The 275358-nt window shown below is 35.4% G+C and overlaps 2 protein-coding genes across 2 annotated transcripts; both read right to left on the minus strand.

Annotated features, from left to right (window-relative positions):
- Positions 1 to 23956: 23956 nt before the first annotated feature.
- On the minus strand, positions 23957 to 24820 carry LOC145666284 (uncharacterized). The gene has a single exon (XM_081733349.1). It carries the CDS (start codon positions 24818 to 24820, stop codon positions 23957 to 23959), a length of 864 nt encoding a protein of 287 aa, XP_081589475.1.
- A 55725-nt stretch (positions 24821 to 80545) lies between these two features.
- Positions 80546 to 242439, minus strand: LOC145665887 (4-hydroxy-2-oxoglutarate aldolase, mitochondrial-like). The gene is made up of 7 exons (XM_081732996.1): positions 242141 to 242439; positions 213572 to 213700; positions 130059 to 130156; positions 124452 to 124616; positions 93592 to 93688; positions 85225 to 85358; positions 80546 to 80781 (listed from the first exon to the last, which is right to left on the minus strand). The coding sequence occupies exons 1-7, from the start codon at positions 242355 to 242357 to the stop codon at positions 80629 to 80631; spliced, it is 993 nt and encodes a 330-aa protein (XP_081589122.1). The 5' UTR covers positions 242358 to 242439; the 3' UTR covers positions 80546 to 80628.
- Positions 242440 to 275358: the final 32919 nt, after the last annotated feature.

The raw sequence follows: 275358 nt of genomic DNA on the forward strand, positions 1-275358 counted from the left end.
AATATTACGTATCAATCAGTGGCGCCGGAACGTGGGAGCTCAGACCCTGTTAGACCTCCAAAATTGTCATTGGGTGCTGGGTTCCTCCAACGAATGATCCATCCACACTTTAATTGATTTGCAGGTAGGACTACTGTTAACAGTTTCAAAACTCAGCTCAAGGCTTTGTGTTTCGTTAAAAAAAATAACCTAATACATATACCGCATAATCTAGCCGTATATTATTTGATACGCATATATGTATAGTCATTTGAAGAAAGTTAACTTGTTCAAGTGGTAATTTGGATAAGGGCGTATCGACCTATTTCCGGTAAAACGATATATACATATTTTCTGCAAGTATGAGCACGTCCGTATATGTCTAGATGGTGTTAAGGTAATATATCTGCTCCGTAGCGAACGTCTGTCTCCAAAAATAGTGTGTGAATACGTTGGTTAGTTGGATAAGGGCGTTTGTGTTTCTGCTCTCCTCAAAAATTGAAGAATTGCTAGTTACGTCCTTATCCAAATTTTCCCCTCCCCCTCATTTGAGGTAATTATATGATTATTTAAGCCCCCTTCTGTTATCTTCTCATCGGCGTCTCTGGTGTCAGTATATTTTTTGCTGGTACTGTGCTGTGTATTGTTAGTACAAGTCCAAAGACACTCTTTTAGCATTTCGCCTCACTCCTGTGCAAAATCTCTTTTTACTATTTAGTCTTTTAAAATGTGGGGGCAACTTCATGGTGCTGTTCTATCTACTCTAGCAGAAGTAATTGATTTTGGAGCGGGCGTTAGTTGTGTTCCTAACTCACATATTTTGTACCTCAAAAATTTATGTAGCCTACCGTATATGTCCGATTACAGACACAAGTGAATGCCTTCTTGATAAAAATCGATTAGGTTAGGTTTGAAAAAATGCATCGAATTACGCGTACTTTGAGTTGAAATTTAACGACAGACTTGTAAAAAAAAATATCTTTGACAAACAAGAAATAGTAGACTCCATCATGACCAGCAAAATGAAAATAGAATACTCCCGAATATTTCTTCTGTGTGTACATTTATGTTCTGTCCAGCCCTGTTATATTTCTTAATCAAAGTAATATTAATGAACTATAGAGCGAACAAATAAATGTGTAAATAACAGGAATAAATGTTAGAGTTGTGGAGGAAATAACAGCGGAGAGTACAATTGAAAGAGGAGCTCGATAGGGATGCTGTCTCTCGCCAATATTATGTAATATCTATATAGAACAGGTAGTGAAAACAGCCTACATAATGAACACGGCATTTCGGTAGAAGATGAAATGATTAGATGTGTGCAGTTTGTAAACGATATGGCACTTCTGACGGAATAGGAAAAGAAAATGAATAAAATGTTACAAACATGAGGAAATACTATAAATAATATGGGATAAAAATAAATGTTAGAAAGACAAAAGCCATGGTGTCGAATATAGAAGTAGGAGGGAAGAAAATAGAACAGGTGACTAGTTTTTGATACCTGAATAGTATTATCAGTGATGAAGTGTGAACTTGAATTAAAAGCAAGGATAGGAATGACGAAAGAAGCCTTTACGAGGAAGAAAATATTTTGTAAGACGTTGAACAAAAAGTTGAGAAAAAGACTCATAAAATGCTTCGTGTGGAGTATTGTACTGCATAGGGCAGAAACGTGCATATTACTCAAAAATAATGAAACACGACTGAAAGCTTTCAAAATGTGGGTGAGGAGAAGAATGGAGAGAATTAGTTGGGTCGAGCGGAAAACGAATGAGAGGATCTTAGAAATAGTGAGGGAGAAAAGAAAAATTTTATTTATTATTAAGAAGAGAAAGAGAAACTGGTTTGGACATTGGCTAAAGACGAACTGTTTTATGAGGGACGTGTTAGAGGGAAGACAAGGAAAGGACGAAGAAGGCCACAATTGATGTATGATATCAAAACAAAAAATCTCGTGCGTGAAGACGAAGAGATTAGTTGAAGACCGTGGAGCATGGAAGCTTCTCATTTGCAGTAAGTGACTTGCCAATAATGACAGGATATCAATGATGATAATAGTACGAGATATTTAAACATTTCAAAAAAAAAAAATGTAAACATACATATTTAGAAAGGTTAACATCTGGAAAAAATTTGAATTGCATACAATAATTAGTTTCGAAAAGGAATCCACTATGTTATCCTATATGGAGAAATGATCTCGATTGAAAACGTTAAACAGGACCCTAAGAGACCATAACGAGATTCCAAGAAGTGGGTGGGTGCCTGTCCTTAAGAAATAAATTACTATTGATTTACCTATTTTCAAAGAGTTGATGCTTATCTCAAAGAATGATAATATTAATGCTTAAGTAGATATCGAAGTAGAGTCTATTAGGGGTGTTTGATCTCAGAAGATTAATAGGCGCCTATCTAAATGAGCTCGAATGGAGTAGTGACACTCTGTGCTCTCAATTACCGACACGAGAAGTAGTTCTACATCATCCATTTACAGACACACAAACACACACACATCGACCCGCTTCTGTTTCCAACATATTGAATTGACATCACAAGAATTTTCGTTCCGTTAATACCATTGAAGTGCTAAACACACAATTCGATATTACCAGTATCTCCCACGAAGAGAGCAAAGCAATGTGTGAACATGTCTATTATGGAACACTTTTCCCCACTTCTCCTCCGCTAGACTATTGACAGTTGTTTGTGCTGGGAAAGCTGTTCGCTATTGGAAGCATCTGTCCCTCTTATCTGTTCAGGGAACCCATAAGCACCACACACACACACACACACACACACACACATATATATATATATATATATATATATATATATATATATATATATATATATATATATATATATATATATATATATAAGGTAGTTTGTCACATACGCCTACGTGTTCTTGGAGTGGACAAAAAAAAATAAAGATAAAACGCACCGAGTTCGGAGTTAGAATGGAGTTGTTGATACCAGAAAGACAACGTGGGAAAAAGAGAAAAAAAAATCAATCGAAAATAGGATTTGTTTGTTTGGTCTGTACTGAAATGAGTTTGCTACGAAGCACGAAAAACAAGGATACTCGACGCAATTAGTTAGAAGCGTATCAACACAAATCCTGTTCCGTCTCTCACCAAACACAATAACAAATTATGGCCACTCCCACAACGCATGCCTAGTGTTGTAATTAAAACCTCAGAAAATAGGTTATACTAATAAAGTAGTAGTACATAGATACGAAAATATTTATAATTTCTCTTGGAAAATCAATCGGTTGACGTAGCAATAACTCTAAATTACCTGATTTTTTGTGTGTCTGTAATCTGTAAAGCAACTTTGACACCACTAAGAAAGTGGTGCCTGTATTCATTCCGGTCTTAATGTAGAAGGGTATATAACTTACGTATAGCAACCTCTCCCCCGAATGACTAATTCTTTAACCACACTTCCCCTCATTACAACCGGCTTTTACTGGATCGGAATTGCAGACCCGTAAGAACAGTTCCCTTTATACTCACCACACATATATATCCAGGATCCTCCACCACAAAAGGGTCATTTTTTGAAGAATGATAGTATCTGTCATGACGAGGAAAACAATCTTGTATATTATTGAATAATATTGTGTTATTACACTTGATATCCAATTCTGTTTACTTTACAACCTCAGTTTTCTTTAATACATTACAAAGTACACTTTCAATTGACGTAGTGCTTCCATATTTCATTCATTCATTTTTATGCTGTTCCTACTACGATACAAGTCATATTCCAGCAGAATTTCTGCTGTTTATCAGATATGTACTATAGAGTAGCTATATTGGGTGGTAAAATTAGGAATTTTTCCTAATTGCATTTTGAGATATTACGGTTTTATACACAGATTTGGGGATCAAAATTTGGAAATTTTAGGATTCCGGTATACTAGAATCTGATAGTGTAAAGAATGTGATACGCATCTAATGCATACATATTATGTGTGCTACCCACGTGTTTTCGAATGACTCCGATATTTTCACCAAAGCTATGTTTACGAAATAAGGTGGCCCTTCAATCGATATCTCGAAAATATTAATGCTTATGACACTTGGAAGCGGACACTTGGAAGTGTCAAAATATGACACTTCCCTCGTGAAACATTTTGTATATATTTTTTCTTTTTTCTTAATCATCCGTAAGTAGAGCAATTATCACGGCTAAATTCGTTAATGAGGTCAATCAATTAAAATATTCGCAAGTAATAGTTACTTATGTCCGTTCTTTACTTCAGATGATAACTGTTAAAGGAAATCGAGGGTTTCAATAATAATAATAATAATAATAATAATAATAATTATTATTATTATTATTATTATTATTATTATTATTATTATTATTATTATTTCCTTTCTGTAATTCATTCGAATGTAAGATTTTTTGCAGGGAATAATGAATGTAACAATTGTGATTCGCTGCAGCGAAAGAGTCCTTACCCGATCGAAAGCTAAAATTTAGTACGAAGATATGAGACTAAAATATTCCGAAGATCACAACGAACGCTATTGAATATAAGTTAAATGCGTAGTTAATAAATTGAAAAAAAAAAACTATAACTCACATATAGGGTGGAAAGGGGAATTGGTACCGGGTGTAATTCGGCGGAAAACTTTTCAAAATTTATATTTTGCATTTCAGTATATTTTTAAGGAATTTAATTACAACCAAATTCTGGGCGGGTAGATGTTGATTACAAAGAAAAGCTTAGATGAATTTTGAGAGGATGTAATAGTGACAAAAAATAATTTGGTTGACAAATGATATGTTTGAAACGGAGTTTCAGGTTTGTGTGTGTTTTGATTTGAGTCACAATAAATCACTCATCTGTTAATATTTTGATCCTGATTTTTTTTACTGCTGCTTACAAACATCATAAGGATGGTGCCGTGAAGACCAGCAATCTTGAATCACTGTCAGACTGTTAAAATTTTATACTTTAAGCGTTGTAATTTGTACCTTCCAATTACCCCACGGGGTAATTGGGCCCATGATACGGGGATAAATGGGTAGAATGCCTTAAGTGAACATTTTTTGCATAGAATTCATTTAAATGCTCTACTATCTTTCTCTCTTGTGGAGTACACTTTTATTTCATTGCGCATTGTGCTTATTAAGCTATTTTGTTCAACTTAGGCTTCCAAAGACCGTTGAGTATGCCAATAGTGCTGATGCTATAAATAGGAACTGTTTATCAATCCAGAGTTCCAACACATGTTCTATTGTAATAGTTTATAGTTATTTAGCGTTAGTCTTATTACCGTCTCCTATGTTTGTTTGAATATCAGGACCTGTTCTCTTGGTTTGTCTATTATATCATTATTATTATTATTATTATTATTATTATTATTATTATTATTATTATTATTATTATTATTATTATTATTATTATTATTATTATTGTTATTATTATTATTATTATTATTATTATTATTATTATTATTATTATTATTATTATTATTATTATTATTATTATTATTATGATTATTATTATTTTACGTTTTCGACCAAAGTTTTGACTGCTTATAGTTTTCTTTTTCGTATGCGATACATTTTATATTAAGTTCACATAAACAATAACTGGAAAACTTGAAAAGGCATTCAAATATTTTTGAGATTTAGAAATAAGTTACCCGTTATTTTGCGTAAACAAAGGTATATTTATTTTCTAGATCACATAAAACTATTGGTTTTTAAGTGACATAAAGTTATATACACCAAACGAAAGCTTGAGTTTTCTTCATTTACATCCAATCACCCACACGGGTTTTTGTGTGTACCGCGGCTGTCTTTAATCATTTTATGCCCACTTATTCACAAGGGAGTAATTGGGTGGAAATCCCAGCAACAACAGTAAAAATGTTGCAGCATCAAAAGTAAAGATGTCGAAAGCTTTCCACTACCAGAGTAGGTGCAGAAGAACCTGCAACATATAATTAATTCTTAAAATTTAGAAAAACTGTCTGTAACCTGTGAGGAAAATAAAGGTTGATGAAAACATACCTACCAATTCCCCCTTTCTACCCTAAGTGGCCCCACCTATATGTATGATATCAAAATGTTGCCCTTTTCTTACTGAGTTGAAGGATATGTAACTTGGTATAGTTCAATGTCTATATAGACCTATATACTTGAGAAAACATGTTTTTTGGGGGTGAGTTTTTCCGGATTATTTTCTGCAAAACGACTCAGTAAGGTTTGTTCATATTACATAAATAAATATATCATAAATAACTTGGTAATATGGCATAACTCATTTCAACGGCGCCATCTGTCCAAAATTTATGTGCGTGCATATCAATGGTGGGACGTGTTATATGTTTTCAGAAGAGTGTCGATGATTTTTGATTGATTTCCTTTTAGTTAAAATCTTTTTTGAACACTGTCATAAAGCGCTGTGCTCGATTAAATTCGCAATATAGTTTCATTTTTTTATTATTATTATTATTATGGGAACTACCTTTGACTAGGCCAGATACAGGCAAAGAAGAGGCCAAGATATTGCTAGGTTGCTTTTTAATAGACACATTTGGAACCAAAAAAGATGTGTTTTAAAGGTTATAAATTTTAACTTGTATCCCAATGTTTTAATTTCTTATGTTTTGATAATGGCAAGTGAGAAATACTTATTTTATATTGTTCCTATCAAACTAAAAATTTTGTGGGTGCGCCGCACAAACAAGATTATTTGTGTGGGTGCTAGAGCCCCGGAGCACCCACGTAGTCAGCGCCCATGACTCATCTGTCCTAAAAGTTTCTACGAGGATCAAGTTATTCTTGTCTTTTTCAGAACGATTTTTCTAAAACGACTTACACGAATTTGTTCATAAACAAACGTTTTCATTAATAACCCTTATAATATATAGCATAAACGATTTCTTATGAAAAGTCCACAAGGGGTAGTTTACTCTTCGGGATGAGTTTTCTTAGAACAAAATTTTTCCAAAGCGCCTTACAATTTTGTTCGTCTTTTAGAAGAAAATATTTCATTAATAACCTCAGTACAGTGATTCAGTACGCAGATGGAAACCTGCCAATTCTAAGAGGTGCTACTCAATATAGGTTCGGCATAACCGTGGGACGTGAAACTCAAAAATTTCATTTTTTCAGTATAGATTAAATGGGTTATTGATAATCGCAAAAATTATGTCATTCATAGGTGGCGTCAGTTATGTGTAATATACTAAAGAATTCTAACTTTTTTATTACTCAGTTGAACAATATATAAGTTGGTACGATCCATGCCTATATTGGCGTACATAACGGAGAAAACTTGAAGTAAATTGCAAGAAATGAATTATAATTGATATCAATATCAACAAAGAGCATAATTAGTTTTATTAATTGTGAAGTGTGGAAGTGGAGATTAGAAATGATAGGATGTATGGTAACTAGATATTATCTTGATTAATAATTTCTATCTTCATCTTTCACTTGCGTGTACAAGTAATTGAAATCTAGAAGTATTCTAATATAAAGTTTTCTTTAATATTCATCAGGACTAGCAAAATACAGAATGCGACAACAGAATGTACCGACAAGCTTTCATTATTTTTCCTTATTGTCAATAGGATTGATGAATCTTTCTGTAAATTTAGCAAAAAGGGAAACATGGAATTTTCACGAAGTCCACTTCCCGCGAGGTAAGATCGAACCAGAGACTCATGCATCAGAGATGAAAGCCCTACCACTGAGCCACCATGACACTTTGTTAAAAATAAGAGAAATCAAAAGAGCAAAAAACAAATGAATAAAACAAATGTGCCTGACACTTCCTTTACTACACCTAAAATAATCTTATCACATAAGTTCTGTCATAGAAATTGGACACTCAACAAACTAGGAAAAAAAATTAGAAAGGGGAAAATTTTGTGTCAATCGAGGGAAATTTTCTTAAAGAAAACCTACGAAGATTGACTTGACGCTGATGTCACCTAGTTATGACAGATTAAGTTTGACATACGGAATACCTGATGATTTTCTTTTTAAGTTTCCCACAAATCAGTGTTAATATGAATTAGGTTGATTTGGCAATAAGTGATTCAATTACATCGGTATGGAATTAGAGGAGATTAAACTTGTAAATAGGGATGGCCACAAAGTTCCAGTTCCGGCGGAACCGGTTCCGCGAGGAACCGGTTCTCGGAGATCCGGTTTTCAGAACCGGTTACAGACCTGGATCCGAAAACCCGGTTCCAGAACCGGATCTTAGGAACCGGTTCCAGATCTGGATCTGAAAACCCGGTTCCAGAACCGGATCTTAGGAACCGGTTCCAGACCTGGATCCGAAAGCCCCCAAAGACCCGTAAAGGAGGGATAAAGTTCAACTTCAAAAATAATGCAAAGAGGACCATGCGCTTGTGCCTTCCCCGCCCAGACCCGCTTGTGTCCCCAGAAAAAAAATTGGTCCACCAGTGGGTGTTTAGGCAAATGAGTTGGCCAGTTTGCCTGTTGAACCAATGAGTTTGCCAGTTACCCAGTTTATTTAGCCAAATGAGACAAGCTGCCGCCGCCTGGGCGCCTGCTTCCACCATTTCATCTAGCATACTGTTCACAGCTTGCCAGCAGCTCGGGTTTAGCGTAGGGATGGTCACAAAGTTTCGGTTCCAGCGAAACCGGTTCCAGACCTGGATCCGAAGAACCGGTTCCAGACCTGGATCCGAAGAACTGTTTTCTAGACATGGATCCGAAGAACCGGTTCCAGACCTGGATCTGAAAAACCGGTTCCGGAACCGGATCTTCTAGAACCGGATCCGTTCAGACCCGAAAACCGGTTCCACCAGGAACCGGTTCTGGCCATCCCTACTTGTAAAGGCTTACGTGAAATCCAGTGAACTCAAACTTGTGATAAATAATTATCATGAAACTAGAAGTTTGTGCTTCTATATCTTTGATCTTTTCCCCGTCCCAAAACGCATTCCTCCTTATTTTTTCAGTAACAATAAGAGTAGGAAATAAACTATGTTGATGTTTTATTGAGTTGAGTAGTACTCGAACCTTCGTATTGATTTTTCCTTCTCTATATGTTGTGCTAGAAACACACACACATTCACATGCATGTACACATATTTCCCTAGAGGGAAAGGAATTTCAGCGACCATAAGTAAAGACGGCTTTGTTTCCTTTTTTTTATTTTCACTTCTTAAGGTAAGCTTCTTACACATCATACAGAATGAAGATATGTCCCCACAGCAGGTTATAATTCATACTTTGTTCCGCAATAAAACAGAAAATTTTCATCTTGTACTGAAGTTACGGAGTCATCTTTTATGTAGTAGAAAGGTGTTCTTGACGTGGAACATTTTTTTCTTAACATTGTAAGCACATTATTTTGCTAAATTCAAATATTTGGCGTGTTCAATGCACAAGGGAATCAAGTAAGTTGATTGATCATTTTCGACACGATCTCTGCTTGAAACACCTTCCAGAGCTTTAAAAAATTCATGTGCAGATATTGTAAACAACTCTTATACCGGTAACGTAGAAAGAAAAGTGTAAATTTTTCCACATACTTCAGCGTATCACACAAACTTTGTGTTAATTTTCCGCGTACTTAAGCATATCATACATGCTTTGTGTTACCATTTCCACGTATTAAACGTACCATACAAACTTTATGTTTCATTTCTCACGACTTTGGTGCTTGAACTTGATTCCGTTGTGCTCTCAACACTTGATCCCGTTTTATGGTTTAGAATACCATTGAATCTTATTGTTATTTATTAAACAGCGTAGTATAGATCTAGTTGCGTTCTGAACTCATTTCGTACTGAATATACAACAACTGAAGATGAAACGTGAGAAAGATTCACAGATTGTGAGGAACAATCTTTAGCTTATATATCCGCTCAAGGGATTCGAACCTAGGACTTCAAATTGTGAAGCAAGATTACGAACAGTTTATCTGTGCCCGCAAATATATTTTCTCATGGTGAAGTAGTTAGGGTTCCATTCTCTGGTACAGAAGAACAGGAATCAATACCTGTTTGAGTTAGATTTTTATCGAATTTCATGGTAATGTTAAGACAGATTTTTTAATGTGGTAAAGATGTAAAATATGTGAAATAAGAAACTAAGTGGATATTAATTTACTCTTTTTTTATCTTTTTTAGCCCATATGCGAGACAGTTTATATATATATATATATATATATATATATATATATATATATATATATATATATATATATATATATATATATATATATTGTAAGGATCCCCACCTTCAGCGCAAGCACGTGTTACCACAAAACGTGCTACTATTTACAAACAGTACAAGCAGACGAGAAACTACAACTAGGAAGACACGAAACCAAGACGACTTAGCCCCAGAAGGAACAAACCACCAAGACACCATCTATGAAAGCGAAGCCTGAAGAGAAACCAGCTATCAATTTGACCGCTGATCAAATAACCAACACCCGCTCCTGAGGTCGGCTTGGACTAGGAAATTCACCTTTACCTAAACCCGAGGACGCTTTAGACTAGGTAATCCTAATACAACTATACCTCGAGAAGCTGCTTTGGGCTGAGGAGGTTTCCCGCAAGACTCACCTAAAACTCTGCTCATGCTCTGGAGGCTACTTTAAGTAAAAAAAAGGCACCTTGCAAAACCTTCATTTTGGTCGCTTAAAGAAACAAAATTAAATTGTTCTTTATAAATTCGAAAATATTCATATTTAAATTTTATAATAAACTTGGTGAAGGGAAAACACCCGGGCTGTTAGTAACTGTACCTCAAAAACATTACATGGTGATAGGCGCGAAAAGTTTTGTACGAGACGCTCTTTTTATTAAAACAATTCTAACTTTAAATTTGACACAGAAGAAATAAATCAGTATCCCTTTTTCAACTTTACCATTTGTTCCTCTTTTTCCTTTTTCTTCTTCTAGTGCGATTTATGCTAGAGACCAAGGTCAGGTAAGTAGACATATAGAGCTGGAGATAATAGCAACGAAACTTTTGGAAATATGACGGAGAGCGCATCAAACATACCATTCAGCATGCCCCATCTGACTAAATATTCCGGCCATATACACGAATACCCGGACAGAGTTTTTATGTTATACGACCACATGGCCACTATGCAGTCATGGTCGCCAGAAAAAAAAAAAGTCTTGCTTATAGCCTATACATCTTATAACTAAAATATCAAAATCAATAAGGGGCACTAACCTATGAAAATCTTAAACCTAAGCTAATAGCATTGAGTAGGCCGAAAGTACCATCTTATAAAACTGAACAAGAATTATTTCGAATCCAGCAGGGGACTGACGAAATAATAGATTCTTATTTTTTGTTACGTAAATTAAGGGCAATAAGGCAGTTGTTACCGGACGCATCGGAAGAGCAGAAACTTCATCATTTATCATTAGATCTTCAGAGAGATTTCCTCAACAAAATATCACTCGAAAGATTTGAAACAGTAGAGACGCTGCAACCCAGGTTAAATCAACTGGTATCCGCCAATGATTTACTAATGAAGAGGGATCATGTAGAATTAGCACAGAAATGATATATACTATATGGCCAAAATTTAGTACCTATCCCTCATATTCCATCTTATTTGTTATGAAACGATCCTAAAACGATATATAGAATTCCACAACCTTATCAACAAACATATCCTGTACAGATGCAACCCGCTTTGCAGCCACCGACTCATCATCCCGAACCTTCACACCAAGTTAGCAATTGTGAGCCTAACCCAACTGTAGCATCCCGTCAAATATCTAACCAACATAAAGTTATGGTACCTAGGGACTTTCCCCACCCAGAAAAAATCCTCCTCAATCTGATCTTTCTACTTTGGCTAACAAAATAGCGGAACTCTCCCTCGTCTACATTGAGCACATCAGGCATGATTATCGCTTTTATACAATTTAAGCTTTAAATTCCTTGACAGACTTCGCGACGACAAAAGATTTTGAAATGAATAATAACATGAATTTCTTGCCTTCAGTCGACATTTAATTTCTTCGTGGATATCATGTTGGTCTGTTAATATTTATGCTAGATATTTGAAGGTATCCACTTCATTGAGGGTGAGGCAAAAGTCTGAATACATTCCTGTAAAATTTGAACGGTGTGAGGAATAATAATGCCGTTTGGTGTCTATAGGTGGGAGCGCAATTTATAGTAGCTATTGCAACAGCGGCAGCCATCTTGAGATCCGCCATCTTGGATTCGGGCTACATATTTGAAGTGGGAAAAGGGTATTTTTTCTGAGGAATATACCTGTGGAATATGTTGTGTGTACGAGTTATGACTTATTAAAATTTGAGACACTTGTCAGATTCGACATTACAGCATATACTCAATATGGCCTCCATTGCGCTGGATACACAATCGGAGTCATTTTGCCAGTCCTGCTGCAGTCCACCTCAATACGCCAGCAGAGATAGACTACATTATTGATTTTTACCTCACACACAACTAATTTCAAATGACCCCATAAATAAAAGTCGAGAGCTGTGGGATCAGGGAACGGTGGTGGCCATTCTATAGGACCCCTTCTACCTATTCAGTGATCCTAAGCGGTTAGCGTACGCGCCTTTGGCGTGGGAGAACCGGGTTCGATTCCCGGTGGGAGCTCATGTGGTTCGGATTCCCCGTTAATCAGTAGGTTCACGTCTCATATAGCCTCGCTGCTGAAACGGGACGTTAAACTCAAACTCAACTGAACTCAACTACTCAGTGATCTTAAAACTGTTCATCCAGAAACTGTCTGACCTCAGTAGTATAGTGGGGAGGTGCACATTTCTGTTGGGAAATCACCCTGCGGATTCAACAACGTCGGAAGCACATAATCACGAAGCATGTTAAGATACTTCTCCCCATTCAAGCTTCCATCAGTAAACACCGGACCCACGATTCTTGTGTCCCAAATCACACACCAAACCATCACTTTTCCATCACCAGCAAATTTACAGGGATCCACCCATGAGGGATTTGCATCTGACCAGTAACGGTGATTCTGTTTGTTTACATCACCTTCCACATAAATTTAGCTTCGTCAGTGAACAACACCTATCGTATGAAGTTTGGATTACTGTCGCAATGATCCGGAACCTATTCTGTAAACTGTAACCGTCGACCAGGGTCATCCTCTCAGAGATGATATTGCAACTGTAACTTGAATGAGTGTCATTGGTGTGTGTGCAACACACGCAGAATTGAACACTGACTGACACCGGATATTGCTGATAAGCGGCGTGTACTGCGATGTGAACTTTTCACAACTAATGCCACAATTGCTGTTGCAGTCTCCTCGTCAATGGCTGTTCTTGGACATCCACTGAGTGGCTTATCCGCCACAGAATTTGTTGCACGAAATTTGTCCAATAACTTGGAAACTGTCATGTGTGAAATATCATTTCTCTCAAAATGCGAGACATTGAAGTCAGCAGCAATCACTCTGGTCCTTCGTCCAGCACTCATTAACAGAATTTCAATGTGTTCCTCCTGTGTGAGTGTCATTGTGGATCATCTGCAACGAAAAAAAAAATGATCACATCCTTGCAATTTTAAATTTTAACAGGTCATAACTTCTACACAAATAAATATATCGCAAAACGGATTGCACAGGTGTATTTTTCAGAAAAAGGCAATGTAAAACGATATTCAACATGACCCCCTTTCTGATTTCAAAGATGTAATCCAAATCCAAGATGGTGGATTTTAAGATGGCCGCCGCTGTCGCCAAGGCTCCTATAAATTACTCCCCCACCTATAGATACCCAATACCATACGACATCATGATTCCTCACACCGTTCGACTTTTATAGGGGTGCATCGAGACTTTTGCTTTACTCTGTATTATTTGATATTTTATGTATCCATAATTTGCAGCATTACAATCCCAGTGAATTTCCATGTATTTAGTTTTCTTCTGCATTTACTTTTAAACCAATGTCCCTGAAAGCGTTTAATAAGACCTCTGCATTATTTTCTATTGTTTTCCTATCATCCCCTATTATATTTATACCATCGACACACTCCATAACCTGATAAATACCATTTAGTTCTAGGCCCTAGTCGTTATCTTTGATTTGCCTTATAGCTACTGCAGAACAAATTTGCATAATAATGGCGACGACGAATCTCCTGTTTCAGGCCATTCTCGACCTGAAAGCTTGTAGACAAAATTTTCCTACTCTGGCTTTACCTTGGGATTCATTTAAATACATCTTATTTAATATAACTAGTTTCTCCAGTACTCCAAATTATGTGAGAACGTTGTGCAATGTTTTCCTTCCTCACTGAGTCGTACGGCTTTCTAAAATCAATAAATAATAATCTCGTTCTCGATTTTTATCTCTGCGTGACTGTTAGGGTGGCCCAAAAAAAAACTTGTTTTTTGGAATTTCGATTGGCAGGTTGCGGAAAAGTTGCCTCCTGTTAGTGGTAGACAACACACAAAATTTGGATTTTTTTGGTCAACCCCTTACTTTGGCTCATCGGATTTGAATATTTTTATTGCTGCAGCTATGCAACCCGCACGACACTACTAAGAAAATTGTGCTCCACCGCCATTTTTGTTTTAATTTTCAATTTGCCGGATGGTGGAAAACTTGCCCTGTGTTACTGGTAGTCTACACAGAAAATTTGGATTTTTTTGGTCATCCCCTTCCTTTGCCTCATCGGATTTGAATATTTTATAGCTGCAGCTATACAACCCGCACGACGCTACGAAGAAAATTGTGCTGCACAGGTATAACCTTTCGATCTTTTTCACACTGAAGCGCTCTGAAGCCGAAAATAAAACTCAAGATAAAAGTGAGATGCGATGTTCTTCCTATGTGGTTAAAAATTATAATCAATTAGATGAAGAAATTGTATTGATGTTTTCAAACACATTATGAATTGGTGATAAGGCTTCCCTTGTATCTCTTAGAACGTCTTGGCAAATACACTCCGAAACTCCCCAGAACCCACCACGAGAAGGTGTCTGCAAATTGAGTTCCACCCGCCCACCAACTTGCTTACGTTTTTTGGCTCATTTACATTTGATAGTTCTGCTGGAAGTTCAATTTTTGCATTTTTTTTCTTCGAGACTCTAATTTTGTCATAATAAAGCCTTCTCTTCGATCCGCTTCACACACTAATGCTGACGCTTCTGCAACTAGTTTTATCATCCTCTTCACCGCTTGCTTATGGCACGGAAAACATCTAATTTCCTCAGAAGATGTAGCCATAGTTATAATATTTTCTTCTATCTGGCTCGAAGAAAATTCTCTTGTTAATGGTAGCTTGGTGATATCCATTGAGAAATAATCGAGCATCTCATGATATTTACTTGCGTTAGTTTACTTTCGGAACAAATTCACGTAGACTTGATCTCTTTCTTTGTCGATACTTTTTTTATTCTTCTCCCTCCTAAAACTTGGAGGTTCTGATTCCTGTCGGTGATCATTGCCAACAACATTTGCAAAGTAAGCGCGGCAGCTTCTTCTTAATTCCTCTGGAAGAAAGGATGTAGATCGAGCGCGTCCCGTTGGTGAGAGAGAGAAGAATTTCGCTTTATTTCAAACCAAACTTGTATAAATACTTTGCTGACATACTGTTCAAGCCAACGAAATGCTTCTTCGTGATCTTCGGTGCAAATATATAATCGGAAAATGCGAGAAGCTGTCGTTAACCATCGGGACATGACAATTGGTCCAGGCTTTCCTTCAGAAAGTCTGGCGGACACAAACCTTCTGAAACGGCTTGACAAATGTCCAAAAGGTATTGCTGATCATTACTCAAATCTTTTAACACCATTTTGTCAGGTCAGGTCAGCTCCTCGTGGTGAGTTCAGGGTAGTTTCGGAGTGTATGTGCCAAGAAGCTAAGACATACAAGGGAAGGCGTATCAACAATTTTACATGACCTATATTCATAATGTGTTTGAAAACATCAATACAATGTCTTCGTCTAACTGATTATAATTTTTAACCACATAGGAACAATATTGCATCTCACTTTTCTCTTGTGTTTTATATTCAGCTTCAGGATGGTTCAGTGTGAAAAAGAACCAAAGGTTATAGCTGTGCACCACAATTTTCTTCGTAGTGTCGTGCGGGTTGCATAGTGGCAGCTATAAAATATTCAAGTTCCATGAGGCAAAGGAAGGGGATGACCAAAAATCCAAATTTTCTGTGTAGACTGCCTCTAACACGAGGCAACTTTTCCACCACCCGGCTACCAATCGAAAATTAAAACAAAATTGGCTGTGGAGCCAAGGGCGCCGATCCTGGGGGGCCGAGGGGGCCCACCCCCAAGCTCATGTGGACTCCCGCATTGTATTTATGAATATACAATATTTTGCATAATTTGAATGCAATTTGTCTTAAAATTCTCATATATATGCCTTCTGCATCTGAATGGCTCCCCTCAAATTTACAGAGAAATCGGCGCCCTTGTGTGGAGCACAATTTTCTTAGAGTATCGTGCGGGTTGCATAGCTGCAGCTATAAAAATATTCAAGTCCGATAAGACAAAGGCCGATAAGATAAGATAAGACAATTTTGTGATTGACTACCACTAACAGGAGGCAACTTTTACGCAACCCGCCCAATCAAAATTCAAAAAAAGAAAAAAATTCGGCTCACCTTGGTGACTGTCATCACATTTTCACATACAAAGGAGTCATCTTGAGCCATCATATTTTGAATACGGATATTCAACCAGCTTTTTCTCCGTACAAAGCCGTTTTTCGATTTTATAGTCGAGGGGGATTGGGATCAGATTTTATTGTATATACATGGGTCCTTATAACATCCTGTAAGTTATATAAACCACACTACTCGAAAATCTTGTAGGTTCCATGTACATGAGAATCGAAAGGGGCAACGGAGTAGGCAATTCGAAGCCATTGCCAATCGTTAGTGCTATTTCATGCATTTTTTCACTTTCCAAAATTTTGCATAAAAGAATATTCATTTCTTGCGAATAACAAGCAATTCTGATAGTTAATAATAAAGATTTGCCAAAATAAATTAAGGACGAAGTCCTTCCGCAATTTGAGAAGGCACTAGAATAATAAAAAAACAAAGCTATGTTGTTCCTTATATAAGATTTCTGTTTTTCTACTGTTTTTTTTCCTAGATACTTAATTGCAAATTGCAAATTAATTGCTTTTTAATCATTCATATTTCGTCTTTACTACTTGTTTATATTCATCAAAATTGTAGAAACGTCACAAGAACTTCAATTAATGAAAGTCTTAGAACTTGTAAGACCTCATAAAGTTTATTATGTTAATTCTGAAATCATTTTTTCTTTTCTTTTCTTTTCTTTTTTTTTTTTTTTTTTTTATAGTTATCTCTGTAAGTTAAATCTTTCTCGTTGAAGGAATGAAATAAAATGAGTTCTCATAAGAAGATGTCATACATATCTCACAACAACAAGTATTAAAACGGAGAAGCCGAGAAACCGCAAGAAGAATCATGAAGAATAAAAACGAAAGAAAGAAAGTAAAAGGAAGAAAAAGAAGTATCTCTTGTTAGTAAATTGTTAGCTTTAAGTTTCCATCTTCTTATTTCCAAGAAATGTGTCAAATCAAGATCCGAAAAGGAAGGGAAAAAGAGAAAAGATCAACTTTCCACAAACTTTATTCAACAATTTAATGATGGTCTTCTCTGAACAAAACCGTGTAATTAGTATCTAGCTGACTCAGGAACAAGACATCAAACTCTCTTTATATTAAATTTCAGGGCAATTCTCGACAATATTAAAATAGCTTCAAAAAGAAAACACACAAATAGAGAAGTAAAAGTAAAGAATGTAACTATTTTTCTGTAATGGAACTTCCTCATTGAGCTGGAAACAATCATATTTGCTATAACTTCTTTATTTATCTTCCATTTTGGGGTAATCAGAATGTAAAGCTACAAAGCCTGCATTGAAAAGTGTATAAGATAGATGCAGGTAAATACTCCACGTTAAAGGTGTTGGCTTTTTTTATGGCCTTAATTTTCATGAATCACAAAGACAAGCGTTGCAGAGTAGACTTTTCCACGTGTAGAAAAAATGTGACAATGATGCAACTCACTTATATTTTGTACCCAAGGTATAATAAAAAAAAGTATTACAAAGTGGAGTATTTACCAACACGCGCAGGTAATTACGCCAAGTCTAGGATACTACTATATAGAAACATGTAATAAATCTTGAAACTGCTTACATTGTCTGCATTATACAAACTCAAATATTACTACACAACATGGCTGAAGCAAAAAATAGAATAACCAAAATTTTACATGAAGATAAAAAGATAAAATGTTAAAACGATAATCTCCAAAGTTGAAATGAAGTTCCCAACTGAAAACTTTTAATCTATAAGAAGATAAACAAACAGTGTCACTGTACTATGACTTAAACAAGACATTATGGAATATGTGAGACAAATGAAAACATCTTTGTCTTCTGTAGGTTTGTCTTTGTCTTCCTGTACAAGCCCTGGTGTATTTCGCTGCACCATACTCGGTATTGATTTAGTAGCCATGGAATCACAAATTCTCAAATTACATTTACAAAATAAACTGTTCCTAGACGGACACGAAATAAGGCGTACGTTGCTGTAAACAATCGATAATTTTCTGGGTTAGCACGGTGCTAATAACGAATTCTTCAGTCTATTGAAATAATAACGTCCTTCCACGGTACCTTCCCGAAGGAAACGGCGTGGCGTTCTCAACTCTCTCTCCCAGAATATTCGTCAAATCGGACTTATCCAAGACCGTGGCACATATTGGAGGCGCATTTTAGAGGATTTCCTCGGAAACATTCCAGCACTGAACACTTGGCGTATTTGGCTGCACTGGCATATATACCTGCAGTTACCTTATTTTATACAACCAATACAACCAGTAGATACTACATACATTAGGTTATTTTTCGACATATCAGTTGAGGTACTTGTCGCATTGTGAGATGAGTTTGAACATTAACTCCTGTTAAAAATCCTGTCCTCACGTGTTCAGTCATGTTGTCAGGAGGTGTTTCACCTCCTCCTCCTAGGTGCTCCTTCAAGTGCGGAAACAGGTGAAAATCGCTTGGAGCGAGGTCCGGGCTTTAGGAAAGGTGGTCGATGGTGCCTCAGCGATGTGTCTGCTTCGGAATCTGTCACCCCGATATCAAATATCTTGTGTGATTATAACTTCTGGCATTAAGGAGCATAGAACACAACAAACCTGAAAAAAAAACATAAAAAATGTTGGTACTCTCTATCATTCAAAAAGAACTGCTTAGCGAAGATGATAATTTCATTTAGATTAATCCATAAGTACTCGCGCCCTTTTGTGACACTAGTACACGCGCGTGGGTACAGTAGACCCCCAAATTAATATTAGTTTTATTACAATAAAAATATATTTTTTAATAATTAAGACAATGTAGCATAACTCTAGACATGCTTTTAAAAGTATATGCTGCAATTAGATTTTTTGAACTCGTTTTGAGACTGTTTTTTGCATTTTTTCATCAGGACTTCTAGCTAGCAACACAAAAGTTACCTGGTTGTGAATCAGTGAACACCCCGCGCGAGTATTTACGGGTTAAGTTGAAACATATTTATTTTCTACACTGCAGTTTAGCATAGCACAAAATAGTACTTCACTATTAATAGGCTTTATATATCTTTTTCAGACTCTTTCCTTAATAGTTAGCTCAATAATAAATAATAAAAAATGGCTTGATGATAGATAAATATAGATATCACTTTTTCGGTAGTTATACTATATATTTTGTTTACTTCAACGTTTCTCTGTTGCTCCACTTCTTCAGTCCTCTATGTAATATTTTCTCCTATAGGTTTATTAATTTAAATTTCAATGTTCTTCCAGCTACTTCTAAACCGAAGGTATAATAGCATTTAGCTAGTCCTCGTCTGGGTGATTCCTTTGCTAGTAGTACTCTAATTTTAGATACAATTCCACATTAGAGGTGATTCCTTACACCAAGATAAGACAAAAAGTATAGACCAACTTGGGTGCACAAATGCTGCCTTTCGGAGTTATAGGCTGTCGAAAACATGAAAAAATAAACTTTAAATATCTATAGTTCAAAAATTATGGGACCAACTGTAGTCGGATTAGGATTTTAGATTTCCGGGCTTTCGACTTCTAAGACCATTTAGCAGGTTACGTTTTGAGGGATGACGTCCATCGACGATCACACTATCCGGGGAAAGGGAAGGAAGAAAGGATTGGGAAAGGACGAAAGCGGCCTGGGACCTATAAGTGAGGTACCACCCAGCATTTGCCTGGTGTGAATGAAGAAAACCCAGGAAAACCTCATTCAGGGTGGCTGGCCTGAAAAAGCGTTTTACACTTTTTCGATCGAGTGCCCACACCGGGAATCGAACCCGGGACCGCTCCACAGAAGGCGAGAGCGTTAGTGACTACGCTACGCGGGGCCACCCAACTGTAGTCGGATCACGACTTCACTTAGGAACTAGCACGTGCTCTATCCAAATATATCCAAGTTTCAGAATCATGCGGTACTTCCGCAACAAAGGTAGTTGGTGAGTACTTCAAATTATATGTCCCTAGCCAAACTTCCTCTATACAAATTGTTGCGTGAGTACCTTAGGATTCTGAAACATGTATTTTTGGCCACGTACTAGTTTCTAAGTAAAGTTTTGACCCAATTACGTTACGTCTCATAGTATCGGAGCTATGAAAATTTAAAGTTCATTTTTTCATGTTTTCGGCAGCCTGTAACTTCGAAAGGAAGAATTTTGCACTCACGTTGGTCTATACTTTCTGTCTTATCTTGTTGTCAGGAATCACCTCCCAAATTTTGTCGGTTTTGTTTTGAAACACCCTGTATACTAATTCAATGTGTGGCCTGAGGAACGATGGAGCACAGAATATCTAATAAATAATAATAATAATTTTATTTGTACTTAACACCCGAAGGCAATTACAAAGCACAAATTGTTAATTTATAATGGTGCAGAATGTGCTACATGTAAAGTAATTCTAACATCTAACCATTACTCTTGTTCACGTACAGTCAATAAGTACCAGATATAATAACAATCTTTACACTTTATTAAGTAACACTTGGATGCATTTTTGTTTAAATATTGAGCATCTTAATTGAAATATGTCCAGACCCATAGAATGTATTTTATTGCCTCTATCACATATCCTATACAACGGAGAGTTTTTTGCTAAATTTGTTTTGTTGTCAGGCATATAAAACATTTGTCTGAATCTCAGGTTTTGACGAGGACAATAGAATGGTAATTTACCTAAGAAAGACATATTATCCTCTTGGTTATCAATAAGTTTTTTCAAGTACAATACACATTGAATAAACCTTCTATCCTCCAGTGACAAAAGCTGAAACCTCCTGAGAAGTATATTGTAAGATACATAACGACTTGGTATATTATCAGTTTTATAACTAATATATTTTAACATTTTCTTTTGTACCTTTTCTATTTGTTGCTTTGGTTTTTGGTAGTATGGTTCCCAAATTATAGAAGCGTACTTTAATTTTGTTCTTACAAAAGAGTTATATAATGTTAATATTGTTTTTATGTTTTTAAAATGACAGCACGATCGTTTAATAAATCCAAGCATTTTAAACGCCTCATTTGTTTTGATATCCATATGATATGTAAACTTTAGATTTGCATCAAACCATACTCCCAGATCCCTGACAACTTCTTTCCTCTCCAGTACTTGATTCCCTATAATATATTTAAATATAACAGGTTTCTTTGTGATTGAAAATGTTACAACATTGCATTTTGAAATACTGAGTTCAAATTTGTTTCTTTGACACCATTCACTCAACCTCACCAGATCTCTCTGTAATTTTTCATAATCATCTCTTGTAGAAATTTGTTTGTATAATTTAGTATCATCAGCAAACATTAGACACGAAGAATATTGGAACTCTTCAGGTAAATCGTTTATCATAATTAAAAATAGCAAAGGCCCTAAATTGGATCCTTGTGGTACTCCAGAATATACAGAATATTGTTTAGATTTACAATTATTATATGTTACATTTTGGATTCTGTTGCTTAAATATGACTTAAATAGTCGGATTAATTCATTTGAAATACCAAATCCTTTAATCTTTTTAAGAAGTATTTCGTGATTAATCAAATCAAAGGCTCGCTTAAAATCTGTATACACTACATCAATTTGAGACTTTACGGTAAGAGCTTCACTAATTGCTTGACTTACATTCAACAAATTTGTTACTGTTGATCTATTATGTCTAAAACCATATTGGGAATCAGAGAGATATCGTGAGATGTGATTAAACAGGTGTTTACAGATTACTGATTCGAATATTTTAGCTGGAGAAGAAATCAAACTTATCGGCCTATGGTCTTGTATTAATTTTACAGGATTAATTTTTGGAACTGGACATATTGCTGATATTTTAAATTTTGCAGGAAAATAACACTGAGTGATAGACAGATTAAATATGTAGGTCAATGGCTTAACAATAAATTCCTTACAACCTTTAAAAATGTAAGATGGTATACCATCATTACTAATTGACCTTTTACCTTTCATTTTGTCAATAGTTTCGATTACTTCTGTTTCAGTGATCCCATCCAGTGACATTGTATCTACAATCGGAGAAACATCATTCAGAAAAATATCTGATAGTTTAATATTAGGTATTTCAGAACTGTATACTGATTGAAAATGCTTAGCAAAAGCTTCGCACTTCAATTGATTGTCAACAATTTTTTCTTTGTTATATTCAAGTACAAATTGATTTATGTTTGAAGATTTTTTCTTATTAATATAGTTCCAAAATTTCCTAGGTTCCTTTACAATTTGCTCTTCTATTGCGTTGTTATAATCACGAAAAGCTATTTCAATGCTATTTTTTACTTGTGTTCTTAGTGCAACAAATTGCATGTAATGTGAGTAAAGTCTTGATTTTTTAAATTTGTTTCTATAACGTTCTTTCTTCCTTAACATTTTTATTATTTCAGGAGTAAACCAGGTTGGATATGAACGTTTCCTCTTGATATTTTTAGGTGTACATTCATTTAAAACTCCATATAATTCAGAATAGAAAAACTCGACACAATTATCAATATCCTTAATCTCATATAAGGAATCCCATTTCTTACATCTCAATAACTGATAAAGTTTCAAGAAATCACACTTACAAAAGTTGTAGACTACGTCTTCCATTTCATTTCGTGTCTTACAGTTTTTATAAAACGGAATACTAATATTCAAACATGGGTGATGACGATCTGGTTGAACAAAATGAACATCAGATTCAAGAACTTCAACGTGTAATACATTAGTAAATACAACATCTAAAATTCTATTGTTTAGATTTCTTAATTTATTGATTTGTGAGAAATTTAAAAAATTTACTTTATGTAAGACATTGTTCTCCAAATTAGGCAAATTTAAAAAATAGTTACCATCCAAATAATCTGTTAAAAGCGCCAAATTCAAATCTCCTATAATAAAAACATTTTGAGATAATGTTAGTTCATTAAATCTTTCAATATTTCGAAAAAAAATTAAATATAATTCTTCTGAACTATGTGGCGGGAAATAAACTACACAAATATATATATACATGTTAAATCTGATAACTGAATTTTAACCCACAAATCCTCATTATCTGGCAATTCAAATCTTGTTATTCTTTCAGAGATAAAATTATTGTGAACAGCTAAGAGAACACCACCTCCATCTTTCATATTACTACGCTCTAGGTTACGATCTTTTCTGTAGACCAAATATTTATCGTCAAATAACTCATTATTAAATATTTCACGTCTTAGCCATGATTCAGTAATGGCAACACAATCAAAATTAAACATGGTAGAGCTTAGGTAAAATTCGTTAATTTTAGTTTTTAACCCATTCACATTCTGGTAATATATATCAAACGTACTTTTAACTACTGCCATCTTAAATTATAGCCTACATATTTCAAGATTACACTGGAATAGAATTTGGAAATCCTGGTACATCTTCTTCAGTTTTAATAATCATAACCTGGCTATTTTCGTTTTTCCTAATTAAAATTTGTCCATTGTCATTTACCCAACAGTATTTATGCTGTGTATTTCTTGCAGCTGTTCTAGCTTTCCAAAATAATTGCTTATTTTTAAGAGTTAAATTTACATTCACAAATATTCTACTATCATTACTTGCAGATGCTAAATTATTACTAACTAAACCCGTATTTCTTTTAGTCAACCACATATCTCTCACTGTGCGCGTTGTAAATTGTACAATTATTGCTTTTGCTTTTGCTTTATTTTTACCGTTTGATAATCGGTGAACAACATCAATATCTTCCTCCCCACATTTTATTCTTAATTTTTGAGCCATGTCGATTACAACTTCCTTTAAATTTTCACCAGTACGCTCCTGTATACCATGTATTTCAATATTTTTATTACGTCCATACTGATTAAGATCATTTATTTCTACATCCTGTAATTTTAATTGCTTTTTCAATTCTATGTTTTCTGCTTTTAGCTTGGCTATATCCTTATCCCGTTGAATATTACCCTTAATCTCTAGTTCAAGTTTCTTCAACAATTCATCGTGTTGATTAGACATAAATTGAACACTAGCTGTTAATTGAGCTATTTGAGCACAGAGTTCCTCAAGCTTCATTCCTATATCAGAAGGATTCAAAGATTTGTCATCCAATTTTGAGGATGTACTTTTGTTAATTAGCATTGACTCAGTTGCGCTCGGTGGTACAGTTTTTGTAATTACTACCTCCCTCGGATTAGAACCACTACAATCTCTACATACCCATTCCTTTATAATACCCGTCTGCTTCATGTCCGTATATTTCTCCACAGATATTTTGTAACACACTATATGGAATAATTTATTACAATTCTTTTTTGAACACTGTAGTGCGTCATCATAGCGACTAACTTTTGAATTACAAATTGTACAAGAAGTCATTGTGATCGCACTACTGTATTAAATATATTTAAATCGGGATTCAAAATGGCGTCAAAGTTTACGTCCCTGCTTATGTTCCTGCTTCGGTATCCGTTCAGTATGGTTCCTGCTTATCAAAGAATTTGGCACTAGTACTCTAATTCTGGATAACCAAATTGAACCACATATAACAGTATATTTATACTATACAGCACACTATGTTAATTATACTTATATCGGGATCCAAAATGGCGGCAAGTTTTAATAGTGGTTGCTGCTAGTCATTGCTTTAGAAATTGGCACACTAATTTTCCATAACACAGGGATTCGGAGAAGCAAAAAAACATAAGTAATATGTTGTATGCTATATACAGTACTAATACTGAGATTGAATCACAGAAATAGTATTAAGTAAAGGAAAATAAACTTCAGTAATGTACTAGATTAAACTTCTAGCATATAAGTCTAACTATTCAACTTACTTGTTGAAGATAATTTCACAATTGCAATAACAGACACAGTTCTGCTCAGTTGTTTGTTTACATTTGTAACTAAACGCCTAAACTGGATAATTATTCACTTCTATCACCTACAGATGGTATTATCACAATCTCTGGCTATTCATATTCATGTCGCTGTGTTCAAATGAGTTGAAAAATCAGTAGAACTTTTTAAATTAAATTATTTGCAGAGAGCACTCACTCAACACATCCACCTTGCACCGCAGTATGCACTTCTTGAGCCAAGCTACGGGGCTCTACTAAATAGTTACGGTCGAACACTGAATAGTTACGGTCGAACACTAAATAGTTACGGTCGAAGATAGACTAGGAACAGACTAGCTACGGCTGCAAACTAGAAACTGTTTTTTAAGTTTGAGTGAGTATTACACACACGTTACTCTTTTTCTTTGTAATTGAGTAATGCAGAGAATGAAATGTGACAATAACTCGTTTCAATTTAAAAAAAAAAAAATACTTGCAAAGTAAGTATTTTTGTCTCTTAGTAAGCCCAACCCGACCAGGATCAATTAGCAATGAATTTTCTTTTGTGTTTGCAAACCACAAAATATGAAGATCAACGTAAGAGTGGACTTATGAATGTTTTTTTTTTTTACGAAAAGTAGTAACTAACTAACCAATTCTATGGGCTGTGGAACCCGAAGGTCCAATGCTGTGTTCACAAAAGCTCTCCATTGACTCCTGTCCTGAGTTTGGTCCTGAGTTTGAGAACCCTATGCCTTTTCTCTCGAAATTAAGATATTTCTGTGCTTACGGGTATACTCATGTTGTTGATTCTATCTCTCTTTGCTACAAATCCAATAGTACTTTATATATATATATATATATATATATATATATATATATATATATATATATATATATATATATATATATATATGAGTGTGTGTGTGTGTGTACTATCGCCTTCAAGAAGCAGCAAAAGGGAAGTTGCTCTACGCGTAATCGGGCTGTGATTGGGGGAAGGTGAGAAACGTGATTCTACCGGAGAACGGTGGCCATACTTAAAATTCTCCTTGATCAATTTTAATTGGAATCTCGCATCAGAAGAGGAAATTGGATTCGTGTTCAACGATCGTTCTGTGGTTGGCCCCGAGAAAACCAGGTTTTAAACACCTTCCACTGTGCGAGACACTACAAAGCAAAACGTTCTCGCAGGAGATGATACCATCGTCATTAATTCAACGGCTTCCAATAAGACAGGAAGAGGGAAGAGAACTTTTTTTTTTTTTTTTTTTGTGGTTAAAATGGAAAATGTAACTGCATCCTACGAAGAAGTATAAAAGTATATAGTTGTAGCATGATTAACTTTTAAAAAAGGAAATAAATATTACATCAAATGTTTATATGTACAGGATGTTCGGGCGAAAATGTGACAAATTTTGAAGAATGAAACCTCTCTAGAGCAATACAAGAACACTAAAAGCATTTAAAAACCGCAACAATATTTTAGATATATAGGGCGGTATTCAGAGAGAATTCGTTAATCGAGTGTTAGTCACAATCTAGTTAGTAGCATACTAACTCTTTACTAAGGAAGGTGCACTTTTTGGTATTCAGAGTCGACTTTGAGTACAACTAAAAAGATGATTTGGGTATGATTAACTTATAGAACCCCAATGCATCGGGTGAGAAAAATAAATGTGGCAACTACGGAAAAATAGATCAGCGCATGCATAGTCTGTAAAAATGAAAACACATGAAATACGAAATACGAAATGTGTCGCACGCTAAACCGTAGGTAAAAGAGAGGGGGCCGCGGTGGCTCAGTGGTAGAGCGTTCACCTCTGGTACTTGAGGTCCCGGGTTCGATCCCAGCCCCGCAAAGTGAACTTTGTGGTGGACAAACACCGTGTGCGTGGGTTTTCTCGGGGTTCTCCCGTTTCCTCCCACTTTCTTCATTCCACCATTTCATTCATTACTCATCATCACCGTCTCCTTTAGCTTAACCGGCATAACCGTGGGACGTAAAACTCAAAGATTTCATTTCATTTCATTTCGTGAGTAAAAGATTAGCCACTGTTTTAGATTAATTAGTCACATGTGATTAACTTCGTCAAATACTACATCCTAATCAGAGACTCTGAATACAATTTTGATAACCATCCGTTAGTCAACTCCGTAGCATGGCGTTAATCAGACGTCAAAACGACTCTGCATAAGGCTCATGGTTTCTACCTTGAATTATTTTGTTTGTTTAGGGGTCCCTTCCATCACAAGCGCTGTTGTAAATAGTACAACAGCAAAACAACTACCGTAATTTGTAGATGTTAGGAAGAAGCCTGCTCTTTCCCTTACCTATTCTGTAAGTCAATCATTTCCGATCCACTACAATAATACAATGGACTCAGCTTCCTCCGATCCGTTAGAGTGTAATAAATTATAATACTGAAAGTATCGCGGTATTATACAGGATCACTCGGAGTCAACTTCCACATTCGAAAGTTGAATATGGAGCATGCGCGATAGCTTCGGGTGGATTTGAAGTGGGTAGGATACCATTTCATAAGAACACGGTAACAGTTACAGTGGAACTTCGGAGCAATGTCAGCTGACAATTAAATATTGTCTGAACAATCGCTGTGTAATAGATTCGTAATAAGTATGAACACAAAAGAACATATTGTTCAGTTTTTCAATTACATTCTTGATAACTGTTATGATATTCATATAAAATGGAATCCTATCTTCTTTTAATCCCCTATCTCGCAATCAATTCCAAGATTTTGCGTCTGCACAGTATTTGATTTTCTAATGGGGAAGTCGGCTCCGAGTCACTTTGTACTGTTTGCAATGTGCCCATTCCCATGAAATACTTTGATCACTGTCGACATACCTGTAAGAAGAGGAACAATGTAACACAAACTAAAGTTCGAGCTCCTCCGTGGCTAAGCGGTTAGCGTACGCGCCTTTGGCGTGGGAGGCCCGGGTTCGATTCCCGGTGGGAGCTCATGTGGTTCGGATTCCACGTTAATCAGTAGATCCACGTCTCATATAGCCTCGCTGCTGAGAAGGACGTTAAACTCAAAATTAACTAAAAACTAAACCAATTAAAGTTCCGTATACGAAGTATATAAGTGCAAATAGTATATATGTAGCTAGTTCAAACGTAGTGAAGATATGTGTCATCAGTTATAGAAATTCCTCTTGTTATAAAAAATTGAACGCGCCCGTTCTTGTGGTTTTATATATATATAAGATCACTTTAAGTTATTGAAACTGTTACTACTTATTTTAACTTTAATAAGTATGTACTCTAGTCAGAAAAGCATTAATTATTTATATATACTCTATTGCTGTCAATTTGTCATCCATGTTGATGTTATTTAGTGTGATAACAGAATTCAAGATATAGAAAACAATTATATATAACAGATAACACGTAAATGTCAGTAAAGGTAAAATAAATTTCATACGAATTAAACTCAATTTTCATTATTATTTACAAACATCATTTCTAGTGTTGCAAACAACACAATGTGCCCGTTTTGACTTTAGTTAATACAGCCTCGTCCCAAAAAGTAAAGACGTATTAAAAAAAAAAAAATGCAGCATATGAAAAATTATGTACTTTTCTAAGAAGGGGAGGAATTAACTACCTGTTTAATTATTAATCCGATTCTTTTAACCAATAATTAAATGTATTATTTTAAATTTGATTATATTCAGGAATTGGTATTTGAAAGAATAATAAAAACGTTTCCTTAAGTTTGAAACTTAAGAATTTAGAAGTTTATTTCTGTGAGGAACAAGACAAGAATTAAAATACTCATACACATTACAGTACGTAGACTATAGTTTAACGTTCTCGTGCTTATTGTTTGCTTTGAATTACAGGAATTCATCACCTCTGATTATTTCTGAATTCTAAAAGGTCGTGCCTCACAAGAAACTCTTGAGGCTCACTTAAAGCTCATAACTAATCAACCTTTTGAGGTTGGTGCAGATGAAGGAACAGAGTGACACAGAAGACCTCTTTGTCACTTCGAAGCAGGGGCGTCATTTAGGGGGTCAGGAGGGGGCAATTGCCCTCCCTCCCAAGAATTTAAGGGACACCTATACTTTAATCAAATATATACTATTATATTAGTACAAAACATAAAAGTCTTATGGCGATGGTGCTCTTGCCCCTCCCAAGCGAAGTCTGAAATGACGCCCCTGCTCTGAAGTACTGCTTTGTTATTCTTTCAATGTCCACTTGTGTAACCTTATTCTGCCTTACAAACTCATTTTACTGTCACAAAAATTTCAGGTGATAATACGGTAAACAGCGTTTGATTTCTAATTAAACAGAAAATAAGATATTTATACTAGGATGAAGGAACACGTGACCAAGATATATTCCGTCGGTTGAGATTCGATTTTTGTATATTGGTTTCCTAGAAGGTTAATGGAAAGTTGTTCTCCATTGAAGAGCATCTAAGTAATATAAAACGTTATTGAATGTGATTCAATTCCTTAATCTGAGACATTGGGAAATTCCTTACATATATTACTTCGTATACAAACAAAGCAATAACGTCAGGGATATATCTAAACATGAACTAAATTTTGTGAACAGGCAGAATGGGAAATATTATTTGGTCTAGGAATTAATTCGTGCGGTTGGTACGCACACATTGAAGCTATAGTACAAACACAAAATACATAAATACCTTAAGAAAAATATTGTCCATCGCTAGCCACCACTTTCGCCCATCTGTCAGGCAATGTACGGATTCCGTGGCGAAAGAAGTCCTCATCCTTGGAAGCGATCCAGTCAGAGACCCATGTTTCGATATCTTCTGAAGAAGTAAACCGCTGTCCAATCAAATCGTTGTTCATGCAATCGAACAAGTAGTAGTCCGAAGGAGCAACGTCTGGTGAATACGGCGGGTGGGGTAAAACTTCCCATCCGACATTTTCTAAATAGGTTTTGACCGGTTTTGCGACATGTGGGCGAGCGTTATCATGTTGAACAATAAGTTTATCATGTCTGTTCTCCCATTCTGGTCGTGTTCTGGCCAGAGCTTGCTTCAAACGCATTAATTGTCGTCGATAACGTTCTCCATTCATAGTTTCACCCGGTTGCAGCAGCTCATAGTACACCACACCTTTCATATCCCACCATATGCACAGCATAACCTTTGCACAGTGAATATCTCGTTTTGGTTGTGATGGACCTGGTTCACCTGGTTTCACCCAGGCCTTTTTTCGTTTAGGGTTCTCGTAATGGATCCACTTCTCATCACCCGTAATAATTCGATGCAGAAATCCCTTTCTGCTCTGTCGTTGAAGCAGCAATTCGCAAATGGTTTTTCGTCTTTCAACGTCTCTGTCTTTCAATTCATGTGGAACCCAATGTGACATCTTTTGAATCATTCCCATGGCTTTCAAGCGTTTGGAGACTGTTGTTTGATCAACGCCTAATGCTGCTGCAAGTTGTTCCTGCGTTTGACACGAATCCTGCTCGAGCAATGCTGTCAATTCTTCGTCTTGAAAGTTTTTTGGCTGTCCAGCTCGCTTTTGGTCTGCCAAGCCGAAATCACCACTTCTAAACCGTGCAAACCACTTCTGACACGTTCGCTCAGCTAGGGCATGGTCACCATACACTTCCACCAAAATACGATGACTTTCAGTCGCACTTTTCTGCATGTTAAAGTAATGCAGCAGGACACCCCGCAAAAACACTTTATCAGGCACAAATTGCGCCATGTTCACTTAACTACAAACTGGTGTTGTTGACGCTTTAATCCACTGCCCTATACTACGAACGATACGCGATGACAGGGGTTTGCAACACATGTGTGGATACACGGAACTGTGGGACGCTCCGTTCGTTGCGCCATCTCTTGTCCACCCGCACGAATTAATTCCTAGACCAAATACTTTATAGACTATATAACAAAAACACCACAGTTTGGATTGTAGGTAACTTTATGTAAGGATTTTACGGTTATGAAAATAAGTTTAAACATAGGCATACGTCGCCCTATTATCTTTCGATAACAATACCTCAGGAAATCACGGAAATCATTCACAATCTCTTTCTTTTTTCCTTGTAGAATAACTTTGTCCTGAATAAATGCAGCTTATTGCATTCGTTCTTCTGTCGGCAGTATAAATGACTTTCCATTCCACCTTTAGACTGTGAATGGAGTATGACAGAAGTAATCCGTCAAAGTTTCCATATTTCCAGTCTTTTTTAACCAAGTATCCCTGTGAAGTGGATGCAGACGAATGTAAACCATGAAGCTTGGCTGTAGCTGTCTCTTGTGTACACACTAACAGAACAGTCAACAACTGAGGCCTCTGTGACTGTGGCAACATTTATCAATTCGTGAAGATGGAAAGAAGTCGTGACGTCAATGTCCTCACAGAATTGAATACACTGTTATTGTAGAATCCAGTCCCGGAACACTGTCTTCATCTCTTCTTTAAATAACATGAACTCAGCATCAGGTTGAAAATTTGCAGTTATGCGGGGAGTTTCTTCAGGTGGAGATTTGACTGGGGAATCCAAATTATGAATGTTCTTCCTCTGTCATAACTAGTAACCAAATACAGAAACAACTTACTTCTTCTTTAATAATGCTACTACATGACACGTAATATTATGTACTATTTGACAACCTAAACTAACCAATTAACTATTTCTTACGGCAGCTACGTAGCAAACAGAGCAGAGCGGCGACTTTTAATTATTGGGAACTAGCATTACGCACATACTGAGTATTTATCGCCATTATTGTAAGATTATTGTCTAATGGGGCTCGACAGACTGGCAACGGTAGTCTGAAGTAATAGAACATAAAGAAAAGTATTCTTTTACTGTTTTTTGTTATCGTCTTCGTTACCGGTTTAATGCTCTTTATACTCTTCTTCTAAAGGTTTGTCAAAGATAGAAAACTACACTTTACTCTGAATTAAACAAACTCTGATATTGACAGATTAGAATTCAACGCTGAAATCAATCCTTTATAAGAGATTTCAATTAGATCTCGTGATAACATACTGTATATTCCAGTACCTGCAAGCAAACACGTTCGAATGTTATATATATAAAGAGAGATATTGATTTCCAATAGCTTCAATTATAAATAGCTTAAGGACTCACACGAGTTTCCATTTTTCAGTACGGCCATTCGTGAACCTTATAAAAAATAAAAGAAAGAAAGAAAAAGAAAAAAGAAACCAGGTACATCTCTCTAGTGCATTGATATCATTTCATACATTTGCTTTCAGCAGAGAGAATAGCATCGATGCTTGCAGCGGAAGTTAGATCACAGAAAGCGTAGTGATTTAGAGCGAACGTGAGAAATCAAATTTCAAAATGGGAAAGATTTTTAAAGAAAAAAGAATGAAAGAAAGTCCTAGTCAATGAATTTAAAGTAGTAATTAGAGCAACCGAAAAGCATATCAGCATTGGATATTCGTATTGTTGCTTTCTTGAATATGATTTAGGTTATCTAAGGGTCTACATAAAACTAATCTGAAAAGAATAATATTAAAACAAGTAGGAGCGTCATGTGTACACCACGTGAAGAAGTTTGGTTTATATCTCGTGATAGTAAACCGAAAGTTGTCGTTGATATCTAAAGCCATTTGTGGCTTCAGTACAGACATTAAAGTGGACACAATGATATATTCTTGAGATGCTCAATTGATTGGAGAAGAAAGTTTCTTGTATCTATTGTCGATCTAAATAGTGATCAGGGTGCACGGTGGCTCAGGGGTTAAGCACTTACCCCTGGTGCGTGGGGTCCCTGGTTCGAGATCCAGCCAAGTAAGTTTCTGGTGAACAACATCCTGTCCGTGGGTTTTCCTCGGGGCATTCCCGTTTCTTCCATCATCATTCGCTTCCCTTAATCACCGTCTCCCTTTGCCGAAAGGGCATAATCCAGGGATGAAAGATTTCATTTCGTTTTCATTTTTATAGTAATCAACGTTATACCGGAAATGATTGACTTTTACCGCTTCCGGTAGATGAATCAACTTTATACCGGAAATCGTTGACTTCTACCTCTTTCGGTAGATGAATCAATGTTATACCGGAAATGGTTGACTTCTACCTCTTCCGGTAGATGGATAATCTCCATCAACGAACTTTATTTGGATTTTCGATTCTATCATCTTGCCCAAAATTGACTCTGATCCACCAAGTAGTTGTTGAAATCTTGTGTTTCCCAGAGGAACAGCCAGGGTAAATATATGAACAAGCTTTGGTAAACCTAACTCCTTTATAAAATTAAAGCATACATTGTTTCAAAAATTAGCTGGCTATTTAATTGTTACACACAGTGAAGAAACACGTATGTTGCGTACATAAAAACATAGGTTATATGCCTAAATCCTGTACTTTTTGGACTTAAAGTATGACTATATATAACATACTTGTTGCAAACGTATAACTGAAAAGGTATGTTTTATAATACTTTCCATATAAGTGTCTCATCTATACGTACTTTCCGTATGAAACAAAGAAATGTATATAGGCGTAAGGATCTCACATACAGATGGACATACATATACAGAGTGCCCCATTTTAATCTTTCAGTGGAAATAACTCAAAAACGATTCAACATGAATGAGCCAAACATAAACTCAAATAGGAAATGCCATGGCGCACATCGAATGGTGTTGTCGCAGTGCCCTCCAGGGCAGCCCTTCATGAAGGACCACGGCCCAACTTCGAAATTTTAAATGGAAACGTGAGTCGAATGATACCTCATTCGATAGATCTTCAAACACTAAAGAGCGCATGTGGAAATAGATGTTTATATGGGTCACCGTGTACAAAATGGCCGCCATGAATTATTCGATGTGCCCCATAATATTTCCTATTGAGGTTTTGTTTGGTTCATTTATGTTGAATCGTTTTTGAGATATTTCCATGGGAAGCTTAAAATGGACCACCCTGTATAACATGTAGCAAACGTATGTAATATTATAACGACTCTATAGAAAAGCGTCGTCAACCTGGTCCGTCTGGTAAAATATAAGTTACGAAGCGATAATAACTTTTCTTTATGCAAGAATCAACTCAGATATTCAAAGATCATTAGCCTCACCTTTATTACTTGATATGTCTTAAATATTCCTTTTTAAAACCGTGAAACACATAAATTCACTTGACTAAGTCAACACATAACATGTACATAGCCACAACTATCCCATAATAATCTCTTACATATATTAAAAACATTCTTCTTTTTTGTTAATTTAAAATGAACATTCTACTAAGTATATTACATATTTATGAGCACTTTTTGCCCACGGTACAGGTAAATATTATACAAACTAAAGTATTTCGTTATAGAAAATGTCGCCCGCCAAAGGGACTGAATATAAAAGTCATGAGTAGGCTTGGCTTTTATATTCAAGAACCACTGGTCTGATTAGATTAATGTTCGTACATTACATATGTTCTTTATATTTTGATCACACCTCGTATATATCTTCATTATTTTTTTTTGTTAACCCTCATATATATATAAAATATTAGTTATTATCATTCACATAAATACATTTACAATAAATCTTTGATTTCATTAATATTTCTCTTTTATTACATTATTATTTATTCTTTATCATTAAAAAAAACATCGTCGCTTAGGAATATAATTAACGAGGGTGAAACACAAATTATCAAGATTACTAGTTTCGATCATTATTACAAACGATGATGTGACAAATAATATTTGTTCTTTTCGGGCGCATTGTATAACAAATAAGTTAGATGTTACAATTGTAATGTATACATAGTAGCACTAAGATGTCATAAATAATGAAGAATTTCATTCAAGGTAGTTATTGAATAATGGATTTTATAGAATGGATCTTATTCTTAACATAATCTTTGACAATTAAACACAAATCAATCTGATATAAAGTATTTTTTTTTTGCCTTTAACTAATTATAAATTGAATTATGATTCTTCACATTAATAAGAAAGAATAAAAATTAAACATAACCTACGTTTGAATAATCAAATGGAAGTAAATAAATTTATTTTACAGAAACAAAAGACACCTTTTTGTTATTAAATAAACACATTTTTCATTATTATTGTTATTTTTCATTCTTATTTATTTGATCAAGAATGTTGGGTGCTACTAACTCTTTAACTAGATGCATCTCAAATATTTATGATCATCGTTTTCATTATTAATATTAACACAAACTTTAAAACGAAAATTCACAAGAATCTATAACCAACATGGGTTTAACCTAATTTCGTTAACAGTAATCATGTTACATTCGCACTGGCATATGAATCTAATAAAGTGCATTGTACCGCACAATCGTGGTTAGGTTCTACATTAGGTTGTACCTATCTTTCATCGTGATTTGAATTTGGATACGAAGTACCATCTCGTGAACAATGATTATGTCTATACATAGGATTGATAGCATCTCTAGGATTTCGACATGTATTTCTATTATTTTTGTGTCTACTTCGGTTGATTAGGTTAGGCGGATTCCTTACATAACCTTGTCTATTTTGTTCATTTTGATTGCTAGAGTATACTCGTCTTAGGTTCGGTTCATTATTATTCACACTTCGGATATTCAAATTCCGAACAGGGACCAAATGATCTGAATTATTCTTATTTTTACCCATTCCTGATTGTGTTAGATTCATAACATGGTATTGAGTTTCGTAGCATTGTACAAGCATTAATAAATGACTGAAACTCATACACTGTGTGGAAAATAAGATCTGCTGTAATTTAAATGGAAGCAAATTGCGAATCGATGCAATTATTCTTGATTCCGATTGCAAGGGATTAACAACCTTTAATTCATTATAGACATTTATAACAAACTCTACAATAGATTTGTGCAATCGAGGATTGAAATGTTGATTTCTAAGAGTGGCATCTCTGTTTGCCAGCAAAAAGTCATTTTCGTAATTCGCGATCAATGCCGCTTTAAATTCCTCATATGTACTAATGTGATCACGTATTGCCTTAAACCATAAGGAACAAGGTGGGAGTAATACATGGGGTATTAATTTCATGTATTGTGATCGGTCGATAGACATTATACTGCATTCGTCTTGGAACTTCTCTAAGAAAGAACTAGCATTTTCATTGCACTTACCACTAAATTTACTCATGGCTTTGATTTCGCTCATCTTGACACTTAGCTTTACCTTTCTTTTCTCACTCCTTGTTCTTGTGGTGTGATTGTTCCGGTCCGTAGCGTGCTGTGTCATGATACCATTTATATTTCGTTCATCAGTGATCTTCGGACAATTTTCCTCTAATATAATATCCTCCTCAGATTCCGGCGAAGGCGTATTTATATCCGGTGATTGGGGAAACTCGAAGCGATCACTGCCCAGATTATTGCGATAAATGGTGTCTCTAGCCTGTAACGTTTTAATTTCTTCCTGCATAGTAGCCAACTGGATCTTTTGATGTTTAACGGAAGATTCTATTAACGTTAAATCCTTTTTTACAGCACAGATTTCATGATTTTGATGATCGTGCTTTTCTTGACACTCATCGGCTAACCTTTTTAACTTCTCTTCAAACTGCGAGGATATGTCGTTCATCACCTGGACGATTGTTTGTTTCGTATCGTCTGATTTCAGTTCTATCCGTTCTATTCGTTTACTTAATTCTTCATACTGCTTGCTAGCTTCATTAAATTTCAGTTCTATCTTCTTTTCCATGGTCTGGTTAGCTTCATAGAACTTCTGTTCCATGGTCTTGTTAGATTCATTGAGCTTCTGTTCCATGGTTTGTTTTATCTCAGTCGTCATTTGCATAATTTGTCGCTGCACAGCTAACAAAAGTCGATCCTCAGATGACAAACTTGGTGTTGCACTAATTTCACCTGGATTACTGGTATTAGATTCCTGTTGCACTATTTCACTATCCATTTTTCTTTTGATGACCTTACCGCTTCGTAATACGGTTAAGTTCGTATTCATAAATGGTAATATCCAAGTAAATTCAGCCCTACTTTCCTTCTTCGGGAACTGAATTTTCAAAAGATCCCGGGTTTCGGCACCAAATTTTTATAACGACTCTATAGAAAAGCGTCGTCAACCTGGTCCGTCTGGTAAAATATAAGTTACGAAGCGATAATAACTTTTCTTTATGCAAGAATCAACTCAGATATTCAAAGATCATTAGCCTCACCTTTATTACTTGATATGTCTTAAATATTCCTTTCTAAAACCGTGAAACACATAAATTCACTTGACTAAGTCAACACATAACATGTACATAGCCACAACTATCCCATAATAATCTCTTACATATATTAAAAACATTCTTCTTTTTTGTTAATTTAAAATGAACATTCTACTAAGTATATTACATATTTATGAGCACTTTTTGCCCACGGTACAGGTAAATATTATACAAACTAAAGTATTTCGTTATAATATGCGGAAGACTGTTAGGTGTCACACATCTTGCAGTGGCATGATATAATATCAAAGCGAAAGAAACGCAGTACGTATGTAACATATGAATAATGTATGTTCTTCACAGATTTCCATAGTAAACATATGGATCCCGTATATTTGTACAATATACTGCTGTCCGGATGACGGATTTTTCTCAGTGCAGCCTTCTTATTCTAACCACAACTAAATTTACACGTAATATTCGTTTCATATGGTTTTGAGCTCAGCGTTCCCTTCAGCACTGAAGCTATATATAAGACATGAACCTAGTGCTTAACTTGGGATCCTAATCACATGTGCTCCCATTGGGAATCGAAGCCGTGTCTCTCACGCCAAGGGCGTATACGCTAACCACTTAGCCACGAGGAAGCTTAATAGTGTGTTCGTAAAAGAGTATATGTGACAGTCTATTTATATATATATATATATTCATCTACAATTTCTTCCAGCAAAATAGAAAAAAGAATATTGTCAATAAGTGTTGGCAAAGAACGACATAAATTTTACTGCCACAAAAGTTGATTTTCTATTTGCTCGAAAACCATGCATCATTTTGTTCAGCTCGATTGATCTATCGATTGATTTATGTCTTATCTTTAGAAAATATTTACAATTTAAGAAATAATGATATTTTTACTAAGTGCGAGGGCCATCCAGAAAGTAAAGAACGATTAGAGATCCTGGGCAACAGTTAGCTGCTATGTTCACCTCAGCGTGAACCAAATCTCAGTGCTGTGTGGTCACGCTACTGGTTTTTGCAGCAATTCAATTGGCTTCGCCAATCGAAAATCCCGCCAAATGTGAAGTACGGGGTGTCATTCGTTTCCTGAACGCGGAAAAGTTAAGCCTATTGAAATTTATAGGCAAACAAAGAAGGTTTATTATGAAAATGCAATGAACGAGTCATCAGCGAGGAAATTATGCATTATGTTTTCATCTAGAAATGACTAGGGTGCATGATGAAGATCAGAGTGAGAGAGAGGCCCAGGCCCGTATCCAAGGGGGGTCTAGGGGGGCCGGGCCCCCCTAAATTTTTGCTGGCCCCCTAAAAGTTTTACAGTAGGCTTGCAAAAGATCTATAATATGGTGATGAACTATCATATGGTTGGATCGGGCCCCCCCTAACTTCAGCCGGGCCCCCCCTGCAGTTTTGGGCTGGCTAGGTTGCAAAAACCCTGGAGAGGCCCGCAATTGTTACGGAAGAACTGAAGGAAAAAGACAAAGAAACAATTGGGGAAGGCCGACGTTTCGCTTTGAGCACGAATCTTTTCTACAAATTTCACGATCACTCCTACATGAACTAATGACAATACACTTCGGTTACTCAAGCAAGCAGTAGCAGCGTGGCGTAAAACTTTGTCTGCAGATGAGTATAACATCAGCATTGAAAAACTGGTCCCACGTTATAACAAGTGTCTTGACAACTATGGCGATTATTACATAGAAAAATAAAGTAAGGTAATGTGGCTTTGTAAAATAAAGTTTTGTGCTGATATCTTTTCTTTTTATTTAACCATGCGAAAATGTTCTTTACGTTCTGGATTACAATCTATTATTGCCCATACTACTATATATATTGTATCTGGCTTAGGTTGTAATAAAGCATTTGATGACGGTAACGTTCAGTTTCAATTTAACCTTAATAAATCGCATGGTTCTCGTAAAGCATCAATATTTATGTTTACCAAGAAAATAATGTCTCCCCTTTTCTATAAAGATGCTTATGTGAAAAAAAAATTCATAAATCGCAGATTGAAAAGAAAAACGCGGCAAGTGTTGTGTTTCAGACTTAAAACTTGTTCGTGAAGTTTCTCACGAGACGAAAGAAGGTAAAATCTTCGAGAGAATGTACGATTTTTCCACGAGGAGACATAAGTTTCACATCTTTTTGTTACGAGAGAATTTTAACTCCTGTCTCGTAGGTAACCAAGTAGCCCTTGTTGTTTGAGGTTTCAAATTACTCAAAAGCAAAGGAGGCAAATCGTATTTTCATCAAATATAACGTCTATTTCTTTTGGGACTTAAAATAATTACTTCTATTAAGTTAAAGAAAATATGATAAAGAAAATAACAATCCAAGTTACAAAGAAATATCTTTATTCCTTCTACATACGATACACAGCAGTCCTCTCTGCAAATCTAGTGGCTATAGTGCGTCCAGTAAGAGAACGTCTCTGACAGCTCTCAGTGACATTGCCACTACTCGCGTGTCAAGGATTTTTTCGGTGAAACTGTACTGGCAATTTCATTAATGGTATAAGACAGAGTCATGGTGGTTGGTAACACTTGTATCAAAGTAGGGGCTGCAATGTCCCACCGCATGAGGTAAGAAACGTCAGAGACCATCTCTTGTTGGCCATGCTATAGCACGTGCTTCTTTCGTGCAAGTAGTCCCGGGTTCGGTTACTGGTGGAGAGTACAATAAGAACAGTTTCACAATCAATCGCTCCCATTAATTATTCTTCTCCTTTAGCTTAAAGGACATAACCATGGAACGTTAAATTACAAAAAGAAATATTTCAAAAAATTCAATTCCACGATCCACAACATGACTAGGAACTGAAGGAAATAAAGGTAGCTTTTATTTTGTAGCATGTGGCTCAACATACATTGGATCCCTCTGCGTGTATTCCGTGATAACCCCCGTAAAATTCACTTGGTGTGTTTTGAGAAAACTGTATGTATTTTTCTCCAGATTTAGCTAATAAGTATGTTGTTTGGAGTTCAAATTCGTCAGAAGATTAAAAAGGGGATAAAATAAACCAAGTTAAAAATTTGTAGGAGATGCTATACTACATAAAGTGATAATAACAAGCAAATCCTCTTTAAAATTTTTACTATAAAATATAGAATTTGTTTCTAAATGGTGTACATCTTCTTTTGAACTTTTGCATTATATTCCGTGTTTATATTTGTAATTGGCCAAGGATAAGGCGGATTAAGAGTAAAATTAAACTCCAAACCTTCTACATACACACACACACACACACACACACACACATATATATATATATATATATATATATATATATATATATATATATATATATATATATATATAGATATAGATATATATATATATATAATGATGTATAAGGAAATGAAATCAGTTTTCACAATAGCTTTCCTAAAAAAGAAAATATTGATGCAATGCAGTTTATAGTTCCTTTAGTATTTCATCTCTACTGCTTAGTATTTGAATGAATTGGGAATGAAGGGGATTAAAAAGAATAAAACGTCAGACTAAATTTGAAGTTTCCGTATATAGAAATCCGGAAATTTGTGTAGAAGCATTCATCCGTTAGATGTCAAGTAAATGCCAAGATAAGGTAAAGATAAATCTCTTTAGAAGGTTGCTGATAAAAAAAAAATAGTAATTAATTGATTTACCCACATCATAGAATTTGTCATGACAAGGTTTTTGTCATTAATAATAATAATAATAATAATAATAATAATAATAATAATAATAATAATAATAATAATAATAATAATAATAATAATAATAATAATAATAAGAATAATAATAATAGAAGTAGTAGCAGTAGTTATTGTTGTTTTACTCCCAAAAAGTAAATTCATAAACATGGAAAGCCTAAAGAATATGTTCATACGTTCGTTGTTATACATGTGGAGCACGCAGTCATTTGAAAAGTGCCGTTTGACAGATTGGGATGTAAACGTGAAAAAGAAAAACACTTTAAAGTATGGTAACTTTAAATTTTCAACCTTTTTTTTTTATTATTATTTTGAAAATGAATAAAGTAGATGACGAGGTAATTTTCCTTTTATTATTTACATATCATTCAATTTTCACTCTAGGCATAATTATATTACATTATTACGGAAAAAGGAACGCTTTCACATCTTACCCTCTCTTCCGAATAGTTGCATAAAGTGTTCTCACATTTTGGTTTCAGAATGTAATGAATTGCACGAAGTGACCCGACATTTTGCTTTGGAAAGGCGACAACCCTAAAGTTGAGGTGGGAGGGGCGTAACATCACGGATTTTTGACATTACACTTTCAACTGATATGCGTATCCTACGTGGGGAAGAGGATCAAATACATTCTTTCCATAAATCAATAATTCTCACTGTGGGATATAGAGGCATTTCAGTTAGTTACTCATACACAATGGGAAATCGACAATAACCCAACTTTGGTTTATAGATTTTTTTCTTATATTTTATAATTTGATTCTAAAAGCTTGAAACGATTTACTTAATATAATGATATAAAATGACCATTTACGTTTCGAAAAGAATCGTCAGAGCTCCCGCTGAGAATGATTATTATCCGTAAAGTTTTCCTTAAAACTAGACAAAGCACCTGCCAAAAACAAAAAACAAGAAAGTAAATTATAACAAATAATCAATGAAAGCTAGACGTATATAGTAGCTTAATATTAATAAAGATAATGATAGGATCCTCGTATTTTTGTATGAGTTTATAAGTTTGAGCTCGTTTGTGCTAAAACTGTCTCTATGCCGAGCTTCCAACAATGACATTTTCTGTCTATGGCTGTAGCAATTGCTTCCGCTGTCGTACCTCCAAAGGCAAATCATGTATGTAAATTATATGATGGTTATTTTAAACGGACGTCACAATGCTTCTAGCAAAATCAACTCATTTGCATTCAAACTCCATAACGAGGAGAAGGGGGAACTTCAGATGTCATTTTACCAACTTCCCCCTTTCATGTTCATCAATTTTCAGTGTTGCCATCAAATAGAATTAAAAGTCTTGTTTCTTCTCGTGTATCATTGTTATCACTGTTGACAGGTCTCTTAGCGAACTAAGTTGTTTCTGGTTCGATTTCTGCTGGGAGTTCTCGTATTTCAGATTCCAAGAAGGTTGTTTGTAGACTGGCATCTTAGTAAATAGTCTCAGTGTTGGAAAGGAAACAAAATTACATTTCTCACGATGTCTTTGTAAAGAGTCTTTTAAGTAGACACTTCTTATTATCACTGCTATTTCTGTTTATTAGACTTTTACAACTGGCTCTCATAAGATTATAATGTTAGCGTGTCCGTTACTACACATGATAATAATTGAAGGGCATGGCGGCTCAGTGGTAGAGCGCTTATCAATGGTGCATGTGGTCCCTCGTTCGATTCCCGGACAAGTAAGCTTGTGCTGGACAACATCGTGACCTTGGGTTTTCTGAAGGGTATTCCCGTTTTCTTCCACTTTCTCATTCCACTAATTCCTCCATCACAATTAGTATAATAGATACAATCGTGGAACGTTAAACTGGAAGGTTTCAAAGATAACAATTGAACGATAGCGAAATTTTGAATTCAGTGTTTTTTTTTTAATAGACAGGTAGAGCAATTGTGTAGGCCGAGTTCGTTAACGGAATCAATCCGTTGCCATATTCAGGGCTAACGGTGAATTTAACGGTGACTATCCACATTAGTTTTCTACCATTATGCTAGAATTTACACGTCACACCGTTACAAGACAGGAAACAACGTCCAGCAGTTCCTATCTAAAGGATAAAATTGAAACTTCTAGACGTGATTCTTTCTTGCTCTCTTTAGCTAAATTTATATTATTAGGTTAATCCTTTCAGCAGATATCCTGACAATTGTGAATGCTACTTTCAGTTGTCAAAAAATGGCAATCAAAAATTTTAATACACAAATTAGCTACAAGCACATTTATGAATGTCTGAATGATAAGTTGTCAGGTACTGCATTGCCATCTGTTGAGTATATTGGAAATCACAACGTTTATACTTAAGTAGTGTGTTCTGCATTCAAAATTATGAGGGTATCTGCTGAAAGGGTTAAGAGGCCCCATCACGACGAAATTAATATACCGATAATTTCACAGTAATTATGTGATATCTTCAAATAGATAAAAGATAATCGAAAAGTGGAACAAGAGTTCGCTAGACAATATTATTTTACATATGATACCGTTATCACGACTTACTTATTTGTTTTCGATTTCCAAAAATTTAGAAATTTGTCATTTATTTCCGCGTTTTTCAATGGTTGCAAACAGAAAGCTACAAGGTGACTCGTGATAACTGTACCTCACGCGAAATAATATTGTCTAGGGCGCTCTTGTTCCACATTTCTATTATCTTTTCTCTATTTAAAGATATCACATAATTACTGTAAAATTAGCGGTATTTTAATTTCGCTGTGTTTAGGCCCCTTAAAGCCTATTTCTAAACACCACTTTTGGTCAGATGCGTGAACTACATTTTTCCAATTAGAATTTCACTAAATTACCTTTAAAATCAGCCTTCAAATGAGATTTTCATTTCTTGAAATTTTCTTCATTATTCATATAAGAAATGAAATCTATCAATGTAATGTCTCACGCTTATGCTCGGTAGACTATAGCAGATAGATAACTGATTTTGAATTATAATGAACTGGAGGGCCTTATTATTATTATTAGAGACCGGATGTTTAGGCACTAAAAACCTGGAAAATAGGCAGGCAAATAGGCACTTAAAATTTAAAAAACAGGCAGTAAAATAGGCACTAAAATGTAATTCGAAATAATGAAGATTAATACTCAATACCATTAAAAATAGATTAAAGTCATAGATAATGTTCAAAGAATATAGAAACATACGGTACTTGTTTGTTAAAAAATATCTTCTTTTACTGTATATACAAAAACGAAGCTTGTTATGCATTTCACATACTGGGTGAACCTGAAAGATGTACACATACTTTGGGAGGTGATTCGTGACATGAAAAGAAGACAGAAAGTTCTGTTGCATGTTGTCGAATTCTGCGTCGTGTTCGAGTAACAAGGGTGCCAACTTGGATTCGAAAATTGGAACGGAACATAAAGGTGCGCACATACTTCAGGAGATGATTCGTGAAATTCAAGAGGACTTTTCATGTCACGAATCACCTCCCGAAGTATGTGTACATCTTTGAAGTTCATCCTGTATATATATTGTAAATTACCACGTGCTTGTGTTTACAAACACATAATATACTAAAATATGTGTGTATTATGTTATATAAAATATATATTTTCCCAATGAAGGCTTATTTTGAAGAAAATGCATAGAATAGGCAATATTAGGCACTAAAGCAATTATTTAGAAAGTAAAGGTCAAAATAGGCAAAATAGGCAAAATAAAATTGGCTTAAGTCGAAACTATAACTCCCCATATAAACTTTAAAACGTTAATTTTGATCACATCTTTAATATTAAAAAATAGGCATTTTGCCTAACATCCGGTCTCTAATTATTATTATTGTTATTATTATTATTAGTAGTATTAGTATTAGTATTAGTATTAGTATTAGTATTAGTATTATAAGCTGGAAGTAATCGGAAGATGGAATAAGTGAAGTTTTAAGATGAGATGCTAGGACAAAATAGTAGATAATTTGATTCGAAGGAGAAAGACAATAGAGGTTGCCGAGCGGGAACGTTGATCCTACAAATGCATGCGAAAAGGCGGAGACAAAGGTAAGAAATATTGTTATTGTTACAAAGGAAAATGTAGAAGAAAATGTTATTTAGAAAGTGCCATACTCATTGAATGAGGGTGACCAATAGCTCTTTCTAGAGCTGGATACCCACACATAGCAACTTGCGAGCTGCAGGTGAAATGAAAGAGAAGAGTTTCGAAGGCATCTTCTGAAGCTATTCTTAACAAACAAGTACTAAGAAAACATTGATATTAATTTTGAGACCAAAATCACAAAAATTGGAAAAATATTCGTTGAAAAGCAGCTTGAAGAAAATCTGCTTGGTTCTTTGGCCCTGTCTGAAAGACTGAATCGACATAGAGTTTACCGAGTTCGAGCTGTAAGTTAGCAAGTAGTTCCTGAATGTCCGTTGTCGTTGGCAGAGATGGAGTGGGTAAAGTTTTCCGAGTGGGTTAGTGGGTCATAGGTCAACAGCATGTGACCCACTGTGACCCACCACCCACTGCAACCCACCGACTCAGTATGATCTACCGACCACTCTGCTCACTGTATTGTAGACAGTATCTTCTGAAGACTGATAAAATTGTTTTCGTTTTACTTTCAAGACCTTCATTTCCCTTCCTTTTCCATTTGTTTCTGTTTATTTACCTGAGGTGAGTATATCTAACCAAGTGAAAAAAGAACTTCAGGCACTTTTGAATATTGATATTTTTAATTGTAATAATAGCAATAGGACTTATACTACTACTTGGCTCACGATCAAGTTGCAAAGTCAAATGGAATTACTTTTGGTATACAGTTAGGCCTTAATCCAAACTGGGATGTTATATTGCTTTCATTATAATGCATAATATCCTAAGGAGGCATGAGGATCTGAATTTTTGCGAAAAAAATGACTATCTCGCAAGCCGTTAAACTTACGGAGCTGAAATTCAGTGTATTGAAAATAAACGGAATGTGTCCTATCATTTTTTTTTTAAATTCTCCTATATGGGGGAGGGGGCACTTTCTATATATGGAAAATTGGTAGTGTGTTGGTTTGGAAAAATGATCGAAAACGATCGATGTTATTTAAGAAAAAAATCAGGAACAAAAAATACAGTGCTTGGCTTCATATATCCATTGCTTTCTGCTATAATAATTGCTGAAGCTTATGTTTATTATATGGAGCGCTTACAGAACAGGACAATCAGCCCATAAAGTTGTGAGAAAAATAGGAATAAAATTTGTACTGTAAGCTTAATCATACGGAAATTTGAAGTTTGGATTCTACGCATAATTGTATGGAAAATTTTACACTTTTTTCCCTTTTACTTTGGTTTACTTACCTTGATTTGGAACTTTCAAATTTCATCCTTTTTTCCACTGAAAAGTATCGATAATTCAACAAGGATATAATTATACTATGATAATTTAATTTAAATTCATCGTAATTTGGCACATGGCAAACAGCAGTATGGTAATTGAAGGAGAAGGAGGGAAATTCCCATTCACCTCTCAACACTTTCCAGAAACCTCGTTCCCTTTCGCTTTCTAGAGAGGGAAGGGAACTTGGTAATGGCATCAAACCTTCATGTGTAATTACAAAAATTAAATTTAGAAACAAATAAGAAATCATCAGTTTATCAGGCTTTAATTGATAATTTATTCACAAGATTCCCTATCGAAGGCATGGTAGATGAAGTTTCTGTTCTCCATGAGTCGACATTACCAACTGACATGGTCGATATGGAAAAGATGTTGTATGGTGATAGAGAGATGATACTTCTTGCTGAGTATTTCAAAACTGACCTAGAAAAATCGTTATCAGACTTAAGTCTAACAAGCAGATTGTCGATAAGGAGTTGCAGAAATCGGGTAGAAGTATTATCAATTTCCACGACAGAGTGCAAATGGGGATTTCCCCTTATGAATTTACAGATGACTGATATTAGAAATAGACTAAGTGCTTAAACATTGTCTAACTTGTTGCTCATCAATGTTAATGGCCCACCGCTAGGTAAGCTCAAAGTAGACGATCTAGTTATTTCTTAGTTATCACAATCTCGAGTGACCAAAATCTGGCCTTCCATAACTTCGCATGGCTACAATGTCGTGAGCCAAAATCGCACCTACCAATGATATCACATGGCCAGAACATTGCGGTACGAAATCTCAGCTGGGTCAAAACCTTGTCGTCCGAAATTTTCCGAGACGAAATTTAGCCAAATTGATTTCTTCAGTATATAATGTTCAAAATATCGTTGTATACCGTACATAAATACCGAAAATAGCACATACAGTTAAACCTCCACTAACGAACATCTCCATAATATGGGCAGATGTTTTATTCCGGTAAGAATATATCTGTAGTGAACAGCCTATATCATGGACATTCTCAGATACGCACAGTAGGGAAAGTCCCACCTCCTAGCAGCATGTTACTAATATGCTATTTTATCTCAAACCTGAACGACTAACTTATGAAAAAAGAAAAACATGCAAATGAAGATAAGTAAGAAGAAGACCAAAGTGATAAAGTGCACCAAAGCTGAACAGGAAGATGTAAACGTATGACTAGAAAGAGAGAAAATCAGAGACGTTAAGACGTTCACCTATTTAGGAAGTCAAATATCCTCGGACAGAAGTGAAAAAAACCTAAGTTCAAGAAATAAAACTGAATCTTTAAGTTTTACGTCCCACGAATATATGCCGGCGGCATGCTAAAGGATACGGTCATGATGAGAAACGGATGAAATGGTGGAATGAAGAAAGTAGGAGGAAACGGGATAACTCCGAGAAAACTCAGCACATGATGTTTGTCCACCCCAAAGTTCTGTTGGTGAGAAAGCTGGAATCGAACCGAGGACCCCAAGTATCAGACCTACCACTGAGCCATCGCGGACCCGTAAGTTAAAAATAACGCAAGCTAAACAAGCATTCGATAGGAAAAGAGGATTGCTAACATCAAGGAATGTGTCGTTCAGACGTTATTAAGACTCCGATATGGAGCATGGCGTTTTACGGGTCAGAGATGTGGAGATAGGGTGAAATATCCAAGCTGGAACCATTTGAAATATAGTGTTGACACAGAATGCTGCACATATCATGGACCGAAAGGAAAAGGAATGAAGATGTACTAAAGGAAGTTAGTGAAGAACGACAGACCATGAAGATAATAGGAAAAAGAAGAAACAGCATGCTTGGCCATCTTATTGGACACTCCGATTGGATCATCGTGTTGATAGAGGGAAAGATAGAAGAAAAACCAGGAAGAGGAAGACCAAGTATAGAATATCTAGACGCAGTTACGAAGAAGAGACCTTATCAAAGTATAAAACAACTCTGCCAAGGGAGAGAAAAGTTTTAAACTTTCCATATTGCCCACCAAACTATGGGTTAGGAGAGGTAGAAGACCTCTTGATGATGGACTGTAACTATTCTGAATTCAAAGGTACGTATTTAGCACAGATTTTTCCTTCTTTCTGTGGTTTCGAAATTAATCTGAGTACAATACACTAGACAGAATATTCACTTCAAGAGTTTCAGCTGTTTCCAGCAGGTAATGACACAGACAACGTCGATTTGAATGTAAAGAAAAAATGTTAAAATTGTCTCCTTCTTTCCTTGAAGGCTGAATTTTCGAAAACGGTGGAACACGTTATCTCTTACTTTAAATAGGAGCTTATGTAGAGTTTATCATCTTCTTAACTTAAGAGATTCATGATATATAGAGTTGGCATAAATTTCAAATCTCTTGTGCCGCTTGGATTGACACTTCACTTTCCCCAAATAACTTACGTAAATAGAGTCTATTGAAAAGATTTCTCCTAATTTGGGTTTTAATTTTCGATTTTATATATTCATTGAGAACTGTCATTTTTCTCTTCTAGTGTGTACATTAAACATTGTCGAAGTCGTTTTATCATTATCATCATCTGAAAACCTCATATTTTGTTGTTGCTGTCAGTTTTGGCTCAGCAAGATTTTGTCCCGCAAGGTTTTGGAGATGAAACGAAATGAAGCCTTTGAGTTTAACGTCCAACGTTTATGTCTTCTAGGCCAAGAGACACATAATTTAGGCAATTGAATGATTATGTTAAAATCGGTGGTATGAGAATGTGAAAGGAAACGGGAGTACTCTTAGAAAACCCACGGATATGATGTTCTCTTATCAGAAACTTGTATAGCCGGGGATCGAAACCGGACCCCACGCTCTACCACCGTGAGACCCTTTCTCATCCCTCAAGGTTTCTGGTGACGAAGTTTTGGCCAGGCGACACTTTGGTCTGCGATGTTTCGATCTCGGGATTTTAATCGCATAGACATCAATGGACTAATATATTTATTTCCTTTGAACAATGCTGTAGTTAAAAAGAACAAGTGTAAAACTTAATTCACATATAGTGAGTCCCGTCCATGCTGTGGTCTACGAAGTTCCCTTTCACACTTTGACATTGAAAATTCATTGTACTTTATTTTTAATTCATACATGATGTGACTTAAATGTACCTCCCCATGTTGTGCCCGACAGACTGCCTTGAAGAGAAAGCAGCCCGGTCGTGGCTCGTCAGGTGCGTTCCTTCCAAGGGCACCGATCCTGGGGGGCTGAGGCCCCCCCAAAGCTCATGTGGGCCCCCTATTGTATTTATGAATATACAATATTTTGCATAATTTGAATGCATTTTGTCTTAAAATCCTGATATATATACCGTCTGCATCTGAATGACTCCCAAATTTACAGAGAAATCGGCGCCCTTGGTTCCTTCGGCTTTCTTCGCAGTGCACGAAGAGACACGAACTTTACCAGAAATTGGAAAATTGTGTACCAAATCGGCACACTATGTGTGAATGGTCGCGGGCGTAGCAACGTATGTGTGAATCAGCCTTAAGAATCAATAATTTTGGGCTATATCTAATTATTCATGCTGTATAGCCTACTACCGTCTGATTAGTATCATAATGGAATGTTTAATGACGATATAGTCCAGTTGTAATTTTGTCTTAATAGATGGCGAGATGTAGTATGCCATTAATTCTTGAGTTTATAAAATAAATAGTTTCTTCTTAGTTTTCTCCGACATTACGGATGAGGAGTTCTACCATTCCATATAATATTCTTCAGTTCAATTAGATCTATAGACGGGTATCTGTTTCATCTTTGGATCTTTTTTCAGTTATCCATTAATAACATCGTATAATCTATCTAAATTTTCTTCCTGTATATAATCTCCACTGTCTATTAATGACATTTAAAAAATTCCTTAAGAAAATGGTATATTACGAGGGAGGATCAGAAACTAAACTTACAAGGCCGATATTTCTGAAGTTTCGTCTGTTATAGATATATGAGGAATGTGTGGTAATTTTAACACTTGGAGTTGGCAACTGTGTAGAGTTTCAGGTACCTATGGCGCTAGTTGTAACCTTACTTTCTGATCTGTCCTTATATAATATGTATAATAGGTGATAGCCTGGCAACTCTGGATTGTAGATAGAAGTCTTCTTCAGATCGAGTGCTTAAAAATATGTAATTGTGTAATTTCTGTGATGTTGGCTGTAATATCTTCATACTGGAACAGTGGCGTAAGTAACAGTGAACATATTCAACAAATAACTATTAATATATATGAAGAATATTTACTTTTATATTAAAATATTTGAGTGTGACTGAATGTAAACAACTAAACAAGGCCTTGTAAGCGTTGCCAACCCACTCTATTCTTATAAGCACTTTCGATATATCGAAGAACTGGAATCGAAATGAGTTGTGGTGAGTGTCAGAAACCTGTCCCACGGCAGGAAGCTTTAAGCAAGGTACAGTGCGGAGCTTGTTTAAATTATTGGCATACTAAATGTGTTCGTTTAAAAGAATCTGATGTTGACTATTTAAAAAATGAAAAACAATTGTGGTTTTGTAATGTATGCCAAAAGTCAAGACTCAGCAGCAGAGTATCCAACTCTCGCGGAAATATACGTCTTATTACAAAGTTTAAAGAAAGAAATAGGTGATTTGAAAAAGAGTAATACTGAAAGAGAACAGGAACTAGGTAAATCGTTAGACCTCACGCATGAAAAACTTGACGAAACTATGAACATAATTAAAAATCAATCCGAAACCATAGGTGAATGTATGAAAACAATAGAACAGTTAAAGGAAGAAAATATTTCACTAAAAAAACAACTAAAGGATGCTCAGCTAGAAAGGGATGAAATTGAACAGTACGGAGAAGAAATACTATCGAAATATATGGTATTCCGGAAAAACAGAATGAAGATACATACGAAATTGTAAAAAATGTAGGTAGGGTGTTAGATATTGATATTACACGGGAATCTATTGATGTTTGTCACAGACTAAAGAAACCTCCGCATCAAACAGATAGTGGCATTATTGTCAAATTTGTAAGAAGAGAAGATAAAGATAAATTTTTAGCTAGAAGGAAAGTAAAAAGAAATCTAAGTATAAATCAACTGGGCTATATGAATGAAGGTATTGTCTATATCAACCAGAGTTTAACTGCGTACCGGAGAAAAATCTTTGGAAACGCGAGAAAATTGAAACGCAATGTCGGACGAATATTTTTGAGAAAAAGTCAAGGTGATTCTGTGATACAGTTAAAAACATTAGAAGATGTAATCGCATTGTCGTAAAATATTTTTGTGAAGTACATAGAAACTGATAGTTAGTCCTGACAGAAGTATCTTAAATATTTACTATCAAAATGTTAGAGGATTAAGGACAAAAACAAACGATCTATATATAAATACTGCACAATGTGATTATGATATAATTATATTAACAGAAACTTGGCTTAAACCTGATATTGTCGACTCAGAAATGTTTGATTATAATTATAAAGTGTATAGGAAGGATAGACTATATAAAAAAGGTGGTGGAGTACTCATAGCAATTAAAAACAAGTTTGCAGCCACTAATATTGAGATACATAATGAGCTTGAGAATTTGTGTGTTAAGGTAGTTGCATATTGTAAAACATTTTATTTTGTAACTGTATACTTCCCCCCTGTTTCATGTTTAAATCATTATCTAAATTTCTTTCAAATATTTGAAGAAAATGACTTGTTTCAGGAAAATAACGTGTTAGTGGCTGGAGACTTTAATCTACCACTAGTTACAGGTACAGACTATAATTTCTTGAACGGTGGTGAATGCTATCGCTCATTAGCTAATTGTTTGAGCCTACAAAATCTTCATTCTTTAAATAATATAAAAAACTATTTTTGTAGAACTTTAGACTTAGTGTTTAGTAATATTTCGAATGGTATTGTTGTCCAAAGAAGTGAATTGCCGATTATAAATGAAGATAACCATCATCCTGCACTAGAAATCACTATTCCGTTTAAAGGGCAAAATTATCCACTAAAAAATGAAACAAAAATTGTATTCAACTTCCAGAAAGCTAATTTTTTAAAACTAAACTAACTAAAAAAACTAACTCTATGGCCTATGGAACCCGGAGGTTCAGTGCCGCGTTCACAAAAGCTCTCCACTGACTTCTATCCTTAGCTAATTGCATCCAGTTTCTACTTTGTATTCCTATCTCTGCGAGATCCATCTTAATATTGTCCTCCCATCTGCGCCTAGGTCTTCCTAATGGTCGTTTTCCTATGGGTCTACCAGTCAAGACTTTGAAAGCGTTTCTACTTTCTTCCATTCTAGCTACATGACCTGCCCACCTAAGCCTCCTAGACTTGACGACCCTAACGATGTTGGGTAAACCGTATAAACTATGTAGTTCCTCGTTATGAAGCTTCCGCCATTCCCCATTCTCGTTCCTCTTGGGTCCGAATATTCTTCTCAGGATCCTGTTCTCAAATACTTTCAGTCCATGTTCTTCCCTCAGAGTAAGCGACCATGTTTCACAACCATACAGAACAACAGGCATGATTATCGTTTTATATATTTTAAGCTTCAAATTCCTCGACAGAATTCGCGACGACAAGAGATTTTGAACCGAATAGTAACACGAATTCCCTGCTTTTAGTCGACATTTAATTTCTTCGTGAATATGATTTTCGTCTGTTAATATTGATCCTAAATATTTGAAAGTATCCACTTTATCAAAAGTATTATTTAATATTTTAACGCCTCCACAATTTGCCGTATTACGGTCCCGACGCGCTTCCATGTATTTAGTTTTCTCTGCATTTACTTCTAAACCCATGTCCCTGCAAGCGTTTAATAAGATCTCTGCATTTATTTCTACTGTTCTCCTATCATCCCCTATTAAATTTACATCATCAGCATATGCCATAACCTGGTGAATGCCATTCAACTCTAGGCCCTGGTTGCTATCTTTGATTTTCCTTATGGCGTATTCCAATTTTTTAAAACTATATCAATTAATTCGAGAAGTTGACTGGTCGGTTTTAAAACAATTTAGTAATGTTGATGATGCAACTAACGCATTTTATGATATAATAAATAAGATAATCATTGATACAGTACCTAAAACGCGAAAATGTAGTATGAGAAAATATCCGTGCTGGTTTACAAAAGATATAGTAAACAAGTTAAAATTAAAAGAACATTATAGGAAGCACATGAAAAACTCAGAATATAATAAACATATGTATAAGGAGATAAGAAAGGATACAAAGAAAATTATTCGTAAGGCGTATGAACATTATATTAGGGAAAGCGAAATTGAGGTTAAAAAGGATGTAAAATCTTTCTGGTCATATATAAAATGTAAACAGAAGAATAATAATAGTGAAAGCGGTAGTATGACATTAAACGGTAATACATTGAACACAAACAAACTAATTGTTGATGGTTTTGCAAATTATTTTAAATCAGTATATGATAAAAATATATCATAATACAACCCTCCTGAGGAAGAACATATGGAGGTAAGCAACTGTTTGGAAATTGATAGAGTGTCGAATGAAGAGTATAGGAAAGCTATTACGAAGTTAAAACCTAAAAAAGCATGTGGACCAGATGGTATTCCTCCATATGTGATAAAAGCAAGCTCGGAAATACTACTAGAACCACTGTCTATACTTTTCAATTTAATACTTAAAACCCAAAGGTTTCCCGAAATCTGGAAAATTACTAAAGTATCACCAATCTTTAAAAATGGGGATAAGAGTAAAATAGAAAATTATAGACCGATAGCCATAATTTGTGCACCAGTAAAAGTTTTCGAACAAATATTATATGATCGTGTTTTTAACCATGTAAAGAACTATATTTATGAAAACCAGCATGGATTTTACCCTGGACGATCGACAGTAACAAATTTGCTTAATTTCACTCAATTCGTTCATGAAGCTATTCATGATCGCAAACAAGTAGACACAATATATATTGATTTTGCAAAGGCATTTGACACAATTAATCATGACATACTACTTAGAAAACTCTCAAGGTTTGGATTCTCATCAAATTTACTAAAATTGTTTAAATGTTACCTGTATAAGAGAAAACAGTATGTATACTTCAATCACATAAGATCATTCAGTTATAATATTAATTCCGGTGTCCCGCAGGGCTCAAACTTAGGACCCTTATTGTTTCTACTTTTTATAAATGACCTCCCAAAATACGTTAAATATTCCAAATGTTTATTATATGCTGACGATTTAAAATTATACAAAGATATACAAGAAAATCAGGATGTATTAAAACTGAATGAGGATCTAAATAACATATATCAGTGGAGTATAGAAAATAAATTATATTTTAATACTACCAAGTGTAAATTCATGATATTTTCAAAGCAAAGAAGGTTAACTAAAATTAATCCCTATAAGATAGATAACAAAGTATTAGAACGTGTATATACATATAAAGATTTGGGTATTACTTTCAGTTGTGATATGTCTTTTAATAAACATACATTGTTGCTAACACATAACGCTTTTAAGCAATTAGGATTTATAATAAGAAACACGAAAATGTTTACAAACATTGATGTTATAGGAACTATTTTTAAAAGTATTGTAAGATCAAAGATGGAGTACGCCTTGGTGATCTGGACTATGAAATACGTAACTCAAAACAATCAATTAGAAGCAATTCAGAAAAGGTTTTTAAGGTATCTATACTACAAGAAAACTGGACAATCTGCAATTACTAATAAAATTTCGTATTCCAGACTACTAGGTGAATTTAATTACTCAACTTTTTCGGATAGATGTGTTATACTACAAGAAATGTGTTTATTTAAAATAGTAAATGGTAAATTCGATAACAGTGAGTTTTTGCAGTATATCAAATTCAATATAAAATCAAGAACTTTAAGAACGAGGAAATTATTATGGTATGCAACTGCGAAAACAAATACATACAACAACTCACCTTTAATAAGATTATGTTCATTATATAATAATATAGCTAAGAGTGTCGATGACATTGACTTAAGTTTGAAAGAAAAAATATTTAAAAAATTATTGAACAGATATTTGTGTAAAATTAAGTTAAATGGAAAACGTAATTAATATCGGATATTACTATATTAACTACGATAATGACATTTGATTATTTTCTTTTTTCATGTTATTGTAATGTACAATATCAATGGTGAGCACATGGATGTGTGCATGTGAAATGTGCGAGATATGTATATGTGTTCGTCCATATATATTTGCATGTATAAATATTGGTGTATGTATATGTTTATATATGTATATGTAAGTGTATATATGTATTATGTATGTATGCCTATTTCTAGAATGAGAGCATGAGTTCGTGCTTCATAAAATATATGCATTGACCTGTGGAATGTCCGTATACTAAGCTATATACTGTATTTGCTTATTGCTAGCTTAATATTCTTAATATTTTCATTTTTAATATTTTCATTTATAAATTTCTGTTTTACTTATTATTATTATTATATAATAATGTAATCAATTGTGTACACCTCCTATAATTGGAGAGATCTCTCTGTTGGAGGAAATAAATAAATAAATAAATAATCAAATAATGGGAAATGAGGGAGAATATTTTGTTAAAAAAAGGTTTTCACTTCTTTTCTGTGTGTTCATCATTCTTTTTAGTAATAAAGCTGGATATGAGACAAAACCCTAGACTTAAGTGTGGGATACGAATCAGAAGCTCACACAGATAATCGAACTCTTGTCTCCCACGCTAGAAACAGGAAAATAACTATTAATCAAGCATTCTTCTTTATAAGGAATATAACAACACAGCACCTGGTTTTGATAAAATATCCTACCGACTTATCAAAGAATGCTCAGTAATGTTTTTTATTCTTCTCGCAGCTATTTATACTTTTATTCTCCGTACGGGATATTACCCAGTTGAATGGAAAGTCTCTAAAGTTTGTATGTTTCTAAAACCGAACAAGCCACCACATTCTGTTAGTTCGTATAGGCGGATACTGCCTGCGACACTGGGGAAACTATTGGAAAAAATTCTTGTAAAACGCTTACATCTATATCTGCATAATCGTCAAGTCCTTCCAATTTTCCAGGCCGTTTTTCGACCATCGTACAGCATTAAATGACCAGTTGCTTCGTTTGACGACAAACCATGTTAACCAGTATAATAGATAGCTCCCATCTTGTTTAATTTTAATGGATTTAGAGAAAGCATTCGATCGAATTTGGCATTATGGTCTATTTTACAAATTGATTAAATTTGGACTCCCACTTACATATGTTAGAATGATTTTCTCATTCATACTCAATCGAATCCCATAGATATGTATCAACAATACCAACTCCCATCCCATCTTTCCATACACGAGAGTACCTCAAGGGTCCAGTTTGTCTCCTCTTCTATACATTTTGTACGCATCAGACATACCAGTACCTGCTCCTCCTACCTATTTATTCCAATATGCCGATGACACCGCTTTCCTAACTCTTGGAACAACTATACAACACATTAATAAACGCTTACAACTCATAGTTAATCAATTTCTTGCATGATGTACGAAGTACAAACTTACTGTAAATGAGGAGAAAACTCAAACGCTTGTTATCATACCACCTAGATGCCGCAGTAAAGTTCACCGCAACCCTAATCTGCTTGATATCACTGTCGGATTACACAGATTAGAACCGACTAACTCAGTGACGTATTTAGGAATAACGTACGATAACAAATTACAATGGAATGATCATTTCCAGAAACTTGTGCTTAAAGCAAAAAACAGGCTACAATTGCTTCGCAGGCTCGTAGGACAGCATTGGGGGCTAAATTCAAGATTGCTTATTAACACTTATAAAGCATTCATGCGTAGCATACTTACATTCGGCCATTCCCGACGGGAGCTCATGTGGTTCGGATTCCACGTTAATCAGTAGGTCCACGTCTCATATAGCCTCGCTGCTGAACGGGACGTTAAACTCAAAATCAACTCAATCAATTACATTCGGCCATATTGCTCGGTCCCCCGCACAATCTAAATTCTACAATAGGCTCGAAATTATGAAGCGCCATGCAGTGCATTTAGCATACCGCATCAAATTACCATATCCTAACCGAGAACTATACAATCGAATAGACTTTCCACCACTTGTAGAACATATCTCACTCTTACGTAAACGATACATAGCCAAATGCCTAGAATCTCATAAAGATATTTTTCTGGATACAACATTCATAGATTCAGAGCAGGATTCCACTTTCAAATATTGTCATACACCGTTAAGTATCTTGATCACACTTCACGTAAACAACCTTCCTATGGATCACTTTCACCGCAGATTCTTTCAACGCCAAAACATTCATCAAGTCATTTCTCATCTACTTCCATAGCTGCACAGTTCTTCCTCAACAATAATCTGGGCTACATCAGTCTTGAGCGGCCCCAAGACAGAAGCCTAACATTCGTTAATATTAACCATTTCATTGTGTTGTGGCGTATAATGCACTTTCATCTCATCAATCATGCTAATATATTTATAAGAATTGTAATTATATTCAACATATAATCTTATATATCCTTTAATCTTATCTCTTCATTATTTTACTCGCTTCTTCCATGTTCATAACTTTCTCATGTTATATCTTTCGCAATGCTCAGTATCTTAGTGTTTCTTATATGTGTTCATGCATATTGTTGTATTTAAGCACTTTTGGTAGTACTTGCTCTTTTTACACGTATAGTTTTCTTTATATCACATTGTACAACTATGCCGAGAGAGTAACCTTCTAGCGGCAGTTCCATATGCAAATAATTCATGATTAATACCAATGGAATGAATTATGCCCTACAAATAAATAAATACTACACCAACAAAAAATCCTATAAGGAAACCCATTCCTTGTTTATTCTAAAATCCTCCTCTCAAAAAAAAAAAAAAAAAAAAAATATGTATAGAAACACATAAATGTTATCGATCGTTCGAGAATAGCCTAGAAGCGAAATTCTGGGAATAAACATACTATCTGGTTTTGAAGCAAACATTTCACAGCATGAATCAATACATATCTGTCAGAAATCAGATTTTAGGCCAACAAGGAAAATTTCAAACTATTTAAAGTCAATCAGATATCAAATAATTTTTGGCCTTCTTCTTTTTTGAATGTAAACAAGAACACAGAAGTTATCTACCTACACAGATAGAAGCTCATGATTTTATGTGCCTGTTATAATTTTAATGATCAGCTGAAGTTAAAGCACGTATCTTGATAACAAATTGTTCTTGTATCTTAAAAATCTTTCCTTTTTCTAAAACCAAAAATCTCATCAAAAGCTGAACAGTACACAGCTTGTGAAGCACGCTATTAAAAAACGAAAAAAAAACTCAAACCAAGCATTGTCATTCATTGACGCTTTGCTTTACTTTAAAAACCACATGGGGTGCTTTTAATGACCTCTTCGATGGCTCATAAAACATTAAATGATGCCATTATAACCGCACATTTTATCTACGTCTTCTCCCACAATTCTCTCCTTGCTTTAGCTCCCAGTAATTCTTTGTGGTGCTTTTGGATAACCCAACATCTATTGTATCAACAATCATATCCAGTGACAATGCAGCTACGCAGATGCATTGAAATCTATGTCCAGATAATTATGCGATCTGCTATGTCTTTGAAATCTTGATCACATCTGAGAAACATCTCTCTTTCTTGTCACCTTTTTGTGAATATATTTTATAGAGTGTATATATAATCATCGTCATCAATTGTCAATCTACTGCTGGATGAAGGTATTTTTAACTTTTATCTACAACCATATATCTATCTTGGGCACTTCTTTTCCACTCTACTCCACAATGCTTGATGATTTCAACACATTTCTTTTTCTTTAGTTTAACGTCCGACAATCATGCTCCGAATCGAAGGGAGGCTCTGCTTATGGCCTGGGTGATAATGGTGATTGAGATTGTTACGAGGGAAGCAACAAGATCTCGTTAGTCACGTAGTAGAGCGGCGGTCGTCGAACGTAGTCTGATGCATCCGAAACTGAACAGATTCTGGGAAGGGTTGATTGTGACCCTTTGTGACGCTAAGTTCTCTGTGTCGCGAGTCGTAGAAGCGTGTCACGTGCGTAATGTAGATCATGTCAATGTGAATCGTATTATATGGAAATATGCGGCACAGAATCCTAGGCACAATACACGGACGCTGGTAGCTAGAACCCTTTCCCGTTTTTACATGATTGTGGTCGTACAGGACCAAACCGCGTCTCCAAAAGACGGAGTCGATTCCCGGCGGGAGCCCATGTGGTTCGGATTCCACGTTAATCAGTAGGTCCACGTCTCACATAGCCTCGCTGCTCAACGGGACGTTAAACTCAAAATCCAAAATCCAATCCAAAAGACGGAGAGAAACATCAAAATCCATGTTTCGTATTTCCAGACTCAAGTTGTGAGTAAAATGTTCTAGCATTAAATCCTAGTATTGTACGGACAAGACGGGATCCAGGTTGAACTGCGTCAGGACAATGCATCCAGCCACACGGCGAAAATATCACTGGAATTCTATCACCGTTTGAAACAAGAAGCTGGAATTTCGGCAATTCCTTCCTCTGCCAAGAGTTCAGATGCCAACCCGATAGGCTTTTGTACTTTCGGATACCTCAAGCGGGGCCTGTTCTATCCCGCACTGTCTCCAGCCTCTGGATGAGGGGTGGTCCAGCTGCAACGCAGTCTCCTACAATAGAAATTCCAATGTCGGGTAATAGTCAGTTGAAGTGACCTACAGGTCGAACATAACTGGTGGTGAAAACACATCATCTGAACACAACAGGTAAGTGGCACCAGGGCCGGATTTAGCATTTTGGCGCCCCTAGGCCCAATAATTTTTTCCGCCCCCTAGTCTGGTTAAAGTTACTTTCCTAAAAAACTTTATTAAAAAATTATATCAGGCCTATATGTTAATTGCTTAAACACCACTCCACGATGCAATTTTATCATTGCAAGTTTTTTGAGGAATTTACTTGGTTCTGGGCTTAACAAAATGCCGTTAATGTATTAACAAAAGATTGGTGAATAACTTTGGTTTTGTTCAATTTAGCCATTTGGGCAAATAAATAAGAAAAAAAAACCCTGTAATACATTATAAAATAGTTTTAATCTCAGAAACACAGTTTACATGAAGTATTTTGATAACGTGACACAAAAACTGTGTTTTAAAGTAAAACTAGATTCTTTTCTCTCGGCCGTGCGCCCCCTGGGAGCTTGCGCCCATAGGCCCGGGCCTACTGGGCCTGTTGGGAAATCCTGAGTGGCACATTCAAATCCGACTAAATATAAGTAAATAAACCTCTGTATTACCTCTTCTTGTCTATAGCAATGAACTTGAGAAATTTAATGAATTTAAGAAAAGTTTGATTTCTAAGCTTTTTGGTTTGAATATCTTCATCAAAGAACTTGAATTCCAACTTCTGAATTTCAATATCCTGGGCAAAATTGGTAGTGATCTATCAGAGCAGTTCTTCAGGGTTTTTTATTTCTTGGACAGAGGACACGCAGAGAAAGGGTAAATATATAATCAAGCTTCCGTAAGTAAACCAAACTCCTTAAAAAATGAAGAAAAGACAGATAACCAAATACACAGGTCAACCTTTAAATCCAATTAATGCATTTTTTTTAAATGTTAAGCCACCGATATAAAACACTTTGAGTACCTATATTGTTAAGAAGAGGGATCCTTGATGGATATAGGTTTTCGTGTAGGATACGATTATCTCTAAATTGGAACAGAGCAATTGAATCTTCAGTATTTGGTTAGAGAAATTTGCCTATTCATCCTTAAGTATTCCTGTTCCTCAATTCTATTTCGGTTTGTTTATATTATACTATCATTTCTTGAATTTAATCCAGTATTTTCATCGTATAGTTACAGAATAGAAAAACCTCTATTACATAACATACGGAGATATTCTGGAAAATCTCGAGAGAGCAATTTTCTTCATTCGTCTACCTACATAACGATGTATTGAATAGGGAACGAACCGCCTAAAGCCATTTCTCCCTGACCTGTTCGCAATAGAGGAAGATGTGGCAAAAGACGAGTAAACAGACCGCAAATTCACTGGCGAAGCGCGCTATGCTCCGTTGTTCGTGGTTCAATTTCTTGCCTCGATAAACCGAATATTCTGTTCCATGGCCTTTCTGTGAAAAAAAAATGAAGTATAAGGAGGGAGGGTTCTTATTGGTTTTACGGGTTCGGTGCGCACACGCAAAATGCACAAGAAGCTGCATATAAAGCTATACAGAAATACCAAAATCGATCCCTAGATATCACTTTTCTCTATTGGAATATTTTTGTTTCTTGTATTTAGTTATACAATTTCATTTCTTTCTTTAGATCATTTTAAACTTTGAAACTACGTCATATTTAAAAATGGACGTCTTATAGATTCGCTATGTTCGTCTGTCTGTTGACAGCTACCAGAGCAAACACAGTAAAGAGATAGTACCAAGAAGTTTTCTGGAATCGGTTTAGCGTCTCAAGAACACGGTTTATCTCATTCGTTTACTTTCTATTTAGAATTTATGATTTAGGAATTAGATTTCTGGGCTTTCGGCATCTTCTGGCCATGTTAACCCGACACGTATGACGGGTGATGTCTCTCGGCGATAACACTATTCGAGGAAAGGGAAAGAAGTAGGGGACCTATATGTTAGGTACCATCCCGGCATTTATCTGGTGAGAATGAGGAATACCCACGAAAACTTCATTCAGAATAGCTTATCTCAAAAAGCTTTTGCACTTTTTCGACTGAGTGTTCCCATTGAGACCCGGGATCGCTGGGATGAAAGACGAGAGTGTTCACTTTCTATTAAAACTGATTGCCATACAAATGAAAGGAAATTAGATATTTCAGTTTACCGTCTTACTATTAATCCGTTGGGCTGAGAAGACGGGTGATACTGCAAGGGAATGATGGAAGAACATTGGTAGAATGAGAATGTGAAAGGAAACGGGATAATCCCCAAAAAGCATGAGACACCACAAGCTTATTGGCCAGGAATCGAACGAGGGACCCCCGCACCAGCGGTAAGCACTCTACACCTGAGCCATCGTGCCCTCCTCCTTTTGATTGCCATAGAACAGAAATAGAGAGGAGGAATCAATTCAACGTCCCAAGAATAGATTGCATCTCCATCCTCATCTCTTTACTCAAATCAAAGATGGTAGAAATAAATTAATATTTCTGGTTTTAGTATTGATCTCCAAGCTGCAGAAACGTGAGCGACAGGGGGAAATGGTTCTTCAGTTTCTAAGCATAAGCTACATTCCCATCTTTATCCCTCTATTACACATGATTATGATGATGGTTATTAATTTCGTGGAAATCAAAAATAAAAGGAAAGAAAAGAAAAAGTAGCTGTAACGTATCCTATAGTATATAATCATCTTTAGGTACTGTCCAGAAACTAATAGTTTTGATATTTCACGGTTTCTCATTAGTAATTACATAAAATCTCAAAAATAAGTTAGAGATGGTAGGTAGGAAATAAATTATGTAGTCAATTGGTAAGTAAGTTGCTTGGTTTGTTTTCGTAATTAAGTAAGTAAATAAGTTAGTAAGTAACTAAGTTAGTTACTGAGTATTTAATTAAATAGTTAGTTATCTAATTATTTCGTTAGTTTGATTGGTTGGTTGTTAAAATTTAGCGTCTCTTTTCTGTACCGTGGCTATATGAGATGTGGACCTACAGTTTTAGATCGAATCCAAACCAGGCTAAAGCTTTTAATGCTCTCCTACCTAGAATCGAACCTAAAACTTCCTGCACAGAAACCACCAGACCAACGATGTGGTTTCAAAGTTTTGAACAGAATATTTGATTGTATTATTAAAATGATTAACAAAGCCTTCGTAAATGTTAATACGGAACCAACATGAAGAGTTGTTTTATTTGTTTTGTGACATATATTGAAAGACACATTCTATAATCAAAACCAATTTTCATTCTCTTCCTTTAGTTTAATATTTTCAGATGATACTCATATAAAACCAGGTAAAATGAACTTTGTTTTATGATCGATGCGTGTAATGCAAACCTAAAAGGCTGTATGTCGTAAAGAACATGAAAGCTAAATGGAATTCCGAAACGTTAAGCGCATTTTAATGGATGTTAGCATGACATGGGTTTCAACTAGTTTGCGATCGAATCAGGATCATGGTAACAAACGTTGGTTGATTGCACTTCACGTAAACGTTCATCGTTACGTCATTTCTAAAGTTGTTCTATGTAGTGAGCAAAATGGAAAACATATTTGCAACTTCTTCTTCCAGGGAACTGTGAATCAATGGTGGAAGTTCAGATAATATGTGAATTTGTATCCAGATTTAAAGATATTTTTAAGAGGAAACAAGACCTTAAAAGAACTATTTCTAAAACAATGAGTTGCTTCCGGAAATTAAATAAACACACGTTTCTCTGTTAGAAATATGTATTAGTTGAAGAATTACCTTTGTTTTATTAATCTGCTACTTAATCGGATTTGGCAATAAGGCATAAGAAGAAATTAACTTTATCAGTTGGCTGTAAACATATTTTCTCTTTTTACAGTTAGGTTAAGTTAGGTAAGTTAAACTGAGTTATATTTGGTTAGATTAGGATCGATTTCGTTAGGTAAATTAAAGCATGGTTTTGTTATGTTACGGTAGGTTAATGCAGATAGATCAGAAAGCAATAAAACTAGCCTAATACTCGTAGATCAATAGCTAATATTGATAGATAACAACTAATACGATACTAATCATTATTTTAAAAAATAACAAAAGTTGAACAACAATTGATTTTTCATGGCGTTAAAAAGTAAGTTGTTCGTTACGACTTAATCCTAATTGATATTTTTTTCTTTTGTTACAGTATATATAATTCAATTCTTTGTTTTCTAATGGTAACACACATACTTCTTCCTTTTCACTAACACATATGCTATTTGAAAACAAATTATAAAAGATCGTTGGAAAATAGCATTGGAAGCAAACAGTTGCCAGCGACGTAGCTGATTCTTAGATAATATTAACTCATCCATCATCTCCCTAAACTTGACGACAACGAACAAAAAGTTTCGTCCTGTTATAGACTTAGTAAACGGTATTTTGCGGTCACTGTAACTTGATGATTAGATTCGACTTTGCAACCACTTAATGTCGAGTTCGTCGTCAATTGAAGTAAATTAAGGTTGATCTCTTCGATCAGTAACAGCTGCGTGGTTTCTGAGCTCCCTTTAATTCTTCAAGAGTCCATTAAAAATCGACCTGCTTTAAGGACAAAATTTAATCTCACGTTTTCTACACAGATGCTGTTGTAGACGAATGATCTTTCTCTTCGACTCCCATTCCTCCCTCCTTCTGGAGAGAACACTGATTGAAAATTAGTTTTGCATTTCGAATGGAAGGGCACTTGTAAGGTTCATTTCGTTTTTGAAGAGTCTTTCTTGGTTTTTAACAAAGTTCTTAAACTTAATCTAAAGTCTCTTGTGCGTCACGATGAAGAAAGAATTGAAGGAAGTGGATCTGTAGAAATTATCGAAGGAAATTGCTCTCCTTAATTGGAATCAAAATGTAGCTTATAAAGCAGAACGAACATTTATGTAATTTTCTCTTATTTTAAATTTCATCGGGTACGTTCTTTGATTTAACTTTTAAAAAAACGGAACCAGTATCTAATACACTTTGTTAACTATCACTGTTATTTTAACAGTGACAGTTGTGCTATTAACAGTTATCAACATTCTACGCGTTTAACGAAAATTAATGTCAAAATGTGAGACATACCTATGTAGATGATAATCACTAGATCTCACTGAAATGAACAAAATTGCATGATAAGTGTAAATCCTCTCGTGTAGGTTGAGAAAAAAATTTAAAAAAAAATATGTTCAAAGAAAAAACCACGCCACTTATGATACCAAAGTGTACTTTCATTTTCAAGCTCTTCAGTATGACACTAACAAGCCGACAGAATACACAATATTTTTAATGACACAGAGGCCAGAATTATAAAATAAAAGACAAATTCTGACCAAAACATATACTTTTTAATAAATAATATTGTTACTGTTTCGGCAAACTATATTTACCTTCATCAGACACATTATAAAATATAATCTCTTTATAATGTCATCTTTTACAATCTCTTTTATATAAACTCAAAATCACAATCCACATGACTACAGTTCATATATCTCAGAAAAAGATAGGAGGTCATCCCTAAGAACCAATAAGATCCTTCCTTTCATTTTTAAGAATTTTTAATAGATTAAACATTTGCAATTTTTAATTATCCAACTTTCACTTGAGAGTTAAACTTTTAATTGGCGCACCTGTGTTATATTAATGAAAAACTTACACTTTTCACATCCTTAAACTTTTAATTGGCTACCTCCTATTCTATACACATGTGTTAGCTCTTTTTTTTCCTTTTCTGCTTTATCCAACATCCTTCTACATATATTATGTATATTTTGTTTACTATTCCAATTCGTAAGTTATTCCCTGTTTACCATTCGTATCCATTTGGCTTTTTTTCGATTTTCTTACAATGCTTCTTCCCTCTCTTTGTAGCCCCTCTACACTTTCCAAGTTTATTTCATGCCCTGTTTCCTTCACATGTTTATATATTGTACTACTATCTCTCTTCAGTCTAACGTTATCATTTTATTATTTAAACCTTTTCTCCAACCTCTTTCTTGTTTCTCCGATATAATTCATATCACATTCTTTGCATTTAATTCTATACGCAACTCTTTATTCACTTAATTTAATTTGTTTCCTTTCTTTTCTTCCTCATCAATAAATCTAACATTCTTCTTCCCCCTTTTCTGTACGTTCTTATTCCTCCTTTTCTCAAATAAATTCTTAAGAACTTCAGTTTTTCTCCTATGATATATATTCCAATATATTTTTTCTTTTCTTCTTCTATGTCTTCTCTCACTTTCTTCTCTCTTCTTCCCTTTGCTATCATTCTTTAACCTAGCTTGACTATATCCATTCTGCATTACTAAACTATGGATCTGCTCTGTGTCTTCCTTTCTCTTCTCGTCATTACTGTCTATCATTTTTATCCTGTTCTCCATGTTTCTATTACAATTCTTTTTAGTTCCTTCAACTACATCACTCCCTCTGTGCCAATAAACATCTGCTGAACATTCTTCCCTAAACCACGTTGTTTCGAATCTCTCTTCTACTTTTCTTATTGTTGAATCTAAAAAGTTTATTTTCTCTTCTTGTTCTAATTCCACACCTAGGCTTATTCCTTTCTCTTTATCTTCTATTCTTCTCACAAACTGCCTCTTTGTTTCTTTCCAAATACCTAAGCAATAATCCTCATATCTGCAAAACACCACCAACCTTTCACCCCCTTCTTCTTTCATTTTCTGTTCCCATTTGTTCATCACAATTTTACTGGGCTTCGTCTCGATCCTATATTTAGTCCTTCCTTTCGAGCTCCTTCGTGCCTAAACGGTTACCGTACGCGACTTTGGCCTTTGGGTGACCGGGGTTCGATCCCCGGGAGAGCTCATGTGGTTTGGATTCCAAGTTAATCAGTATCTCCCATGTCATATAACCTCGCTGCTGAAAGGGATGTTAAACTCAAAATCAACAACAACAACTTTGTCCTTTCTTTATTCTCACTAACTTATCTCTTATTGTATACACACTATTCTTCCATTTAAGTTTCAATGCTTTTATCACTTTCTCTTTCTTCAATTTCTCAATTGTTCTAATACCTTCAAAATATAATCCATTCTCTCATTTTCTTCAATATATAAGCTATAGTCTTATATAGATTGTATTTTATAATGTGTCTGATGAAGACAAAGATACTTTGCCGAAACTGTAATTATATTATTTTTTAGATATTATATGACTTGCTCAGAATGTGTCTTTTATTTTAAACAAGAAGTTCCAAAGCTAAAATGAATGGCATCTAACCACAATTATGAGTAACTTTTAAACTTTAGTTTTCGTTTACGTATACCCTAATGTCGTGGAAAAATCAGACAAATATCAGCCAATAGATGATGTTGATCCGAATAAAATCAAACACTTGAGGATAAATTTTCATGCGTAGTTTTTGAGAAAATCAAAAATTTTATGACGCTAAATACTACAGGGTTCTTCTCAGTAATAATTGATCATTTTATTCTGCTGCAGCCGATGGTTTATTTATTTGTGCACAGGTACATGTAAAAGACACAATTTTAAGTAGCACTAACACATATAGCACTGATTGTTTTCCTTTCCTATTAGTAACACAAATATCCCTAACTTTAACGCGCACATCACTTGTAATAATAAACAATGGTGGTTTAATATTTTTCTAAAAATAAAATATTTTTATAAAAATCAAAAAGACTGTTTTCTAAATAGATATTTGTTGTAAGTATAACACTTAAACATAGGAATATAATAAAATTGCCTGTTTATTACTCTTGGAATACGTCTTTGCTATTTTTGCAATATTCTAAAATTCAGTATGAGTAGGATAATTGTATGATTATTAATTAGCTTGCAGTTTCCTAACTTTTACAATACTCTTCAATTTAGTATAATGTAAACCAGCCGTGTGCGAAGGACGAAGGCGAGATCGCTAACCATACAGTGGAGTTCATGATAAATATTGTTATTTTACGGTTTTCTTATATTTACAATTCTTATCTTACTATAAGAAAATTAATTACTATATTTTAAGAGGGAAAAACTTTTAACTAAAGTTACACGTGCTTCGAGCCATATCACACAATTTTGATACCAGGATAATTCCGATTTTCCTTTTCCTTACTATCATCTTTATAATCTGCAATATCATTACTTCAATGTATAACCTTCTTCCCATAGTAGTATAGCAAACGCGCATTTCCAGTTTGAGATTCCGTTCTTCAATTTCCAGTGTAGATTAAAAATCTGGAGAAGGAGTGAACACTGGTTAAGCTCGTATTAATTTATAATAGCAGATGCCGTTCTTCATGATCTCAATTCCTAAAGAACAATACAAAAACAAAATAGTGTTTAGACAAATAAAAGGGTATATTCTATATTGTTGTTTTTTTTTTTTACTGTATCTCTAATTCATGCAACAAAAAATTACATCTAAGAATGAAACAAGGTAATGAAACAAATTCCCGATTATTGTAAAATTAAACTTCTATTCCTATTGAATTGAATTCTTATTTGATTCACAATGTTACACCTGATACATTTCATTTAAACATCTGTGTAAATAACGAACATTAGTTTCAGGAAAAGAAAGTATTTGCAATTACTAATATAAAGTTTTTTACCATTGGCTATTAGGATTTGTTATTTCATAGTCTGGTAATTATCGTTTAACACAAATCTTCATTCTTTTTATATTTTACTTGAAGGAACAATTCATATTTACATTCTTTCTGTTTATTTATCTTTTGTGTTGCTGACGTTGAGAGCGAAAGAGAAAGATATTTAGATTTTAAATCAGCAGCATCGGTTTACCCTCCTATTTTCAATGTTATGATCTCACCTATGTGTTAGTAGTATTACAAGAAATCTACTCTGATGGAAACGCATTTAGAACATCCCTGTCTACATAATCCAAGTCGAAGGAAATTTGTATCATAAAATATGTGTCTGTAAAGAACACGGTAAGCTTTAAGTGTCACAGCACACAAACTAAAGTAAACTGAATTCTTATCATTGTGATTGCAGAAAGTTTGATGTTTATACAATAACCTCCTAGACTTATATAAGTAATGAGTTCTACGAACTTCTACACAACTTGAATTTTATGTACTTAGTCGAATTTGTAAAGTATGCATAAACTGAAACTCCTAGGGTTTAGGAGGTACATTATTTTTCGTATATGTGATGCAATGTTTCTTCCAGACATGCTTTTTGGGGGGCACTGCCCCCCCCCCGGAGCTCTGACAGTGCCCTCCCAGAGGAGATGAAAATAATACGTCTATAATAGAATAGTAAATAAAATAGTACCATCAGTGCCCCCTCAAAACACCAAGTGTGCCCCCCGGAACATTTTGTCTGAAAGAACGACTTACCTGATGTGATCCGAAGCCAGACAGCACCTACATTTGACATTGGGATCACATCCACGATCCCAATTAGTTCCTTCTACGTTTCCAGTACGGGTAAACTTTGCCGAGTAGCAATGTGTTTTCAGACTTCATCTTGAGAGTGACAGAAGGCAAGAGAGGAAAATTGGATGAAATAAAGAATTCTACAAATATGATCCTGTCATGGAATTGGGTAGTGAGTGAATCATTTATGTTTTTTTTTTTCTGTATCCAGAAGTTCTTGCGTTTATGCTCACAGAAGGGCGGAGAAAACGAAAAAAGCTCATTCTATGAGAATGTTAAAAAAAGAACTTTAGATGATTCTTTGGAAACTGAACTTGTCGCACACCTTAAACATCTGGATAGCTACTTATTACCTGCAAATAGAAGAAAATTTTCAACTCTAGCCCACGATCTTCCTGAGCATCTAAAGTTATTACATTAGTTCAGCAGAACAAAGAAAATTGCTGGAAATAGATTTTTTGTGGATTCATCAAACCGTATTCCGAATTATCTTTGCACCTAGTTCAAACTGCAAGTCTGTAAAATTCACAAGAATTCAAGAAGAAAAGAGTGGACAAACTCTTCTCTAAATTAGAAGAATTATTCATTTCCTCCAAGCAGGATCATTAACTGAAATAAATCTGGTGTTAGTGTCGTCCATTCCAACTCTTTAAAAGTATTGTGTGTAAAGGGAAACAGGGTAGTAATCTCACATCCAGTGAACTTGGAAGGAACATTACAATGATGCTTCAGGAGACCAGGTCATACCACCTCTCTTTGTGTTTCCCAGAATCCGTATAAATTTCAGTTGACAAAAGGTGCACCAGATGGAAGCATAATCCATATTCAAGAGAGTGGTTGGATTTTAGTGTCAGGGTTTCTAAAATGACTGACATCACTTGCAGATAAAGTTAATCCATCTGAAAAAATCCATTTCTTCTCATTTTAGATGATCATAGCAAGCACAGAAGTCTTCGGGTTATTCTGTATGCAAAATAACATACAATTCACATGTTTAACTTGGCATCTCACACTACTCTGTACTCATAAACTTCAACCTTTGGGTAGAGCAATCATGAAACCATTTAAGATAGCATTCAGATCAGCATGTTTGAAATGGATGGACAAATATAAGAGATTAGGTTTGAAATTAACTGACAAAGATACCTGTAGTTTGCCTACAGGTGCCTTCTCCAAAATTGTAGGATGGATTAAGCAAAATTTCAATTTCTATATACAGGTATATACCATTTTATTAAAGACACCTTCATATAAATATATTTTTCTCCCAGCATCAAGCATTAAACAGTATAAGAGGAAACCAGACTTAGTGAAAGATTGTCAATCGAATACATATAATGTGAACTCCTTAGCTACATCTATTACGCAACAGGACTTCTAATCCAGTCAATCTCACAATTCCTTCAACGTCAAGATTCCTCTAAATTGACAACCACAAATTTCTCTTGTAGCTATTGATATGCATAGGAAGATCACTGTACGAAAAAGAAGAGCAGAAGAAAGTAAAATTTTGATATCAACGCCCCATCAGAAACGTCTGGAAGAGAAAGATGATAAAAGAAGAGGTAAAGCAAGCTTTCCTGGAAAGACTGAAACACAGATCTTCCCTAGAAGAAAAAAATCAATTTAAAAATAACATTGGGGAGAAGAAAACTGAGAACAAAAACGAGGATGAAGTAAAACAAATCCAAGAATACTGCATGCCTTATCTATAGAAAGACATTTCAAGAAGACGGGGTCCAATGTTGCATCTGCCGTGATTAGACTCACATTCCATGTGCTGACAGCGATACTGTGGCTTATTTTGTTTGTGAACATTGTAAACCACGACTGAGAATGAAGTCTTTAATTGAACTTCGTAATTTTATCCAACTTGCTTTTACGCTGAGAGCTACATGTGCTTAGTACTGGAAACAGTATTTTCATCATCATTGAAACCACTTGCAGAAATCCAAAAATAACTCAGGGAATAAAACAGCATTGAAGTTCCTTTTAGATGAAGTAGTTATCTATTCTTTCCTTTACATTCACTTCCATTTTTGTTTTCATTTACTGAGAGAAGTTTGAGAAATAATGAAAAATGTGTAGATGTTCCGCATTGGGGCAATGTCCCCAGTTCATGTTATTTACAAACTATTATTTTAAAAATGAAACATCAGGCAGCAGGATTTAACAGATGTAAATTATAAAGGTATGGAAAATATACAGATTATATATAAATCATTCTTTCTGTGTGTTATTTTATACAAAAACATACAATCTGTCAAGTGAGAACGGTGATTGACTTTTTGCCACGAAACCACCAGCACCATCTACAAAAAAATATATCTACTACTTAACGACACATTTCGACTATTTTACGGCAAAGTCGTAAAGCGTTAACACTGACGGTCGATGACGCGGATCTTATGACTCAGTACACATGCTGAACGTCTGTGAGAAATATAGCAACACGCTAGCGTTAAATTCTGTTTCAGATTGGGTAAAAGTGCAACTGAGACATTGCAAAGTATTCAAAATGTTTACAGTAGTGACACATTGAGCCTAAGAATGTGTTTAAGTGATATGCAAGATTTCGTGAAAATCAGGAGAGCATTGAAGACGATCTACGACCATGACGAACAGTGACTGAGCAAACTAACGAAAATGCCCAATTGGTGGCGAACATTCTGCACGTACACTAGGATCGTTATGCATCTGTAACATTCACTTAGGATCTCAATGGGATTCCGAAGTCTACTGTCCACCTCATTCTACTCGAAAATTTGGTTAAACGAAAAGTCTGTGCGTGGTTTGTGCCACATAAATCCAGTGACCTGCAAAAGTATTGCAGAGTCGAGCACTGCAGATACGTGAAACAAGCAGTTCTTATGATCCAGGATTCATGTCAAGCATTGTAACAGATGATGAAACATGATGTCTTCAATAAGAACCACTCATAAAGCGTCAGAGCTCAGAATAAAAATGCTAAGGCTCTCCGACCGACAGTTGGAAGGTACTGTCAGGTACAAGATCCATATGCATTGATCGTCGCTGCTAGCACTTTGCAATTTTGACTGAAGATGATTTAAACGCGTCGCTTCGTAGTACACACACACTTCTTCATGGATGTCGCTCCTGGTTTCGTAGCAAAATAATAGTGATCTTTCCCATTGGACATACTGTGTATACAGGGGCATCATTTAGGAAGGGCAGGAGGGGACAATTGCCACCCCGAGAGTTTGAGGAATACATGTACTTTAATAGATTGCCTACTAATATTCTAGTACAAAACGTGAAAGTATTATGTCAGTGGTGCGCTTGCTCCCCTCCCCCCAAGCGAATTCTGAAATGAAGCTCCTGTGTGTATATAACGTATATTATTGTATGGTGCAACTTGTGTCAAAGAAACAAATGCAACAACCATGTTTATAAACGCAAGCAATTGTAATCTTCGTGATTTAAAGCGTAGCTTTGCCTAACTTGGGGGATTGCTGAAGTTTAAAAGTTATTGGATAACACTTATGTTATACATGTTATTACACTTTCAAATATATTATATGTGGTTCATAGTTTATGTCTACGAAACCAGGACGATGCCAGGGAATAGTTATTGTGAAGTTAATTGACGTTATGTGTGTCCGCACAATATGGATGCTAGAAGTATGGTTCTCATTCCACAAGATTGCTGCTCATCTGAGTCGTGTAGTATCAGTAAGTGGGCTAACGATGGTGTACACAATCGAATACAGAGTGTTCCAAGTACGTAACAGTGCAAACGATAATACGCTTGTGACTACTTTTAACACAGACGAATCGGTTTGCAGGAAGAATCAAACGCTTTCTCTTCTTTGTCTTCTTATCTTTTGGATTAAAAAAAAAACGATATATTTCAATCTAAAATTTTCTTCTACGCCTTATATCTGGAGAACTACATACAGTGTTGCCAAACCCAAACTATAAGTTAACTCTGTATGATATGTTTATTCCGTAGAAAGTAATAAAACACGTTTTATTGGCCGTTCAAAAATTTTGTGCCCCCTGCTCCAAAAACTGGTTATTTGCCAAGACCACAAACTTTTAATGCATTTTTTGGTTCATTCCTAAAATTCTTGTTCTTCCTGTTATTATTATTATTATTATTTGTTTTATTATTATTGTAATTATCATTCAGATCAAGAATCTCTCAGTGTCACCTTCTAATTACTTGCAAATATTTAAGACTAATTGTAATATTCATAATTTTAAATAGAAAAGCACTAGTTTAGCTACAATATTTCTCGTTGTTGTTGTCTGCCAGTCTACAAAAGTGACATCACATCAGAAATGAAGGCATCCGATCGTAAACGCACATCTGAATTTTTTTCTTGCTATTCAAACAGTTTATTGCTCGTTTATTGTCCTTTGCTGCTGCTTTTATGAAGCTCAATATGTAATGCTGAAACATGTTAGTACATGTTTCGAAACTCATGATAAAGTGCGAAGCCGTGATATCGTCTTTATTCCTGATAGTTAGCAACACAGAGTTGTTGTCTTCCGATATTTTGTTTAGTAGTACCAAAGTACCAAGCGGGGGGGAATCCGTCCCTAAGTTTGACTCTTGTATACATTTTAATCCATAAGATAATAATATACCAATGAAAAACCTAAAAGTATACTGACATTCACGGTCTTGCTCCTCCCAAGCAAAATCTAAAATGACGCTGTTGCATGGACACTAAACATGCAATAACCTGACAGAGTGATTTTAAATAATGTTATTCACGGTTCGCAACACTGTCACCTCCATGTCACTGGCGTGTCATGTATTCTTTGTACTAATTGTATACGCAGCACCTGCTGAAATATATTATCACTATTGTGTTTTGAATTGTATTGACAATTTTCGAAAGTCAATAGTGCATCACAATAGGCAACCCAGTGCCTCAAAAACGATGCTGCAGTCGCGCAAATGGTACTGAGAAAACTTAATCGGTTTGATCCAACGAATTTATAAGGCCCGTATCCACAGGGGTCATGGGGGCCGGGTCCTCTAAATGTTTACTGCCCTTCTAAAATTTTCATAGTAGGCTTGGAAAAGAACTTACGGTGATAAAGTATAATACGGTTGAATTTCGCCCCCTTACATTTTGGGACTGGCTACGGGCCTGAAAACTACCCATAAGTAATGTGACATGATGTCTGGGACACCCAATATACAGGATAATTAGAAACTATTTGAACAAACTTCGGGAGCTGGTTTATGTTATTTTATGTTAATTTATGTTACGTTATGTTATGTTATGTTATGTTGTGTTGCCTTGTTATGTTTTGGTTGTCTTGCTCTGTGATGAACCCATGATCAACAAGCCTCGTTCCAGATGACACGCCGCACAGTAGTCGGAAATGGGTAAAAGCTGTCAAAAATAAATTTTGTCAACTTCGGCGCCTATGAAATCGGTATTGATATTTGATTATCTCTCCTGCTTCCAAATCGGGAGTTTCAGGACATAGGATTATTTTTGCTCTCCATAAAATGCATGTAAACATAAACAAACAAAAGTGCCGAAAAATAAGTAAAAATAAACCAAATAATATGATATATTTTAATCATTTACATCGTTTCTGAGCGGTTGAATTTCGATTAAAGCGGTTGAATAGTGCATTGGACTTAAATACTGTGTGTTTAGTGAAGAGTTTTATTTGTTATCCATTGTCATATCATTCATTTGATAGCTTTGTTAGTGCTACTGAAAACTTACATATACACTGATGTTAGTAGCTCTGCAGTCCAAGCTTATCCTTGCTTATCTGCAAAATAAGGTTTATTGAATTGACCATGAGTAGTACAAAAGTTGAGCATTTGAAGTAGCTGCAGTCAAATACAGCTGAAAGATTCAACCCCAACTAACTCAAAATGTGTGATGAGTAATGCTGTTGTGGTAGCAGTCCAGATCCGCTATCCGAGCCTTACAAAGGGAAAAGGCATAAGTCTTGTACGTAATTTGGATTGCCCTTCGTCCCTGAATCAAAGTTGTAAAAGCCTCATACATATTACAGTGATAAACTATCAGTCATGTGGAGCTGCTGTATATTACACGTCAGTGCGGTACTATATAAGAAGATTATATGCTGAATATTTTAATCGCACCGAAACAACGTAATCCTGTACTAAATTACATTCCAGTAAGTATGTGTTTCTTCTAAGATGGCACGAGTGCAAAATCGCGAAATTTAATTTTGTATCTTAAGGTCAAACCATTTGTTTTACACCGTCTTTTTATTAGCTGCACATACAATTAGAAGGAGAGCACATTGAACCTGTAACCGATTCTCGGATGCACATTAACAACTGTCATAGCTTCGTATTGGCTAGCGATGTCCAATTGATATAAGGCGTCAACATGTTATGTTTTCAATTTATAAACTGTATGTGCGATTCATGATGGTGGATTTCAAGATGGCGGCTTTCATTGTTCTGTGTCCACCCCAATTTCTTCTCAACTTTAATACTCCTCTGCATTGTTCCTTGGTTATATTTTGCAGTATTTGACATTTATGCAAGGGGTTTCCGCACTTTTGGAACACCTTGCATATATAACTGCACGTATTGCAACAGGGTTCTTCGAATCACTTTCGCAGTAGTTGCAATTGATTTAGAAAGAACAGTTACATATAGAACAATAGAGAAACGTCCGTCAACTTCCATTGTTTCGGAATAAACTATTTTTGTCCGCTTTTCCCAAGTTTCCGACCATTGTGCGCCGTGTCTGATCGAAATAAGATGGCACGGTTCTTTTCTTAGTGTATCCTAAATTTGCAACTAAATCTCCCACTCGATTCTCACCAAGCATCTCCACACCATCACAGAGCTACTGTTGGAAAAACAAATGACGGGAATACTCTCTCGCCCTTGAAGATGCAAGAAAATTCTGCGCTCATGATTGAATATTTCAAATTTTGACTCGTCAGTAAATAAACATTTCTTCCTGTCCTCAAGCCCCCAGCTTGAATATGTCCTTGCTCGAAACGATCTCTTCTTTTCGTTTTGAGGGCATAATAGTGGTTTACTAGCTCCTACATTACCGTTTAGTTCCGTATTAACTATCATCATCGGAAAGTTTCAAGGTGATCGACTCTTCCCCAGTTTTTTTCACTTCTACCTGTTTTTAGGACATTGCTTTCCATCTGTCATGTTTGCTGACCACTGTAATGTACGTTTCCCCCTTCGCAGTAGTAGCTTGAGGCCTTGCAGATGATGCTTGAGAACGATTTTCTCCGGTTTATCAAATTGTGTCAACTATTATTCTTGCTTCAATCTATTTTCGTACGGGACATCATTCCAACTAATAGCCAACACTTTACACGCTCACTACAAATTCCTTACAGTAGACAACTCCTAGCTTTGAGATCCGATGCAGAGTTAAACAGAGCAACTTGACAGATACCTATGAGGCATTTTTGCCTGTGATAGCTTCAATGTGCAGTGCAATTGTCGGTTTGAACCTCACGAGCCCATAGCACACCATCACAGAAGCGCAACAGTTTCATTTATTTTTCGTACATTCATCCACAGTGGGACAAGAGTTTTCTTGCTGTCGGATGTTAACATTAAATCTTTGAATTGTGAGCAATTTGTTGACAATTCTTCAGCTAAATCTTTTTTAATTTTTGTTTGTACGAAAACTTTTTGCGGGTAGTGTATATGTGGTACTTTAATTCTTGATAATTACTAGCCGGTTTTGAATCAAATATGATGGGCAAATAGCCCATACCCAAATAAATAAAAAAAACTGATATATCTGGTACTTATCTTGTATCTGGTACTTTGTTTCTCGGTAACTACTGGCCGGATCTAAACAAAATTCGATAGGCAAGTAATTCATCGCCTAAGGAATAAATATCTTTATATTTGGTAACCAGGTTTGGCTAAGGACAGGCTCGCTTGGTATTGTATGTGGTACTCTATTTCTGGGTAACTTCATGCTGAACCAGAACCAATTTTGGTGGGCTGAGTCCATGTCAAAATAAACAAAAATATGATATTTAATGGCCGGGCTCGTTCAAGGACAGGATCGGTTCGGCTCTACTCTCCTTCTATGTGGTATTTTATATCTCGGTAACTACTGGCCATACTGAACAGAATTCGGTGGGCAAGTAGTTCATCGTCTGAAAATAAGAATCACTACATCTAGTGGCCGGACTTGGCCAGGAACACACTCGACTAGCTCAGCTCGTCTTGTGTGTAGTTCTTTATTTTTCGGTAACCGAATCTGTACCATATTTGTTGAGCAAATAGCCCATGGTCTAGGCAACAAAAATTGCCATATTTGGTGTCCTGACTCGGCCAGGTACAGGTGCGGCTTGGTTTGATTCGTCTTCTATGTGGTACTTTATTTATCAGTAACTACTGGCCTGATGAAAACAGAATTCGGTGAAGAAGTAGCCTATTGATAGGAACAAAATAAAGATTCTAATATTTAATGGGAAGGTTTGGCCACTCGGTTCGACAACAGAGGCTGTTTCACAGTTTTGCACGCCTCCAGCTTCTGAGTTTAATTTTTTCAAATAGCAATGTATACATGTTTAATTAGTGGCGGCGGTTGGACGTTAAAAGTGGGGGGGCAAGACATGATCTTAACAATTGTATATCAATGTTAGATTTCCTGATTGTTTCTAACACTGTTTGATGAAAGGTTGTATAACTAATAGGATATTATCTTTTTTCACTTAAAATGCCGTATATCGTATTTCTATTTTATAAAGTAAATTCGTAAGAGCAATACAGGTAGATACTAGCCCTTTATACTCTTAAACAACGAAAGTGTAAGAAGAGATTTGAGTTCTTGCTCATGAACATCTTAAAATTCTGTCTGGAAAATTGTGTGATCAGATTATTTAATAAATTTGCTAAACAAATAAATAGAAAGGATAATATTAATCATACTAATGAATAATGATGCTTGTTTTGCAGAAGTTATATTGAAATTGGGAATTAATGAACAACTTATACTTTTAATTCCACACATGCCATTAAATGAATGATTTTACTCTTTGAAAATGAAATACAGTATGTACTGCAAGCATATGCTATGACATTTAAGGAAATATGCAATTGCAATATTAATTGCTTTGAATTGCAATTAAAACGCAATTCTTGTAGCTTTCTTAACTCCACGGGAAGACAAATACCCAATACGTACTCACGCAACGGCAAATATCATATGGCACCATTTTTTCTATGAAACAGTAATACATACAAAACCTTTACCAGGGTCCACATTCTGGAAAATAAGTGAAAGTCAGGGAAAGGTCAGGGAAGTAAAAATGTATCAGGTGAAGTCAGGGAAATGGCAGATTGGTCAGGAAAAGTCAGGGAAAAATCGATTTTGGTCCACTGTTCAATTACTGAATTTATGAAATAGGGTTGAATTCTTTACTGTTACTGGATGCAAAATGTAGTGTCCTCAATGATGATATTGAGGGAGACAGTGTTCTCTGATATAGTTGTTGAAACTAATTTTCTGCAAAAAAAAAAAAAAAAACATATCTCACTGCATCCTGGCATATTTGCTCAAAAGGGTAGACGCTGTTCTTGAAGAATTGCATGGTGCTAACAGGATATCTGGACAAGTGGCTGAGAACGCGAAGAAATAGTAACTCCAGCTCACAGTGAAAGCTCAGGTTGAAGAATTTAAAGAACACTCGAATGAATTCATAGCCAATGATAGAGATGGTATTGGACGATGAGTTTTTTACTTGTCTTAGGAAATGAGAAGAACTTCGTTCATTTATGGTCAGTTATGAAATTGTGTTTTATCTTCTTTCACGGAAACGCATTTTTTGAAAGTGGTTTCCAATAAATAAAATTCTCATTGTTGACAACTTACAAGAAGAATGTCTGGTGGCTCAATGGATCATATATGATCCTGTAATGAGAATAGGATTAATCATCAGGATTAATAATCATCAGGATCATCAGGATTAATAATTACAAGAGGTATGATAAATTCAGTGAGAAGTTCAATGAGACAATATCAGGTGTATTTAGAAAAGAAAAGAGAAATAAATGCTGGAGACGAGAAGAGGAGAGAAACGGAAGATTCAGCAACAACTAAAGGAGCTGGAGGAAGAAAAGAAAATTAAACTGCGGAGACAACAAGAAGGATATTCAGATCAATGAGAAGAAAACTATGCGAGAAAGGATGAAAACACATTTCTAAATGGGTTGCATTTAACAACTGCACCAGCAAAAGTATGTGTTACATAATGTGTGTGTGTTATTTCTTTTATTTTTTTAATAATCAGTAAAATCATGTATGAACTGTTTATTACCATAGGCAATATTATAATGCTGTGTAGTCGGTATTATACTGTGTATTTTTTTCATATCTTAAGTACTCTGTATACTGCACACTTTCGTTTGTAACTTTACATTTGGTGTAATATGTAGGCCTAATCAATATCGGCCTAATGCATATGTTTGTAAATTTAAATTTCTTTGAAAAGAAAATTGAAAAAAGAAAGAAACAGAAGCGGAAGAGAACGAGGCCAACTATGGGGAGTGTGGAGGCTGGAGTTTTTCTTTCTTTTTTCTATATTTTTAAGTTATTCAGGGGTCAAGGAAATCTGGAACTTTCGTCATGGAAAGTCAGGGAAAAGTCAGAGATCTTTTCTCCAAATTGTGTGGACACCTTGTTTACATTTCCAAATGAAATTATATAAGTTAGGGCGTCACTTCAAAAAAGTGGGTTGGCTACTGCCCCCTCTTGTCCCCCCCTAATCGCCGCCCATGTGTTAAATGACACATTTTCTCCAACAATAAACAATAAAAGTGTAAACTGTTGAAATATCATTTATTATACAGCACAATTATAATTGGAATACAGCATTTATTTCAAAAATAGACTTGTGTAGTTATTACGATTGTAGAAATCCTTCTTTCTTAAAGGCATTCTTTAAATCTTCCTTCTCTTGAGTGGTCAACTGTTGTAATGGAAGTCTATTTGGTCCACAATAATAACCAAATTCTTCTAATATGAATTTCAGTCCTGGAACACCGTATCGTGCAAGCTGAAAAGAAAAAATTCGTCTAAATATATTTTACAAATTTAATACAAAAAGCAGATATTAAAGGGTTCACTGACTTTTAACAAAAACCAAATTTCTTTTTCTTTAGTTTAAACCATGACATGACACATTTTTCATTTCAAAAGTTGCATTGATAGTACTATATCCGAAAAGACTGTATATGATAGTTTTGAATAGACTTAATTTTTGCAGTTATTGGATCAAAAGATGAAATATATTTCAGGCAAAAATTTTCTTCTAGGCCTTATATCTCGACAACCGCATATAGTGTAGCCAAACCGGAACTATCACTTAAATCCGTATGATGTGCTTATACAGTAAAAAAAAAAAAAAAAAAACTCCATTTAGGTGCCGTTCAAAACTTTTGTGGCCCCTGATCCAAACAATTCAATATATTTATTCAATCAAACATTCTTTCTACGCCCCATATTTTGAGAACTTCATACAATGTAGCGAAACCAAAAGTAAGAATTTATTCTGTGCGATGTGCTTATTCCGTAAAAAAATATAGAAATTCGATTTAGGGGCGTTCAAAAATTTTGTGACCCCTGATCCAAAACGTTCAATATATTGCATTCGATCAAACAATATATTGTACGCCCCATCTTTTGAGAACTACATATAGTATAGGCAAACCGGAACTATCACTTAACTCGGTATGATGTGCTTATTCCGCAAAAAATACGAAAACTCGATTTAGGGGCCGTTCCAAATTTTTGTGGCCTCTGATTCAAAAACTAGTTATTGGCCAAGATCGCAATCTTTTAATCCATTTTTTAAATCATTCTTAAAATTCTTGTTTTACAGTTATTAGTTACATTAATAATTTACAAAACCACATTAAACGAGGTGTGTTCAAAAATATCGAACCTTATTTTTCCCCCGCATAAACCAATGAAGCGCGGGAAATTTTTTCAGTGTAGAAGTAGAAGAGATACTCGCGTGCAGTCGTGAAGCTTTTCCCGCTCGCAGAAAATTTCTGTCGTTGGCAGTCGGGCAACGAGTGAAGACGTGTAATGAGCGGTCGTCGTACTTTATTTTTTGTAAAATGACAGAAAAACTTGAACAGTGATATTGCATCAAATTTTGCCAAAAGTTTGGTGATACTCAAGCGGAAACCATTCAATTACATCGGTACATTCAATTTTGAATGGGCATGAGGAGAGTGTCCACGAAATTCGATTCATGCTTTCATCGCCTAACACAACATTCTTTTGAGTCGTCAGGATCCCTACTCACCTGACGTGGCTCCGTGTGACTTCCTTAGTTCCCAAGGTGAAAATGTCACTAAAAGGAACCTGATTTGAGTCAAGAGAAGACATCATGCGGAATGCGACGGCACAGTTGCTCGCCATTTAAAAAAAAAGCGTTCTATAGTGCTGCGAAAATGTCTTGAGCCGTGGCAAAAATGTGAACTAAAACTCGCACTCTCGACACACCCACGCATTGAGCCAATAAGGGTTCAGCTGTTACTAAGGGATAAAGCCTTGCAGCCGTCTATGCCAAAGGGAGTGGAATTCCTTCAGCCGATAGCAGCGCCTGGAACGGAAGACTAGATGTCAAGTCAATGTGGTATATCTATAGTAGAGTTTCCAACAATGGCGGGAGCGCTGGGAGAAGTGTGTGCATTACCAAGGAGAATACGTTGAAGGGAATTAGTGTTTCGGATTTCCAAATCACTTTTTGAACACACCTCATATAACACTATTTTATTTGATACCATTATATTTCTCGTATCTTTTAACATAGTTCACATATTTAACGACAGACCCAGAGGTAGCTCTTTATAACTTTGAAATTCATAGGTTCCCCAACCCTGGTTTAAGCTTTTGAAATTCCAGTAGAGACTACTGTTAATATGGAATCGAACTCTAGATCACTCGCCCCAAAGACTACTTTCTTATCCAGTTTACTCAGAAACCAAATTCATATTTTGAGGCCGATTTTACAAGAAAATGTGTATGCTTTTGTACTTAAAACTACATATATTGTCAACCAATTCCTCGAAACAAATGCATTTATCAACACATTTTTAAAACGTAGTTTTGTTACTGAACTTTAAACATAAACAGGATCATTCTCGTTCTGAAATTAATGTATTATTTTATCTATTTCTTGCAATCAATAAATTTCCCAATTTTGACCTACTAATTACTTGGTCACTGTTCATATACTAACATAGCCTACAATAGCTCTTTCGCAGCCAAGTATCAACAGTTATTCATGTACTTCACGCGTGGCCACGGGTTCGATTCCAAGCAGAGAATAAACCCGATTAAAGGTTCATAACCTACATTAAGAAGTAGATCTAATCTTACATAGAGCACTTGCTGAGAACAGGCGTTAAAATCCAAATAGCAAACAATGTTAGCAATAGGACCTCTCCCATTTAACCTTGGTGGTGAAAAGGATGAATTGGCCTGCTCTATTTTTCTCCTCCACCATTGAAGATTAGGAATGCTTATTGTTGACAAGTAGAAGGGAAGAGAATTGTCAAATATGGTGTTGTCTTTCCTCATATAAAGTATTCTATGATTGATCTTCAGATTGAACTGCATAAAGAAAGTTATGTCAACATACATCGAGATTATCGAATCGTTAAATAAGAAGTTTATGCGCATAGAAATAAATATAACTTATGATTTTGAACATTCGTTGCCTTGATCCGATTGTAGAGACAGCAATGTATATAAGTTAACTTAAGATAAAGTCTGAAGCTAGTAGTTTCTGAGTCAATACTCGCGAAACGAGAGTTGAGATAGTCTCGTTTTAAAAATGAGCCTTGAAGGTCACATCTCCTCTCGGAAAACGTATCTAATTCTATTGGAAGACCATTGTCTTGTCTCGAATTTCATAACGAAAATTCTAATTGGTCTCGTCTCGTGTAAAACCCTATTAAACATACATGTGCAATATAATAATGGTTTCAGTGAATGATAAATAAGACATGTTTTGTGGGTAAGAAGTGAAACACACTCGAAGCCTTACGGGTTATCATTTAGATAATGTGTAAAAAGATTGATACAATGTTGGGGTTCATGTAAGTGTGTTGTGTATCCACTAGAGTGGAAAATTTGTTTGTCAATATTTGTATTCAATTATGTTAGAAATAGAATATGAAATGAAATCTTTGAGTTTTACGCCCCACAGCTATGCCGGTGAGGCTAAAGGAGACGATGATGATGAGTAATGTATGAAAATGGTGGAATGAAGAAAGTGGGAGGAAACGGGAGAACCCCAAGGAAACCCACGCACACGGTGTTTGTCTACCACAAAGTTCACTTGGCGGAGGCTGGGAAAGAACCCGGTACCTCAAACACCAGAGGTGAATGCTCTACCACTGAGCCACCGCGGCCCCTATGTTAGAAATAGAGTCGGATTTTCTGTGTATATTATAATGTACAACGTGCATATGTGTACAAAGAATATCATACCGTATGCACTTGTTTGTAAACATCATCACATGTATTTTTTAAGTCGGAGTACTGCACACCACGTGAGATTACTACGAGAAACACATGACGGACCACCAGCACGTATGACGACATGGCAGCAGCAGCTCCGTCGCCGTCAGGACGCCTATATATTGGACAGTATCCAGCGGACAGGCACTAGTCTTCAATTGGTCTCCCTCCTCTTGCTTGCCGGGAGTATATACTAAGAGAACCCAACCTCAAAACCTCTAGTCTGCTTCGGGACTCTTGGCTACATTTCCTCCTGGCTTAGCTTGCTTTGGGGCTCTGTCACTTTTTATCCCCCTCACTGCTTGCTGCGGAGCATTGGGGTTCCCGACGCCACTCTGTTTGGCTTGCTTCGAGGCTCTGTAGAGATCCTGTCCACGACCACACACTCTTGGGTTACCTAATTTCTACCTCACAATAGAGAAAATTGTACTAAAGTATTTCTGTAAATATTGTTGTTATTGGAGGATTTTTTAAAAATAAACAATAGTAGTGGGAGTCAATTACAGACTAATTTCATCAACCTAGCTCTATCCAGCAGAACTCTTTAAATATGTGTGGATTGTTTTTCAAGCGTTATGGAGCGTACAAGGAGCAATTGGCCAATAAGAAACTAGAGCGTTTCAGAAAGAAACAAATATATAGCTTCATCTTGAGCAGAAAACAATAAGATAACAGTTTCAAGTTACAGAACTAACTTAAAACTTTGTAACTCAGTACAGAGATAAAATATTTAACATACACCGTACTTGTGTATTTGTTTCTCATTCTAAATTGTGATATGAAAATCTATATATAAGAGTACCAGAAAAAATAAATCAAATGCTCATTTTATTAAGTGTTATCATATTATTAAACAATTTTTTTTTTTTTTTAAAGTTCATCTATAACCCTTTTTTTTTACTTAGTTTTCTGAATTAAATTGAAAGGTTTTTCATATGTATAGGGGAAAAAAGTTACTCACCGCAAAAGTTGGTAGTAAAAGTTTTCGTTGTAGGTCTTTCGCTTCATTGAGTTTACCGTTGTTAAAAAGTTGATGGAGTTGCCACACCTCCTTCCCAAGAATACATCCTAATGATGTGATCCCTCCAACACATCCTGACGAAAGAAAGAAAACAAGTGAAAGGTCAGAAGGTAAAAAAAAATATGTAGTTGATCCTATTCTACAACGGAATTCGCCTAGTTACTTATTCATAACTTTAGATCAATTGTGTGTATTTTACGATTTTCACTGCGCAATAGAAATTCGGTCTCTATTTTCAGGTAAGTCACTGACAATCAATTCCTGGTTTTGACATACGCACTACAAACAATTGTGGGTGATTTTTCATTGGTACTGATATTTTTATGTTAATCATGGCGACGAAGACAGCCAGGTACTTACAAGATTCAAAAACGTGATAGAACACAGGAAACACTTATCTTACTTTCAAAAATGCTCATACAAAATATAATAAGAGTGTCATTTCACCTCGATATGGAATTCGAGCTGATAGTCTTAAAAAGTATATATAGGGTGTTTTAAAACAACACCGAGAACGTTTGAGAGGTGATTCCTGACAGCAACCTGGGCGCACAAATGCTTCCTTTCGGAGTTATAGGCTGCCGTAAACATGAAAGAATGAACTTTAAAGATCCATAGCTCTAATACTATGGGCATGGTCGGATCCAAGATTTTCTAAGGGAGGATGCACCAAATAACTACCAGTACATTTGAATTAAATTTTAGTTTTTTAAGTGCCTTTAGGCATCTCTGGTGTGAATGAGGAATTGCTCTGGAAATGCTAAGTGTCTGCTCTCGGTGAATCCCTTTCCTTAAGTCTTCAGAAAATTGACTGAAACTATTGATTTTTGAAAAACTTACTGCTAGTTTCTCACTTTAGGTAGTGTATATTTACAACGAAGGGGGATGCACGTGCACCTTTGCACCCCCCCCTAAATCCGGCCCTGACTATAGGACCTACCGTAGTCGGGTCAAGACTTCAGTTAGGAACTAATACGTGTGCTATCCAAAAATATGTTTCAGAATCCTAAGGTACTCACACAACAAATTTTATAGAGGAAGTTTGGCTACGGCATATAACTTGAAGTACTCACCAACTACTTCTATAAAATTCTTGCGGAAGTATTGCAGGACTCAAAATTGGACATTCGGATAGGGCACATACTACTTCCTAAATAAAGTCTTGACCCGGCTTCGGTAGGTCCGATAGTATTACAGCTATGGATCTTTAAAGTTCATTTTTTCATGATTTCGGCAGCCTATAACTCCGAAAGGAAGCATTTGTGAACCTAAGTTGGTCTATACTTTTTGTCTTATCTTTATGTCAAGAATCACCTCCCAAACGTTGTCGCTGTTGTTTTGAAACATCCTATATATATATATAGATATATAGATATAGATATAGATAAATATTTATATTAGTCCTCTACAGAACCAAACTCTATTTACAGAGGAACATAGATATACACACATAATTACGTATGAAATACATATATATCTATATACTGAAAGAAAGAAAAATATGCATCTGAAGAAGGAAAAAATATTACAAGTCAAATAATAAAAACAAAATTAAAATATTAGTAGTATATTTTTTTTAAAAAAAATGAAAAATAGTCTCCAGCATAGGTTCAACATTCGTAGAGATAACACTTCTTAATTATTTAATTATTTCATACATAATGTCTTTTCAAAATATTATTTTTGAGAATACGCAAATATACAGGGATAGGATAACAGAAGTCAATATTCAAATCTGATGAAACCAGCTGATTGAAATTCTTACAAGCTCTAACTATGAATGACTCCTGCTGGATTGTAATATGAGATCTCGTTATGTTAAATACTAAATTCTTACGCAATGGTCGTTTTGGTATATTGAAATTAATATATTGGAGTAAATTACAATTATCTGTCACTGAGTTTACTGTCTTGTAGAAATATGTTTGTTAAATAAGAAAACGTCTACTGTAAAGAGAGTGGGTATCAAATTTAAGTAAAAGGGAAGAATAAGAGACTTTTAGTTGCTGATATTCGATACAATTTGAAATAAACATGTTTTAAAAATTTAAATTCAACTCGTTCTATGTTATTTGTTTGTAATTTATAAATAGGATCCCAAAGAACACAACAGTTACTCCTAATCATCGCTATAAAGAGGTGTTTTAAAGCTTGGAAATTATGTAGGTATCTTCTACTCTTTATTAAAAACCCTAGGGAAATGTACAACTCTGCAATAATTTTATTTATGTGACATTTAAATGCAAACTTATGATCTAGTAATACACCTAAGTCATTAACAGAATATACTCTTTTTAAATTTTCACTATTAATCTTATAATCAAAAGATGGACAATTAATTTTATTTGAAAACGATATAACATTACATTTTTTATATTAAAATATAATTTGTTCCTGATACACCATTGCATACAACTATTAATGTCACTTTGTACTTCATACAGATCATTATTCACTTTTATAGCTTTAAATGTTTTCATGTCATCGGCATATAATAAACAATTACTATATTTTACAACATTTGGTAAATAATTAATGAATAATGAAAATAGCAATGGGCCCAAAACCTTGTGATATACCTCAATTAGCTACGTAAATAAAATATTTCACAAAATTATAATTAACAAAATATGTTGTATCTCGTAAATAAGAGATCATAATATTTATCAAAGAGGTTGAAAATCCCATAACCAGAAGCTCATTTATTAAAACTGTATTATTTCACTTATTAAATGCTTTTTGAAAATCCGTATAAATTACATCAACGTAACAGCCATCATTTATAGAACTTGCAATAAATTGAAAAAAAGAGGTTAAATTGCTCAAAGTTGAGCGTCCTGGGTAAAAACTGGAAAACTGGAAAGTTGAAATATAGGATTTGACAAGCGAGAAATTTCTATTAAATAAAATTTGTTCGAAAATTTTTGAAGGAACTGAAATTAGGGCAATAGGTCTGTAATTTTCAATATTCTTCGAGTTTCCTGTTTTCAATATCGGTGTTATTTTACTCAGCATCCATTTATCCGAAAAGGATTGAGTTTTCAAAATTAAATTTAAAATCTAATATAATGGAACTTCATCACAGCCTTTAAACAAATATGTGGGAAGTTCATCTGGAATACCAGTTCTGCTGGATTTTAATTGCTTATATATGGTAAAGATTGGTAATATCATGATATAGGCAATACCGTGATATGTTACGTTAGCAGCTACCCCGACTTTGCCGTGTGTGGAGTTCGAAAATTTTAGACGTTCCCTACTGCCTACAAGGTGTAGCCCTGTAGTGGGGGTAAACGCACCACGAAAACTTGAAGGACAAGATTAGACTTAGTCGGAAAAGAAGAAAAAAAGCAACAAAAAATAGCAAGGTAACTCAGCATCTGAATATTAAAAAGCGAAGAAGGATATCTCTGTCATAGGTAAGCATGTACAAAAATGTTCGTATTACAGCTATAAAACATAAGAAAATGTAAATCTGTATTGATGTATATTGTTGTCTATTTCTGCAATACAGGTTTTTATGTTTCCACGCATTTTTCTTACGGATTGAAAAACTTGCAGTGAAGTGGTAAAAGGAAAACAACGTTGTCACAATACACAACTATAAAATACAATTAGAATGGTTTTACAGGACAACTGCACACACACACATGTGTATATATACAGAGGGACGCAGGAAAACGGGAAATTTTAACGTTATAGTTGGCAACACTGTAGTGCCAGCGGTTGTTCGGAACCGATATATAGTTGTTGTGAACACATTGCCATTTAGTAATCATGCAGCATTGGAGTGTGCGAAACGTGCTATCTCTGTGAGAGCGTTTTACAAGCAGGGTGATAGTGTGTCTGCTACGCAAAGTGTATTTCGATAGCATTACCAGCTACAACGTCATGGATCCATCTTCTCATGCTGTTGCAACGTGGGTGCGTCATTTTGAAGAAACTGGTCTTGAAAAAAGAGCCTCCGGGTGGCATTCGAATGATACGTACCCCAGACAACATTGGAGCTGTTTAAGTTTCCATGAAGAGGAGCCCTTGCCACTCCGTTCGATAATATGCATCTACGCTAGACATTTGGCGATGAAGCGAACAAAAAATACTGCACAAATTAAAGTTCCACGCCTATAAATTACAGATTGTGCAGAAATTAGATTCACGAGATCCTGTGTAGGGAGTGTAGGAAACCTGTGTAGGCTAAATCAATGAGAGCGCCAATTTCCTTAACATTTGATGTCAGACGAACCTTACTTCCACCTTAAAATAAAATACCTCGTACGTTAACAAACAGAATTTCCGTTACTGCGCATAGGGCAATCCTTGTGAGCTTCACAAACGTCCATTACATAGCGCCAAGGTTACAATATGGTGTGTTGTATTATGTCATGTGTTATTTGCCCTTACTTTCTTGATCGTAAGAAAGGCATTGCAACAACAGTAGCATCCGCTTGGTATGTTGATATGCTTGAAACATTCTTTACAACGAGATTCAACCCTCTTTGTCTTAACATCAAAAACATCGTTTCGGCAGGATGAAACGGCGATGGAACGGGCAGGATGGCGTCAGATACTGCTTGACAATCGATGGAAGCTGTTCGCCAGTTGTTTGGAAGATGCGTCATTTCACGTGACGGTGATATTCGATAATCTGCGTGATCCCCAGATCTTAGTGTGTTCGGTTTCCTCCTGTGGGGACATCTTAAAGGCAAGGTGTATCGCACTCGTCCTGCAATAATCTATGAACTGAAACAGAAGACTGAAAAGGAAATTATTGCCACTCCCCGAGACATGCTACATCAATAATTCCGGAGTCTCGCGTGACTGACAAACAGGTGTCTCGCATTTAGAATAACGATTAACAGTATCGAAGTATTTTCGCCTAGACGTTTGTACAGCCCGTAACTCTTAAATATATTGAAGTTTGCATATCAACGTTATCCACAGACTAATATGGTTTTGCTCTATAATAAGGATAGTGATGTTACTTTGTAATCGTTTCACCTACCAAAAGATTGGCCCGAACTTGATTCCAGGTGAAAGTGAGAGTCATCTTCTTTTTCTATCCTTATTCCAATACAGAGCAGGGATTTACTCAGCCTCTGTACACTGAGTACCTGGGAAAACATGTGCGATAAAGGTGCTCGATGTGTGATAGTGACATCACCTGCTGCATGTGCCGAAATGTAGTAAGTGCGAAGCCTTGTCTCCACGATAGATATTTTAGTTGCGCCAACGCTGTTCGGTTGATGTCGTATAGTTTCCAAGTATTTAATAAAATTACGGCATTAGTATGAAACTAAAGATATGTACTTCTAAAATAGTGTTTGCAATTCATAAATTCTTAGAATCAATTATTTAATTTAGGCTGTGAATATTTTCTCCACTAAAAGCGGGGAATTCGTGTTATTATTCAGTTCAAAATCTTTTGTTGTCGCGAATCCTATCGAGAAATTTGAAGCTTAAAATATATAAAACGATAATCATGCCTATTGTCCTGTATGGTTGCGAAACATGGTCGCTTACTTGGAGGGAAGAACATAGACTGAAAGTATTTGAGAATAAGATCTTGAAACGAATATTCGGACCCAAGAGAAACGCGAATGGGGAATGCCGGAAAATTCATAACGAGGAATTACATAATTTATACCGTTTACTGAACATTGTTAGGGGTCATCAACTCTAGGAAGCTCAGGTAGGCAAGCTCTGTAGCCAGAATGGATGAAAATAGGAACGTTTTCAATGTTTCAACTGGAATTTTAATAGTAAAACGGCCATTAGGAAGACCTAGACGGAGATGGGAGGATAATATTAAGATGGATCTTGAAGAAATAGGAATACAAAGTAGAAACTAGATGCAGTTGGTTAAGAATAGAAGTTGATGGGGAACTTTTGTGAATGCGGCATCGAACCTCCGGGTTCCATAGGTCATAGAGTTAATTAGTTAGGCTGAGAATATGCTTTTAAAGTTGGTGGAACGATTCAGTTCATAGCACCACTAGAAGCGATTACTCATTTACGTTTTCACTAATGCGTCAATTGTACAAAGTATTTGAAGTGTGAGTGTACTTAATTAAACAACATTCTTCACTTGAGTTGTATGTAATTACACCCAGCTCAAAGCCCCAGAATAGCCTTTTCAAAATGGAGGATAACCTTTCTCTTTACTTATTTTAACCACCATTCTTTTAGATAGGTAAAGCTTTATATGAGTGTTACGTTTTCAACTTCTGGTATCAACATAGGGATCACAAAAGCGTTCACTTTTACCATATAAAAACACTTTCGTAACATTCTAAAAGTTACACGATGCGTAAATAGTAGATACGTGGAAATTGAGAACTATTACTTGCTTGTGTAGAGTGAAAACTTGCTGATTTTAGTGCATGCACAATGTTTGTTCATGATATGTTACATTAAATGACTGAACTGAATGAAAGAATTTGAATGATTGACTGAATGGAGTATGATGTCTGATTCAACATATGAATACGTACGCATAATGTTCAAAAACGTTTCTCGTTGTGGAAAACAAAAAACGCAAGCGACACTTTTCTATTAGCTATGCATTGAAATCTGACACATTTCCAGTACGCTTCCAATTTATGTATGTTTTATCAAAACCCAGCATTGTCAGTTTCCATACGAATGTTCACAACTAGTTTGAAGTGTTTTTGCCCCTTCCTTTCTTTTTCTATTTGTTTCTGTAATGTATGACACAAATACGTACACTCATGCTTACTTGCCTACTATGTATATCATGTTTCAGTCGTTGTACTGAAGTGATTTGATTTGTTGTACGATTCGGCAAATACTTATTTGAAACACACAGCTATTGAATTCCTTTCATCGTTCGTTATAGAGAGAAAATGTTTAATCCACAAACGATGTGTTTCACCAAATAAAGCAAGAGCGACTGTATTTCCTCAGTTTCCACAAACAACTGAAAAAACATTTCTCTCCACGCATATCATTACTTATTTATTTATTTATTCAACGGGAATCTCAAACACAGTTTTGTTACTATTTTAAATTTTGAACACGAAAAGATGAAACAGTTATCAACACAACCCAAATGAAATAACGTTTATTCAATCTTGATAGAATGTTGCTTCAAGCTTAAATAAACCATTTTTAGACTAAATATAATTTATTTGGTAGAAAAGTACACTCTCTAAAGCCTGTGAGAATGTAAATAGTGTGTGAAAAGAACCTATGTGGATTTAAAGAGAATACGTTTTGTATGATTTGTTCGAATACGAAACAAATATATAGATAGATATAAATGAGAGTGACTACGTTTGTGACTTAATAACTCATGAACCACGAAACTGTTCTCTATCAAATTTTCAACATAGATGAGGTTCGGGCCTGGAATGTTTTAGATCATTTCACTTTGGTGGTGTAACTTAACGGTGGGGAAGATATTTGAAAATGATTAAAAATTAGAGATAGTAATGATATGAACACTCACACTTTTGATGCCGTTTAAATCTACATTCAGCCCAGCAACTTGGTGAAGGGGGAGGGGTATATATATATATATATATGTGTGTGTGTGTGTGTGTGTGTGTGTATACATTATCAAAAATGAGCGATATTAGTGCCAAATCCATAGTTTTCGGAGTCGCTGAGATAAACAGTAACACTTCCGATGCACGTTAAATGCGAATTCAACCCCGCAACTTGGGGGGAGATATTTATACAAATGATCGAAACTGACTGATATTAGTGTCGAAACCATATTTTTCGGGGTTAGTGTGACGAACAGTGACACTTCCAATGACGATTTAATCCAAATTCAGCCCCCTATGGCCAAAATGAAGCGTATTCTTCCCGTGGGAAGAACGGGTATTCTGCTAGCTATAATTAAAATAAAAGTTTATTATATCGCTAATTAATGTGACTATCATATTCTCTCAGATAATACTCTCTTTCGGCTAAATGTTTCTTTGTGTACCATAACTTGCTGTACGAAGTAAATATTTCATGTGCGTATTAGAAATTCACTGAGTGTGAGTAACTTGTATTACAAAGTAAATGTTCCATGTACGAATTATAATTTTTTGTGTGTGGATATAACTTGTTATACGAAGTAAATATTCATTATAAGAAGTTACAAATTCATTATAAGAACATCACTTGTTGTACGAAGTAAATGCTGCCAATTTAATATTTCACTCTGATACTCTATGTGAAAGTAAATGTTAATATTTGAGCTCTACATACTTATAGAAGTGAAAATAATGTATTTTTGCTTTTAATACACTGACAGTGAACTACATGTGCTACTTACTATGAAATAATACTTACCCATAAATAATCCTGGAAGCAAACCTGAAGCTGATCCTATGAGGATTTGGAAATTTTGATTTTTTGTCAGATGAATAGTGAGAGATGTCTTCGCCAACTAGTAATAAATAAACGGAAACATAAATACATAATTTGTATTGGATACTTAGTAAAACATTAGCATGTTTCTGAAATTGTTTCAACCTAATATATAACATCCAACCTGTTATTGTACCCAAAGCAAAAAAAGATTTATTTTGTGAGCAATACGAAGGCTGGGGTTGTATCTTTTCCTAATTCATTCATTGAGAACCCTATGAAAGCATAGAAATCATCATTGCCAGAGAAATATATATTTTTCAAGGAAATTGAGCTCTGCAACGAAATTGCACAAGCTGCTTGTACGATGTAACAAAAATTTGCTGTTGTTATAAATTCGCGGAAATGTATTTCTTCCAACTTCCAGTCTTTCTACTCTGTAATCATTTATTTTCCGTATCTAAACATTTGAATTGGATTCTGCTCTATGCCCTTATGCAAAAATTTTGTGTTCTTGAGTTATTGTCTGAAGTTATACTAGCAATTCATCCATTTTATATACTCTGGTGTTGAAGACTAGGATTCTTTATTCAAGGGTTTTACTATATCAACATTCAGATCTCAATTTTGGATCTTATTTTATTCTCCCCTCAATCCTAAATTGGATGGGTGGGCAGAGGACGGCTGACAGCCAACAAATTGAGAAGTCAAAGAAGAACGCTGGCTAACACCACCCAACTCTATGCAACTGATGAGATGCTGGTTGTCCAATGGCAGTACATACTTTTCAATCAAAACTACAGATCAGGACAAAGCATTCGATCAAGGGGGACAATATAATGGATTACAAACAACGAAAATTATCATTGATAAAATAACAAGCCCGGTATATGATAACATCAATGCTCCTAACTTCCATATCTTTAGTCAATTCACTTTTTTCAGCATTTAGATTTCATACGAATGATGACTGCAAGTCAAGACTCCAGTATGGAAAGACTCTTTCTTCAGAGACCAAGTGAGGATACTTTCCTTCCCTTCAACATCCCACGTTGGGCACATGCTCTATTAAAGCGTAAAATAAGTTTCCCGGCACATTATTGCATTCATTTGAAGATTATTATTATTATTATTATTATTATTATTATTATTATTATTATTATTATTATTATTATTATTATTATTATTATTATTATTATTATTATTATTATTAGGATGTTCGATCACAAAAATCCAGGAAAGCAGAGAACTAGAGTTAAGTAACATGAATCAGCTCTTTGTATGCTCGTACTTGATAATAAGAAGCTTTATGAAGTTACTACAAGAAAGTCGATGCTCCCACGACAAATAAGGAAATTAATTTGGGATTAATATCAACGAACTTAAATGTTTAGATTAAACATTTTTAATTGATTGTCTGTGATTCCGTAGTTTCCTTCTTTTCCTTCGTTTCCTTCTAAACAGAGGAGTAAGTTTCATTTCACAGCATGCAAATACGATATATTTAAGAAAGTATATGAATTTAATAGTATTAAAACTCGAAGTAGTAGACCTATATCCATAATTCCTTGTTGTAATGCAAAGATAGAATCTGTTCCTCAGATAGAATCTCAGTATATATCACAAACTTGTAATACTTGTAATCTTTTACTCTTCTACTGTATGGAGATCAATATTGAAACCAGCAGTAATACTATTGTAATATGACTGAAGCGATTTGGTAAAAGGCAAATAATATTTTATTAATTTTGACAGTGTACTCTCTACCACTTTCGGATTTAGCAGAAAAGTGGCGATGAAGAACATAATACCTCTCCTTCACACTCTGAATCGTTTCAAAAGAACTGCTATTCACTATCTCTAATCATTTTTGCTCTATGATGATCAACGTTGAAACTAAAGCAGTATAGTAAGATTCTGCTACTTAGAGTTTAGTATAGATATGCCGCTGACGATAGTATATTTTCTTCAGGTGCTGAATAGATTAAAAAACTGCTTGTCACTATCTATTACCCTGTTTGTACTATGGAGATCAACGTTAAAACCAGAAACTGTTAATTTCTACCGCTTCCGGTTTGAATAGAAGTTAATGGATGAAATGAAACCTATTCTGGGGACGCAGAAAAAACTATTCTTGGATCGATTCCGAAAAACCAAACACTTCTCACTATTTCTTACCGTTTTTGCCCTGATCCCTGACGACAGATGGACAGACAGATATGACCGTTACGTACACTACACACAGCTTAGTTTGGAAGCCCAATAAGGAGAGATAGAGTAGTCTCCGTTGTTGGAGCTAATGAGCTTCGAGATACAGAAGTACTCTAGAAGTCATGACTACTCATAACCTCACACCGTGATGTAATACCAGAGCAGATGTTACTCAGCCCGCCAGCTGTGTTGCTACTGGTACTCATATTTCGTTTGATACGCTACATTATGCTTGATTGGAGGATTCTGCGGTATTATAGTATTACCTCTAATGATACTTCACTATCGTGATTTTTAATACGCAAATGGATATCATAAATTGACTTTTGAGCAAAGTGGTGGTTCTGCGGAAGAGAATCTGCCAAAGTTTCTCCAGTTTGGCATACCACTACTATTAATACCTGATATCTATCTACATCCACCCTTAGAATATCACCATTTCCCCTATATACTGAATGAATGACACTGTTCTTTATTTTAAGACCTTACAGTCAGAAACCTTCATTTATCATTTGATTATTACTAAGTAGCAGCTTGCGAATAAAAATTAAAAATGACTCACTTGTTCCATTTTTGTTCTTCACTTGTCCTTTCTATGAAATATCAATAACAAGGACACCATATCGTCAAAGTATTCAGGTAATCCTTTATTAAAATAGTATTAGAACACATATGCATATTCAGGCAACAGAAAGGAAACAGTCCAGAGCAGACAGTTAGAGGGTCGAGAGCACATGGGAATAAAGTCCAATTTTCAAAGTTGTGAGAAAAACAGACATAAAATTTGTAAGGAGAGCTTAAGCACATACTTCTTTTACATCATAACAGTTATTTACAATATCTGGATATCAATCTTTTAAGCTCTGAAAGGAGGATCACACAGAAATATTAAAGATGAAATACTCTACATCCAAAACAAGGTTGACTTAATTCCCTTGTGCACTGAATGTGTCAGTTATTTCCTTTCCTATGTACTTCCTTATATTACTTTTATTTATTTCTCTGCTTAAAGAAAAGTCACTATATAAAAATGTATTTAATTTTAGTTAAACTATGTACTTGTGAGCTCAGAGAATTTGCAAACCCTGCATTCATTTTGTCATCTTGTTTTATTTTATATTTATTTTTAATTTAAAAGACTAGTCTTTAAAAATCTAAGAGAATGGAATGTATTCCAATGTCATATTACCCTAAATAGAGACCAGAGGTAACAAATTCCAGAGATGTTGCTAATGCCATCAAATTACCTTAAAGAAACCCGAAGACAGTTGAAGAGTGATGTGAACGTTTGAAAATCACGCAATTGGTTGTTAACGTAGGTTTGAGAGGACTAAATTTCGAGGTAGTTGTGAAGAACATGTAAAGGCTGCACAATGCTTCCAGAAAAGCCTATTAGAATTCTCGTATTAGAATAATAGACTGTTTAATTGTGCTACCACTTAGTACACACTTACTTCTGATACCATCTCACCATATACAGAACTTGGTTTTCATAATTATGAGGGAAACAGTGACTGCAAGAACGATTTCTCTTCTGTCTTGTTGTCTGGAAGCATCACTGATTATGAAGTCTGGAAAGTCTAACTCTGGTGTCATTAGTTTGAAAGATTTGTAACTTGAGTTTCAGATCATTGAAAACCAAGTTCTGTATGTGGTGAAATGGTATCAGAACTAAGTGTGTACTATGTGATAGCACAATTAAACAGTCTATTACTATTGCCCGTTTATGTGAATAGCGCAGTCGTATGGGACGTAAGTAGATGCTTGGAGAAAACGATGGAAAGCTGATGTCCCATACGACTGAGCTATTCTCATAAACGGGCAATCGATAGATTAGAATGCTGAAATGCATTTATGCGTGAGTTACAATACTTCAGTCTGTAATGAGCTAACCAAGAAATTTTGGTGAACTAACTAGGATTCATCATCATATTCATTAGTATCCTAACACCACCTATAAAACGCAATGAGTATCTGGACATATTATTGATTTCTTATTCTTTAACCGCTGTCCCCATTAAATAGACCTTTTCTCAAGTATGTTAGCTCTTACTTATTTCGATGATTTAGCTTATTTATTTGAATTAATCCATAAACTTGACATGTTGCACACAACCCTATTTGGAACAGATGTGTGGGTAAATCAATTGCGCTTATGAACATTATCTCTTATTTACTTCAATTTACAAGTACAAACCTCCATTCATCTACTTAGATGTTAAGTTTAGTTTCTAATACACCAAATTTTACCACTATTGATAGTACTGCGATAGACATTGGTTTGGATCCTCAAATCAGACGACAATAATTATATCAGTATAAGTTCAAGCAGATTCGCTCAATCGGGATCAAATATGGCATAATAATAGACCTTGGACTTATGCTCATATAAACCTGCCATATAAACTTGTGAAACATTTTGCTCATACAGACATTTAATTCCTAAGTTACACGTACGATAAAAATGAAATGAAGGACGACTTTTTCTTTGCGATTATGCCTAAATTCTATTGGTTTTATTGAACGTTTATCAAGAAGAGTATAACTGGTGATTATAATCTACCCCAATCGAAACTGCTTTTAATTTTGACAATATTTTCCTTAATGGTGTTATCCTATTTATTTCTGTTTTCCAGATCAGACACATTAAGAAACAGAAAATATCTAAATATAAACTAATTATTTGTTGAGGAAAACGATATATTTTCATTAAAATTCAACACATGTTACAGTTTTGCCAACTAAATCTTTGGCTTCATCAGACACTATGTGATACAAGATAACTGTACAATCGTATATACATCTATATCTATAGAACGCAGGTCTTGAATATCAGTGAATTTCACAGGTTTTTACTTTTACCATTGCTTCTCGTTATCTATTTCTGCAAAGTAAGGTCTTATGGTATGTGGTAGACTTTTTTAAAGTAAATTTCATGGAGTTACTTTCAAATTTTCGGAGATCAAGTCCTTATTGGAATAGACACATGAAGCAACAAGCACAACACACATAATAAAACAATGATTCGGATAAGGTATGATTTTCCACATTTAGTTAACCGTCACCTCAAGGGAGAAGAAAATAGTTTAAGTAAGGTTCTTATGGTTCTTATTTTGTCCTGTCCACCAGTGCGTTACAAATTGCCCATCATTACTTTATACAACTTCTTCGTTCAGTGCGATGTCCTCAGGAAAAGCATACTGAGAAAAGGGTAATGGTAAATGAAGATGCATGCAAGAATATACTGAGAAAAGGGTAATGGTAAATGAAGATGCATGCAAGAATTTAACAAAATATTCCTAATTTGTTGCCGAACTGATATCAGATATCGAACTTCTTCGATTCTTCTATGCTAAGTGAAACATAGACATTGAAATCATGGTTGCTAACAATCAATAATGGTATAGAGGAGAGCATATGATCTAGTATTGCAGCACTGCGATGCGTTCTCGGTTTAAAACCTTTCTCCTAGTATATTTACATATTTTATAATGTAGTGGAAACATTGAGAGCTCTTCTTAAACGGATCACACGATATGGCATATATGGTTCATCTAACTAGTATACAATGTTCATCGTTATAAACCATCAATAAACCACTTAATGTAGTCTGTAAAAGATGATTGAATTACCTCAATATACTCGAGGGACTATAGAGAGATGGATGTAGAAAACCTTTTAATTTTCCAATGCGATTATCGTTGGTTAAAAGTCTGATTACTTCATATTTATAATTAATTAATCTCGGGATTATATTAATTTTAGATTTACCATTATGTAGTATTATGATCAATTTATAGATTGTTTAATCTCTTTTCCTTTGATTAATTAATGTCTTATATTAATTGATAACAGATATAATTTCAGCATAACACACCGAATGGTCCTACAAATTATTAATGTCTATGTCTGCTCAATTATAGGAAATGACATTCATAAAGGACAAATTGATTACCTATTAGTATCTTGTACAGCTACAAACAGTTAATGTCACTTTGTTATTGGTGTACATTGATTTATGTGGTCATGTATTGCGTATGTAAGTAATCCTTCAGTTTCAAAAGAAAACATTTTTTTTATGTTTTAACTAACTCAATGCACTTTGCAGTTCCAGATGATACTTTATTATAATTGCTTGTCAATTATGGTAGTTATTCATTAGGTCAAGCACAAAAGCCTTCTTGTCTAGCTTTCTGCAGGATTTACTGACTTCACAGAAATATGTTTTAATTGCTTGTTGTACTTAAAAATATGATTTTACATTTCTCAGATATGTATGCAGCGGCAGGTGTAAGTATTTGATAGGAAAGCAAGCAATAAGAGACTAATTCTGAACTGATTCTTTTAAATTTGTATTTGGTATGAACCACTCATCGACATGAGAACTTTCTTCTATGATCTTCAATCGTCATTGTTTCACCAATTAGAACTTGTTCAAATCGTATTTAACTGAAAACAAGACGTTCAAAAATAGGTAGTATTACTGAACGGTAAATGTCAAATATTCTACTAACAAGGAAAGGACATGAACCTGTCCTCCGGACATATTCGATAAATATAACAAAGATTAATCCAATGTTCTCGCGATTGCTGCCAGAGTGAGTGTTGCTGTGCTGAGCTTTCGTTACCAAACAGCGGCAACATCTTCAGAGCTATGTTAGCTGTGTTAGTTATGATAGCTCTGAAGATGTTGCCGCTGTTTGGTAACGAAAGCTCAGCACACCAACACTCACTCTGGCAGCAATCCCGAGAACATTGGATTAATAGTAGACGCCAGCAAACTTCAAAATCATAATAACAAAGATTGTTCATGCACAAAAAATTAGGTGCCATGGACAACGGAGTAAGTCCCTGGGGCCCTTTAACCCCGTTAGTATAAAGAAAATCGTAGACTCGCAGTGAAATAGCAATTGCATCAACACTGTTCATTGGAAAGTCATACTTTATAGTTCATTCTCCTTAGCGTGAAAAAAGCTTTCCAGAGGAGCTATTTATTCGGATACATAACGTACTTAAACAGGGAAAATTGGGAGAATTTCGGGAAAATTCACTCCAGAAATCCCTCCCATCAACTTTGAACCCCTTTGGAGTGGCCCCGAGTAAAAGTACACAATCCAAATGTATCTCGAAAAATACTATAGGAGATAAGAAATGTGTGTACCAAGCTTTGTCTAGCAATACAATGTAGCACTACTTACTCCGTTGTCCGTGGCACCTAATTATTTTTGCGGGTGAACATATCTTTGTTATGTTTATCGAATGGAATAGGTTTGATTCGGATGTCTGGATGACAGGTTCATGTCCGATCCTTGTAAGTTTGAAGGTATTACTTTTGTTGTGTTTGCTTCACTGGTTAAGTAGTGTTGATAAAATCTAACGTGCCAAACAGGAAATTACATTGTGATATTATGCAATGAAGAAACAGGCGAAATCTTTCTTTAAAAAAATAAATTAGAGATTTTCATCGCTTTATCTTTAACCAATATGATTGTATTTTATATTTAAAAAAAAAAATCACGAAAATTTCAAGGAACATATTTTAATCGGGGCAGAGTGCTCAAATTCACTCCCTCAGTATTGACTGATTTTAACAACAAAGAATAGGGATTATTGTAGAGCCTCAGATAGTGGCGGATCTAGAAGGTAAAAACTGAGGGGGCCATCCAGAACCCAGAATATGATTAGATATATCATGAGTTTATTATAAACTTTGAAAAATGAAATGAAATCTTTGAGTTTTACGTCCCACGGTTATGCCGGTTAGGCTAAAGGAGACGGTGATGATGAGAAATGAATGAAATGGTGGAATGAAGGAAGTGGGAGGAAACGGAAGAGCCCCGAGAAAACCCACGCACACGGTGTTTGTCCACCACAAAGTTCACTTTTCGGGGGTTGGGATCGAACTCGGGACCCCAAGCACCAAAGGGGAACGCTCTACCACTGAGCCACCGCGGCCCTATAAACTTTGAAATATATATATATATATGAACTCAAATTACTTTTGTCACTAAAAAACCTGGGGGACCTCGGCACCCCTAGATCCGCTACTGGTCTGAAAGAATATATACACAGCATCAATTCTATCAAAATCCACTTTTTTCTAACGAAAACTGCCGTGAAATATACATTTTTTATTTTTATTTTGGAGGAAGAGATTAAATTCATCCCTTATTCTTTACTGGCTTTGATTCCATATAGAAGGATCATTGAGAAGCCTCAAATAAAAAATGTTAATGTTGTTTTAAATCAAATATACAGGGTGCTAATGAACTTTATCGGCAAACTGTAAGAAGTGATTTCTCACGTCAAAATTAGAATAGTTCGTATGGACATGAAGAGAAAAGTGCATAGCTTCAGAGCTAGGGCTGTCCAAAATCGTGGAAAAGTCAATTTGTACATGCACTATTTCGAATTCGGGAAACCGTGAGTGGCGATCCATATTAGCGTAAAGCAAGTCATACATACGCAATTCGAAGATGCATATTTCATCAATGGCCAGTGGGTCTGCAAGGGGTTCCCTATAGAGTATAATTCTCAGACGTGTTCTTAAACAGAATTTTCATATATGCTCTGATTTGAAGGTGGGTCCAAAGTAGGCAAAACAAGGTAAGCCTTGACAACAGTGAATACGGAATGCTTCGGACGGAAGTTGGAAGTGTTAGAGACCGCAAGTTCCACGATTCCTCGTGTTCGGAACAACGCGCACTGCGATGTATTTTGCTACAGTATAGTTCAGGTTTGCTTTTACCTATAAGCATGAAACAAAGCATGAAATACCTATAAGCATGTAATAGAACAGGAAATGACAGAGAAGAGTGTAATTGGAAGGATAGTTCGACAAGAATGCTGTCTCTTGCCAATATATTCTAATATCTATTTAGAAGAGACATTGAAAGAGGACCTACATAATGAAGACGGCATTTTGGTAGTAGATAGAATGATTAGTAGAGCAATCCACATTGTGCTTTATTTTTTTCCCAAATTATGCTTTATTGTTAATTTCAATAATTGTTTAACATTAATCGTGTATAATGTATAATATTTACATTAAATATTCTAAATATCTTGATCTTTTTATGCAACCAGTTTCTATTTAATACTTTATGCAACCAGTTTCTTTCACATTTAATGAACCTTCCACTTAATGCACTGTAAAGAGATATGCTTTACTCCAGCCAGGTTTTTCTATCACTTGAGTGGATATATACAGAAAGGAAAAGTAAGAGACGCCACCAAAAAGTACAGAAAGTGCTCAAGTTCAAGAGGTACACATAATAGTATAATGTGGAGTTCTTGTGTTCTATTCATTGTTGGCTGAAACTTTTCTTCTTCTATTACTTTTTTTCTTTTCTCCACATCAAAGGATTACACCGAAAGAAGTTTACAGGAATAAAAAAGTTTTTCATTGTTGCATTGCTATTTTCTCAATGATTTTGCATTGTAAATATTGGTTTTAAAATATATTAATACAGTATGTTAAACTTGAAGTTAAACAGAATTTTCCAAGAATTGTGCTATATATTTTAAATTATGCTTTATGCTTTATTTTCTAAACTTATGCTTTATTATGCTTTTAAAATTAGTTTCTTCTGTACCCTTAGACAACCACAGCCATGTTCAAGGTACCAACCAAATGTGTAAATTGCTATTATACTTTTTATGCTTTTGGGTTGTCCTAATGATTAGAGTTTAGGTGTATGCCGTTCACAGATGATATGGCACTTGTGGTAGAATCTTAAAAGAAAATCAATAAATGTTAGAAAACTTGACGAAAGGCTGTGAAGAACATGGGAGGAAAATAAATGTTCAAAAGACAAAAGCCATGGTGGTTGGAACGAAGCAGTCGGTGTCGAATAAACTTAGAAATAAGAGGGGAGAAAATACCGATACTGGGCAGTATTATTACTGATGATATGAAGTACGAATTTGGAATAAAAGCAACGATATGAATGGCGAAAGAACCCTTTAGGAGGAAGAAAAGTCTATTTTATGGGACGTTCAATAAAGGGTTGAAAAAACTCATAAAATGCGTCGTGTGGAATGTTGTACTGTATGGGGCAGAAATAAGGATATTTCGCAAAATTGATTTAAAATAACTGGAAGCTTTCGAAATGTGGGTGTGGAGAAGAATGGAGAGAGAGGAAAATGAATGAGAGAGTCTTAGAAATGGCGGGAGAGGAAAGAACAATTTCAGATGTTATTGAGAAGAGTACGAGAATATGGCTAAGAAGAAACTATATGATGAGGGACGTGCTGGAAGTTATGTTGACAGAAAAGAGTGGGAAGGGCGAAGGAGACTACAATTGAGGAACGATAACAAAACAGAAAAAAGTGAAGAGGTTACCGGAAGACTGAAACATGGAAGCTTTTCATTTGTGCCAAGTGACTTGCTAATAATGGCAGAATGCTTATGACGTACACTGCAGATGAAAATGACTAGTTCGTGCCTTCAGAAACATTGAAGGAATCTTGTCCTTTGGATCGTTATCTATTTCTCAGCATCAAAAACCAGTAGAAAATTTTAGCCTCAGAGATTTATCCATCTTTTGTGGATAAGTGGTTTTATAGCTCAACAAAAACAGTCATTTCATAAGCCAAAGAAATTACAAATGTGATGTCATAATTGTGCTGAACTCTGAATAAAACACGTTTGTAAATAAATATGTTCAGCTGTGTTGTTCTTTAGTCACTTTTCTAAAAATAATAAAAGACTTAAAATAACAGCCGCTCTTCTAGTGTTATGTTATAAAGCTCAAGTTAGCTATTGGTCAGTAGTCGTAAATAGACGATCATCCATTTTGTTGAAAGCTCTATTAAATGTTGTTGCGCTTCCAGACTCGCTTTGACAATTAATTTCTCGGTGTAGGAAATACTTTGATCTTTCATCCCTAAATTTCTTTTGACTTGTACATTAGAATAACCGATAAACACAATTCAAATACATTTCCGTTTTCCTTTTACAAATTTGTAGCTCAGTCGGTTGTACATTTACAATACAGTTTGACGCAAACCACAAAGTACAAAAGAATTTTGTATTTTATATATGTCTGCAGTCGCGTAACTGAATTTAATTTATTGAATAAAGCCTTTATCTCAATTCAAACCGCGATACGAACAAAACTTTACTATACAGAGGTCTAAATGAAATCTATGTTTCATGTTTTTGTCACAACAAAACAGTTGAACTGTTTAAAATTATTTTTTTAAATATACGTAGTATTGGGTCTAGATGTGTTTCATCATTTCATTTAGAACATTAACTCTCCAAACGACGAGATAATTCCATTCTAATGGAGCCTATTTCGATTGCTGTGGCTAGTCACTGCGAATGAGAATTACGTTCAATTTCTATAGAAGTTACATCTAAGGTCTTTTGTACTCAGTAGAGAGTTCAAACCAAAAATAGGCACCATCACTCATTTTGCCCTCAAAAGTCACTCACCCTCATTTTGGTAGATGACTGTAAGGGCGAGTGAATGTGAGTGTGAAGGAGTCGATTGAGGGTGAGTGTGAGTGAGAGTCAGGGCATCAACAATATTTGAGTGTGAGGGCGAGTGAGTATGAGGAAGTCAATTGAGGGTGAGTGTAAGTGAGAGGGAAAACTCCCATCTCTGGTCCAAACTGAAATTCTATGCCTAGACACGTTTCCTCATACTGAATGGATAGCACTCATAACTTTGGTTGGATTTAAGGAGACAGAAATTCCAGCGTTGTCACAGCATCGTATGGCAATCGAGAAACTTTTCGAATTAAGAGGAATGAAGCTTTAGTCTAAGAAAAAAGAAGAATGGTGATAATAGTAACACGATGTACTGACAATACATGAATCACTAAAACCCGGACGCACATCTCCATTTTTATTTTTGTGTTGCCCCAAAACACTTTGTCTTTAAAACAATGTTCCCATAATACGTAACATAAAGATAGTCCTTATAAGTGGGTTACATTTTACAAATGTAAGGTTGCCATACCAGAAATGTCAAAATGCGAAAATATTTCCGTCTGGCTAACTCGATATGTAAATGTTAACTTTTGACGCAGGGATGACAAGCTTTTTATCTTTTATTTTTAATTTAAAACATTACGATATTCCTTTTCAAACACTATGAAAAATATAATTAAGCGTAGCATACTTACATAACACCATGCTGACTTTGATTATTCATATTTTCCATTAGATCTTTTTCTTCAAAATTCCTTCTTTGGATAGAAATAGCCAAAATTATATTTACATATGGAATGTCTATCTATCCTACATAACACAACCTTGTGAACACATTAACTTCCGTAACTGGGATTGGATTTCAATGACACTTTGCTGATACATTGAGTGCCTTAATACCACGATCCAGTTCGATTATGGGTGTCGTGGCTGCAAGGGGGAGCTAACCCCATCACCATATATACGTGCCAATGATCATGGAGGTAGAAAGATGGAACAAACGTCACTGACAAGCTTTTGCGCAACTGAACACAAACAAAAGCGGGACTAATTGCTGCACCTTTCGTAATTTTAGAGATCTAACATGAAACCTAACCAAACATTTTTCCGAGCTACAGTTATCGTCATGCACGTGCGTTTTAAGAGTTTTTATTAGTCTCCACTTTTTTGCCCATGTAATATCAGTCACGACTTTTTTCCAATAGTTTATTCACATACAGAATTGCTTTGTGGCCTAAGCAGCAGTATTTAGCACTTTGCCCTCCTGAGATATTACGCCCCAAAAATGACATCTAAATCAAAACATCATACGAACCCCCATAAATCTACGGTGTCAGTAGTATCATAGTTGTGCAAGGGCGCCCATGTTGTGATTTACAAGGGGGGGGCAAGTATAAGCAACGTTTCAAATATAGTTTAATTTTTTCTCTAAGTATTGTAAAAATTCTATTGGGTTTTCGATTTTCCCAAGTAAAATTTCCTCTTAGGGGGGCGAGCGCCCAACCTTGCCCTCCCTGATGGGCACCCTTGTAGCTGTGAATATTTCTGCAGACTCTTTACATACAGTAGTATTCAGCACAAAACTTATGAACTCACCCACTTTATACCATTCCAAAATACAATCCCCTTAAAAGTGTAATTTTCTGGACTTTTTCTGGTAATTTCATGTATTGGTTTGCGACCCTGCATATTTATTTAGAAGGAAAAGTATATATTCTCCGTGTACCTCAGTCTCTCCTTTAAACATTCGCTTTTATTTGGTGTTCGTCTGATTCATACGTCCTGAGTAACTGTAGTTTTCGTAAACGCTAGCAAATGCAAAAATTGGCACTCACCGACAATAAATATGGCCGCTATTCAGGAACAGTTGTACTGTACATACGACAACATGAATGATGTAATTGATCTTCTATAATAATACACAAGGTTCATCAAACTCCAATTTCTATAATTTTCACAGATGGTCGAGCAACCATTTTTACCATCTTGGGACCACTTCAGATGGATTGACCCTACCATGAGAAGGGGACACGGTAACCCAGTTGTAGAGCGCTTACCTCTGGTGTATGGGGTCTCTGGTTCGATCCCTGTCCAGGTAAGTTTGTGGTGGACAACATAATGTCCGTGAATTTTCTCGGAATACCCCCGTTTCCTCCCACTTTCTCATTCCACCAATTCTTTCATCATCATTCATTTGTTTCAATCATTGTCTCCCTTATTCTAACCAGCATAATCGTGGGAACAGAAAGATTTTCTATTTCTTACTGTGAGGCTTATATTTCGTTCATTCAAAGTTGCATCCCAAACCGACTGAGCTGGAAAATACTGCACGTATTCCCAAGGTCACATACAAGGTTTATCGTAATAGAAAACTTCAGAATCAGAGGTAGCTTCAAAGCAAAGAAACTAGCTTCGCTTTCTAATTTCAACACTGTATAAATAAAAATTCGAATTTGTGAAACTTCTATGCGAACTTTAAAAAATCTCAATATTTGATTTGACATTCAAAGAATTCAAAAACTAACACATGTACAAATATTTAATATCTATTTGGCTTTCCTTATGAGAAACAGTTCTTTCAAGACATCTGTAAACTAATGCAGATTGAAAGAAAGAAAATAAATGAAACCTTAAACATTAAAAAAAAAATAAATAAATAAAATCCCTTCCAACAAGCAAAGTATAGAGTTTGTAAGCTGCTTACACATGGGATTTCGTGATTCATTCCAATTACAGAAAATAAGGTAAGAATTTTCTGACGCAAAGAAAAACGAAAACTACGAAAACCTCTTACATTCGATAAATAAATCGGTGTTAACTGTGTGAAAGGAATGTAATTTTGCGAAAGATTACAAAGTTTTATTTTTTTTACAAAAGAAAAAGAAGAAGAAGAAGAAAGATTGAACATACAAGGAAAGATTTGTTCATTGGAATTATTCATTAACTGGATACTTCCCAGAGATTTTTTTAGATAGATAATAACAAACGGTACATCAAATGTACATAATAGCTGAACAAATAAGGAGAAACTCTGTTTTAATTTTTTTTTCCTTGTAAAAATTGTGTTTCTTTGGTATCGACTAATATTTGTTCAATGAATATTTACAGAGTTTAAAATTATCCTGCTTCCATGTACTCCCTTTACTCTGTTAGCAAATCGTGAAATAAAATGTAAGCAGAAAAATAAACTGTTTACTTTGAATAGCATATTGCGTCATGCTCTAAAATAACCTCTATTTACTTCACACTTATTGATTTTTGTTTTCGTTATAAATATTCTTCATGTTTTATGCATAGGCGTAATTAGATGTGGGCAGAGGGGTCAGCTCCTCCCCTGAACAATATTGTCACTCTCTAATATCGTTGTACGATAGGCTGAAATTATGTTCTTTGAAAGTTTTTCTTTTTTCAGTGTTCAGAAATAAAAATACCATTTTCATAGGGTAGGTCGAAATAAGTGAATTTTTGAATAGCGATTTCTAATACCGCGAAAAAGTTGTATATTCTCATGCTTGTAAAGAAAAAATCCTTAAAACTTTCCTATATTTTATCTTCACTTTGGGGGCTCAGTGGTAGAATGCTTACGTGTGGTGCGTGGGGTCCTTGGTTCAACCCTCGATTTGTGGTGGTCAACATCGTGCCCATGGGTTGTCTCGAGGTTCTCCCGTTTCCTCCCACTTTCTCCTTCCACAAATTATTCCATTATCATTCACTTGCCTTAATCATCCGTCTCCCTTAGACTAAAGGACACAATCGCGGGACGTTAAACTGAAAGATTTCATTTCATTTCGTTTTTATCTTCAATTCGCGCAAAGGACCTATTTTTTTTTAATGACCAAAATCACCTATTATTGCTTTAACCCTCAAATGTTAAAGATTAAGTATTTCGGTTTCTAATAACATGAAGTAACATTATTTTTTTTGTTTATTAATGATGAAAATATTTTTAAAAATGTCAGCGGTATATTTAGAATTCGCACATATGGCCTAAAATTAGTAAATTTGGTGACAAATTAAGTATTTTTATACTGTATTACAAATAGACGCACTCTTGTGTTAAGATTACATACAATGCTATTATTTTACTTGCTTGTAGTAGGAGAATCTATATATTCAAATTCGACATGAAATTATTAGCTTGTAGCTTTTCGTCCATTTCGTAAAATTATTTTTGCTAAAATGGTGCAAATGTCACTATACGAGTATGAAATGGTGGCCGCAATTCGAGCCCCATCCAGAATCCATCCAATTATTTAGAGAATGTTAAATTACGTTGTTTCGTCATTATCACTCAAAAATATCGTATTGAAATCAGATTTCTGATCTATTTAGAAATCAAAGATCTATACACCTAATATAGCCATCTCTGTTAACTTGTCCACACAGTTTTCTGGTTGACTCTGTCACAAGTTTAAGACATCTTTGCACTATTCGAGTACGACAGGGAAGATTTATAAATTCAAATGTCAGACAGAGTTTTATTTTATACAAATGACCAAATGTTTTATGTTGTCAAGCTTTAAGCTTTCTATCAGTGGATGAGATAGATAATAGCTTACATTTAGTCCATTCAATCAGCTCAGTGAAGTCTATAGCATCAAAGTGTATCAAAGGAGGCATAAAAAGTTATAACATATTTCCTCTTCGTCTGTTGATTCCTAGCTTTCATTAGTTTTATGCAATACAACCCCAATGTATGTTGTCACTTATCCACACTGAGTTGCAACAACATGTTCTCACGACAGATGAACGCGTTTTACACTATCGCTGGATCGATTTTTTTAATGTTGTTCGTAAATCCCTCGTTGTTTGCAAGACCTTAAACACAAGCTTTCTGCCGTATTTCACAGAACATTAAAAGGCAAACACTACATCGACATGTAGTAATACGACATTCTCTATGTTACAGAACATTTGAATGATTAAATGTATAGTAAAAGAAATTGTCAAGATAACAATCTTAATATTAATATATAGAAAGAAACAACTAAACGTAATACAAATATTACATATGTGAATTGTAAGCTCCTGTATTTATCTTTTGATGTTTCATTTGTTCAATCTAATAAAAGATTAATGAAATAATTAATTTCATTTTACGGACAAATAGGAGTATTTGTAAGAAACTAGTAAAACAGTTTTAGTTGTGGAAATGAAATGAAATCTTTCAGTTTTACCTCCCACGGTTATGCCGGTTAGGCTAAAGGAGACGGTCATTATGAGTACTGAATGAAATGGTGGAATGAAGAAAGTGGGAGGAAACGGGAGAACCTGAAGAAAAGCCACGCACACGGTGTTTGTCCACCACAAAGTTCACTTGGCGCGAGCTGGGATCGAATTAGGGACCAATGCACCAGAGGTGAACGCTCTACCACTGAGCCACCGCCGCCCCACTAATTGCAGAATTGAGTGGTGGATAGAAGTGGAAGGGGTAATAATCGCGAACGTAAATACAGGTTGAGTGAGTGATATTACGCGGTTCAAGCTCATGAGAAACTCCATTCTTACAATATCTGATTAGTTAATCTTCGGGCTACAAAATTTAATATTCATACTTTTTTTTTTTTTTTTTTTTTTGAGCATTCGAAAAGTAAGTCAACGATTTGTTTTATGAGCCCATACCTACCTCGGAGAACGCTTCATTCGTGACTTGGGTTCATGGTCCTAAGACCAAATCGACTACCAGGTCGAAGTTGAATATCAGGAGTATGATTTGAAATAACGACCGTAGCCAGTTGAGGTTAAGTTCAAAGTTCAGGTCTGCTAAATTTACTTTCCGTCACTCCCTGGAGACTGTGTACTTGGTTAGGTGGATGGATTAAAAATATCCACGCCTCGGACTGGTATTCAACTGAGTGCAGGGTAACCATAAGTGTGACATGAAAATATAATATTACTATTATTATTATTATTATTATCATCATCAATAGGTAGTAAGGAGAGAAAGTATGGTTGGTATGATGTGAAGATTGCGGAAAGTAGTCAGTAGCAGTTTCATTTTTTCTCGTTATTAGAATGAAAGACTGTCTATGTTATATGGGACTACATGTATCAAATGAGAAAAATATTATAAAATCCAAATAATACAATTTCATTTATATCATATTTTTTTCACTAACACGTGTCCTTTGTAAATATTCCACTAGAAGTATCACACAGCCAATTCATAACCTTCCGCGTATCCAATATTCTTTCGTTCTCACATACGAAGTTTCCCCTTAACGTCAACATAAAATGTAGTCCCCTTCTTTTCTCTTTTAGTTCTACAGTGTATTTTATTCCATAGCTAACAAGAATACTTGTCAATATCCTAACTGGCTTGCTTCTCATTTTTATCACAAATGTTTTCTTAATTCGCCATTTTTTCATGATCACCAGAGATTGGTAATCTTGTAACTGGTTTACCTTTCTCATTCTGCCTCGAATATTCTTCGTTCACTATTAGGGTTAAGTTTATCAATGCTTCTTGTCTGGACAGTCAATTACTTAAACTTCATCTCTCCTTTACACTTTCAATGAATGTAGGATTCTTTTCAATTCCACAATTATAAGAAATCCTGATCACTTGCATTCCTGAGCACTTATACTACCACTAATAACCAGTAACTGCCGATTTGCCGAATAAACTGTATCTGTCATGCCTTATTCTTTCATAAATTCTCAAGTTAGCTACTATATAGAATCTTACTATTCCCCAGAATATTTTCTAACAGAAGCACATAAAATTATTGCCACAATTCCAGCTAATCTCGACTCAATTCTGGCATTTTTCCGAACTAGTTTTCATACAGCCATGGTACACCACTATGGTAGTTTTTTTAGAGTTATTCTACATGACGTGATCAGATCCCGTGAACATGTTATCGCATGATGAAACTCGTCCTCATTCAATCTAGTATTACAATACATGTTACCAAAAATATCAAACTTATGACAAATGATCTGAAATCCAAATTTTTTTTATCGAGATTGTATTTTCGGATTAAACAAAGAAATCAATTCGACCTTGTAATTCAAATTACATATAACAAGAGGGATTTTCCGTGATTAGCAAAACCTTCCATGCAAAAGTTGGACATCGGTTTCGAGATCAGACACGTCGGAGTAACCCTTTGTCAGGTAAGATATATTACATAAAGAGACCTTATACCGTTAAAGATCTAGGAGTTACATTTAATCCGAAATTAACGCTCATTAAACACCTCGAAAGCGTTATCTATGAAGCTTTTAAATTATTTGAATTCATAATTAGAAGTGGTAACGACTTTACTAATATTGAAACACTCTTGAAAATATATTCCTCATATGCACGCTACAAGTTGGAATATGCTGTTGTAATTTGGAATCCCTCTCAGGAAAAGTATCGTCAAAAAATTGAAAAAGTTGAATCAAAATTTCTTAGGTTTTTGATGTACAAAGTAACTGGAGTTTATCCCTCACTTGAAAACTATAGTACACCGATGGAAAATTTTAATATTTGCTCATTAGAACAAATTTACAAATTTGTATTTGTAGTACTCTGGTATTTCTCCAAAAATTAGTTCAAACTGAATTCGATTGTTCAAACTTTTTTTTTTCTTCGTTATACTTCCATGTTCCTTCAGTTAGAACAAGAACCAATGTATATAGAGGATAGAACTATAGGTCTCTTCTATTGTAAGAAGTCTAGGACCAACATAATGTTGAAGTCACCAATCTGAAGAAGATGTTCTGTCTACAACAAATTATGTCAAAAACGTGGTAAACTTGATTGCACAATGTCCTGTAATATACTTAAAAAAAAACTGTTGTAAAAATATATTGACATATTTCAACACTCTAATTGGGCATCTGCCTAAGTTGATAAATAAATAGATGAACATTTGTTTCCCATTGTTATAGTTAGGAATTCAAAAATATTAAAATTATATAATGTTTTTATTCCTTATATTTTAATGTTAGGGGTCTAGTATTATTAATTTTGATAAATTATTTCCTTATTTGTATTTGTTGTTATATTTTCTATTATGCAATTGTTTTCTTTTACGTTTTAAGCTACGCAGATTGCTGAAGATAAGCATTGAAGTAATACGTCGTTCCTGGTAAGTACAACGCGATTCCTGGTAATATTATTTTATTTTATACATCCATATGGATACATATACTTTTTTTTGTTTTTCTTATATATAATGTATTGGTTTATTTATTAATTAATTAATTTTCCTTATTATTATTTCATTTCAATTATTTCCTTGTTTGATTAGCTTACAAAACACGACAAATTCTCGTAAACATTAAAATTTTCAATAAAATATATACAATATTATTAGGTAGCAGAAGCTATACATAATAGTGTATCTTTCTAAAGACAAAACCGTGAAACAACAGATACAATGGCTCTTCAGAAAGTACCTAACGTTTTGGCCTATCGCGGCAGTTGGCGGGGCTAGAGTCACCATCTTGGTGTCAGAACGTTGCTACATTCAACTGTGGTAGCGTCAGGACTGTGACGCTCTTACTGTGTTTTCTATGACTTGGTAAAATGTGCGCTGCAATAGAAAATCCCACCTTTTGTGAGGTACGTTCTGTGATTAGATTTTCGTTGCCAAAAAACTACAAACCAATTGAAATCCATCGCCAATCCAATTGAATGGTATGAAGAATATTATACTCTATAGAGCATAAAGATGGCTACAGACAAAGAAACGACGAGATTCATTGTCAAGAAAAGTGAAGAAAATTAAATAATCTGAACGAAACACAAACTAGATGGCAAATAGAGACAAACTAAAATATAATAGCTAAAGCGTTGTTTCAGAAAATATCATTCTGAGAAATGAATTAGTCAAAGCGAAGTATTGAAGGTAAAAAAGAAAGAAAGTAGTTAGAATATTATTTGAAAAGAATCGTATTCTGAACGACGGGATAGCAGTATGAAGAAAATAAAAGAAACAGCACAGACGAAAAGAACAATATTGAAGATACCGAAACAAAACAGAGAGTGTAGAAAGGGTATTGTTTGAAAAGAATTGTAGTCTGAGTGATATGACGGAAAGTATGAAGAAGATAAAAGAAATATCGATAAAAACGGTATTGAAGGTACTCAAACAAGAAAAACAGGAAGTAGTTAGGACCTTATCTGGAACAGAAAGAACACAATTGAAGGTAATCAAATACACACACAAAAAAAAAAAAGTTGTTAGGGCATTATTTGAGAGTAATATAAATCAAATAGCGAAGGGGAAAAGATTAATATTGGGAGCAATCTAATAAGAAAGAAGGTAGTCAGAGCATTGTTTGAAAACAAACTATAATATGAGGGATTGTAGAAGATATACAAAATGATAAACGACATTATAGAAACGGAAAAGGATAATGGTGAAGGTAATCAATCAAGAAATAAAGTTGTTAAGGTATTATTTGAGAAGAATTATATTAGTAGGGCATGTTGAAAGTATAGACGAAGATAGACGAAAACGTTAAGACGGAAAGACCAATATTAAAAGTAATGAAGAGAAAATGAAAGTAGTTAGAATACTGTTTAAGAAAGAAATTTATTCTAACAAACCCGATAGAAAACATAAAAGAAGATAAATGAAATAGTATAGATGAAAGAACAATATTTAAGATAATAATAATCAAACAGAAAAAACACAGTAGCTCGAGCATTGTTGCAAAAGAAATTGTATTCTGAGGAACTTTATAAATGAAATAGTAAGAATACAAAGAATATAGTAAGAAATATAAAGAAAATTATTTAATATTAGAGATGGAAAGAATAAGTTTGAAGATGTGAAAGTAAAAACAATGTAATTAGCTTATTGTTTGAGAAATTGTATTCTGTGAAAAATAACAGAAATTACACAAAAGATAAACTACAGATAAAGAGAATAATATTGAAGGTAAATAAACAAAAAAAAAAAAAAGTAGTCAGGCCAGTCAGGAGAAATCGCATTTTCAGAGACGTAATAGAAATAGAGACATCATTTGCGGGAAGACAGGAGGGAGCAATTGGCCCCCCTAAGCTTAAGAAATCCATAGTTTTTAATCTTTGATTTGAATTTATTTTTAGCGTCTCTATGGACCTACACCTTAACGTTGGATTCGAACCACATGAGCTTCCACCGAATATCGAGCCCGGGTCTCCCACGCCATACTTTTTAATCAATTGTATACTAATATAGTAGAAAAACGTGAAACTCTTATGTCGGTGAACCATCTTGTTTTCCCCTGGTAAAACCTGAAATAACGTTACTGGATAAAAGATATAGAAGAAAGGCGATGGAGGAGAAGAACGATAATTGATATGAAATGAAAACAGATAAAGGCTATGTGAAGAGGAAGACATCACTGAGGATGATAATGTAAGAAAGTTCCTCAGAGATGGTGAACATGATCTTAGATAAGTAAAGTGGAATCAACTTGCAAAGTATAAGATCCATTCAGGGGAGAACAGACGGGGGTTTCACCGGGTCCGGACTTGCCCCAAAACTTCGCAGCTCGGCATATTTCTTAATAAAACTATAATTGTTTAACAGTAGTACTTCATATGGACTAAAAAATTAATCTTCTCATCATCTATACTATTCCTTCTCTGATAAAGGGGCCGCGGTGGCTCAGTGGTAGTGTTCACCTCTACTGCATGGAGTCTCTGGTTTGATCCCACCTCGGGCCAAGTAAACTTTGTGGTGGACAAACACCGTATTCGTAGGTTTTCTCGGGATTCTCCCGTTCCCCTTCCCACATTCTTCATTCCACCATTTAATTTATGATTCATCATTACCGTCTTCTTTAGCATACACAGCATAACCGCGGGACGTAAAACTTAAGATTTCATTTCGTTTTATCTTTTTTTTTTATTTGTCATACAAAACAATCTAATTTTATAATTTTCCGTATGAATATAGATGTCAGTACTTAAAAATTACTTATTAGCTGTAGAATAACACTCGTTTAATATTACATAAACATAGTGTATTATATTATTGAACACCCCCAAACCTTGGACCCCTCCCATTGAAAAAAAAATTGGGTGTGTACCTGGATCCATTAACACGTATCGTCTCTGTGGTAGTGAACAATAAATTGTTAAGTAATAGAATCAATATATTATAGCCAAGGGCGCCGATCCTCAGGGGCCAGGGGGTCCGCCTCCCCCCAAAGCTCATGTGGGCCCCCTGTATTTTTATTAATATGTACTTTTATATGAATTTTTTCTTGTTATATGTATTTTTTTTTGAATGGGCCTCCCAAAGTTACAGAGAAATCGGCGCCCTTGATTATAACACAATATTTTTAAAAAAGGAAAAGAAAGAAACCCAAAGCATTGAATTCTTAAATCTCGAAGTTTGAAACATTAAAAAGACCAAACATAGAATTTACTGAGCGTGTATCTGGCTTATAGTAATTCCCCATCTGTTGAGTCTCTGTTCAGTGAAACAAACAACATCTCTCTCTTTCTCTTTGTAGAGAAAAGCAAGCGCACCACCAAAATGTTGAGTGAAAAGAAACAAATTCTGTTTGAGTCTCATTTTGACGAGCTATAACACGATGTTTTCTCCGCCGTAAAACAACGAACACTCTACTCCCGTATGCTTTAGACGTGTCCAATGACACATAAAGGCTGGAAACCAATTTATTTGATGGACTAGCCGCGTAAAGTATACTTTATTACTCCGTAGAAAGATGCAATTTTCGGGGACTGAGCAAGATCGTATATTTATTACCTAATTTCTTGTTACGCTGCTCCTCAAATGAAGATTTAGATAAGTAATTGCTTTAGATGACCACATTACGGACTTACTTGTCGATCATCCAGTAGGGCTTTTTTTAAAAAAATGTTCTTCCTATTTTTAAGATTTCTTTTATTTTTCTTTCCTCTTCTTGGGATTCTTTCTCTATTTTCTTTTCTTACATTCGTTACTTAATAGTGCATTTGTAGTTTTCCTTTTAAAGTTTTGACCAATTCTCAGAATTATCATAGCTACAATTTGGGTTGTTTCGTTAAAAAAATAAAAAAATAAATAAATAAATAAAATAACTTCCCCAAACATTTCTCTTACACGAGGACTCTTATCTCTGGGGCGTGAAGTCTGTGGTTTTATCCCCGGCCAAGTAAGTTTGTGGTGGACAGCATTTCGTCCGTCAATTTTCTCGGGGCACTCCCGTTTTCTCCCACATTTTCATCCCAGAGATCCTATCATTATCATTCATTTGCCTTAATCACCCGTCTCCGTTAGCCTTAAGAACATAGTCGTAGGACCGTTAAGCCGTAAGATTTTTTTTTTAAATCTCTTACACGTAATTTTCTCCAAAATGATTAGTACTGTATCTTGATTAATAAGCAGGACGAAACGTTCTCCTTTTTGTTAATTGTGTAATAGTTATCTTTGTTACGAAATTAAACTGATTTAAATAAAAGGTCTTAGTAGCTAGACGGTTAGCAGGGGAGACCCGGGTTTTATTCCCCATGGGACCTCGTAATGTTTAGGATCCTACGTTAAGCTGTAGGTTCACGTCTCATATAGCATTGCTGCTGCAAGGGACGATACAATACAACCTCATCTACCCTTATTTAAATTTTAAAAATCAAACCATACGTACACGAATTAGGCATTTTACAGTGTGGTTTTACACAGTGCTATTGAATACCATTTAATAGGGTAATTAGCATTTACTATTTAATAGAACATTTAGTATTTAGTTGTGATAGTATTTAATATTTTGACCAAAAAATACTTTTCTATACAGATCAAGTTCATTTTAAGAATATGAGAGAAAATAACACAAAGCGTCACCATTATATAAAAAAATATACTTCGAATATTGAAGAGAATTCTGTGTTGAAGAACAAACAAAGAAGTATAGACGGAATACCTTATTTCAGAAGAAGGGACACAGGTGTAGGAGCTGTTATTGCCTTATTAAGAGTAGGGTAATTAGTGGAAGGTTGATAGAAAAATTAAGGGGTTATATGTTCTATTTATTGATCTAGAAAAAAGTTTTTAATCAGGTGAACTGAGAATTGTTAACTAGAGATCTACAGAAAATAGGTGTGGAATAGAAGGCTTTATAATAACTCTAATATTCAAATCAAATTCAACCATTTGCCTTAACTGACATATGTGTAGCTGTTTGTTTATCTGTCTATCTCACAATATTACGCAAAATATATACAGTTTTAATAAAGAGCCTATCCGGTTTGCCATAAGGACCAGACTGTGTCACGCGATCAAGTCAAAAGTCAAGTTGCTTCTTAAATCGGGTCTTTATATTTCAAATTCAGATATGAGATATATCGAATTAGTCCTAGAAGCGACAGTCCTATTAGCGACAGGAATTATGCTGTCCTATGAGCGACCGTTCATTTACATTGAGATGATGGAAGATATGATTCCATCTCATAAAATATGTTTGCCTCTGGCGTTATTAGCGCCCGAACAACCTTGGTATGAAATATGTACGTGCAGTGATACTGTTCGTCAAATATAGTTTTCCTATACTGTGAGTGCAAATAAAACTTATTTTAATTTTGAATTAGATTTGACATAAAACATTTCAAATAACTTAACGAGACAACAGGGATATTTCCATGAAAAGTATATTCCTATGTAATTATTGAAAATCCTGTTGTAATATCCCCTTTCTTCAAAAGCTCTGCTTTCTATACTTAAGATGATTCAAGTATGAACGAATCGGTGACTCATAGGGCAGTTAACAGATTGAATCGGTCGCTCATAGGACAGTTAACAGTTCCTGTCGCTAATAGTACTGTCGCAAGTGGGACGACACCGACATATCAAGCACGTAACTATCCGGTGGGGCGCCCTGGGTAATTTGAAGAACGTGCATATGCTTTATCGTTATTATTTACTTTACTCAAACTCGATTTTTGATAATGTTTCATCCATATTTACCTTACGGGCTATACATTGTTTTTAAGCTCTTTATTATGTCTTTGCAAAAAGCTTTCAATTAGCCATCTCCTTCCTATAGTTTGTAAGATATGTGGGCGACTTCATTTATTCACTGACTTTTCATTTAAATTAATGTTAATATTTTATGTGTTTTTGATTATGTTCCATCCATTTGAGGAAAATTTCTGTTTTAAATGAAGATCTGTTGAGTCTGTCTGAATTTCAGCCATCTCCATTTTTTGGTTTTTGAGGTAACTGGAAGATTAATTTGTTTGTTATTGATATTAGTGTTAATGTTTTGTGTGGCTTTTTCGCCATGTTCCATCCATTTTAGGACAATTTGGTTTTGGAATATAGAATCTGCATAGTCTCTTCTACCTTTGAGCTAAATTTCAGTCATCTCCCCGAAGTCTGTTCACATTATTGCAACCCGATAGGCCCTTTGGCATACGCTTTGGAGGAATCAACCTCAAAAAATGAAATGAAATCTTTGAGTTTTACGTCCCACAGTTATGCCGGTGAGGCTAAAGAAGAAGAAGACGGTAATGATGAGTAATGATTTAAATGGTGGAATGAAGAAAGTGGGAGGTAACGGTAGAACTGCGAGAAAACCCACGAACACGGTGTTTGCCCACCACAAAGTTCACTTGGCGGGGGCTGGGATCGAACCCGGGACTACAAGCACCAGAGGTGAACGCTCTACCACTAGCCACCGCGGCCCACATACTGTACATATAATTTATCGTATATTAACAAATCAATTTTCCTGTATAAATTTCATAAAAAATATTCCATTTCGATACAATAATCAGTATATTCTCTTTAGAACTTCCTAATCACATTCATCGTCTATGGTTCAAATTGGACAAGGACAAGAGAGTAAAATGGGCAGATTTTACCCAACTTGGAAATATCTCAATTACATATAATAAGACTATAATTGTCCACGATAACTTTCTCCAAATATATATGGTTTTGATGAAATATGACAGAAATGGGGTTGAAGTGGGACATGAAAAATAAATGGGTAAATTTGTGGCCAAATTTACTGATCTGCTATAAGAAGAAGAAGAAGAAGAAGGTAAGATTAGTGTTTTTGTGGGGCTGCGGTAGCGGCTGCTCGGCCACAGCGTTTCCTATTACATTGTGTTATATGGAACATTTTATCCATAATGGTTTGGACCACGGGAAAGATTCCATTTACCTTAATGACGTTAATGTAGTTAGAAAACTCTGCGGTTTACCAACCGCTACAACCGCGAGATCAAAAGGCCCCTAAAGGGAAGTATCAACCCTGAGTTTCAAGTGTAAATATATACTACATACACATATCTATATGATATCAAATCAATTCTCCAGTATAGCTTTCGTGAGAAAGAAAAAATCGACGAAAGCTTTCTTTAAAAAATGGCTTAGATACAATTTTGATGCCACGTGGCAATAATCTTCAAAGCTTGGGGCTGAAGCTGGTCACGAATGAAGTGCTAAATTTAAACCCATTTATCTGAAAGAAAGAAAAATACATCGCATGTATGTATATTTTGGTAAGTTTCGTAAAATTTATCCGATTTCCTCAAATACAGTTTTGTTTTGTTTAATACGTAGCACTTACGATTAGCACGATTTTTCAAGTTGAAAATAAACATTATCAAAAGAATGAATTCTCTTGAAAAAGAATGAATTCTCTTGAAAAAGAATGAATTTACTTCATCTTCACAAAAAAAAAAAAAAACTAGAAGCAAAATTAGCTATATAGTTCCTAAAAATTATTAGATTTTCATAAATCGTGGCATGTGTTTCTTCAAGACTTTAGAATGGACCTTATTATTACTCGAAATTGGAAACAGTCAAAGATAACATTGGTTGAATTAAGAATAAGGTAATCGCTGCAGGTTAAGGATATGAACTCACTCTATGTGAACAAAAGTGAAATCTTTAAAAAAAAAAAAAAAATCGTCCTTTATCAACGAACTTAAAAATTTTGTTACTTAATTTTCTATGTCTGTGTGTGCTTGTCTGTCTGCTATTTGCGATTTTTTTTTTCAGTTTTGAGCGCTCCATTCGACAGAGCATCAAAAAGTATCTCAAACAAGTAATGGAATTTTTCGTGTCATTCTTACCGTTCCCAAGAAATTGATAAAAAAAAGTTCCGATTTCAGGAGATTTCAGAAGTCATATTTCGGGAATCGTAGGTCACAGAAAGTTCATATTGGTGTTGATAAGTATCTAAGAGGATCATTTTTTTTTTGAAAATCATTACGTATTATTAATGTCTCCTTTAGCATACATGTCATAATTGTGGGTCATCAACCTGCAGATGTAATGATTTTATTTAATTTCCTTTTATCCACTACATTCAGTTCCCACTGTAGTGTTTCAACCACGTGCAACACAACAAAAATCCTTCGCCATCTTGATTCTGTTCAAATTATCGACGGTCTGTCAACGGCTTTTTGTTACTTGATGGGACGTTGTTCCATCAGTCATGAATCGGACCCATCTGTTCCAATGGAATATACGGGACCCCTACTTCTTGTGGGGGACTCCCTTGCATGGCCACTAAACGAGTCAGAATCATGCATTTTTGAATAGAGCAGATTACAAGTCTAAGACGAAAGCATGCCGCCTCAGCTCAATAGCTAATAGTTTTGGAGATATTCGGCCCCAAAGTTCTTTTTCCTACGGTTTTGGACAGTCCTAGTTCTGAAAGTTCGTTGTTACATTATACAGGTCTTTCTTTGGTTCTCGACTTGTGGGCTGTCAAATCTTAACTGATATTCTCGAAAACAAAAAGTCATACATTGCACTTTTGACCACGGGTGCATATGATTTCCTTCCCCCCCTTATTTTTATGTGAGAAATCACCGGTCTAGCTCATTAACATCCTGTATAACAGGTTAATGTCTGCGGCCATTTCAAGTTTGTTTTAAATAGGATAAGTGCAATGTATGCCTTTTTGTTTTCGAGAATATTACTTAAGATTTGACAGCCCGTAACTCGAGAACCAAAGAAAGACCTGTATAATGTAACATTTCACACTTTTATACAGAGCGTTGCAAAGATGTGTCAGAATAGTTTGGTAACAGATTCCTCACAGGAGTTATAGGGTGCGAAAACGTGAATCAAGTGAACTTAAAGGTTCATAGCTCCACAAGTACGGGATCCATCGTAGTCAGGTCAAGACATCACTGAGAAACTAGTATATGAACTGTCCAAATATAAATGTTTAAGAATGCTCTAGTACTTGCACATCCATTTTTAGAGAGGTAGGTGGAGAGTGATCAAGTACTCCCAAACATCATCACTAAAAATCATTGTGCAAGTACCAGAGGTTCTAAAAGATGAATATTTGGACAGTTCATATACTAGTTCCTCACTGATATCTTGTCCCGACTACGATCAGTCCTATAGTAGTGGAACTATGGATTCTCTAAAGTTCATTTTTTTCATGTTTCCGGTAGCCTATAACTAGGAAACTATAGACCACCAACCACAGGTCCATAATATGAACTTTTCTTCTTTTTCTGATGTGAGCAGGGCCGGATTTCCGAATAGGCCCGGTAGGCCAGGGCCTATGGGCGCAAGCTCCCAGGGGGTTCACGGCCGAGAGAAAAAAAATAAAAAAATATCTAGGAATAAAAATATATAGCCATAACTTAACATATTTTTTGAATTGATTAAAAAAAATCAGGCTAATAAAACATTCTGATTTTGAAGTTCATTGGAACAAATAATTGTTGGTAAAGTTAAACTATTTTTCAACATTATGCATCAACTTCGTTACAACATTGATCTCAAATACGGGAGAACTGGCTGTTTTTTTTTACTTATTTACTTATTTTTTTTACTACAGTTTTTTTTATTTATTTGCCCAAATGGCTAAATTGAACAAAACCAAAGCTATTCACCAATCTTTTCTTAATACATTAACGGTATTTTGTTAAGCCCAGAACCAAGTAAGTTCCTCAAACAATTTGCAATGATAAAGTTGCATCGTGGAGTGGTGTTTAAGCAATTAACATATAGGCCTGATATAATTATTTAATAAAGGTTTTTAGGGAAGTAACTTTAACCAGACTAAGGGGCGGAAAAAATTATTGGGCCTAGGGGCGCCAAAATGTTAAATCCGGCCCTGGATGTGAGAAATCTATTCCCAAAGTATTGTGACAAATTTTCGTAACACCCTGTATAACAGCATAAAATAAAGTCCAGATCGGATGAGTTTGGTTTGTGGCTCTTTGTTCTCGAGAATATGACACGTTCAGAAAAAGAGTTAACTTCAGTGACGGTTCTGGAGGAAATTGAAAAATTTAACTAAAAGATAACAAAGCTAAATCTAAGGTAACAAAGCTTCCACAATATCTAATTCTTGTATACAGCCTTCACAAGTTGTGAAACTTTTCTTTCCTTAGCTTCTAACGGATTTCCCTCTAGAGCCGCCACTTGTTGACTTAATAATAAAAGAAACAAGTAGAATGCTCAGCTGTTGTGCGAGGGGCTACTGGTTCTGTCCCAACCTATGTATTATTGTGATGAAAAAGAAAGTGTCGGTTGGTTTTCCCATTTCCTCATATTTCTTGTTCCACCAAATCACAAAGATGTCTTTTACAATACTTTCGTCGCTGTTATTTCCGATCTGCCCAAACCTACTTTTTTACCCTCGCTCACCTGGAACCGTGTGAAATTGATGCTGTGTTGCAATATAGGCAGTGCTCGAAGTGAGACGGTATGTGGTGGTATGCCATACCGCCTCTGGTTTTTCAGTAATGAGGACATACCGTTTCTGGTTTTTCAGTGATAAAGACAATATTTAAATAGCTGGTATGTTGAGTCAAAATCATAATAAAACATACCGCCTCTGCTTTTTTTTCACTTCGAACACTGAATATAGGCAGGGGTGCCCACAAAGAGGGGCTATGACTCAAACTGCGTCATTGAAATATTTGGGGGGATAAAATCTATATAAATATGTTTGAGGGGGTGTAAAAATTAATCGAAAAGATTTTTTTCATGGAAGAACACCTACGGATAGACAATTAAGGGGGGCGTCATGGACATGAAGGGGGTGGGCACTACTGATATAGGACATACCTCTGAACTTCCTCAGCTGTACAATTTCTGCTTATTAACGTGACATGGCAACAGGCGAATGATTTCAAGGACATAAACTCATCAGCAGGCAATGAAAAGTGCGCGCTTTTTTTACTTTAGGCGTAATGCTACGTAATTGGAAGACGGTTCCAACAGTGACACGGTTATAGTTAAACTCGTATTAAGATAAAAGAGATACTTACGTTTGGTGAACTATCTTTCAACCCAATGATATTGTCATGCTCTGCTAACTCAGCTATCGTCTCTGGCTCAAGTTCAATCCCAGTGAATCCAGGAACATTGTACAAAATCACAGGTATCGGTATATTGTCTGCTACAGTTTTATAGTGAGTCTTCAAAACTTGTTGCTGTAAAATAAAATATTGAGAAAAGTAATAGCCTATACTATTCTATTCCTGATAGACTGAAAATGTTCTGGAAAAAAATATTTAAATGTTTTCTTGTTATGTACGTACACATGGAATAAAACGTCGATGAAATTAGACGTATTCAAGTTTTTATACAAAAGCGAAAAACACATTAAAAGTTGCACAAAATTCTCTGAGATACATTTTAGTTTCTGTACGTCTTTGCTCATCTCCAAGTAAAGGACCCCATGACCGTTTTGTGGTGAAAAATAAATTTTAGAATTAACTCGAAAATTGGGTGTAATCATTTAGGTACAATTATAATTTCTTCGGGAAAATAGAAATTTTCCGATTGCAGAACACACCAAAGTGATGAGTGAATGAATTTCCCAAATTTTAAATAAGGTATATCGGAAGTCGTCACTCATTGTTGATTTCTTAGGTATCTTATGTTCATACCAGGAAGCTAATTCCAATATGATGTACACTAACGTTCTTGGCAAATAATAGTTGCAAACCAGAATAATGACCTTTCTTGTTTCCCCTACATGACTTTTTAAAAACGTAAAAGTAACTGCACTTCATGCAAATTGAAATATTAAATGAAATCGTTGTTTTACGTACCTCGGTTATGCCGGCTACGCTAAAGGAGACGATGATAATTAGAAATGAAGTAAATGGTGGAATGAAGAAAAAGGGAACAAATGAGAGAACCCAGAAAAAACCCACGTACATGGTGTTTGTCCATCTCAAAGTTCACCTTGCGCGAGCTGGAATCAAACCCATGCACCAGAGGTGAACGCTCTACCACTGAGCTACCGCGGCCCCTGCATTTTATGCATGCATGAGATCCATGTTAAGGTTATTTCAATTATACAGTTTAATTGGTGAAGCCATATTCGTTTCAGAATTACCTGCAAGTTGATGTAATGAAAACTAGAGATGCAAGGGCTCGGAAAAAAACCGGCTTTTTTGGAAAAAAACTCGGTTTTTTCTGCTTTGCTTTTTTGCTTGGGAAATTTTGGGCTTTTTTCAAAATACTGCTTTAAATTGATAAAACAGACTTTGTATCGCTTCTCTATAACACAAAAACTCATTTAATTAGTGGTTGATGCTGATAATAATATAAAACATCGAAAATAAACTATGAATTTTGGAAAAATATTTCAAACAATTTTTCTTCAACATATTTACATTATGAATTCCACAGGATTAACCAATGTATATAATAAGAATTTTTTAACCTCCTATATACAAAAGTAAGCAGAGTTGGCAAGAACCGTGGTTGTTTTTGAAAATGCCAAAAACCCGCTTTTTGGGGGATGTTTAAACCAGGCTTTTTTGGTTTAAACCAGGCTTTTTTGACTTAGATTTTTTGCTTTATGTATTTATATTACATATTCACAGAAAGAAGTTTGTTTCGCCTTGATGTTATTATGCAACAGCGGGGTTATGCCAGAAGAACTCCCATAAGCTTAAAGAAGTGCGGTCAGCAAATTTCTTAAGTTGAGAATCTCCCGCCCTAGCCATTGGGAAAATCCCGTCATTACTTGAAATGTAAGACAATAACGGGAAAATCCTGTTATTGCTTTGCATGTAAAATTTAAAGGTCAACGTATCATAATCAGTACGCTAAAACTGAGGTATTAAATTACAAATTTAGTATGTAGATATTATTGAAAGTCCAATCCAAGCTAATGCTGGAAGCTACATAGGCAATCGATAAATTTTGCCAATTTCTATCAATATATTTAAATAACCTTGGATTCTTTATAAAACAACACTCATTCAAGCATGCAGAAATATACAATTTGGTTTCGTTTCGTATGTTTAGGCTTAACATCCTTACGAAATACCGAGGTTATCAAGGAGAAGACTTTCGCTTAAACTGACATCCGAACCGCTACTTGGGTTACGCATGAAAAAAGGTTTGTGGTTCGACCGAGAATTGAACATGGGGCACCTTGATTAAAAGGTGAAAGGGAAATAAAACTATTGCAGGTGGTTTGATATCTGGAAACGTTACCAAGAAGTTCACACGATTCGCATTTTTCATTTTTTTTTATTTTTGTGGTTTAAACCAGTTATTAAAAAAAAAAAAAAGTTGGTGTAAACCAGCCAACCCTAAAAGTAAACACTTCTTTTTAAAGAATACACAAATAACTAGCAAAATAGTATGTAGTATTTTTACTTCAAAATATTCCATACCCTCTTTTTGAAACAAAATAAAATTAAAATAAAACATAAGAGAAATACTTAGATTTATATGATACACTTAAAGGCTCCACATCTAGAGCTTTTGGTTCTGTATATTCTTGAAATTCTACAGTTAAGTTTTATAGAACCACTATCACAGTTTACCCAATCCTCAAGTTCTCTGAATTTTTAACAAGAGGGATTCAACATATCATTACGGAACTCCCCCCCCCCCCCAAAAAAAAAAGACTACGGAATATATTTAAGTTAAGCTAAATACAACTGCACAACAAACATGACTGAGTGATTAGCTTTTGCGCTTCTATCGGGAAGTCCGGGATTCAACCAGCATTCGACCATTCTGACAAAGCTTTTCTTCATTCCATCTGTGAATGTAGAAATAGTGCGTGTACTGTGAGTTGGGCGACTTCCTTTTTTATTGTTTTTAAATCGTTATTATTACTAATTACCAGCAGTGACGGTTTTGCGAAGGTTAGGGGAGCGGTCTTTCGGACTGAAGCCCGTTCCCCAAAGTTACGGAATGTCTGCAACAAACGAAATATCTACTATTTATGCCTTTACTCATAAACTTTAAGCTCCCGTCAAATAAAAATTACGCATGTTTAAAAAAACTAAACATTAGTAAGAAACCCTTCCCAAAATACTTTTCTAAATCCGCCACTGATTCTCAGTATAAAATGATTTTTAAAGTTGTATCCGGAAGATTATTGCTAAACATATAAACGAAACGAAATATTAGTTATGCCTGTACTCAAAAACTTCAAGCACTTCCCAAATAAAATTAGGACTTTTTAGGAAACGAAACAATCAGAAAAACCCTTCCTAAAGTACTTTTCTAAATCCGCTACTGATTATTTGTATAAATTGGTATTCAAGGTTGTGTCCGGAAAATTATTGCTAAATCACTTCACAGCTGCAGTATAACAGAAATGTGGAAGTACGGTTTGACGGATATATTGAAAAACTTACTCTTTGACGGATAAATAGAAAAACGGGCAAGTTTAACTTTTGCGCTAGAAGCTAGAGTACTAAAAGCTCTTAGAAATGAAACACGGATGACAAACTAGAGAAGAAAAAAGATGTCGATAACTCAAAAGTTAAAATAAAGTTAAATAGCCTCTAAAATTACCCTCAAATACTACATTCTTCATGTTAGCTTTAATTCGTAAAACATGTGCTCCGTCCATCTTGATGGTGAATTTCAGAGCGAAATATCACATTCAGGTCATGGAATTCTTATCTAACTATAGAATATACTATAAGAAAGCTATTTAGATAGAAAAATCATGAAGTTGAAAAAAGCCAAAATTTCCAAAATTCTCGTTTTTTCCCCAAAAAAGCCGGCTTTTTATGTGAAAAAAACCATCGATTCAAAAAAGCCGGCTTTTTTGCATCTCTAATGAAAACGCAAAGCAAAATATTCTTTGAAACGAGTAAACTGAAATGGTAAGGTAGCAAATATTAACGCTGCAATTTCACACAAGAAAATAATTTTCTTTTTCTCTGTGCCTCAGAAGTTTTATTAAACAAAGGACCTGTTGTATTCATTTATCTGTGAGCTCATTGGGCACGAACATGAACGTGTGAAAAATGGAAATTTGGATATAAAAAGGAAAAACTCTTTGGACTTTATGCAGAATCGTTTTGACGTACGATTAGCGTCATACTAAACGCCTGACTACTACATGAAATATATGTTAGTCGAACTCTTTATTATGGCTCTAATCATGCGTCAAAACGACTCTCCATAACGCACTCTGTGACTACTCTAAATCAAAATAATTACCGTATTTCTGTTCAAAGAAACTGGGAGTCCATAGCATGACAAAAATAAATATTGAATTTCTAATTTCCAGCTTGAAATTCTATGCCTTTTTAAAGCGCTAACTCGAATTCTATTTGGCTGAAATTCAATTACGTAATTAATAAATTTTAGTTGATAAAAAGTACTAAATGATAAAAGAAGTTAAAGAACTAATGAAATTAAAGTGTGCATTTCAGAGTTGGTTCTCATTTCCGAATCAAGGATAGGTTCGTTATCTTCACTAAGTTCCTTGATGTCAACGAAAAAATGGTTTAAGTAATCGGCACTAAAACAAAATAACATATGCCTATCCATCGCCAAATGCTGAAATATATAGGCAACATGGAACATCAGCCAAGTTTTTTTTTTTTTTTTTTTTTTTTTTTTTGGTAATCTTATTTGTGCGCGAACGACAAGTCACAATTTTGGGTTTCAATACTTGGCAGAGGATATTAGTGTATGTACATCATACTTTGGAATAAACCCTTAGAATGAACATAACCTACATCAAAAAATTCGGCAATGAAGGGCCATCTCGTAGAAAGTGGTGGGATTTGCATTTCTTTCAATCTTATTTGTGTTCAACCGAGAACAGTCAGCATTCCGGTTTGTAAATATTGGAGGGTGTCCGAGAAGTCCCTAAACAATTCAGGGAAGGAGCACTTCAATTCAAATGAAGTGTTTACAATATCAAAGAAGACACCGTAGGTCAAAGAAAACAAAGCAGTTCGACATGACTGCCCTCCATATTCAAGCAGAGTTATCAGTTCTCCGCAGAGCACCTGAACACACGATGCAACATTGCTGGGGTAACTGTATGCATCGATGCCGAAATGCAACTTCTATGTATAGAGTCACATCAAGAATTAGATATACAAGGTGAAGATTAGGAATTTTTCAGATATGCGTGAATGCATTTCGGAATCGGTGCGTACAATTACCTCAGCAATGTTGCAGCATGTGTTCAGGTGTACCGTGCAATCGTCAATTTCTAATCCTAATCTAATTTTACACACCGAGCTGCTGAGAACCACTAAGTACATGTATTCACTCTCTAGTGGCCAGATATCGCGATCAGTTTTTTAGAACGTTTCAAAGACAGAACAAATTTCCTTTTCGACATCAGCAGGTAAACCCAGCCACTCGTTTTGAGCAGTAGCAACTCCTGTCTCACAACTTTGCAATCACACCTCGCAACTTCGTTGACTTTCTGACACATACAAAATCAACTATGTCAGTGATTTGACTAGTATTAAGTCTTATATGCAGACATTGGCTGATAACCTACCAACACTTCTTCTCTTGTTTCTAATTTGAAATGGCAGCATAGCCATATTTTGAACTGTTTAATTTTTTTAAAAAAGGATAGCAACCTAATTAAAATTTGAAAATTCTGAGGACAAATAATGATATTTACTTACCGACATTCTGTTCTTGTAATAGTATGGCGTCACAACCAACACAGCGTCAGCACCGGCTTGTGCACAGTTGGTGCTCAACTCGATTGTGTCCTGAGTAGCTGAAAAAAACAATAAACAATTTTCTTTTATTAAGACTTAACGTTGCGGAATAATCTGCATCAAATGAACAATTGACCAAGACATATTTTAAATTTGATTTTGATTTTATAAGATTTAGTTGTTGTTGTAATCAATACTTGTATTATGTGCGTGGGTGATGCAAGATCAGTGTACAGAAAATATAATAATAAGTGCGAAAACCACTGTTTATTGACATGAGGGGCAGGCCGGTAGCCAGCGCAAAAATGTAGGGATTGGCGGCAGAAGTTAGGGGTGGCGATCCAACCATATTATAGTTCATTTGCAAACATATCGTGAAAATTTTAGGGGTGTGTTAAAAATTTAGGGGGGCGATAAAAATTTAGGGTGTGCCCGGCCCCCTAGACTCCCTTTAGATACGGGCCTGATAAGGAGCACTTTACTCAGTACAGACCCAACACTTGAGTGCCAAAGTCTCGTAAATGTAATGGAACATCCGTAATCTTTAAAATAATTCATGCGTTTTGTAATATAGGTTATCTTTCATTTAACGAAAGTTTGGTGAATATATATGGAGCAATACGTTTACTATATTTAATAGCAAATAATAAATTAATATTACATTATTTCTTATAAAAATAAATGAATAAGGAATTGGCACACTTAAGGTATTTCATAAGCAGGAGGGGCGTTGAAGCCAATCAGGAATATAAAGGAACATATTTCAATGAGTAGCAACTGTATTTATTTTTCCACATAACCCCCTGCTACAGTTATACGTTTATCCTAATGTTTAAGTGGTGTATGTAAGGATTCGGCGTAGAAACAGTCGTTAGTACGTCTGAACCGTTCTAGAATAGTCTACTTCACTTCATCGTTAATGTGAAAATATTATCCTCCGAAGAATCCTTTTAAAGTGTCCAAACCGATGGAAATCTCTCGGCGATCCTTCATTTCAGAGTAGACTTCAACTCTTCAGTGCCGGCCAAGAGTGCAAAGTTGTTTTGGAACAATGAGTTCATTAATTTTTATGAACAGCAAATAGTCACGAATTATTATAGGCTAGTGTAAATTTTGTAATTTTAACACAGGCTATTGGATGATTGTTAGTGACAAGCTATTCCCAGGAATGATTACTGTGGGCTGGAATCCACCACAACTGGGATCACCAGTGTTAGACGTAAGGCTATCTTTTCAGTGCTTGCACCATTCAAATATCTTGGGTGTCTCATCACCTCATTGTGAATGAAGTCTTCTGTAAATTTAAGCTGATTTTATTCTCTCCTTCACTAAAACGTTCATCCTCATACACTGTTCCGAGTATACGTTCACACTATTGTCCGCCAATCTTGAATAATGGCTTCCGGACTGGCGCGCGAAAGGAATGCCGCCTACCATGAGGAGGGCACTGTTGCCAGTTCGTATAGCATACACTACCTCCACCTTAGCATTCGATTTTAAACGTATATAAAAAAAATGTCCCGAATTGACTTAAATGCAAACCATATTTAAGTAACACACAAGAGCAGGACTAACTAATTTAGCATCATTCCAGCAGTAGCTACTCGATTTCAATAAGAGAGCTTGTGCCGTAGTGATCTTTACATTGGTATTATAGAGTAAAATGAATACAATAGGGATTTAATTTAAGATTAGAAACAGCGCTGTTTCCTTCTATACTGTTTCCTTCTATATTATTATTATTATTATTATTATTTTTATTATTATTATTATTATTATTATTATTATTATTATTATTATTTTGGTAACCCATTCACCTTCCTTTTTCCTCCCTGTATTCCACTACAGTATATTTTTGCGATAGAGAGTTGGTGTTTTCTTAATTTAAATGATCTGGTATTAAGGTTAGTCTTTTGTCAATGTCATGTGATTGCTATACTTAAATTTGATTGGTTGTTTATCCTTCCGATGAAGGAGCTTTGAAATTAAGTGATTGGGCCCGTCACTTGTTCTCTTCGCTAGGTATGTGTTACACCATATGTAATATTGTGTATAGTATATTTTATTTTGTGAATTTAAAGTTATTCTGGGTTTTTCCGTGAGTATATATATATATATATATATATATATATATATATATATATATATATATATATATATATATATATATATATATATATAAAACATGTAGATAGAAAATTGATAAATATTCTAATTGAACCATCAGTTCAAATATTGGTATTGAATTTCTATAATATTAATATGTGTATTTCAAATATGGTTTATGCTGAATATGTCTTGTGATAAGGCAGGAGCCATCTTGGACTTTTTACTTCATGCAACATGTGCCTGATAAATTTTTCAGTAATTATAAATTTCTTGTGGTTTTTAATGAATCGAAATTGTTTAAATCTACTAGTAGTTGAAAATATTTTTCAAAATCGGACAAACTTTTACGAACTTTACAAATTCGTTGTTAGATTCAACATTACGTTTATTTTTTTAAAATAATAATAAAATCTGTTAATGTTATCTGAATTTTTTTGTGTTGTTTATCAAGTAGAGATATGTTCCTGCAACCTTTGAAGACGTATTATTATTTGTTGAACTTTAGCATACCATTCTCTTTCAGTAGCTTACATTTTTACGTGCGTTAAGCGGCGTTGTAAACCACATACCTAGCCCGGGAAACTCTTCTCGGAGGGGCTACTTGTTTGAGTAGAGGGAAGGGAACGTAAAACTTTCTTTCCTGATTTTCAAAGATTTACTTTTTCTGGGAAGGGACGGTAATGGCAACATTACCCACCTTGGCTGTTACAAAAGAAGAGAACAAGTCATTTTTTTTATGGTATGCTTTAAAAGTTTAAAGTCAGTTATAGTCTTCATTGGTAATATAAAGCAGGTGGAATTGAACCCAATTCTTGGCACAGGTTAGTCAATATCCTTGCTTACTTGTTTATATTCATCATGGCTTGTGGTGGTGATAGTTCCTTTTTTATGGATGAGATACCACTTTTTAAGGAAAATGAAAATGTAGAACACGTAGAGCAAAGAAAGGTCGAATCAATATTTTTGAAAGAAATTGCTACAATGAATCTAATTGACCAGAGACAGTTCGTAGAAACGTTATCAGAAGGAGAAGCAAAATCACTACTCTATAGATTCCTTGCAAATAAAACAGCTGACCCACAGTCGTCTGTTGACCTTGATAAGCAGGAGGTAGTTAACGTAGTACCTGTGAGTAATACAAACACGGTGCCTGTTGTACCAAGTGTTCATTCACCTTTTGCTGGCTCGCTAGTTGATAAGAATGTGCAAGGTCAGCAATGTAACTTAACTTCTTCTTCGAATGCTTGTTTTTCAAAACTAGAACAGAATTCCGCAGCTTTGGTACTTCGATCTTTCTTTGATAATTTACCAAGTTGGGACGGATCTAACCCTATAGTATTACATGAATTTGTTAAACAAATAGACGAATTTTATAATGTAGACCGTTTTCCTTTCCCGGCATTACTGTATTCTTTAAGAGGAAAAGTATCAGGTCCTTTAAAAAATGTATTACTGGAATTGCCTAGTCAGCTTCGTACCTGGGAGCTCACGCGAGATTATATTTTTCATAATTTATTACCGGAATGTGCTATACAATCCATAGTTGTTGAATATATGTATAAGCCCCAAGGCCAGGCAGAGAACTTGAAAGACTTTGTTAAACGTTTAGTCACAGTGGATCGCTTGCTTAAATTAAATTGTGGTGATGAGAGATTAATAAGTTTCATTACCAGTGGCGTTCTGCCTCGAATTAAAGGGAGGTTATTTTATAGCCAGAAACCTAAAACTATGAGTGAATTACACCGATTGGTTAACGACTATGCTTTTCATGAACTCTATTCTAAGCAATTTGATTTTAAGGTGCGTTCTCAAGTAGGGTTGCCAATTGTGAATAAAAACTTTACAAATAAACAAAAACAAAAAACTGTTGCGTGCTTTCTTTGTGGCGGTCCGCATTTAAAACGGAACTGTAGTTTAAATAAAAATTCGTCTTCATCTATGTCGTTTGTTGGAAATAATGAAAAGAAAGTGTGCTCTGTAGAAGATAGTGGGGGCGTTGCCTTGGTGAACCTTAAAGTTGGGGATTTTTCAGTCGTCTCTGCCTTAGATTGTGGGTGCACGGCTAATTTAATTAGTTTGGACCTTTTTAATAAAGTTAAGAACTTAGATGAAGTCCGTGTTAATTATAAAGACTGTTTTCGTGGAAAAACTATTAACAGAGAAGCATTAGTGTTACGTCCTTCAGTGTTGCTACCCTTGGTTATAGATGGATATAAGTTTCAGTGCAAATTTTATGTGATGAAAAATCTTGAATATCCAATTCTTTTGGGACCCGATTGTTTTCGTCGAGAGGGATTATGTATTGACTTTGATAAAAACACGTTATATTGGACCAAGTCAAAAATAGAAGTTCCCTTAGTAAAATCTTCTCCCCCCTCCCCTCTTACTTATAACAAAAGGAAGTCTGTTGCTGGTTTTCATCCTTCCAGGTAGGGGAGTGTGAGCGAAGCTGCCGCCAAACTTTTCTTGGGAGATTCTTTGCCTCATTCCCGTAGGCCCTGGACTTGTAAGAGAAATTTTGACAACGGAAGTAAACATCCTAGTAGGGAAGATTTGGATGCGACCAGGGCACCGCAGATGAGGAGCCGTAAGCCTTCTAAGCCGACCAGGAGCGACACAGTGAGACTACATGGTTACAGGTACTCTTGCAGCGAAAATTTTTCTTCCAGGACATTTCATTTGCCTTCATCAAATTTAAAAAGAAAAACAAATGTTTCTTCGGACTCTAATTTTGAGAAAAATAATATTTCTATGTTAGAAAATGAGCCCGTGCCTGGGCCTTCTTCGCGACCTGATACTTGTAATGTAGTGAATGACGAAAACTTCGGTGAGAAACGTGTGAATTTTGATGTCAATAATGTCAATTATAATAATGAAATAGGGGGCGATCCATTGCTATGTATGTTACAGTCAGGTGATGAGAGTAAGTGGGATATTACTATAGAAGAGAGAAAGAAAATTATAGATGGTATAGATAAAAAGTTATTGGAACAATATAAGAGTTTAGGGGCTTATGTAGATAGGTTATTGAGTAAATATGACAATGTGATCACTCATCGTATAGGCTGCATTAGTGATTTTGTATACCATATCCAAAGAAAATCAGATGAAGTGATACGTGAGAGACAGTACCCTTTTTCGTGAACTCAGCAGAAGGAATTATCCCATATTATTGAACAATTATTGGAAAATAATGTTATTCGTCCTTCACTCTCTGAGTTTAGATCTCCCTGTTTTCTTGTTAAGAATAGGGATTCATCTTCCAGGCTAGTAGTAAATTTCGCTCGGGTGAACAATATCATTCGTGGAGATGGGGTCCCGTGTCCGAACCTCGACGAGTGTATTAGTTCGCTTTCTGATGCAAAAATTATGTCAATATTCGATGCCCGTCGAGCTTTCTTCCAGGTTCAGCCGTCCCCTGAGAGTAGACAGCTCACCGCCTTCGCTGTACAAGACAAATTATATGAATACGGGCGTGTACCGATGGGAATCTGCATTTGGACACAGGCTTTAATGAGGGCTCTTAATGATATATTGGGAGACTTGAGGGGAAAGGGAGTTGAATTCTACGCTGACGACATTGTCGTATATGGACGTTCTATTGAGGAACACATAGGGATGGTACCGAGACCGAGACTAGTCTCGGTCTCGTCTCGGTATCGTCTCGAATTATCGAGACGAGACCGAGACGGAGACGGCCTTTTATATACCGAGACGAGACCGAGACCGAGACGGCCTTTTATCTACCGAGACGAGACCGAGACCGAGACGGAGCTCTATAAATCGAGACGAGACCGAGACGAGACTTACGTCAGTCTCGAAAGTCTCGGTCTCGTCTCGAATATTGATATAGACAACTATTAAGATTGACCTTTACTCAAAATTTCTTTCGTTGCTGTATTAGGTAATATGGGAACGGTTGACCAATGTTCAGTGGCGTATTTTGGGGATGTCTATCGGACTGAAGCCCCTCCCGAAATAGATTTGTGATCATTTTTTCGCATTGCACGTACAACACAAATATTTCTTACTCGTTCTCAAGGCTCTCCCGAAACAAAATCCACTGCTGATGTGTATAGTCATCTCTGTCTCTCTCTCGCTCTCTCAATATATATATATATATATATATATATATATATATATATATATATATATATATATATATATCAGCGGATTCAGGATATAACCGAGGGAGGGGCTAAACCATAGTTTGACATTTTATCCAGTGTAAAGAAAGAAGTAGGATTGAAGCCCATTTTATACAGTGTATAGCTGAGCGTCAAGGGGAGGTATAACTCCTTTAACACTTCCCTTGGATCCTCGCCTGTATATCATATCTAATATAAGTAAAAGGAAGAGTTTGTTTGTTTGTGTGTCTGCGTGCCTGTGTGCGACCTGGGGACCAGACGAGAGTCCAAGAGTTACGAAATTTGGGTGACAAGTATCATGTCCCAGGCCTCAGACCAAGAAGAAGCGTTTTTTTTTTTTTTTTTTTTGAATTAGGAGGGGCGTTTACCGGAATATGTAAAAGTAGTAGAAAATGACCGATATTAGTGTCGAATACATAGTTTTCGCAGTCGCTGAGATCAATGATGATACTTCCATTAGCTATAACTTTCAAAGTCAGCTACCAGTGCATGCGGGCCGTGGTTCACTTGCGGGGGAGGAGAGTACCGAGACGTAAAAATAATACAAAATAACCGATATTAGTGTCAAATAGTTTTCGCGTTTTCTGAGATCAATGTTGAAACTCCGATCTCACTAATCTCCAAATGCATCCCATTCAGCTGCAGGCCTGAGATCACAGGAGGGATACCGAGACATGTAAAAGTAATCCAAAATGGCCGATATTAGTGTCAAATGTATAATTTTTGCGGTCGCTGAGATCAATGGTGTCACTTCCATTAGCGACGACTTTCAAATTCATCTACCAGTGCATGCAGGCCGGGGTTCACCTGCTGGAGAGGGGGTACCGAGATATGTAAAAATAATACAAAATGACCGATATTAGTGTCAAATACATAGTTTTCGCGGTTGCTGAGATAGTGATACTCCCACAGACCTTGACTTCCAAATACTGGTCCCATGCGAAAAATTGGTATTTCATCTAGTTATATATAATAGTCATATATATTAAAAATGCTGAATTTATTTAACATGCTGTGTGAAATATGGAAGGGGAAATTCTTCTAGATACTCTGCAATACCACTAGATAAACAAGCAATGTTGCCAACGCAACATAAAGTTGTAATTTCTCAAATTGCACTACGTTTGATATTTCATATTTCTGTTCAGTTAGTTTAGTTTAGTGCGTGGGTTTTCTCGGGGTTCTCCCGTTTCCTCCCACTTTCTTTATTCCGCCATTTCATTCATCTCTCATCATCACAGTCTCCTTTAGCCTAACCGGCATAATCGTGGGACGTAAAACTCAAAAATGTCATTTCATTTTTTAATTGAGTTTAACGCCTCTTTCAGCAGCGAGGTTATATGAGACTGAACCTACTGATTAACGTTGAATCTGAACCACATGAGCTCCCGCCGGGAATCTAACCCGGGTCTCTCACGCCATAGGCTAACTGCTTAGCCACAAAAGAGCTCTACATATTTCTAATTTAGATATTAAATTAAACCACAAAAGCACATATATTATTCAGTGTAACAAAGGACAATACATATCACTAACATCAACATTTTGGAGATCTCTAATAACTCAAATGGCAGGAACATTATAACATTAGTGTTCAGTAGTTTTAATTACAACAAGTCACAGTTACATTATTTTAAGCAGTGTTGCGAACTTAAATAAATTGCTAAATATTATTATAAATATAGTGCAAATAACGTAGCTAAAGTGCAAAATATTTTTAAATTACTCGTAATTTGTTTTATGGTGCAAGAATGTTTTCAAAACACGATGTTTTTCATAGTCTTTGGGCTACTTATAATGTTAATGTCAAAGTTTTCGTTCCAGCAATACATGTAAAAGCAAATTGTAACTGAAATTAAACGTAACTGACAACTTTTCAGTAGCACTAGTTGTTCTCCCTAAGCCTTAGGCCTGGTGTATTTTTTAGATTAAAACACTGCTTTATTAAAATTTTAATTACACCCTAATTGCATTTCATGTGTTATAGTTTGACCACCGACCACCTCAAACTCGATCCATACCATATAGCTATATGCAATTATTCAGACTTACAGTTAGTAATATATATTGCGTTGATTTTTGGTTTGTTTTGTTTTAGTTTAACGTCTCACGATTATGCTAGGGTGGCTAAGGAGACGTGGAGTTACTGATCATAGTGGAATCCGAAAAACTTCGGTCGTTGAACATTACCGCCACCGGGAATCGAACTCGGGACCATGCGAACCTAAATCAAGCGTACTAGCCATTACAGCAAATGGGGGTTCTTACATTGTGTTGATTTAAATAATAAAGTCAGTGTTGCCAGATCCGAAGATCAAAAAGTAGCGTGTCTGTGCTCCAAAAGTAGAGGATATGAACTATTTGTAGCCCAAATATATAGAAATGAATTATTTGGCAACTAATGACTGGTACTAATGAAATAATGTTTAAAATAGACCGGAAAATGTGATGGACATATTGCAAGACGAAATTATGATCGATAGACGAAAACAATTTTAGATTGGATTCTACGTGACAAAAACAGCCTAGGAAATGTCCGCATACAAGAATTGTGACAAAATCAGGAACCACTGGGGAGTAACCTGGAAAAGAATTACCCAAGATAGATAGTTGTAGAGAAAACTTGGGAAGACTTCATCCAGCAGTTGATTGATAATGCTTGATTATGATGATGGTGATGATTTTATATCGAGACCTCAGAGGTAAACTAAACCAAGTCATAATTTCGTAATTTTACAGAAGAAGCGAAAAACCGGTTCCTTAACTAAGATCTATAATACTGTTTTTCAAACTATACTAAGTAGTTACAAAGTAGTAAGATGGCTTTAGACTTATATTATTACACCACTAGAAAGAACATAGTCTATTAATTAAAGAAAAAGTATTCTAACTCAATTTGACCAAAAAGTGACTTAACATAGTCTACTACTAATGTTCATATATATATATATATATATATATATATATATATATATATATATATATATATATATATATATATATATATTTGACTATTTAATACTTCATGTTGCTGCAAAACTACGAAAATGAATACAAAAGAAAACTAGAAAGTTAAGAATCACTTGTTTTGGCGAGAGAGAGAGAAAATAGATACAGCTAGCTCGAATTACCTATATACTTATATAATATGTATGTTCATGTTTCGCAAGTAATTTTCGATCAATATAAAATTTCAACGTAATGAACGCACGATTGGTTTTCTCGAATAAAGATCACATGCACCACTGAGAGCTCAAGAATAAGCTTAATCTATGTCACGGCAGTGGATATACGTATGCGTATGTAACGCATTACAACTTTAGGAACTTGTATAAGAAACAGAATGTACTTAAATTTAGACGCGAACTATGCGAAACATCTGACTTTGAATCTAACTTGTTTCGTGATGCAACCCGAGGCCACACATAGCAAAGATGAGTGCCGTAGCTCCCACCACAAAGTTCTGGAATTTCGTGTTATAAGCTGTTAATTAAACACGTAGATGTGAAACGGTAATAAAGCATTTGATCAATTTTAAACAAAATATATTGTAGTAATAATTTACCCTATTTGTTCAGATAATGTACGTTACATTATATTTTTAAAATGACAGTCAAAACAGAATGTATTGGATAATAAATGAGAAATTGTAAAATTTCAATTTCGGTACGATTAAATATATTCATGCTGCTATGTGTTGCGTTATCCGTTAGAATGTATTGAACAATTCTTATTCTAAGGAAGGAAATAAACTACTGTATAGTACTGAAGTTAATTTAATAGAGTTTAATTGTATAGGCAGTTCTGAGGCCATATGAGAAAGTATTTTGCTGAAAGTGAAATATGGGTTACTATTAGAATTTTATCCCAGATATGATTGAAACTGGAACACACGCATGTAAGGCATCAGCGCTAGCAAATTAGCTCTGAAGAACTACACCATACTATAATTCTAAGTCAAGAATACAAATTATAATTTAAAATAAAGTGGGTTTTAAGCTTTGGTCAGTGTCTCTTTTGTTAAAACAAGAATAAGGCCAAAAATAAGAAGCAGAAACGACAGACTTTACAATAATAATACTTTTACAATTTTAATTTCACCTATTTATTTCGAGACTTTCGAGACGAGACCGAGATTTGGCCCTCGAGACCGAGACCGAGATCGAGACAAGCATTTGTTGACAGAGACGAGACCGAGACCGAGACGGCGATTTTTGACTCGAGACGAGACCGAGACCGAGACAGCTATTTTTAAACCGAGACGAGACCGAGACTGCACAAAGTCTCGTCTCGTCTCGTCTCGATACCATCCCTACAATTCCATGCTTGAACAAGTTCTCTCTCGTTTTTCGAACAGAGGCCTCACTCTCTCTCCCGACAAATGTAAGATATTGAGGACAAAAATTGAATTTTTGGGCTTCTTGATCGAGGACGGTGAGATTAAGATGTTACCCGAAAGGCTACAAGCAATTAGGGATATTAAACCCCCTCAAAACCGACGTGGCCTTGTGAAGATTTTGAGCTTTTTAAACTTCTATTCTCGTTTTTGTAATGACTTCGCGGGCCTTATCGAACCCTTATCGAAAATGCGTTCTCCACGTGAGAAATTTGTTTGGGGTCCCAGAGAGGACTCTTGTTTGGAGCAAATAAAGCGAGCTTTTGAAGAACAGATTATTTTCTCCATCCCCAATTTAAATAAAAGATTTTATTTGCATGTAGATTCTTCGTTGAGATCTCAAGCCGCAATTTTGTCTCAGAAAACGGACGAGGGCTTGTTGAAACCAGTTTGGTTTTTCAGTAAGACTTTAAAACCCGCTGATTTTAATAGAACAATATATCAATTGGAATTACTTGCTATATATAATGCGGTGATGCGGTTTCGTTCATTCTTGAGTAACGAATTTACTATATTTACAGATAATAATGCTCTCGTACACATGTTACGTAATCCGAAGAATTTAGGTCGTTATGGTAATATAGTACAGAATTTATTTGAATTTATATTCAAAATTGTGCACATTTCGAGTGCGAAGAATTTTCAAGTGGATTTTTTGACGCGGATTTATGAAATTAATCCCACGGATGTAGACGTTGATCCTTGTTCCATTAATTCCGCGGAGAATTGTATGTTTAGTCTATGGAGTTTACCTTTGTCACATACCGATATTGTACAGTACAACATCAACGAACAGAAGCTGATACTAAAGATATCTATCGGGAGGTGGTTGGACATGGTGGGGAATACCAAGATTATAAGATTGTGAAGGATATCTTGTATCAAAATACTAAGGCGAAATATTCACCTTATAAGGTTTTGGTTCCCCGTTTACTTGTCCCTATGTTATTAAGTTATTATCATTCGATGTTACCTAATGGGGCTCACCTTGGGATTTTGAAGAGTTACAAGAAAATTTCCAAGTATTTTACTTGGAAGAATATGTACGATGAAGTTCGAGAGTATGTGAGAGGGTGCCATGAGTGCCAACTCTCGAAGGCTCGAAATTATCTACCTCAAGGGCAGTTGATCTCAGAATATTGTTCTGAGGTGAATGGCCATAACTACGTAGATTTGGCTGGGCCTCTCCCGTGTAGTTATGGATATCGGTACATTCTACTTTGTCTCGATAATGCGTCTCGATTCCTTCATTTAGTTCCTTTACGTAATGCAACGAGCAAGCTTGTTATCAAAGCCCTGAATGATATTTTTTGTCGTTTCGGATTTTGTCGTTCTCTTACGAGCGATAGGGGTCCGTGTTTTTCTTCCGTAGAATTCAAGAATTTCCTTTTTGGAAATGGAATAAAACATATTAGGAGCTCTCCTTACTTTCCTGGTGGAAATGCAGTTGAGAAATACGTGAGATTAGTAAAAACTAGCCTGAAATCCTACTTGAATGGAAAACAGGAGAAATGGGCATATTTTATAAACCAACTGCAGTTTTCTCTAAATACTGCTGAACATTCAGAGTTGAAATTTTCTCCATTTAGATTGTTTCTTGGGAGAGATCCTATTGATACCTTGATGGTTAAGTGGAAAATTTCCTCTGAAGATATTGATGGCCCTAATAATGCCACTATATGGGAGCAAGCTTTAGAAAACATGCACAAAGCTTGGGAAGAGAGACGAAGGATATATAATAAGCGTACTGTTCCTGTCACCTTTGCTGTCGGTGATCGTGTTTTGATCAAATCTCAGCAAAAGTCATCCCTACAGGATAAGCTTACAAAATCATTAGCCTTTAATTGGTGGGGTCCTCTTACTGTGATTGCTAAACCTACGGCAAATACATTAAAATGCAAAACAAATGATAATAAAATAGTCGTGACGCATACTACTTTAGCTAAGCTCTACAGAGGGCCCAGAAATGTGTGTGGTGGAACCATGTAAGGAAAATTGTTGTTTCTTGAATTGTATATTTATTGTTCATGTTCATCATCATTCATTCGCTACTAACCCTTTTCATCATCATTTCATCTCATGCTCATTACTATATTGTATTGTACATATGTGTTTTTGGTATAAAATGAAAAATATTCTAAAGAAATTTTTTTTTTTTTGGAGGGGGATGTTGTGCCGTAGTGATCTTTACATTGGTATTATAGAGTAAAATGAATACAATAGGGATTTAATTTAAGATTAGAAACAGCGCTGTTTCCTTCTATACTGTTTCCTTCTATATTATTATTATTATTATTATTATTATTATTATTATTATTATTATTATTATTATTATTATTATTATTACTATTATTATTATTATTTTGGTAACCTATTCACCTTCCTTTTTCCTCCCTGTATTCCACTACAGTATATTTTTGCGATAGAGAGTTGGTGTTTTCTTAATTTAAATGATCTGGTATTAAGGTTAGTCTTTTGTCAATGTCATGTGATTGCTATACTTAAATTTGATTGGTTGTTTATCCTTCCGATGAAGGAGCTTTGAAATTAAGTGATTGGGCCCGTCACTTGTTCTCTTCGCTAGGTATGTGTTACACCATATGTAATATTGTGTATAGTATATTTTATTTTGTGAATTTAAAGTTATTCTGGGTTTTCCCGTGAGTATATATATATATATATATATATATATATATATATATATATATATATATATATATATATATATATAAAACATGTAGATAGAAAATTGATAAATATTCTAATTGAACCATCAGTTCAAATATTGGTATTGAATTTCTATAATATTAATATGTGTATTTCAAATATGGTTTATGGGGGGCGCGGTGGCTCAGTGGTAGAGAGTTCACCTCTGGTGCTTGGGGCCCCGGGTTCGATCCCAGCCTCCGCCAAGTGAACTTTGTGGTGGACAAACACCGTGCTCGTGGGTTTTCTCGGGGTTCTCCCGTTTCCTCCCACTTTCTTCATTCCACCATTTCACTCATCTCTCATCATCACCGTCTCCTTTAGCCTAACCGGCATAACCGTGGGACGTAAAACTTAAAGATTTCATTTTCAAATATGGTTTATGCTGAATATGTCTTGTGATAAGGCAGGAGCCATCTTGGACTTTTTACTTCATGCAACATGTGCCTGATAAATTTTTCAGTAATTATAAATTTCTTGTGGTTTTTGCATGAATCGAAATTGTTTAAATCTACTAGTAGTTGAAAATATTTTTCAAAATCGGACAAACTTTTACGAACTTTACAAATTCGTTGTTAGATTCAACATTACGTTTATTTTTTTAAAATAATAATAAAATTTGTTAATGTTATTTGAATTTTTTTGTGTTGTTTATCAAGTAGAGATATGTTCCTGCAACCTTTGAAGACGTATTATTATTTGTTGAACTTTAGCATACCATTCTCTTTCAGTAGCTTACATTTTTACGTGCGTTAAGCGGCGTTGTAAACCACATACCTGGCCCGGGAAACTCTTCTCGGAGGGGCTACTTGTTTGAGTAGAAGGAAGGGAACGTAAAACTTTCTTTCCTGATTTTCAAAGATTTAGTTTTTCTGGGAAGAGACGGTAATGGCAACATTTCCCACCTTGGCTGTCACAAGCTGTTTCAAGTTTCGATGTCACGAATACGCGTAATGAGCACATAACGACCACTTCAATCAGAGTATTATTAACAATCGTCAAAATAGCATACACTTTAATATCGCTTGACAACTCGTTAAGATAATTGACCTTTAATCAACTTTTGTTATTATTTATAATGTGATACATTTGCTTAATGAGTCTTTATGTCCAAACGATAATGATGAATCATTCGCTTCATTGGTACATTTTTCATCGACGCTACCTTAACGGTGCAACAGTATCTAACGCATCTACACGGTATCGTTCCCTTCTGAACCTAGACGCCAACTTTTCTTCTTATTTTCAAAACGATGGGGCACCTTCTCACTTTCGCGTTTCTATGCATCAATGGCTCGATGCAAAACTTTCTGGAAAGTGAATTAGTCACTGTGGTGCTGTAGCAAAGCCGTCCATATTACCTGACATTACATCCTTTGATTTCTATCTGTGAGACCATCTGAAGCAGATACTGCATGCTTAGAAACCCCGCGATAAATGTCTGTACAGAAATGCATTCAGCACGCTTATGACATTTCAGCGGACATTCTCCTACGTATGCACTCTGGCTGGATACCGCGACTACGGTTGTGCATGAGGTGGAATGACCACTACATACGACGTGTTACAGTGATTTTCAATCTTAGAGTGTTTACAAGATATCAAAGAGTAATACACCTGTAGATTCCTGAGCTCACACTGATGTTATTTAGTACTCGTTATTTGCTTCACTTCTTATTTGAACTTTTAAAAGTGTATTCAAAATGACGGCCATAGTCGCCATGTACCATACAAGTTGTGACTTAGCCTCTATTACCATCTTCCTTTAACAGAGTTCACATATTTATTTCAGGTGTCAAAATTAAAAGAGTGCCCAAAGACTTTCGATTCACCCTGTATATCAGACACGGTAATACAGAAACTTTATTTCAAATATGAAGACGGTTCTCCTTTAAATCAAATCAGATGAATATGTGTAGTTGTCATGCATTGTATTTGCTCTTCCGATTAGTTATTGAATTTGTTTTCCTTCCAAACAACTATGTCAGCCTACGTCAGTTATCCAACAGGTTACTACATCACACATCTACTTTACACAACCATATAGCTGCCGGTTCTGTTTGAAGAATATAGTTTGGAGTAAACATCATGTGCATATCACAAATAAAACGAGATAATTATTATTATTATACGAAAGGGTGAAGCAAAGCAATTCCGAAAGGCACGTAAAGGTAAATATTGAAGAAGGTAAACAATTGCCTATCTCCCTGTATTATTCAATGTGTGTTACAGCACAACTGTCTCAGTTGAATTTCTGATTCAAAACGTTTGATATTCTCTCGTTGATACAATAAACAATCTGCTACTACTCGATTCATATTGTATTGACTGTTTATCTTCTTGAAATGATCCGACGTTGCGAATGTGTGCTTTCTTTTATTTACATTTAGTTCCTTAATTGCAATAGAATTGGAACTTTAAAGATGCGATTTTCCTTATTAGGCTGACACAATAGGAACTTATTGTGAAATTATCTTCGATAAGAAAGTAGGTAAAATAATTTAGCACCCGGAACTTGGTTTTCTTCCACAACCTTTTTATTATAAACTTTCTGTTATACACACAAAGTTACTATAAGTGTGGTCCGAATACAAATGCAAAGTTTCCTATGTAGTTTGGATAAATATGTGTTTCAAGACCCAGTAGCCAAGAGAAGGATACCTCAGAATTCCAAGCAAACTGAGTGACAGTGGTTAGGAATTTTGTAGTATTTTAGGTAAGCAAAAAGAGGTTGAGGTCCCGCAGAGCTCTACGCAAGCTAAGCGAGTAACAAAACCACAGAAGTTCACGGCAAGCTAGTTGATTACGGTCAAAATTTCTTAAAGCTCCAGGAAAGCTAAGAGAGGGATTGAGTTCCGACAGACCTTCAGGCAAGCTAAGTGGACACGATAGCTCTGAACTTCAGGTAAGCTAAGAGAATTAAGTTAGGTTAGAGCTCCAGATAAGCTAAGAGAACAGACAGAACTAGCCTAAACTGATGGCGCTACTGTTGCTCTTCTGTCACATGAACTAATGATGATGAAGATGTTTGTCGTTTGCTTGCTTGTAGTAGTTGTAGTAAAAGAGCAAGTAATTTTGTTTGTAAATAAAATGTATGTGTTGTTGTTTAGAAATATAGATTAGGTGTAAGATATTACAATATTCTAATTTTAATGTTCGTCCGACCATACGTTACTCCATATAACTGTTGTGAACGGAAGCAAAATTTGGCTTTTGTTTTGTTTCTTTTTTGTAATATACAACTATATCGATTATCTTGGCCGATTTCTTTAATGAAATTAGCCCGTAACGGTGACTTACATTCGTCCGTTAGTTCACACAATTACTCTTGAATTCTGTTTCTTGCAATAAATACTCAAAGCAATTATCTCTGTCGAGTTTATTAACGGAGCCTATCCGTTAATATCTTCAGGGGTAACGGTGGCTTTAATTTTAGCTAACCATATCAAATTTTCTACTATGCAAAGAAAGGTAGTAGAATTTACGCACCAGATTGTAGCACACACTCTAAAGTAGATGACACCTACCGGGCGAATTTGAAACTTTTAAGCGTAATCCTTCTTACTGTTTTTAGCACAGTGTATGATGATGATGATACTTCCACTAGTAGCAAAAAGCTTTCGACCATTTGGCGTGTGCTTGGCTTTTGGCTTTCTACGCTTACAATCAAAACGCATGCTTGCATACAATCTGCCTTTTGCTGCACTTGCAAACAATGCTTTAGACCCTTTGCAGACCGTCATATCATCACTGGCCGTTCATTCGCAATTGACTTGACTTGTAAAACGCTTGCGTCAAGCTTCAATGGAACATTAAGTGCAAGTTTGCCCCCATGTTACTTGGTTACTTGTATCCAGCTTGCGGCATACTTGCAAGTTGACCAATCAAGATAGATACAAGCTTCTCCGACTTGCAATCCAAGCTTACAGCAAGCGGTTTGCAAGTTGTCTCTCCTACTAAGATCCTCTCAGTGTCACATCATATTTTTCCGGTTACGGGGCTGTCTGGGTCACCCAGTCTTCCGGATTAGGATTACAAATGTCGATGTTTCTTGCGGTTACGTTAGCAGCCTCATACACACTCGCAATGTATATCATGGTTCTGCGACTCCATATTAGGGTGGAGTGAAAAATTGAAGTTTGCACATCGGTATTCTAATAGTGCGGGATTATTGCTCCTTAGTAAGTATTTTAAAAATCAATATTTATTTTCGTTGAAATCTATTATCTTTGGGTGCCACCAGCATGGTTAACCCTTTCCTTCCGCAAAATTTTCCAACTTTTAGGTTGGCGAGCAAAGGAGACTAGAGGAATGGTTGATATCCTGCCAAATAGTTGTTTTAGAAATTTGAACTAAAAAGAATTGAAATGGAGAGTATATGTTTTCATTCTGCCAAAGCATTTTACAATACGTAGAGTGAAAATATTTCAAATTTTCGTGCTACAAATACAAGGACTGCTACAAATACTGGCAGAAAGGTTGGAATAATACGACGTTTAGAATAGTCTGTTCAGAGACTTTTGCAATGGTTGGTTTGTCTGCTGCACGTAAATGAGCTCCCTTTAAGACATTTGATAGAATCAATTGATGGTAAGACAACAGGTCCTTATGCATTTTCTGGACAGATTGGAAGATCATTATCAAATTGTGAAAACCAACCAGTTGTAGAATATGATGTAATTGAGAGCCATCTTTCAGCTTTCGAGAATTATAATGATACCAGTGCGGATCAGAAATATTTGTATGAGATTTGCAGGGCTGTTTCAAATGGACATTTTCCTGATTCTTTGGCAAAAAGCTATCCAGGAAACATTTCGCACGTCAGGTAGGTTCCTACAGCAAACATAATTATTCGCTTGTATGTAGCTACACCAAACCCTTGAGAAGAAATAAAAGTGCTCTCTCAGTATGTTGTAGAGGTGAATGCGCCAGTTTGGTTCAGCATAAAACAGAAACGTTTTGGCACAGATGGATCAAGACATTTCTTCAAAATAATTCAGTTATCGTGCTTCCTTCCTGAAAAGTACAAGGCTGTCATTGATCCTGTACTTCAAAGAAATGGATACTTTGCACATATTGAAAACATTCTTCTCTCTATGATGACAGATGAGAAGAAACATATCAGAGAACTGGGGTTTCGACGAGTCCTTAAGGCAAAACCTCGCAAATGCCTGGAATCAGAAATTACGACATTCCATTACTCAATTTTGAAGCTGAAGACTACACAAAACTCGTAAACTGGATAGATTTGGCTATAACTTGCCCCCCCTACACACACACTTATTATGGATCTCACTGCTGCGAATATTAATAGAGTTATTCAAATTGATACCACAAATATTGAAATTCCGAATATTCCATGCCTTAGCAAAGCTGTAGAACGATGTGTAAAATTGGTGACAGAAGCATCGTCGTGTGTTTGTGGTGTAAGTGCACGAGATGGATACATAAGGGCAAGACTCGAGTCCCGAAGACGTACGCCTGTCTTCAACACAAAGTCAGAGTTTTCTACAGTGTAATGTATGTTGACATGTATCTCCACATATTATTTTTATATGAACTTTACCTAGCTCATTTTCAAGAATAGAAAGTAATGTATTTTGTCATGCTTTCACATATTATTTGTATATTAAGATTTCCTAGGTTATTTTCAAACTGAGATCAGAAATGTTCACGTCATTACATGATTTTCCTTATATTTGCAATAAATCTAAAACTTGTGTGAAGATGTCTATTGTAACAGACACTACACACAAAAACCTAAATCTTATGTTTGTACTGAGTGGGGTATTTTTGTCATATTTTTTTCACATATCATATTATAAAGCTTTCTTAGCTTATATTCAAACAGACAAGAATGAAAAATCGCCTCACTAACTTTTCTAATATTATTAATACATAGTATTTATCAATGATGCCTGTAGTCGAGTAGGCCTATATACGTAGGATAATACAGACTGCACATGAATCTAGTCCAATTTTACGTACAATGTAGTGTTCTTTTTTATGTTTGTTCACATATGTTTATAAAGATTTTCCAACTGATTTTCAAACTAAAATAAGAAACAAAAAAGTTGACGTTATGAAACTTGTGTAATATTTGTAATAAAGATGTATTCGAATATAGCATATACGTAAGATACGTAATTTCATTTTTCCATTCAAGTATAATGTAAAAAATATAAGTACGTTACAACTAACTTCTCGAGCCCTCTATATCTGTAACACTAAAAGGAACTGACTCAGAGGAGTGAGGTTTCTGTGATAAAATATAGTTGTACAACAACTTTTCCGAACAGAAAAAAAAAATGCCTCATTTCACAATACTGTTAAAAATACATATTCCAGCCAAATTTCAAGTTTGTATAGCAGCCAAAGGAAATGACTCAGGAGACTAATATTTCTGTGGCACAGTACTCTAATGGTAAGGCTACTTTTTCTCTCTATTAGAAAAAATAATACAGAAAAAAATATTTTTGTTCCTTTTACCAATACGGTTAAAAATATTGGATTTCAGTCAAACTTCAAGTCCCGTGTGGCACCCAAAGGAATTAATTAACGCGACTAATATTTTTGTGATACAGTACTCTAATGGTAAGGTAACTTTTCCGCCCTATTAGAAAAATTAATTCCAAAAAAATTTTTTTGACCACTATTTCACTCCACCCTACTCCATATCATACCGGTGTGGCGGGTTACAGATCACAAACTTCAATGCTTCTTACAGCTACTTTAGAAGTCTCATACACACTCGTAATGTCTGTCACGATGACTCTTTGTCTCCGTGTCATAACGTATTTGCCCGGTCACAGGTCTGTCAGGGTCACCGGGTTTAGCAAAGTACGAGTATATATATATATATATATATATATATATATATATATATATATATATATATATATATATATATATATATATATATATTACATTTTTTACATTACTGTATTTTTACATTTTTGATAGGATAAGAAGAAGCATGTAGCCTTGAGATAAAATTGCTAGTTTGGATTTTGAACAAATGTGATTGGAAAGAACTTTCGGGGAAAGAGGATACATACAAGAATGGAGTTCATGTTTTATCAGAAATAAACTTTTCCAAACTGTTTCTGAGATGAACAAAAAGGAAAAGAAAGAAATTTACGGGAAAATGGGAAGGAATAACAAGAATAATGGAATTCTAACATAAAAGATTGGTGAATGGTGTTTCAAAGCAGAGACAAAGGGAGTAAAGATGTTGAAGGAAAAGAAAGAAAATACAAAACAAACAATATGAAGGAAGTAAATCGTAGGTCTAACAGCAAAAGTAAGAACTGTTTTTGTGGACGCAAACACATTAAAGGATGAACCAGTTCTTGGTTCTTGAACTTTTAAAATCCGATTATGGTAGCTAAGTGGTAGAGCGCTTGCTTCTTGTGCATAGGGTCTCTCGTTCGATCTCTTGCCAAATAAGTTTGTGGTGAACAACACTGTGTCCGTGAGTTTTCTCAGAGTACTCTCGTTTCCTCCCCCATTTTCTTTCCACCAATTTTTCCATCATCATTCACTTGCCATAATCTTCCGTTGTACACCACCTCCAATCTTGATAAATTATATATGGAGTTTAGCCTTCGCTTGTTCCAAAGAAAGCCTCTAGGCATAAAGTATAAAGCGGAAAGTGACTGTGGAATTTGGCATATACTCGATCTCATAAGTGGGAAATATTCTGAGTAGATAGTTGAGAGACAAATTTGAATAGACTGAGAGTTAGGATGAAAAGGAGAAGATGGCGTACGTGTGGATAGGAGTGTTTCTTATGTGTGATTGATTTTTTTTAGTTCTCTACATGTTTTTTTATAGTTCTTTTTATTAATTCACTCGCTTCAAAACTTAGTTAAATATGTTTCATGTGTAATAATAATCAAGATTAAGGGAAAAAACTAAAGTACAAACAATTCATAAAAATGTAATATCAATTTATCATTGAACGATAAATGAAAATCACTGCAATAATGTTAAAACTAATTATTCAACAACATTTTACTAATTGAATTTAATATTAACTTCAATTTTGTCAATAATTCAATCAATACGATAATTTAATCATGTCAATACTTAATGTAATCAATGTAAATAATGTAATATTACAATTTTTGACTTGACTTAAGTTTGTGAACAAACTAATGAAAATGGCGGCGGATTCTATACTTTATTAAAATGAACACAGAAACTATAATCGAAAAATAATAATTGAATATTAACTTTAAACAATTTATGATCATGGAGAATTTAAACCACTCAATCTTTACAAAAAAAACCAATTGTAGCTCACAAGGACGTTACATGTCCGGTACATTTACATATTCACAAGTAAAGGTGTTGAAAGTAAGTAAAGTAAGTTAGGATAGTAAGGACCAAGAGAAAATGACAACCTGATAAGTAAAAAGGTTTTTGAACTTACTTATGAACAATTTATAATCTTAAGTGATCTTTTAAATAATAGATCAAATAGAACATATCTGGCGCCAAAACGACAATTTAGTGCAATTCAATTTGTTTCAACTTAGACTTTAATACTGGCAGCTTGGACTTAACGTCCGTAACATTGTGGTCACATCTTAAGATGTAACTAATGAATAATAAGAATAACTATTTAATGGGTTGCGATTGAGGCGAAGTTTCAGAAATAATGTTTTTACCTGTCACTTACAAATTGGTTAAAGTTGTCAGATTCTGATCAAACCAAAATTGTAGATGAATAAATAGTGATTAAGAGGAGCCAAGAGTAATATAATTGTTCGACTATTTCTTAATTCTTATTAGATGGCAACACTACCTATTCTGTGAGTAGGCCACATTGCTCTAACAAACCCGTAACCCAAGATGAAGAGATAATACCTTGCTAATTACCAGTGACTGTGCTACTTAATATACTTTGACTACTGCTCTAGTGCAATTAATAATGAGAAAAGAAGTTAATCAGCTAAGACTATTTCAAAATATTTGTATTCAGCGACTTACGCAAAGGATCTGTATTGGGGATCCAACCCCTCAGCCGAAATCTTGACTTTTCTGTAAATTTTGTCTAATTTTAGGGGTAATTTTACCAAGGATGTTATAAAATAGAGGCCCATACAAGAAAATCGTGAAGCCACACGTCACAGCTTCGCTACACCTACTCTGCCCACTCCGCGCCACTAAAATCGCAATGTTTCGAGCCAACAATCATGGCGAAACGAAAGTAGCCAATCAGACGTGTCAGCTCAGAGGATGTTCGGTTGTTTTTTGGCTTCATTGACTTCATATTATGAAGATATGTTTGGGCAGATCCTGTAATTTATAACATCCTTGAATTTTACAAAGTTTAATATAATTTATCCTTATATTGAATTCGGGCCCTCGAAATAAATTCGTGCATACAACCCTGCTTCTAATCATATATTTTCAACGCATCGCAAAATAAGAATTCGTTTATTCATATCATTTCAATCTCTTGCGAAATATGTTAAAGAAGCAGACCACAAATTAATGTCACCTATTACTTTGATCTGGGTGCAATACTGGCCTAATCAACCTACAACATAAATAAAAGCTAACTTGCAAAATAAATCTCAGCTTCTGATCTTCGTTGTACTAGCTGCCGAATATAACCTCTGCAAAATAATTTTCAGAAGAGAATCGAAAGCTTTACGCACCTGTTTCTCATTTTTTAGTTTTTTTTTTCTGGTTAGAACATTATTACAGCCAGGTCTACAATTGTATTTAATTATTTTGTAATGATAAATTGCAATGAATTCCTTGGTCTTCAAGTTCATAGTATCCTTATCATCCATAATAATAATAATATAAGTTATTAAATACTTTTATTAACATATCATAATTTTACCACTGTTATAGATAGTCAAATATTAATATAATATTGTGTACCAAATTTTAAAACAATAAATTATTATAAATGTTTAAATGTTTGCAAAATTTATATAAATAATTCAAGGCTGGCTTGATTACAAAATATGGGAACAGAATGAACTAACTTAGAGTTGTTTCCGGAATCTAGTCCGCTTTATTGAAATAAGCCCAAAACTTATTTTATTCTATCCGACATACACGTGGAACTTCTAGACAAAAAAATATGAAAGGCATGCGGATTGCATTCTGCACTTTTATATAACGAGGACCATCTACGTTCACTCAACACACTTCAAGTCTATACTTCAGTACTAGACTTGTAATCGTTTATAAGTTACGTAAGTCAACGAGAGGCCGAGCCTTCGAGGATTACTTCAACTATTACAAGGAACACAATGTAAGTACCTTTCATATTAACATTTTAAGATAGTTTAAGACTCCTTGCTTCGTATCTCAAGCACAGCCTTTATATATGTTACGAGATCCTGTTATGAAATTAAAACCGCCTTTATCACTCTATTATCAGTTTCCTATTCTCTTCAATTCATGTTTGTCTCTATCTCCCGCAATATTTTGCGGGAAATCAATCTAAAATTTTAGAAAGATCAAGAATTACAATCAAGAATTCGAGTCTCAGTTGACACTCCAGTATTTAGTATTTTTCACAGAATTTGCTATAGTTGCACAAGCCAAGTCAAAATTATGGACCCGATTCTTCTGTGAAATTTAATAAACATAGGTTGTTGTGAGACAAGTGATAAGAAAGGTAAGCTACACAGTTTTCTTCAAATCTATCACAATTGTTCTAAGCGAGCACCCCGCATAACACGGCACACATCAAGCCGATGGTCTTTCTCCTGCCAAACGTTTTGTAGCATATTATGCTCAGTATCATCAATGGCTGCTGTGGTACATGGTTCGAATCTCTGAAATGTTAACCACTTACGAATGGTCTTTGTATATTTGGCACGAAAGTACAGTTGCACACTAATCAGAGGATTTGTTTACATGATAATCAAGAACACAGAAAGATCTCTGTTCTCCAGTCAACGTCATTTTCCTCAAATTCTCGCTGCTAACTCTTAGCGATAGAAAGTGGAAACACTAACTAGGGAACCTATCCAAGTGTAACTCGGACTTCAAGTCGAGACTATGGCCGTTGGATACCTTGTCCCAAAAGAACATAACACGAAAAGGGATACATCCTCGATCTCAACCGTTGCGAAGATTTAAGCGTGAAAAGTTAGAAATTGATCTCCATATTATACATTACAAAGTCAGATTCCAGGTTAGATTTTTCGGAAACGGTCGGGTAAGGAAACTCAGTGAATACGTATCACTGAGCCCAGCACCTTTGGAATGAAAAATTTGTGTCCCCGGGGCACTCGCAGCGTCCTAGGCGGGGTCCAACTCAAAATTTGAAAATGGAACCGGGGGTCAAGTAGCATATTGTATGAAAGCGATTGCTAAATAAAAGAAGATAGAACAAATCTCTACTCTCTACGATAACCCTGTGCAAACGGGCAACTGGTCAAAATGTCAATACAATCTACATAAGAAAATCTATGGCCACTCTTCTAAATCCGTTAAGTTGCGACAATAACAAAACAGAAAAACACGTTTAAGAAGTACCAGGTATTAAAGTAAAGCAAATTGCTGCAGAGTCTCTCACAGAGTCACACAACAGACCTTATCCAAGTAAAAGTGTAACGTCGAATGACCAATGGACCATAGAATGACCATGACCATTGGATTGCGTGTCCTAGAAGAGAAAGGATACATTGTCGATCGCAACCAGTCTTGGAGGGTGAGAACTTCAAAATTCAACGGTATATGCTTCGCGAATCGGGACCCCAAATTCGCAGAGTGCACCGTAAAATTTATATCGAGGAGTTGCTGAACGAGAAACATGATGGTAAAGACGAAAAGGAGTGACCTTGAAACTGCGAGGCAACTTGGAAAGGAGTGGGGTTGGAGAAAACTGTAATAATTGTGCAGAAATAAAATATATCGGAGGTTGCTTTTCTAGGGCTATAGGGAATGGTCAAGAATAATATTTCGTTAAAATATAAATTTGGAAATCAGTTTGATAATTGTAAACTCGGGAAAGAAAACGATAACCAAGTCGGGTGGGAGACAAGCCAAAACATAGTGAACGTACCAGAAGGTAGTGTTTCATAGAATATTGGCACACAAAATACCCTGTGACAATACAATATTGATTTGCAGCAATATGCAATTTATTGAAGAATATATGGATGAAATATAAGTAAACAAAACCATGTCCAAAGAAAATAGATATACAACTTCGCATATACGTGTTAGTATATTTACTGAATGTTACTTCAATAAAGAAAACATATTGCGCTAGACAAAATCAAAACAAATATCGTAAAATTCAATGAAAACAGACTCTCTCCAGAAAATACATTAAACAAATACAATTGTTACAATAAGCACATCGAATAAACACTCCATCAGAACAATTATCTGATGGACAGTTTCCCTGGTTAGTTGTGAAAGAAAAACACACCTCATTTACATTCTGAAAAGTTCCTACATGTTGAACATTATATTCACATTTCTTCCATACGTAAATTATCATGTCTCTAAAAACAGGAGCTTATACCAAAGATTGTGCGTTTAAAAGAAACTGCCTGTTTTGGGCAATGTTGATATTGTCCAGTAAAATTTTAAGATAAACGGCCCGTACCAAATATTTTTATTGCCGGAGGAAGTACACATCATTAGGCTTGACTAAAGCTGTTGTTCCCGGAGGGATTACAGCCAGGTCAATCCGATGAGCAAGTGCACATTCGCGGTCTTCGGCGTATTCAGTAAGCCAGTATGCCTACAATAATCGATACAATTCTTGCCTTAATGCTAATAGACGTGAGGAGCGTCTGAGAGCGACCTACCGTCTTTCCTACAGTGATCTCGGAACCACCCTTCTCAAGGGATATCAGTTGATTTGAACGCTCACACACGCGTATCGTAGGCAAGCGCTTTGACAAGTAAATCACGCCGATGGCAACGTTCTTCTATAAACTTTTCCCTTTTCGGACGTTCACTATGTTTTTACTCGTCTGCTACTCCACGTTGTTTCTGTTTTCCTTTGTCACGTTTACTGTTATCAAATTAGTATATTTTCACGAAATATTATTCTTGGACATTCCCTATAGCCCTAGAAAAGCACCCTGCGATATATTTTATTTCTGCACCATTATTCCAGTTTTCTCCAACCCCACTCCTCTCCAAGTTGCCTCCCAGTTTCAAGGTCACTCCTTTTCGTCTTTACCATCATGTTTCTCGTGTAGCACATCCCTCGATAGAAATTTCCTGGTGCACTCTGTGAATTTGGGGTCCCGATTCGTGAAGCATATACCGTTGAATTTTAAACTTCTCATCTTCCAAGACTGGTTGTGATTGACAATGTATCCTTTCTCATCTAGGACACGAAATCCAATGACCATGGTAGTTCTATGGGCCATTGGTCATTCGACGTCACACTTATACTTGGATAAGGTCTGTTGTGCGACTCTGTGAGAGATTCTGCAGCAATTTGCTTTACTTCAATACCTTGTACTTTTAAACGTGTTTTTCTGTTTTGTTATTGTCGCAACTTAACGGATTTAGAAGAGTGGCCATAGATTTTCTTATGTAGATTGTATTGACATTTTGACCAGTTGCCCGTTTGCACAGGGTTATCGTAGAGAGTTGAGATTTGTTCTGTCTTCTTTTATTTAACAATCGCTTTCATACAATATGCTACTTGACCCGCGGTTCCATTTTCAAATTTTGAGTTGGACCCCGCCTGGGACGCTGCGAGTGCCCCGGGGACACAAATTTTTCATTCGAAAGGTGCTGGGCTCAATGATACGTATTTACTGAGTTTCCTTACCCAACCGTTTCCGAAAAATCTGATCCGGAAGCTGACTTTGTAATGTATAGTATGGAGCTTAATTTCTAACTTTTCACGCTTAAATCTCCGAAACGGTTGAGATCGAGGATGTATCCCTTTTCGTGTTATGTTCTTTTGGGACAAGGTATCCAACGGCCATAGTCTCGACTCGAAGTCAGAGTTACTTTTGGAAAGGTTTCCTAATAAGTGGAAACTAAACTTTGAAATTAAATCTTTCGAACCGCATGTCTCACAACAATATGTATTTATTAGATTTTACAGAATATATTTCTGAAATCGTGTCCATCATTTTGACTTGCCCTGTATAGATTAAATCTTGTAAATAACAACTAAATAATTAATATTAATCAGAGGAGTCCCATCAATGTTGAGAATGTTTGAGGTTTCTTTAAATCCTGTTTCATACATTCATTTTCAAACAGTTGTATATTAAGCTAACCACGGCCGTTTAAAGTTATTTGAGTATTCAATTGTAGTATTGAGAATAGTAAAATCATTACAAAAAGAAATGAAACTTCAAAAATTCCATTCACTTAACTCACACACGGTCAATTTCACTCTCTTGACATTCATTTAACACACAAAGAGCATCTCTAGCTAATGCATTGTTGACTCCCTACTTTCTTGACCGTTGAGTACCTGGATTGATATGGGTATGTAGAGAGCCGGTAGGTTCTATAGTCACGAATACGTTGGTGTCGATGTCGCAAAGTGAGGTGTGTTCGAACAGGAATTGAAAAACCGATCGACGGTTCCGACATTCTTGTGGTTATTTTTCTTGTCACCTTGTGCCAGTGGAGAGACTTCTGGTAGAGTTCTTTGGGTCTATCCTCTTCTCCTGACTCCCCTGCGCAACTCTATACCGCACACGACCCATCAAATCACAGAGATCCAACAGGATTCTCACAAGAAGTTCCAAGAACCAACCCATAGGCATGGATTGTTTACTTGTGGAAGCGCATATTTCCGGGAACCGATAGGCCCTTGTGTAATGTGGGTACGGGGACAAAGAGCAGACACGCTAGTTTCCGATTATGCAAACCCCGATGTCGCATTTGAAGTTGTTCCAGTGCCAGAGTTCAAAACGGCCAGACACTGCCGATCACTCTCGGTTATTTAGACCCAAGCGTCAGCTGAGCTTGGTTTGGTTCCAGTTGGAACCCATTCTTAGACTTGGTTCTGATGTCCAGCAGGCCGTAGCTAGGAGTGTGTTATGGAGGGAGACAAGGTTCAATTTCTTTCCTGACACCACACGCACACATACACAAAAGCATACGGTTTTATAGGTCCTGCGCGGTATAGAATTACGCAGGGGAGTCAGAAGAAGAGGGTAGACCCAAAGAACTCGACCAGAAGTCTCTCTAGTGGCGCAAGATGACAAGAAAAATAACCACAACAATGTCGGGACCGTCGCGTCGATCGGTTTTTCGCTATCTGTTCGAACACACCTCTCTTTGCGACATCGAAACCAACGTATTCGTGACCTACAGAAGAAGTTACCGGTTCTCTGCATACCCATATAGACTCTGGTACTCATCGTTCAAGGAAGTAGGCAGTCGCTGGAGATGCTCTTTACAACACACATAGAATCGTAATAAATTCATCCTCTGCATACGATTTTGGCATATGTTACTATATTACGCATTTTCCATCCAACATATACGTTGTGGTATCTAATTAAACAAGCATTGGATCTGTTTTTGAGTAGTTGAATCATTGCTACGATATTTGAATGTGTTTCCACACAACATCAACATTGTCGGTTTGGGGACTGATTCGATCATCACTCAATTTTTATTACACATTTTTGAAGTCAAAGTATAAGGAATTTGAAAAGCAAGTGAAGTGAAGTGAAATGAAATGAAATTTCTAATTTTAAGAGCCATGATTATGGCATTTAGGGTAAAATGGACATAAAATTAATGGAAGAATTGGTGGAATGAGAATATAGAAGTAAACGGCAGAACTCCCAGAAAATCATCGGACACGATACTGTCCACTGAAAACTCAGGTGACCTGGAGGGCAGTCAAACCCGCACCAAACTCTCGATGTGGTTCGCTTCACAATCTCAGTCTAACGCTTTGGACCACTCCTGCATCATTAGGCCATTGTGCTGCATAGAAACGTTAAGTTTAAAATGAAAACGTATAAATTCCTTGAAGTCTGCAATTCGAGTTTTTTTTTTTTTTTTTTTTTTTTTAATGATAACAAGACTTGCTTTTATTCTCCTTGCATCACTCGATTTTTTTTTTTTAAGATGTACCAGTTGTGTGCCGTATAAGCTTTTTCTTTTCTTTTCGAATCCAATATCTGAAACAGTTTGTGCTCTATTCATAGAATGCAAAGGAGCTGCTGAAAGCTTAAGGAATCATAAAAGACATTTTTTTAATCTACGTAAGTACTAACAACTTATGATGTAAAAAGCTGCTAAGAACATGGATTTCGCATTAGAGCTGAACTTCAGACTAGAAAAAAAAAGAGAGAACAGAAGAAAATAATGGTTTAATCACAAAGTGACGAATGAGCATCATGGGTGCTTTCAAGAATGCATTAAATGCATTTGGTTGATGAATTTTACTCTCGCAGTCATAAAAGAAAGGGAAAGTAGCTTTGAACACTCGCGCTGGCATATAATGGAAATATAATAGAATTGAACAAGGAAATTAGGCGTAGATTGATATTAAGTGTTGATGAAATCATCCTACAATGGGAGGGGGTTCATTCTCAGTGCTAATTAGATCATCTGTCACAAAACCGAATAGTGAAGGCTGTCGACTCGATTAATGTGGTTATAACGCCTCTCATCTCTTACGAAAGATACGAATACACTTAATGGATATAAATTGAAAAGCCAAGGATAAAGGAATAGTTGATACCCAGGTATTAGAATAAAAGGTAATAAGTTTAGTAAGTTTTACCAACAAAGCGTCATTGCATAAATGGCATTTTAATAGCACCCACTTAGATAGACAATCTACAGTATGATCCAATAGTAGATGTAAAGCAAAGATGAAAACAAAATGTTGCGTTAATTTCAGAAGAAACTATTAAAGTCACCAATTCAGAAAAGAATCCAGGCAAACCAGCAAATGCAAAGCTACAAATCTCGCAGGGGACGCGATGGCTCAGTAGTAGAACGTTCACCTCTGCGCATGAGGTCCTGGGATCGATCCCAGCCCCCGCCAAGTGAATATTATGGTGGAGAAACACCGTGTGCGTGGGTATCCTCGGGGTTCTCCCGTTTCCTCACACTCTCTTCATTCGACCATTTCATTCATTAGTTATCATCACCGTCTCCTTTAGCCTAACTGGCATAACCATGCCAAGTAAAACTCGAAGATTTCGTTTTTTTTTTTTTTTTTTTTTTTCAAATTCCACAGTTCAAATATATAATTAAATATTTGTCATTTCACTTAATTAAGTCAACTACGTTCTCGAGGTTCTTCCCCTAGTCGCAAAGACAATTTGTAAGCCGTTTGGTGTAAGCTTCAATTGCAAGTCGGCCAAGCTTGCATTCAGCTTAATTGGAAAACGTACAAGCATGCCGCAAGTTGGATTCAAGTAATGAAGTTACATGGGGACAACCTTGCATTCAGTGTTGCATTCAAGCTTGATGCAAGCAATATGCAGGTCTATTCAATAGCCAATGAACGGTCGGTCAGTGATGCTACGACGCTCTGCAAAGGGTTCAAAGCGTCGCTTGCAAGTACAACAAAAAAGACAGATTGTATGAAAGCATGAGTTTCAAGTGCAAGCATGGAAAGCCAAAAACCAAGCACGCGCCAGCTGGTCGAAAGCTTTCTTGCTACTAAGGTCCGTTTCCTTCCACATTTTAAAAACCGGTGTGGTGTAATCGAGTAGTCCGAGGCGTAAGGTTGATCGTCTAGGGATTCGAATGTATCTTAGAAACATGATCATTTATAACTGTCCGCCGCGTTTCTGTCTTAGTGTCAGTGTCTGGTTGTTGGAATATTCACAGGCAAGTCTGAATTAGGAATGAAGAAGACCGCTTACTTCTGGTGCAAGAAATCACTGGCTCGATCCCCAACCACGTGAGTTTCTTAGTGGACAATATCATGTTCGTGCGTTTTCTTTGGGATTTCCCAATTCCTCCCACATTATCATTGTACCAAATATTTCGTAATGATTTACTTTCACTAAACGTTAATCTTCTTTAGCTAAAAGATCATAAGACGAAAGAAATGTTTCATTTTATTCCTTTATGTACGTAGATTCTTCTTTACTATTTGGGGGGCGTGGTGGCTCAGTGGTAGAGCATTCACCTCTGGTGCTTGGGGTCCCGGGTTCGATCCCAGCCTCCGCCAAGTGAACTTTGTGGTGGACAAACACAGTGTGCGTGGGTTTTCTCGGGGTTCTCCCGTTTCCTCCCACTTTCTTCATTCCACCATTTCACTCATCTCTCATCACCACCGTCTGCTTTAGCCTAACCGGCATAACTGTGGGACGTAAAACTCAAAGATTTCATTTCATTTTTTTCTTCTTTACTATTTCTTTCAAACAGGTCTTATGCCATTCAACTCTGTAACTTGTTGCACTATGCAATACTTTGCTCAGCGTTTTTAAGTTTTTAGGATTAATAAATTAGTGTGGTGATTCTGCCTTGAAATTTGTTTCTAAGAACAGTTCAGTGATTTGGCTCTAGACCAGACATTTGTGGCTGCAGAAGTAGATTAAGTTATCTTTCAGCTGGATTAATATCAAACATACAGTACAATATTACTTACAATTTTATTCAATAGAGTACAATTTTATTTGACACCCTGCAATAGTTATCAGAGACAGCTCAAATAGCCAGCAGCAAAGTACTACTCATCTCCTTTCTTGTATTTGTTAGGAATTCCAGCAGCTGTCCTTCTTTTTTGGTTAATGATTATCAGTTTAAGAAGAAAGATAAGAACTGTAAGAAATAACCCTATTTTTTAACAGTAGGAAATCTGGTTAACAAGATATGCCCAAAATTATGATGAACTCTTAAAGTATGGTTAATGAGATAGCCCAAAATTATGATGAACTTTTAATTTTTCATTAACTTGAACAGTGTTCAAAGATTTAAATAAATCATATCACGCAAAACGAAATGAGATGCTTCGTGGTAAATTTTCATGCATAGTTTTCGAGAAAATCAAAAATTTTTATTAAGTTATAAACCATGTAGTTCCTTCCCAAGTTGATGCATTTGATAGTTTTTATGTTACTGGCAGTGACATACAGTGAGACACACATACTACTTATGAAGACTACCAAATCTCAACGGATTATTTGGTTAGTGTGAATCTGAAATGGTTTCGATCAATTTATGTTTCCATTTCTCTAACACTCATACATCTATCGAAATCAAATGTGATATGGAGTAAACACCATTATGGTCTCCTTTGTTTTCAAATACACTTATCTTTCCATGTTCAGTTATTTAAAAAAAAAAAAAAAAAACAGGAACATAAATCTGATATACTCTATGTATCATAAGTGTACCTTTTTTACCCTTAAAGTTAAATTACTTGCTTCCAAACTTTGTCTGAAAACGTTCTTCTAAGAAGACTGTTCTTGTCACGTTGTTCGTAACGTGCTCTGACAAGGAAACAGAACGTCAAGATTCAAGGATGAGCACAAGATCGCAGAAGAAAAGGAAGAAACAGCGTCCTTTTAACTGGACTTCAAGTTTCTAAACGATTTTGACATTTTTGTCAAGGATGAGATGCTCAAAATTTTCCAAGAAAGCAGGACGTAACATTACGTCACTGCCAACTTGCAACTAATGAAGGAATTCAAACAGAATAAGTATTATAACAACATAGTCTATCAACCACAATTTTATATAAAGTACCAATACAGAACTTGTGATATTAACTGAATATAGATAATCTAAATTGCCAATTTAGAAATATTTGTTTAACTATCTATATATTTGTGTACAGGGTGACAAAAAATTCCCATTATAGATTCCAGGGATTGTAATGCAGTGTTCATAATCTGAGGGAAATTACGTAGATAAATTTTAAAAAAAAAAGGAAATTTTCCAATAAAACAAGAAAATCCAGGGAAATTCTCACGCTGACTGACTAATATAAATGCTTACATTTTTATTTCTTTTTATTTATTTATTTATTTATATTTAAAATGGCGGAGTTAAGACATAACCTTTTCTTCCACTCAACCATTTACATTTTTCTTTACAGTCGGATCTCTTTTTTTTTTTTTTTACGACGAGAATAAAAATGACATACAGTTAGGCACGTTAAAGAGTTACCGACATACATAACAATACAGAAAATAAAACATGAAAAATGAAAACGAAACTTATTACATATAAAATAAACACTAAAACAAAACAAGAGACATGCTAAAGACATGTTAAACTATACAAGGAGAAACAAATACGTCAATCTCGATTATATATAACATAAAATACATTCCTATGATTCACTATCTATAGATAAAATGATGCACCTACTTAAGTGATTGTCTATAATGTATACATTCATACACATGTATCAGAAGGGAATAGAAAAGAAAATGAGAAGAAATAGAAAGGGAGAGAAGAAAAAAAGGACTGCATGGTAACGCCAGGGATAGTTTCGTGTGCAATAATTTTTTTTTCTTTCTTACTGAAGACCTGCATTAGAAAGATATTCTTTAAGCCGTCGTTTAAAAGTCAACACTGAACCAGAGTTTCTGATGCTTTCAGGGGTGTCATTCCAAGTTTTGGTGACAAAAAGTGTGAAAGATTTGGAAAAGAAATTAGATTTGTGCGTTTGAACGGCGAGTGTTGTATTTCCTTTAGACCGGGTATTTAGTGGGTGAGTATCGCCGAGAAATTTAAATTTAGAGGATAGATAAGTAGGTTTCTTACAATTAAATATTTTATATAAAAGTGTTAGAGAATGAATGCGGCGGCGGGTATTTAGATTGCACCATCCTAGTTTCTGATAACAATGGGAGATGTGGTCGAAGCGCTTTTTATTAAATATGAATAGAACGCAGACATTCTGAATGCGCTGCAAGCGTTTTGCCAGATCTTCGGTTAAATCAACATATGCTGCATCACAATAATCTAAATGAGAGATTACCAATGACTGAACCAGGGACGCTTTAATGGATTCCGGAAGAAGGTTTTTTAAACGCTGAAGAGAATGGAGGGAGCCGTAAGCTTTCTTGCATACTCTATTAATATGGTCTGTCCAATTTAGAAATTTATCGATCTGGAGTCCTAGGCTATTGACGCTATCGCTTACAGGAATGGCTACATTGTTTACAAGAACATTCGGTAGGCTTGTAATATTGATTGTGGAGAGTAGTTTACGAGAACCAAGCATGATATTTTGATTTGGTTGGGTTTACTTGCAGTCCATTTTTACGTGCCCATGTGCAGATACTTTCAATGTCACTGTTTAAGTGATCAATCGCGGTGGTTAAATTTAGGGGATTAGTGGTTAAATAGCATTGTATATCATCTGCATATAAGTGATATTTACAATGGGTGATGTGCTCAGGTAAATCGTTGATGTATAAGGAAAACAGAAGAGGTCCTAGGACGCTGCCCTGCGGGACTCCACATGGAACAAGTTTCGTATTGGAACATGTTATTAGTGACAACTTTTTGTTTTCTATTTGATAAATAGGAGCTAAACCACGGGTTTAGGATGTTATTTTTTTCGAGGAACTTAGTTAATTGGTCATGTATTATATGCTCTAATGCAGCGTTTCCCAACCTTTTTCAACTTGCGGCACACTTCAGGGTAACTTGAATTCTCGCGGCACACATATTATTATTATTATTATTAATATTATTATTATTATTATTATTATTATTATTATTATTATTATTATTATTATTATTATTTGAAAATATAAAATACTGTAGTATTTTTTTTCTGATTACTGACATCCTTCTCACAGAGAAGAAAGCTAGACCACTGTTTTTTGCCCGTGGTAAATCATTATGCTTATTTTTCATTTTAATTTAAAAATAGAAAACAATTACAATCAGATATAGGGCTCAAGTTGTTAAAAATACACTTTTTTTTCGAAAACTGTGTCCAACCTTTCATTAAGAAGGAGGATCACTACATAACGAACGAACAAACGAATCTCTTTTACTTTTAAAACACAAATATAGGTAATTCGTATGCATGTTTACTTTGCCGGAAGGATTGAATAATATTTTAAAATTTCAAGTTACGAAATAGTCTGCAACAATAAAGAAGCAATAATGGTCATAACAATGATAACAAATACTTTTTTTTTTCAAAATTAGAAATGTACAGAAAAATGTTCTACAGAAAAGTAACACAGTATGAAACTTTAAATTTTAGATTCATAGTAGTAATTTGAAATACAAATATACCTTTTTCTGTATGTCTTGCAATTTGATTGCTATAGAATTACTAATTTTGTTCCGATTTCCTCGCGGCACACCAGCGACCCATTCGCGGCACACCACTGTGCCGCGGCACACCGGTTGGGAAACGCTGCTCTAATGCTTTGGAGAGTGCAGGGAGTATACTAATAGGGCGAAGATCTTCTGCTTTTGTTGGATTTTTAATTTTAGGCAATGGGCGAACGTGAGAGAGTTTCCAAATTGATGGAAATTCTCCGGTTGTGATGGAACTATTAAAAATATGCACAATGACATCTACAATGAACGATAAAATTTTTAATAAGAATGATTGGCAAGTCGTCAGCTCCTGAAGCAGGTGATTTGATTTTGTTTATTGCCTTCATGACTTCCTGAGCAGTGACGAGGTGAAGGTTAAATATATTTTTTACAGGGCTTGTTTTTTTAAATATTCTTCAAAGTATTGATTTTATCTGATGTGATATTTCGTGCATAGCATAGCTGCTCATTTATGGTGTCTATATGAAGTTCTGGAAGTTTATCGATTTTGGCTTTGACACCAATACCAAGGAACTTCAGTTTTTGCCATAGCTCTCGTGGTTGGGTCGTATGGCTCAGGAGACTTCTAGCAAATTCGATTTTCGCCTTACGAACTTCTTGATTACAACGGTTTCGTAATTTTCTATATTCTTCCTGCATTAATGAGATATTTGATTTTTGTTTTAAAGCCGCTCTGTAACGTCTGTGGGCAGAGTCTCGAACAGCCATGAGCGCGAGTATATCATCGTTAATCCAAGGATTGGGGGGTCTACGCACTCTTTTCCTTCTCAAAGGGGCATGCTTATTATATAATTGCTACACAAAACTATTAAAAAGTGTTACTTTTTGATCCAGAGTGGGAGCACAGTAAACTAAGTACCACGGCACGAGATTTGTGTCTTCGTATAACGCGTTGTCATTTATTTGTTTTAGGTTCCTTTTATATACTACTCGCGGAACGTATTTTGGACATTTTATGTTATAACTTAGATAAAGAAGGTCATGTCGGCTTATACCTGGCACGGATACTTGACCTACATTTGTTACTTTACAAGTATCAGAGACTATTATGTGGTCAATTAACGATTCGTTCGTCTCAGTTCTATGAGTGGGCTGTAACGTACAAAAAGAAAGATTTAGAGAATTAATATAGCTTTTATATCGCAGCACCTCGGATTTAGACGTCAAAAGATCATAGTTCATGTCTCCCATAATTATGATGTTACTGTACTGGGGGATAACTTGGGAGATGGCTTCTTCAAAATTTTCAAAGTTTGTATTAGGTGGGCGATAAACGGAGATCAATAGAATATGTTTATTCTGTATATTCAGATCGAGCATGAGGTATTCTGCAGAAGCGGAATATAAACTGGGGGATTGATCTAGTATTTTCACTTTAACGTCTTCTCTAACATATACCAAGACGCCCCCGGAACCCTTCCCTATTCTGTCGCATCTTATAGCGTCGCTGTAGTTGGGTATGTTTATTAATGAGTCGGAGCCAAGAGTCAGAAACCAGCAAAGCATGCACAGAGAGAGGGCTAAGAATGGCTGTAATTTCATCGTGGTGCTTTATGGCACTTTGTGCATTTACGTGCAGAAGCTGATTTTTCTTTGTTCTTCAGAAATAAACCAATACAATGGCAATAGTTTGTGTTTGTCTTCAAAGCACCATAATTTATACCATTGTTGGCTGGGTGTATTTGTGTTTATTTTTTGTAGAAGAAAAAAATAAGATAAAAATATAAATAATAGAACTAAAAAGCAAATGAATAAACCAAATGTAGTTGGTACTTCCTTTAACACAGTTAAATTAATTTTATCACAATATTTGTCATAGGAGGGCATTCAATAAACTAGAGAAAATTTGAAAAGAAAATGGAAAATTATGTGTCACTAGAGGGAAATGTTCTAGGGAAACCAACGAACACTGTAGTAACGGTTACAGAGTATGGTACATTTTGAATGAGAATCCAGCGTGTTCTTGCAATATGCAGATATATATGATGCTTCTAGCTGCCACTGTGTGGGTGGGTGCTTATTCATGTTATGTGCTTGCAAGTCGCTGTGGAATATTCGCCAACTAGTGTTATTTCAATACAGTGCTGCATAACTCCACTTCGTACGTTCTATCAGTGACCATCTCAAGCAACGTTTCGGGCAGATAAATAAAACGGGGAAGCATGATTTCGTGTCCTACACATTTCTCGTATTTGACTCTATTCTATTTTTCTCTGGATCGGCTAACTGCTTGTTTTGATATTGTCTCAGCACAGCTACGAGTGCAATGCTTGAGAGGGATGCAGGCCCGCAACTAGGGTTTCTGTCACCCGGGGCAAACACACAATTCGCCCCCCCCCCCCCAAGGTTTAGTCGAAAAGTATCACTTATGGATTGCAACTGTAAATAACATTCTTAATGAAACCAGTTATATCGATTTTTAAGTACTTTAACCCTCCAATACGCGCGCGGGCTACCATTGTAGCCCAGCGTTTTTATTTTCCTTGCCGCAAAGTAATTCGAGATGATAACTCAAAGGGTGTCTGTGTACCTTTCTATCAACTATCATTCTGCGTGTTTAGGGTGTGGTCAAACGTAAAATCGAAAGGATCTCATTGTTATTCTGCTTGAAAGTTTCATGGGCTACATCTGTAGCCCGCGCGACTATTGATGTCACGGGTGTTCCAAAGCGTCAAAGTTTTTTCATTATAGTTTGAGTGTTGATCAGATGGTCAATGAGTTTGCAAAATGCCAATTCTGATGAGAAATGTTTTTAAAACCAATATTTACGATCCAAAATCATTGAGAACATAACAATGCAACAATGAAAAGCTTATTTTTATTTCTGTAAATTTTTCGGTGTAATCCTTTGATGTGGAGAAAAGAAGAAAACTTTCCATCAACAATGAAGCACACAAGAACTCCACACTATATTGTTATGTGTACCTCTCGAACTTGAGCACTTTCTGTACCTTTTGGGCACCTTTCTGTATATATACACCTCTAAGGTGCACACAAGTGATAGAAAAAACTGATTCGAGCAAAGCATCTCTCTTTACAGTGCATTAACTACAAAGTTCATTAAATATGAAAGAAATTGCTTCATAAAATATTAATAAATAAATCAAGATATTTAGATTTAATGTATAGTAAATATTATACATTATACACGATTAATGTAAAAAAAATGATTGAAATTAACAATAAAGCATAATAAAGCATAAGTTGGACTGATAGATAACAATTCAAAATTCCTTGAAAAGCTCTCAAGCAAAACTAATAGATAAAGCTTCATACAGCCTTCACTCGCAAAATCTCTTGGTAGGCGTACAAGAAACAATTAAATACACCGAGGCGTGTAAATTATCTTTTCCGCCACAAAACTGCCCTCTAGTTTAAAAACATTACAGCAATTGCGTAACATTACAGGGGGCGCGTCTGAGCTAAACTCTTCAACCACCAGCAAGCAACAAAAATCGGAAACTTTTCGCCCCCGCCCCTATTGTTAACAGCGTTTTAAACTTCAGAGCTGTTCTCAATGGAATTATACAAACAAACAGCTCCTTGTGGTAGGAAAAGGAAAGGGGGGCGGATTCTCTGTGCTCGCCCAAGGGAACAAATGCATGCAATATTAGGTTTTTAATGTATGACATTACACCTATAGTAAATATAATCAAATATATATAATCAACGAAAAGAGGTCCCAAGGAAAAGGCCAAGATTTCTTTTAACCTCTAGAATAAGTTCCTTAAGGGAAAGGGTGCGATTTTTAAAACAATTGATATATCTTCTTTCCGGCGCCCCCTCCAACCACGCGCCCGGGGCACGTGCCCCCTCTGCCCCCCCCCCTAGTTGCGGCCCTGGAGGGATGCTGTATTTGATGTTGTCCGGCAATTTCATATATTGTCCCTGGTATTCGAAACCAGTCATTCTTTCAGAAAAAGTGTTCCGGGGGGCACACTTAGTATTCCGGGGGACACTATTGCTACTATTCTATTTATTATTATATTATAGATGTATTATTTTTGTCTCCTCCGGGGGCACTCTCAGAGCTCCTGGGGGACAGTGCCTCCAAAAAAACATGTCTGTAAGAAACACTGCTCGAAACGGGCGCAACGAACAAGTTGATTAGCTGTTCAGTAGCCCTGGTGAGGCCTGCATTGCTCTTGGTGAATGTATAAGATCTTCCATTATTAGGAATTGGGGAGTTCTGAAATTTTGTTTCGGAATTGGCACTGGAGGTAGCTACTCCCATCGGTGCGTTGGCCAATTTTCTTGCACATTGCGCAAGTATTCTAATTGCGATGCTCGTTGCATCGATGACCATGAGCTTTTCCTCAAAGGTAAGCAGTTGTCTTGTATCACATTTTTGTTAAATATGGCCATAACGATACCAGTTCCAACACCTGAATGGGTGATCGATGTAGCTCCTCCCGTTGGTGAGTTGGCAAATATTCTTACACGTAACAATGTTAAAAAAAAAATAAAGTTTTATAGCTTGAAGTTAAAGCAACAAGGTACTGTATTAATTGTTGTATACAACAAATATAATCAAGTCTTTTTTTCTTGTAATTTCAAGCGAAAAAAATACATTCTTTTACCGTTAGAACTTCCCTCAAGAAAAGCTTTTGGTAAGGCTTACCAAGTGTGATGACGAGAGCTACGTTTTTGTCTCTCTACACGAAAACTCCTAAGCTACACAGAGACAATATTGAATCCAGACTCTTATCCCAAGGAAATTGGTTGAAAGTTCGAAGGAAGGACTCAAAAAATAGGAATGTCATCATTGTTGTGCAAGGTATAATGTTGGTTTCTGTGTCAAAGTATATGAAGTCTCATAGCTAACCTCATTTCGCCACTATTTTGAATTTCAGTCATAGCTTAAAGACATGGCGAAAATCAAAAATTCAAAAAGTGATGCAGATAATACATGCAAAATGCTAGTAAATAGTTGATTCCAATTCTTTTCTTATAGACCAAATATTTGAGCGCGCAGTTCATAATTGTCAGGCACCAAATTTCTTCACTACACTGAAGATTTTGAAAACACCTAATAGTTCATGTAATTATATAGTTGTCTTTAAGTTCCTCACTAAATTTCTAAAAGTGTGGATGAACTTAGAGACTGCCTTTACTTAATTTTCTTAGACGAGCATGGGGGTAAGCTGAATATGGGGAAAGATAAGATATGCCTGAATTGAACACTACATAACAGCAATAACCAATGAGACAGTTTGGTTAACTGTGCTTATTTCTAAAGTAGAAAATACAGCGGTTGCGGCTTTATTTGCATTCCTAACAATCAATAGTGAAGTGTAGAAATTGTTACGGTTTAAACCAGTTTCGTCCACTTAATATTTTATTACATACTTAACTCTAAGCAACAGAGCAAACGAAGTATAATTTGTTGTCTCTGTTCATATTTACGATTAATAAAACTTCTTTGCTGTCCCATTTTGCAAGAGCTTTTCTTATCTAGTTACGTTTGTGAGTTCCTCAGGACAAACTTCATAAGGAAACCTAGATTTACCATTGTTACATTTCGAAAAACAAACAAACAATTAAACAAACCGTTTCTTTATGTATTAAAGTACAAAGCAGAAGCCATACCAATGAGCGTCGCTGAACGAAACCGGATTAAGCCAACACAAAGTTTTAACATTAAATAATATAAAGACATGTTAAACCCGAAACCTCAATGTCACATTAACTAAAGCTCTCTATTGACTTCTGTCCTTATCTAACTGGATCCAATTTCTACTGCGTATTCCTATTTCTGCGATATCCATCTTAATATTGTCTTTCCATCTGCGCCTAAGTCTTTCGAATGTCTTTTTCCGATTGGATTTCCAGTTAGAATTTTAAAGATGTTACTAATCTGTTCATTCTGGAAAATTTTAACAATATGAACGATATATGACTACGCTAAAAAATGCAACTAGTTACTACATACTGTAGGTAGTGTAGCTGATTGTAAAAAAAAAAATGTCCTCTTAATTCTGGTAGTAATTAAGAAAACCAATACAATACTTTGCACTTTAATACATAAACAAACGGTTTGTTTAATTGTTTGTTTGTTTTTCGAAATGTAACAATGGTAAATCTAGGTTTCCTTATGAAGTTTGTCCTGAGGAACTCACAAACGTAACTAGATAAGAAAAGCTCTTGCAAAATGGGACAGCAAAGAAGTTTTATTAATCGTAAATATGAACAGAGACAACAAATTATACTTCGTTTGCTCTAATGTTGCTTAGAGTTAAGTATGTAATAAAATATTAAGTGGAAGAAACTGGTTTAAACCGTAACAATTTCTACACTTCACTATTGATTGTTAGCAATGCAAATAAAGCCGCAACCGCTCTATTTTCTACTTTAGAAATAAGCACAGTTAAGCATTAGCATTCCTTGCAGAGTTGCTAATTAATCAAGAAATCCAATTAAAAACTTTGTCACGACTCAAAGTGTTTATGCTTGCGAGAACTTGTTACAATATTAACGGCAAAAAAAAAAAAAAAATACTAGGACCTTGCGGCGACCACATTAAACGCACGGTTTGCTCTTTGCATACATGTTAGGATACATATTCAAGGAATGTTGTTAAGATTTGGATAAAGAGTAACCACACACGGTTGTGGTTGTTCCATTGTTACGTAAACCGTTGTCGGCTTTTACTTGAAAATTTGAGGCTTGTTAAGCTTTCCTACTACTAAGGTAATTGTGTTTATTCTTGGTAGTAGTTGGTCCTAGACAAAATGGGTTTATTTTTCTGCTAAAAAAGAATATGTTTCGTAAGAACGATTTTCACTACATTTAACGTAATTTAAACAATTAGATTGCTACAAGATGTGAGATTTTCAGTAAGCTACTTCCAATTATTGCTCCACACGGAATACAAAGTAGGGTTTCCAGATAAGATAAAACTAGTAAAGTCTTCTTGTAGTGTTGCCAGATTTAGTTATTTTGACATAATGTTTAACCCATAAAATTTTAGTTTCAAGTTGTTTGCTACAATTTTGACCAATTTGTCCTTAATGATGATTAAACGTTTTTGCCAACCGTAGCTTCTTTAAAATACGAATGAAAAGAAAAAGAAAATTTGACTTCCTTCTGCTTATTTATATCCGTACTCCTTAATTTATCTTAGGAATCGTATCTTCCTTGCGTGAAAATCGTGATTCGAATGCGTGCTTAAATTGCATATTTATGTTTCAATTGTAACGCCCACATAGCTTACTCGCTAGCGCTTTCATCTTTGGTGCGAACGGTCCCGGAATCGATTCCCAGTGGGAACAGTCAGTCCAAACGGTATAAAAAGTTTTTTTCACGCCAGCCATCCTGAGTTTTCTTCATTTACACCAAGTAAATGCCGGGATGGTACCTAACATATAGATGACAGACCGCTTCCTTCCCTTTCCTCGGATAGTGTGATCGCCGAGGGGAGTCATCTCTCATACATGACGGGCTAACATGAGCATAGATGCTGAAAGCCCAACAACCTAATTCCTAGTGTTTCAAGCGTACTTTGGGATACGGCCAAGGGTGCACCCACTTAGAAGTTCCCCCTCCACACACACACATATACAAAAAACACGTTTTATCTTGATGTATGTTTTACACTTTCTTACTAAAACTGTATTTGCTTAGCAGAGAAATGATTAGTATAACCTAGAGGTTTGATCTCTAACAATTGAGGTTCGTTTAAAAGTAGGAAAGTGGGAAATTATAATAGACTTCCCAACTATACATATTCAATATTCAAACTTGTTCAAACCCCGCTCTCGCCAGTGAACTTTGTGGTGGGCAAACACCGTATTAGTGGGTTTTCCTCAGGGTTTTCTCATTTCCTCCCACTCTCTTCATTCCACCATTTCAGTCATTTCTCATCATCACCGTCAACTTTAGGCTAGCCGGCATAACCGTGGGACGTAAACCTTAAAAATTTCATTTCATTTCAATACTCAAACTTGATGTGGTATTGTCTGTCAAATAATTTTATGCATGTTTTTCGCGGGATAGTATTTTGCCCCTTGGTGCTATGAAAATAAAATACTGCACATTACCCCATATCATTTTGCCGGTACCTATTTGCTGATCAATTGAAACAGTATTCCTGAGCATCGTGGCGAAAAATGTATTTGTTTTTTTTCGTGCATTGTACGAAAAACACAAAGAGTGAAAGCAGTAAAAATGAAACAATGGGGAAAAAATACAATGCAATGTAAAGTGCTTGGACTGTTTCGTTAAATCACTCAATATAGAGCTTTCCTTGCAAGCAGGCCTTGATTGTGTAATCGGTAACAGCATGGACTCAAGTTCACGGGGTCTTCAGATCGATTCCCCTGATCGGTTTTATTTTCTTTACATCAATAGAAGTTTTTTTAATTATCCAGTCATTCGAGAAAAGGAAATTGTGTAGAAACACAACAGTTCACCTTTGTATTCACATTATCGTGAAGAAATATATTCATTTCTTTGCAGTTCAAACAGTAGACAATAAGTTACTGAATAATGTTCTTCGTTCTTTTAGTAAACAACGTCCAGTGATTTGTCGTCGGAAAAACTCTATACTTAGACCTTAAAGTTGCAAGTTTTTGAGGAAAACATTGTCCATTTATTATTATTATTATTATTATTTTCGAGGAAAGTTAATCGTTCAATCTACAAATATAGGATAGGAAATCAACATATCCAATTCGTTAAGCATGTTAAAGATTTAGGGGTAATATACGAGGGTTGGAACTTAAATAGTGGCAACACTGCTGTGGAGACACTATACAATTAAAGGTAGTAGTGACACTGATAGCGCACGTTGTTGACATACCTACCTAACCTCCGAGCAAATAGACTCGCCCGTCCCACGTCACCGGCAGGCGCACAAGCGAGGGAAACAGTCACTTGTGAGCGAGCGGTCTAACGTAAAGGTGTCACTATGTTTTCGAAACAGGGACAACGGAGTTGGATCAAGATTGAATGTGCCAGAGGTCGTACAGCACGACAGTGTCATCAAGGGCTTCAAGAGGCGATGGGGAATCGGCATTGCTGTACAGAACAGTGGCACGGTGGGTAAAAGCCTTCAACGAAGGTCGGCAAACTGTGGCAGACATGCATCGGGCAGGTCATCCTACCGTCTCTGAAGAAGAAGTGCAAGCTGTTGCCGCGTTAGTGGACAGTGATCGATGCCTGACGATTCGTGAGCTCGCCGTGACAATCTAACACCTCAGGCTGCTCAGCTACACGCACCGCCTTCTACTGGGCTACTGCGGCCCCTAGCTTTGTAACAGTTTTTAGTAACATTCATTATCTTCACCCTCGCAATCAGCTGCCAAGTCAGGTCATTAAATTATACATAATATGTATTTTATATATTTATTTACTAAAATATTTACTATATAGCCAAAAGATCATTATTTTTGTAAAATGTTTATTGTTTTCATGAATCAAAGAGTGAATATTCTTCTTGGGTTTAGAACTATCGCTAGTACAGTTTTAATTGACAACTAACAGTTTATGTTTATTATTTCAGTCCATTTCCTCGTACTTGCAGAGACTATTCGGAGTAAATGTTTTATTTTAGTAATGTTCAATAAAATTTTAGTCATATGTTAATTACAATTTCAAATATTTATAAGTTCCCCTTCCGGTGAGGATAATGATTAAAAATGAAGTTTCCTCTTTTTATAAAATTCTTGATAATTTGTAATACCTTATTTAAAGGACTAGTTCTCGATTATTTGGAAATATTCCAATAAAATTCAATGAAGACTATAATACTAAGCAACATTATTAGAACAAAATATTGTTGTTTAAGAAATTGACAGAATCAAGCTTTTCTTAAAAAAAGGCAGCGTAGGGTATGGGATTCGAACTGAGCTAATGGATAAAAACAAAATACTTGGGGTGCGTGCGCTAACCGTCTACTCTACGAAAGTAAGTTAAGGTTCATTCTCTTAGCAAACGCTCAGTGGTACAGCGTTCACCTCTGGTGCTTGGGGTCCCGGGTTCGATCCCAACCCCTGCCAAGTGAACTTTGTGGTGGTGTGCGTGGGTTTTCTCGGGGTTCTCCCGTTTCCTCCCACTTTCTTCATTCCACCATTTCATTCATTAATCATCATCACCGTTTCCTTTAGCCTAACTGGCATAAGCGTGGGACGTAAAACTCAGATTTCATTTCGATTTCTTAGCAAACGCATATTAGAACATCACTACCTCAAACTTCCTGATCGCTTCGCATATTTTGTGGCTTATTTTTCTTCATTTGTTTGTTTACGTATAAAATGTTTAAAATATATATTATTATTAGACCTGTGTAATGTGTATATTAACTAACATTATGAAAGATTACGTTGTATTTCTAATAAAGCATAAAATTTCTCTCTCTATGGAAATTTTGCCGCGCGTTTGCCACGCTTACGAAAATGCAACTTGGCGATGAGTTTCAGAGATTTCTTTTTGTTAATTATAACTTCCCTATTTCTTAATTTTTTACAGATTTTTTTGAAATATGTGATTTCCTTTTTCTACATATTTCCAAGAAGACATTCAAAATTTTCTATAATAAGAAAAAGTGTTATTTCTATTATGTAATTTTGAGAGACATGCAACAATAATTCTGGAGAGAAGTGTAGTCTCTTCTTTTATTTATACTCCATTCCTACACACAGAAAAAACAACTTCCCTCCATTTTAATGTTTCTTCAAACAAATCACGTAATGACCCATACCTTTAGTTCGGTCTTACTTCTTAGCTCTAAACTTCATGCGTCTCGATTCGTTTTTTTTTTTTTTTGCCTTGTCTATTTGTACTCAAGAAATAAAAATGGTTCTGCGTGCGCGGGAATCGAACCGTGGACTACAAGACCTTCAGACCACTTTGCTATCGAATACTTTACGAAGGAGGATGGTCAGAGCAGAGAAACTGATTTCTTTGTTCAAGAGACATACGCACATTACTCTGGTTCGTTACCTCAATCTGCGTTCGACTTTACACAGCTAACTTCTTCAAATTTTACACGTGATTTCGCCAGCAAGTTATTATTAGCTTTAACGCTATATTCAACGTTGATAAAGGAATAACACAAATTACAAATAGTGATCGGACTTACAACTCTAGTCACAAGAACGTTTCTATTCAAGTTCTCGCCTCACCTTGCTATCTAGAAAAGGACGCGGGTTCGATTCCCGGCAAGAGCTCATGTGGTTCGGATTCCACGTTAATCAGTAGGTTCCGTCTCATATAGCCTTGTAGCTGGAAGAGACGTTAAACTCAAAATCAACTCAACTTATCTAGAAGAAGGGCGAAACAAAATTCATTAGTGGAGCTCATACGTGGCTAAGCGGTTAGCGTATGCAACTTTGATTCTGGGATCGATTCCCGGCGGGAGCTCATGTGGTTCGGATTCCACGTTAATCAGTAGGTCCACGTTCCATATAGCCTCGCTGCTGAACGGGACGATAAACTCAAAATCACCTCACCTCAAAATTCATTAGTGCTACCAGCTAACAAATATTTATACTCCACTTCTTGTTCAAATAAAATAATAATTCTATCTGTCAAACCATAAATGTAATAATATTATTACGTAAACCTAAAAAGAATCTGACATAAAGTATCTCTCTTCTGTTCCTATAAGTAGCTTTGACTATGTGTCTTTTATCCTTCTTCCTTCTTTTCTCATTCTAGTAATAATAATAATAATAATTATTATTATTATTATTATTATTATTATTATTTGGTAGCAAACAACATAGAACCAAAAGTGCGCCAAAAAAAGAAGAAAAAGTGCATGCAATACTAACTACATCATAAAATTATACATAGGGTTATACATTGTGATATAAATATACAAAATGATGCACAAATATTAAAAATAGAACAAAGAATAACAATATACAAATAAGAAAGCAGATAATTACTGGATATAAAGTTGAAGGTTAAAAAAAAAGACAAATGATTGTTCCTTAACACTGACAAAAAACAAAAATTGTGAAGTAATACTTTCCAAAAATGACCTCCAGAAATACCAAAAAAGTTAAGAAACAAGCATGTGTATCTGTTCAGAGTTAAAAAGGTTCCTACAATTTGATAAAAAATCAATATTATATATATATATATAAACAAATTCATACAGTATTTAGTGAAAATACAAATTAAAATTAAGGCAATCAGTTGAAAGTGTAAAAATACTGAGAAATTTCATAATTTATTTAAAAAATTAAAAAAATATTTACGTACCTTCTTGAAACTCTTATAAAACAAATCAAGAACAGGATAAAAGTTATTGGCTCTTTCTCTGCTTCTATAGATTGAAGACCGAATAAGATATTTACTAGTAAACGGAACAAAATTCCTGACGTGACCGTGACTTGGCAGCTGATTGCGAGGGTGAAGATAATGAATATTACTAAAAACTGTTACAAAGCTAGGGGCCGCAGTAGCCCAGTAGACGGCGGTGCGTGTAGCTGAGCCGCCTGAGGTGTTAGACTGCAATGTTGTCAACGGTTCGAGCAGCTCGGCTCACGGCTCACTCACCAGCGAGCCGAACCGAGAAGTGAGAAGGGCCAACACCTCATCCTACCGAGCCGGCTCGAGTCCTAGGCTCAGTTGGACCAAAGCGAGCCGAAACAATGGCTCACCCCAAAGGAGCCGACGGCTCACCTCAGCCAAACCGAACTGAGCCGATGGCTTATTCCAACCGAGCCGCCTCGAGCAAATGGCTCACATGAGCCGAAGCGAACAGAGCGAAAGGCTCACCTGAGTCGAGCCGTACCGAAACGATGGCTCGTCGCAACCGAACCGGCTCCAACCAATACCTCACATGAATTTAGTCGAACCGAGTGGGTGATTCATCACAACCGAGCCGGCTCGAGCCGATGGCTCATTTAAGCTGAGACGAACCGATCCGGCTCGAGCTATTGGATCAGTTTAACCGAGCCGAGCCGGTCGACATTATTAGATTGACGATCGTTAAGTTTTCGAATTCCTCTGTAGTAGCAAGGGAAGAATTTTAATTGTCCTCGATGTTTCTGAACTCATGTCCCTGTCGATTCTAGTAGTCCTGAAATGTGGTTGAAATAGAGAATAGGTCAGGAAGTTAAATATAGAGCGTTCACCTCTGGTGCATAGAATCCCTGGTTCGATCCCAGGTCGAGCCAAGTGAACTTTGTGGTGGACACAGCGTATGTGGGGGGCCGGTTATCGGGGTTCTTCTGTTTCTTCGCACTTTCTATATTCCACCATTTCTTTCATTTCTCATAACCACCGACTCCTTTATCCTAGTCGCCATAACCATGGGACGTAAAACTTAGATTGCTTTCTCTTTTTGTTGTTAGATGTAAATGACTGTACGTAAAGTACTGTAAACAATTGTAAATAGAATTTTGTATCCTCAGATAAAATATTAGCTTTCAACCCTTCCCGTTGGTCTAGCAAATCGCACGTGTGCCTTTGGTGTATGAGTTCCGGGTTCTATTCCCACTAGAACACAAAAAAATAATTACCTTTTCATTTACTCTTGTTAATTGTCTATCGTTTTCAATCTGAAGAGCATAAACGTGAAACATTAAACTAAATAATTCCGTTTTAATATTGTCCAGTGATTTCATTGTCTGAATCATAAATTGTTGCATCTTGCTATGTATTACCATATGTATACAATTGGCTTGACGCAGCTGATCCGAATTTAAATGTGGTCTTTTTATGGTTGTTCAAAGATTCAATGCTTGTTTGTGTTAATTCTTTGGCTATCACTACTGCTGTGGCAAGCTGTCCTTTTAGGCAGTTACCTGCGTGATACCATCTAACCACTAGCTTCTAGCTCCTGCTTACGTCTTCTGTGTTGTGCTTGGCACAGTAGTTTTAATACTAATAAAAAGCAATCTTTACCTATCTACATGACGTCTATCACACAAATCAAATATAGGTGAATGAATTGAGAAACGACAAAGTTTTCACGCGTCATTCACTACAGACGAACTTCTATTATCCACTTTTGATTGCTGGCAGAAGATAGTGTTTTATACTGAAGATTGGCGTTCAATGAACAAATGAATCAGGTTCACTGTTGGTATGAGACTTTCAACTGTGCTATGCATACGTATCTAAGTATCTAAAAACTTATAGAACAGCTATGTCCGTTCGTCCGTCCGTGTGCCGGCAGGTATTAGAGGAAAAACTGTAAAAGATAAAGAGATAAGGGGTTCTGCAATCGATTCACAGTTCCAAGGATAAATTTCATCTTCCCTGTTTACTTTCTGTTCAAATCGGAAGTTGTTCAAGTTAATCATTTACGGTTTCAACGTTTATCTCCACAGAACAGAATGGTTACCATTTCGCCAACAAGTTATTATTAGCTTTAACGCTACACGCAACGTTGATAAAGCATTAAAGGAATAGCGAAATCACAAATAGTGATCGAACTTACAACTCTAGTCACAAGAACGATTCTATTCCAGGTGTCATCTCACCATTCTATCTAGAAAAAGATCCGGGTTCGATTCTCGAAAGGAGCTCATGTGGTTCGGATTCCACGTTAATCAGTATGTCCCGTTTCATATAGCCTTGCTCATGAGACTTACGAGAATGAACTCAAAATCAAGTCAACCTATCTAGAAGAAGGACGAAAAAATCATTAGTTCTACCAGCTAACAAATATTTATAGTCCATTTGTTGTTCTCATAAAATAATAATTCTATCTGTCAATCCATAAATATAATACTATTATTACATTCATGTGTAAACCTAAAAAGAATCTACATAAAATAGATCTGTTCTGTTACTATGATTAGCTTCGACAATGTTTCTTTTTCTTCTCTCTTTCGCCATTCTAGTAGTAGTAGTAGTAGTAGAAATAATAATAATAATAATAATAATAATAATAATAATAATAATAATAATAATAATAATAATAATAATAATAAATGGACACAGTTTTCCTTAAAAATTTGCAACTTTAAGGTCTAAGTATAGAGCTGTTCCGACGACAAATCACTGGACATTGTTTACTAAAAGACCGAAAAACATTATTCAGTAAGTTATTGTCTACTGTTTGAACTGCAAAGAAATTATTATATTTCTTCGCGATAATGTGAATACAAAGGTGAACTGATGTGTTTCTACACAATTTCCTTTTTTGGAATGACTAAATAATTTTAAAAAACTTCTATCGATGTAAAGAAAATAAAACCGATCAGGGGAATCAATCTGAGGACCCCGTGAACTTGAGCCCATGCTGTTACCGATTACACCATCAAAGCCTGCTTGCAAGGAAAGCTCTATATTGAGTAATTTGTCGAAAGAGTTCAAACACTGTACATTGCATTGTGTGTTTTTCCTTGTTTCGTTTTTATTGCGTTCACTCTTTATGTTGGTCGTACAATGCACGAAAAAACCAATACATTTTTCGCCACGATGCCCAGGAATACTGTTTCAACTGATCAGCAAATGGGAAGCTACTGGCGAAATGATATGTTGTAATGTGTAGTATTTCATTTTCATAGCACCAAGGGGCAAGATACTATCCCGCGGGAAACATGCACAAACTTATTTGACAGACAATACATCTGTAACAACTGGTTTCCATAGAGGAATAAGGTCGAAGATAGAGCCTATTTTTTGGATGCTAATCCATATCAAAGTGCTGTTACTCGCTATCAGTTTTATTTCTGTTCTATGGCGGTAAAGGTTGAAACCAAAAATCGTTTATGTCAACCACTTCCGTAGTAAATTGAGGGTTAAAGGAGCAAATAGAACCTATTCTTGGGACGCTGAATCGATTGCAGAACTTCGCTTCTCGATATCTCTTGCAGTTTTTGCTCAATGAAAATCAGCATTGAAACCAGAAGTACTAATAAATTAAATCATTCTGGTTGCGGGGGATGTGTGATACATATATATATTCTTCAGACACTATACCGATTGCAAAAAAAAAAAAAAAAAAGCTTATCTTTGTTTTATAATTTCTGTAATCATAGTTAGTTTGAACAACTCTTCCGGTGTGAATACAATAAACAGTTAACGGAAATGGTAAGCTGAGTTGAATGCAGAAAACCGCTTCTCGATATCTCTTATCGTTTTTTCTCTGATATTTGTCGACAGAAAGACAGACGGGCTTCTATAAGATTTCCGACACTTACGCATAGTATAGTTTGGAAGTGTTAATAACATATTGGCCGTAGCCTAATTGGCCTCTTTGTGGAGAGGTGCTTCCGTGTCAGCAAAACTGTTTAGCCTTCTAAAATATCTCTCAGTCCCTTTAACTTACGTCCAATGCAGGCTCATATTTCTTCCTAATATTGTTTCCATTTTTAATGTTTCATATGCATAATTTTGTGAAAAATTAAAGTTTTTCTACATTTGCAAAAGAAAATTGCACAACAATAGCCTCTCTGCTGGCAATGGACGCTAATACTACTACTCAATCAATTCCAGTGAATTCCGACGAGTTTTATGCTTTAATTTCTTTCCCTTTTAAAGTTGTTCAGATATGTGTCTCGGAACTTTCTTCAGCTTCCATAAATCGTGTGTTTCTATTTCACAGAAAGGGGTTCAACTTTTTTTTTACGCTCTCCGCTGCCACAACATAAAAATGATCCAATGCGTGTGTTCCTGTCTCGCGGAATGACATATTTTATTTTTACGTAAGTTTGTATAGAGCCCATATTGCCCCACAAGTACGTCGATATTTGTATTACATGTTTAGAAATTGATTCCATCGAAATATTGTAATCAGATATACCAATTGTAACAAATTATTTCACAAATTATTGAGAAAGTCAAGACGGCCCGTAAAGTGAGAGGGAATTTCTGTAAAGTAAAAGGATGATGATGAAGGGAACATTTAAAATTTGTCCACGTCTATTTTTATAGTTGCAAGGAAAGTATTTAGCACATTTTTTTCACTCCTGCTTATTGCGAAGCAAAATCAACCATTTTACACACCAAGGATGTTATAAATAGAGGATCCGCCCATATGTATCTTCATCCTATTAAATCGATGAAGCCAAAAAACAACCGAGCATCGGCACGTCTGATTGGCTACTCTCGTTTCTGCCATCGTTTGATTGCTACTTTCGTTTCCGCCATGATTGTTGGCTCAAAACATTGCGATCCTATTGGGCGGAGTGGGCAGAGTAGGGGTGGCGAAACTGTGACGTATGACTTCAAGATTTTGTTGTAAGGGCAGATCCTCTATTTTATAAGATCCTTGGTACACACCTATTCTTCAGCAAATCAAGAAAAAAGCTGAAGATTATTGCTTCCAGTTTCGTGTGCAAGAATTTGTGACTGACTTTGAACAAGTGGCAATAAACCTTACAAGAGAAATATTCCAGCAAGAGACAACACGCATTTGTTTGTTTCATTTTGCTCAATCTATATGGAGAAAGGTACAAGAGATCGGGTTGCCTCCACTTTACAAAGCTGATAATGATATGAGGAAATGGGTTAGGAGAGCAGATGCACTTTCACTCGCTCCTCTTGAAGTCATTTATGATGCATTTCCATATATACAAGATGGACACCTATGTTGACCAACTGAATGCAATCTTCCACCCGAAAATACAGTAATATTTGAAAGCTTACTTTTTTTTATCGGATTGTGATTTGACTTTTTACACTGTACTAATATATTAATATTAATATTAGTATATTAATATTAGTATATTAATAATTAATATTAGTATATTAATATTATAGTTGTACACTAATATAGTTGTACACTAATATTATCCTTTGGCTAGCTGAAGGCTCCGCCCCCAGACCCTCGTGCTTGCTCGGCCTACGACTCCCACTCTCTTAAACTCACAATTCTACCGAATTTCAAGCATTTTTTCCTATTTCAACTATCTAATAATAATAATAATAATAATATTCTATATACCAAGAAAATTCATTTTAAATAACGTGAATTTATTCATTCCCCTTTAAGAGCCCTTAAAAGCTAAAAATATTCACTTTTGGCAATTTTCTTGTGGACTAGTACTGGAAGACTACAATCATGTCAAATATCATCGTTCTGATCCTGCCGGAAGTGCCTAAACATTTTGGGGTGCAGATGTCCCCTTTAAATAACAAGAGAAAGATTTTTCAGTTCCCCATAAAACCACTCTAAAATTCGAAATTTTTATTTTTAGTGATTTACTTAGGTAACGCGAACGAAAACGTACAAGGATATCAGATTTCAAGTATTTATTCCAATTCCAAGCACCTACAAGATGAGGTTATAGGTCCAAAATAAGGTACATTTAAATAACATGGGGAAATTCTTCATCCCCCTTTAGACCCCCTAAAAATTAAAAATATTCACTTTTGGCAATTTTTCTGTTGGTTAGTCCCGAAAAGGTACAATCATGCTAAATTTCAACTTTCCACGTCAACCGGAAATACCCCTTGATTTTATGTCAGTTCATGTAATTTTACATATATACCGTAGTTAAGATATAGTAATACACACTAGTATATTAATATATTACATATTTTTATCAATATTCCAGGGCAATAAGAAACAAATTTGATAACAACAGCAAAAAAAAGCAAGTACAATACTGAGGTTTAGCATTTCAAGTTTAATAGGAAGTGAAGATAAGTCATCTCCATATATACAAATTCATTCTACTTCTGAAGCAAAAACAGTCCAAGAATGCGACTACTGGAAGCAGGCAATTTCAGACAGTAGTACTTGGGTTCTTTACGAGTAGATTTAGGCGTAGGCAGGTTGGCCTCATTCCATACTTTAATTCAGAATCTCGTTGTATTCATTTGGATAGTTGAAATTATAACCCAATGAAGACAAGGTGATATTAAGAATCGCACCTTATACTAAATTTATTATGGTACATGTCATTATTTTTCAATGTAAATTATTATTCTTTATTTATGTATATGTGTGTTCGTAATGAATCACCATTTCACTTGTGCGACAAGGCTCTACTTTGAGCCGTACGTCTTCAGATTTATAGTGGCATTTAGTTCCTTTCGCCAAATATTTCAAATATTGAGGTGCTACTGAAACTTTTCGTGTGTTTCTGCGAAATAGCAATGATTAAACTTGCCAACGTTGGACACTGAAAAGGCATTCTCCATAAATGGGTATTTGAATAAAGCTGAAGGTTAAGGATGCCAAGAAATAATGTGCTCAAGGTTATGTGGAGGGGAAAGTGGACAATTACCTCCACACCATCCGAAGCATTTTTAATTGATTTGATTTGATTTTTTTAGTTTAGAGTCTCTTTCTGGAGCCGGGCTATGTGAAACGTGGATCTACCTATAATGTAGAATCCGAACCACATAAGCTCCCGCCCGGAATCAAACCCAGCTCTTCCACGTAAGCTAACCGCTTAGCCACGACAGAACTCCATTGTACTTTTCTAAATATAGTACGTACTTTTACACTTCGATAATTTCTTTTAAAAAACTATTAATTCTAGTTTTACAATCCCCTTATCAACATGCAAAGCTGTAAGGACATGATAATGCTTGTAAATGCTGTGTCGAAAGCAGTATTTAAAGATAACACTACGAACAGTGGCTAAGCTTTAGTTGTTAACGTGGAAATAAATGTTTCGGTGAAATTTACCAGAACAAATCGCTATCTCCTTTAACATGTGCTGTAAAATTCCTGGTGGCTTAAAAAAGAAACGAAAGAAAAGAAAATTATTACTTATTCTGAGACTGTGAAAAATTAGCTCCTCCAGCTTTTATCAAACAACGAACTGAAAACCTAACATGGTACCTCGTTTCAGTAAAATCCCGAGAGTATTCGTAGGAATATTCACATCTCTTGCTCTCGACACTACAAACATACAAAATCTCTTGAATTTACAACGCTGGAATATGTGGTCTTCCCTAGTAATCCTTCCACATATCGTGGTTTCTTTGTCTTTAGTGAGCCGTACACATTTTCTAGTAGCTGTGCTATAGTGTACTGTGTAAACAATTTTCTGGTATACATATATTACTTGCATATGACGGTTGATTACGTAATTTATTTCAAAGGAATCAGAAACATATCGTAAAGGGTATATAATACGATTAAGCTCTTTATAAAATCTCGTTTAACGTAATATTATATCAATTGAAACCATACATAGTATGTATGAGCTTTAAAAGGCTTGTATAATTTAAAAGAGCTTTAGAAGTTAATTCCATATTATTGGGGAATAACAAAAAGATAAAATTCAAAGATGAAATATACCATTTAAATAGATTTCATTGAAAAGAACAAAATGGTGTATGTGAATTTAAACCCTAAGGCATAGTTTTAAAAGGAAATCTCGAGCATTTCCTTTCCTAAATGTAACGAGTTGAGAATGCTCCAAGAGCATTGCCAGATCGAACTAATAAGAATAATAACATCTACAGGCTTTATATCAATTGTTCTATGTACTTTATTATTATACTCATTAAACAATTCTTGTAGTATATCTATCCATTTATAATTTCCTTGACTACTAATTTTTTTTCCACGTCTTTTGTTTAAGAGTTCTGTTAAAACGTTCTACGATATGTTGTTTTATGAAGACACATGTTCAAAATGGAGAGCTCAAAATTGAAAATATCGCAAAATATCATGTATGTCCGTTCCCGAGATATGGCTCCTTCAATCTCCCGAAATCCGAACGTTTTAGGCCAATATCTTTGGAACCGTGTGACACGCCCCTCTTTCGTCCTCACCACTGCGATGTAGTCACATGTTCTTCTTTCGATGCAACTTCTATTATCATTACAGAACGGACTTCCTTCAAAGCATCAGAAGACGAAGAGTGGGGTAAGTAGTTAAATCAACATAAGGGAAAAGAAAATAAGAACACGGCACACTACGTGAACGCGGCGGCACTCACGAAGGTGACGTGAACGGCCCGATTCGCCAGTTTGGGATGACATCCCAAGCAAGAAAACACAAACAAACGCTTCCAGATGCGGAATGGGGAGAGTCTGTACTCAAGGAATCGAACATGGAATAATCAGAATATTCCTAGATACAGTTATAATATTACAATGACCAGCAAACAGTTCACAATTTAAGTTATTACAAAACAATAATCTGAAACAAAACAAATGAGTACAGAACATTTATATAAATAATACATACATAAAATCACATGTAAAGATATTATCAAGACACATATTATCTACATTTACATATTGAGCTTATTTCCTGGTTGTGGCTGTTTTCCAGTGATTCATCCAATTCATCATGAAACTAGGACGATAGTCTGCATCACAAGGTAATTATCTTTTTTAAACTTTAGAATAGTAATTGTTGTATAATTAATATACAGTTTACCAATAGAGCTCGTAATTATAGTTATTTGTAAATATTTTCTATCAATTAAATCTAGGTATATGCTAGCGTCATTTAATAGTTAGGTTAGATTTTCTCTATATCATTTTCTTTGTGTATTCCGTACTTAATTGATATATTTATATGTTATTACTTGCGTTGACTATGCTTAAGAGTATTTCATAATAACTGTAATATTTTTTTATATAAGCAGTATTAGTGATGGGTAAATTCCCGGGAAGATATTTTTCGGGAATATTCCCTGGGAATATTCCCGGGAAGATTCCTAAAATGGGAATTTATCCGGAAATTCATGTATAATCAGATAGAAAATTGCATTCTATTACTATATTATGATTTCAAGGTTGAATTAATTTTTATATCACAGCATATTATTAGTATTGTCCACAGAGGATTCTTTAAAATGTATATTCTGAACGGTACTATGTTACTTTATTAACACTTTATTATATTTAGAGAGTACGCATAGATGTATATTTATTTACAATATGTTCTATCAATTAAATATGTGATAAAAAATTATATAGTAAGACCTAATACTTTTAAACCACTAAACAGTTTAAATTTATATGTAAGTGGATTTGCTCAACTTGATTCTATTAATGATATTATAAACACATTAAATTTATAAATGTTATGAACCAATTAGATTGGGTAAATGCTAGAAGATACATGTCTCACCAATTTATCAACATTTGCTCATACAGATTTACGTTCACAAAATTTTCAAGATACTTATTTATCTTTATATTTTAGCACGTAACATTGCCATACACGACCTTTCATTCTACCAATTTCTCACGTTAATTCACATGTAAAAGAAGTCCGAGTACATCTTCAGAAATTCGAGTCAGAGAGAGGAGACAGACCGACGTCTATTACTAATGGTGGTTCAGGGTTTATTAAAAGTACTTTATCTCTATTTCTACATAATTCTAAATTACTTTACAAAATGGCTCCTTTTCATCATTTGTAAATTGGTACTTTGCTAATTTTGGCTCTTCTTTAGCATTGAGGGCCAGCTTTTGCACCTACTTTTTTGTGATATTCTATTCCGATGCGGTTGTTTTATGGTTTCATACGTTAAATTACGTTACCAACATTAAATTCAGACAGCATTGCAGAGCGAGCGTTAGCGAATGAAGGCGGGTTAGAGCCCCGCGTGGCACGTTTTTTTGTATCTTCGTTACCAACAATTCACTTTCTCTTCTCACATAAATCACTTCCACTTACCTTTCCGTTTTGTATAAATCCCCTACTGCCCTAAAAAAATGTGTTCGATACTTTCTTGACTACTTGAACATCACTATCAACTCATTTCTTCCGTAAATCATCCTACTTTTTGCTAGTTTTGGCCTCCCAATACTAAACAATTACCTTACTTTGTAGTGCAAATGGAAATGGAACTTAAAAACTCATATTATTAGTTATATAAAGTACCGTCAAATAATTTTAAATTTTTTAACCTCGAAATTCTTTAAAACCTAGAAGTAAATCATAATATACTAAAATAAAGTAATTAGTCATATGGTTGTTATAATTTGGAAGATAAAGTAGAGAAATGAAAATAAATTCTTTCCCGGGAATTTATAGGCCAGGGAAAAAACCCGGGAATATTCCCATTTTTTAAATTCCTTCCCACCGGGAATATTCCCACTGCCCACCACTAAGCAGTATTGTTTTATATGCTTTTAATTTCTTAGACGTATTTCATTCTTCCTTTGTTTTATAACTAATTTTTTATACTTACTTCACATTTTATCTTTAATAAAATGTCATATACTTTGTACTAATTTATCGATAATAAAGTTACATTTATTTCATATCTTATTTCTTATTATTTATTTCTTGATTCATTTTCTCGACGTTTTCCTTATTCTTTATACGTCTTTATAAGTATAACATGCTTGAATTACGCCTAGTAACACATTGCAACCAGTCTTATAAATTAACGCATTTTATGGATATCAATATCTGAAACTTGTTATCAGCAGCATGTTTATGTAGGTAACATATCCTGATAATCATCCACAGGCTTCTAGGACACCACTCTCCAAATGTATAACAGCCATTAGATGTCAAAAGAGCAGATAACATGTTGTCACTGAGAATTTTGATGTGGCTCCAGCAGATTTAATACATGAAGATGGTCATCGGAAGTTGCGTGTGAGAACCCGGAATGGGTCCACTTATTAGTATTCCATAGTTTTCAAGTCCATATTCGTCGGACAATAAATAAAATAACAATTAGCGAAACTTATGCTGATAGTTCACAAACTCATACATTTCCAAATTACTTTTCAAATTAATAATTAACAATCTAAACAATACTATTTACTTCAATTTGTTTAGTTCTTTTATACTTAATAACATTTGTTTCTTTAAAGTATAGAAGATGACTTCCTTTTCTTTTCACGTAGAAATTTAGAGGTGCAGAAATTGTACCATTTAGCCAACATATGCTTTGCGTTGAAATGCAAAATAAAATTAACGACAAATTATTGAATAATTAATTGAATGAATAAGAACAACAAAATCATAAGAATATTGAATAAATAAACGATCAGCGTTTGGAGTGCCATCACGTACGGTGTGGGGCATTACAGTTGGGCAGTGGCCACCGGTTACAATTTGATACCAAAAGGTTCACCATCCTCTTACGCATTCATCAATACCAATATGATCTGTGTATGACTTATGCTTCCCGAGATATGGCTCATTAAATCTCTCGAAATCGAAACTCCTTTGGCCAATATTTCGGAAATAGTAAGAGTGACGCGAAAATCTGCATCACCTGTTCCGATAGTTTCTGACGCTCTATCAAATGGAGAGCTCAAAATTGAAATATTCACAAATAACAGACATACACATACAGACGTAGAGAAATAAGTAACGAACTTTTTAAGTTAGTCGAAAATAAATGCTGTACGATAACCACCTCTGACGGGACGGGTCAGTAGGCCATTTGGATCACTTGTATCTGTTTCTCAAAACCTATCTGATTCGGTGATACAGTGACACGGAAGTAGCTGGGGCTACAACATTACTGCAGAATTTTACAGTGGGTTATTGATGTTCACTGTAGGAGCTCCAATTCTTCTGTGTTCGATTTCCGATGAGATATTTCTCAATCAAGGTACCTTGTCTTAATACTTCAAATATAACTTCAATGTTTATTCATTTTCCCATACTGCAAAATAATGCAGTGTTTTTGAACACAGGCTATACAAAATTTATTTAACAAAACACTGCTAGCACAAAATACTAAAAAAATGGGTTCGATTCCCGGTGGGAGCTCATGAGGTTTGAATCCCACATTAAGCTGTAGAATCCCGTCTCATATAACCAAGGAAAGCTACAATCGAATCCAACCAATGATGCAAGCGGTCCCGGGTTCGATTTCCGCTGGGGACACACGATCGAAAAAATGTAAAAGCTTTTTCAGTTTAGCCATCCTGAATGAGGTTTTCCTCAATCACACCAGATAAATGCCGTGATGAAATCTAACATATAGGTCCCAGGTCGCTTTCTTCCTTTCCCAATCCTTCCTTCCTTCCCTTTCTTCGGATAGTGGAATCGTCGAGGAACGTCGTCCTTCATATGTTACGGGCTAACATGGCCATAGATGCCGAAAGCTTAAAAATCTAATTCCAAATTCGAATCTCGAATCCAATTAATTAACAAAATACCTTGGAGCGTGCCTTGTGTGCATAAGGTTCCAATTGCGATTCCAGGTGAGAAAGGATTGAAATGCGAATCATTGAACGTATTTTACGTGTTTTGGATTCTACGTTAAATTGTAGGTCAACATCTCGTAAAATCTGGATGCTAAAAGGGACGCTAAACTCGTCCTCGGCCCCGGTTTAGACTCTACAGATAAATCTCTATAATCTGTAAACTAATTACTAGTGTTTTTTCAAATTATTCGAACATTTCCACCGATTCTTTTATTGCAATATAAAATACTTTAGAGATAGCTGATTACGAGTAGCACTTCCTTTCGCTCATGCGTTGATTCTAACTGGTCGAAATTTACGATTGAACCTAGGTTTGTTATTCGTGAGCTTAAAACAATGACCGCCATATTTATATATCTTTCGGTTCAGGAGAAAATGTATGCGCCGTTCACTAGGAAAACGAGTTAGAAAAAAGCTTTTCATGTATATGCAAATGACTTTCAATGTATTTTAAACTAGAAGGATAGCTCTTATTAACGCGTTACTTTTATATACAGTAAGTATTTTACTTATTTTGTCACGTTTCATTTCACTATTCCAATAAATTTATTTGTAGTTTAAGTAAAAAATTGCAATATGAAAGGATTCCCTGAAGCTTTCAATACGGCTCACAGAGAGATACCAAGATATGACGTCACGCCAAAAAGATTGTTTCTGTTGCCATGACGTAAGCAGTTTATTTTTGCATTGTTTAAAGCGTTGTATTTCCGTAACGAAGAAATATTTGTCTGAGATTTTTGATATGTGATATGTTGAAGGCTAGTTCTACATGATACTCTTTTTAAATTACAAGCTTTGGTCAGAAAGGAAATGTCCATTCTTAAAATTATTCGAACATTTTTCTGTAGCCAAATTCTCCTGAAGGCGAGATAGTGTGGTGGGAAACAACAATCACTTCAAGATTGATCTTGCATAATGGTCTATGAACCTGCAACACTGCACCAGACCCAAATCCCGAAGTCGTTCTAACGCGTGATTAGTGCCATACTAAAGAGTTCGACTAACATAAGTTTCCTGCAGTAATCAGGTCTTGAGTATGACGCTAATCATTCGTCAAAACGATTCTGCATAAGGCGGAATGACCCTAACAATGTTAGTTAAACGGCATAAATTATGAACTTCATCGTTAAGAAGTTACCGCCATTCCCTTTTCCCATTTCTCTTGCATCCAAATATTCATCTCTTAATTATATTTTCAAACAGTTTCATAAAAACGCAAAACAGAAACTCCCAGTAAAAATGTCCTTTTTACAATGTTTATATCTGTACGGGTGTAATGCGTTACAAATTAATTTCTTATTCTATTAGCAAAATATAACTTCAAAGTCCGTTAACATGGTATATTTTCAACCATACTTTCCTTATCTGAGAGCTTAAAGCATAAAAAAGTCGATAGTCGTAACGTCTTTAGGACTTACGTATTTAAGAAAAATGAATGTTATGGTGAGTTTAACGTTCCGTTCAGCAGCGAGGCTATACGAGATGTTTACCTACTGATTAACCTGAAATCAGAACCACATGAACTCCCGCCGGGAATTGAGCCCGGGTCCCCCACGCCAAAGGTGCGTATTCTAATCACTTAATCACAAATGAGTTCTGAAGAAAAAATTTAAATTTTGGATACCCACTTGTTAATGCTTTTTTATCCGATTACTTCTTCAATGCTTTTAATATACTGACACGGTTTGTTCAGAGAATTTTGCACACACTTTATTATAAATACACAATTCATTACCTACCTCAGTAACGGTACCGAAGTGACGTAATGAAATTTGATGTATATAGATTATGCACACTAGTGTAGTAAACAAATCAAGATTTAAAAACAATATTATTTTTTATTTTTTTTCTTTCTTTATTTTCTGTGGATAATAAGAGACAGACACAACTTGGAATAATAAGACAGTCAGCAAACATTTCAAAATTCTCTTTAGTAGACGATTCCTCATTCTTCATTCTTGGTAAATTTATGTAACTTATGTAATCTGATGTAACCAAAGCGTTCTGTAACTGTTGACAAATTATTAAATAAGTCGAAAATTCCATTTACCTTGCACTTTCCTGAATCCTACACGTGCGTACTTTGAATGTTTTTCCGTAATTTCGTCGGCCATCTTCCTACTTTGTTTCATATAAAAACGTCCCAGGACCCAAAAGAGGGGAGTAGCACTCGAGAAGCGGTGAAGTACACGAGGAGCGAGTGTAAGCAACGACAGGAGAGACCTATACCAAGTTCCTCGCCAATTCGACACAGAAGCCAAAACATGGAAACCACCAGTCGACGACCAGGAACGGAGGTACGAAATACACATCCAAGGTCCTAAACGCCCAAACAACCTTCCTTTTCTTTCTTCCTAAACAAACTCTCGACTCTCTTTTTTTTTAAATATTTGTTTTTATTTATTTCTACCCACATGCCCTATAAACTAAAACGCTCGTCGTCTTCTCAGTTACCTCTCAATTCTACCAGTGAGCTATATTTCCCAAGTTAACGATAATAGTTTCCTTTCTTTCTTCAAAACGACGACGAAAGCATTCCTACCGAATGCACAAGCGTAAGACTAGTATGCACTGCACTGCATTTGTGTCTTGAATTTATTAACCAGTTTGGTAGCAAAACTCCTTAACAGAAGATTTACTCTGTCCGTCTGTACACCACGTAAAGGAGTTTGGTTTATAACGCATGGTATTTTCTCAATATTGAAACCGTAAGTGTAGTTGATTTCTACCATTTCCGGTTTCAGTAGAGCAATTAAAGTTGAGATGGAATATATTCTTGGAACACTTAATTGATTGTAGAAATCCGCTTCTCGCCGTTTTTAGTCTATGATGAGCAACGTTAAAACCGGAAGTGGATGATATCTGCTATTTCTGGTTTGAACAGAATGTTCAGAGAGAAAGTGTTACAAATTATTAGAAAGCTAAATCGATTCCAGAAAAGCTGCTTCTTCCTGTTACCATTTTTGCTTCTGTAGAAAAATATTGAAATGGGAAGAAGTAGAGGATTCCTATGACTCTCCATTTTAGTAGAGAGTTGTTAATGAACATGAAATGTATTCTTGGGATACTTAATCGATTGTAAGAAACTGCTCCTCCCTATCTATTACCGTTTATGTTCTACAGTGATCAACGTTAAAACCGGAAATGGTTGATTTCTATCTCTTTCGGTGAATGGATTGAACTCGATTTCTAACTTCTAACTCTCTCTACATGTTCGGCCGCATTTCATTATTCTTTTGTTTTGTATCTGGCAACGCTGGATAATTGATAGTTCTTTATAAGTGTCAACATGGTGTGTGTGACTGCATAGTGTGTAGGTGCTTATGCATAGCAATTAGTGTATTTAGTTGTATGTTTACAATATAATAAATAGTATATTGTAAAACAAACTTTGTGTTCAAAATAATACAGTCCACGAACATTAAAGTGGTCCTTACCGACCGGATTTTGTTCCAGTTGTGCATGTGCGTGGTTTGCGAACTTGTGGCGCAGTATCTTCATTTTGTAGTGCATTGTCAAAGTGGTGCAGAATTATAACAATGGAAGAACTCATAGGTAAGAAAACTGTACTTAAACGTGAAGTGACAAGGTTAATACATAAAGTGAACGAGAATAAAAACAAGCCTAACTTCAGTATTAAGTTGTACACTGAACGTGCTACGCAATTACATGGCGATTGCACAGAGCTCATTACAAAGTTCATTTCTGTGGGTGGTGAAAGTGAGTTTGCAAAATATGATGGAGAATTTAATGAAGTGCAAAATAAGTTGGACTCTGTCTTAGAAATTTTGTACAATATGCAGTCACCTAATACTGAACAGGTAAATACATCAAATAAACAGTGCACAGATGTGAAGTTGCCAGACTTAGAACTCCCTACATTTTGTGGTAGAGTGCAAGATTGGCTATCGTTTCGTGACTTATTTGTTGCTGCTGTTCATAATAACAATCGGTTAGGAAATGCTCAAAAGTTGCAGTATTTGAAGACAGCTGTATCAGGAGAACCTGCTGTATTGTTGCAGTCTATTTCCATATCTGATGATAACTATAAAGTAGCATGGGAGTTACTTAAATCAAGATATGAAGACGTGAGGGAGCTAGCAAATCATATTTTGAGCAAGTTGATTACTCAACCAGCTGTGAAGAATGAGTCATCAGGTGAGTTACGAAGATTGGTTGACAATAGTGTTCAGTGTGTGTGTGAACTTAAATCCTTGGGCCTTCCAGTGGAACATTGGGATGTGATTTTAATTTACCATGTGGGTGAGAAGCTAGATAAGAACACCAGAAAACAATGGGAGCTTTCATTGAAGAAAAACGAACAACCAACTTTCGACCAGCTGAAAGAGTTCATATTACAACGTGCCAAAGCGTTAGCTGCAGTGAGTGCAAGGTCACCGGCAGACACGTCTGCTTTAAAAACAAACAAAAAAAAGCAACACGTTAGTGCATCATTCAAGTCCAATTGTGTCGTGTATCATGTGTAAAAATAACCACAAGCTATATAAGTGTCAAGAGTTCATAAATATGTCAGTGAATGATAGGCATAGTTTTGTGAAAAAGAATTCGCTTTGTTTCAATTGTTTGACCTTAAATTGTTCCGTAAATAGGTGTAATGTGAAGCAGGGTTGCCACACTTGCAACAAAAAACATCATACTTTATTGCATTTTGAAAAGAAAGATAAAGTAGATCAAGTAAATTGTTCTCATTCTATAAATCAAAAACTAATTCCTCAGGTGTTGTTGTCCACCGCTGTTATAAATATCAAAGATAATGCAAATAAGTTGATACAATTTCGTGCACTTATCGACTGTGGTAGTGAATTATCGTTTGTAACTGAACGTTGCGTCCAGAAATTACGCATAAACAAAGAGAAAATAAACATGAGCATATCAGGTGTTACTGGTTCTAACGTTGGAAATTCTCATGCAATAGTTGATTTGTGTTTTCAGTCATTGTACAGTAATAATAATATTCATACTAAAGCAATAGTAGTCCCAAGAATCACAAGTAACTTACCCAGAGTAACTATTCAAAATATAGGTAATTGGGAAATTGTGAAACAAGTAAACTTAGCAGATCCACAGTTTAATAAAAGCGGCCCTATTGATGTGTTATTAGGTGCTGATGTTTTCCCATTATTGTTGCTCAGTGGGAGACACGTAGGTACGAATGGTGCTCCGTCTGCCATTGAAACGGTGTTAGGTTGGGTATTATGTGGTCAGATTAACTTAACGAATAACACATCAAGTGTTCAGTCATATTTTGTTTCTGTTGATCTCAATAAAACATTGCAAAGATTCTGGGAAGTAGAGGAGTTGCCAACTGTACAACATTTATCCGTTGAAGAGCAAAAATGTGAACAGTATTTTGCTGAAACTTACAAACGTGATGTTGATGGTAAATATATTGTAAAATTGCCTTTTAGAGAAAATGTTGAGCCTCTAGGTGTATCACGGGACACAGCAGTAAAGCGATTATGCCAGATGGAACGTAAGTTACAGAAAGATCCTGATTTATGTAAACAATATTGTGATTTCATGAAGGAGTACTTAGACTTAGGTCACATGGAAAAAGTTCCTGATGTAGAACTTGATAAGCTTGTATCTGAATCTTATTATCTGCCGCATCATTGTGTCTTAAATGAAAGTAGTTCTACCACTAAATTGCGGGTTGTATTTGATGGTAGTGCTAAAACTAGCAATGGAATATCTCTCAATGACAACTTAATGGTGGGTCCAAAATTACAAGATGATATTATCCCATTAATATTAAGGTTCAGAACTCATCCAATTGCATTGTGTGCTGATATAGCAAAAATGTACAGACAAGTTAAGGTAGATCAAACTGATTCTGATTACCAGAGAATAGTGTGGAGAGAAACAGTTGACCAACCTATTACTGATTTTAGATTGTTAACTGTTACTTATGGAACCAGTTCGGCTCCATATCTGGCTGTAAAGTGTTTGCAACAGTTAGCTGTAGATGAAGGTCATTGTTATCCCAGAGCTGCAGAATTAGTCATGAATGATTTCTTTGTTGATAATTTAGTTTCAGGTGCAGCTGATAGTAGTGAGGCAATGGCATTGTACTCAGAATTAACAGCATTATTACACAAAGGTGGTTTCGAATTAAGAAAATGGTCTACTAACGACATGAATGTGCTAAATAGTATACCTTCTCACTTAAGAGAAACTCAGTCGTTAATTTGTTTTAATGAAGATTTGAATGTAAAAGCTTTAGGTATACAGTGGAATCCATCAAGTGATTCATTTTCATTTTCTATTGTTGTTCCCACTTCTAAGTCAGTAATGACAAAACGAATGTTACTATCTGATATTGCAAAATTGTATGATCCGCTTGGTTGGTTATCTCCAGTATCCATTGTTGCAAAATTGTTGCTACAATCATTATGGAAATTAAAAATTGAATGGGATGACGTACTTCCGAATGATATTGCTCGCTCGTGGGAAGCATATTGTCAAGAATTGCCATTGTTGAGACAGATTAAGATCAAAAGGTGTATTTCTTCTGAAAATATTGTGAAATATGATCTAATTGGGTTCTCAGATGCTAGTGAAAAGGCGTATGCTGCAGTAGCATATGTACGTTGTAGACATACATCTGGAAATGTACAAGTATACCTAATTGCTGCAAAGACCAAAGTTGCCCCTATAAAGCAAATATCAATACCTAGGTTAGAATTGTGTGCTGCAGTATTGTTATGTAGATTAATCAATACGGTCATAAAGGCAATGTTAATCAAGTTTGAACAGGTTGTCTGTTACACAGATTCTACTGTGTTAGCATGGCTTTCTTCATGTCCGAGTAAATGGAAAACATTTGTGGCTAACCGAGTATCTGAGATTCAACAATCAATTTTTATTAAATGGGCGCACACATCGAGCAAAGACAACCCAGCTGATTGTAGTTCTCGTGGTTTGAATCCGTCACAATTAGAGTCTTATTCACTATGGTGGAATGGGCCAAAGTGGTTGATGGAATCAGAGTTACCTATTGTAAATATTAATGGCAAAAATCTAGATTCTGTTCAATGTGAGCAAAAGACTTCAACTGTTAACATGCACATTAAGGTTGACTGTACAATAGTAGATAAATTTTCATCATTATCTAGGTTAGTTCGTGTTACTGCTTGGTGTAAAAGATTTATTAGGAATAGTAAAAGTAAACAGGAGTTAAGATGTAGTGGACCATTAACTACAAAGGAGTTGTCAAATGCATTAATGCATTGGATAAAACAATCTTAAGAATCTGAATATCCACTTGAGATAAAATACTTACGTATGAAAAAACCTTTGCCTTATAATAGCAAACTATTGTGATTAAATCCATTTCTTGATGAAAATGATGTCCTGAGAGTTGGAGGTCGCTTGCAAAATGCTAGTGTAACATATGATTTCAAATATCCTATCTTACTTCCAAAACATGCTAGAATTACAGAACTTCTTGTAAAATCTGAACATATAAAGCATCTTCATGCAGGTTCACAGTTACTTTTATCTGTTTTTCAACAAAAGTTTTGGATTATTGGTGGTCGTGACTTTGTAAGGAAGATTGTAAAAAGTTGTGTAACATGTCACAAACAGTCAAGTGTAACAGCCTCTCAATTAATGGGTCAACTTCCTGTTGGTAGAGTAACACCAACTCGTCCATTTTTGCATTGCGGTTTAGATTATGCTGGTCCACTAATGTTAAAAAATATGAAAAGTCGAAATTCAAAATTGTTCAAAGGTTATGTAGCACTCTTCATTTGTTTCAGTGTCAAAGCAATCCATTTAGAATTGGTAAATGATGCTTCAACAGAGTCATTTATTGCAGCTTTGAAACGTTTTATAGCTAGAAGGGGAAAACCTACTGATATTTACAGTGATTGTGGTTCAAATTTCATAGGTGCAAACAGAGAATTAAAATCCTTACTGAAACTTGTAACGAATGGTGATTCAAAAGAGTCTGTATGTAATTACCTCAGTATGCAGTCTATAAATTGGCATTTTAATCCACCATCCTCACCTCACTTTGGAGGCATATGGGAAGCTGGTGTAAAGTCTGTCAAGTACCACTTGAGACGTGTAGTTGGTAACACTATACTCACATTTGAAGAAATGTATACAGTTTTGTGTCAGATTGAAGCCTGTTTAAATTCTAGACCATTAACTGCTCTATCTTCTGATCCTAATGACTATCAGGTATTAACTCCTGGTCATTTCTTAATTCACGATGCATTAGTAGCAATACCTGAACCAAATTTGTGTGAATTAAAAATCAATCATTTGTCACGCTGGCAATTAACTCAAAGATTGGTCCAACATTTTTGGAACCGTTGGCAAACAGAATATTTGTCTCGGCTGCAACAAAGGCCAAAGTGGTGGTGTAAATGTGCTAATATCAAGATCAATGATTTAGTATTAGTGAAGGAAGATAAGACATCTCCTCAACATTGGAATTTAGCAAGAATAGTTGCTGTTCATCCTGGTGTAGATAATATTGTTAGAACTGTTACTATTAAAACTAGCAAAGGTGTCTTCAAACGACCAATTGTAAAAATTTCTCCTCTTCCATTTAATGAAGAATAATATGTAGAATGTGTAGTGTAGAGTAATGTGTAGAATTATATGTAGTGTTGAAATGATATTTCAAGGTGGGCGGTATGTTCGGCCGCATTTCATTATTCTTTTGTTTTGTATCTGGCAACGCTGGATAATTGATAGTTCTTTATAAGTGTCAACATGGTGTGTGTGACTGCATAGTGTGTAGGTGCTTATGCATAGCAATTAGTGTATTTAGTTGTATGTTTACAATATAATAAATAGTATATTGTACAACAAACTTTGTGTTCAAAATAATACAGTCCACGAACACTACAGCTTGGTCAAAATTGATGGTAATCCGTGAAGTAGTTTGGATTTTTTTTTATACCACGGAAGGGATAGACATCTTTAGTTGATGGAATCCTTGTTAAAATGATTGAGAATATGATTTGTCTAAACGGCTTTAGAGAATTGTTTTCTTCAACCATGGTTGCGAGTAGTCTTTTAGAACTGTTTGTGATACTGTAAGAGTATGTGTGTCATTGTTAGGAGTATCCCTGTCACTGCTATGGGTATGTATGGCACCGTTAGGAGTATATGGGAGAATACTTCGGCCTCACTTCCGCCGCCCTCTTATGCAGGAAACATTTCTTTTGTTTTGTGGAAAGAAGTGAATGACCTCAGTTGTGTAGCCAATTTCTCATTCAGTCGTTTCGGCTTGACGAGTGAAGATCATAGCCTACTTAGAACGTCTAACAAGACAGTGCACAGCGATGCCCGTGAAATAATTTAATGTGGCAACGCTTTCGTATCCAACAATTAAAAGATCAACTTGTCCCTACTCTTTTGAGGGAGGTACGGGAAAACACACATCAAACGCAACGCCAGCAAGGTCACACTTCAAACAGAAAGGCTCTAGCAGTATGCCTGTCAATGCTAGGAGTATGTCTATCACAGTTAGGAGTATGTATGTCACTGATAGGAGTATGTCTGTCAATGTTAGGAATACCTGTCACTGTTAGCAGCTCTGTCACTAGTAGAAATATTTCTGTCACTGTTAAAAATATGTCTATCACTGCTAGGAGAATGGCTGTCACTGTTAGAAATATTTCTGTCAAAATTAGGGGAATGCCTGTCACTGTTAGAAGTATATATGTCATTGTTAGGAGTGTGTCTATCACTATTATGAGTATATTTGTCACAGTTAGGAATTTACCTGTCAGTGTTAGAAGTATGTCTATCACTGTTAGGACAGTGCCTGTTACTGTTAGAAGTATTCCTGTAACTATTAGAAGTATATCTGTCACTGTTAGTAGTATGTCTATCACTGCTAGGAGAATGCCTGTCACTGTTAGGAGTCTGTGTGTCACTGCTAGGAGTATTTCTGTCAAAATTAGGGGAATTCCTGTCACTGTTAGAAGTATATCTGTTATTGTTAGGAGTGTGTCTATCACTATTATGAGTATATCTGTCACAGTTTGGAGTATGCCTGTCAGTGTTAGGAGTACGTCTATCACTGTTAGGACAGTGCCTGTCACTGTTAGAAGTATTTCTGTAACTATTAGAAGTATATCTGTCACTGTTAGTAGTATATCTATCACTGCTAGGAGAATGCCTGTCACTGCTAGGAGTATTTCTGTCACTATTAGGAGAATGACTGTCACTGTTAGAGGTATATGTGTCACTGTTAGGAGTGTGTCTGTCACTATTAAAAGTATATCTGTCATTGTTAGGAAGATGTCTATCACTGTTAGGACAGTGTCTGTCACTGTTAGAAGTATTCCTGTCACTGTTAGGAGTATGTCTATTACTAATAGGAATATGGCTGTCACTGCTAGTAGTATGCCTATCGCTATTAGGGGTAAGTATATCACTGTTAATAGTATTGTGTCATTGCTAGGAGTATGTTTGTCACTGTTAAAATAAATTTTAAAAAAATATAAGATACAATCTGCTAGTTGACCGTCCATATTTTTCATATATATCAAGCTTAGATATTATAAATAAATAAAATATACCATCAGAATACAAACTATCGAGTCTATCAGATGGGCAAAGAACGACATACCTTTTAACGCTATAAAAGTTCGTTTTTCTCGATTTTCCCGGAAACTACGCATGAGAATTTGCACTTGTCGATGCCAATTTGTACATCTGAAAAAAACATCTATCGATTGGTAGCTATACGGGTGTGTCTCATTTTGGACTTCTCCCCCTATAAACACTAGTCAAAAACTCTTGCAGTTTAACGTCGCATGATTATGCCCATAAGGCTAAGTGATACAGATGATTAAGGGAACTAAAGATGATGGGAGAATTGCTGGAATGGCAATGTGGGAGGAAACGGGAATACTCTTGAGAAAACCCACAGACATCATGATGTCCACCACAATGTTACTTGGACGGGTATCGAACCAGGAACCCCACGCACAAGAGATAACAACTCTCACTGAGCCACTGAGATCTCCCCATACTTTAAACATTAGTAATATCGTAGAAGAATTAATACGTTGTTGTTTGCTTATTTGTTTCCTGAGATATAGTAAATTCCATTAAGATGTTTGTTTTTACATTTGATATCAATGTTAGAATTAGGAATTAGATTTCAGGTCTTTCGACATCTATAGCCATATGTTATAACGGATGACGTTCCTCGGCGGAGGAAAGGGAAGGGAGGAAGAATTAGGAAAGGAAGGAAGCGGTCTAGGACCGGTACGTTAGATACCATCCCGGTATTTGCCTAATGGAAATAACGAAAACCCAGGAAAACCACGCTCAGAGTGGCTGACCTGAAATAAGTGTTACACTTTTTCGAACCAATGTCCCCACCGGGACCACTTGCACCAAAAACGAGAGCGTTTGCTACTATGCTTTCCAACAGCACTTGATATAGACCTGTACTACATTACTTAAATACTTCTTTCAGACGCAAGAGATACTTAATAACGTAATGTGTGTATATATATATATATATATATATATATATATATATATATATATATATATATATATATATATATATATATATATATATATATATATATATATATATATTACATGATCAAAGCAATCATGAAGGGAGAATATAATACGTCTGTCGCATCGTCTGTTCAACATTAATACATAATAATCCCTCAGTATCACTAGACACATCAAGTAGTCCTTTACGCTTCACTGTTCAGAATCAATCTAATATAATGGCGATAGAGAGCATTCTTTGACATAAAATTATGTTCACTAATGGACCTCACAAACGGAGATAGCCTTCTATTATTTACTGAGGGAAAAAAGACACCATCATTGTCTAGACGATGCTGATGGATACGGCGCCATTACAAAGAATAAAGTAATAATCTCATAAGCCTATACTGGAAACAATTTGAATGGATATCATTATACCTGGAACTCATTAGAAGAAAATAAATACCAGGAAACACACTCAGAGTTTCTTGGCGCGTGTATGAAAATGGAAGCTTAAATAAATGAAATGAAATACGTATATCTTAATAAATTAAACTTTATTTATGCAAATAGTGTGATCGTGGTTCTTTCTGGCCAAGCGGTTAACACATGTGCTTTCTGATGGTGTACCTTCGGATTCAATCCTCCGTTGGAGTCGTTGTCTCAGGTATCAACTTCACTAGTGCTTTCGACTTCACTTTAAACTATAGTCTCGGTGTTAAGAAGCTATGCTAAATTCCATTCGTCCAAATACGGTGTTCAATAATAATAATAATAATAATAATAATAATAATAATAATAATAATATAGTAATAATAATATAATAATAGCAATAATAATAATAATAATAATATAGTAATAATAATATAATAATAGCTATAATAATAATAATAATAATAATAATAATAATAATAATAATAAAAGTGAATTAAACATTTAGGTGTAGTAAGAACAAATCAAACATTCCGCGTTTTTTTTTACCTTTTTGCACGGTGCCTTCGTGCTAGAACGCTTGCCTCTCGTACGGGAGGTCTCTGGTTCGATCTCCATCTAAGTAAGTTTGTTGTAGATATCATCATCTCTGTGGGATTCCCCGTCTCTTCCCACATTTTCATTCCACCAATTCTTCCATCATCATTCGCTTGCCTTAATCATCGTCTCCCATAGCCTAAAAGGCATAACTGTGGATATATATATATATATATATATATATATATATATATATATATATATATATATATATATATATATATATATATATATATATATATATATATGGTGTTTCAAAACAACACCGACAACGTTAGGGAGGTGATTTCTGACAACAAGATAAGACAAAACGTATAGACCATCCTGGGTGCACAAATGCTTCCTTTCGGAGTTATAGGCTGCCGAGAAATTTAAAAAATTAACTTTAATGGTCCATAGCTCCAAAACTATGGGACCTATCGTAGTCGGGTCAAGACTTTATTTAGGAACTACTATGTGCCCAATCCAAAAATCCATCTTTCAGAATCCTAAGGTACTCAACCAACAATTTTTATAGAGAGAGTTTGGCTACGGGCATATAATATGAAGTACTTACCAACTACCTCTATAAAGATTGTTGTGGAAGTACCGCAGGATTCTGAAACACGGATATTTGGATAGAGCACGTACTAATTCCTAACTAAAGTCTTGATCCCGACTACGGGAGATCCCATAATTTTAGAGCTATGAACCCTTAAAGTTCATTTTTTAAAGTTTTCGGCAGCCTATAGCTCCGAAAGGAATCATTTGTGCACCCAGAATGGTCTATACTTTTTGTCTTATCTTGGTGTCAGGAATCACCCCCCGAACGTTGTCGGTGTTGTTTTGTGGAGTTCATCTTTACTGAAGGGAATCAGAAGTTTCCATTCAACCCCAAATTTACTCTCTTCCTCGTTTACCACTCTAGCCTTGAACTTTCGCAGATTCAGTGTCCCCTTCCAGCATGGAAGACCTTAAAAAATCTGTATCTGATGTGATTTTTATTGTAGTTTTATAATAAGTTCTGAAAATAAGGATGACTTGGCAAAAACTACTGACATTTTTAAACTCATGGAATACACTCGGTGTCATTCAGATTGGTGTGGTCTTATTTCAAAGTAATCTTCGTTGAGTTGAATGAACTTTGTCCAATGCGTATGCCGATTCTGGAACATGCTGGAAAGCGTCCTTCCACATCTTCAAAACAACCTCAGCCGTCTTCACGTCAGCCTTCGAAAACCCAAAACGCTCCTCACTTAGTTCTCTTTTTAGAGAGGGGGAGAGAAGAAAATCAGAGGGAGCTAAATTTAAGAAGTACCTAGGTATGTAGGATAGAGATTCATTGCTTTGGGGGCCAAATGTTGAGTAACAACATTGAACATGTGAGAAGGTACATTGCCATGGTAAAGGTGCTAATGATAAGGATGCAGTTCCTGTCGTCTTAGTTCGAGGTGTTTAGCAAGAAGGTCCAAAACAGATTTGTAATACTCGCAAGTGACTGTCGCATATGGACGGACTTCATGTTGTACTCCATTCCACAACAGTCGAAGAACGAAATGGCCGTGGAACAACTTTCATGTTCTTTGACAACGGATAATTAGGTGATTTCCATACTGAGCTGGCCTCTTTGCTTTCCAGGTCGTGATGGTGAAGCCAAGTGTCCTCACTAGATTCCGGATTTTTATGTAATATCAACCCCCTAAATATGTACATAAATATGTAACAAAAATCGCTTAAAAACGTAAGAAATACGTAATATTATATAAGAATATGTAATATTACATATGTTACATATTTATGAAAACGTAATATTAACACGCGTATGAGTATGCAATATTTAAACGAATTATGAAAATAAAAAGGAAAATCTACTACACTTTATCCTGCTTAATGCAAGTCCCCCAATGAAGTGAAATGCTTGAACAGCTGAGGCAGCCATACATCACTGACGTGACTGATTGCAGGATAAGAAAAATCAGACGCGAATGAAAGAAGATGTGAATCGGCTAGAGAGAAACAGGAAAGCCCCGAGAAAAGCAATGCACACGGCATTTGTACGGCAGAAATCTCATGTGATGTGGTGTGGTCCCGTTTCAAATCTAGAACCTTTTACACTAAATACGCATCCGTCACCATGGCCCAATCTTGAAATGAATTATACGCAATATACAAATGTAAATACTAAAAGCAACTTAAGACGAAATGTATTGTTTTATATATATTTATTTCATGTTGAGAAAAGCAATCTATATCTTTTAAACAATACCAGCTGAACTAAGATTGAAGAATATTTCCACTAATGAACATTTTTAATTTGAAATAAAGTACTTACAAAAGATGTGCCTGCAGTTCAAGTGTGTGTTGTTGCACAATGGGTTACAAGGTACACTTTGAAATGATCAGAAGTAAAATTTTGTCGGCGATCGGATAAAATATTCTTGTATGGAGAGAATGATTTCTCCACATCACAAGAGGTAACAGGAGCGTATTTCAACAGGAGGATGTAGTTGGGGGAAATATCATCAGGGAGGGTGTTCTTGTTTCACCACTAACAATCTCACACACTGCCAATAAGCTGTTGTAACCCGAGTTTCTTTCCAGCACTGCATTTAGTTTCTTTCGAACTTTTTCTACTACATCTCCACACACACCTTGCAGCAATCTCTTTGCATCCTCTATGATTTCTATGGATTCCGGAAGAGGCCGCCCAACAGTCTCTAGCTTTTTAATGCTTGTAGGTAGCCAACCAAAATTGAAGTCTACTATATGTATGTGATATCATACATATTTTGAGTCATTAAACAGTTTGTGAGCAATGCCAACTGGCACAGCAGACTCCGATGGAAATGAATGAACAACAGGCTTTTTTTTCCTTTTTTTTTTTTTTTTTTTTTTTTTGAAAATGTTCATTGTAGAAATGTACTGTCTGTATCCAAGTTCCCCATCGCGTTAGCACAGGGTCCGGAGGAAGTGGCACGTCTGGCAGTTGATCTATGTAAACTTGAACACGTCGCCTGTCGTCGTCGTTGAACTTGGCGCCTTAACAAATATTTTTTTTTCGTGGAAGAAACTAGTTGATTTACTTCGCAAAAATTGCCTCTCACCTCTTCAGCAAAAAGCTGAAGAGCATGGGTCATACAGGTGATATGAATTAAGTGAAAGTAAAAAACTGCAAATGCTCTAGCCGCTTTTAACATGTACGCTGCACTGTCCGTATAGAGAACAAGGACTTTTTCTTCCTGAACTCCTCCCGTCCACAACACTTTAAGACCATCGTTTACAAAGCGAGCAATCGTGGAATGATTCGTGCATTCCAGCAATTTACTCGCAAAGGATTTAGATGGAGCATCTTCACTTAACTTTCCGATGACTAAATTTGTTACATAACGTCCCAAACCGTCTGTTGTTTCGTCCACAGAAATCCAAATATATGAACTACCTATTTCTGCCCTAATGGTATCTATAGCTTCCCTATAACAAACTTCGAGATAATACTTTCGAAGAATGGATTCGTCAGGAATTCGACGCCCGCAGTACTTCTCCAGAAAAGCACGGTATTTTGACACTTGAACTTTGTTCCAAGGAATGTTTGCTGCTATCATTACTTGGCACAAGTCTTTGAAAAACTCACTCACTGAAGTATCTTGATGCATTTGTGTCAAGAGTACTTGTTTTTTTGCAGTTCGCAAATTTTTATTTCTTGCATGGAGTGTACCACGTACATGTGGTTCTAACTGAGATTTCATTGAACACACTTAACACAACACCACTTTACCGTCCGTAGTAAACGCATCATCGATAGTTAACCCACGACCGCAATCTCGCGGATAAAGCTGAGGCAACCGGAGCCATTTCTAACTTCGACGGTCAATACAGAACACGTCCGTTTTGCAACTGCAATAAGAGAGTACTGTCCTCCTGTCATCCAGTTGAACAAGCGAACTTCTTTGAAAGCTTAGGTTACCTGCTATGATATTGCAATTGTCGCCAGCTTCTTGGAACGAACTTTTGCAGTAAATTCCTGGAAGCACACTAGCATTCAGTTTTAACTTGAATTGCTTGATTTGGTTTCATCTTTTTTCCTGTCAGACCTCCGATAACAATCAAACAGACTTCATTTTAGGAATTTCCTGGCCAGTCGCCTGTCAGGCACGTGATCTGTCTTTCTCTAGAGTTGAGAATAAAGGGCGCTGCTAATGTACCCCGGAGGGAGGATTTTTACTTGTTTCTTCTTATACATCTTTTGTTATCGGCGAAAATTCTGCGAAACGGTTTGACAAATAAAAAGAAAGATATATATTTTTCTTTCGGTAAAGAAACAAAAAGATAGACATGACAAAATTGAATGTAGAAGCAAGCTTTGCACAGTTGGAGAGTTTATTATTTTTATTTTAAATTAAGATTTCATTAAATATAAACTAATTATTTGCTAAGCAAAACTATATATTTTCATTAAAATTCAACACGTGTTACAGTTTCGCCAACTAACTCTTTGGCTTTATCAGGCACTATATGATACAGGATAACTGTACAATCGTATATACATACATACATGTACAATGTAACTGTAACACGTGTTGAATTTTAATGAAAATAGATAGTTTTGCTCAGCAAATAATTAGTTTATATTTAATTATAACAAAGCAAATCTACTTATGGAAAATTTCAGTAAACGCAAAATTTTAAGACAGTTTTATGTAAAAAAAATGTAGAAACCATAGAAATATGTAACATTGGTCAAAAAATGTAATATGACACTTGAGTTGAAGCACCCTACAGGTGTAAATCACAAACATTTAAGGATTTGACGAACCTATATATGAAGGAAAAAATGTAATTACATACAAATCCGGACATTAATCACCACTTCTGATGGAATTCAGGTATACGTCCCCATGCTCCATTACCAGACGTTGTGAAAGTTCTCTACACAGTTTCACTTGCACTATCTACTTTTCAGGAGTCAGTAAAATTGGAGCCCATCTCGCACAAACGTGTCTGGTCTCCAAGCGATCATGCATAATCGAAAACGCACTGTCTTAGAAAATTTGAAACATGTCTGCCAGTTTATCAATTGTCATTTGACGCTTTTCACGAATGCTGACGGCAGCTGTATTCATCATAGTTCGTTTACTGCTGTTGTAGGGTGCTGTGGATTGTGACAGAGCATTATCATTATATAGCTCCTGCAACAAAATTTGGACGCTTCCATGCCGGATTTCTGCAAACGAACGCATGAATCGATTCTATTTCATATGTAGACTGTTGAACTGGTATGATACCCTATGTTCAGTTACGTACGCACGCAAGTAAATTTCTATTTTTTAATAACAATTAGGACTGACCGTTTTAATCAAGCAACATTGTTTTAACAATATTTCTTCGCTGTGTGTGATAAAAGAATTCTCAATCATTGTTTTACGTCCAATATGTGCTGTAGACTTTACTACAAAATGGGAGTCTTCGTGAATTTGGAGTTGTCTTAGATTCAGAAATATTCAGAGATAATTATTATGGATACCATGTGTTTAATCGCTTTAATCTTAAGAAGCTTTCTTTAAAATCACTTAAAATAATAAATAAAAATATACCGATGCGCCTCTACATCTTATGATCCTGTTCCTCTAAACATTTGCCAGTCAAACTACGGACACCCCAATCTTTCAGGCAAAATGGAGAAATGAAATGAAATCTTTAGTTTTACGTCCCACTTCTCGCCTATCTATTAGAACATATCATTAACCCAGTGGCGTACGCAGATTTTCGTCAAGGGGGTTCAAGAACTCAACTTCATTCCCTTCTGGGACAAGCGTGATTTTTGTATAAATTTAAAATAAACTCTAATCTTAGATTTTATTTTAAGATGATTTAAGTTTCATTTTCGTGATATATTTTTGTGAAACAGAAGAAAAAAGAACTCATTACATTTATAAATAATTGTAGACTGAAAATGAAATCTATGCCAAAAGTGCAAAAGCTCGATTTAATGTCAAACTGCTCAGTGAAAACTAGTTACAATTCACTGTGGAAGTAGTTCAAATAATCGAAAGAAGAATGTGCGTGGCTCTATGTGCCGTAAGTTCTGCAGTAAAATCTGAACTTTTTACTCAACATTTTCATTTTAGCACTAAGCACATATATTATAGTAAGTCTACAATTATACAAAAAAAATACAATATAAAAACTATTACATAATCTCATTTGTGAATTTTTTATTTGTTTATAATAGTTTTGTTTACATAATTGTTCTCATAATGTCTCATAATGCCTACATACTTTTACTTTATCTGGGTGCATTATTTAATTGAAAGATACAGCTGAGAATGAAGCAGTGCTAGCTGTGCTCTTGGAAATGTACTTCTGTTGACCTTTAGTTTGATAAGTTCAGTAAATTTTCCTGCCTTTAACTCTTCAGCAAATTCCGCTCATGACAGGTCGATATCAAAGCGAATTATAATCTCTGCTTTAACCATGTTCATAGAGAAACAATTCCTTTCGTCACTACAAAATAATATGAATAGGACAGAGAATATGACCAGTAAGAGAGAAAATTACCGGACATTTAACGTTCGGTTTTGAGGTCGTACCAGACACCGGTCAAAGAGGTCAAAAACTGAAGTGTCCGGTAAAATACTAAACGATTGGCAACCCTCCAAGTGTAATCGAACTTGTGAAGAAAAAGAGACAAAATTTGCACTATAAAATAGGCTACATCCATAGAAAAGTTAACACTGTTTTCAACATTATAAGAGTTATTTATAGACCTAATATCTGAGCAATAATTTTTTAAGCTGTGAAAGGAGCTTCAAAGAGACATCTTAAAGATGAAATATGTCCAAAAATAAGGACTTGATTCCCTTGTACACTGAACTCATCAATTAACGATTCATTTTGTTGTCTGTAAGTGAAACCAAGCTTGCTTAACGTTCATTTTAATTATAAGTTTTCATTACGTTCTTAACCTATGAAGGAAGAAAACAAAGAACAGATTTATCCAATTCCAAACAAAAGTGTTTTCGTCATTCTTCGCAGACGCTTTTCCAATTAGTGACTACCAACTGCGTTTGAGAAGAAAGAAGAAATGAAAGAAAACTACTTTCTCCAAATGTGTCGGTTTCTTCCTGTTTGAACCAAATTGGTTTCCACAAATCAACGAGCTACAAATCACGCCCTGACAAAGGACGGAAGCTTAGCATTGCGAAATCTTTAGAGAAGGACTAATTTGCAGCCTCAAAACTCTTCGCTAAAGAACTAAGTAGCTCCCCTTTGTCACTTTAGCTTCTCTTGGGACTCGTAGAGAAGAAAATATAATCTTTTTTTTTTTTTTTTTGCTTTCTCTCCCTCTCTCTTTCTCTATTGAGTGAGCTCTTCACTTCAAAATAAAGTCAATATTGAAAAAAAGTTGTCTTCCATTTCTATTTTCAACAACAGGTGCATTCTATCCAGCAACAGTACTTGCAATCAGCGGGGCCCATCCCTCCTCAATGCCCATGACGCGCCCCCATTTTTTCTGATATGCCCGTCCCAGTGACGTATTTAGGATTTTGTTTCGGGAGCTACGTACAACACGGGAAAGCAGGGGGCAATTACCCATCTGAGTATGAAAATTAAATATATTTTAATTTATGCATAAGTTGAAATTTTAATGGAAAGAATTGCAGAGTGGTGAATTTTATGTGATATGATACACACACAAAAATTAGCAGTGAATCTCACCTTTTATTCTATTGATAGAAGAGAAAGGAAGTATCCTCTTGGTCTATCTAATTTCCCGAGCTACTTATTCCCCCCCCCCTTTGATTTTCTTTAATTCAAACATTTATCTTTCTTTATAACTAAACGATGTAAATATTCCTTTGGTATATTAATAACTGAAGCCTCGTTATGTTGATATCCGTGCAAGTTGGTGTGGAACTAAAGTTTCGCTTATCAGCTCCTCTTAGTTTTGGTGTTACTGACGACGGCCGACTTGAATCACAACTAACAACGGTCGAAAGTATGATAGAAGAAACGAAAGAAAGTAAAGAAACAGAAGAGTAGAATGGACGAAAGAAAGAAAGTTCTTCCACGGAATGAAATTTGACAAATACAGTATTATTTCTGAACAAAGAGCATAAGAAAATGGAAAGTCAATGACATTCTTAGAAATGGTAAGAAGGATTATTGTTGTACGTGGAATGCGAGAAACTAACAAATTTATTTCGGGGGGAGGGGTTTGAGCCCGATAGCCCACTAAATACGCCACTGCCTCCTCTTCAAATCATGTAATGGCAACCTTTATTTATGCTTTTGTCTTCTTTTGTCTTGATATCTCCTCTCTTTCCGAACCCCATAATGAACGAAAAAAGAAAAAAACATTCTTATATTTAGATAACTGTTTAGTCAATATTTGTGCCCCCCCCCCTATCCGAATAAAGTATGACAGAATACTTGAAAGCTTTTCGTGGAATTTATGAGATCCTCGTGGCGCTTTGGAAAGAAAAACTAGAAAAAAATTAAGAAATAAAAATTGCCGACTATGCTCCCTACAATCAATGAATTCCAGGAGGAGCCAGTATGAACTACTTTCGGTGAATTACTCTTAGTATTAAATAGAAAACTAAATCACTTTTAGAAGAAAAACTAACATAAATGAATTGTCCTTCCCCTCCATTGCACATGACCCTAAGCAAGTAAGATAGAAAACTTGCGGGGTACAACAGGGATATTCCTTAATCCACGGTAATTCACACACGGGAATATCAAATACTCCGCGAAATTCCCTCCTCAATAACCATATTTTTTTAAAATTAAATTTAAAATCAATATTTCTGTCCATCTGATTTACGAAAGTTTCCTTTTATGATTACTAGTGGTTTGGAGTTGAAGAAAGCTATAGCAAAGAGAGGCAGACAGATGGTTAGGCTGCCGAGAGAGAACCATGAACAAAAGCAATGTTCGAAAATTTTTCTTCTGACCTAGGCGCCAGCTCTCAAAACTAGGCACCATAGTAATACAAATAACACTTGATCATTTTGGCTTTAAATTATCTAGAAGCCAAACTCGTGTTTCCAGTTATCAGCGTACCTGAAGCACGGCATTTTTCGGACCTGAACATCAGGAATATTAACAAATAACTCATTATGTATTCCACTAATTCATTATGTATTACATGTCTTATTACTTTGGAACTTCAATCATTTAAAAAAAAAAAACTCACCTGAAATAGTGTTTCAAGCATACTAACATAATTATATATTTTCTCTCGTAGGTTCTGAGTGTGAGTAATATTTGGTATGTGATAATACACTTACAAAAAGATCCTCAAAGTATTATCTTTTATGCATTTTCTGAAGCTCACAAGGGGCAAAAATCATAAAACGAAACGTTTGAAGAGTTCAACCCTTTGATAAGCTTCGTCACTGTAGATTAGTTTCCTTTATATTGCTTCACTCACTGGAACAAAATATTGTGCTTATTAATCGCTATAACATATCACAAACATTCGTTTCCAGTTGATATGGTGGATCAGTGATGGAGCTCATCTTTCATCGCGAGGGGTTTCTGGTTCGATCCCAAGTCATATGAGTTTATGGTGGACATTTTGTCAGTGGCTCTTCTCGCGATTCTGACGTTTCCTCTCACATGACCATTCCACCAATTCTTTTATAATCATTCACTTTCCTTAATCATCTCTTCCTTAGGGTATATTCGTGGGACTTTGTGCCTTGGAACTCAAACCAGGGCTCACGCGCACTGAAATCAGCCTCATAGCCGCCTTTCACGCACGGAAAAAGCATACCATTCATATGCATGTAAATTGTTTATACGTTGTAGAACATTACTGCCATATGCCAACTTTGTAGCACATAAAAAAGACGTTCAGACATGCAAGTGTTTATGTTTATTATTTCTACTTCCTTTCATGCATTTATGTTTATTATTTCTACTTCCTTTCATTTCCTCCGTTTACACTCACTTTAAATAACGTTTGCACAATGAAAATGAAAAACAAAATTCGAATTTGGTTTTGGAAACCGAAAACCGCTTTTGAAAATCAAAAATCGGCTTTGAAAACTGAAAATCGACTTTTTGAACTTTCAATTGTTTTAAAAATTGATGCTAGGTTTTCCAAACCACAGATCTCCATGATTAGACAGAAATTTTAATTTCGTATTTTGTAAATAGGTTTTCTTTCAGTTTTTGTGGAATATTAATTTCTCGAAATATAGAAAATGATTACATAGATTTCTGGTTATATAGAAATGATTATAGTATAAACATGTATAAAAATATAAATTATCATTCGTAATAAAATGCAATTAGTGTTATAAGTGGGATCATCTATAATGTAACATAGGAAATGTTTGAGTACTTACAATTACAGCCTGTACCAGCCAACAGAATTTTGTTTTTATCAATTTTGCTTCTAATGAACTTCAAAACATCCATCTTCTCCTGGCCACTCAAGTGAACACTTTCTCCGTTGCTGCCATGAATAAGGTAACCTATATTTTTTTTAAAAAAAAAAAAGAAAAAATAGTACTTTATTAATAGGAATAACCATTACCATCATATTTTGCAATAAAAATACATACGATAGTTTGTAGCATAAATCAACTATAGGGATCGCGATGACTCAGTGGCAGAGCGCTTGCTTCTGATACATGATGTCCCAGGTTCGAATCTTCGTACTACTACTTTATATTTTTATTTTTTCATTGATCAGGTAGGACTCCAGTAAAAAGGTAAAATATGGTTACAGTTTAAAGTGTGATTCGATATTCTGCAAGTATTTATTTATTTAGTTATTTATTGTCAAGCGAACAAGATGAAGCAGAATTTTACAAGCGTAAAACTGTTCTAGATTTTACTATTAATAAAAACTATGAATAAGTTTACAGCTCAAAAATAAATTGAATTCTCTTCAATTGTAGTCCATTATTAGCTATGGTCAAGGAGATGAATTTCAGTTGTTTTGTGTGTGGTCAGCACATTAGCTTCCATCATCTTTAATTCTGGAACTAAATGTAATTAATTTTACTTTTCGTTTAGATATAAACTAACTAACTAACTAACTCTATGGCCTATGGAACCCGGAGGTTCAGTGCCGCGTTCACAAAAGCTCTCCACTGACTTCTATCCTTAGCTAATTGCATCCAGTTTCTACTTTGTATTCCTATCTCTGCGAGATCCATCTTAATATTATCCTCCCATCTGCGTCTAGGTCTTCCTAATGGTCGTTTTCCTATGGGTCTACCAGTCAAGACTTTGAAAGCGTTTCTACTTTCTTCCATTCTAGCTACATGACCTGCCCACCTAAGCCTCCTAGACTTGACGACCCTAACAATGTTGGGTAAACCGTATAAACTATGTAGTTCCTCGTTATGGAGCTTCCGCCATTCCCCATTCTCGTTCCTCTTGGGTCCGAATATTCTTCTTAGGATCCTGTTCTCAAATACTTTCAGTCTATGTTCTTCCCTCAGAGTAAGCGACCATGTTTCGCAACCATACAGAACAACAGGCATGATTATCGTTTTATATATTTTAAGCTTCAAATTCCTCGACAGAATTCGCGACGACAAGAGATTTTGAACCGAGTAGTAACACGAATTCCCTGCTTTTAGTCGACATTTAATTTCTTCGTGAATATGATTTTCGTCTGTTAACATTGATCCTAAATATTTGAAAGTATCCACTTTATCAAAAGCATTATTTAATATTTTAACGCCTCCACAATTTGCCGTATTACGGTCCCGACGCACTTCCATGTATTTAGTTTTCTCTGCATTTACTTCTAAACCCATGTCCCTGCAAGCGTTTAATAAGATCTCTGCATTTATTTCTACTGTTCTCCTATTCTCCCCTATTAAATTTACATCATCAGCATATGCCATAACCTGGTGAATGCCGTTCAACTCTAGGTCCTGGTTGCTATCTTTGATTTTCCTTATGGCGTATTCCAGCACAAAGTTAAATAATAATGGCGACAACGCATCTCCTTGTTTCAGGCCATTTTCGACGTGGAAGCTCGTGGACAAAAATTTTCCCACCCGGACTTTACTTTGGGATTCACTTAAACATATCTTAATTAATCTAATTAGCTTTCTCGGTATTCCAAGTTCTGTAAGAACGTTGTATAATGTTTCTCTCCTAACCGAGTCGTAAGCCTTTCTAAAATCAATAAATAGTTGATGTACCGGGGTATTGTATTCTCACTTCTTTTCGAGTATTTGGCGAATGGTAAATATTTGGTCGATAGTTGATCGATTTCGTCTAAATCCGCACTGATAATCTCCAATAATTTCATCCGCGTATGGGGTCAATCTTGCTAACAGAATATTTGAAAGGATTTTATAGGATGTTGACAGAAGAGAAATGCCTCGATAATTATTACAGTCAGTTTTGTCGCCTTTCTTGTGAATTGGAACAATGATTGACTCTTTCCACTCTTGTGGCAATTCTTCCTTGTTCCAGATAAGGAGAATGAGTTTGTGTATCTTGTTCCACAATTTTTCGCCTCCAGCTAAAATTAACTCAGCCGGAATTTCATCTACACCCGGAGATTTGTGTTTCTTTAATTTCTTTATAGCGGCTTCCACTTCTATTCGATTGGGTTCTGGAATATACGGTTCTGCGGTGTGTATCTCCTTTTCTCCACGCACATTAGTTTTTGGCTGCGTGTTCAGCAAATCGTCAAAGAAATCTTTCCATCTATTTAAGATGCTATCCGTATCAGTGAGAACTGTTCCGTCAGATTTCTTTAATATATAAGCACGAGGTTGATAGCCTTTCTTAAATTCGCTGATCCCCTTATACATGTCCCGAATATTTTTATTTTTACTATTATCTTCAAGTTCCTTAATTTTAGCTTTCAAAAAATCCCGTTTCTTTGTTCTAAATGTTTTGGAAGTTTCCCGCCTGATATCTGCGAAATTTTGTGTAGTTATTTCATTCGGATTTTGTAGCCACCGTAATTTTGCCTGTTTTCTCTTCTCTGCTAGTTTAATGCATTCTTGGTCGAACCATGGTTTGTTCCTACGTATTTCCGCGTGTCCCAATTTTTCTATTGCTGAACTTTTAATGCTATCTCTAATTTCAATCCAAGTATCCTCAACACTAGTGCACTCCGAGTCTTCTAAGACCGAGAATCTATTCGAAACTTCAATCTGGTATTCCTCTCTTACCTGGCTCTCTTCTAATTTGTTTAAATTAAATCTCTCCGTTTTCGGGCATTGAATATTACCTTTATTCAACGATAATCTCTACGGTATTATCGGTATTACCTTTATTCAACGGTATTATCGCTACTACCAGGTAATGATCAGTGTCACCATCAGCCCCTCTAAACGACCGGACGTCAATTATGCTAGATTGTCTTCTTCTATCTACTAAAACGTGATCAATTTGATTATGTGTTTTTCCGTCTGGTGATGTCCAAGTGTATTTATTACAACGAGATACTTTGTATCGGTCGATAATTATCTGTATCTTGGGCAGAAAGTGCTTCTACACAAGCACTATACCTGATATAATGTTAACTAAAGATAACAAAAGAAGAATGTTTTAATATATATAAGAAATATACATTATTGTATAGTTGGTTGCTATGTAGTTGTTTATAGATACTCAGTTAACATGTTTTGATTGCAAGTCAGTTTATGTGAATATACGTTAAAAGAGAATCAACGAATAAATTATCTAATACTTATCATGGACTTGTAATTTCAGTAGAAAAGGTGATAATACTAGTGAATATAATTACGGAAGATATTTTAAGGTGTAAACGATTACTGTCACTAAATGATATAACTGAACCAGGGTTAACGACTACCTTTGGTGAGTCGTTGTAAAATTTTTGGTTTACCTCACCTGGGATTCTTGTAAATTCATATCCCGAAGTCTAAAGTAAGGGTGAATTTACCTCTGTAAGAAGGTTCATGAATACGAACTCAACTATTCTCAGAAGTGGCAGAGTAATCACAAGAAAAATTATGATCGGTGAGATAGTAGAGAATGAAACTGTTGACAGTGTTAACAACGAGCAAAATATAGCTCCCATTACACCCGAAATGTTGACATTAGAAGACAAAATTTTAATGGCATTACAGCGACAGGAACAAAGCCGAAAAGACGATTTAGAAGCCATGAAGCAAAATTTGGCTCAGATGTCCAACGAATTAAAACAGACGGTACAGCAGAAATCCGAAGAATCAAGTAGACAATATGAAGAATTAAGTAGACGATTGGAGCACATAGATCAAAAGTCAGAAGAATTGAGTAGAAGATTAGAGCACTTAGATCAAAAATCAGAAGAGACGAAACAATCTGTTATCCAGGCGGTGAGAGACATCACGTTACAGTTTGATGAAAAGCTAAAAAGATTATCTGAAGATTGCCAGGATAATTACAACCATGTAATCCAAGAAGTCAATTGTGTAAAAAAGGATTTGGAAGTAATAGAATCTTCTGTTCGTCAGCAAAAGATTCAGGTCACTGATAATTCTAACCAAATACGTGCAAATACTCAATTGATATCTACCTTACAAGAGGAAATTAGGACGTTACAGATTAAGGACAACGCATACCACAACAACATGGTTAATGATCGTTTGGAGTTCCCTTGTTCACAAGAGATGACCTCGCATTCACCCGCAGCAGATCAACGTGGACCTTACGTTATCTCTTCTTCAAGTAATCCATCCGATGAGGACATTATTTTGGAAAGAATTCATCCAAGGAATACAGATGGGCGGAAAAGAGATGGTGGAACCACGCATAACGCAGTAGGTAGAAATTGTCACTCAACACGAACACGAAATGGTGAAAGGAATGTAAAGTTAAGTGTAAAGATGAGCGAAATACGTGCCATGAGTAAGTTTAGTGGTAAATGTAATGAAAATGCTACTTCTTTCCTAGAAAAATTTCAGGATGAGTGCAGTATAATGTGTATAGATAAATCTCAATATATGAAACTAATCCCTCATTTATTACTCCCACCATGTTCTTTATGGTTTAAAGCAGTACGGGATCACGTCAATACATATGAGGAATTCAAAGCCGCGCTGATTGCAAATTACGAAAACGACTTTTTACTTGCAAACAGAGATGCCACGATTAGAAACCAACCTTTTAATCCTCGCTTGCACAAATATGTTGTTGATTTTGTTGTAAATACGTATAACGAATTAAAAGTCGTAAATCCACTGCAATCGGAATCTAGAGTGATTGCATCTATTCGAAATCTATTACCGTTTAAATTACAACAAATCCTGTTTTCTACGCAATGCATGAGTTTTAATCACTTATTAATGCTTGTCCAATGTTATGAAACTCAATATCAGGCACTAAATCATCAAGCGGGATTAGGCAAAATTAAAAACAATTCAGATCACCTTGTACCTGTTCGGAATCTAAATATCCGTAATGTAAACGATACGGAACATAACCTAAGTCGAGCAAATTTAAACAATCAGAATGATCAAAATAGACAAAGATATGTTGGGAATCCACCTAACCTAATTAACCGTGACAATCCTTATGTCAGACCATATAACCAAAGTAGATTCAAAAATAGACGAAATACATGGCGAAATTCCAGAAATACAGTAAACTACATGGATAGACGTAATCGTAATTCAAGAGATGGCACTTCGTATCAAAATCAAGATATTGACACAATTCCTGTACAGAATAACAATGCGGGACATAATCATGATTGTGCGGTACAATGTACTTTATTGGAACCATATACGAGTATGAATTTAAACTAACTGCAGCTGATGTGGTAGGGGTTAAACCCATATCAGCTATAGATTCTCATGAACATTTATCTTCAAATTTATGCGATAATGTCAAACCCATATCAGTTATAGATTCTTATGAACATTTATCTTCAAATTTATGTGTTAATATTAATAATGAAAACAACCCTTATGACTTTTAGATACTTTATCACGTTTGTTTCAACCAATGATAATTTTCAAATGATTTTAATTCTTTCTTATTAATGTGAAGAATTATAGTTCGATTCATAATTGATTAAAAGCAAAGGTTATTTATATTATATTGATTTGTGTTGAAACTTAATTGTCAAAGATTATGTTAAGTATAAGGTTCATTCTATTAAGCTAATTATCCGACGACTGTCTACATGCGCCACCTTATATGTTATTCGAATAAGATCCTTTTGTATCATGACGCCTTATTGATATAATGTATATTTTAAAATACCATCTAAAGTAATTACTATATAATGCGCCCTAGAAAGATCAAACATTGTTAACATCACCGTTTTTAATAATGATTGAAACTGTTGATCATTGTAATGTGTTTTAAAATGTAATTATCTCTTACATTTTTTGACTTCGCACCCTTCATTGATTATATTAGTAAGCGACGACGTTTTCATAATAAAAGATAAATATTAAGGAAATAAAAGACTTATTATAAATATTTATATGAAGGAAACTTAATGAAGTGATATACGAGGGGCGATCAAAATGTAAAGGACATAATTAATATAATACCATCATTATAAACGGACCAGTGGTTCTTAAATATAAAAATCAAGCTACCTTGTAACTTTTATATTCAGTCCCATCATCGGGCGACATTTTATACAACGAGATACTTTGTATCGGTCGATAATTACCTGTATCTTGGGCAGAAAGTGCTTCTACACAAGCACTATACCTGATATAATGTTAACTAAAGATAACAAAAGAAGAATGTTTTAATATATATAAGAAATATACATTATTGTATAGTTGGTTGCTATGTAGTTGTTTATAGATACTCAGTTAACATGTTTTGATTGCAAGTCAGTTTATGTGAATATACGTTAAAAGAGAATCAACGAATAAATTATCTAATACTTATCATGGACTTGTAATTTCAGTAGAAAAGGTGATAATACTAGTGAATATAATTACGGAAGATATTTTAAGGTGTAAACGATTATTGTCACTAAAAGATATAACTGAACCAGGGTTAACGACTACCTTTGGTGAGTCGTTGTATTATGAACGTCGCGATGTGGGAATTTTGTACTCTTCACGATTAGGTTTTTGGATGTTGCAAAGTTCACGAGTCTAACACCGTTGTCATTACTTTCCTTATGCAAACTTTCGTTCCCTATAATCGGTTTGAAAATATCCTCTCGTCCTACCTTCGCATTGAAATCCCCTAATAGAATCTTCATATGGTATCGCGGGAGTTGGTCAAATATCCGTTCCACTTCTTCGTAAAAACTATCTTTTATATCGTCACCCTTATCTTCAGTTGGAGCATGTACATTTAAAACAATAATATCACACCACCGTCCCTTAAGAGTAATAAAAGAAAGTCTGTCAGTAACAAATTCAACCCGTTTAATTGCTGGTAATATTCGTTTGTGAACGAAAAACCCTGTTCCTAACTGGTGATTTTTATTTCCTTCCCCGTAAAAGAACGTAAAATTTCCGGAATTCTCAGATCCATTTCCTTCCCACCTAACTTCCTGAACTCCTACTAAGTCCATCCTGTATTTCTCTAACTCACTCGTTACAGATTTTAACGCGCCTGCCCTATAAAGACTTCTAATATTCCATGTTCCAAATCTCATGTCCATTTTCTTTTGCTGATGTCGTGCCAAGTTATCAGTCCTTGTCCGAGGCTTTTGTGAATGTTTCTGAACAAGTACCTTTTTTTACAGGATGAGGGTGTTAGCCTTACCCAAACCCCCAAGCTGGAGGACCACTCCTAGTCATCTGTCCGCGACTGCTTATTCAGTATATTCGCAGCTAACCTCTATATCTAGAGGCCTTCTCCTCGATCCGCAACCTGAGGACGCGCCATGCCGTGGTGACAGGAACCCACGTTACACGTTTAGATATAAATAGTCACTTTTAGTTCTTAACGAAACAGAGATTATAGTGGAAAATGTCACTATGGCATTACTTTTCGTTATATCAAAAAATGAAAAATATAATGCATTCATACTTGAAAATATCGAAGATAATGACAAATATTATGAACAATTCTATAATATGAATGAAGCAATTGCTTATAATAAAATAAACTGCGATGAAATGCAGGAAATTGAAGTTAGCAAAAAATATTTGCTCTTATATGCTGAAATACAAGTTTCTTGAATAGATAGGGAAACTTCACCTTGAAATATACACCACGGATTTGATTCTCGATAGAATCCGAAATATGTTAAGAACTTTAAACCTTGAAGAACGCAACACAAGTTTGACGTCCTATGGTTGTAATATTGTCGTTACAAACTGACTAAACTAGCGATAAATACAGGGAACAACTCACTGAACCAGCTCCTGTTTTCTGACTTTTATATAAATTAACGTATCTAACGCCGGATTTTTGGTCAAACGATTTTTTTTCTTTGCATATATTTCAGCAGAACACGTAACGTCAACATTTCATTAGCAAATGTAGCAACTGATCAAACTGAATAATGCCAAAAATAGTCTACTTTGCCTGCTAGAACCTATTTTTGGTGGAAGTTACTACATCATTTTTTTTAGGTGTTTGAATACTTCGGAAGGTATTACAGAATGCTTGTTGTAGTAGTTGATTTGATTTTAGCGTCGACTCAGCAGCGAGGCTATATGAGACATGGACTTATATGACAGATTAACGTGGGATCCAAGACACATGAGCTCCCGCCGAGAATCGAACTTCGTTTTTAGAAAAAAGTATCTGATCACAGTCAGTTCTTATCCGTTGGAGTACCCTATAATTATACTGGTATTGGAAAGCAGTCATGAAGCTGGTTAAGAAACTGGTTACCTGGAAGCAGTCATACTTTTGTCCCAGTATGACCGGAACAGAAATGAGAACGACAAAACGTCGTTATACACTCGGACAATTTGTATGATACTGTTAGTAAAACGTATGTGTTTTCTGCTGGTCTAGTGTCTAGCGCGTGCGTTTTTGGTTCTTGTAGCCTCGTGTTCGATTCCCGTTAAGCGTCAATTAAAATTTTACTTTAACTAGAATTTATTTTCATTAATCATCCTCTCCTTTAGCCTAAAGGACTTAAACGTTGAGAAAAGTATACGGGGAAAAATATTAAACACTATACATGCAAAAGTCAAGTGCCAGTGTTTTTTTAGCTTTTGACAAAATAATAGAAAGATAGGAAAGAAAATCTCTTGAGAACGAAACTGAACAATGTTTTTAGCATTCATGCTTAATTTGCTACTAGCGTGACACATTAAGTTCAATGTAGCATAAATATTACACACAAAATTCGCTACTTGACTGTTGATAACATAGAAAATGCTAGGTATTGTTAAACATTAAACATAACACCTAAATTTTTGTATCAATAAATAACTTGAATAAATAAATAACAAAACAGTAACAATACTATTAATCTATATCTACAGAGTATATAAATGAAAAATACGTTGTCTATTATAACGAAAAATGGCTGAACCATTTGAAATGAATTTTATTAACGTAGTTTACACCTACCTCGAACTGGGTTGTTGTCACGCCATTTTTATTAAATTGCATATCCTAACAGAGAAGGGGTTAAAATTTATGCCCGCGGTGTTGTTAAATTCAGATAGCAAAATTTTACACTTGTTAATTGTTTGCTTTAACACCAGTTAACACCAATTTTTTGTATCAAATCGGTTACACTTGGCCTGTGTTAACCATAATACTGGACCCTCGATGTTCAAATAACACGCAAAAGTGGTTGTCATGCTGAGACCACTGGTCTACGTTAAAACTGAGTTTGTTTTAACACAATTAGTTTTTATTGTGTTGTCTTATTCTAGAAACCGGGACATCCTACGACAATTTAAGCCATAGTCACTGTTCATTTTCTTTCTTGGTGATATACCAGAATTAATTCAATAGTAGGCTAACATTCACCAAAGGTGAATAACAGAGAATAGATTAATCCTATTAGTCAAGTATCGATAATTAATAATAGCGGTATTTTTTTCAATATAGCAAGAATCACGTTTACTTATATCTAACATAAAACAGCATATTTGGAGTTTCAAATAATTTTGGGGATACAAATTATGTAAATCCAGAACCGTTTCTGCTAACCAGGGAGCCTTACTAATGTTAAATTAAATCAAACAGTTCCGTAGTGGCTTGTTGTATTGCATCCTCCCAAAGCTTGGACCACTCCAAAGAAAATTTTCTGGGTACACATCTGGATGTATCACATTACAATATGACATTTATCATGCGTTATATCGAATTTAGTATAATGGAAGATACTTAGTATCTTCTGTATTTCGGAGATCATGATACCCTTATTGGTATATTCTTCGTTTAGGTTTGTTTTAACAATACGACGTTAGCGTGGAATGTTCTATGACCAGCGTCGTTCCTGAAATTACGACAAATCTACGAGGTATCTTTCGATTGGATGCTTCCGAAATGTGGGTGTGGAAAAGAATGAAGAGAATTATCTAATTCGAGCGGAGAACGAATGAGAAAATGCTAGAAATGGTGAAGGAGAAAAGAAGAATTTTAGGTATTATTAAGAAAAGGAAGGAAAACTGGTTGGGACATTGACTAAAAAGGAACTGTATCATGAGTGCGATGCTAAGAGGATACGGTAGCAGAGAAAAGAGGGAGGGACGTAGAAACTACAACTAATGAATGATATCAAAACAGAAACAGAAATATTGTACATGAAGACGAAGAGGTTAGCGGAGAACCGTGGAGCATGGAAGCTTCTTAGCTTAAGCAAGAGATCTGCCAATAATGACAGAATACCTATGATGATGATGATGATATCTGGCATCTTTTTCATGAAATTTTACGTATCACAATCTTCAGTTTTTATTGGAAAACAAAGAAACACATAATTTGATAACATTTCCATTTATAAATGAACATTAACTACACCTTTCTTTTTGACATAATCAGATAATAAAAGAACATAATGAGCTGATTTCGAAGAAGTGAAAAATAACCAAAGTTGAAATTTCTGTTTCTGAGGAAATCGCGAATATTATCTTCAGAATTAAAATAATCTTTTATAGACAAAATATGAATTAAGTTTGTTACATCTAATAAATTTCACAATTTTATACATAACTAGCAACATTGGTTAATTGAAGTAAAATTGAAGCTTTCCAGAAAGAAAATGCAATCAAATAAATAAACCGATTGCATAAAAGTACATTAAACGGAAGTCATTCCGAGAACAGTAAAGTAAAAGATTATATTTTTTTAAAATCATTTCCTAAGGCTATTCATCAAAGAGTTTTGAAACTAATTAAAGGTCCAATATCCTGTTCTGAAGATCCTTTTTAACAGTATTTCACCCTTTGTAATAATCAATACAGATCTGCTTTGCCCTTTCAAGATTCATTGACTTTTTATCCGCGTTCAATTACTTGAAGAGTTTCTTTTTCTTGGCTTTTTGCTCTTTCTCTTGAACTTTCTCCACATTTTACCTTCCTAAAGGGAAAATCTACTCCACAAAAGAGCTTTCTCTATAGATACAAGTACGAGAAAAGAAGTTTGCACTTTTTATTATTTTTTTTTTAATTTACAAACCTCCTTTGAACCTAATTAAAAATTTACTTCATCCTTTGGAGAATTCCGGGAAGCTAATAGTCAAGGTGGGACTTTTGTTCTAAACTTTCATCCAAATTAACCTTGTATTCACTTATTTCATGTTTTAAAAATAATTTTCTTTATACATTTCCCTTCCCTTTAGCATTCGCTGTAATTATATATTCATTTTAGTTAGTTAAAAAGTAATGCCTTTCACACAGAGCTAATCATTGGATACGAAAAGCGAATACGCCTTGTGGTAAACACACTGTTCTGTGTATCCATAAGAAGTGGTTAGCTTACCCTTTTTCAAAAACCCAACAATGGTGTATTCTCTCTTTAGTCGTTAAATCAGCTGTGTAAATTTAAAAATGTTAGTTACTGTTCTGGAAAGTTCCAAGGAACAAAAACAGAACATGGGCAGTCAAAACCGCACTGAATAGCTTTTTTTTTTTTTTTTTTAATTGGGAGATGTTTTAGGTAAATTTATCTTTGTTACGTGTAAATGTATTTTTTTTTAATCATACCTTTAGTTTCCTAACTTCCTTATGGTATGTGCTGTTCACGACAGGTTCCACCAACTAACCAAGTGTTATCAACTGTTAAGCTTCTTTAGTAGTTAAAAAAAATCCCTTTTAGATACGTAAATACTGTAGATCTACAACAAACGTATCTCAAACTGAGGTTAGCGCACCAAAACTGATCCTGGATGACTGCAATACGGATGGCCAATTCTGCATTTTTACTATCCGGTTTCCAGAAACTTAAATCGGAATTTTTTGAATTCCGAATTTTTTCCGAATTCCTACATTTTCCGAAATTGAAATTTTTCCGAATTAAAGAATTTTTCCGAATTCCAGAATATTTCCGAATTCCGGATTTTTTCGAAATCGGAATTTTTCCGTTATCCGGAAAGTGGAATTTCCGATTCCGAAAAACAAATTTTCCGGAACCCGGATTTCGGAAAATTTTGGCTACTATCCCTAAGCTGGCCCTGTGGATCGCTCTAGATTGAACATTTGTCCGAAAAAGAGAAAATAAAATTTCAAGCGAATTACATATCATACACAATAGATGAGAATTTCAAACAGGCAAAGCTATACAAATACGGTAATATTAATTATGCATTTTAATAAGGCAAAAAAATATACGAATTCTTATAACTTATAATGTCCCGTTATTGGCAGGTCCCTTGGCGAAGCTAAGACCTTCCATGCTCTGCTAACCTCTTCCCTTACGATTTTTTTATTTTAATGTTGTCTATTGTAATTACCTTCGCCCCCTCCCTCTCTTTCCTTCCACCACGTCCCTCTTGATACAGTTCCTTTTTAGCCAATGCTCGAATCAGTTTCTCTTCCTCTTCGTAATAATATCTATTTTTTCTTTCCTCCCTCTCTATTTCTAAGACCTTCTATTTATTTATGCTCGACTCAGCTAATTTTCTCTATTCTTCTCCACACCCACATTTCGATACCTTCCAATGGTTTTTCATTATTTTTGCGTAATGTCCATGTTTCTGACCCGAAGCCATTATCATAAAATGTACAATTCAATGTATATGCAATGTACAATTCTAATTTATCATTTTATTTGATAGTTATTGTTAACTTTGTGAACTTAGAAGCTTCAAGTATAAAATAATTTTTCTATGGGTTGAATATTTATTTTGATATGACCTTATAACTTTTAAACTAATGAACAAAACCGCTGGAATTTTGTACAATGCGAACATCGGCAGGGAGACATTATTTCGCATACTCTGTGATACCACTAGGTTAACAATGTAGCCAACTCGACATAAAGTTGTATTCTTTTAAGCAGCACTACGTAATGTTATAACATATTTCAAATGTACATATAAAACCAAAAAACTTACAATACCCCATTTGTCATCAAGTGTCGTAAATTAACAACGCTACTGTATCACAAACACCGAAAAACAACACATTTCTAAACCGTTCTACAACAGTAGTAATACAAGTGATACAGACAGTGCACTAACTAACTCTATGGCTTATGGAACACGGAGGTTCAATGTCGCGTTCACAAAAGCTCTCTATTGACTTCTATTTTTAGCCAATTGGATCCAGCTTCTACTTTGTATTCCTATCTCTGCGAGATCCATCTTAATATTGTCCTCCCATCTGCGCCTAGGTCTTCCTAATGGTCGTTTTCAGATTGATCCTCCTGTCAAGACTTTGAAAGCGTTTCTACTTTCTTCCATCCTAGCTACATGACCTGCCCACCTAAGCCTCCTAGACTTGACGACCCTAGCAATGTTGGGTAAACCGTATAAATTATGTAGTTCCTCGTTATGAAGCTTCCGCCATTCCCCATTCCCGTTCCTCTTGGGTGAGAATATTCGGTTAGGATCTTGTTCTCAAATACTTTCAGTCTATGTTCTGCCCTCAGAGTAGGCGACCATGTTTCGCAGCCATACAAAACAACAGGCATGATTATCGTTTTATATATTTTAAGCTTCAAATTCCTCGACAGAATTCGCGACGGCAAGAGATTTTTAACCGAGTAGTATCACAAATTTCCTGCCTTTAATCAATATTTAATTTCATCGTGAATATGATTTTCGTCTGTTAATATTTATCCTAAATATTTGAAAGTATCCACTTTATCAAAAGTATTATTTAATATTTTAACGTATCCACAGTTTGCCGTATTACAGTCCTGACGCACTTGCATGTATTTTAGTTTTCTCAGCATTTACTTCTAAACCCAGTCCCTGCAAGCGTTTAATAAGATCTCTGCATTTTTTCTATTGTTCTCCTATCATCCCCTATTAAATTTACATCATCAGCATATGCCATAACCTAGTGAATACCGTTCAACTCTAGGCACTGATTGCTATCTTTGATTTCCCTTATAGCGTATTCCAGCACAAAGTTTAATGATGGCGACAACGCATCTCCTTGTTTCAGGCCATTTTCGACGTGAAAGCTTGTGGACAAAAGTTTTCCTACCCGGACTTTACTTTGGGATTCATTTAAACATATCTTAATCTAATTAGCTTCCTCGGTATTCCAAGTTCTCTAAGAACGTTGTATAATGTTTTTCTCCTAACCGAGTCGTACGCCTTTCTAAAATCGACAAATAGTTGATGTACCGGGATATTATATCCCCATTTTCTTTTGAGTATTTGGCGAATGGTAAATATTTGTTCGATAGTTGATCAATTTCGTCATATTTTTAAGTTCTAGGCGAGACGATAAACATGGCAGCTCTCGTCTTATTTTCGAGAGGAAACGAAAAAATTCACTGGTCTTTTGGACGACACGACGGCACCTATAACGTATTCGTTATATTTCTTTTAAACAACCGTCGTATATGGAAGAGATTTTCGTAGAATCAGTGCGCACCGAGACAAAACTCTTAGAATCACAAAGCTGCGAAGTTTCTCGCTAACAACTATTTCTATGTGTGTGTGTGTGTGTGGTTGCTCATCCACTCTTCTTTTTGTATGGCCTAATATGGAAGAAAAATTCGGCTCAGCTTAGCTCTCTTACCCTTCATACTCAAGCTGAATTACGAGGCTGAAAGGCAGAACCGGACTATATGCTATAATTTGCATATTTTGTGATAAATACTGATTATTCACATTGCCATGTGTTTAAATGTGGTTAATATGCTTTCAATCATGTGATAATTAATGAACCAATTCTTATCAGAAAAGCAACTACCTAAAAATTAAGTGCTTTGTCGGAACTATCTTTCGTTCTAATAGGGTATTCATACGCGTCCATTGTGCGAAAAGAGAGTAGTACTCACACAGGGCGCGAGGAGTGGGATTCCAGCAACCAAAGAGAACGCAACGCACTACTTGAATGAATCAGTACAAGGACGTTCAGGGATGAAACGCAATACCATTAAATCTGTTTACACAAAGAGGAACCCACAGGGAACGAACCCGGATACCCTCATATATGGCTAAGCCCGAACAGGGACATATGGCAATCGAATCCCAATACCTTTATTCAATCAAGTCTTAGATATTAAATACTGTTTTAGAGTAAATTGTTGATAGTATAAAAGCTATAAATTGATCAAGTGATTGTATGAACACAATGAACAGTATTTATCAAAGTTTAAAAATGCGTAAGTGATTACACAATATATTCCAATAATAAATATGGTCTAAATGGTTGTTATACCACACCCTTCGTGGACCTCTCATGACGCTGAAGGATTCTGATGGTTTTGGCTGAGTTTGAGTTGACCGTCCCGTTTAAGCAGTGAAGCTATATAAGACGTGAAACTATATCTTAATGTAAGATCCGTGCCACATGAGCTTCCACAACAGCGAATCGACCTGGGGTCTCTTGCACCCAAGACCTCCCATCGGAAATAGAACTCAGGTCTCCAAAATTAGCAAAAATATGAAATAAAACACTTGAGTTTAACGTCCCACAATTATGTGTTTTTAGCTAAGGGAGACTATAATTAAGGCAAGTGAATGATGATGGAAGAATTATTGGAGTGAGAATGTGGAAGGAATATAATGTGCCATTACAGTCAACGTAATGAAATTTTTTAGAGGGACCCAATACTTTTCGAACGAACTGCGTACTGTAAATTTTTCAACACATAATTTTCAGTCTATGTATTAAATTCATTTGTTCTTTGCTCAAACCAAAATTAATGTGGGAGCTTCGGAATAATCTAGAAAGAATTATATTTCGGGCAATAATTTATTTCTTTATATATAATTAACTAACTAACTAACTCTATGGCCTATGGAACCCGGAGGTTCAGTGCCGCGTTCACAAAAGCTCTCCACTGACTTCTATCCTTAGCTAATTGCATCCAGTTTCTACTTTGTATTCCTATCTCTGCGAGATCCATCTTAATATTATCCTCCCATCTGCGCCTAGGTCTTCCTAATGGTCGTTTTCCTATAGGTCTACCAGTCAAGACTTTGAAAGCGTTTCTACTTTCTTCCATTCTAACTACATGACCTGCCCACCTAAGCCTCATAGAATTGACGACCCTAACAATGTTGGGTAAACCGTATAAATTATGTAGTTCCTCGTTATGAAGTTTCCGCCATTCCCCATTCTCGTTCCTCTTGGGTCCGAATATTCTTCTCAGGATCTTGTTCTCAAATACTTTCAGTCTATGTTCTTCCCTCAGAGTAAGTGACCATGTTTCGCAACCATACAGAACAACAGGCATGATTATCGTTTTTTGTATATTTTAAGCTTCACATTCCTCGACAGAATTCGCGACGACAAGGAATTTTGAACCGAATAATAACACGAATTCCCCGCTTTTAGTCGACATTTAATTTCTTCGTGAATATGATTTTCCTCTGTTAATATTGATCCTAAATATTTGAAAGTATCCACTTTATCAAAAGTATTATTTAATATTTTAACGCCTCTCTTTATATATAATATTATATATAATATAATATTTTTCTTTATATATAATATTTTTTATTATAAACTCTACATGGGCAGTTCAAATTGATTATTATTGAAATTACAAAACTTAATGCGATACAAAAATATAGGTCAGTAATTGAACAGAATTTCCTGAGATTGTCCATCAATCTGATATTTTAAAAAATAATTTAGAACGTGTTCGTCCGTCTCAGATGTCCACATCCTCTCAAAATCCGGTTTCATCCAGTTTTTAATATTTTTCATTCGCTTTGTATTTTCCGCCGCCAAAATTCTTTGCTCTAATTGGAAATATATTTCTGACACAGTCGTATTATGGCGCGCCTTTTGTTACTCTACTTCGGACGAACTTCGAGCAAAACCACGTCTGTTTCCACTCTAGATTCTTTTTCTCTTCAGGAAACACGAGGGCCCCGACAAAACCAACGAAAACGATGTTGTCCACGACAAACTTATTTGCCCGGGGATCGAACTAGGAGCCCCCCACAACACAGAAAAGCGATCTACCACTGTGCCAACATTGCCCCTGAATTAGCAAAGAGAGACGAGAAAAATTTCCGGACGAGACATGAAAAGGTTCGTGGGAATCGAGATGAGAAGAGAAACAATCCTTACACAATTGAGATGAGATGATACTACAAACAAGTCTTCCAGAATTGAGACAATATAACACTAGAAACAGTCTTTCCACAATTGAGACGAGATAACACTAGAAGCAATTCTTCCAGAAATAAGACGATATAACACTACAAAAGTGTAATTCCAGAATTAATTCCAAAAGTGTAAAAGTGTCTTCCAGAATTAAGACGTTATAACACTAGAAAAAAAATCCTTCCAGGATTCAGACGAGATAAGACTAGAAACAATCCTTCCAGATTTGAGACGAGATAAGACTAGAAACAATTCTTCCAGAATCGAGACGAGATGAGACTAGAAACAGTTCTTCCAGAATATAGCCGAGATGAGAATAGAAACAATTATTAAAGAATTGAGACGAGATGAGGACTAGAAGCAATTCTTCCAGAATTGAGACGATATAGGGGTCTAACACAAGAAACAATTCTTCTAAAATTGAGACGAGAAGAGATTAGAAACAATTCTTCCAGAATATAGCTGAGATGAGAGTAGAAACAATTCTTCCGGAATTGAGACGAGATGAGAATAGAAACAATTCTTCCAGAATATAGCTGAGATGAGAATAGAAACAATTCTTCCGGAATTGAGACGAGATGAGAATAGAAACAATTCTTCCAGAATTCTAATCTCTTCTCGTCTCAATTTTGGAAGAATTGTTTCTTGTGTTAAACCCCTATATCGTCTCAATTCTGGAATAATTGAGACGAGATAAGAGTAAAAACAATTCTTCCGGAATTGAGGCGAGATGAGAATAGAACGAATTCTTCCAGAATTGAGACGAGATGAGGACTAGAAACAATTCTTCCGGAATTGAGACGGGATAAGACTTTCATAAAATTTTACGAGAAAAGAAAACCTTATTTCTGGTCTCTTGCGCAATACTATACATGACAAACATGCGACGTACAGACAAAAATTGCATTGCATTGGTATCTGCCAAACAAAAATCCTTCACAAAGTGCAGACGGAGACAGTTTTATTATTGTTTATAACCAGGTTCAATACTCTTTTTAGCAAAGAGTCATTTTTCCGCTATTTTTAATCATTAATGAAACACTGAGAAAAATCCGTTATCCAGACAGCGGTATATGTACAAATATACGGAATTCGTATGTTTACTACGAAAATCTGCACGGAGTTGTTATTCATATGCTGCATATGTAGTTCTTTTTTTTCTTGATATATGTTATAGCATGCCACTGCAGGATATCTGACATCTAACAGTTTTCCGTATGTCAGCTATACGTTATGTACATACATCTGTTTGTGAGAGTCTTACTGCCTTTAAACTGTTCTTTATTACAGAAAGGATGTATAGATGGAACACTTATATGGAAAGTATTATGAAACATACGTTTTCACTTATAAATTTCCTGCAAGATGTTACATAGGCCTATAGTCGTACGTTAAGCCCAGAAATTCAGGATTTTCACATTAATCTACGTTTTTTTACGTACGCCACATATTTTTTTTTCTCTGTGAAGAACACATCGGAACAGTGTAATCGAATTTAGTGACATTATATACAACATATTTTTTTTCTTCCGGCAATCAGTCTGATGAAACAATTTCAATAAGCACATAATTTGACACAAATCTTTTACTATAATTTCAAATAAAAAAAATGTTGTGACAAAAAGGAGACCGTTGTCTCTTTCTGCAATAATGAAAGATAAATAAAAGATAGGGAACAAAATTAAAATAAAATGACCAGTGGAAATTAATTAAAAGATAACATCCTTTAAAGCAGGCATGCAAATAAGCAACAAAATTTTACTAGCCCAAGAAAAAAAAACTATTAGCCCACATCTCACAATAGAAATCATTTACTTACCTTCGGTATGATATTAAATACTCGCCCGCACCGATGAACCAGTTATTTGCATCCCTACTTTAAAGATGGATGATTATATTAGGCTAGGATCGAAATTATAGCTTTTGCATCGTTGAACTGGAATTAAGTTATTATTATTATTATTATTATTATTATTATTATTATTATTATTATTATTATTATTATTATTATTATTATTATTATTATTATTTGGTCTAGGAATTAATTCGTGCGGGTGGACAAGAGATGGCGCAACGAACGGAGCGTCCCACAGTTCCGTGTATCCATACATGTATTGCAAACCCCTGTCATCGCGTATCGTTCGTAGTATAGGGCAGTGGATTAAAGTGTCAACAACACCAGTTTGTAGTTAAGTGAACATGGCGCAATTTGTGCCTGATAAAGTGTTTTTGCGGGGTGTCCTGCTGCATTACTTTAACATGCAGTAAAGTGCGACTGAAAGTCATCGTATTTTGGTGGAAGTGTATGGTGACCATGTTCTAGCTGAGCGAACGTGTCAGAAGTGGTTTGCACGGTTTAGAAGTGGTGATTTCGGCTTGACAGACCAAGAGCGAGCTGGACAGCCTAAAAAAATTTCAAGACGAAGAATTGACAGCATTGCTCGAGCAGGATTCGTGTCAAACGCAGGAACAACTTGCAACAGCATTAGGCGTTGATCAAACAACAGTCTTCAAACGCTTGAAAGCCATGGGAATGATTCAAAAGATGTCACATTGGGTTCCACATGAATTGAAAGACAGAGACGTTGAAAGACGAAAAACCATTTGCGAATTGCTGCTTCAACGACAGAGCAGAAAGGGGTTTCTACATCGAATTATTACGGGTGATGAGAAGTGGATCCATTACGAGAACCCTAAACGAAAAAAGGCCTGGGTGAAACCAGGTGAACCAGGTCCATCACAACCAAAACGAGATATTCACTGTGCAAAGGTTATGCTGTGCATATGGTGGGATATGAAAGGTGTGGTGTACTATGAGCTGCTGCAACCGGGTGAAACTATGAATGGAGAACGTTATCGACGACAATTAATGCGTTTGAAGCAAGCTCTGGCCAGAACACGACCAGAATGGGAGAACAGACATGATAAACTTATTGTTCAACATGATAACGCTCGCCCACATGTCGCAAAACCGGTCAAAACCTATTTAGAAAATGTCAGATGGGAAGTTTTACCCCACCTGCCGTATTCACCAGACGTTGCTCCTTCGGACTACTACTTGTTCGATTGCATGAACAACGATTTGATTGGACAGCGGTTTACTTCTTCAGAAGATATCGAAACATGGGTCTCTGACTGGATCGCTTCCAAGGATGAGGACTTCTTTCGCCACGGAATCCGTACATTGCCTGACAGATGGGCGAAAGTGGTGGCTAGCGATGGACAATATTTTTCTTAAGGTATTTATGTATTTTGTGTTTGTACTACAGCTTCAATGTGTGCGTACCAACCGCACGAATTAATTCCTAGACCAAATATTATTATTATTATTATTATTATTATTATTATTATTATTATTATTATTATTATTATTATTATTATTATTATTATTATTATTATTATTATTAACTAACTAACTAACTAACTCTATGGCCTATGGAACCGCGGTTCAACGCCGCGTTCACAAAAGCTCTCCAGTGACTTCTATCCTTAGCTAACTGCATCCAGTTTCTACTTTGTATTCCTATCTCTGCGAGATCCATCTTAATATTGTCCTCCCATCTGCGCCTAGGTCTTCCTAATGGTCGTTTTCCGATTGCTCTCCCAGTCAAGACTTTGAAAGCGTTTCTACTTTCTTCCATTCTAGCTACATGACCTGCCCACCTAAGCCTCCTAGACTTGACGACCCTAACAATGTTGCGTAAACCGTATAAGTTATGTAGTTCCTCGTTATGAAGTTTCCGCCATTCCCGTTCCTCTTGGGTCCGAATATTCGTCTCAGGATTTTGTTCTTAAATACTTTCAGTCTATGTTCTTCCCTCAGTGTAAGCGACCATGTTTCGCAACCATGCAGAACAACAGGCATGATTATCGTTTTATATATTCTAAGCTTCAAATTCGTCGACAGAATTCCCGATGAGAGACTTTGAACCGAATAGTAACACGAATTCCCTGCTTTTGTCGACATTTAATTTCTTCATGAATATGATTTTACTCTGTTAATATTGATCCTAGGTATTTGAAAGTATCCTCTTTATCAAAAGTATTATTTAATATTTTAACGCATCCATAATTTGCAGTATTACGGTCCCGACGCACTTCCATGTATTTAGTTTTCTCTGCATTCACTTCTAAACCCAGTCCCTGCAAGCGTTTAATAAGATCCCTGCATTTCTTTCTATTGTTCTCCTATCATCCCCTATTAAATTTACATCATCAGCATATGGCATAACCTGGTGAATACCGTTCAATTATAGGCCCTGGTTGCTATCTTTGATTTCCCTTATAGCGTATTCCAGAACGAAGTTAAATAATAATGGCGACAACGCATCTCCTTGTTTCAGGCCATTTTCGAAGTGAAAGCTCGTGGACAAAAATTTACCTACCCGGATTTTACTTTGGGATTCATTTAAACATATCTTAATTAATCTAATTAGCTTTCTCGGTATTCCAAGTTCTGTAAGAATGTTGTATAATGTTTCTCTCCTAACCGAGTCGTACGCCTTTCTAAAATCAATAAATAGTTGATGTACCGGGCCACTGAATTCCCACTTTTTTTTCGAGTATTCGGCGAATGGTAAATATTTGGTCGATAGTTGATCGATTTCGTCTAAATCCGCACTGATAATCTTCAATAATTTCACCTGCGTATGGGGTCAGTCTTGCTAACAGAATATTTGTAAGGATTTTATAGGATGTTGACAAAAGAGAAATGTCTCGATAATTATTACAGTCAGTTTTGTCGCCTTTCTTGTGAAATGGAACAATGATTGATTCTTTCCACTCTTGTGGCAATTCTTCCTTGTTCCAGATAAGGAGGATCAGTTTGTGTATCTTGTTCCACAATCTTTCGCCTCCAGCTAAAATTAACTGAGCCGGAATTTCATCTACACCCGGAGATTTGTGTTTCTTACATTTCTTTATAGCGGTTTCTACTTCTATTCGGTTGGGTTCTGGAATATACGATTCTGCGGTGTGTATCTCCTTTTCTCCACGCTCACTAGTTTTTGGTTGCTTGATAAGCAAATCGTGAAAGAAATCTTTCCATCTATTTAGGATGCTATCCGTATCAGTGAGAACTGTGCCGTCAGATTTCTTTAATATATAAGCACGAGGTTGATAGCCTTTCTTAAATTCGCTGATCCCTTATACATGTTCCGGATGTTTTTTATTTTTACTATTCTCTTCAAGTTCCTTAATTTTAGCTTTCAAAAAATCGCGTTTCTTTGTTCTAAAAGTTTTGGACGTTTCCCGCCTGGTATCTGCGAAATTTTGTGTAGTTATTTCATTCGGATTTTCTAGCCAGCGTAATTTTGCCTGTTTTCTCTTCTCTGCTAGTTTTATGCATTCCTGGTCGAACCAAGGTTTGTTCCTACGAATTTCCGCGTGTCCCAGTTTTTCTTTTGCTGAAATTTTAATGCTATCTCTAATTCCAATCCAGGTATCCTCAACACTAGTGCACTCCAAATCTTCTAAAGCCAAGAATCTATTCGAAACTTCAATCTGGTATTCCTCTCTTACCTGGCTCTCTTCTAATTTCTTTAAATTGAATCTCTCCGTTTTCGGACAATGAATATTACCTTTATTCAACGATAATCTCTCTCGTATTATCGCTGCTACCAGGCAGTGATCAGTGTCACAATCAGCCCCTCTAAACGATAGGACATCAATTATGCTGGATTGCTTTCTTCTATCTACTAAAACGTGATCAATTTGATTATGTGTTTTTCCGTTTGGTGATGTTGAAGTGTATTTATGAACGTCGCGATGTGGGAATTTTGTACTCTTCACGATTAGATTTTTTAATGTTGCAAAGTTCATGAGTCTAACACCGTTTTATTATTATTATTATTATTATTATTATTATTATTATTAATAATAATAATAATAATAATAATAATAATAATAATAATAATAATAATATTAATATTATTAAATGAATTCAAAGGAGAGAGCTACTTTTGTATTAAGCTACGTTTTCTACATAATAGTAGATTCTGATAAGTAAGTGCACGGGCGTCACTGGTGGGGGCACGTGAAGAACGCGTTTCCCCAATATTTTGAAGTAAAATATTCAATATTTTACTCTATTTTAATTTATTTACCAACGACAGAATAGCATACAAATAATAATGATATTTATTTTGAACATAATATTCAGGCTGTGAAACGATTATAACAGAGTTCTTGATATACCTCAAGGGGTTCGTGAAGTTAAGCAGTAAGACAACAAACGGAATCGAAGTAGGTAGTACCATTTAAAATCACTTTCTTTGATGTCCTCCCAAAATTTTACATGCCAGAGATACCAGTGAGTTAGTGTCTAATTAATATTAGGGGGCGGTATTCAGCTACCTTTTAAATCTATATATACCACGTCTGAAAACAATTACATCATATCTTCCTATTTTGTCTACGTTTTCTGGTGTTTCGGATCATGCCTTGTTCGGATCTTCGAATGGTTACTACGCCCCCTACAGGCGCCATTTAAGCATGATGTTACTGATGTAAAGTGTACTCGGTGTGACCTTTCCAATTATATACAACACCTGCAGATCCCCCTGTACCACCTCATCCACTTCCCTTGTCAGTGATAAAGCGCTCATCTTTGACATGCGGGATCCGTACTTCGAACCTAGCTCGCACCAAAAGGGTTTTATGGGGGACAAATATCTTCTTGGGATTTTTCTGATTTATCTGTTTCTTCATTCCAACATTTCCTTCATTCTCATGCTGTCTCCCTTAGCCTCAGAGGATAAGCATTGGAAGTTAAACTAAAACGTAATAATCTTTTGATTCACTATTTTGAGGCAAAGTTCACGTTTTCCACTTCATTATGTTATAATATTACACAATTTTCATGAAAGAGAGTGCACAAAGAAGGGTTCAAAATGAGTTCCCTTTCAGCTATATTATTAGTACACACGTCTTCAGTATAGGAGACTCGAGTTCGAAAAAAAATGAAATCTTTCAGTTTTACGTCCCGCGTTCTGCTGGTTAGGCTAAAGGAGACGGTGATGATGAGGAATGAATGAAATGGTAGAATGAAGAAAGTGGAAGGAAACGGGAGAACCCCGAGAAAACCCACGAGCACGGTGTTTGTCCACCACAAAGTCCACACGGCGCAAGCTGGGATTGAACCAGGAACCCCAAGCATCGGAGAGACTCGAGTTCGATTCCCAGTGGGAGCTAATATTGCTAGAAAAATACCAGAGGGCTATCAAAAATTTTTATGATGGCCCCTCTCTCAATCTGTTCAAAAGGGGCCATGAATTATGTAGGAAAGACTCATGTTATGTTTTTTTTTTAAAAAAACTTTTACGGTGAAAATGTTTTCAGTAATTTTTAAAACTTTGGGGCCCTCTTGGTCGCGGAGTCTTGGGGCAAAAAATGAAAACTCAACTAAATTTTTATTTGAGCAATCGCTAATTTCAGGTAAGTAGCTTTTTAAATTGTGCATTTTGAAACGTGTGTTAAGGGCATCATAAGGGGCCTCGTGCAGATCCCACTTTAAGCTGTGGGTTTATATCCCGTATAACTTATTTAGTACCACTTGCAGTACATGTGAAGTCTTTTTTAGATGAACAATCCTTAATAGTGAAGCATAAAATGGCACTTTCGATCAGGGTCATACTGCAACCCAGAGGCCCACCGGGAAGTACTTTCTAGGGGACACATGCACATGTATGTACTGCCCCCGCCCCCAATATATACGTACTGAGTACTGGCAGTACACACAACTCGAAGAAATGTATAGTATATTGCATTTATTTCGCACTAGCCACGACCATACACCCACGAAGGACTGACTTATTTCACACTGAACTACACAGTCCGTAGGTAAATTCTTTTAAAGTAAGATACGAATGAATGAATTTTATTTATTTCCTTTAAGCATTTTTGGGGGAACGGAAAGAAAACTGATTTAAATTTGCATCTGCACGAGGCCCCTTATGATGCCCTTAACACACGTTTCAAAATGCACAATTTAAAAAGCTACTTACCTGAAATTAGCGATTGCTCAAATAAAAATTTAGTTGAGTTTTCATTTTTTGCCCTAAGACTCCGCGACCAAGAGGGCCCCAAAGTTTTAAAAATTACTGAAAACATTTTCACCGTAAAAGTTTTTTTTAAAAAAAAACATAACATGAGTCTTTCCTACATAATTCATGGCCCCTTTTGAACAGATTGAGAGAGGGGCCATCATAAAAATTTTTGATAGCCCTCTGGTATTTTTCTGCTCCAAGCACCCCAATGGTGATAATTTCGCCCGGCATATTTTCTATATGGAAAACAATGGTGCTGCAAAATGTAAATTATATTATTTAGTTTTAAGTTATGGTAACATTTGAGATTTCAATTTAGCTAAATACTTCAATTTTAACAAAATTATAAAGTACAGTGGGAAATCCAAGGGTTGAATTAGCAACCTTCCAAGGGTTGAATTAGCAAAAATGTGAGTCTGTTTTCGCAACATTATGGGCTAACAATATTGATCTTGGAGTAGTTGACTGTATTGTCGGTAGGCCTACTCGACGTGATATCGTCCTTCGTTCCCTTACTTCCGTATGCGAGGAGTGCGTGACATGTGCTTATATATATATATATATATATATATATATATATATATATATATATATATATATATATATATATATATATATATATATATATATATGTTTGGTCTAGGAATTAATTCGTGCGGTTGGTACGCACACATTGAAGCTGTAGTACAAACACAAAATACATAAATACCTTAAGAAAAATATTGTCCATCGCTAGCCACCACTTTCGCCCATCTGTCAGGCAATGTACGGATTCCGTGGCGAAAGAAGTCCTCATCCTTGGAAGCGGTCCAGTCAGAGACCCATGTTTCGATATCTTCTGAAGAAGTAAACCGCTGTCCAATCAAATCGTTGTTCATGCAATCGAACAAGTAGTAGTCCGAAAGAGCAACGTCTGGTGAATACGGCGGGTGGGGTAAACTTCCCATCCGACATTTTCTAAATAGGTTTTGACCGGTTTTGCGACATGTGGGCGAGCGTTATCATGTTGAACAATAAGTTTATCATGTCTGTTCTCCCATTCTGGTCGTGTTCTGGCCAGAGCTTGCTTCAAACGCATTAATTGTCGTCGATAACGTTCTCCATTCATAGTTTCACCCGGTTGCAGCAGCTCATAGTACACCACACCTTTCATATCCCACCATATGCACAGCATAACCTTTGCACAGTGAATATCTCGTTTTGGTTGTGATGGACCTGGTTCACCTGATTTCACCCGGGCTTTTTTTCGTTTAGGGTTCTCGTAATGGATCCACTTCTCATCACCCGTAATAATTCGATGCAGAAACCCCTTTCTGCTCTGTCGTTGAAGCAGCAATTCGCAAATGGTTTTTCGTCTTTCAACGTCTCTATCTTTCAATTCATGTGGAACCCAATGTGACATCTTTTGAATCATTCCCATGGCTTTCAAGCGTTTGAAGACTGTTGTTTGATCAACGCCTAATGCTGTTGCAAGTTGTTCCTGCGTTTGACACGAATCCTGCTCGAGCAATGCTGTCAATTCTTCGTCTTGAAATTTTTTGGCTGTCCAGCTCGCTCTTGGTCTGTCAAGCCGAAATCACCACTTCTAAACCGTGCAAACCATTTCTGACACGTTCGCTCAGCTAGAGCATGGTCACCATACACTTCCACCAAAATACGATGACTTTCAGTCGCACTTTTCTGCATGTTAAAGTAATGCAGCAGGACACCCCGCAAAAACACTTTATCAGGCACAAATTGCGCCATGTTCCCATGTTCACTTAACTACAAACTGGTGTTGTTGACGCTTTAATCCACTGCCCTATACTACGAACGATACGCGATGACAGGGGTTTGCAACACATGTGTGGATACACGGAACTGTGGGACGCTCCGTTCGTTGCGCCATCTCTTGTCCACCCGCACGAATTAATTCGTAGACCAAAAATATATATATATATATATATATATATATATATATATATATATATATATACCGCTACTTACGATGCGAGGCGGAGGGCCAACTGAAAAATTCACCGTTTAAGGCCCACCGGGAACTTTCCCGGTTTCCCGCCTGGCCAGTACGGCCCTGCTTTCGATGAGTCCGCGAAGATCTACAAAAATCCTGAACTCTTACAGTACACTTGGTGGGCATAGGTATCAATTGTAACCAAAAAATACGTTCACTCATCCTTTATAGTCATTTATCCAACAATTTAGAGATCAACTTCCAATCACATTCTTTGGTAATAGTTACGTTCATTTCATTTGATTGGTTGGCATATGCACTGGCGTCTCTGGCATGTAAAATTTCGGGGGGACATCAAAGAAATTGATTTACATGGTACTTCCTAGTCTAACCTGTTTATTATCTTCGATTCCATTTTTACTCTTCTGCTTACCTTCACGGATTCCCTGAGGTATATCAAGAACTGTTATAATCGTTTCACAGCCTGAATATTATATTCCAAATAAAAAAAAATATTATTTATATGTTATTCTATCGTTAGTAAATAATTAAATTAGAATAAAATATTGAATATTTTGTACTTCAAAATATTGGGGGGACGTGTCCCCCCTCGTGCCCCCGCCAGAGACGCTCGTGGGCATATGTTCGGTAAACAGCACAATCACAACGTAGGGCCAAGTTTGACAATTGGCCAGCCTACCATTTCCCATTGTTGGGCCTCCTTCCTGTGCTGCTAGGGAAGTCCAGAAAAGTGCCAACTCAGGGTGGCCAACTCTGTCTTACGATTGCCAAGCAATGGCGACGCTAGAGAAAGCAAGGGACCAGGAACCCCAGTCATGTTTTATTGTAAGGTACTAGTAGTTCAAGTACCTATAAAAATCTTACTTTGTATAAAAAAACTAACTACCCTCCCCCCAAAAAAATTATCTGCCCCTCCGATTACCCGCCCCAAGCGATTAAATCTGACGCCCTTACTGTTGCCAATCGTGGATCTTATCTACCCATCTACGTAGCTCAATTAATATAATAATTTTAGAAATAAAAAGTAATGTTTGTAAACACTGATTCCATTGGCAAAAAGCCATAATGAAATATTTCTGCTTTTGCATTCATGACCTTGATTCTGATAACGTATGTGTAACATATTACGTAACAAACATGTGTTCAAAATGTTTCCGACCTCTCTACTGCAAATATGATTAGCCACTGCACTGGTAATATTTATTTAAGAGTAAGTTTATTTTTATATGAAGTATAAAATAAAATACCTGTTTACAGGTAGACACACAAGACCCGAAAAGCAATAAATATTGACTAAGTATAGGTACCAAACTATCATACCTGCATATGGAACCTTTTCCCACTTTTCGAAATTATTGCCGAGCTGATCGTACGCTATTTTATGGTCCTTGCTGAAAACAGCTGGTACTGCTGGATACATCCCGGATATATCGAGCTTCCCTGCTGCACGAGCGAATTTTCTTCGCCCCAAATCACGAATAAAGCCCACATTTCGAGAATTACTCAGAGAAAGAAACCTGCTACAACTAGGCAACATGATTCGGCTTTATTCAACTCTTTTTATCAGTTTGCATTATCCCTTGTTATAGTTCGTTACGTTGATCAGCTATTTTTACTCACGCATAGAAGAGGTGAGAAGGTAGTGCTATCTAGCGGCAAAGTCTGTAACTATTTGGAGTGTAAGATGAAGGTGAGCTTCGTTATAGTGCTGCTCTCTGTACGAAGTGTTCTGAACTATTCTCCGTGAATGGGGATTACGGGACTTGGGTAGTAAAACTATGGAGCGTGTAACTTACGTAGAACACTTTTTTTTTTTTTTTTTTTTTTTTTTTTTTTTTTTTTTTTTTTTTTTTTTTTTAGGTGAAAACATTTGAAAGTAAGTAATTATATTGCAAATGTTTTCTTTCCTGTAAGAGAACAGTTTATGCGCGCGATTTTTCTGTTCGGGGTCTCAACTCCAACTCGTAATGAGTCTCAGAATTTTCGTTTTTGATGGTAATGTTAATAGCTTCTTATACAAAATGCCTAGAACTTGTCCTCGGGGAAACATTCAAATAAGGTATAGGTTAGGTAGCAAATATATCATTATTAGAGAAGCTGCTTTATGTACAGGGTGGGCAAAAAGTCACGAAAGTCTTATAACTGTGAATAACTTTTTTTTTTTTAATCTATCGTTAGCAGAGTCGGATTTAGATTTGGTGGGGCCCTAAGCTATTGAAGGTAATGCGGCTCTTTCAGTATCGAGATGAAGAAACTATATACAGAAATGAAGAAACTAGTGATACTTTAGGAGGCAGGCTAGTTGAAGGGGCTCCAATACTTACATCATATGAGTCTACACAAACGAAGCACTGTTGCTATATGTAGATTTTATTTGTGTGTTTCTCGAGCTGAGACTGGGGATGGAAGTACAAATTTAAATTGCAAAATCGGCTTCGGTCTCCTCTCAACAATGCATATTCACTCACCTTCTATTTCCCACTCAAAAACTTTAGTGTTACCACAAGGCATCTCGTATAGGCATCTTCAAGAGCACTCCTGCCTCTTTCTTCTTCCATTCTGTCAAATATCTAATATACATAACAGGCACGTAGCCAGGATTTCGTAAAGGGGGCTCCGTAACATGAAATACTGTGGTCGTCACACCAGGAGCTCGATCATTCTAAATTATTTTACTGGAAACATATATTAATTTGTTAGGACAATAAAATTAGGATATGTTAGTAAGTATTTTAATAACAAACTATGAAAAAATCTCAAGTAAAACAATATAAAAATGTATTGAAAAACATTTTACAATATATACATTCCTTTCTCTGTTGAATTAAATGTTAACAGAACCTTCTTTGCACATAGCCTTTTAGTTTTCATTATTCCGTCAACTACTGTATGTTCCAATGAGTGGTTAAAGGAGCAGTAGAAAACTGTATTTGAAATAACATGTTTGATTCTGCAAAGAAGCGATGACGAAAAATTATGATAAAAAATGTACACACTGTTACAGAACGGCACTATGTTTTCGAAACCTTGAAATTTCTCTGACTAGTAGCAGAAATCCTAGGAATTCCGTAACTTTTCTCAAATTTCAAATTTCCTGACTTTTCTAGGATATCCCGCTCATTTGCCACCATGAATTACAAGTAACATAAATCTCCTCATAAGAAAGAATAACCAAAAACTTGCTGTAGCTTTTTATTTTTAACGCTGATTCTTCTTTTTTTCGTTTCTTTTTGTTTCATCCTTCCTTATTTTTCTTCATTTCTGGTCTCGAAGGAGGAGGGTTCGGACTCCCTGGACCCCCTTGGCTAAGTGCCTGATACATAAGTCTTATTATAGTAACTGCACCCTACTTCTTTTTACTGTCATTTCTTTTCTTCTCTTCTATAAAAAACATCAAAAAACGATTAAATGCATGTTTAATTATTTTAAACGAAGGATCCAAATACCAAATTTCATGTCTCTAACCTTAGGAGATTCCAAGATATGGATATATTATTATTATTATTATTATTATTATTATTATTATTATTATTATTATTATTATTGCAACTCTATCCCTCTTTCTTCCCAACCTATTATATTTTCTCCTTTTCTAGGACAAATACCAAAAATGCTGAAACACATGTTTAATTATTACAAATAAGTGGTTCAATACCAAATTTCATGTCTCTGACGTTAGGGGATTGGTCATCTAATTATAATAATTGTAATATCACCACTATTTTCCTACCTATATCATTCTCTTCCCTTCTACATCATTTATTTTTTTTAAAGAGTTAAAGACTTGTGTCTTATTATTTTAAATTGGAAGTCCAAATATCAAATTTTCTGTCTCCAAGCGTAAAAGATTCCGAGTTTGGACTTTTCTTTAATAATTGTAATCCTTCCCCTTTCTCTCCACACCCTCTTTCCTTCCCATCTAGATTAAATATTAAAAATAAAAAAACACTGAAACGCATGTCTTATTACTTTAAATGAAAAGTCTTAACACCGCATATAATAAACATGAGAACATCCTCTTCCTGGGGGGAGGGGGATCATTTCATTATTTTTTCACAAAGTTTCCTTCTCCTTCACCCGTAAGATTAAACACACACACACACACACAAATAGATTAATATACAGGCTGCTAAAAAACCAAACAGCCGCAACAATCTTAATAGGTGATCTAAGGGCAATTTATGATATCGTCGTCAAAATTCTGTTATTCACAATCGCCAAATCTTCCAAACGTCGAATAGTGGCTCTTGAAATCGCTCCTCTGCTTCCAACAATGATTCAGAGAACATTAACAAACTTCTTTGATCAATCATAATTTGTTTTTAACTTCCAATATGCATAATTTTCTCCATCGCAGCGACCTTTAGGCTATTATCTTCTTCCATTCTCATACCAATATCCCCCAAGTATCGTTTCATGTTCGTCTCAACAATAAAGTTCACTCCAACCCAATTGTTATTCATTAACACTATTTTCCTTGGTAGTACGGAAGTCCTTCTTAACACATTCTTCAATAATATTCACTACTTCATTAAGCCTATGGCTTCTTTTACCTCTATGAATGAAACATTCACTGACAACATGTCCTCAAGTCTTATATCGACATTTCCAGCACAAGCCTTCATTTGTTTCCTTTGCTCACGCCACCAATACTTTAACGCTAAAAATCTATATTTTGACATCAAGTTGCTATCGAATAGGAAAAAAAATATATTCGATAGAAGAAAACCACGAAAATATTTCAATCTTTTACCCTGAGACACTTGTTCACAGTATAATTTTTTTCAATTTCTCAACTATAACTGGTCCTCTCATATCGAGATCAATTGCTAACTTCCCATCTGATTCTTCCAACGTTTTAATCGAATCGACCTACTTTTTATAAGTTGAATCTAATTTCACAATATTCTTCGTCGAACAACATCAACTATTTTTGGGATCGCTTATCCTCTATCTCGCTTCTTTCGCTTCCTGGCATACAATATCGCATTCGAGATCAATGTTCTTAGGTGTAACGTCTTTTTTAACAACAAAAAAGCAGTATGATATTGTCTAATGTTTCCAAGACAGAAGTACTAACCTATGATATCAGGACCTTGGAAGAGAAAGAGTGAACTCAAAAACTCGATTATTTTTTGTTTTTTTTTTTTTTTCCTCGCATCAGACAGATCTCGACAACACAGATACGGCGTTTTGTCCTGGTTAGTCCTTAGTACTCTCACACTTTCTATTTAAACAAAGATTCGTCTTTGCTATCTTATGGAACTTGCAAAACTTCCACATTCATTTCGATTGATTAGGCCTGTAAAAGTTCTCATCATTAGCAAACCAATAATAATCGGCCGCCAATTTTCCTGCTGATTTAAATTTCTTTTTTGCTTGGAAATAAGAATTTTTCAACTCTTTCTTCATATTTCGGTCTTGTCCCTTTTCTACACGAGATTATAGAACTTTGTTAGAACCCTAACTTTCCTTTCTCCCATCAAATTACGTTTCTTTAAACCATCTAACCCTGGTGCGGAGTCATTCCTAATCCTCTTCAACCTTCTTTTATCTCTGTAGACAACCTAGAGATATTGAGATTATCTTCTTTCTTTTGGTCAGTAAATTCCAGACAATATCTACTTTCAACAGAACAAAGGTTTCTCATACATATTTTTTACTTACTCGCTAGCCTTATCTATATTTTTGTATTCTTCCTTCTATCAATCTTTCTACGAGATTTTTCAAAGATCCTTCCTAAACATCTCCCCACTAATAGCATATTATATTCTTTTCTTATTATTGCCACTACCCTTCTTATCAATTTTTGCTATATTATAGTCCCTCATTTTTGATCTTAAAACTTCAGAGGTTTATGTGACAGACCTCATCTATTCTCTTTGATCAACTTCCTTAATATTTTCTTCATCGAACATTCATTCTACCTCAGTGATTTGATGCCCTATATTATCTTCAACAATTTGATTAACCATCCGGTTCAATTCTTTCAATCTTATTACCTCATCCTGCTCCACAGTCATATCCTTTTACATGCTCCTATCCAATATTTCACTTGATCTAAGCTGCAGCATCAAGTTCCTCACTTCACACACAATATCACCATTATTATTATCTATCCTTTTCTCACACTTTCTGGTCCTTCTCTCTCACTTCTATTCCTAATACCACATCTTACTGCTATCGGATTGACTCTTCCAAGTTCAGAAAATTCTCCTGAGAAATCTTTCCTACTCATTAAGTTTCTTTTTCAATACCTCATTAATTCTATGTTCCAATATTTTCACTTTTTATTGTTCATTTCTCAATTGTTCCCAAGCCTCATACTTGGACTAATTTCAATCAATTCTGAAATAATTCTGTTGAGCTTTAATAACTGCTCCTGTATCTCTGTACCCTCGAAATAATTTTTTTCATCCAATACCTACCTCACCATAACACCCTAGATCTGCGCACTCTCCCGTTTACTGATTTCTTCAATCAGTATCTTCCTCATTCCAATTACTCCGGAATCGGATCGATTCTTCTCTCCTTTGTGCCTCACTGTGCTCCCAATCTTATCTACTGATAAAGCATCCCTCTTCTTGTGACTTACGACTTTGGCCGTGTCAGGAACAATGTCTATAGCGATTAACTTCGGCTTTCTATTCCTGATGTCGTGATCGGTGTTGCCAGATAAATGTTGGGAGACCAGGAAATTAATATTAGGAATACTTAGATTATCAATACAGAGGGCGGTAAGTTTCTCTGTTTCCGCTATTGTCAACTTGTTTTCCTCTCCATTTTGGCCTACATGGTTCCATTTAATTGAATGGGCGCGCATAGCACGCTGTTCATTGAAGGTAAAGTAGCAAAAAATTGGAGATAGAGACTCGAAGAGCTATAGATGTCTTATTATAATTTTTGTAGTTCTTATACCTTTCCATCCATTTTTCCCTTCTAGGTGAAATACCAAAAATACTGAAGCATTTCTCTTATTGTTTTAAATGTGAATTCCATATACCAAATGTCATGCTTCTAACCTTGAGATATTTTGAGATACGAATATTTTAATATAATACTTGATACCCCTACATACCTACTTGTTCCCTTTTTCATCGGATTTCAGAAATATTTCCTTAGTGGTACCTTGCATCGTATGCCCTGTCCAAATTTCAAGTTTCTAGTTTAAGCGATTTGGCCTGGGCTCAATCACTCTGAACTTATAGGGACATTAATTGAATGATATTTAAATTAAAGTTTAGGCTATTATATCTCACCATACTGTATGCTGTTCTCTTTCTGGTGCCTTGATAACTTGGTGGGAATTTTTTTAAGTATCGTTTTTATTCAACGTTTAAATTCAAGATATGTCAAACATCTACAAAATTAGGGAGCAATTCATCCTCCCTCCACCAAATTATTCAGTTATAACTATGCCAACCGATGTCAAATATTTATATTTTAATATACGCATGTTGTAATATTTTTAATAGCAACATACACCAATAAGTTGTAGACCTATTTTTTATGGAGGTAGTTGGTGAGTACTTCAAATGATATGCCCGTACCTAAACTGCCACTATAAAAATTGTTGCATGTTGCAACATGTATTTTTATATAGCGTGCATATTAGTTCCTAAGTGAAATTTTGACTCGACTACTGTAGGTCCCATCGTTTTGGAGCTATGAACCTTTAAACTTCATTTTTTTTTTTCATGTTTTCGGCATCCTATAACTCCGAAAGGAAGCATTTGTACACCCAGGTTGGTCTATGCTTTTCGTCTTATCTTGGTGTCAGGAATCACCTCCCAAACGTTATCGGTGTTATTTTGAAACACCCTGTATAGAACACACGTTTGGAACTCACCGGAAGCAAATAATGCCGAAAGTGGTGGAAGTGCGTCATGTTTGTTTGGAACCCAATGGAAACAAATTATACTGAAAGCACTGGCGGAAATACATCATCCATGACTCATTCATAAATTTGCACCAGCAACCAAACTGAGTTACCGTTTAATCTGCGAGCAATCACTGATCGATAAAGAGGACCAAGAAATGTGAGTTACCTTATTCGTAGTCTACATATGATGTTCTCTTATGACAAATTGTCAAAAATAAATTTACTTGATCCTTTGTCTCACAGTATGTGTTTATTTTCAAGTATGAAACCGACTTTTCTCCTCAGATCCTCTCTTCACTCAATAAAGAATTGATTTTATGACCACCTTATCACGTTTATTTCTATTTTGGATCATGAAATGTATAACTGTTTACAGTATTTGTATACTGTAGAATGTTAAGATTGTAGAAATTAATGTATCTCAAGTGCTTTGTGTTGAAGTTATAAAGTTAACAAAAGAATTCTTCGTTTGTAAGTATAGTGCTTTTCGAAACCATTTTGTTCTGTCCTATTCTATAGAAACAAACTATCACACAATGTGTTCATATTATCATTAATCTACCGAAATAATATTCCTGTTATAAATGTTAACGCTTTCTCATAAGTCACCCAGAGAATAACTCATAAAGTTAACTTTCATATCCTTATTTTTATTTATACATGTTTAGATCTATCTCTTTTTATTTTCTTCTTTCCATTGTTCTTCGAGTACTCACGATTGCTCTTAAAATAATCCAAATTTTGCATTTTATTAAAAGCACTTTAAATAGTTATTAATTAAGAATTATAAACTTATAATATACTCTAAAGAGAGAAATGTTGAAGTATTTAAAGTCACGATTTCTATTGTAAAATATCTTTTATGGTCCTTAAACAGAAGGAAGAACTTCAGAATGAATTATGTATAAGCAAGTTGTTGAGCATTTTGGGAAGATAGGTCAAATGAATGTCGATGTATCTTAGTGAATTATTTCAATGTATAATTCTCCTATTGTAATTTTTCGCCTGTTTATTTATTTGTTTGAAGTTTAACACTCTTTTTGAGCAACAAATTTTGTATTAGGCGTGGTGAAATCAATCAAGTGGCCACGTGAGTCATTAATTGATCCCAATTTCTATTTTAAATTTAAGTAAATCGAGAGGTCTTGAGAAATAAAAGCAATCAATTGTATTTTATAAAGAAAAGAAAACAAATTCTCTCAAAATTAAGAAATTTAGTGGAAGCAAACCCAACGAAATTAGGTATTTAAAACTCCCAATTTCTAGTGCAAACGAAGTCAAATAGACTCTCTCGAAGATATGAATTAGAAATGGAACAAACAAATTATGTCGAAGTTAACAATTTATTTTACTAAAAATGGGAATAGAGTCTAATTAAATTTCTTTAAAGTTATCAACTTTTATTAAAAATACAAAACCGGATAAATTCTCTCAAAGTTATGAGGTTTTTACTTTAGACAAAAAAAATAAATTCTCTCAAATTTTACGAGAAATAAAGCTAAGTAAATTTTCTCAAAGATTCCAACTTTTGCTAGAAAGAATTTGTTCAAATCGCCACATTTTGCTAGAATCAAAACAATTACTTTCAGAACTATTTTTTTTTTTTTTTTTACTAGAAACAAAAACACAAATTCTCTCAAAGTTCTCAAGTTTCAAGAAAAGCAAACCCTAATAAATTCCTTCACAATTATGGAGAAAATATTTTATGATCCTCAAGGGAAAGACAGAACTTCACAATGAGTTATATAGCCTATGCAAGTAGTTGTCAACTAACATTTTTAGAAGATATATCAAGGAGTGTGTTGTAACTTTGTAAATTGAGTTGAGTTGAGTTGATTTTTGTTTAGCGTCCCGTTCAGCAGCGAGGCTATATGAGACGTGGACCTACTGATTAACGTGGAGTCCGAACCACATGAGCTCCCGCCGGGAATCGAACCCGGGTCTCCCGCGCCAAAGGCGCGTACGCTAACCGCTTAGCCACGAAGGAGCTCACTTTGTAAATTGAATCCATATGCCAAGACAGACACTTTAGATAAGTCATGAATTTGCATGTGAAAAAAAGTGATATTTATTATACCTTGATCAAGTTGTATCCAGAAAAAAATAAGGGAATTATTTTCTAAATGAAGAAAGCTTATTAAAGAGAATTGAAAAATCACTTAAAATAAGTAATTTATTTCAAGTTAAGGATTGCCAATGGTCTCATATTTCATATTTCTATTTAGTGAAATACACTTTTCATTCTGAGCGAAATTGTTGTCGAATTTGGAAAGTGGTGCTGTATTCAGTTCAGTGAAGGTATTCTACCACATTAGCCATGTTGTTTGCCGCACTGTATTACAGTCGGCAACGCCAATCGTAAACTGTAGGCTCACGTCTCATATAGGCTGGGTTCTGAAAACTTGCAACATGTATCCTACAACGATATATTCTTATTATAATTAATCTGTACCTATTTTGTCAATACTGATCAGAGGCGCAATAATCAAGCATATAGCCTATATATAGTTAAAAGAAAAAACATTGTTATTGACATGACATGTTGTCATGGAAAAGATTATTATGGACGTATACACGAAATGGACGAATATAGATGGAATATGTTTGTGTAAATAAAAGGAATAAATCGATGTTAGTTGGTATGTATAATGTTATGACATATTAATCTGAAGTTGATAGGTTTATTGTAATAACTTGATATATCTGCGAATTAGGGCTAAAGTGTTTATTCGCTTTATCTGGTGCCGGAACCCGGGACTATACCGAAAACCTTTAGTTCCGAAGGATAGTAAGAACGGAGTTTATGTGCATATTTTACCTTTTATGAGTTTCACTACTTTGAGAAGTGGAAAGAAAATCCAAAGAACTGGAATTATGCAGGATTCGGAGATTGAAGAAGTGCCCAGTACTTTAGTTGAAACCATGTCTGGAAATGCCGTAACTGTGTCCGAACGTTCCCATTCTAATCTTATTGATATGATTAGTCAACTACTAGATGCTAAATACGAACAACAAAATAAAAAGCTAGAACAGATACAGAAATCGAATGATGAGAAGCTGGAGCATATGAAAAAATCGAATGATGAGATGCTGGAGCATATGAAGAAATCAAATGATGAGAAGTTCGAGCAAATATTGACCCAACACAAATCTCTTGCAGATAGAGTTCAGGGTATCCATGAAAATTTCGATAGGCTACAGCATAATTTGAAAGAGGATCTACATGTACTGACTGATGAGGTTATTATCAAAATCACCAATGATGTAACGCGTGAAATAGATACCAGGTTCCAGCAATTCAGCAATAATTGGCAAGGCAGACAAGATCAGCTAACCCTGGAAACTGAATCAATAAAGCAAGCCGTCGAAGTCCTAGAGTCGACTACAAACCAACAAAAAAATCAAATAGTGAGTATCACTGCCCAGGTCGACTCACATAGTATACAAATAACCAACATACAGGAGGAAGTGAGATTATTACAAGAAAGGGAAGGTAACCACAATAATCCTGTGTATAAGGAAGTTTTGGATGTTCCCAATCAACAGGAAATATCGTATCATTGCCCGAGAACTCCATTAATGGAAACCGACAGATCATCTTCCTCTAAAGGTTCCACTGATGATGATTTGGCTGCGGAAAACCTCAGAAGACGTTTCCAAGATCGTAATCGCAAAAGGAAGAATGAAATAAATAAGCGTGAAAGGGGTATAGGTTATTACCAACATCAACGAAACCACAACGATAGCAAAATAAATGTCAAGGTCAGCGAAATCAAGGCCATGACAAAATTCAGCGGTAAGTGTGACGAAACCGCAAGCTCGTTTTTAGAAAAATTCGAAGCAGAGTGTGAAATTATGGGCATAGCTCAATCTAAATTTATGAAGTTGTTACCACATCTGTTACTTCCTCCTTGTTCCTTGTGGTTTAAAGCTATTCGCGACCATATAAAATCCTACGAAGAATTCAAACGGGCCCTGTTGGCTAATTACGAAAATGATTTCTTGTTAGCTAACCGCGATGCGATGGTGCGAACTCGACACTATTCACCTCGGGTCGATAAATCTCTTACGGATTTTACAATCAATGCATATAATGAACTCAAACTCGTCAATCCGTTTCAGCCCGAATCCAGAATAATCGCTTCCGTACGCATTTTATTGCCGTATAAATTACAACAAATTCTGTTGTCAGCTCAATGCGTAAACTTCAATCATCTCATAATCTTAGTTCAGAACTTTGAGAATCAATTCCCGAACCCTAGCGGAAGTAACCGTAATCCGCCTAATCCGATTCCCGTCAGAAACCTGAATATAACTAATGAGAATACCGAAAATCTTCGCAGCGATGAGAGATCACGTGACAATACTGGCATTGGAATTAGTGAAAGATTTGTTATGCGTACTGGAACTGGAGCTAATGGAAGATTCGATACCAGCGGTAGAAATGGAACGAATTATGGTAATCCAAGGAACAGTTGGGCGAACAGAAGAAACTTTCGTGGAAGACGCAATTACGGTAACAATGTGATGCATGCCAATGTGACTCAAAACAGATTTAATTGGAGATCTCAAGATGGCAGGAACTGTCGAAATAGGACCGAAGTAATAAATGAAACAGGAAATGGATCAAGAGAGAATAACCAAGATTGTGGTGTTCAATGCACTCTAATGGATTCGTTTGTTAACCCTAATTTAAACTAAAACCTGCTGGTATGGTTGGGGTTAATCCCATATCAGCTGAAGATTCTCGTAATTGTTTGTCCCGAGATTCATCTAATAATTTATTTGAGGATGATGGTAATTTATTTATAGATAACTGTAATGATAAATATAAATTAGATGTAAATAGACGTTGCTTATATCAGTATTTACCCATTGCAAATTGTTGTTGGCAAACCGATGATGACATTGATGATTCATATAATGACGATAATGACTTTGTATTTTTGAAATCGTTCTGTACGGCTAGAATTCCTGTGAAGGTTAATGGAATTGCTCTAAATGCTTTAATTGATACCGGGGCTAATGCATCGCTGTTGTCCTTTTCACTTTGGAATAGGATTGCTAAGGAATATTCTAATCCTAGATTGGAAAAGCTTGAAAATTTGATACTAGTTGATTATACTGGAAAACATAAAAAGCGAGTCATGGGTAAAACTCATATTGTACTGTCTGTGAAAGATCGTGATATTAATCTTCCCATTCTAGTGATAAATGAATTGAATGAAAATCTTTTAATTGGTCTTGATTTTATAACACAATTCCGTGTAATTTTAAACTTTGAGAATCAAACATTTACTTTACCTGGATTACCTGACAGCATAACACAAAAATTAATTTCTTGTATAGATGAAAGCTCGTTACAATGCAGTGTGGTAGATAATTTTATTGACGAAGGTGAGGAAACTTATCCGTTCGACCTTTATGTTCAAAAGATTTTACATGATTTGGAAATTAAAGATCAAGATATAACTTCTGAATTTGTACAAATTTTGTATAAACATCGAAAGGTATTTTCTAATCGTCCTGGTTGTTGCAAAGATTTCCTCTATTCACTTGAGGTACACAACAAAAACCCTATTGTTACTAAACCGTATATAATTCCTTACAGATTCAGGGAAAATGTAAGGAAACAAATCTCAGAGATGTTGCGTGACGGGATAATTAGCCCGTCTCAAAGTGTTCACTTGAATCCCATTCACGTAGTACCAAAAAAGGATGGACGTCTGAGAATAGTTTTAGACATGCGTAAATTGAACACATGCATAAAGCTACAACAAGTTAGATATCCCCCTGTTGAGGAAATTTTGAGCACTTTGCAAGGGAACGTTATTTTTGGTAATCTCGATTTGGTCATGGCGTATAACCAAATTCTCTTGGATAAGGAATCTCGACCTTACACGGCCTTTTCCTTCGAAGGACATCTATACGAATATAACCGAGTAGTTTTTGGTTTGATCAATGGAAGTGCAGCATTAGCATCATGCTTAAATCAAGTCGTGGGTCAAGACCTGAGGAGTAACGTTATAGTGTATGCTGATGATATTTTAATTATGGGAAAAGATTACCGAGATTATTTGAAATATCTAGATATTGTGCTTAAACGCTTGGAATTGTCTGGGTTCACTTTAAATCTAGAAAAATCAAAATTTTTCAAAACTTCGATAGAATTCCTTGGTTACCAGATCGATTCAGAAGGATTGTGTTTCAGTGAGTCCAAGGTCCAAGCCATCAGCGATCTACCTCCGCCAACCAATGTAAAACAAACACGCCAAATTTTAGGATTATTCAATTGGTTTCGAAAATCGATTCCCCGTTTTGCTGAAATTGCACAACCTTTGTTCTCTATCACAAAAAAGGGAATGCCTTGGCAGTGGGGCGAGTTACAAGAACGAAGTTTCAACCAACTGAAGGATAGTATAATGCGTAATATTCGTTTAAATCACCCAAATTATAATATGCCTTTTTTTGTACAGTGTGATGGTTCTCTAGCGGGGATATCTGGAATTCTTTGGCAACCTAATCCTACAATAGAAAATCCCGCTGTCATACATTGTGTAAGTCGGACTCTCAAGAAAGCAGAAAAGGGGTACACCACAACTGAAATTGAACTGCTAGCAGTACGTTTTTCAATCCAGAAGTTTGCTCCGTACATTAGTGGGTGCCATTTTACGGTAATCACCGATCACAGTTCGCTACGTTATCTTCGCAGTATATGAGGGTACAACAATAGATTATTAAGATGGTCGTTAGAACTCCAGTCCTTCGATTTCGAAGTACAGCATGTAAAAGGGATAAATAATGGTCCCGTGGATGCATTGTCAAGAATATTCCCTGGTGAAGAACAGCGTATCTTGAGTATCAACGTCTTTAAGATTCTTCAGGATGAAATTGCTCATGTAGATTTAGAAGACCTGATAAAGAATCAAAGAGATCACGAGGATTATATGAAAATTATAAACCATCTGTCGTCATGTGCCCCAGGTTGTAATTGTCCCAAAGGGTGGAATACCACGTTCGTGCTTTCAAATGATGTGTTATTGATTAAAGACTTTAAATTTAAAGATCGCAAGAAAATCTGCGTTCCTCCTGCATTAATTCCTAAGATACTGAAGGCGTATCACGACGATTTTGGGCATTTTGGTTACCGAAAGGTTTTCGATCTGATCAATAAATCCTTTTATTGGAAATCTCTCAGATGTACTATTAAAACATATATTAGTGATTGTGAAGAATGTATGCGTATTAAACATAATAACCGTGCTGTCAATAAGCCGATGCTTTCAATACTACCTGATAAACCTCACTATTTCCTGTCTATAGATCTATATGGTCCTTTACCAAGGGCATCTTCTGGAGAATCCTACTTGCTTACCGTGATGGATATATTTTCTCGTTATGTTGTGGCCTACCCTTTGAGAAAAGCGACGTCTTCAGCCATTATATATCGTATATTGAATGTATACATACCTCATTGTGGACCGGTAGAACATATTCTATGCGACAACGGTTCACAGTTTCGTAGCGACTCATTTATAAGGTCAATGGCTAATGCGGGTATCAAAGTCCATTTTGTTACCCCATATCATCCTAGCAGTTCCGTGGTGGAGAATGTTCATCGCCATTTTGGCACACTTTTCAGACACTTGTGTAAAGACAAACATTCGGATTGGGTAAAATATGTTACTCAGGTTACTTATTTCTTAAATTATTCTATCTCTGATTCGCTCGGTGTGGCTCCGGCAAATATACATAACGGAACTGATACTATATACTCTATTGAACATCATTTTGATATAAAATTAAGAGATTCGGAGGATTTGGAACCCTCACATTTGATAAGTATGGTTCGAACTCGTCGATCTCAGAAATTTCAACGACGCAATGAAAAGGTAAAGCAAGAACAGGAAAATAAATATCAGATCAGAACTGGCGACATGGTGTTTCTGAAGCTCCATCCGCAAAGCAATGCTAGCTTAAAGCGAATTTATAAGTTTTGTGATGTCTATGCCGGCCCTTACCTATGTGTTAAGGAAATTAATCCTAAAGTGTTCGAATTGGTTGATGCTAAAACAGGCAAATCTATAGGATTTCGCAATATTGATGAACTTAAGGTATGGCGACCTTCGGAAATCACGAAAAACAAATGGTTGAAACTAGTTGAAACTTTAGTTAACCCTGATATGTTAACTAAATTAAACTTGGATAACAATTCTTAATTTATTCTCTTGTATGTTACGAGTTGTGTTATGAATACTTCATTTGAACTTTATATATGCACAACATGTTATGATGTGATTAATTTATTTTATCTTTGCACTAATTTTAAGAGTTATGTTCATCTTTATTTTTATCTTACGTGTTCAAAGGAAACCTGATTGTGTTAAATTTAAATTCATGACATTGATCTTAATTGAAGCTTCTAAATGTAATTATTGCCTTCTGATGGTTGACGTGTGATATGATGACAATCTTAATTGTAAATATCATTTGTATATGGATGTTATCGCTCAATGTAAAAAGGAACAATTAACTAGTAACTCTGCGTAAGTCATCAGTTAGTTATAATTTTGAATAGACCCATAAATAATATTTTTAATGAATCGACGTTTTATGATATGTGATTAGTAATAAAAGAAAAATGTTGTTATAAATGAATTAATATATATATGGAGAAAGAAGAGAAGAGAAAACTACTTATATTGATGTAATAATAATTGATACGAGAGTTGATTTAATAATAATTAGTACGAGGGCTATTCAAAAAGTGAATGTTTTGAAAATATCCAGGGTTCTTTCCTTTACTGTAATACTGTTACGGAATTCCCGTTCTGGGCGACATTTCATACAACGATATATTCTTATTATAATTAATCTGTACCTATTTTGTCAATACTGATCAGAGGCGCAATAATCAAGCATATAGCCTATATATAGTTAAAAGAAAAAACATTGTTATTGACATGACATGTTGTCATGGAAAAGATTATTATGGACGTATACACGAAATGGACGAATATAGATGGAATATGTTTGTGTAAATAAAAGGAATAAATCGATGTTAGTTGGTATGTATAATGTTATGACATATTAATCTGAAGTTGATAGGTTTATTGTAATAACTTGATATATCTGCGAATTAGGGCTAAAGTGTTTATTCGCTTTAATCCAAGTGAATAAATGTTTGCTGTGATCCGAAAAGTCTTCACGTATGATTTGATGTGAGTTTGAGTACTGACAGCTAGATATTCTGTACAGACCTTTTGAGCTACTTATAGAGAAATAGTACAATTAAATTTACTCCAATATTTAACTGCCTTGGAGGTGTAACTTGACTTGCTTAAAACGCATGCGAAATAATGTCCTATTCGAACTTTGGTTTCCGAGTTATGGGCCTGGATCATCATAATTGAAGTTTGAACATAATTTAGAGCAGGGTTTCTCAACCTGAGGGTCGCGAAGATAAGCGGCAGAGATAAATATAATTATAAGCTAATACCGGAAAATACTTTTATATATTATTTTGAATTTTGTTCTGATAGGCATATTTTTATTTTTATATACCTGGTATACCGTTAAGAACAACAAAAAATAGGTCTAATGAACATTTTCAATAGTTGAAGATTTGTTTAAAAATCAATTTAAATGAAAGAGGTACGATATGAAACTAATAGGAATTGGATATTGAAATACCAGAAAAATACAAATGCAACAAAATTTGCATATTGAAATACAATTAAAATGAAAATCTAATACGTGAGCACGTGAGGATGGTATGATTCTTTGTTGTTTGTTGCAGAATTGTACACATATATCTGTGAGCGAAAAGTCTTTTTTTCCAGCAAGCTAGTCACGATGAATATAAATTTTTGGTGTGGTATTTTATTTGTTTCCCAAATTTTAAATGTAAACAAGCTGCTTTTAACAGTTTTTGGTGGTACTGAACACAGCAATATACGTGCCTGAAGTTGCCCCCCCCCCCACCTCTCCCAAATTAAACCAAACAGTGCACATCATTAGTGCTTTGTTGGTGCATTAAGAAATAACGTTAGTGTTATCAGGGTTTGGTTGAGAACCAGGGTAAGAATTAGGTTGAGAACCACTAACTTACAGCATAACCTCGTCTGTATTCTACAGAAATAATTTAATCTTGGCAGAAACTTTGAATTTCTTGCTGTGCAAGTGAAACATTTTCCTGTGAAGACCTTTAGTTTCTCAACACATTGGCCATTGAGATAAGAGTTTGAATTTAATGAAATTTTCTCAAAAAAAAAAAAAAAAAAAAAAAAAAAAATCGCTAATTCCTATTTAGAACAACAATTAGGGAGGAAGGCATCTAACAATTCTCTTAAATACTAATTTGGTGTTAAGTGTTAAGTAAATTCAGTGTACACCAATAATAAAGATTTGCTAAAATGAACAAGCAGAATACAATAGATACAAAGTCTCTGTTACCCCTTATATCCATTTAAACATTAATTCCCAAAGAAAGTGCAAATAAAATATCATATGGAAACCGAGTCGAGCCTATTCCTGGTCGAGCTCGGCAACCAAATATATCGATCTTTAGAACTTCGACTATGGGTTATTTGCTCAGCAAGTTTGGTTCATATCCGGCTTAGTAGTTACTGAGAAGAAAAATATCACATACACACACTTATATGCACCACGAGTGAAACTACAAAGTATTAGGTCCCATATGCTTACACCGGAAGCTAATGAAGAGAGAGTCACGGTAAGGTGTTCACTTGTAAATTTGTTTTATTCCCGTTTTCAGGTGAGTATTAATTTTTCTTGTTCCAATGTGAATCAGAAGCTCATCAGCCTCTTTAAAATAGATACCTGGGGCAATCTGGGAATCTAAAGTACGCCTGAGGATAACGCCAAAGTCAAGAAAGAGTGGGCCCCTTTGGTCTTGATAGCCTGTCCAGTAAAGAAGAGGGGCTTTACTGGAAAAAATGGAAGAAAGTTTTGTCCCCTCACTTGGAAAACGCCTTCACGCACATTATATTCACATTGTCTTCAAGAAGCGTGTATATATATTCTAAAAATTTAGTCTGAAAATTTGCCAGCAAGTACCTTCAGACTAAGTAGTTTATTCTTTTCATTATCCCTGCTGAATCTCAGTTTAAAGCGGTTTAGCTTAATAATCTGACGACCGTCTCTGGCAAGTTCAGTTTATTGAAGTTCTCAAAAGAACTCCCTGGCCATATCACAGGTGCCTGGAGTTACTTGTTCTTGTAACGACCGGCTTCGATTCCTGGTGGGGACATTCGGACCCAAAAGTATAAAAAGCTTTTTCAGATCAACCACCCTGAGTGATATTTTTCTTGGCATTTCCTCATTCACGACAGGCAAATGTCAGGATGGTACCGTACCTAACATAATGGTCCCCAGCTGCTTCCTTCCTTCCACATTTCCCTCGGTAGTGTGACCGCTGAGGGCCCTCATCCATGATATGGGACGGGCTAAAATGGCTGTAGATGCCGAACGATTAGAAATACTATTCCCAATTTTCAACGAACTTTAAAAGTTCGTTGCTGAATTCTCTATGTGTGTTTTTCTCTCTGTCCGTCTGTCTGTTATTTGCGATTTTTTCAATTTTGAACCCTGTATTCCATAGAGCATCAAAACCCATCAGAGAAAACGATTAAATTTTTCGCAACACTCTTACCGTTCCCGAGATATTGGCCAAAAAATGGCGACGGGAACTGTAAGTCATAGAGACATCATATTGGTGTTGATCAATATCTAAGAGGATGGTAAATATATGGTGGTACTAAATAGTAACCGGTGGCCACTGTCCAACTGGCCACTGGTTTGGCCAATGGGCAGTTGGCCAGTGGTCACCAATTAATATCCGTGCCAAAATGTTACTATCCTCTTAGGTATTGATTAACACCAATATTATCTCTCTATGACTTACCGTTACAGGGATATTGGCCAAAAAATGACGCTTTCTAGATATTAAGGGAGCCATAGCTCGGGAACTATAAGTTGTAGAGATGATATTGATGTAGATTAATACCTAAGGGGATGGTAAATATTTTGGTACCAAATATTAGCCGGTGGCCACTGTTCAACTGGCCACTAGTTTGGCCAGTAGCCAGTTCTATAGTGGCCATCAATTAATATCGGTATGGAAATGTTTAACATTCTGTTAGGGATTGATTAACACCAAATCTTTATGACTTACCGATTCCGTGATATTGACGAAAAGATAGTTCCGATTTCGGGAAGAAAGAGAAAAAGTTGCGAATAAAAATACTTACTTTTACATCTAGAACAATGACAGTTATTCTTCCCGCTCCATCTCTCCATTCTTTTTAAGTTTGTTCTGGCAATGCTCTTGGAGCATTCTCAACTGGTTTATATCTCCCATTGCGTCACAGTACTTTTAGGGACAATTGCTGTAACTGAGATAATGATTGGTCTTACTATAACTTTTAGTAAGACTATTTCAAATTCTTTCGGGACCGTGGTGGTTCAATGATAGAGCGTTCACCTCTGGTGCATGGAGTCCTTGGTTCGATCCCAGCTCGCGCCAAATAAGCTTTGTGGTAGAGAAACACCGTGTACTTGGGTTTTCTCGGCGTTCTCCCGTTTCCTCTCCCTTCCTTCGTTTCACCATTTCATTAATTTCTCATTATCATCGTCTTCTTTAGCCTAGCCGGCATAATCGTGGGTTACACAGATACGATTTTTCCAGTGATGGTTTTAGGGGACATTGCAAGTCCCCCGGAGCTCTGAGAGTGCCCCTGCGGTGGGAACCAATATAATACGTCTATAATATAATAATAAATAGAATAGTACCAGCAGTACCCCTCCGAATACTAAGTGTGCCCCCTCGGAACATTTTATCTGAAATAAACACTGATCGTGGAACGTAAAACTTGAATATTTCATTTTATATAATTTTTCTCAAATTTTTTCTGATTTCTAATCATTTCAAATCTGGTTTCTAATCTAATCATTTCCAAATCTTTCTGGTTTCTTCTGCTTATTTTCGTATTCAATATTGTAGATATGTCGTAAATCAGTGACACTGCTACATTTAAGAGAGTTTACCAGTTTATTCATCTTATTGGTGATAATGATGTTGAGCCTGTTACTAATTATTATTATTAGTACTGAGTCTTAGGTGAAGAAATGATAGAATTATTAAATAATAAGAAGTTGAACGCCCTAAAGAAGTATAGTGAACACTGAAAGATAAGAAAAGAAAAGCAAGCAAACTCCATCCGGAAGTTTATTGTGTATTCAAGACACCATTTACACTGACCTGATTGTCATTTTTGTGGTTTGCTCGTTGCGGCTTTTGATCCAACCATACAGTCAGTCACCATGTCATATGCGATAAAGGAAAGAAGCCCACACTCTATTGATATGCAATGAATAGTGAACGCTTCTCGCTATGCATTCCACCACACTTGCTGCATGGCCCACTTTGAATGTCGTCGACAGTGATTTGCTAAGTCATTCATATTTTTTATGTTTATGATTCCTCAGTAGTTACTTCTTCTTTTAAGTGTCCGTAGGCAAGAAAAAAAAAGAAAAAAAGAAAAAAAAGAGTTATCTTCCCTTTCGAAAGTTATTATTTTCCGAACCAAGCGTCGCTGAAAGTATTCAAGTTCGTATTTTGTTTACAATATACAAATGATCGTTTAATATTCTTCAACACTATTTAAGTTCTCGTGAGGGAGAAATGGCCATTCCATTAACATCTCTTTAAAATCGGAATCAATACTTTACCAATTCATTATAATTAAAATTAGATTTTGAAATTTGAAAGCAGAAGAAGCCTTTAGTAAATGTAAAAACGTATTTTAGAGACGGAATAACTATTTTGGGAAAAAGAAGCTACGATGGCCCAACGGTAGAGAGATTATCTCTTGTGTGAGGAGTCTTTCCTTTGATTACAGATCATGTGAGTGTGAATGTATGTGAAATTAATAAAAGACTTTTCTTTCCATAATCAGAAAACTCATTACATATAGTATTGGCGTAAATGAGTTTCTGTATCGGCTTTAAGAAAAGACAAAAGAAACCAGATACAATTTTCTAATTAACGACGTGGTTTGCTACATGCACAGCATAAATAAATAACAATTTCTTACAACAAAATAAAAACTGTAAATTATATTATTGGGAACGAACTGCCAGAAAGTAAAAATTTCTATCTTCTCAAAAACTACACAGGCGTGGGAGAACTGGGTTCGATTCCCGGCGGGAGCTTAATGTCAATCGGATTCCACGTTAATCTGTTGGTCCAGTCTCATATAGCCTAGCCGCTAAAAGAAACGTTGAACTCAAAAACTATACATGAGAATTTACCCTTAAGTATGTTATTTCGTTCAGCCCAGTATGATGTATGGATTTGGAATGACCTTTTTCGAAAAATCCTTTGACCGATTTTCGAAAAATTGGTTTTTCCTTTTTCCGAAAAAATTTCGTTTTTCACTTTTCGATTTTTCATTTTTTCGAAAAATTTTCGTTTTTGCTTTTCCTTTTTCGAAAAAATTCAATTTCGTTTTTGTTTTTCGGAAAATTCATTTTTCAATATAGTATTTTTCGAAAAAAAAAAGTCATCATCCCTAGTATAGACTGATGTATGTCATGTTTGTAAAACATATTGCTACAACAAAAAAATAAAATTTAAGAGTTATTCATAACTCTAGTATATATATATATATATATATATATATATATATATATATATATATATATATATAGAGAGAGAGAGAGAGAGAGAGAGAGAGAGAGAGAGAGAGAGAGGAGGGTTACCAAAGAGCACGCACGCTCTAAGAGCGCGCAGTGCCAATTACGCTGAAATGGTAACACACAGAATTGTTGCTACGCTGTTTGATGCGTCTTTGTGTGAGAGTTGATACGAAGAAAGGGGAAGTTAACGGATCGTTGCAAACAGAAAATACAGCTAAAAATAACTTTTTTGAATTCTTGATGTAATATTTTAATACTCTTATTTAAGAAATTATTCTGATATAGCAGCTAACTACAGTACTTTTGTTGCATGGTAGAAAACATGAATGCATACAGAATTGTTTACCATGGCTTTGTTTCAGGGGTCTTGCACGTGCAGCCACATGGATGAATTTTATTCGAGTTGACTGCTCTTTCCCAAAGAGTGCGCGTTAGTGAGTTACCAAAGAACGCGCACGTACTCTTTGGAAGAATTTCTTTGATAGTGTGTGTGGGTAGCAGCATTCATATTACAGACTGTGGTTATTTTCATCAGTTACTCTCGGAGTGTAATCTGATGTTTGAATGGATTGTAGAATTATTTGTAATTGCTTGTCTTCGATTCAAGCACCAACTGTAAATCATCTATAAGAAGTATTTTAAATTCACAAAACTTCTTAAATTACAATGATGTGGTGTTCTGCCCGAAGGTAGGCCTTTGGTCCATGGTAGTTTGCCATTGCTTTTCATGGTATGATGATGTCGTCCTAAGAAGTGAGGAAATGATCAAAATAAAGATTCTGGAAGTGTTCTGGAGGAAGATGCTGAGCGAAATATGGCTTCGATTACGATTGTAATGAAACCACGAACTAAGAATTTTAAAAAATCATCATTAATTTTACTCATAAAAATCATAATTTGTGGGTAAAACTAAACGAACATTTTCTTTAATGTTTTAAACTTCGTGTACGTTCATAACATAATTTTTAAAACCACATGGACGTGTAATCAAGAAATTGTTGGAAGCAAAAGCAAAATAGTTTAGAATCACCTGTATACGAACAATGGGAAGCAAACCTTAGGGTAAATTAATGTTTAAAATTCTTTTTATTTTTACATCCTTAGATAACGATATTTTTCAGAAAGTTATTTTTTCCAAATTCAAGTCTTACAATTTCATTACACAATAGAGAAAGGAAACGTTTTGCACTTACAGAACCCGCAACAACAAGCACGTCTGTTCATCCTAAATACATCATTCCTCTTCAGAAATTAAAAAAAAAAAAGCGACAAATTTCACGTACCAAATGTCGATCTGAAATTTTTACTGTTTCTTCATTTCACAAGTTTCTTCAGAGCAAACGAGTCAAAGGAAATGTTAAGTCAAAGAGAAAACTCTTTGATCAGCATGATGAACCATCCACTTCAACAAAGAAAACTGCAGCTGAGATCAACCAAAACTTCATGCGCAATGTGTCACGAGTTGAATGAAGAACCAATTGACGAAGACTGGATTAATTGTAAACGATGGTGATATGAGCAGTGTTCTTCTTACGAAGGGGTTTAGGTTTCAAGTATGATAGGTGTTGAGTGCGCCCTCTTAGGGACCGCAAAGCGCACTCTTTGGGACACTGATCCTTTAGAGTACGAATTTCAGTTTTTAACTTTTTAACGTATATCTCCATTTCTACATCTAGTAGTAAACTTTTCTATTTCTTACAACGTAGCCTAAACTTCAATTAAAATTTTGTACAATTTATATAATTTTTGCTTCATTGCTTTCGGAGCTATTTGAAAATGAGTATTAAGTGCGTGCTCTTTGGTAACCTTTCTCTATATATCGCATTAACCATACTATATCGCGTCGTATTGTAGTATCACAACAAAGATTTTAATGAAAGTAACTTTGAGCATCACTTTTACCTCAATAATTTGATTTTCAGTTTAGGGTCTCTTTCAATAGTTAGGTTATATGAGACGCAAACCTATAGCTTAACGTGGGATACAAACCACATGAGTTCCCGCAGGGAATCCAACCCTGATCTTCCCACCCAAGACGCGTACGCTAACTGCTTAGCCACAAAGAAGATCTTCACCTCCATAAGTGACTTACGTCTCCTACAGCTTCAATTTTTAAGCTTACAAAGAAATTCGTTTCCCTCGAAAACTACGCATGAGGTTTTGCATTTATGCATAACATTTTGTTTTTTCTCAATAAGGTCTCTCGATTGGTGCATGTCTCGTATTTGGACACTCTCCTTTGTTAAAGGCTAATAATAGTGTCCAGCTAATTACTCGTATAAATGTCTGTTTTATCCTACTCTACAATCCATTTGATAAATTTATTTCTGCTACTTCTTTGATATTTTCCTAAAAATCAATGACAAGGAGACTATAAAATGTACCAGTTCAACTGTACTCATCCAATCTAGATCAAACTTGGCATTTCTGTAGACCTTGACCTATTGTACAAGTTTTTTTTTCTTTTTGGAGGGAATATTATAGTCTATAGACTTTCCGTCCTTAAGAGTCTTCATCTCGGCGAAATTAAAATACCGCTAATTTTACAGTAATTATGTGATAACTTCAAATAGATAAAAGATAATTGAAATATGGAACAAGAGCGCCCTAGACAATATTATTTTGTGTGAGGTACCGTTATCAAAAGTCACCTAGCGGCTTTCCATTTTCAGCTGTTCAGAAACGCGAAAATAAATGCCGATTTTCAAAATGGCTCGAAATTGAAAGCAGATAAGTGAATCGTGATAACGGTTTCTCACGTAAAATATATAATATTGTGTAGGGCGCTCTTGTTCCACATTTCGATTATCTTTTATCTATTTGAAGATATCACATAATTACTGTAAAATTAGCGGTATTTTAATTTCGCCGGGATGAAGACTCTTAAGTTATACTTAACCCAATTTCTGATTACTTAACCCGTTATACTGGGCCCGATTTCTGACATTACTACTGTGCTCAGGGAACCCGGACCTTTCCAAAACTACCTGTGTCCACCTAATCCATACATAACACGATTTCCCTGACGTAGGAGAATCGGCTATATGCTCTTTCCATAAATTGTTCTCCAAGTGGACTTCTATACAACCAAAAGTAGTTTTGTCAAATTTAACGGAAGTCCCAAAATAAATCTTTTTGTAAACAGCTCTTATTTGTAAAAGAATTCATAATGATTGCTTTTGGCTGTTATAATGGTCTGTCGAAGCAGCTTAATAAAAAATTCAGCGTAGCATAATAACAAAAGCTGCTTCTTTTATACGTAAAAAGGAAAAGAAAGGGGAAAGAAAGCTTGACAAAGTGAGTGAAGGGGGGCTCCGAAATCGAAATCTCTAGCTACGGCTCTGGTGTAGACGAAGATGTTAGTGGAAGACTACAGAACATGGTAGCTTCCAAGTGACCTGTCAATAATGACAGTTGATGATTATTGTTATTTCTTAGACGATAGGCTACTCACCCTACGATCGGTAGTTACCAAGAAATAAAGTACCCACATACATACACACATACATCTGTAGTGAAACCGCAACCTCTCGTATGCTTACGCCGGGAGCCAATTAAAATCGAATAAAGGACTTCTTTTTATTTGTTTTACGATTAATTTTTAAAGTGCATATATATATATATATATATATATATATATATATATATATATATATATATATATATATATATATATATATATATCTTTGGTACAGCATAAAAGCGTTCCTCTACTTTATTCCAATTCCAGCGATTATGTAAGAGTTGAAGAAGAGTATACACGTGCTTCTTCAATTGCTTCAGTGGGCGTAACAACCGAAACAACAATGGCAGTTGACATCCAGTACAACAAACTGTTACAGTGTTTCTGTCTGTTTGTCCTTTGGGAAAGAGAGAGAGACAAAGGCAAAACATCTTTCAATCACTTGACTACCCAAACGTTTCATAGCAGTACTTTACAATTACCGACGAAAGCACAAAGTCTCCAATTGAGTTTTTTTTTTTGCATAGGTATACCGGTATTCATGGATACCAGTTGCGACAGAATACCACTCGAATTTATGTAGCCACAAATGACGTGTTCAGTACATAATGGAATTAAGTATACTTTTGGTTATTTTTAGACATATTTCATCTCTGAGATCTTTTTTTGAAGCTCCTTTTAGATCTTCAACTATTCATGTTCGAATATTGTAAATAACTCTTACAAGACTAAAAAAAGTGTTAACTTTTCTACGTAATTAAGCATACAAACTTTATGTGTATTTTTCTTACAACTTTATTAACGTGAATTAATTCCCCTGAGGTCTCAACGCCACAAATCTCATTTTAGTCGTATAAAGCAGCCACAGTCATTTTTTGCAAATGTGCATTTTTAAAATGTGATTTTTTTCACTTTTAACAACGATTCGAGTTATAAAAAAAAGAATGGAAATATTGGTATTTTCCCATGTTCATAATTACAAATGCTATAAATTTCCTGCACACTTTATCCACTTCCAAAATGTAAAGAACGGCCAAATTAATTTGAATGTTCATTCATTTGAAATATCTAATTAACAAATACTAGTTTTTTTTTTTTCGGAAACAAGACACACACACAAAGAGAGAGAGAGAGATTGTATTTAATTTTCAGCAGATTAAAACGTACTCTATGATATTAAATATATTCACGTTCTTTACCTAAGGTATTACAATGAAAACGTAATTTACTTTATTCCACCAAAATAGAACGAAAAAATCTGTTTAAATCATTTGCATGGAAATTATGGTTTCTAATAACACTGCAAAACTTACTTAGGGCTTATGCCAGGGATGCAAATAACCACTCGGCCGGGACGAGTGGTTCATCAGTGCGGGCGAGTTTAAAAACAGTAAAAAGTGTAAAAGTCATGATTAGGATGTGCAATGTAGGCTAGTAGCACTTTTCTTGGGCTAGTAAACCTTTGTTGCTTATTTCCATCCCTGGCTTATGCACTAAATTGATGTAAAATCAATATACTTGTCTAATATATCGTTGTTGTTCTGGCAGGAGTCAACGAAGTTCCCTGAATTTGAAAAAAAAATGTAAAATGAAATCTTTAAGTTTTACGTCCCACGGTTATGCCGGTTAGGCTAAAGGAGACGGTGATGATGAGTAATGAATGAAATGGCGGAATGAAGAAAGTGGGAGGAAACGGGAGAACCCCGAGGAAACTCACGAGCACGGATTTGAGTTTCTTTGCATTGATATAGAAAACTGAACAGTACGACAACAATGAGATTATATGTGGGAGTAACGACATGTAAGGACAAGAAAGAAAGAGCATAAAACCTGTATTGCATTAATTAATATTGCCAAACCGATTTTAACAATGATTTTTGAACTTTAAAATAACTTTATCTCAAATCTAATATTTTGGGTTAGTGACTTGTGTCAGAAGGACTAAGATACTATACAAGTACTCAAGAGCGGATTAAGCCAATGGAGCCCAGGCTCAGGGGAAGGGGGGAGGGGCAAAAAGTCTCTCTCTTTAATACTAAAATATAGCAATAAACTTATTATATTATAGGTTTCAGATCCATGTTAATTTTTTCCCGCTCGCGGTATCGCTAGGGTTTTGTTCTTACACCGACGTCTTCACCATACTTATTTTGTGAAGGAGTGAGCTATTTTGAGTCGCTGTTACAAACCAAATTATTAGCCTGTGGTGACGATTCTTTTGGATATTTTATCTCTTGTCATTACTTAAAAGCAAATCTAGCTGCTTTTCCAAATCTCCTTAACAATAAAACGTTCCTATTCAAATCAATTTGTTCTCTCTATCAAATTTAAAAAGTCATTCCCTAACAACATGTCTTGGGAAAAAAAACGTACTTAACACGCGAAAAGTATGATGAAATGTTCTCCCATTAATTTTGAAACGTACAATTGATATCTTGTTTGTCAAAAGAGAATTCTGAGTAATTCCTTTTATTTGTGTGTCGATATTCAATATCTTAGCCTTAGATGAAACTAAATCCTTAATAATTATTGATATCTGCGAAGCAGAATCTAATACAGCATCAGCGTTCTTCAATCAATAATGGCATTAAGATCATATTTCGTGTAGTAATGGAGGATTTTACAACATGACCATTATTTCCTAATACAGTATTATCTATAAATGTACTACCCACATTTACAGACATTATGCGTTTAAAGAATGTTTACGCAACAAATACGCATCTTCTGTGTGAAAACCATGGCCACAAAATCAGAAAATGGAATGTGTTTGTGCTTAATTCGGGAATTGTTGATAATTGTTTTCGTACATAGATGTTTCACAATGATGATTATGAAAATTTCCTTTAGGATAAAATTGTTTTCTCGTCTGGCCCCTAAAATTTCTAAAATTACCACGAAATCGACCTCTAAAATTCCCTCTTTGATTGTGATTCTGATTTCATCTACTTTGTCTGTAAAAATTATTCCCTTTTCCTTGAAAATTATGTTTGTTTTTGTTACTACTATTAGAATTATTTTGATCAGATTGCTGGTGACTATTCTATAAAGTTAATTTCTCTGACTTTTTCTCTAACGATTGCAATTGATCGGAACTAACTGCACTTTGCGCCTGATTACCTTGTTGGCTCTGTACTTTCGGTTCACTAATATTACGAAAATGTAAAGAACTTGATAAAAAATTTTATAATTTTGAAAATTAGACTCCAATATTATTTTAGTTACTAACATCTGTTTAACCAACTAATTATTGTAAATTTAGAGCGCATTAAAATATTACAGCATAGTTCTCGGTGTTTCAATAAGCCTATGAGGCTATGGAAGGCAGCAAAGAAATTTATGCGCTGAAATTATTTGTAACATAGGACCCCCTTGAAAGCCGGCTTCACGGCCCTGAAAGCCTTAATCCGCTCTTGCAAGTACTGAACCAAGATTTTTCAAACTTTCTAATCTCAAAACTAATCTAACCATTTTTCATTATTATTATTATTATTATTATTATTATTATTATTATTATTATTATTATTATTATTATTATTATTATTATTATTATTATTATTATAGCTATTTAGTTATTTTATTATTTTAGTTTAACTCTCATGTTATTTGCTCCGACGCTAAGGGGAGACGGTGATAATGAGCGTAAACGAAATTGTGGAATGAAGGAAGTTGGAAAACGGAAAAATTTCACTCACCGAAAAAATTAACGTACACGGTGTTTGTCCAACACAAACCCCGCTTACCGCAAATTGAGATCGAACATAGTACTTGCGTGGTAGAACGCTCACCTCTATTGCAAAGGATTTCCGGTTCTATCCCAGGTCACGTAAGGTTGTAGTGGACAAGAGACTGAATGTTAGTTTTCTTGGAATTCTCGGTATATTGGTAGGAAAGGGAAGTTTCTGCAGGCTTTAGTTGGATTCCTTAGGAAATACTGTCAAACGACTACAGCGAATCCCGTAAACGTGCTACAATAGTTAGAAAGCAAAAGAATAAACATTATTTACAGAATGGAAATCCAACTCGTAGCACAAAATATCGTTTAAACCAAATACAACCTGATACACATTTGGGATAATATGAGGAAAGAATTTAGGAACAACAAAATTTAATATTTATTTTACGGTCAGTAGTTAATTTATGATAATAATTTTACAATGACTGTGAATTTACTATAGGAACGTTAACTACTGTGATTCTACTGTGATGGAACGTTAACGAGATAATACTGAATTAAGAATGTTTTAATTATTATTCTGCTCATTTCTAAAATCGAAGAGCTCCCTCGTGGCTAAATGGTTAACGTACGTGCCTTTGGCATGGAAGCCCCGGCTTCGATCCACGGCTGGAGCTTATGTTGTTCGAATTCCAGGTTAAGCTGTAGTCTCACGTCTCATATACCTCGCTGCTGAAATTGACGCCAAAACCAAATCAAATCTAAATTCTTGCACTAAATTTGATTGGAATAAAACAAAACTATTTAAATTTTATTCTTAAATATAATCATCTTAAGTACTATAGCGGTATATCGGTTATATGCATCAAAAACAGAAGGAAAAAAGTACGGTAACACAAATAACATGCAAATAATGCTGTAATGATAAGGTTGAAGAAAAACCGGATAAAGGAAAAAATGAAGCACCACAGAGCTGACAATAGGATATCAGGTTAAAGAAAAAGCCAAAAGTATATAAGTTACAGAAAGGAAGAATGCAACCATGCAAGAAAAAAAGACTAAGATAAACACTAGCACTCGCAAACGAGTCCAGATTTTTTTTTCTTTCAAATATAGATCAAAAGACCTAACTCAAGGTACAAAAGATTCTCCGTGGTTACGTTAAACAAAAACACTTTAAACTATTCAACAAATAACAATACCATTGAAACTAGTTTACCCAAAACAAACACGAAAACCTATCCTAACGTAAAGTGCTTTTTTTTTTTTTTTTTTTTTTTTTTTTTGAAGCGGAGAACTTTAAACTGGCAACAGTGTTTTCTGTGACAGCTGAGATATTTCAGTTCTCGGTTGTTTTGAGGTTAATTTGGTTTGGATAGACTCACGCCGGAGCAAAGCTTGCAAATTGTGAAAATTTATTTTTAAAACATGGTTCAATTCGACAAACTCATCGGGCATTACGTGCTCATAATCGTCCATCTGACTGGTTAATTCTTTCGTGCGATTTGACGCCATTAGATTATTTTCTCTTGTTATATGTAAGGTCGCATGTCTACGCCTAGAGATCAGAAACAATTTAGCACTTGGAAGCCAACATTCGAATCGTTATTGCTGAAATACAGCCTGATTTACTGTGAAGAGTGTGTGCAAATTGGACCCACAGATTACGCCATGTACGCGCCAGCCGCAGTGGCCACATGCCCGAAATAATATTCAAACATTAATGCTATAAAATTATCTTTCAAATAAACCCAATTTCATGGATATTAAAACATTTTTCTGTACTTTATTTCAACATAAAGTTCTCCGCCTCTTAAAAAAAAAACCTTACTTTGCTTAAAACTAACTTAAACGTAGATGAAAGAAAAAAATATAGATATTGTTTTAGTAATTGAAAATGGCTCCACTACTCCTTTAGTTAAAACTAAAGAGAGAAAAAGAAAGCAATTATGGTTAATGGGATCAAAAAGGAATACTTTACAATGTGAAGTGACAGCATCTTTACATCTTTTAGCTGCACTCAAACCGAAGATTTTGAGACCTGTTAACAGAAAGGTAAGGAATCAGAGTTCTTTACCTCAACAAAGATCTAGCCAGCAGAATAGGTAAAGCGTAAAACTCAGAAAGCTAAGGTGTAAGTTTATTAGGAACATGGAAATGTTACTCAATAATCAGATTTAGGGACTGTGCAGAAGATAGGAGTCAGGAAAAAAAAAAAAGAGAGAGAGAGAGAGAATAAGTTGCGAGAGGGGGAAGGAATATAAAGATTGCACGTTACTTTCCCGATTACAGCTGCATTGCTCCATTTGCTGCAGAAACCAGTATGATAACGTCACAAATCGTCTCTCAAACAATGACGCAGAGATCAAGATCCAAGTCTTACAAAGCCAGGTCTCGATCTCAGACATGAGCATTCCTTCCTCCTGGACAGTGGCGTAGGGAAGGGGGGGCGGAGGCCCCCCCCAAGAGGTCCGACAATGTACTTGGTACTTTGATGTTTGCAATGTTTTATATATTTTTATGTTTATATATTTTTTTGTTTGTAATTTTTCTATATGTACCTATAACAGCACTTGCCCCCCCCCCAAACACACATCCTGTCTACGCTACTGCTCCTGGACTACGGGCTTCTTCTTTCTGATGGTCGTTTCTCTCCATTGACCAATAGTAAAGTTCTCAGTCTTCCTCTGACCATGGGGAGGCTGTCTCGACGTTGAGTTCTTGACCATGGAAGTTGGATGGTTGTTTGCCAGACCCACAAGCAGAATGAGAGGTGACGGTCAGCAACAGCATTAGACCATCGACAAGAGACGAATAATGTTTAAATATTATGATTGTTAGGATTTAGAATTTTGAACTATTCTCGGGAGCTAAGTACTCAGAAGAAAAGTATGTCGTCAGAAGAGCTCAAGTTAAATTAAAAGATTAATGTCCGTTTCTTTTTACTACAAAAAATGCAACGCTTTATTTACACAAAATTGAAGATAAAACCAGGGTGCGAATTGGCGGGGGGGATGCCAGGGATTTCCCCCCCTGACAAAAATCTTTCCCACCCTGGAGAAGAAAAATTTTATCCCTGGCAGGGATAACTTTTTCCCCCTCTGGAGTATTTTTTAATTGACATAAAGATAAGATAGAAAAAGGGAACAATTCTTACTTTGCGTAGCTAACCTAAATATTACTTGAGTGAAAATTTATGAAAGATCTCACATCTCAACTGTTTTGTACTTGTTAGTATATACATATATATATATATATATATATATATATATATAATGTGTGTGTGTGATGACTGGGTGCGCATATGGGTGAAATTCATCCCCCCCTGGGATAATTTTTCAATTCGCACACTGGATAAAACATATAAAATGGAACAACTTTCTACCATCATGCAGGAAACCAATACGACAAACTTGGAACTCGGACAGTATTTAATATACAAAATTGAAAAATACAAATTACAGTGAAATAAAAAAAATGGCTGACTACTCATGTCCGAGTCGCTGCATTTAAATTAGGAATCTGATTCAATTCTGGCTGATTTCTCGATCATGCCTGGTCTTTCTCGTGCCTTTTTATATTAGATGATGAACATCATTCTGACCCTTTGTTTTCTTTTCCTTTCTCCTAACGGCTTTCAACGCTACGTGGTTGCCTCAGCCTCATTAACACTGTTTGTCTAAAATTCTAAAATTATTTTATGTTCAAGCTAGAATTCCATTACCTAATTAACTAAGTGATTTTATACATTTTTTTTATACAATTGCTATTCCAAAAACCATACAAAAAATAATATTGATTATTTGAATAACTTTAACATTGGAATAAAAATAAAACTTCTTAATATGTTTTATGTAGTATGATTATATTTTTTAAAACTCAATTCTTAAAATTTCGTTACAACAATAGGCGTTAGGCGGATGTTGGTAGTTCATTTTAAACTGTAATCAGGTTAAGCTATCTGTATGGGTAAACAAATTAAATATTAAAAGAATTTGCGTTAATTCACAGTTCGCTGACCACAATATAACAGGAGAGGCTGAGTTCGAATATGAAAACGTGGAGATGAAAACGGACTGAGCGATGTAGTTGGCGCGGGTCAGCCTTTCGAACACCTGGTCTGCTTTGGCCTGCCGCAGTATTTCCATAAATAATTGAAGAAAGCACTTAATTCAGTTCCAAATAAGTATAGAACGTAGTCTTTGCATATTAATGAGTAAGGAAGAAACACTGAAGATCCAAGTGGTAGAAATATGATTATCATATAGTTCAGATAATGAATGCGGTTTTTGTTGCTCATTATAATTTTCTCACGGTGAAAAAAAAAAGTTTCAGATATATAGCCTAAGGAGTGTTTTTTCTTCTTCTTTTAAACTCGATAGAGCACAGGTTTTGAGAAAAGGAGGTATATATATGCTATAGGTATGCTTTTTATGCTACCAATCGAGCTGTGAAATCAGAATTGGCAAATCTCGATATGTGTCGTGTGTATAGCATACTGAATCATGAGCGTTTTGTCAGAATTAGATAGAGCATGCACAGCAATTTCTCAAAACTCGATACAGCACATAGCTGAATACTACCGAATCCTGCAATCCCGTAGAGTTGTCAAAGTTCTTAACAGGAACTGGCAAATCAAAACGCTGAAGAAAACTTCTCAGAAGATTCTGAGAACAAAGTTGCCATTTCACATAGGGATGCAACATGTCATATCCTAGAGAAGTATGTACTGTTACTGTAAGTGTGCAGTACACTTACATTCCGTTACCTGTGGAGATTTCTGTTTTCAAATCTGG

Source organism: Thermobia domestica, chromosome 12 (assembly GCF_964235325.1).
Source record: "Thermobia domestica chromosome 12, izTheDome1.hap1.1, whole genome shotgun sequence".
NCBI classification, from domain to species: Eukaryota; Metazoa; Arthropoda; class Insecta; order Zygentoma; family Lepismatidae; genus Thermobia; species Thermobia domestica.

Bases quoted from the DNA above. Each gene is read 5' to 3' on its own strand.
- LOC145666284 (XM_081733349.1), bottom strand. From the start codon at position 24,820: ATGAAGCAGACGGGTATTATAAAGGAATGGGTATGTAGAGATTGTAGT.
- LOC145665887 (XM_081732996.1), bottom strand. From the start codon at position 242,357: ATGTTGCCTAGTTGTAGCAGGTTTCTTTCTCTGAGTAATTCTCGAAAT. The intron at 85,359-93,591 runs GTAAGTATTATT...TTCTTTCGTCAG, and splicing joins GCTTCCAGGATTATTTATGG to GATGTGTTGGAGGGATCACA. The intron at 80,782-85,224 runs GTGAGTAACTTT...TTTTCTTTTCAG, and splicing joins TTTTACTACCAACTTTTGCG to CTTGCACGATACGGTGTTCC.